The sequence below is a fragment of the Taudactylus pleione genome, unplaced genomic scaffold (assembly GCF_031769625.1).
Source record: "Taudactylus pleione unplaced genomic scaffold, aTauple2 ptg000336l, whole genome shotgun sequence".
Lineage (NCBI taxonomy): Eukaryota > Metazoa > Chordata > Amphibia > Anura > Myobatrachidae > Taudactylus > Taudactylus pleione.
In genome coordinates, this window is record NW_028284737.1 from 5,651,601 (window position 1) to 5,939,958 (window position 288,358).

At 44.8% G+C, this 288,358-nt stretch overlaps 3 protein-coding genes and 1 pseudogene across 3 annotated transcripts; 1 reads left to right on the forward strand and 3 right to left on the reverse strand.

Annotated features, from left to right (window-relative positions):
* The first annotated feature begins 17,199 nt into the window (after positions 1-17,199).
* On the forward strand, positions 17,200-116,937 carry THBS4 (thrombospondin 4). Its single transcript, XM_088443928.1, has 22 exons — positions 17,200-17,462; positions 32,817-33,020; positions 38,560-38,807; positions 41,154-41,256; positions 42,777-42,859; positions 47,370-47,421; positions 57,415-57,605; positions 65,705-65,842; positions 79,325-79,402; positions 81,220-81,372; positions 85,453-85,557; positions 85,821-85,928; positions 90,119-90,278; positions 90,401-90,519; positions 90,693-90,745; positions 96,268-96,461; positions 97,010-97,188; positions 100,581-100,629; positions 102,793-102,989; positions 110,278-110,450; positions 115,983-116,122; positions 116,750-116,937. The coding sequence occupies exons 1-22, from the start codon at positions 17,378-17,380 to the stop codon at positions 116,800-116,802; spliced, it is 2,865 nt and encodes a 954-aa protein (XP_088300054.1). The 5' UTR covers positions 17,200-17,377; the 3' UTR covers positions 116,803-116,937.
* A 14,494-nt stretch (positions 116,938-131,431) lies between these two features.
* Positions 131,432-189,994, reverse strand: SERINC5 (serine incorporator 5). The gene is made up of 12 exons (XM_088443929.1): positions 189,663-189,994; positions 161,997-162,164; positions 155,891-156,069; positions 152,025-152,107; positions 150,504-150,597; positions 149,280-149,491; positions 148,453-148,548; positions 144,952-145,078; positions 140,639-140,705; positions 134,522-134,561; positions 133,187-133,334; positions 131,432-131,765 (listed from the first exon to the last, which is right to left on the reverse strand). The coding sequence occupies exons 1-12, from the start codon at positions 189,687-189,689 to the stop codon at positions 131,618-131,620; spliced, it is 1,389 nt and encodes a 462-aa protein (XP_088300055.1). The 5' UTR covers positions 189,690-189,994; the 3' UTR covers positions 131,432-131,617.
* A 14,497-nt stretch (positions 189,995-204,491) lies between these two features.
* On the reverse strand, positions 204,492-233,470 carry CDK7 (cyclin dependent kinase 7). Its single transcript, XM_088443930.1, has 12 exons — positions 233,269-233,470; positions 230,948-231,007; positions 223,392-223,425; positions 221,312-221,379; positions 217,989-218,057; positions 217,697-217,807; positions 214,097-214,215; positions 211,997-212,096; positions 211,815-211,901; positions 210,194-210,343; positions 208,235-208,382; positions 204,492-206,663 (listed from the first exon to the last, which is right to left on the reverse strand). Exons 1-12 carry the CDS (start codon positions 233,356-233,358, stop codon positions 206,635-206,637), a joined length of 1,065 nt encoding a protein of 354 aa, XP_088300056.1. The 5' UTR covers positions 233,359-233,470; the 3' UTR covers positions 204,492-206,634.
* A 33,620-nt stretch (positions 233,471-267,090) lies between these two features.
* On the reverse strand, positions 267,091-271,216 carry LOC148508890 (cyclin-O protein A-like; annotated as a pseudogene).
* Positions 271,217-288,358: the final 17,142 nt, after the last annotated feature.

Here is a 288,358-nt window from a genome sequence, read left to right on the forward strand (position 1 = left end):
AAATAAGGTATCATCAATATCTTTATAAAATACAGTACAGAAGGAATATAACATAATTACTGGTACAAAACAGAATACAGTACAGGTACCACATGTAACAATTTTATATGCTTAAATATTTTTTTTATTTGTTTTTTTATTTAAGACATTTAGTGTAGAGAAATGCAAAATGCGTCCTATTAAAAGTACGATCTACACCAGCTCATACCTGCTGTTGAATTTAAGTGTTTTTGTGGAGTGGAAATGGCTGTGCATACCTCTTAACTGTCCCGTCAGAGAGGCTGATTCCGCAGCGGACGCAATGGCGATATTTTCTCAGATTGAGCGATTGTTTGCTATTGTGCATGTGGGAACGCCGCACTGCGCACACTCACCGATTGCATCGCGATTACGTTCGGACAGAGGAACCATTTGCAAAGTGAGTGACAGGTAGTCAGAGTTTGGGTTTGGTAATGATGGGGAGGTTAGAAGAACGCAGGCATGTCTGACCGTTTAAACACTGTCTCATGGGTGTGCATAAATTAGCTATTGCGATCTACAGTACTTCGCAGAATAAGACATCTCAGCGTGTCAGGAGAGCTGCAGTGTTTGCGGCTGGTCAGACTTGACTTATATGTTGCGTGACTGCCCGATGGGTGATGATGGTACTGATGTTTACGCTGATGCACGTTGTCAGATGGATATGAGAAGGCAGCAGTGGGCATCCCTATGCTCGGGTAAGCTTTGGGAGCAGTAGCATATTTTGACAGCTGCATTCCGTGCGGAATCGCAGCTGTGATTGCATTAGCTTCTGCTGTTCAATCAGGCCCAGAGTCCCTCAGACATGAGCAGGACTATATTGTGACAATATGGCTTGGCATGTAGTGCTGAAACACTAGGCAAGCCCCAAGGTGTGGCCACACCCCCTAATGAAACGGTCACACCTCCAGTCCACGTCCTGGCCCGCCAAAAGTTCGAAGGTATACTGTGCGCTCTTTTCCTCAAAGGAGGAATACCACTGAAAATACATCTTCATTACCCCTTTAATTGTTTCACTAACCCTTGCACTCAAATTGAAAAATAGTGTTTGGACTGGTCTACAAAACTAGAAGCATTGTTGCACCTATTCAGTAATTGGCAAGAGCAGCCTCACAACACCCAATCCATCCCACAGGCCTGTGCAAACTATTGCTCCTCCCCAAAACCCCAGAAGCTGCCATCTTGCTCCTGGCAATCTAAGTGCACCTGCCAAAATAAAGGCATACAACAACAACAAAACGGACTGCGCACTGCACCTTGGACGTCTGGCATACTGTAATTCACTCCTGTATAATAAGAACTATGGGCCTGATTTTGAGTCCGGATGGCCGTAGCAGCCATATTTAATACCATACCATATATGTGGGTATCCGCACGACTTCAAGAGGAGAGTCACCTTGCCTGGTGTTTTTCCATCTGCAGCTGTCATCATTAGTATCGTTACTTACACCTTTCCCATGCTGGGTGGCGGACAAGGCCAGATTATAAGGGGGGTGGATGAGGTGGTCGTCCAGGGGCCCCCACACATTTTGGGGTCCCCACACTGCTGCACATATTGCCCCAACCTGGCGAGCTCTCAGGGAGCTTGCAGGGGGGACCAATAAACATAGTTCCCGGCTTTTCAAGGTAAGGGGCCTACTAGTAGAGGGGGTGGGCAGGCTGTCAATTTTATTGGTGGGGGCCCAACATCTCAGTTGCCCCGGGGCCCCCACAAGCCTTAATCTGGCCTTGTATGTGTTATTGTATATACAGTATGTGTTAGTGTGTGTATACTGTGTATTTATGTGTTAATGTGTATATATGTGCTAGACTGCTAGTGTGTGTATACTGTGTATGTATATGTGTTAGTGTGTATGTATGTGTTTATGTGTGTGTATATTGTATATGTGTGTTAGTGTGTAGGTTATATATAATATGCTACATATATATTATATATATGTGTGTGCGCGTGTTTAACGTGTGGCGGGGGAGGGGGGGAGGCTCCATGTGTTTGGTGGGGACACCCACAACTTAGTTGCCTCAGGGCCCCCACAAGCCTTAATCCGGCCCTGGCCTACAGCAAGGTGAGTATGTATTGTGCGGTGCCTGCATATAGCAAATAATCGCTAGATACCTCCATTTTTGGTCTGGCATGTGACTCGGAGTCTGGTCCTATCCACATCTTTCAGTTTGAGAGAAAACATAACAGAATCAGTTACGGAAAAGTAAACTTGACTCTAGAAAGTGAATCTTATTTCTATGCTCCCCACATTTTATAGTAGTAAATTAGACATGTTATAATATATATCCATTTGTAAATTATTTTAATTTGCTAAAACAAGCACTAATTACATTTATAAAAGTTGGTACATTTTGCTGTATTGTATAGACTATTACTAAATCAGTCCTTCTGTAGAGTAACACTGCTGCTACTGTATAATTACTTCTACTGTAAGATCCTTCACCTCTATTTAGTGCCTTTGGACTGAATGTTATATTAGGTTAACGTAATGGATGATTGAAAGGCAAAGTCATCTGTTCTACAGAGACTGATAGTTTGGTGTGTAAGTACCATAGGCACGTCTGGAAACGTTTTCAGTACTACCCAGTGCTAAGATCAAAAGGCAATGTGACATCTGCAGAATATCATACAGGTCCCCTGCCATCCTTCACAGGCCGGCATATCATGGGCTCTGTGCTGTGTCCCCCCAGCGTGATACAGAAAGGCTGACCACTATTGTTACATTCTGTACTTGGGCATTTGTGTTTGTTAAATTTAACATTTAATAGTCTGGCTCTTCGGATTCATGCTCTTTGCTATGCATCGTCATACTGGGCAAGACTGTGCATATTAAAATGCTTATGGAACAAAACTCTGGCAGAGATGACAGGCTCACAGAAGCGCAGTATAGTAGAATGGAAATGTAATTTTTACAAGATTTCTGTGGAATTGAAAGCTTGTACTTTATATGCTATGAAACACTGTTTGTCTAAAATATTTTCCTTAGTGATATTGTTAGAATTACAGAGGGATTCATCATGCCACCTTTACTTAATTATCACTTCCGAAAAAGCTGCTTTTTCTGGGGAGACATCTTTCTCAGAAGTGTGAGAGTTTTTCTCCTGCTGCTCTGAGGCTCATCGCAGCCTGTTATCAAGCTGCACATGCGTAGCTTGAAGACAGGTTGCGAGGAGACTCGGAAGACCAGACCAACAGGAGCAGTGGCATATCTATAATCATACTTGCCGACAATTCTTGCGTGGGATCCGGGAGGGGGCTGCCAGGTCCGTCCAGAAGGGAGGGTGGGGGCGTTTCAAGTAGACGGAGCGGGGGCGTGCCGAGGCGATCGCGTCATAGTAGCCCCGCCCCCTACCTTATAATGCCAATATCACCGAATCGCGTCATCGCACCCCCGGACCGCCCACTTTTGCGGCTGGCGCAGGGTTCTGCGAGGTGCCGGCATCCATTCCGGGGGACTTGCCTAGTCTTGCGGGGTGTTGCAAGCGGCACCCGATTTTTGGGAGGCTCCCGACAGTCCCGGGAGAGAAGGCAAGTATGTCTATAATGGGTGCAGGGTGTGCCGTGGACACGGGCCCCTGGGACCAGGGGGACCCACAACGCACACTCTGCACCCAAATATAGTTATACTTACCTCACCGCAGTCTCCAGAGTGCTGCAGTAAAAATCACAAATCATATTTTTTGGAACTTGATCAATGACATAATTCCCACATCCATATACTATAATATGTAGTACGGGGACTGTGGAAATTATTGGGGGAGAATTGTAACCAGGAGATATCAGTGATATCAGTTAATGAATGGCCATGAAACTTAGGTCCTGATTCAGAGGCGCTCGCTAATTGCGAGCGCTCGCTCTGAATCAGGGCAGATTTAAAAAAATAAATAAATAAATCTGCATCCAGGCCGCTCGCATAGCAGTAGTAGGGTCTCGTCCACCGCAAGTCCCAGTGAACTTGCTGCTCTGATAGAGCAGGAAGTTCACTACTGACATCACGCGTGATGTCAGTAGGGCCGCCCACAAACGGCAGGCGCCTCCGTTTGTGCAGCCACCCCCCCAACCCGCCTACAAAACGGGACGAGCTGTCGATCAACATCGACAGCCGCCCCGTCTTGTAGCGAGCCCCGGAGCGAGTGATTTCTCACTTGCTTCGTGGGTCTCACACATGCGCAGTGCCCGACCATAGACCCGCTTGCGAGTGCACAGTCTGAATCAGGCCCTTAATTCCTATAAAAGTAGGTCAAAATTTTAATTTTCACCTTCTTTTGTAATAATTAAGAAATTATGAATATACCCCTAATACACATAACTTAACAAAATTGTGAAATTAAAATTCTTATATTAGACTTTTAGAGGTATATTTACTAAAGTGTGGGCTGGCAACCAATCAGATTTTACTTATCATTTATCTAGCACCTTCTAGAAGATAATAGCTAGAATCTGATTGGTTGCTATGGGTAACATCTCCACTTCAATAAACCTGCACTTAGAATTTATGCCCCTTACTGTTGTGCATGAGTTTATATTAGAGATGAGCGGTTCGGATTCTGTGGAATCCGAACCGCTCCGAACATTGGGGATCCGGGTCCACCCGAACCCTGTTCGGGTGTTCACCGCCTGACTCGGATCCCCGTTCGGGGCCGAACGGCGGCCGCCTGATGTCAGGGCTCCTCGAGTGTAGGGCAGACCGCTGTGATAGCGGTCTGCCCTACACAGACACAAACACACAGCCGCCAGCGTCAGTGTCTGCTACTGGGGGGGTCTGCTACTCGGGGTGCGGGGGGGCCATACTACTTGGGGGGGGCCTGCTACTGGGGGGGCCACACTACTGGGGGGGTCCTGCTACTGGGGGGATCTGCTACTGGGGGGGCATACTACTGAGGGGCCTGTTACTGGGGGGGCCTACTGCTGGGGGGGCCTGCTACTGGGGGGGCCATACTATGGGGGGGCCTACTACTGTGGGGTGCCTGCTACTGGGGGGGCCTGCTACTGGGGGGGCCATACTACTGGGGGGGCCTACTACTGGGGCGGCCTACTACTGGGGGGGCCTGCTACTGGGGCAGCCTACTACTGGGGGGGCCGTACTACTGGGGGAGCCTACTACTGGGGCGGCTGATAATGGGGGGCATACTACTGGGAGGGCATACTACTGGGGGGCCTGCTAATGGGGGGCATACTACTGGGGGGGCCTGCTAATGGGGGGCATACTACTGGGGGGGCATACTACTGGGGGGCATTCTACTGGGGGCACTGCATAGGGAACCCTACTACTAAGGGGACTGCATAGGGGGCACCACTGCTGGGGACATTGTATAAGGGACACCACTTCTGTGGGCATTGTGTAAAAGGGGCACTACTGTGGGCATTGTGTAAAAGGGTCACTACTGTGGGCATTGTGTAAAAGGGGCACTACTGTGTGTCGTAACATAAATAAGAGACACTACTTTATGGTGTAATGTGAATCAGGCCCTATGTGCGGTGTAATGTGAATAAGATTGTGCACTGTGACTCCTTGGGCCGTAGCCCACTATGTAAACAAGTACTGTGACTCTGCTGGCCGTACCCCACTGGGTGGGTGCACTACTTTTCATTTCTGCCACTGCTGTGTGGCAATGTGTCATAGATGTGCTTTATACTGTGGTGTCTGTGTCGTTGTGCCGCTACTTTGTCGCTTAGTAGCCAGTCAGCTCACTGCAACCTTTGGCCAATAATGTTGAAAGCAATATTATAAGCTGTGAGGTGGTCTAAATTGACTGGAAATTAATGTTATTGAGGTTAATAATACTCTAGGAAGAAAAAAAAAAGACCAATTTATGTGATTTTAGCTTTTTTTTGTAAATTTTTGTAAAAAAAATCCAAATCCAAAGCCAGTCACCGCAGTTTGGCAAATCCAAATCCAAAACCGGACGACGAATTAGAACCAAATCCAAATCTGGCAAAAATGGTCCGGCGCACATCCCTAGTTTATATTATGATAACAAAACAAGTTTTGACACTACAGTGATCAATATAATAATTATCTTAATAGTTCAGCGATTGTAGTGATTCCTGGTGTCCTTGCAAGACGCTACACAGGTGTTTTCCTATTACTTCACAACAGTGAGAAAAATCTAATGTAAACAATTTGAAATCCTCATATGTAAACTGTATGATGAGTCCTGAACTTCAGAGGGAGAGACCAAAGGGGAGCACTGAAACTGTATACACAGGGCAGAACTGAATGTGCCCTAGTGACCCTGGGTCATGTGTTTTATCTGTCTCCAGCATTTTCAGGATGAAAGATATGGGAGACGCGTGTAACCGCACTAACAGCTGCCATTGGTGAAACCAATAAATAATAATTCCACACTGGGCAGAAGCTGTAAGTTCTTGCGTTTTTTTCTGAAATCTGGTCCTAAAGTACTGCCAATGGATCATGCTGAGGATTCCCTGTTTACCTCAAGTGGAATAATATCCAGTCATATATATATATATATATATATATATATATATATATATATATTTATTTATTTATTTGTCTATCAATAAAGTGCATATGTCTATTAAGCTGGGTATACACTTGGCGATATATATTGTTAGTTCGGACAATGTACAATAACTCAGTGGTGCTTTGGCAGGTGTTTACACTAGGGTTGTGCAGGCTCGGTTCTACTCGGTTCCGTTCGGTTTTTCTACCGAATCTTATTGGCTATCCAAAACTCGTGACAGCTGAAACCCAATAAGATTCGGGAAAAAAAAACGAACGGAACCGAGTAGAACCGAGCCTGCACATCCCTAGTTTACACCTGATATGTCTGTGAACGATGTCATTCACAGACATATCAGTCGGCCCTGCAGCATGGCCGATGCTGATACATCATCCAGATATTTATTGGTATGTCTGGCTGTGTGCAGAGCCGTAACTAGACATTTTGATGCCCTGTGCCAGAAAGAGCATTGGCACCCCCCCCCCCACAGTGTAAACAGGGACAGTGCGCACCTACAAAAGGGGCGTGGTCACACTCTGGTACCCTCCATTCACATTAAGCTACACAGTAGTGCCCCTTATTCACATTACACTACATAGTGGTGTCATACTTGCCTACCCTCCCGATTTGGTCAGGAACCTCCCAAAAATCGGGTGCCACTCCCGACCTCCCGGGAAGGCAGGCAAGCCTCCTGGCTGCCGCCGACCCTCCTATCCCCCCCGCAATTACATGTAAAACCCCCACAGCAGGGGGAGGCGGTGACGTGATTCCGTCATTTTGGCCCCCGCCCCCTGCTTCACACTGCCTGTAATATCGTCAGTGTATAGCGGGGCGGGAACATAATGACGTTATCGCGTGGCTCCGCTTCCCCGCCCGCAAACACTTGTCGGTTGTCCGCCCCCGCCCCAGTTTGCTGGCCACGCCCCCCCAGTCATGCCGATCTGGCTGCTCCCTCCTGTAAGGGGCAGCCAGATAGTGAGTAAGTATGAGTAGTGTCCCTTATACACTTTAAGTATGAGTAGTGTCCCTTATACACTTTAAGCTAAACAGCAGTAGTGCCCCTTACACATTACTCCACACAATAGTATTGCCCCTTACACATCATGCCATGCAGTAGTTATGCCCCTTACACATCATGCCACACAGTAGTAATGCCCCACATTATGACCACAGTAGTAACATTCCATACACATTATGCCACACAGTAAAATTCCTCTCCTTACACTTTATGCCACAAAGTAGAAATACCATCCCCCTCACCCTCTTCCTCGACAGAACTCTCTCCTATATGTAGTCAGCACTCACCTGGTCAATGATACTCTGACCAGGCACATAGACTGACGACCATGTCTGGAGTGGACTGAGGACGGACAGTGTGACACTGTCTGCCACTGTACTGGACGCTGCCTGTGTGCCCAGATAAACAACTCCTCACTCTTCGTTTTTGCCACTATGTGGAGACTGGACAGGAGAGACGTTATAACGGAGAGGAGACCCCTCCTCTCCGTTATAGACATGGGCAGGCGGACAGAGACTTACATGGGAGCTAGTAGAGACAATCACTAACATGTAGTGGGAAATTAAATTAGAATTGAGCAGTGTGGAAAGGGGAAGTCAAGGCAGGTGAGTGGGCTCACCGCCTGACTTTAAACCAGTTCAGGAAGCCGAGGGGAGTGGACATGAGGGGAAGTAGAGGTGGGGACAGAGGCACAGTACTCTCCAATGGGGCTCCGCGACCGTGAGAGAGGGAGAATACTTGAGAAAAGGACCTCCGAAATCAGAACCCTGTGTTCACCTTAAACTGGATCTGCAAGCACTGATGACTATGGGCTTGATTCAGAGATGTATGCATAGTGAGTGATTGTTTGCCATTGCGCATGCATATAAGCTGCACTGTGCATGCGCAGCGATTGTTTTGCGATCACGTCCTCACAGTGGATCCATTCGCAAAGTGAGTGACAGGTAGTCAGCTTTGGGGGGATGTAACGGGGTGGCTAGGCGGAATCAGTATGAAATACCGATGGACGGGATGCCGGCTGTCAGTACACAGACAGCAGCATCCCGATGGTTCAAATCCCGACAGGGGAATGGTGAGTTCTGTTCCCCTGTCCTATTTACCTCCTAATCCTACTTTCCTGCACCCTTATTCTAACCTTCCCTTCCCCGCACCCTAACCCTCCCAGTAAGTGCCTAAACCTAACCCTTCCCCCTTAGTGCCTAACCCTAACCCTCCCCCCTTAGTGCCTAACCCTAACCTCCCCCTCCGGTGGTGCCTGAACCTAACCCTAATCTCCCTTCTCCAGCAGCCTAAACTTAAGTTCCACTGGAGTGCCTAAACCTAACCAAACCCCCCCCCCTCCCCCCCGGCTGATACTTACCTTTCCCAGGTCTCCTTACAATTGGGATGCTGTCTGCCGAGACTACGGTGTCGGCATCCCAGTCATGTCGGGATTCCGTCCCTGGTGTTCTGTCGGCGATCGGGATTCCAGTGCCGGGGTTCCGGCAGACGGCATCCCGGTTGTCTGGATCTTAACCGCATCCCGGCTAGGCAAACTCGGGCGTGTCTGACGTTTAAATGCCTTTTCATGGGTGTGCATTAATTATCTATTGCGATCTCCTTCCAGCATGAGAACTCTCTGCGTGTGATGAGAGCTGCAGTGTTTGCGGCTGGTCAGTCTTGCTGCATGGCTGCCCGATTTGCATCGATGTTACTGATGTTGTACGTCGTCGGACAGATATGAGAAGGCAGCAGTGGGCGTCCTTATGCTGGACTGTGCTTTGGAAGGCATTAGATATTTTAGCAAATGCAATCCATGAGAGAATGCAGTTACGTTTGCACTAGTGTGCATCTCTGATTCAGGCCCTCTGTTCGTGAACTGTGGGCTTGATTCAGAGATGGACGGAATTGCAAAGCCGCACACAAATGGCTGCGCAATTCCGTCCATCTCAAATGCAAATGCAGCAGGTGGTGTCTGTAGGAAACAGGCACCACCTTGCTGCATCTGCGATCCCAGCACTGTGACCGAGGTCGCAGCCTGGGATCATCATCGCAACCATCATGACCAATGTCAGACCCTGGCCTTGTCTCCTGCCATACCCCCGCTCCGCCCTTCAAAAGTCGCAGCATGTCAACCATGCTGCATCTTGGGGGATCCTGAGAGCGAGATGGCAGGGCCCATTCTGCACATGCACTGAATAGGCCCTGCACGTGCACAGACCCTAAACAATCGGGTTAGCGTACTTCTCTGAATCAGGCCCTGTGTCTGATTCACTACTGCTTGTGAATCACAGGCAGTTCATAGCTAGGACTGTGAGCGCTAGTGGGCCCTTATATCAGATCCAGGCCCCGTAATACAGTACCCCCTGATGGTGGCCCTAAGACGAGGTGCTCAGGAACCATGCACTCTGTGCAGGAGGACTAGAGTTTGGAGTCAGGGAGCACAGCATGTACACAGAAAAAGCAGAGTGGTTATACGGAGAGTGGCAGCATGCGGACAGTCTCACTGCAGAGTGAGACGGCTGAGTGAGAGCGTAGAGAGAATGGCAGAAGATGGGCAGAGAGAGGAGGGAGACAGGCAGAAACTGGGCAGCGAATATAAAGATACAAAAAGAAACATGCAGAAGAGAGAGAGGTAAGAGGGAGAGGGAGAGAGAAAAGTTTAAAAGGGGAGACAGAAGCTGTACTGAGAGGGTAAGACAGACACAAGCTAAAGAGAGCAGATAGAGCAGGGCCGGATTAAGCCTTGGGGGGAGCCCGAGGCACTTAAGACAGGGCGTCCCGCGCCATTAGTCTGGTCCTCCCCCAATTGTCATCTGGCACACCCCCACTTGTCATCCTGCCTGCCCCCACTCGTCATCTGGCCCACCCCATCTCGTTGTACGGCCCACTTATCTAGCCCGTTGAAAACGCACAGGATTGTAGGGATGGGCAGAGCGATTCACTACACTGAGTTGAGCCTCATGGCTCAACTCAGTGAAGTGTCTCGAGTCAGTGTCTCAGAGTGAGTCACTGACAGCTCCGCCCCCCGCAGTGCAGCACTACAGTTCAGGGCTCTCACACTCTCCTCCTGAGTCAGTGCACTCCCCGAGCCCCTGGCTGTAGCTGCACGACTCAGAGTGAGTCACTGACAGCTCCGCCCCTACACTGCTGATCTGACTCTGGGCCTGATTCAGAGCCGCTCGTTCGCTCCGAGCGTTGTTCGCACATCTGCGCATGCGTATGGGTCATAATGCGCATGCGCCAACCAGTCAGTGCGGTCGGAAATCGAGCGCTCGCAAAATAGCGAGTGCCTGCTAATTTGAGTGACATGATGAGGCGTTTGTGGGTGGTAACAGGGGAAGGTGCTTGAAAACGGGGAGTGGAGATCCGAACGCAGGCGTGCCAAACGGTCAAAATGGGCGTTTTAAGGGTGTGCATAATTAACAAAGCAGCGTCATCGACCACGTCACTTGGTTGTTTCTTAGCCTGAACTGTTCGCATGATTGCGGTAGGAAAATCCTACCACAAGCACTGCGAGCAGTTCAGATGCCTTTCGATGTACTCGATTAATCAAATAAATAGCGGAGATGACGTAGGATGCGAGCGGCCAGGGGGCGTCTTTACAAAATAGCGAGCGCATGTTTCGTTCGCTCGCTCAGACATAGAGGCGTCAACAGACCGTAAAGAGCTCAATTTAAATAGCCGGCCCCTTTTTCTGAACGAGCGAGCGCAAATAGCGTCCGACTCTGAATCAGGCCCTGAGTGCAGAAATATAATCAGGTCGGATCAGCAGTGTCGGGGCGGAGCTGCTATTCATTCAGGCTCCCACTGGCAGAGAGGCTAGGGGAGGTGGGTGTCTCGACACACCAAACACTGAGTGACTCGAATCATTCACTCATCTGAATGATTCGAGTCAGTGTGTTGAGACACTCACTCACTAGCCATCTCTACAGGATTGCACAGTGCAGCAGTATGCTCTGTCTTGGGAAGGGGATGATGAGAGAAGGGAACCCCCAGGAGACCATGAGCCCCTGGCCCCCCCTCCTCCCCCCCTTGTTCCAGCTCTGGGAAGGAGACATACGGGAGATGTACTGAGAGGCAGTGAGCGAGAGGAAAGGGCTGGAGCTGTGGAGATAGAGGAAACAGGCAGAACACTCACAAAGAGGGGCGATGCAGGACTCGGAGATCGGCATTATTACAGAGTTCAGAGGAACATGTGCAGAGATCCCCAAATCAGGGGCCTCTCCAATCATTTACCTTATCAATTCACTTGAAACTAGTGTCTCCTCTGCAGTATAAGGTATAATAAACTGCCATGTGCCTTAGGGCTCTATTTACTACAATCCACATATTGAATGCGGATTGTAGTGTGATATTACCGAGTGAATTCGCATTGCGAATTCAGGTAATATCACAGGGATTTACTATAAATCCCTTGCAGGGACAGAGCTTGCGATAAAGCTCTGTCCCTGCGGATCCCATCCGCACTCTAGTCGCGGTATTTTCGGAAAAAATACCGCGACTAAGAGCACGCGCATGCGCCGACCGACCACCGCTACTACCCCCCCACCGACGCTAAGCCCCGCCCCCCGGCACTAAGCCCCACCCCCCGCGATCGCGGACCCCCCCCCCGCGACCCCCCCCTCCCTTCATTACACTTACCTGCATCCTCCTGGCCTCCGGTGGTCTTCTCCGGGCTTCCCGATCAGGTGATCTCCCATACTGCACTGGGGCCCGATCACCTGATGACCGGGCCCCAGTGCACTGTGGGAGACCAGCTGACCGGAGAGGAGCCATCACCGGAGGCCCGATCACCGGTCCCTGGATTCAGGTAAGTGAAAAAAAAAATGTTTAATTTTTTTTTTCTTTTTTTCACAGCAATCAGCTTGCGGTCTCTTTAGACCACATAGCTGATTACTGGTACCGGCTCCCGCCTCTGCTCTCCCCGTTAGAGCAGAGTGGGAGCCCGGTAACCGGGGGAGACCCTGGATAACGCCACCTCCAGGTGGCGTTATTATCACAGGGCTTCCCCCAGTATTTTTTTACAATTTATTTTTAGTAACTTGCACACAGATCACATTTCCCATTACAATTATGGGAAATGCGATCTGCTTTACTAAAAATAAGTGATACTGGGGGTTGGAGTAGAATTTTACTAATTCTACTCCAATTGCCCTGTAATAAATACAGGTGAAACTAAAATAATGTGAAAAGGGTGTGAAAACACCCTTTTTCACTTTATTTTAGTAAAAATAATATTAATAAATCGAGCCCTTAGTGCTTGCAGGCTGTATTAGAATAAATCATACTTGCCAACAAAGAAAGATAGAGGTGAACACTGTGGAGAGTGGGTGGGCAAGTTGCTTAATTTGCCCCCCTCACTCGTGATGCAATGGCATTACACAGAGGGGATGGGGCTATAATAAGGTGATTCACCGAGTATCACGTCATCATGAAGCCTCCAAATCTGCCCTTTTACTGGAAGTGGGCCGGATATGGGAGGGTGCCCTACTCTGGCGGAAGTCAGTGGTTACAGTTTCTGCCTACACTCTGTAAATATGCCCATTTGGAAGTTGTATTGGTTATGACGTAAGTCTATGACAAAAGTGGACACCAATTAGTTTTATTGCCTTCAATGAGGTCTTCATCTTATTGCATTTCCAAATGTAGATGTCTGCTTTATCTTTATGTGATTTATGTATGTTGTTCTTATAGGTTTGGACAACACTTTGCATGGGTGTAACTGCCATAGGTGCAAGGGGTGCAGCTGCTATGGGGCCCAGAGCTGAGAGGGGCCAATCTTCCTTGTCAAAGTTACATGTGTTATATAAATTTTTCACCATTGGGTGGTACATAGGAGCCATTACAAACTTTTGCTATGGAGCCTTCAAATACCTAGTTATGCCCCTGACGCTTTGATTACATATTGGCTCAACATGCGTGTTCTATTGATGAGAATTCAGGGCAGCAGAGGTTGATATGCATTTAGGACTCTGTTTACTACAATCCGCATTTGTAATGCAGATTGTAGTGTGATATTACAGGGATTTACTACAAATCCCTTGCAGGGACAGAGCTTGCGAGAAAGCTCTGTCCCTGCGAATCCCCATGCACTGACCGACCGTCGCTGCTACCCCCCCGGTGCTAAGCCCCGCCCCTGACACTAAGCCCTGCCCCCCTGCGATCACGGACCCCCCCCCCCGCGACCCCCCCTCCCTTAATAGCACTTACCTGCAGTCAACGGTGCTCCGGTGATGTCTTCCATGCCTCTGGTCAGCTGATATCCCATACTGCACTGGAACAAAATCACCTGATGACCGGGCCGCAGTGCAGCATGGGAGACCAGCTGACCAGAGGGGAGTCATCACCGGAGCCCCGACCACTGGTCCCTGGAGTCAGGTAAGTGAATTTTTTTTTTTACTATTTCTTTTATTCTTTTTGCAGTGTATCAGCTTGCGGTCTGTTTAGACCACACAGCTGATCACTGGGATCGGCTCCGGGCTCTGCTCGGCCTTTTAGAGCAGAGTAGGAGCCCGGTTACCGGAGGAGACCCTGGAGGTGGCGTTATTATCACAGGGCTCCCCGGTATTTTTTTACAATTTATTTTTAGTAACTTTGGTTGGATCACATTTCCCATTACAATTATGGGAAATGCAATCTGCTTACTAAAAATAAGTGATACTTAGGGGTTGGAGTAGAATTTTACGAATTCTACTCCAATTGCCCTATAGCAACTGTAGGGGTCCGAGATCGCGGGTGGCTGGGCTTAGCGCTGGGAGCGGGCGGGGCTTAACCCTGGGGGTGGGGGTAACAGCGGCGGCTGTTTGGCGCATGCCCAGGCACTTTGTCACTGTATTTTTTCCGAAAATACCGTGACTAGTGTGCGGATGGGATTCGCAGGGACAGAGCTTTATCGCAAGCTCTGTCCCTGCAGGGGATTTGTAGTAAATCCCTGTGATATTGCCTGAATTCGCAATGCGAATTCATTCGTTAATATCACACTACAATCTGCATTCAATATGCGGATTGTAGTAAATAGAGCCCTTAATGTGAAATCCAGATCAGGTATTGCTCACCACCAGGGGGCCAAGTAACATCACAACTACACGGGCAAATTTAAATGTCCACCCAGGTGTGATGTCGAGTGACCGATTGGTAAGTGTGTATAGCTTGCTAAATCGGTTGCCCAGTCGGCAGGACGGCAGTCAGCCATTGGGTTGCTTAAATAATCATGGCCCAGTTACACTATGCCGAGATTATTGGCATTGTGATGTGATGTAGGGGGTGGAACTATGATGTCGCGATTCAGCGTGTATCACATCATCGACCTCCCTGCTGCAGGGGTGTTTGTGTGGTTGTGGCAGGGGGGGGTATCCTGGGGTAGACAGCCAGCGGGGAGTCTTGCCCACTTTTCAGGGCAACCCCAACCTAATTTCGAGAGCCTCCCAGGCCATTCCGGGAGAGTAGGCAAGTATGTCACATATGTGTGTGTACACCCTATGTGCCATGCACAGAGCACTATGCTGCTGTACTAACTGGTGTGTTCACTAAAGTGGGAACACACTTGGCAATGAATGCGGCCAGCGGTTCAAATCCCGGCAATGGCAGCCCGACAAAGGAGGAAATCCCGATCGTCCTAATGGTAAGTATAAACTAATCTAATTCTACCCCCTAACCCTCCTTTACGGTGCCTAACTCTAACCTCCCCCCCCTGTGCCCAACCCTAACCCCCCCCTCTAAGTGCCTAAACCTAAACCCCCCTTCCCTGCCGCCTAAACCTAAGTTCCCCGGGGGGGTGCCTAACTCTAACCTCCCCTCAGGGGTGCCTAACCCTCCCTCCCCCTAGCCTAACCCTAACCTCCCGGGGAGGGGGGTGCCTAACCATAAGTTCCCCCCGGGAACCCTAAACCTAACCCCCCCCCCCCGTGGCTGTCCGTGCCCGGCACCCAGCATCACTTTGATCTGGATGCCGGACGCCGGTCTCCCGGCGTTGGTAAAATGACAGGTGTCGAAATTTCAACGCCTGTCATTTAACCCTTGCCAGGAAGCCTGCTGACGGCATTGATACGGCCGGCTTCCTGAACGTATACCTTGGCAATATATCACTTGTTATATTGATACTTTGTTGTGTGTACCCAGCATTACTCTGCATCATGGCTCATGTCGCTGGAATTATTATGGGCAGTCCATGAAAATATCTGTGTAAGCAAATGTGGCTGTTCTTATGAGAATCTTGGAACTTGTTGGTTTAATATTAATAAGATATTATTCAAATACAAGTTTAATGGCAATTTTCCTTTTTCCAGTATATTTCCACCATGACACTGATCCCATTTAGAAGTCAAACGTTCATTAAGTGCACCAGCTCTTCTTACCTCTTATATCGCTGATGCTGATCACTAAGTTTTTCATTTATCCAACAGCCTAGTCAGAGCCGTAACTAGACTTTTTGGTGCCCTGTGCCAGAAAGAGCATTGGCGCCCCCCTCATTTTTCAAAGGGGCATAATGCACCCAAAAAAGGGGAATGGACTCATGGGGAAGGGCCAGGGAAGAGATAGGGGAGGCCAGGAGATGCTGGAGATGAAATAAGAGGAAGCTACAAGTGAGAATGATAATAAACAGAAATTTGACAGGCCCAAACAGCGCTCCCTGACCTATTTTGCCCTGTGCGATGGCACCAGCTGCACTACCCTAGCTACAGCCCTGAGCCTAGTGGAGATGCTGGAATATTGTATGCTTTGGTGGTGAGTAATTGAGGTGACGACTAATGGATTTTGCCACACTTGTCCAATCAGGTGCTGCCTTTACACACCTCCCTCCACAGTTTGGATTTGAACGCCTTCAGTGCTAAGAACGAGTGGGACTCATCCTCCACATATACCTTCCATACCTTCTTTCCAAATATACTATCTTTAGCACTGGGGTTCAGGGCTGGGAAAACAACTCACCGCAGGAATTGTGAACGTGTATTGCCTTCCTTCCGGGGCAGGGGGAAGACATAATTATATGGTGCAGAAAGACGTCACAAAACGCGCAAGGCACCAATGCCACCCATCCTGGCACCTATTTTGTTGACATTCATAAGGTCGACACGTCTGTACTGTTGGCATGTTGGCGTTTTTGCCATGTCAGAGTTCTCATGTCAACACAGTGAATGTCGACAAATTATACGGAACCCCTATACATTAAGGGGATCATATTATAGGCATTGCAGCTATACTGACCTCAAGAGCTTATAAGTTTTCAAGAGATATCTGGCTACATACAACCATTCTGTTGCACGGAGACAGCGAACAGCGACTCGAAGGTTAAAAAAAAAAATGAAATGAATTTAAAAGCACAAAGTTTTTTCAGCTGTCCCTGTGATCTAGGACACTCCAATGTCATATCAGCCTGAAGAGAATTTTGGAACCCAAATGTAACTGCAAATTCTGCATGTGCACATGTGTACAGTAGTAATGATATAGACCTAGAAATATTTGTAGTGCAGACATTGTTAACTTTGGCCTAATGGCTGTTCAAATGTTCTTACAATATGAAACTTAACTCCTGGCACAAACTCCCTATGCCAGGCAAGAAGTGTTCTTACACATTCTTTGAAGTAGGTAATAAACACCCTTGGATTTAAAGACCAGCTTGAATGTCCCCCAAGATCCCACCTCTTTTTTTGCCAGGGGGACTGCCAAATAAGCACTGCAAGCAGTAAGGGCAGATCTTCAGTGTCCCTGAGAAGACGTCTGCTGTCCAGCTGTATGCAGAGGTTCTCCCCATGTATATGTATTATTAGAGCAGATCGGGTCATTGCTCTGCTCCAATCCACTCTGCAGACCTGGGGAGCTCCAGGAATCCGCTCTGCTGTAGGGAGAGAAGAAACGTCTATTCCTAGATAATATCACATAGTACATATTAAAATGCCTAAAAGGAAAACCTTGCTGCTCCTGTTACAGGTTCTGCTGGAATTATACTGGGGATGTGAAGCGCAGACAAGTTACCAAGGTAAGCCCTAACCATACTCATATTTAATGTTCATGTTATTTAATGGCTCATAAACTATGTATACAGACTAGCAAATGTTAGGTTTCCACTGTTATTGTAAATAATATATTATAATAGGTTGCATCTAGGGGATGAACATGAAGATCTTATATGATTGAATTCACAAATTATATAAAGTTTCAATGTATTTTATTTTGGCTTTATGCACACATTGAAGGTTAATAAGTTTTCTACCAAAATGCTACTAGATTCTTTTTCTGGAAATAGAGAATTTCACAAAACAACGGAATGCACATAGTATAATAGTGCTTTAGTACATACTGTACAGTAGATACTTTCATCAATAAAGCAAGATCATCCAATTCAAGTTTTAATAACACTCTTCTATGCGTGCCCAGAAAAATGAAAATCAAGGACCACAGCCAAACAGCAGCCTATTCAGCCTTCAAGGGGGAAGAGGGGGGATCAATTGCCCTAAAAAGCCTTCAATAACAATTTAATAGAATAACAAAGGTGCAACAAATCTAAAGAGTATATTTATATATTGTAGAGGATATTTTAAAACATGCAGAAAATAAAAATATTCAATAGATGCAAAATCTCTAGGAAAGCTTTTTCCACATTTCAGGGTCAATAATTTTGATCATTAAATAGGCTGCTCTTTTAGTACCAATTTTAACATTCTTCAACTATTTATACTTTGAATTAAAAAAAATAAGTCCTTAGACACATAGGGAGAGATGTATCAAGCCACGGAGAGAGATAAAGTACCAACCAATCAGCTCCTAACTGTCATGTTACAGGCTGTGTTTGAAAAAGTACAGAAGCTGACTAGTTGACACATTGGGGGGAGATGTACTAAGCCTTGGAGAGTGATAAAGTGGAGAGAGATAAAGTACTAACCAATCAGCTCCTAATAGTCACTTTACAGGCTGTGTTTGAAAAATGACAGTTAGGAGCTGATTGGCTGGTACTTTATCTCTGTCCACTTTATCACTTTCCAAGGCTTGGTACATCTGGCTCTCTCTCTTCACTATAGCTCCCTTCAAGGCTTAGTATATCTCCCCCACATGGCATTAGAGCAAGGTATTTGTTATACTATTAATTTTTTCCTATATTGAGCACTAAACCATCCGCACTGGGGAGTATACTTATAAAGAGTATATAAGTCAAATATCTGGCATATTGACAGAGATTTTCATCCTTTACTGTGATCCCCATTACTGTCTATGACAGGGGTTCTCAACCACGGTCCTCAAGGCACACTAACAGTCCGGGTTTTAAGGATAGCCATAGTTGAGCACAGGTGACTTAATTAGTACCTTAGTTATTTTGATTTAACCATCTATGCTTAAGCCTGGATATCACTAAAACCAGGACTGTTAGTGTGCCTTGAGGACCGAGGTTGGGAATCACTGGTCTATGAGGTCTGCAGCCACAGTCCAATTAATAAGCAAGGAAAAGATTAGCTTTTCACCGCTATCTAACACCATCTGAGGATGGCGTTAGCTATTCCCGGAAATGGAGACCAAACGAAATTGGAGAGGCTTCGCTTGATTCCTACAGGGTTAAACTAGAACTCACATGAATGGCAAGGGCCCATTGTATTGTAACCCTTTCCCAGCAGCGTTACACTGCCAGCAACTAGGAGGAAACCCTGGCAGAGCCCCAGATTAACTGCAAAATCAGTTGCTGCAATGTGTAGCGAAACATAATGCGGCCGCTGAGCCAGGAATAAATAGAACCCTGAGAGAAATAACATGTCAGCCTCAAGTCAGCATCATCTATGGGGTGTAGAACTAATGTATTCCGCATAGAATACCCCCGTATCACATTCACATGTATGAGCTAAAAGTATCTAGTCTGTAATAATACACCTGTTAATAATACCTCTTTTCCACCAAAAACCCAGGTCCGACCTGGGTTTTTGGACATGGTTCCAACCCTGGTCAGACCCATTTACACTGCACCTTTGATCTGGGTTACTCCCAGGTCAGCCCTGTTCACACTGAACTCAGGTCTGCCCTGCTAAACCTGTGAGGTCATAAAAAGTGGGAGGTGAATGCTCCACAACCACCAACAGCTCATTTTATACATGACCCAGGTCAGATAACCCTGGTTGCACCGTTTACACTGCACCATTACCCGGGTCCATCCTGGGTCCAACCCTGGTAGCTACCTGGGTAGGATTGCTGGGTCACTTGACCTGGGTTATTTTTCAGGGACCCTTTTACACTGAGCTGCGACCTGGGTAGACCCAGCAAAAACCCAGGTTTTTGCTCTGGTGTAAAAGGGGTATCAATTGCCCACAGAAAAAGGCATATTAAACAGATATCTGAACAGACTACACATAAATAAACATGTTTATATTTACTGTGTGTTATTTTGTTTACTTTTTGTCATGAAGAGACAATATTCATGAGTATTACTGATTTAAGGGGACAAGTATCAAACCTCCTAAAGTAGATAAGTTGTTCACAGCAACCGATCAGCTTCTGTCATTTATTTAGCACAGTCTATAAAATGATACTTAGAGGCTGATTGGTTGCTATGGGCAACTTCTCCACTTATCTCTCTCGAAGGTTTGATACATCTCCCCCTGGGTGAATATGCTCATTGTGCTCCTGAGAAAGGTCCAGTGATGTCTTCAATCTGCCTATTTTCAGTACATTGACTCTGATTGATCAATAACTGCCAATCATCCAAATTATCAGGACTTTCGTTCCCATTCAGATAAGTTGGGAGATAAAGTGTTGCCCCTTCAATACCGCACGTACAATCTGCAGGTGCCAACAGGCATTGAAGGGATGTTTTTAGGGGATTGTAAGTAGGATGGGGCTGTCTGGATCCTGCACAAGAAGGTTATAACATGCCCCCAAAGTGACGTGTCAGCCCCTCTCTAGACGATCACGCCCCCTCTTTGACGAACTTTAAATCATAAATATTGGGAGGTGCGATGAGCACACGAACTAAATGCCACAGCAACTTCTATCCACACCAACAACTAATTTAATCAATTAGAAAGTGAGTGGGAAAATCAGAAATGTTGGCTGATTTTTCCCATGAAGAGTATATGTGTTGATAAAAGTACATTGGAATTATTCTTTTATTCAGGTTGTATTGTTAGGAATAGGAATATAGTACTGTTAGGAATATATTCATCACGGAACGCAATTGCAACAGCATACGCAGATTGGCAGATGGTGCGTAGCATGCGTATGCACCGCAGTGCGCGTGCACAGGCCAGCATCGCGATCCCATACGCAGATACAAAGCCATCGCAGAGTGAGTGACGGGACGCCAGCCTTCAGGGTGGTGATGGGGGAGTGGTCGGAGAAACGCAGGAGTGTCTGTCTCTTTGAACCCTGTTACATGGGCATGCATAAATTAGCCACTGTGACGGCATTCGCAGCTTGAGTACTCACTGCGTGCAACGAGACTTGCAATTTCTGAGTAAGGTCAGACCTGCTGTAATTCTGCGTGATGGTCCTATGTTACCGATGTATATGCAGGACTGCGAGGTCTTACGGATGTGAGAAAGCGGTAGTGGGCGTCTCTATGCTGGCTGAGCAGAGGCAAACATTAGCATATTTTCGCAGCAGAACTGCGTGTGTAATCGATAGATAGATATTTAAAAAGGCCATGACTGATACAATTCAAAGAGCTTCTTTCCAAATTTAGCTTTAATAGCTAAAGGTGGAGATGTATCAAACCTTCAAGAGTTATATAGGCCAAAGCCTTGGAGAGTGATAAAGTGCCAACCAATCAGCTCCAAACTGTCACTTTACAGGCTGTGTTTGAAAAATGGCAGTTAGGAGCTGATTGGTTGGTACTTTATCATTCTCTACTTTATCAGTCTCCAAGGCTTAGTACATCTCCCCCATATGTAGAAGTTACCCATATCAACCAATCAGCATATGTCATTTTATAGACTGCACTGGATAAATGGTAGCTATAAGAGGATTGGTTGTTATGTGCAACCTCTCTACTTTATCCATCTTAAAGGTTTGATCATCTCCCATTAAGCATGCTCAAAAGCAGCACACCTTCCCAATCAAAACTTTAACATGTCTTACTCTTAATTAAGTTGTGTCATATTTAAATTTACAAATTCCATAAATATGAAGCAATAACAAGTTACAAAAACGATTATTTTCCCTGAAGGTTAGATAACTAATATCAAAACTAGTTCATAACTTTGATCCATTGCAAATGTATTTTATTGTAAAATACCTTACTAATGGCAGGACAGAAAGGAGTTGTCTTCTTTTCGAGGCGCACTAATTCTAAACTAAAACATAACTTTTATTCCTTTGTTGGTAAATTTATTTTACATATGTTTAATAGCAGGCCGCAAAATTTTGCTTGGTACCAACATAAATATCGAAAGGAGTTCCTAGTGGATGTTGGGCCTAATTCAGCAAGGATTGCAACTGCGATTACGCATGCAATCGGCCGATTGTTGTCTTATTCACATGCATCGCAGTGCACGTGTGCGAACCAGCCACTGTGATCGGGCCTGCTATTACAGTGACTATGCAGACCCATCACAGAGTGATTGACAGGAAGTACCGTTTGTGGGAGGTGACAGCGGTGGTGGTCGGTGATACGCAGGCGTGCTACTGCGTTTGAACACTGTTGCAGGGGCGTGCAGAAATTATCTGATGCCATAGACAGCTTGGTCTTTCACTGCGTACGATGAGGTTAGCACTTCCCGAGTAAGGTCTGACCTTGTGCAAGTGTGCGTGATGCACCGATTGTACTTGGTGTTTTGCAGTGTTGCTAAGTATTACGGATGTGTGTGAGGTAAGGTGTGTGTCAGGCTGTGATTGTACTCGATGTTACAGATGGTTTTGCAGTGTTATTAAGCAGGCCCGCTGAGAGCTGCGGCGGGCCCGGGTAATAGGGGGCGTGGCCTAATCGCGGGAGGTGTGGCCATGCCCCCTTCCCGGAAAAAAAAAAATGCAGCGCTGCGCGCTGGGGAGAGGGGGCGCTCTGAGCCCCCTCAGCCCGGCGCAAAGCCAGGGGGGGCGCGATCAGTGTGATCGCTTCCCCCACAGGCTTAGGAGACTGCTGTGGCTGCTGCTCAGCAGCCACGAGCAGTCTCCACTGCAGCTCAGCACACGCTGTGTGCTGGGCTGCTGTGAGGGAGGGGGAGCGGCGCCGGACCCGGGCCCCCACCGGGCCCCTCAGGAAGACCGGGCCCGGGTAATCTGTACCCGCTCCCCCCCCTCTCGGCGCCCCTGTTGTTAAGTATAGCAGATGTGTGTGAGGCAGAGGAGAAGCATGGAACCATGGCGCCCGGAGAAAGTGCATGTCGTAGCCTGCAGGGGAATACTGAAATAGAGAGAAAAACAGCAAACAGTGGCAGCATCACGCTGGGCATTGAAGTCCCATTGGGGGAATAGAATGCTTCGGTGATGCACTGTCTGACATTAATGGGTAGCTCCTTTGGCACTGCTTTATCTATGTATAGCACCTAGGACCAGACTTTTGCTCCTTTTGAATCATTGTTATTAGTCAATAGAGTAGATTGTATTACATATTCTGATCATTTAACTGAAATTGACAGAATACATGTGCTAGAGTGAGATTCCACAGGGTGCGCAGCTATTACTGCAATTACTGCCCCCAGCAGCTGTCACTGGAGTGGGAACACTTTGTGGTTATGCCTAGGAAGTTAGTAGGAACACATCATTACTTTATATAGCAAAGCAGTGACTTTTTTTAAACTCATACCTGCCAATAAGAAAAGGAGAGGGGAGGTGACCGAAGCCAATAAGAAAGGAGAGGACAGGGGCAAAGAGATGATCACAGGGTAGAGGAGAGGGAATAAAAGAGGTGAGAAGTGAATGTAACCAATCTGACAGGAAAGGGGAGGTGACAGAAGATGATCGCAGAGGAGGGAGGGCCGGAGGGGAGGCAATCTGGGCAGCTTGGGGAAGCATGAAATGTAGAAATGGATCTCAGGTCCATAACTTGTTTAGGGTATAGAGCAAACAAACCGAGATAAAACTAACGTGTGGCCGTCATACTGTGCAGCTCCCCATGAATTCCGGAAACCTGAATGGCGCCCTCTGTCCATTTTGGCGCCCGGAGCTCATGCTCCACTGGAACCATCCTCGCTACTCCCCTGGTGTGAGGTAAGGTGGGCGTCCTTATGTTGTGCTGTGACAGCATAGCAATCACAGAGGATTAGCATGATTAGTGGTGAGACTGTGGGCCTGATTCAGAGCCGGACGCTCTTTGAGAGCGCTCGCTCTGAATCAGGTCGTCCCTGTTTTTTTTTTAAAGACGGCCTCCTGGCCGCTTGCTAAGCTGTGGGTGACCACCCACAGCTTTAGCGAGCAGCCAGGTGATGGTCGCGATGGTCACGACCATCGCGACCATCGGGGCTTGCGACGAGACTTTTTTGGTAGGGTCTCATTCCCGCAAGCCCCAGTGAGCTTTCGGCTCTAATAGAGCCTGAAGCTCACCACTGACATCACTCATGATGTCAGTGGGGGCGCCCCCAAACGGCAGGCGTTCCTTAGGGAACGCCTCCGTTTGGCCAGCCACCCCCCTTGCCCGCCTCCAAAATGGGGCAAGCTGTCAATCATAATCGACAGCTGCCCCGCTTTGGTGCGAGACCCGTAGCGACGGAGCACCCGTCCCTGGCCGGGTCTCACGCATGTGCACGGTCTGAATCGGGCCCTGTGTGCGTAATCGCTATTGCAATCGCAGTTGCGATCCCTACTGAATCAGACCCATTATTTTTCAGAGCTGCAGAGTGTGTTTAATAGGTGAATCTCGGTATCTGATGGCCACTTGTAGAGTTCAGTAAAGCCTAGAGAGATGCTATGTTTCCGGTAGGGTGCAAAGTGGAGGCCTGGATGACCGTCCACACTGGAGATAATAGGCGACCCCAGATTACTACTCTCCTGCATTAAATTTGTCTCAATGTGATTTGGAATGAAAAAACTAAAGATAGAACTTTTTTTTCTGGAAATTTATATTCATGTTTTACTTTTAATAAGTGTTTAAATGAAAAACATAAGCACCATACCAACATAAACATCACCAGGTTTATTCCCTGGCTAAAGTGATTTTTATCCCTTTAAACTAAAAATTTAGTTTTGGTTCAGTTACAGTAGGTTTAAAAAAAAATACTTGTATACTATGTTTATTGGCTCTGCCTTCATTCACCACAGTGCTTATAATTATCCCACTCCACTGTGATCTGGGGCCTGATTCAGACCCGGTCGCAAGCGCTGAGCGCTCGCAACCGGGTCGATGGTGGCCCAGAGCGCATGCGCACAATGGAGCCGGCTCCGTTGTGCACATGCGCGTGAACTGGATAGCAATGGGCAATCCGTCGCTCTGGGTCTCGCACCAAAGGGGGCATGCTGTCGATGTTGAGTGTCAGCACGCCCTGTTTGGTAGGCGTGGCTTCACAAACGGAGGCGAACGCCTGCCGTTTGTGGGCGGCCCCACTGACATCACCAGTGATGTCAGTGAGATGGCTTCCGGCTCTATTAGAGCCAGAAGCTCTCTGGGGCTTGCGGCCACGAGACCCTACCACAAGGTCACCCACAGCCCATGATAAAGGCTACCGTCTGGGGCCGGCCCCACTGACATCACAAGTGATGTCAGTGGAGAGATTCCGGCTCTGTCAGAGCCGAAATTGTGGTAGAGCTCTGTCAGACCCTACCACAAGGGCTCGTCGCAAGCCCGATGGTCGCGATGGTCTTGAACATCGCGACCATCATCATGGCCGCTCACTATAGCTGTGGGAGCGCTCGCTCTGAATCAGAGCCGGTCTTTTTTTTTTTTTAGAATGGCCTCCTGGCCACTCGCATAGCTGTGGGTGACCACCCACAGCTATAGAGAGCGGCCATGATGATGGTCGCGATGTTCAAGACCATCGCGACCATCGGGCTTGCGACGAGACCCTTGTAGTAGGGTCTCCTAGCCGCAAGCCCCAGAGAGATTTCGGCTCTAACAGAGCCGGAATCTCTCCACTGACATCACTCGTGATGTCAGTGGGGCCGGCCCCAAACGGTAGGCGTTCTCATGGGAACGCCTCCGTTTGGGCAGCCATCCCCCCGGCCCACCCACCAAAGGGGGCGTGCTGTCACTCAACATCAATAGCACGCTCCCTTTGGTGTGAGACCCGGAGTGACGGATTGCCCGCCGCTATCCGGGTCTCGCGCATGCGCACAACGGAGCCGGCTCAGTCGTGCGAATGCTCTCTGGGCCACCATGGACCAGGTTGCGAGCGCTCAGCGCTTGCGACCGGGTCTGAATCAGGCCCATAGATCATATTCAGAAGATTGATAAATACTATGTACTAACAGAAATATAAATTTTTATGAAATATTTACATCATACCATCCTTCATCACACTGCAGTAAGTTACCATGCTGGGATGGAGGTGCATCTCTATCTAAGTCAACAGTATTTAAGTGACAGACTTGAGGTCTTGCCCTGCAGAAATTTAGTGTGGGAATTAGTTAACATACACAGGGACAGTAATGTCACAGCAGCTTAGTTGATTGAATTATCTGCATTATGACCTGTGTCAATTCCCATCACTGTGTTGAAGATGTGAGATCTGGCTTCGTCTGTCTGTAATGACCGGATGTGAAATTAACAATCTATACAACTTTACATTATAACAGACCTTTAATGAAATGTGTTATGTTTAGCTGGTTATAATACTGGTAACCAACACCATGTTGACCAATAGGAAACTGCAAGCTCTCTGCTTTTGGTTTCCTATTGGTCCACAGTGCTCCAGCATGTTAATACTTTACAATGTCATTTACATTCATACTTCATATCTGACTTTATTTGAAAGTTTGATGATGTTTAAGTAAAAAGTCTTATGTAACATATGATCTCACAAGTGGATAGTAACAGTTCTTGGAATCTCTGTATTAATGCACACATTGTATAGTATATTAAGTCCAATATTTGTGTATGTCCCCTACATCTATACATTGCTTCGTTCCCATACAGAGCAGAGGTGTTGGCTGTTACTATTTCCAGCCAAGAATAGTACATCATCAGCATTGGCTGACTGTTTTATTACTTCCCCAATTATAATATAAGTATAAAAAGTAGGGATGTGCGCCGGACCATTTTTGCCGGATTTGGATTTGGTTCTAATTCGTCGTCCGGCTTTGGATTTGGATTTGGATTTGCCAAACTGCGGTGACTGGCTTTGGATTTGGATTTGGATTTGGATTTGGATTTTTTTACAAAAATTTACAAAAAAAGCTAAAATCACATAAATTGGTCTTTTTTTTCTTCCTAGAGTATTATTAACCTCAATAACATTAATTTCCAGTCAATTTAGACCATATCACAGCTTATAATATTGTTTTCAACATTATTGGCCAAAGGTTGCAGTGAGCTGACTGGTTACTAAGCGACAAAGCAGCGGCACAACGACACAGACAGCACAGTATAAAGCACATCTATGACACATTGCCACACAGCAGTGGCAGAAATGAAAAGTAGTGCACCCACCCAGTGGGGTACGGCCAGCAGAGTCACAGTACTTGTTTACAAAGTGGGCTACGGCCCTAGGAGTCACAGTGCACAATCTTATTAGCATTACACCGCACATAGGGCCTGATTCACATTACACCATAAAGTAGTGTCTCTTATTTATGTTACGACACACAGTAGTGCCCCTTTTACACAATGCCCACAGTAGTGACCCTTTTACACATGCCCACAGTAGCGGTGTCCCTTACACAATGTCCCCCAGCAGTGGTGCCCCCTATGCAGTCCCCTTAGTAGTACGGTCCACTATGCAGTGCCCCCAGTTGACTGCTCCCCAGTAGTATGCCCCCCATTAGCAGGCCCCCCCAGTAGTATGTCCCCCATTAGCAGGCCCCCCCAGTAGTATGCCCCCCATTAGCATGCCACCCAGTAGTATGCCCCCCCAGTAGTATGGCTCCCCCAGTAGTAGGCTGCCCCAGTAGCAGGCCCCCCCAGTAGTAGGCTGCTCCAGTAGTAGCCCCCCCTGTAGTATGGGCCCCCCCCTGTAGTATGGCCCCCCATGTAGTAGGCCCCCCCAGTAGTATGGCCCCCCCAGTAGCAGGCCCCTCAGTAGTATGGCCCCCCCAGTAGCAGACCCCCCCCAGTAGTATAGCCCCCCCCAGTAGCAGGCCCCTCTGTAGTATGGCCCCCCCAGTAGTATAGCCCTGCCCAGTAGCAGACCCCCCCCAGTAGTGCAGACCCCCCCAGTAGTATAGCCCCCCCCCAGTAGCAGGCCCCTCTGTAGTATGGCCCCCCAATAGTGCAGATCCCCCCAGTAGTATGGCCCCCCCAGTAGCAGACACCCCCCCAGTAGTATAGCCCCCCCAGTAGCAGGCCCCTCTGTAGTATGGCCCCCCCAGTAGTATTGCCTCCCCCAGTAGCAGACCCCCCCCAGTAGTGCAGACCCCCCCCAGTAGTATAGCCCCCCAGTAGCAGGCCCCTCTGTAGTATAGCCCCCCCCAGTAGCAGACCCCCCCAGTAGTGCAGACCCCCCCCCAGTAGCGCCCCCGGACCTTTGACAAGTAAAAAAATAAAAAAAATAAAACTTACCTGTATCCCCGCTCCCGCGCCGTCCGCTCTGTCACACGCTGAGGAGGGAGCCGGAAGACGGAGCTCATGTGTGAGCTCCAGCCGGCTCCCTCCGTGCAGCAGCCAATGAGAGTCTGTGTGACTCTCATTGGCTGCTGTAACAAACACACAGCTGCCGCTGGCGGCTGTGTGTCTGTGTCTGTGTAGGGCAGAGCGCTATCACTGCGCTCTGCCCTACACGCGAGGAGACCTGATGTCGGATTGTCTAGTGAGAATCCGACATCAGGCGGCCGCCGTTCGGCCCCGAACGGGGATCCGAGTCAGGCGGTGAACACCCGAACAGGGTTCGGGTGGACTCGGATCCCCAATGTTCGGAGCGGTTCGGATTCCACAGAATCCGAACCGCTCATCTCTAATAAAAAGTAAATCTATTTGAAATATAAAAGAGCTTCCTAGCTTTGCAGGTCCCCTTGGGAGACATTTATTGTCTATCTTATCTCAGTATGAGGGTATTGGCACACAGAAGTGTTATTGGTGGTTCCTGTGCACAGTAGGCTGTTCTGTAAAAGCTCTGATGACAATAGCAGTCTGTCCTGCTTGTGCCAACATCTGGGTTTGTTCTACAAGCTCTACAAATGGAGTCTGTGGATGCCATCAGACATACTTTCCATTGCCCAGTCAGTCTTTTTCATATGCTTCCCTTGTGTAATGCCACGCAAGACCTCTGCTGTATAGCAAGATGTGCAGACATAATCCCACACATGACTGAAGTAGCTGCTACTGATATTAGTCGTCCTTTTTTTAAAATGAGACCTCAAAAACAAATACATTTTTAAACATGCTGGATAATTACACTGGTAAGCAACAATTTTGTCCCAAGGGTTTCGCTGGGTGTTCTGTGTATACTTTCTTATGTTGAATCCAAATAAGAATTCACCTTACGCCATATTTATTTTCCGTAGTGCAATATGTAATTAAAGCTTAATTTCTTGGACTCTCACTTGGATTTTTTTCCGAAAAACTTTGAAAGTTAAATAATGAACTCGTTGAGCATTTTCATCAAGACATTTCTAGACAAGAAAGTAAACTCATTGATCGAGTTTTATCTTAAAAATGAGAAAACATCTGGATGAGATATTAAATCGTGAGAGTTTTTTGAGTCTGACAAACATGCGAGTTTGCTCTGTTGCTTTGTTCAGACTCTATAACATTGGCCGAGTTTAAAAAGTGTGAGAAAACTCACATTTTCGAAACTCTCACCCTATTACATTTGGCCCTGTGTGATAAAAATATCGACTGATGATATATCGGAATATCAATCATGGAGACATAGCGAATTTACATTTTCCCTGGTGCTTCAGAGAGGAGGAGGGGATGGGAGTGCTGAGGGCTGGTTCATTTACTTTTCTCTGCAGACGTCAGCTGAGGGGTAATGCCGGGCTGCCCAATCAGCAGTGATCGGCAGCACGGCAGACATTGGAAACAGATGGGCCAGGAGGTCCCTCTGCCATTGACGGCTGCTGGTAGATTATCTTCCTGTAGCCACGCAGTGGGCGTTTCGGACTGATCACACTGTTTGCGACCATGTCAGGTAATGGATAGTATGGCATTGTCACAAATGATGCAACTCTCAGGGAGGAGCAGAGCATGAGCAGACGGTGACTGTATATAGGTAGGATACAAGCGGTGATAAGTATGGAATTCAGTATATCACAGGCTATCACTGGGCTAAGTGGAAAATGTCTTCATCCCACTGTGACGCTCCTTCTCAGTGACAAGATGGCGCAGCTCATGTGTAGAAGACCATCTTGGTAAAGTTTCTGATGCCTCCCAAAAGAAATCTGCACTTTGGCGCTTTCCAGCATTAAACAAGAAGAAGAGAACAATTAATATATACATTTTTTAATCTGAAGTTTCAATCAATATAATCAATTAATATAAAAGCAGCATTCAACATTTCATTATTGTGAAGGCCCCCACCCGGCTACTTCTTGATGCCACCTGGCTGGAAAAATTTTCTGGGAAGATCAAATGAACAAATATGAAGCTAGTTTCCACAGATGGGACAGAAAAGGTGACATACTGTAGTGCTGAATTGCAGCAGGTTGCTGGCTATAGAAGTCTGGAATCTGGACTAGAACTGAAGCATGGGTAAATGCTATTTCTCTGTGGTCTTCATTGTCAGTAGGTTTATTTGGTTGTGAGTTATATCTCTTCCTTGTTTCTGGGTGCTGAGACCTGTGCTGTCAGTGTGTGTAAATAAGAGCTTAACAGGTCAAGGTTCTGCTCTTCATATTTTCTGGATTTCCCGAAAGCAGGTACAGAGGAAATATTCCCCAGAAAAAAAATGCAGGTTGGCAGGAACTGTAGACTAACTTGGCAGAATTGTCTTTTGTTATTTCTGTGTTTGCTAAAAATATGTCATACGTATGTTTGCCAGTTCATAAAAACTGGTTAAACTTAAAATTTATACAAGATGATTTAGCAGTGAGGTAATGGGCTTAAAAGAGGCCATTTCAATCAAGGGTTTGTGGCAAGGCCACAAAGACTTCCTCCTAATACTTTTTGATTTCTCGTTACCACATTTTTATTACCTAATTATGCATGCTAGCGTTAACACAAATCATAATTAATTGCCGGCAGATTACATTAATGTGGATTATCAGCTATTCTACTTAAATGTTTGATACTCTTATATGTTTACTTTCTATTATAATGTATATTCACAAACCATGTCTTTTCTTTTGTGTTCTATTTCTAATTATTCAAAAACATGATGGGCCAAATGTAATAGGGTGAGAGTTTAGAAAATGGGAGAGTTTTCTCACACTTTTTAAACTCGGCCAATGTAATAGAGTCTGATAACAAAGCAACAGAGCAAACTCGCATGTTTTTCCGACTCAGAAAACTCTCACGATTTAAAATCTCATCCAGATGTTTTCCCATTTTGAAGAAAAAAATCCACCAATGTGACAGGTTACTGCTAAACTCTCTCATTTTCTAAACTCTCACCCTATTACATTTGGCCCGATGTCTTCATCGAATTCTCACAATACAAAATGCTTCTACAACAATACTTAAAAAAAGAAATGGATGTGGAAGGGGTTTGCACTGGAGCACTGTGGGAATTAGGTTTGCGGCAATCAGAATCTCAGTTTTGTGGGGAAAACCCCCCCATAAATCTAAGCCTGTTAGCAACAACATATCCCAGCTTCCACAGTGTATGTTAAGACTATTATTAGATCAATTATTAATGAAGGTTTCTATTATATTGCTAAAATAAGAAAGGTTTCTATTTTACTGCAAGGTTGGCCTGGGCATAGGCAATCTAGGCACAAGTCTAGGGCGACCCAGCTACAGAGTGGGCGACACCTGTCTGGGATAACTCCAGACAGTCTGGAAATCCGCCAGACTGTCTGGAGTCCGGACGGGTGCAGAGATACCCCTCTGTGCCAGCTAAGGTTGACAGAGAGTTGACACCCTTTACTCATTAGCACCCTAGACCACCAGGGTGTCGGGTGTTAAGGCCATGGCACACTGTCAGATAGTAGCCCCGCGGGCATAGCAGAAGGGGTCGACCATAAAATCTTGCCTAGGGCCCCAAATTGGGAAGGGCCAACCCTGTTATACTGTACCAGAGATAGTTTCAAGGCTGATTGTCATATATTGACAATCATAGGGCTTGCCCAGCTGGCCAGTGCAGCTTCTCAGAGAGCTGCAACCTGTGGTATGTTTGGCTGGTTGATAGCGGTAACCAACAGCATCTGTGCCACAGGGCATTGTGACTATGCAGACCAATAGGAAACTGTAAGTTCTGTGCTTTTGGTTTCCTATTGGTCCACAGTGCTCCTGTAATAACGCCATTGACCACCCTGATAAAGATCCCACCGGCTAGGAGAGTTCAGTAGATGTAATTAAAATAATCTGTGTAGCACATGGTTGTTAAATATACTAGAGGGGACCACAAAGCCAAGGTTACCCACTAAAGGATGGTCATAGCTCTTAAATGCCCAGTCCAAGCTGTAATCTGACAAGGTATGCTGTGACTTGTAGGTCCCCAATAGTGAAACAGGTTGATCAGATGTGCTAGATATCATAAATACACAATAAACATCTTAAATGTTAACTTATTTGGTTCATGATTTTGTGATATCAGTACTCCATAAACTAAAATCGGGATGTAGTCATGATCCCAGCTGTCAGGGATGCTGGCGCTCAGATCGACATCAGTCAGATTCCGGGTGGCAGCATTCCAACCGCTGACATCCCAACAGTAAATATTGGGTTAAGGGGAGGGTTAGGGTTTAGGGATAGGCACTTGGGAGAGGGTTGGGGTTAGGCTGCAGGGGGTTGGGTTTAGGCTGCATAGGGGGGTTAGGTTTTGGCTACAGGGGGGAGGGTTAGGTTTAGGCTGCGGGGAGAGAGAGGGCTAGGGGACGAATAGTTTACTTACCTGCTTGTGCCGGGATTGTAACCCAGTCGGGATTCTGAGCATCGGGATCCTGGGCGCCGGCATCCCGTACCCAACCATTAAAATACAAGGTTTCCTTTGTAGCAAACATACTATATTGTCACTCGTAGACTCGGGTCCCACTCGAGTAGGTAATTCTAAAGGCCAATCCTTTAACACCTTGTCCACATTAATCAAGTCTGCTTAAATGTATATTTAAAGTGAGGATTTGTCTTTAGGTGTATATAGCGGAGGAACAAAAATATTAGATGGTAATTCTGATCTGTTATTAGATTACTGGAGAATTTCAACTTGATTTCAGTTTCCTACTGTCTATTTTCCAGCCCTTGATCTTCTCTCACCTCCAGTCCAGAGGCAGATCACAAGCTACCTTCAGCAAGCGCTCACCAATCCCTCCATGAATGAAGTCTATGTACTTTCCACATTTAAACTGCAGCCCAAATCCACAGCCACTCTTTTCGGTCTTTACTCCGCAAAGGACAACATCAGGTATTTTGAATTCACAGTAATGGGCCGTTTAAACAAAGGTAAGTCTGGAGAAGACCCACTCAAATGTATTTTCTAAAATATGTTTCGAAAAAATATTTTGATATATTGGTTTGAAACCTAAACTAAAATAGGGATTCCAACAAAATTAAAGTGTGTTCTGTGTCAGCATTTTAGATCCAATGAGCTGGGCAGCCATGTTGTGAAGGATTCAATTGTAACTGAAGACCACATAACTACTATAGACAATAGCAGCAGGGGCGTATCCAACACACCTCATCCACACTATCCCATACACCGTGTCCTCTCTGTCCAACACACAACATCCACACTATCCCATACACCTTGTCCTCTCTGTCCAACACACGACATCCACACTATCCCATACACCTTGTCCTCTATGTCCAACACACGACATCCACACTATCCCATACACCTTGTCCTCTCTGTCCAACACACGACATCCACACTATCCCATACACTTTGTCCTCACTGTCCCATACACTCTGTCCCCACTATTCCATACACTCTGGGCCTGATTCAGAGATGGATGCTCTGAACGAGCGCTCGCTCTGAATCAGGGCGTTTTTTTTTTGGCCGCTCGCATAGCTGTGGGTGACCTTGTGGTAGGGTCTCGTGGCCGCAAGCCCCAGAGAGCTTCTGGCTCTAATAGAGCCGGAAGCCATCTCACTGACATCACTGGTGATGTCAGTGGGGCCGCCCACAAACGGCAGGCGTTCGCCTCCGTTTGTGAAGCCACGCCTACCAAACAGGGCGAGCTGTCAATCACCATCAACAGCTCGCCCCCTTTGGTGCGAGACCCGGAGCGACGGAGCACCCGTCGCTAGCCGTCGTACGCATGCCCAGTGGGCAAACATCGACCCGGTTGCGAGTGCTCAGCTCACCCTCCCTTTAACCCCCAATGAGCAGTGATCATAAATACACGCTATAACGCATATTTTACCCTAAATTGAGTACTGGGGACTCACTTTTACAAAGTGTGTACGTCCCCGGGGACGCGCTCTTTTGCAGCCAATCCTGTGGCTTCTGTCTCACTGCCAGGTCCCACGGCGCCTCTGATGTCTCCTGGGTTCTGTTAAGAGAACTATAATATTTTGTGGAGGGGCCAGCCTCCCGTTGGTGCCTTCACTTCTGGAATGAGGCTGCGGTTCCCAGTGGAGTAAAGAAGGCGGCTCCATCGGCAAGGAGAGAGCGGCGTATACAGCTACGAGGAGCCATGCCCGGTGACGGGGTACAAAGGATACCTCCGTCCCGGGCCCCGAGGTTCAAGGGCGCCCTTGTCACCTTGTGATCTCCTCTCCGTGATCTCAGACTGGGAAATAGGGCAGCCCAATGCGGCACACCTTCACCCTCCGACATCACACAGTTACAAGCAGCGTGTGCTCTGTCCATTGAGCTGCTGCACAGCAAAGAGCAGCTGGGGACCAAGGCTGTCTAACCGCTATCACTGCTGACTGGGGCACCGGGAAACATCCTAACAAGAGACAGGTAACATACTGTACGTGATGAGCAGCACCCTCAACACCCAACAAGTGCAGTTTATTCAACTACTGCCATTTAGTGCTGCTACAAGGTTTGCCTGTGGAACTGCATCACTAACTGCTTGGTTCCCCACCTGACCACCACACCCCAGTATTTGTATACTAGCTATCTTCCATCACTTACTATTAACCCGGCTGGTATCTTGTTGCTTGAAGTAATTGGTGTGTTTATTCCTTGACAGACTTGCCCCAATATTGGTTTATACCTGTAACACTGCTGTCTGAGTCACTTTCTAGACCTTTTATCAGGATGTTTATATGCAGCATACCTCACTATTTTCTTTTAAATACTTGCAGAATTGTTCTTGATGGATATATCATTTTATAAAAAAAAAGTTATATTGTGATTTGTATATTTTATGGCTGCTTATTAAATAACTTTGTCCAGTGCTCTCTCCCATTTCTACCTTTGTTCCACTGTGTTGTGTGGGGTACCTGCTGACAATGATTATGCAAATGGGGGACACTGTTCAAATGAGAAAATGGTGTGTGTTGTGGGCTGGCAGTGCTGCAAAACAGGCCAACGCAGGTGGAGGGAGCTGCTAAATAAGAAATCTGCTAATCTCCCTTACCCCTCCTTATCTCCAGTACTGCCTGCCCCCTAAACCCCTCTTTCCCCCAGTACTGTCCCAAATGCTATCTACCCCCTCCCTCTCCCAACTGCTGCCTGCCCTTATCCCTTCCCTAAACCTAGTACTACCCCACAGTAAAACCTGCCCTTACCCCCTCCACCCCAACTGCTCCCTGGCTCAACCCCTAGCTCTACCCCAACTGCTGCCTGCCCCAAGCATTGCCCAAACTGCTGAAAAGTCAAATTCACATGGAGAAGTCCACATTGTATTTATCTGCAGTGACCACACCAGTGTTCTCTTTTATTTCCATCTATAATCCAACAAATGAATCTCCGCAAGATTTTTACCCAAAAGAGAAGAATATATATATATATATATATATATATATATATATATATATATATATATATATATATATATATACAGTGCAGAACGTTCGAAATATGCAAAAGGTATTTCTTCATAAAAAATCTCATATGTAAAAATGATGACATAAAAAGAAATAACGCAGTAACACTTGTAGCATTTAGTGTACAGATAACTGTACGGAACCGTACCGTGATAGCTTCTGTAAAAGGAGCTAAGAAGTGCACTAAGATATGGTAGGGAGGGAGATTTTAGTACTCCCACATTTGAGCGCACGTCTTCACTCCTTATACAGAAGCTATCACGGTACGGTTCCACACTATTATCTGTACTCTGGATGCTACAAGTGTCACTGCATTATTTGTTTTATGTATGTCATTGTTTTTACATACAGTATTTGGGATTTTTTATGAATAAATACCTTTACATGTTTGGAACGCTCTGCAGCATATATATTTTTCTTTTCTTTTGGGTAAAAATCTTGCAGCGATTCATTTGTTGGATTATAGCCAAAAAAAAGAGCACACTGGTGTGGGTACTGCAGATAAATACATCAAACTAAGAAAGAAAAAGTGGACTTATCCATGTGAATGAGACCTTTTGAATGATACGATGCCTAAGGGAAGTATTCTTTTAATAAATATTTTTTATATTCTGGGTGGGACTACCAGAAGCACCAAAGAACGTTTTCTCCCTTTTATTATTATCATTGTGTATTTCTGGTGGCAGGGAACCAACGTGAGAATGGATAGGTCACATATCTGGGGGCGCCAGCACAAATTGCACTCCATTTTACTACTGTATATATGTATTCCAAACTGCTAGCTGCCTTTACCTACCACCTCCCTACCGCCAGCACAGTAATACCTACCCTTACCCCCTCTCAAGAATTGCCTGCACCCTCCTTTACCCCAACTGATCCCTGTCTCAACCACCAGCACTACTACAGAACTGTTTTTATAAGCAGTGTATGTGCAAGCAATGTGGAGTGGTCTGATGTGATGTAGGGAGGCATATGGGCAGTGGCGTAACTAGGTTAAATTTGAAAAGGGAGCCCCCCCCAAAATCCCGAAATATGCGCAAGCCGATGGCGCGCGCCGAAAAAAAATGGGCATGGTCACTTAAAAATGGGGCGTGTCAACATGACACCCCTTTATTTTCACGCTGAACATTCCTATCCATATGCACCTTAACCCCAGTAGTACCCCTTATACAGTGCCCCCAGTATGCAGTTGTGGTCCCTCTTATGCAGGCCCATAGTAGTGCCCCTTATACAGTATCCCCAGAAGTGGTCCCCCTTATACAGCCCCCAATTAGTTCCCCTTACTCAGTACCCCCAGTAGTGGCCCCCCCAAATGCAGTGCCCCACGTAGTGTTCCCCCTTATGCAGTGCCCCCAGTAGCAGTCCCCACAATGCAGTGCACCCAGTAGCGGTATCCCCTTATGCAGTGCCCTTTATATGGTGCCCCCAGTAGTAGTCCCCCCCCTATGCAGTGCCCTTTAGATAGTGCCCCCAGCAGTAGTCCCCCCCCATGCAGTTTTCCCAGTAGTGGTCCCCTTATGCAGGCACCCTGTAGTGATCCCCCCTATCCAGTGCCCCCTGTAGTGGCCCTTCCTATTATTGCCCCCAGTAGTGGTCCCCCGAGTGCAGTGCCTCTAGTAGTAGGCCCCTTTTATAATGCCCCCAGTGGTAGTTCCCCCCCAAGTAGTAGTCCCCAGTAGAGTAGCCCCCCCAGTAGAGGTCCTCCCAATGGCGCCCCCAGTAGTAGCCACCCCTCCCCCAGTAGAGGTCCCCCCAGTAGTAGCCACCCCCCTTCCCCGTTGTGCAGATAGGTTAAAAAAAAAAAAAAAAAATATATATATATATATATATATATATATACATACACATAAAAATATACTTACCTGAATCTCTGCTCCTGGTCCTGGTCCTGCTCGCGACGCCGCTCCCGCCCGGGCTGGCGCGCTCAGCATTATGGGACAGACGTCATGACGTCAGTCCCATTACCCACTGCAGGAGCCGGATGGAAGTCCGGCTCTTGCAGTGGGTGCTGCAGCAGTCAATGAGAGTCTATCTGACTCTCATTGGCTGCTGTTTAACACACGCATCGCCGCCAGCGATACGTGTGTTATGCACAGCCTGAGCCCGCCTCCTAGCGCTATTGGGCAAGCGCTCAGGGGGAGGGAACGGGCTCAGGTGTGAAGCACAGGACCGGCGCCGGTCCTGTGTAAATGTGTAGCGCTGACCGCACTCATTGCGGTCGGCGCTACACTGACTAACTAGGGCAGGCGGGCTGGTACCGTGGCTATCCAACGGCGCCCAGGGCACGCACCCCGCTCGCCCTGCCCTAGTTACGCCACTGCATATGGGTGCTCAAATTGTAATGGGACCCAGAAACGATGAAGTAGGAACCCATTTTTACCTAGTGAGGGGTCCCTGGGACCCACATTTTTTTTTGCTCAGCGCGATCACTGAATCAGTGTCCCTTCCCTCACCCACCCTGTAACCCCAAATCAGTATCCTAGCCCTCACCCCCTGTAACCCTCCATCAGTGTCACAGCCCCCACCCTCCCTGTATCTCCTAGTCAGTATCCCAGCCCTCACCCTCCCTGTAACTCCCTTCAGTGTCCCCATCCTCATCCCCCCTATAACTTCCAATCAGGGCACCACTGTCGGTTGTAATGAGACAAAAGGGAACTACTGTGTGGCATAATTTGGATTGGGGGTACTATTGTGTGGTCATGCCCCTTCCCAGTGAGCCAGCACCTGTTGTTTTTTTTCAGTGCTCGCCTTTAGTGCGCACCCTCAGCGCTTCTATTATGGGGAGCGGCACCAATGCTCTTTTTTGCGATGACAGCTTTTCGGGAAATAGATACTTTTCCCTGCCTACACTACCTTATCGCATCTGGAAACAGTGCTGCGCATGCGCTGTTACATCTGTAAAACCAGCGCATGCGCAGCACTGCCTACAGATGCTTTGAGTTTCGTACCCCCCCGATTTCTATGGAGATAATAGATCATGTGCTTCCCTGTTGTACTGTTGCTATAACATTTTCTCGCCTTCCTTTCCCTGTCTCAGCCTCTCTTCGATACCTCAAGAATGATGGCAAAATGAACTCTGTCATCTTTAACAACATTGAGCTAGCTGATGGGAAGCAGCACTCACTTCTACTGCACCTGAGTGGTCTGCACCGGGGGTCCAGCACTGCTGAGCTGTACCTGGACTGTATCCAAGTGGATGATATCAAAGATCTGCCCCGGCCATTGTCAGGAATAAATCTAAACACTGGACCTGTGCAGCTGAGGACTCTGCAGAAGAAAGCACAGGCATGTACACACATTTTATATTATACACGTGTTATCCTTCTTACTAACACCTAGCGGCATAGGTAAGGGAGAGCAAACATGGAAAAATAGGCTCCCCATGCCCAGGTGTTTCTCATGTGTTCCTTATATGGCCCATCAGAACCCCCCTCCCCAAATTGTATGTCCTGTTCTATACCCTCCCTCATCTGTATATACAATTTTGTGCCCCCACAGTATGTACTATTCTGTGCTGCTCCTCCTGTTCTGTCCACGCCCCTCATCCTCTGTAAGTACTGTTCTGTGGTGCTCACCCCACCCTGTGTATGCCCTGTTATCTGCTACCCCCACATCATCTGTATGTCCTGCTCTGTGCTACTCCCCCTTTGTGCTACACCCCACCTGTATGTCCAGTTCTGTGCTACCCACCCCATAATTTGTAAGTCCTGTTTTGTTCTGCCCCCTCCCCTCTTCTAGGGGTCCATTTACTAACCCTTAGATGGAGATAGAGTGAAATGAGATAAAGTACCAGCTAATCAGCTCCTAACTGCCATGTCACAGGCTATGTTTGAAAAATGACAGTTAGGAGCTGGTTGGTTGTCATTTTATCTCCATCCAAGGTTTAGTAAATAGACCCCCTATTCTCTAGTCGGCAGCGGCACACCGTCAGTACCTCTGGTCCACGAAGCTATCGGGAGCTCTGGATCTTGGTGCAGCGCAGGTATTGCATTGACAGTCGGTGCAGTAACTTGCAGTAATAAAAAAGTGCAGTGCACTTCTGACTGGCATAGGCGCTGAGTAGGCGCTGATTTTCAGCTGGGGGAATGGTCATTCCTCCTGCATCCTCCTTGCTACGTCACTGATAGTCACTGTAGAATTCTTCCTCTTGCGAGTGTTGTGTACTGACCAGTAGCTGTAGTCTTCTACCATCTACTCCCTCATAGCTCCTCATTCACAGTGTTCTTTTACTTACAGTACTATGATTACAAATTGCACATCATCAGCTTTCTAACCCCTCAGAGACATTAAGATCACATCTGCTTTTCAAATAGTCCTTGACAAAAATACTGATATATTTTGCAGAGGAACTCCAATTACATATATCTATATCAGTGAGCACCACACATTGCAAAACGATGTGTTCTGTATTATTATTATAGGACTTATTAATTGTAAAATAACACATGTATTGCCTGGCTTACTACTGACTGCATTGAATGTTAACTAGTACATTATTTTTCTTCTGCACAATATATAGTGTTGCCTATGGGCCTGATTCAGATATGTACGCTAATGCTATCCCTCCTGCGTTCCTGTACGCAACTGCTGTGCGAATATATGCCAGTGTTGCAGGGTTGTATTGAGACGCCCACCTGCAGCTTTGCAAATCCAAGCAAGAAAGACGCAGCATCGGTCACAGATCATTCGATTACCGCACTAGCCCTATTGCTAGTCAGAATGGCCGCGGGAACTGTGACGCCAGAGGCATTCTCACTGCCATCGGAATTGTAGATGCCGGCTGTGACCTGTGTTTTATGCCCCGCTCCCTGTTACATCCCACAAATGCTCCCTGATTGTCACACGCGAAGTAAAAAGTTGCAAGTGACTATGTTAATGTACCTTGATCCGTGCACAGTCCGATATAGACACATACGCAGTTTACCGATAATTGCTCCACTGCGTAAATATTGGCATTGCGTGCAAACCCCCCCCCCCCCCCCCACAGCCACCTACAGTACTTACCAAGTGAAAGTGGTGGTCCGGAGAATAGAAGCATCTCTTTACCGTGAGGGGAGAGCTTAGGGGAAGCCCAAGTGGCATATGCGCTGGAGGTGTGTCACAAGGATTGGACAAATTGGAGGTGTCACCCCCTTCCCGACCGACAATGCCCCATTTTTTTGGGAGCGCACACCCCTTCGGCGCGCACAGAGGCTCCCTGCCAGAATCCTTACAGCCCTGCCCTGCCCGAAGTCTATCGGGAACACGAGATACAGAAATACCTACAATCCTTGCAAATAATTATAAATGTTGAAATGCAAAAAAATTAAAAAAGAATAAAAAAATAAAAATATCAGTGTTAACATTTCGTAAGTGCTAACATTATTTCATAAAGAAATCCATTCATGCCTATAAGTATAGGACTGACGATTGCGCACATAAATCTAGATGATGAACAGTGTTTAATTTGTAAATAAAAGTTGAATAAAAAAACACATGACTTATTGGGGAGGTTATTAAAAAATCAAAACATTAAAAGCTGCAAGGCCAAAATAAGTGGGGAAACTCCATTCCTATGTGATCCAGCACAAATAAAGCCCTGGGTATAATAATGTGATGCTGAACTGTGACCAAGCTTCTTTGTCATTGCAGGATTCTATGGAGGAACTGAAGCTGGTGTTGGGAGGTTCTCTGACACAAGTAGCGTCAATACAAGACTGCTTCATGCAGCAGAGCGAACCTGGACAATATGCAGGTGGATTTCACTATATCTGATTGAAGTGGTAAAGCTGTTATCCTGTACTATCTTATAAAGATGACTAGGCACCCATTATAATGAAATACAACTGGTCAGTTGCTCTAAATGCAGAAATAAGAGTATCTGTTGCTTTAACACAGCTCCAAGAAGCTCCGTAACAATATGGTGCAGACTTATAGAATGCTTTCGTTCATACTAGGGATGGCCATTGGTTTTATCTGCTGACTCTGCTGCTCTACAGATGAGAAGCAGCGCAGATCGCCCCTCATCCAACAGTTGCCGCCAGTTCTACTTTATTAACCTGTAACTTCCTTGTGGCTCCTCCCAGATACATGCATATGTGCTCTCCCTAGATGGGCGAGGAAAGCTAAGTACACACCAAACAGATATATCTGCAGATGACAGTTGTTCATACAACAACCATCATCTGTCTTCTGGCCGCTGGCCCCGCAGGCCGAAGACGTGTCGCTCCCCTCTCCCCGCAGCTTCCGCTGCAAGTGAACGGCTGGTCGGGTTAGGCTGCGGGAAAGATGGGTTAGGGGTTAGGGTTAGCATACTTACCTAATCCTGTTGGGATTCTGGGCCTGATTCATAGCGCTCGCGAGCGGGTCGATGGTGGCCCAGTGCGCATGCGCACGACCGCATGCGCGAGACCCAGATAGCGACGGGCACTCCTTTGCTCCGGGTCTCGTACCAAAGGGAGCGTGCTGTTGATGTTGAGTGACAGCACACCCCCTTTGGTGGGCGGGCCGGGGGCATGGCTGCCCAGACGGAGGCGTTCCCATGTGAACGCCTACCGTCTGGGGCCGGCCCCACTGACATCACAAGTGATGTCAGTGGGAGAGCTTTCGGCTCTGTTAGAGCCGAAAGCTCTCTGGGGCTTGCAGCAACAAGACCCTACCACAAGGGTCTCGTCGCAAGCCAGATGGTCGCGATGGTCTTGACCATCGCGAACATCTTCCTGGCCGCTCGCTGTAGCTGTGGGTGGTCACCCACAGCTATGCGAGCGGCCAGGAGGCCGCTCTAAAAAACAAGAAGGCCGGCCCTGATTCAGAGCGAGTGCTCTGTCAGAGCGTCCGGCTCTGAATCAGGCCCTCTGACAGCTGGTATGCTGACTGCCGGGATCCTGTACCCAACCCTTTCAATTTGTACCCTCAGGGCTCAGGGGAAGCTTTGTATCTCCTAAGGCTACAGAAACATGGCACCTTTGGTGCCGCCCTGAATCTCATACCTCCCTATTAACCTCTTCATTCAATGAACATCAGGATTTTAATAACATAATTGGGCCAATCCCTGCATGAAGGAGTGTTTGACGAGTGCATTAAAACTTCAAGTTGGTCTCCCAAAATATTTAGGCATTCACTGAAAAAATAATGTCTAATGGTAAATACCATTTTACAGGTCAAACTAAGGAAAACACTATTCATTTAAATGTTTTAGGTGCAGGTATTGTTGATAAAATGAGCAACTGTTTCATTACCATTAACTCATATAGTTAATAAATGCTTTATATGCAGGTGATGTCAGCAGACAGCTCTTAGGTCAAATCTCACAGCTGAACCAATTGCTTGGAGAAGTCAGAGATGTTATGCGACAACAGGTAACTTGAATATATGACACCGATCTTATTTACCCAATTACTGTACCAGAATCTGTGGAGAATATGTTTGTTTCACCATAGTATCTGCTAATTTCTCCTCTCATGCACTGAAGAAAGTATAGCATATCATTTGGCCAGTGTACTTGAGATTTTGCCTAACTAAGAAATGACTAGTACTATATGATATTTCCCAGTGTTATTATAATTTGTTATATAATGTAAATTCCAGAAACGGTGTTGGTTTGGCCTAATAACGGTAGCCTTTTCTTCCTGAACTAGTTCTGAAAGCTGGATAGGTATCATTGAAGTAGAGGTTGGTTGGTGGAAGAGTCTGGTAGGTTCTCTAATTTGTTTAGGACAGAAATGGATTTGTGATAGACGGGTCAGGCAACAGCCTGCATCTGGGTAACCCTAATGTAACCTCCAGACAGTTGTCCCTCCACAGGCAGGATTAGTAACCATGAACGAGGTGCAACAGACATAGCAGCGTACAGTTACCAGTGATGAAATTATTGGGAGCCAGGGGTTCTAATGTGTATGAATTAAATTAGCTAGGTTCATTTTAGTCACGTATTTACATCTAACAACAGGTGGCTGTATAATTGATATATATTATCTCTTGACATGAGAGCTGAGATATTGTATTGTTGAAGCCATGGTCTCACGAGTGTACTCCCATCCCCACAAGTACTGATTTCACCTCACTTCATTATTGGCTACATATGGAGTACTAGGCAGTACTAGGAGTACTTCTCAGAGCATATTCCCACACTCACATTACACGAATCACATGCAGCATCCTATCCTGACTACACTTCAGACTCTCCACAGCTTCTCTCTCTGTGTTCTGGAGCTTCAACACCGGGGACATGCAGCAGGGTACTTCCTGTCAGACTGCAGAGTTTTGACTATAAAAATGATTAGAATAATACAAGTATCAACAGCATTAACAGCAATCACCCACCATACATCGGGCTTGGAGCCATTCAACAGATGGTTTCACTCTGCATCACCAAAACAATCGATAGTTGAAGGAATAGCACGCTTATACCTAAGCAGAAAAATTGGTAACCATCAAACCATTTAACTAGTCTGTCCTCCTTGCAACACACTCTTTAACACTCGGATTAGGTGAATGCTCCTATGGTGGCACAGTCTTCACCATACCCTAAGGGCATGACTTTCCCTCATGCCTCAAGTGAAGTTACACTAATGAACAATAGACTTCTGCCTGGCATATAAGTCCATGCTTGTCTGTGTGATAGCACTTTGGGGCTTATTAATATCCAGTGATAAGATAGAAAATCACCTATTTTATTTTGACTCTACCCAGAGTTGTAAAGACCATTTTCAAATAATAAAGCATATTTTTCATTAATTTTCTTCTGAATCCATGTTGAGGTCACAAAGCTAAATAGTCTTCCCCATGCTTTGCGAGACCTATTGAATCTTTCTGCTAGAGTAACTATTGGCAGTGACCAGGGGTGCCGAGGGGAAGGGGGGAGTGGACACTGATTACCAGGGTCCAGGCTTGCAGGAGGGGCCTGGCGGGGGCCCGGGTCTGCCGCCCTTCCCCCTCTTAGCCCTGTCAGTGTCAGCGGCACCCACCACTATTGCTGGGCTGCAGTGAGTACAGGGAGGCTGCTGCAGCCACTGAGCACAGCAGCAGTCTCCTCTGCCTGCACCTGATAGGAGGGGAGAGCAATCACACTGATAGGTGCCCCCCATCCCCACTGATCAGGTTCTTCCCTTCCTCACTGGGTCTGCCCCTGGTTGAGAGGCACAATGGCACATATATTGTTATTGGTTTTTTTTTAAAGGAGGCGTGGCAACACCTCCTTACATTAGGCCATGCCATCTTGCAAGTATCCGGGCCCAAATCAGGCTACCTACAGCCCTGGCTGTGACCCCTTTTTGTATAGGGGTTTTCACTCTTTTATAAGTGTAACTTCTGTGTGCACAGGAGAGTGCTAAGCAAACATTACTGAACACAAAGGTTGCAGGGGAAACAGTCGGGAAGCCGGCGGACGCAATGCCGACCACCAGCTTCTCGACTGCTAAATCCCGGCAAGGGTTAAATGAAAGGCGTCGAAATCTACCTACACCGGGAGACCGGCGCGGACAGCCACGGGGGGAAAGGGTTACGTTTAGGGCTCCCAGGGGGGGCACAGGGTTAGGCACCCCCCCGGGAGGTTAGGGTCAGGCTAGGGGAAGGGGGGGTTAGGGTTAGGCACCACCGGGGGGAGATTAGGGTTAGGCACCTCCCTGGGGGATTTAGGTTTAGGCGGCGACGAAGAGGGGATTAGGTTTAGGCACTTAGAGGGGGGATTAGGGTTAGGCACTTGGGGGGGGGAAGTTAGGGTTAGGCACCCCTAGGGGAGGATTAGGGTTAGGGGGTAGAATAGGTTAGTTTATACTTACCTTCCGACGTTCTGGATTCCCACCTGTGTCGGGCTGCCAATGCCGGGATTTGAACCTCCGGCCATGCAGCCGGTGGTAAATCATACCGAATCCGGTTGCAGTACAGCTGTTGTGTTATGGTGGGTACACACCTGAAAGATATATCTACAGATCGAGTGATCTGCAGATATATCTTTAGATGATGGTCGTTCATACACACTAAAGGCCATCATGTATCCGGCAGCCACGGGTCCCGCTGACAGGAATGCGGGTTGGGGGCGGGGCCGACCCCTTCCCCACGTCTGCTGCTGTGTGTGTACACACACTTTCCGATGGACAGATATGTCTGCAGACATATCTGTCCATTGGCTGTGCAGCACAGCCAATGCGATATGTCTGTGAACGACGCGGTTCACAGACACATCGTCTGTACACACTGGCCGACGGCCAACAGATATATTGGCTGATCAATTGATCAGCCAATATATCGGCCAGTGTGTACCCAGCATTATCCTATGTCTATAGAACAGGGCTGGGCCATAAGCAGCCCTCCAGCTGCCAAATAGCAAAACTGTGGCAGTGTATGCTAGGATCTTGGGGGATGCCCACTGCTGCTATAGAATGTCAGTATGTGCTGAGAAGCCATATGATCATGATGCTTTAGCTTGTATAAACATGCAATGAATAAAACAGTCTGCGACCACTTATCCCATCTGCTGACGTGATGCTGATTTGCTGAGACCGTACACCGCAAATTGCAGCTACGTTGTCTTTCATAAACTATGACCTATACTTTCATTTAGTTCTGGATAAATGTAAGATAGAAAAAAGATATTCAGCTGCATGGTCACTTTCCCAATTACATCATGCTAAATATCTGTGATTTTTTTTTGATGACTATGAAATGAAATGTATACATTACATACCTTATCAAAGCCATTTGCATATATTATATACTGTGATATAGTCGGGTAGGGGGTCCCTCTCCTGGGGTAGATGGACACCTCCTTACACACAGTAGCCAGGAAACAGCACACCAGTCCAGGGTTTTCATGCAAGCTGGTCGGAACCAGTTTTATTGTGCAATATAAACAACAAAATAAACAAAACATAAAAATAAATCCTAGCCCGTCTGGGCACTAACTAGACAGGTTATTCCCGCTCTACAAGTGGCAGGGCCTACTGCCTTACCACAAGCACAAACACAGCACTTTCAAATATCACAGTGTCTCTGAACAAACCTCAGTGTCTGTTCTCCCCAGGGTATGTGAAACACTGAACCAAAACCTTAAAACAGCTATATGAATCACTTGTAGGTGCAAATACTAATCAGCCTGCTATCAGACTGAAAGGCCCAACACCTGAAATGGCCTGTGGATGGAGCCCTCCCTTCTCTTCACACATCCACACCCCTAGGACCCATTATCCGGCTTTTACCAAAAGCCGACACTTCTGGTCTTGTTTGGCATAACAGACTTTTCCTGGGGTTTTTAAAACACATATGATAGGAATCTGGTACATACATATAAGCCATCCCAGACTTCTCCAGTGCTTCTATCACAATACATATAGGTTTTCTTGGGTCTTTAGCTCCAGCATGACTAAATAATATTGTATGTCATTGTATCCAGTACTCATTGGTGCTGATTCAGAGGTGCACGCAGGTTCGTTATGCAGATGGATCTTGTAATGTTTAGCACTGCACATGCTCAGTAGCCGAGCATATGCCACTACGAGTCGTATCCAACTCAGTTGGGTAACTGGGTGGTAATGGGGTGTTTGCAGTGGGCTAAGCTGAGCGAGGGTCTGTCATGGGCGTGCAGATGAAATTATGGTTTGTGTTTTGGACGGATCTCTTGCACCAGGTATAGGACCGTTGCGAGTGTGCGCTAATGATAATGACGCCTATGCCAACAAGCGGATGAATAGAGGCTGTACAACTGTGTGCATATGGAGGAATATATGCACTCGGTCCATGCTCGCAGTGCTAGTACTATTGCGGCCAACTTATGTGCAGCTCTGAATCAGGCGTATTTATGTTCTTTTTTTATTTTTTGTGCATAACATGGGAAAAGATGAACCATTTACAATTTTTCTTTCTGTTTGGTAGGTGAAGGAAACCATGTTTTTGAGGAACACTGTTTCAGAATGCCAGGCCTGTGGTTAGTACATTGTAACGCCTCATACCCCTCAGTTAGTGATCATAACCTCAATAAAGTCTACTTAACGTTTATTAATCTTACATTTCATCTTGTATGCTACTTACAGCCATCGCCTGGTATGCTACAGTAATTATTCCCTGTGCCTCATGTAGTAATAATAACTCACATCTCTAGTAATAGTTACACCCTTCATATTATTCATATTCCTCCTTATGTACTAGTCATATCCCTCTTCTCGTACAAAAGTCATACACGCATTTATCATCCTGTATAGCGATTATAATTATAACCCATCTTTATTACGGTGCATGCTAATCATTCTATACTAACTACTACCAGAGCAATTCAGTATTGGTACCGTGCAGTCCAGGCCGATCCAGCCAACCGCGCATGTGTGACCTGAATTCATGCATGCACAAAGCCGCAGGGCATGCAGTTTGGATCCCTGTCCGCAACCATGGATCTCCTTCCCATAGGAAGGAGCGGGGTCCTGGGAGCCAATACCATCTGAAGACAGCATTAGTTCACTCAGGCAAAACTACTAGGAGACCCCTTCAGGCCCCAAATAATGTATGGGCCCGCTACTAAAACCATACAGAAACTAGCATTTTCACATACGTAATAGGCTCATCATAACGGCCCCATATTCTGTACCAATACATCATGGTATTACTCATGCCTTTACTTTTATTTATGTTATTCAGTTTGGACAAACTAGTAAAATATCCAGTGAGAAAAATAGTTTATATATCATTTTCTAATTTAATATAATTTACCATATAATAAACATATGTATTTGATTTTTCTGTCCGCAAGTTTCCTCTAGGGAAGCATCTTAATTTCTCTTCTATTCCCATCTTTTAGATTGGTTTATGGCACCGATTCTCAAACTTAGTCCTCAGGACCCCAAACAGTGCATGTTTTCCAGTTCTCCTCACAGAATCACAAGTGAAATAATGATCTCAACCTGTGGATCTTTTAAAATGTGTCAGTGTGTAATGAATATACCTGTGCACCTGCTGGGTGACCTGAGAACCGAGTTTGGGGACCACTGGTTTATGGTGATTATCTACTGGGGCACAGTGTTTCTTTTCTGGTTATATAATACATGTGATGCCATATTAAGGGGGTGGGCTGCCAACACCAAGAAGAATAGGACGCTTTAAGCATAGTTACAGCTCTACTGGCTGCAGAGTGCCGTTCCAGGCACCCGAGCCAAGAGCAGGTGCTGTGGGGCAGAGATGGTGCTCTCCCCATAGCATACTTCCCAACATTTGTTAGGAGTCGGGACCTGCGCGCACCGAAGTCGCGCGTCCAAAAAGGGGCGTGGCCTAATCGTAAAGGGGGCATGGCCTGATGACACGCCCCTGTTTACATCACTAATGGGGCGTGCCCAGCATCTCCGAGATGCTGGGCAGCCCCCGGGCTTCCCCCCCGTACTCTGAATAGATGCTGTGCGCATGCGTCTATTCTAGCTCTGCATACACGCTGCTCTGCATAGCAGAGCAGCATGTATGCTTCCCCCAACTTCCCCCCACCGCGGGACACTGCTGCCCACGGGCAGTACAGCGGAACAGTCCCAGAAATACGGGACTGTCCCGCTAAATGCGGGACAGTTGGGAGGTATGCCATAGTCCTGAGCCCTTGGTGGTGGCACCGCTCTCATTCCCCTAGTAGCAGCCTTGTCCCTGAGGAATAGAGAAACAGTGCTATAAATAATGCCCCAGGGTTTACCAGCTGGAACTTTACAAATTGCTGGTTATACTAAAAGCCCACATACACGGTGCGATATAGCAGCCGATCCGACAGATTGGTACGATATCGCTGCTATATCGTACCGTGTGTGGGCATGATATCGATCAGTGCTCCCGTGGGGTCTTACATCGCAGCTCCAGATCTTACTGCATGTTCACTTGATCTGGGGATGGGATGTACGATCCCATGCATCGCTATGCGGGTGGCGGAGGGGCGGTTATGCAGGCATATCTGGTCGGTCGGGTAGCAGATTGCTCCGTGTGTGGGGAACGTCCCATATGTCGGCCGCCGGATCGGCCGCGTTGCAAGGTGCATATCGCTCCATGTATGGGGGCCTTAAGATCCTGTAATAAAGTATGGTGTGTGTATAGTGCAATTCCACCTACATCTATGAGGCCCCGTTGGACATGCTACAAATCTACAGTATGTGAGTCAGACACAGGGAGGTATATTTACTAAAGTGCGAGTTCATAGAAGTGGAGATGTTGCCCATAGCAAGTTAGCAACCAATCAGATTCTAGCTATTATCTTCTAGAAGGTGCTAGATAAGTGTTAAGTAGAATCTGATTAGTTGCTATACCCCAGGATATATAGAAGGGGGGTTGCCAAATATATGATTTAAAAAAAAAAAAAAAAAAGATAGAAAAGGACTTGCCACAATAATAATAGAATTAGAAAAGTACACTATGGGCCTGATTCAGACCCACTCGCGAGCGGCTGTCCGCTCGCAAGTGGGTCGATGTTATGGACTGAGCATGCGCACGACGGAGGGAGCTCCGTCGTGCGCATGCGCCAGACGCGACGAGCGAAGGAAAGTCCTTCGCTCGTTGTGTCCGATCAAAGGGGGCGTGCTGTCAATGTTGATTGACAGCACGCCCCCTTTGGTGGGCGTGCCGGGGGCGTGCCTCCCTGACGGGGGCGTTCCCACGGGAACGCCTCCCGTCAGAAGCCGGCCCACTGACATCACTAGTGATGTCAGTGGGAGTGATTTTGGCTCTGATAGAGCCAAAATCACTCCGGAGCTTGCGGTTGAAAACCTCAACCGCAGGCTCCGGCTCGCAAATTCGATGGTCGCGATGGTCTCGACCATCGCGACCATCACAATGCACGCTCGTATAGCCTGTGGGTGGTGACCCACAGCTATACGAGCGTCCGGGAGGACGCTCCATGAAAATGGAGCCCGGCCCTCATTCAGAGCGTGCGCTCTGCTCAGAGCGTACGGCTCTGAATGAGGGCCTATATTTGCATGTAATAATTGTTAAATAAAAAGTAAAAGAGTGAGGCATAACGTAAATAATAATCTCCCTCACATTATCCAATTAATATATTGAAATAATACAATTGTGTTATATAGTTACTCATGCACTGTCTCACATCACTCTCACATAATGAAACCACTGTGGAATAGAAGTTAAACAATTGCACAGATCACTATGGCAATCACTATGATCTGTGTCGGCTTCATAAACCTTCTATCGGATGAGGTGTTGTCATGTGTGCAAACCACTTATCATACTAACATAAAATAAAGACACTGAGACGTGGATTTGGCAGATAACTTGATGGCGATTTATTGGAGCAATAATAATTATTATTTATTTAAGGATGTATGGTGGCAAAGAAAGGACGGCCAGAAATCAGCCAGATCTGCTATGCCCACACACAAACAACAAAAGGCATAGCAGGCGTAGATCGCCCAGAGTGCATACACATAACCATGTAACTCATATCATCAACAAAAGGTAACGCTCACCCCCATCTTGACTTCCCACCCGTTTAGGTGGTGATACTGCCCCCCGTTAGGTTGGTACAGCCAACTACCAGTCAACGAAGGGAGCGCCCTTAAATCATAATTGCACCCGGACTGGCGACCTGCCGTTCTTTCCCGCCACCCAAAACCAAACCCACAACATACCAAAATTTATAGGGGAGGGAGGGTGGGGAATCTGGAACAAAGAGGCTTTGGCCCACACTTTTATCCCACTATATAATGTTCCTGTTACAAACCCGCCCCTGCTTGCCATAGGCTAACTCCCACAAGTAATTTGCATACATGCCTGCCCCCATCCTAGAGGTTTAAAACACCTCTTTTCTTATGCAATCTTTCGGTTTCTCTAAACCTTCTATTGGATGAGGTGTTGTCATGTGTGCAAACCACTTATCATACTAACATAAAATAAAGACACTGAGACGTGGATTTGGCAGATAACTTGATGGCGATTTATTGGAGCAATAATAATTATTATTTATTTAAGGATGTATGGTGGCAAAGAAAGGACGGCCAGAAATCAGCCAGATCTGCTATGCCCACACACAAACAACAAAAGGCATAGCAGGCGTAGATCGCCCAGAGTGCATACACATAACCATGTAACTCATATCATCAACAAAAGGTAACGCTCACCCCCATCTTGACTTCCCACCCGTTTAGGTGGTGATACTGCCCCCCGTTAGGTTGGTACAGCCAACTACCAGTCAACGAAGGGAGCGCCCTTAAATCATAATTGCACCCGGACTGGCGACCTGCCGTTCTTTCCCGCCACAGCAAGGTTCAGCTTATAGAACCGCCGCACCGCCACCATACCAAGTACTACCCCAATAACGCCAACTCCTCAAAAAGATCCCCAATAAACAATGACACACCCTCCTCTGTTAAATGAACTCCATCAGGTCTATACATATAACTAAATCGAAATTGAATGTTATTATGGTAAATGAAACGGCCATAATGGCCATCACAAATTTGGCAACTGCGAAATTAAGTTTCTTCCTAGCTTCGTCATTAGCAGGAAAACTCCTAACCCCACGCCAGACCTGTCGAGGTACAATGCAAGACCAAATTAATTTACACAAGGGCCAGGCCGATAGCACCCTCGCCAAATCGTTGACAATATCAACTCGTAATTCTACAGTGGACCTCTGCCCTAAGTCGTTGCCTCCTAAATAAGCCACCAAAATACGTGGCCTACCAAAAAGCCTTGCATACTCTAACAGTTTAGGACAAAAGGAATGCCATCTCATACCTCTGGAACCTATCCAACGGACCCTAGCTGAATATTCAAAAATTGGAGCTTGATCTGAACTCAAACCTAGCAGCCCAGAAAATATATGAGTGGCCTATAACCCAAATGTCCTGCGTGTCAAAGAGCAATCCTAAAGGTGGAGGAAAGCAGTAAATAAAAAATTAGTAATTGTCATAAAACAATAAAATTTTATGGTGTATTAGTGGGATCTGATAGAACATAAGTGAGTATCTGCCAAAAAGAAAAATTTTCTATTGGTCGCCGACTTTACTATTTGAAGTGGCTGAGACAAACAGAAGACACAAAGGGGAAGAATGGGTGGGGGGGAATTGGGAAAAAACAGGTGAACTCGGCAAGAGGTAAAATAAAAACCTGCTGAGGGATGGACTATGGCCTAATTAAATGATTGAGAATAGCCGAATTGAATCCGTCAGTTCAGGTAAAAATTGTAAAATCCCTCAAGACTCCCATTGCCAGCAATGGCGAGTAGCTAATCCCGAGTAGGACGGACAGGGGTAACAGACAAGGCAGGACAGTACATGAGACAAGACAAAAACCAGGCAAGCATAAAATATAAACGTAACCGGAACAGACTGTGAAATGACTTTAAACAAAGGGCCTTCATGCCTAGGTCGAATGTAACCTTTATAACTATCCGATTTCCAATGTCCTAGGGCCTTAATTTCTGATGCCGAGAAACCCGCAGCTGCCGCCGAAGTTGCGGCTCCGATCAGAAACGAGTGTGTACCAAAATCTTGAGGCGGGAGGCCTAAAACTGATACACACCTCTTCAAAAACCAACCAAACTGGTATTTGGTAAGCGGAGTCCTGTCCATATGCATGAGTCATGAACCAGGAACATCCGGCCGCAATAACTCATACCGCATAGCTAGTGCCACGGGGCAGATCTGTTCGTCCCTAGATGGACCCAACGAGATCCACCTACCCCCACCAGTCTGGTCGGTCTTCGACTGCCGAATCCTACAGAGAACAGACCTCTCACTGACCAGGATATCCGAGAGGAGCATGGCGGCATCAACCCATTTGGATGATGCCACCAGCTCCGATACCCTCAAGGTGCCGTGAAAAGCCTCCGAAAACACCACTTGAATCAGGACCGCCTCATACGCAGTAAGAGCCACTCCGAGAACCGCCCCTAATACTGCCGGAAGCAGATGAGCGTCCACAGGTCTCCTACGGTCAGCTACTGGCCGGGAGACCCGTGCCAAACCCTTTAAAGCCTTCACTATCAGAAAACTTTTAGTAAAGTCAGGTTGGCCCTTCAATTTACAATAAAATGCAATGCCCCCCAAAGAGCGCGCAACAGAAGCCCTGGATCTGCCAGCCAAACGGAGACTCCAAATAAAAGAAAGCATCGAACGATGCTGACTCTTACCTGCCTGTTTGCTGCTACGGGAATAATCTTCCCATTCATTCCATGCCTGCCGATATGCTCGCAACGTGGAGGGGGCTAAAGACTGTTCTGCTTAGCCCTCCATGCCGGCTCGATCACCTGCCAAACATAAGAGGGGCAAAGCACAACGTCAGCACCAGGGGCCACAGATCGGGACCTAGCCCACTGGAAACGTGATAACGCATCGTCTATCTCATTCTCCACCCCAGGAATGTGTCTTGCCTTAAACATGATGTTACAGCGCAAACATGTGAGCACAGCTGCGCTAGCAAGCGCAAAACCAGCAGGGAAGCCGCATGTTGCTGATTGTATCGCATGGACCATGCCCAGGTTGTCACACCTGATAATGATGCTGCGATTGCGTAACCATTCCCCCCAGATTTCCAAGGAAACCATTATGGGAAAGAGTTTGAGAAGGAGTAAGTCCTTAGTCAAACCCTTTCCCACCCATTCTTCCAGCCAACGGCCAACGCACCAGGAGCCATCAAGGTAACATCCGAACCCCGTGGTGCCTGCTGCGTCGGTGAACAGCTGCAGCTGCAAATTGTCAGCGGCTGGAGACATCCACAACCGAACGCCATTAAAATCCCGAAGAAACGAGACCCAGACAGAGAGGTCCTGCTTAATCTCTGAGGATAAACGTAGCAAATGTCTCGGTTAGTGACACCAGCCGTGGCCCTTTCCAATTTACGTGAAAAAGCTCTGCCCATTGGAATTACTTTACAGGCCCAGGAGGGATTGCGCCTGCCGCAGGGTAATTCTACTGGAAGCCGTGCATTCCGCTATGGCATTACTTGACAGGCTTATCGAGAGGAATGCGACAAGAACCCACCGAGGTACAGATCTCGATACCCAGGAATGACAAGGGGAAGGGCCCTCCGTTTTGTCCACAGCAACGGGAACTCCAAATGAAAAAACAGCGCTCGTAAAGAAAACAAAAGATAACTGCATCTGCCTGAACCGGAAGGGCCGACACACAGAAAGTCATCGAGATAGTGGGCTATTCCATGACTACCGCAAAAATTAAATAAATAAATTCCGCGCACCAGTGTAGGAAGGTGCTAAAATGCTCGAAAAACGCACAGGACACAGAACACCCCATAGGCAAGCATTTGTCTATGCAATATCCGTTGTCCAAGCTAAAAACCCATAAACTGGAATGACTCTGGGTGCAAAGGAAGTAGACGAAAAGCTGACTCAACATCTATCTTAGCCATCAGTGCGCCCGGACCATAACACCTAATGACGTCCAAAGCATCGTCAAAAGACTGGTACACCACCGAGGAAACCTCAACTGGTATGGCATAATTTACTGACGAGCCTGGCGGATAAGACAGATGTTGCATGAGCCCTTATTTTCCTGGAATTTTCTTGGGAACCACTCCCACCGGGGAATTCACAAGATCCCTAATGGGGGTTCTGCAAAAGGCCCAGCAATGCGCCTGCGCTAACCTCGCCAGCCACTTTTTCCCTAAGAATGTGAGGCAATTCAAAGGCAGACTTCAAATTTCTAGGCGGATATGTGTCGACATCCCTGCAAATAGGTAAACGAAAACCAAAACTGAAGCCTTTTAACGAAAATTCTGCGTCCTGCAGAACCGGGTACCAACTCAACCATTTTGCTATCGCTGTGACACGGACAGGGGATGGAACTTTACTTAGCACTTGTGCCTTTTGCTGGCTGTGCAGGCTGCTGCTGGGCACCCCCCTTGAAACACTTGGCAACTGGGTGATTGCCACCACATCGCAAGCAGAGGTGACGAAAACGACATTTTAATGTGGAATTATTAAAGGCGAAGCATTTTCCCCAGACGCCTGCTGTTAGCCCTGACGAACTGAACTAGCTGCTTTGCACGCGTTGTACCCCTCATAGGCAGGACGCGAAGGCTGCGTGACCTCCAGCAATGTATATTTGTCGAAGTAGGAGCATAGCTGAGAATGGAGCTTCCCGGTGATAGCTGCTTGGGGCAGTGATTGCAATAATAAGCTGTGCACCCTGTAGAAATTCACTGTAGCACATGTATTCTGTCTATTTTGTAAGTTAAATGCTCAGAATACAGTATATAATACAATCTCCTCTATTGGCTGATAATAATGATTCAAAGGAGATAAAAGCTAGATCTTAGGTGCTATAGATAAATAAAGCAGAGTCAAAGCCATTACCCCTTACTGTCATATAACGCATCACTAAAGCATTCTATTCCCCCAATGATACCTCAATGCCCAGCATAATACTGACACTGTTTGCTGCAACTGTTTTCTACCATTAAGAGGGCATAATCAGCACTTAGACCATCTATAAAATACATCATACGAATGTACTGAATGATATAATTCTGGCATATACAGGACCAGCAAACACAGTAAGCAATTATATGTAGAAGTAGGGCCATCCTGTCTGAGCTGAATCTTTTTATTTCATGTGCCGGCTCCTTTACAGATCATATGAGCAAGTTGGGGAATCTGGGAGAGGGCAGAAAAAGAAACCATGCACTGTCCTGGACACAGATGCACAGATTGGTCCCCCTATGTACTGGATGGTGTATTATCCAGTATTAATAATTGATCCAATAGGTGATCCATATCAGTGCACCCCGTACAGTGCATGTTTTCCAGATCTAGTTGGTGCACAACAATATTCATTACTGGCTTTTTAACTTTTTCTACTGGCTGACACATTTAAAAGATCAACAGGGACTGTAGTGCTAGTTATTTCATTTGTGACACTGAGGGGATCCTAAAAAACATGCAACTTTAGTATTATATGCTATTTCTATTGTAGTCATCATGGTGTGGGCTGAGGGGGGGTTCAGGTAAGGCACTCATAAACCCCTCCTGCATTTGCCTATGGTGCTGGCCATTGCAGCCACAAAGATAATATTGACCAGGGGCATTAAGGACTAAAGGGAAGCACCCCTCCCCCGCACTGGCACACCTTCCACAAAGCTGCTGCAGCCTGAGGGGGGATAGAACTATCAATAGGGGAACCACACCTGCAGCTCCTAATAACATGGGGACACTGTGGAGCCAGGGACCAGGGTCTGGGGAGGCTCATTACTAGGCAGGACATAGCTACACCCACCCCCAGCAGAACAAGAAATCAGAAAAGACACTGATTGAGGACAGAAAGGAAAAGTAAAAGCAATGATATGAAGTAAATGAAAAGAGACTAAATACAATAAGGAAAAGGAGGAGAGAAGAAGAGAAGAAGGAGAAGCACTAAGAGAGTTTTATTAAGGAAAATGACAACTGACAAAATGCACTTCCCTGTCCTGGAGGAATCTGGAACAAAGAGGCTTTGGCCCACACTTTTATCCCACTATATAATGTTCCTGTTACAAACCCGCCCCTGCTTGCCATAGGCTAACTCCCACAAGTAATTTGCATACATGCCTGCCCCCATCCTAGAGGTTTAAAACACCTCTTTTCTTATGCAATCTTTCGGTTTCTCTTCTGTTTGAAAAGATAGAAATAGTTAAAAACTATAAATAGAAAAATTGCACCCCCCCCCCCCCCCCAAATTCATAACCACATAAAAGGCCCTGGACCTCTGGGACTGGTCTGGTATTGGAAAATAGGGGGCGAGGGGGGGGGGGGATTCCCCCTATTTTCCAATAACCAGCAACAAGCTGAACCAGCCGGGGGGTTATGCTATAGCAGGAGAGTGGGCCCCCTGCCATAACGTTAACCAGTCCCCGAAATATGAATCAAACAGATAACAACTGTGCATATTAAACATTACTAAAGATGTAAATATTACAATGTCTCATTTCCTAACAAATCTATTTTGTCCAATAAAAGGTTTAATTCCAGACTATCCAAATCCAACACCGGCTCCAAAACCAGAAACTACTACAACTCCAAAGCCTCGATGTGACGCAACTTCATGCTTTCGAGGAGTGAAATGCACAGAGTCCAGGAATGGGGTTCAGTGCGGGCCCTGTCCTGAGGGTTACACCGGCAATGGCATCATTTGTACTGATATAGATGAGGTATCTCACCAGTTATGTTGTGATTCAGATACTTGTTTGTATTGGAAGATCCAATAGGCATTGATATAGGTGCCAGTGGTGTGTGATGGAGGTCAGTCTACACGATAGATAACTTAACCAGGTCTTCGGTTTATTAATCAGGCAGAACAGGTTTGCAGGATGACACTGGGTTAAGCAGCAGGTATGTACACAGGGCCGGTTCTAGACATTGTGGAGCTCAGAGCGAAAGTTCCAAGTTGCGCCCCCCCAAAATAACATTATGCCACACGCAGTAATGCCCTTTATAACACACTATGCCACACGCAGTAATGCCCTTTATAACACATTTTACCACACGCAGTAATGCCCTTTATAACACATTATGCGACACACAGTAATGCCCTGTATAACACATTATGCCACATGCAGTAATGCCCTGTATAATACATTGTGCCACACACAGTAATTACCTTTATAATACATTATCCCCAATTCAAATTACACCACACAGTAGTCCCTTATGTTATGACACACAGTGGTGCCCCTTTTACATAATGCCAAAATTAGTGCCCCTTATACACAAGGCCCACAGTAGTAGTGCCCCTAATACAATGCCCACAGTAGTAGTGCCCCTTATACAATGCCCACAGCAGTGGTGCCCCTTACACAATGGCCCCAGTAGTGGTGCCCCCCATGCAGTGCCCTCATTAGTAGTACCCCCAGTGGTAATGCCCCCAGTAGTAATGCCCCCTATAGTAGTTCCCCCAGTAGTAAAGCTCCACAGTAGTAATCCCCCAATTAGTAAGGCCCCCTATAGTAATGCTCCCCAGTAGTAATGCCCCCATTAGTAGTTCCCAGCAGTAGTACTGCCCACAGTAGTAATGTCCCTTATAGTAGTTCCACCAGTAGTAATGCCCCCCATTAGTAATGCTCCCCAGTAGTAATCCCCCCATTAGTAATGCCCCTGATAGTAGTGCCCCCATTAGTAGAGCACCCATTAGTAATGCTCCCCAGTAGTAATCCCCCCTATTGTAGTGCCCCCATTAGTAATGCTCCCCAGTAGTACTGCCCCCTATAGTAGTGCCCCCTATAGTAATGCTCCCCAGTAGTAATCCCCCCTATTGTAGTGCCCCATTAGTAATGCTCCCCAGTAGTACTGCCCCCATTAGGTAATGCCCCCTATAGTAGAGCCCCCATTAGTAATCCCCCTATTATAGTGCCCCCATTAGTAATGCTCCCCAGTAGTACTGCCCCCATTAGTAATGCCCCCTATAGTAGTGCCCACTGTAGTAATGTCCCCAGAAATAATGCCCCCTGTAGTTGTGCCCACCTGTAGTTGTGCCCACTAGTAGGAATGCCCCCTATAGTCGTCCCCCATTAGTAATGCTCCCCAGTAGTAATCCCCCATTAGTAGTGCCCCCTATAGTAGAGCCCCCATTAGTAGAGCCCCCATTAGTAATGCTCCCCAGTAGTAATCCCCCCTATTGTAGTGCCCCCATTAGTAATGCTCCCCAGTAGTACTGCCCCCATTAGTAATGCCCCCTATAGTAGTGCCCCCTATAGTAATGCTCCCCAGTAGTAATCCCCCCTATTGTAGTGCCCCATTAGTAATGCTCCCCAGTAGTACTGCCCCCATTTGTAATGCTTCCTATAGTAGTGCCCCCATTAGTAATCCCCCCTATTGTAGTGCCCCCATTAGTAATGCTCCCCAGTAGTACTGCCCCCATTAGTGATGCCCCCTATAGTAGTGCCCACTGTAGTAATGTCCCCAGTAGTAGTACCCCCATAAATAATGCCCCCTGTAGTTGTGCCCACTAGTAGTAATGCCCCCTATAGTCATCCCCCAGTAGTAATGTCCCCCAGTAGTAATACCCCTATAAGCGTGCCCCCAGTGCTGGTGCTTCCGACTGAAAAAAAACCCACAATACTTACCTTTAGCCCCGTTCCTGCTTCCGCTGCCGTCCGATCCGACCGCGGCTCCTCGGATCTATGGGAGAGACGTCATGACATCATGACGTCCCTCCCATAGTACTCTCTCTGCCGGAAGCCGGAGCTCAAGAGTGAGCTCCGGCTTTCGGCTGCCGCTGCAGGGAGGGAACCGGGTGCCCGCTGATAAAGATCAGCGGGCGCCCGGCAAATGCAGCCTCCCTGCGGCGGGGAGGGGAGGGGGGACCGGCGTATTTTTATTTTATTTTGTTTCTTCCTTCTAGGTTTTTTTTTCAGGAGGGGGGGACTCAGTGTCGCCCTCTAGGTGTCGGCGCTCCGGGCGACGGCTCTGTTAGCCTGCACCTAGAACCGTCACTGTATGTACAACAGGTACACAATGCACAAATCAGTGGCGTAACTAGGGTATTTGGAGCCCAGGGCAAATGTAAAAATAGTAGTAGTAGTAGCCCCTCCCTGTAAGTGTCCCCAGTAGTAGCAGCCCCCCCCAGTAATAGTGTCCCCAGTAGTAGCAGCCCCCCCAAGTGATAGTGTCCCCAGTGATAGTAGCCCCCCCAAGTGATAGTGTCCCCAGTAGTAGTAGACCCCCAGTAATGGTGTCCCCAGTAGTAGCAGCCGCCCCAAGTGATAGTGTCCCCAGAAGTAGTAGCCCCCCCAAGTGATAGTGTCCCAAGTAGTAGCAGCCCCCCCAAGTGATAGTGTCCCCAGTAGTAGTAGCCCCCCCCAAGTGATAGTGTCCCCAGTAGTAGCAGTCCCCCCAAGTGATAGTGTCCCCAGTAGTAGCAGCCCCCCCAAGTGATAGTGTCCCCAGTAGTAGTAGCTCCCCCCCGTAGTGCAGACATACAAGCACGTACCCCGCTCGCCCTGCCCTAGTAACGCCACTTGCACAAATACAATGTACGTACCAGATCCAGCCAGGACTGTATGGGGTAGCACAGGTAGTGTGTGGACAAACAGAAGCACACGCCTGTGTGTATACATACATACAGTGGTGGTAGTGGACAATATATACACTGGCATATATATGTTGTGGTGATATAATGGAACACACAGTGTCACTGGCCATTATGGAGACTTTCCGGGGCACATCTTACCTCTTTGGATGAGGGAGCTGAAGAGGCACAGTATGGTGCACATGCTGCGCAGTAGCACACAAGGATCGGAGGTCGCGCCTCCAGTAGTCCAGGGTCCGGGTAAGGAGACCACTAGTACATAAAAAATATCTAGGAAAATTGCTTCCCCAGAAATGTAGATTGAGTGTTCATGAGGTATGCATCTCGTATGAAGATCATGGGGGAGATGTATCAAGCCTCTGAGAGAGATAAAGTGCCAACCAGTCAGCTGCTAACTGTCACTTTATAGGCTGTGTTTGAAAAGTGACAGTTAGGGGCTGATTGGTTGATACTTTAGGGTCTATTCACTAAAGCTGGGTACACATTACATGATGTGTGTACCCAACCGACCCACGATGCGACGGACGACATATTGTGCAGTTGTTTCACACAGCACGATCTGGTGAACGACTGCACGATATATCGTTCACTAGCCACATCCACAAGCATGTTCATCAAATTGACAAATTGAGCAGCATGCAGGCTCGATCTGTCGATGTGATGAACGACCCCGCGGGAGCGCACTTGATCGCTCATAGTGGGTACACACCTAGTCGTCTAGTGTGTACCCACCTTAAGCCTTGTAGAGATATAAAGTGGACGGAGATAAAGTACCAACCAATCAGCTACTAACTGTTACTTTACTGGCTGTGTTTTAAAAATAACAGTTAGAAGCTGATTGGTTGGTAGTTTATCTCTCTCCAGGGTATGCAGTCGGGAAGCCGGTGGACCTAATCCCAACAGCCGGCTTCCCGACTGTCATATCCCGGCAAGGGTCTAAAGACAGGCGTCGATATGCTGACTCCTGTCATTAGACATACGCCGGGAGCCCGACGCCCGGCAGCCCGATTGAAGGGACGCCGGGCGCCGAGCGCGGATAGCCGCGGGGGGAGGGGTTTAGGGTAGGGTTAGGTTTAGGGTTCCCGGGGGGGACTTAGGGTTAGGCACCCCCCGGGAGGTTAGGTTTAGGCTAGGGGAAGGGGGGTTTAGGTTTAGGCACTTAGAGGGGGGGTTAGGGTTACGCAGTGGGGGGAAGATCAGGGTTAGGCACCCCTAAGGGAGGGTTAGGGGGTAGAAATAGGTTAGTATATACTTACCTTTGACGATCGGGATTTCCTCCTCTGCCGGGATGCCGCTGTCGGGATTCCAACCGCCGGGCATTGGTCCGGCGGTAAATCATACGGATTCCGTTGGTAGTTTATCTCTCCAGTGTATCTGTCTCCAAGGCTTAGTGAATAGACCCCTTTATCTCCATCCATTTTATCTCTCTCCAAGGATTAGTACATAGAGCATAAATTACCAACCACTCAGCTCCTGTCACTTTACATGCTGTTTTGAAAAATGTCAGTTAGGAGCTGACTGGTTAGTACTTTATCTCCGTTCACTTTATCTCTCTACAAGGCTTAGGACATAGACCCTCGTGTTTGAAAAATGTCAGTTAGTTGGTACTTTATCTCTCTCCAGGGCTTAGTACAGTGTTTGCTAACCTTGACACTCCAGCTGTTGTGGAACTATATATCCCAGCATGCCCTAATAGCAAAACTGTAGCAGTGCATGCTGGGTTATGTAGTTTCATAACAGCTGGAGTGTCAAGGTTAGCCAATACTGGCTTAGTACATCTACCCCTATGTCAGCACTCAGCTGATTGAAACATTTGCAGTGCAAGCACCATGGCCGGATTAATGGGGGGGGGGGGGGGAGCAGGGGTGGTCGTGTGGGGGCCCCCATACCCACTAGGGGTTAAAGTGGGCTGGAACGGGAGATGGAACCGGCCCACCTAACCCCAGCGCCGCAGGGAGGCTCCATTTGCTGGGCCCCCGCTGAGATTTTGTTACCCACGGGTGCCCAGCTCCCTCCCCGCAGCGCCAGCTGTAGGCTGGAGCTCACACCTGGGCTCAGGCTGCTGCCTCCCGAAGTGTGCAGTGCATAGTTCTGAGGAGTGGCCAGCCGAACGGACGCGGGAGCGGGGCTTAAGGTAAGTATTGTGTTTTTTTTTTATTTATTACTATTGGGGGCATTACAACAGGGGGCATTACAACAGGTGGCATTACTACTGGGGCATTACTATTAGGGCACTACCACAGGGGGCATTACTACTGGGGTTACTACTACTGGGGGCATAACTACTGGGGACACTACTAATGGGGGCATTATATAGGGGGCATTGCATAAGGGGCACCACTCTTGGGGCATTGCATAAGGGGCACTACTGCTGGTGCATTGTATAAGAGGCACTACTACTGTGGGCATTATGTGTATTAGGGGCACTACTACTGTGGCCATTGTATATAAGGGGCATTACTGTGGGCATTGTGTATAAGGGGCATTGCTGTGTGTCATAGCATGAATAAGGGACACTACTATGTGGTGTAATGTGAATCAGGGGCACTATGGACCTCATTCAGAGTCCGTCGAAGCGGCCGCACGGTCGTACGGGAAATGGGGCCGGATATGCAAATGATTCCCTCGCAAGTTGCGTCCCTAAGTTCGGATCGGTAGCTGGCTGACCAAGGGGAGGAAGCGGCCGGAATTAAAAAAATACGCCCCCTTCTCGTACGCATTGCACGTCATCTCCGGGCATATAAGGATTCATCGAGACCATCGGGAACCATCGGAACTGGTCATAGAGCTTAAGGTTGACCATACCCTCTCTTAAGCTCTACGATCATGTCAGTGTAAAAACCTCCCATGTCACATGTGCCATGACGCTACTTTGTTAATTATGCACTCCCATAAACCGTATGCACTCCCATAAAACGCCGTTCGCATAATTAGGCACGCCTGCGTTCGGATCTCCACTCCCCCATTTTCAAGCACCTTCCCCTGTTACCACCCACAAACGCCTCAATCGGTCACTCAAACTACCGACCTGGCTGTGTTCAAGGAGAGAAAAATTTGTGATCGTAGCGGCTAGTTTGCGCACGCGCATTGCGAACTTTACGCATGCGCAGTATAGCGAACATCGGTGGCGTACGACCGTGCGGCCGCTTCGACCGACTCTGAATGAGGTCCTATGTGCAGTGTTATGTGGATAAGATTGCACAACTGGTGAGTAATATTTCATGTGGGTGCCTATATGTGTTTTTTTTCTCTGGGTGTATATTGTGTGTTTTTCTCGTGTGTGTCTGTTTTTTTTTTCATGTGGAGCCCATGGGCCCCATTTCACAATGAGACATAACCCCATTAGCACTCACTAAAGGGGTTATGTCCTCCTTTCAGTATTTAACAAAAAGCGCTAAGCTTAGCTAATTGCGGTTTGTCAATGTACCGCTTACGAGCGATATGGTCCCCATTGTGCATACCCCCATTTTGTCCATATTTTATAGGGGCCCCCACATGTTTGTTGCCCAGGGGCCCACACAGACCTTAATCTGGCCCTGACAAATACACTAGTACTACCACTTTGACTGGCTGCGTAACATCGAGCAGGGAGAGAGCAGAGACTGCTGCTGCACAGAAGCAGTATCCTCCCTCCCCAGCCCAGCATATCTGATGTGTGCAGGGCTGGGGAGTTTCTGGGGAGGCTGATGTCACAGAGCAGCAGAAGACTGATTCAGAGATGGACAGTATTGCACAGCCGCAAGGAAGCGGCTGCAAATGCAAATGCAGCAGGAGATGTCTGAGGAGGAGGAGTCTGACACCTCTTTGCTGCATATGAGATCCGAGTGCAGCGTCCGCAGATGCTGCCTCATATTATCATCTGCATACTCTCCAACATTTCTCAGGTAAAACCCGGTACAGGGCATGACCATAAAAGGGGGCGTGGTCATAGATAAAAGGGGCGTGTCCATGGGTACAGTTTGGTACACTGCCTTGCCCTTTTGTGCACTGGCGCTGGCGTCATTATGTCAGCATCAGTGCAGACTGCAGAGAACCACAGAAGACGGAGCCACCTGTCACTTAGCAGCGCTGAGGGAGTCCTGTGCCCCAGCAGCGCTGCTAAAGAAATCGGTAGATTGTACCCACCCAGTACAAAACGGTACAGCCCCTGTTTGCCGGTACAGACCATTAAAAAACGGTACTGTACCGGCTAAAATTGTATAGTTGAAGGGTATGCATCTGTTGCGATGGTTGCTCCTTTGGCCAAGCTGCGTAAACTGACACTTAAGCCGGGTTCACACCATCCATATCGGCCAGTGTGTACTGGCTATGTTGCTCACTCCCGTGCGTCAGCGGCATCGCCTGTCGGGCCTGCATGCATGCGATAACGCTCTGTCGTTCCCGGCAGCGGCAAGTGTGTATGCACGATATAGTGCTGGGTACACATCAGCTAATGTGTATCCAGCATTACTCAGCCTGGCCAGTTCCTGACAGACAGTGAGGCCATGAAATCTGCATCAACCAACGCAGACCCTGGCCTCGTCTCCCCGGAAAACAGGGGTGACACTCCCCCAATTCCTGGAACGCTGGCCGCGTCCCTGCTCCACCTCCCAAATTCCGCAGTATGTGAATCATGCCATGGCTTGGGGTATCTGTGAGCAAAAGCCCAAAACTTTGAAGATGTACGCAGACCATCGGGTTTGCGTACATCTCTGAATCAGGCCCTCTGCCCTCTCCTTGTCTGATGTGCTGCTGTTCTGATATATAGCGGTCAGTGGTAGTCGGCAAACGAGAAATGTTATGGGATCTACACAGGGGCTTTTCAAGAGAGGAGGGGGCCCGTGTGCAGCCTCTGTCCTGTCCGGGGCCCCCCCTCTCTCTCTCTGGCAGCGCACTGAGTGCCGCACCGGTAGACTCTGGGCACTAGAGTGTACCCAGAGTCTACAGCGCATGCGCAAAATGCTGGTAAAATGGCCACAGCTGCCATTTTCCAGGCGATTTTGACAGCGCTGATACCAGTGGCGGAGTGGTAAATACTGAAAATATGGGTGCAGGGTGTGCGGTGTGGGCCCCCCTTTATAGAAATGCCCCTGGATCTATCACTGCTTCTGCCCCATTAAAATCTGAAACTGTCTTATTACTTTCCTATTAGCCTCTCACCAGCTCTCCCTATGACAGCTCCCGCACAATAAACACCTCTTATATCCTTCTTTTCCTAAAAATGTCAGTGCTTTTTTTTTTCAGTGTCGACTGACCCCTTGTTTCCCTGGCGTTCGATGCGTAAACATCAATCCAGGTTTCAGATGTGAGTCCTGTCCCCCTGGGTACACAGGACCTATTGTACAAGGAGTTGGCACTACCTACGCCAAGCTAAATAAACAGGTGACACATTGTTCAATTCACTAAGATAAATTTATTGTATTAAAATTGATTACAGAAAAAATTGGATAATTATGTATGTTTTTCTTAATTACTGTAGGTGTGATTATGTAAAATTATAGTTTTATAGCCTTTCTCCAGAGCACGCAAGTAAAATCGAGTGCAATTTTTTTTTCATGTGCTACAAATTTTTAACAGAAATGTTCTGAACATTTTACCTATATTCATATTTCCTAATAAATGTGGTGCATACCAGTGTATTCCAATGTACATATACATTAGTTAAAATGTTGACCACACACACACTACGTTAAATTAAACTACAAAGTGGTGATTATAAGAGGGTCTGGTAATGCTGGGTGAGTAGCAATTGTACACAAATGCCCCTTTATATCTTTACACAGGCATCACAACAGTAAAATTTGCCAAAACAACATTCAGTTCAATTTGCATTATACAATTGTGCCACAAGTTTTATAAACCTCTATCGTCAGATGATAGATGTGACCCATAAACTTAAACTAAACTTAACTAAAATAAACACAGGAGACCAAGTTATGCCGTTTAAATTAATTGGTCAGCTTTATTTGGTTACAAAGGTAGACATGGTGGCAGGAGAAAGAACGGCAACTAACCCGCGTCCACTTGTCTTAGGCCGGAAGTAAATCACAACTTGTGAGGGCCAACTATCCCAGACAAGGGTAGGGTGATCTTAAAAACTTGCAAAGGGCCAACTATCCCTTTCAGAGCAAGTGATGCGGCCCCAACACCCATGCCAATGCACCATTCATCCTGCTCGGTCGAGAGGTGCCGCTGACCCCAATAGGGTGAAATCAGCCTATCAGTGCATTGAAGGGGTGCGCACCGCTATTACTGCTGCAAGATGGACACTTCAATATTGCCGGTCTTTCCCGCCACAGCGGCTCTCAGGAGAGAAGCAGCCCGCCACCATGCTAACCAACCAAGCCCTTAAAAACTGTAAAAATATCTTCTAGAAACAAAAAATTTCCCTCCTCAGTAAGATGAACTCCATCCCTGCAGAAAAGGTGGGCATCCTGAATCCGAATTAAAGGATGGTGCACCACCAACCCTCCCAATTCCAGCACGTGCCTAGCCACCCATTTGTTAACCTTCCTCCTGGACCTGTCCAAAGCCACACTATTATAGCAATATCGCCATGAAAGCCTGGCGATGATAGGGGACCAAACCAAAAGGCAGTTAGGCAATAACCGAACCACCTCTCTCAAGTCACGAACAATCGCATGGCGCAACTCTAAGGAAGTTTGCTGGCCCAAATCATTGCCCCCGAGATGTATAATTAACACTAAAGGGGAACCAAATTCAGCTACTGACCTGTGCAAGTTGCGCAACAAAGCTTCCCAAAGCATGTCCCTCTGCCCCAACCACCTAACACTCTCCCAACGTGGGAACACGGAGGCATCTACAGCAAAGCGCGACTGCTCAGCCCAAAAAATAAAAGAGTGACCAATGAACCAAATGGGCACTCAAGTCCAAACGAATAAAGTATAACAATTTATGATTCCAGACGAACATACCTTCTGTAGGCATTGGACTTCCATCTTCCGAGAGCCTGGATCTCCTGTGAAGAAAGACCCGAGGAGGCCGCAAAAGTGGCGGCACCTATTCTAAAAGAATGGGTGCCGTAATCCGAAGGAGAAAGCCCGAGGTGCCGTATGCAGCGATGGAAGACCGATCTAAATTGGAATTTAGTCAAAGGACTTCCGTCCTCGTGCATAAGCCAAGCCCCCGGCCGCATTGGCCTGCAAAGAGTATATTGGGAGGCCAAGTGAACCGGACAAATCCCGTCATCAGGACAGGACTCCAGGGACACCCAGCGACCTCTACCCATCTGATCGGTCTTGGAACGCCGAATACGGCACAACAGCGCATCACGCAGCAAAATGTGACAACGAAGCAGGGGGGGCTGAGCGCGGCGCGAAGACGCTACCAGCTCGCTGATGCGAAAAGCCCCATGAAAGGCCATCGCAAAAGCGAGGCGGAATAACAGAACCTCGAATTTCGAAGAACAAATGCCCGTCAAACTTTCACCTAGACGCGCTAACAAATCAGGACCAATAGGACGACGCTGGTCATCCGTGACAGGCCTGACGCGAGACCAACCCCTAAGGGCCCTTTGTATTAAAAAACCCTTAGTTATGTCCCTCCGCCCCGCTAGGTGCAAAAAGAACGAAATCCCAGCAAGCCTCTGGGCAACATAAGCCCGCGACCTGCCGGAATCGAACAAGAAATAAACAAAAGCAACCATATTAGTATCACGAGAGTTACCTGACGAACTCCGTCCTTGCAAAAACTTCTCCCACTGTTGCCAAGATGTCTGGTAGGCCGTCAACGTCCGTGGGGCCACGGACCGACGTGCGAGATCTTCCATTCTGGTTTGATGATCTGCCAACAACGAAATGGACAAAGCTCACCTTTTAATGTTGCGCACGGGGCCAATTCGCGGAACCTTCGCCAATCCTGTCTGGAGAGCGCATCAGCAATGGAATTATCAGTACCTGGCACATGACGAGCTGTGAACAATATGTTAAACTGCAAAGCGCGCAGAACCAGCCAAGCAAGAAGCCGCAACACTGGTAGCGACGACGATCTTTGGTTATTGATCGCATGTACTACCCCCAGGTTATCGCACCAAAAAACTATGGAACGGTCGCGCAACCGCTGACACCATAGCTCTAATGCCACCACTATGGGAAACAGCTCCAGTAGGAGCAAGTTCTTGGTCAATCCTGCCTGTACCCATTCCGTAGGCCAAACTGAAAAACACCAATCTCCTCCCAAAAAAGAAAGATCCGAAACCTGATGATCCAGCAGCATCCGTGAAGAGCTGCAGGCAAGCATTAGGCTGAGGATCCGCAGGCCAGACGTGCACTCCATTAAAATCGACCAAAAATGCGTCCCAAACCGCCAGGTCCAGCTTTAGTTCAGACGACAGTCGCAGAAAATGGTGCGGGTGACGCAGCCCTACCAAAGCCCTCTGTAGCTTCCGACAGAAAATCTTCCCCATCGGGATAACTCGACACGCGAAGTTAAACAGCCCGAGCAGGGATTGACCTTGACGAAGAGTTACCTTTCCTCCTGCCAACGCTAGGAGGATAGCATCCTGCAAACGACGAATCTTGTCCGGCGGCAGCCGGCAAAGACCCTCCAAGGTATCAATTTCAATACCCAAGAAAACCAGCTTAGTGGCTGGGCCCTCAGTTTTTATAGGTACTCCAAATTCCGAGAAGAGTGCTTGCAATGAAAAAAGGAGACGATTGCAGCGACGCGAACCAGCTGGACCTACGCACAAGAAGTCGTCCAAGTAATGGGCTATGCTCGTCTCCCCAGACCCCACCGCGACACACCAATGGAGAAAGGAACTGAAACGCTCGAAGAACGCGCAGGAAATAGAACAACCCATCGGAAGACATTTGTCCAGGTAATAGCCATCCGTCAACCGAAACCCCATGAAGCGAAATGATTCAGGATGCAGGGGCAACAATCTGAAGGCGGACTCAATGTCCACTTTCGCCATGAAAGAACCCGGACCCGCTGCGCGAACCAATGCTAACGCAGATTCGAATGACTGGTACTGTACGCAGCAGACCTCAACATCTATGGCGTCGTTAACCGATGTGCCTGACGGATGTGACAGGTGCTGAATTAAACGGTAACTCCCGGGGGCCTTCTTGGGGACAACACCCACAGGGGAAAGGACCAGATCGGGTATCGGAGGCTGCGGGAAAGGTCCAATCATGCGACCCAGCCCGACCTCCTTCATAACCTTATCCTTTAGCACGTGAGGTAAATCGCAGGCCGAGCGTAAATTCCTAGGGGACCCGGAACTGACAGGCCGTATTATTGGAAGCGAAAATCCCTCTGCAAAACCCTTACGCAAAAAGGTGGCGTCGTCCCGCACAGGATACCAGTCTAACCATTTTGCCATGGCATCCAGACGAATGGGAGTTGACGCTTTACTTCGAAGTCCCGGCCCCTGACCGTTTGGCAGAGGGTGCTGCAGCGGAGGCCTGAGCTCCTCCTGGACCGCGGGAGCAGTCCTTACTGGGGTGTGCCGCGCCGCAGCAGAGGCACTGGTGTCGAAAGCGACACCTGTTACCAAGGGTACAATTCCCATTGTTGTATGCGTAACACTTCCGCTTGTTTTGCCCTCCATTGGCTGTCCTTGGTGCCGAGGGGGACGAGGGTTGAACTGGCCGCCCAGGGAACTGATCAGCAAGGACGCGTGTAGGCTGTGTCACCTCCATCCACACTTCAACATCTTTACAACCCAATTCCATGACCTTAACCCGATCTTGCTTTCGACGAAACTCTTCGTCGTATTGGCGCCACGCCGTACTGCGTGAGGCCTTGAATAGGCCATGTATCAGGTGTAAATATCTTATCACATTAAGGTACTCGGAAGGCCTGGTTTTGAGATAGCAAGTTGAGAACACGCAGAACCCAGATATCCAATTCGTGTAAGACTTAAAGGCCTCCAGACCAATACCCCCTTTTGCCTTTGCGGTCGCAGCAGCTTTCTTCGCCGTAGCTGTAAGGGTAAACATATCTACGTAGCGCCCTTTTTTGATCCGCTGCTTAACCCTGGTACGCATACCTCGAGTGACAGCTGTATTAGCGCAGTGTACAACATCCTCCGGACCCGCTCCGCGATCTACACTGGTACTACTGCCAGAGGACCATTCGCTAGAATGCCTGTGACGACGTGAGCGACGTCTGCGAGACCTCCTTGCCCTTTTACGCCTAGCCTTCCACGAACTATCGCTTGAAGAGGAGGAGGAAATGGAAGTAGACCCGCAGTCAGATGTACTGTCACACTCACCAGAAGCACTGGCAAGGGCATTGGTAATTCCAGCGCCTGCGTTAGCTCCGACTTCCGCCGTCGCACTTCTGGTCGGGGCTGCGACCACTGGTAACTCCTCCAGACTGTCGTCTGTAAAAGAAGAGACTGAGGCGGCATCGTGCGCATTGTCTGTGTCCGTAGCCTGATTGGGCTGAGGAAGGGAGATGGCAGAGGGAGAGAAAGAAACGGAAGGAGCTGCGGGCATGGGAGCGAGGGAAAGACCGCAAATCCTGCCTAATTGCTGCACCAGAGGGCCAAGCTGCGTCTGCACGGCGGACGCCGCCGACGCAGAAGGGCCTCCACTGTCAGCGTTTCCAGGCTGCTGGGTCAAAAGCGGTGTCAGTGCACCCACCAAAGACACCAGCAGTCCGGCTATGGCACCAGCATCCAGCAACGGAGCACTCCCTCGTGCCGCAGGCCCTGCAGGCATAGCAGACGCCGGAGCAGCTGCCACCCCCGCAGGCCTGGAGGAGCTGGCTACTGCAGACATGGGGGACCCCATGTCTGCATCATTATAAACAGAGGGCAGCAGAAGAGGGGGCGGATTAACCTGCCTGTCACTATGCAGGCGTTGGCTCCGCCCCCTTCGTCTCCGCCCCCCGCCTGTAGCAATATTGGCCTGCGTGCAAGCCGGCGCCATGACAGGCATCCGGCCTGCACGCTTATGTGGCCGCTTCCGCCGCCCTTCCCCCTGGACTTCAGCCGGCTCACTCTGAGCGGCCATTGGGGGAGAAGGGACGGGCGGTGTAACTGCCCGCTGCTGGCCGCGTGAACGGCCGGAGCGCGCACCCGCTACTCGCGCGGGCGCTGTATTATGCCCGGCCACCCCCGATCCCCGTCTGCCCTGGTCCCCAGTCGCACTAGTACTGGCGACCAGCGGGGAACCAGGGGCAGGCGGAGGCAGCAACTGTGGCGTTTTGCGGGACCGCCGCGTGCACGGGACCGCAGCGTTGTTTGATAAGGGGGCCGCTGTACCTGACCCTCCCGAACGCCGGGAGGGCAGGACCTGAGGGGAATAAAGCGCGCCGGGCCCGACACCGTCTGACAGACGGGCGGGTCACGAGCGCGCGCGCTGGGGGCGGCTCATAGTGCTAATGCAAGGTTAAGCAAGGAGGCAAAGAAAGAGAAAGAAAAGTTAGATAAGAAAAAAGAGTGTAGATATAGGGAAAGTATGTAGAAGAGAGTAGGGAAAGATATAAAGTAGGGAAAGAGAAAGTAGGGATGAATAAAAACGATTATCCCAACAGACAGATCTGCTAAGAAGGAACTGTACTTTCCTGGTCGCAGATCAATTCAAAAGAGGCAGATTTTACCACAGTAGATTCTCTACCCCTCTCCCCAACTCCGCCCCTAACCCAACGTCCTATCGCATCTGCCTATAACTGTAAACAAACATTTTTAACTTTATTAACCCCTCTATCCCTGACTAGAAGTTTATGTGCCGTCGGCTCTATTCCTAACCTCCGTTATATTTGTATTCAGTCCAAGAAAACGCAGCCTACACTGTAGGTATTGGTGGTGGGTACACTAAAACAGGTTATTACAGAAAGCAATGTAATGGGTTGTTATAGCCACGTTCTCCTACTTTCTCCTACTTTATTATAATTATAGCAGTACTGATTTATTTTTTTAAAAACTCTTTTTATTGAGCAAATCACATTAAGATAGTACAGTCAAACATTCAAAAATAGATTGCAGCACATAATATGCTTTTAAAATAAGAACTGTAACATTTCAGAACAATAATATAGTAATACATTTTCTTGGTATAAGAAAATAAAAAGTATAGAAGCAAGAAAAATAACTTGCAGCAACGGTTTGGCAAACCGTCTAAGAGTAAAAAAGAGATAAAAAGAGGAAGAGAAAAACCATAAGAAGAACAAGGAAAATAAGAGGAGAGAAGGGTGGGTGAACTCTATGTAGGAAAACTCTCTTTCAATCTAAGGACCTCATTCAGAGCCACTTGCAAAATGCGAGCGCTCGCTCTGAATGAGGGCGGCCGCATCTAAAAATTGATCCAGCCTCCTGGCCGCTCGCTAGGCTGTGGGTTACCACCCACAGCCTTAACGAGCGACCAGGTTGATGGTCGTGATGGTCTAGACCATCGCGACCATCGGGGCTTGCGACGAGACCCTTGTGGTAGGGTCTCGTCTGCCGCAAGCCCCAGAGAGCTTTCGGCTCTAATAGAGCCGGAAGCTCTCCCACTGACATCACTGGTGATGTCAGTGGGGCCGCACACAAACGGCAGGCGTTCGCCTCCATTTGTGAAGCCACTCCCCCGCCACGCCTACAAAACGGGGTGAGCTGTCGATCAACATCGACAGCCGCCCCTTTTGTAGTGAGCCACGGAGTGAGAGAATTTTTCTCTCGCTGCGGGGCTTGCACGTGCGCACAGTCAAACAACGACCTGCTTGCGAGCGCTCAGGCGCTTGCGAGCGGGTCTGAATGAGACCCTAAGTGTGGTAGAGAAAATAAAAAATTAAATGTTGAATGGAGAGGAAATATTTTGGTATGTCAGCCAAGGGGATCATATTTTATCAAAAGATTTCGATGTATTGCGTAATAAAGCGGTCATGTGTTCCACCCTGTATACATATCAGATACGTGATAATATTGCCTGCATAGGAGAAGGATCAGGGTTTTCCCAATCCGCTGCAATTTGGCAGGTCATAGCAGATACTGTGTGTTGGAATAACTTATTCTGATATCGGGATAGGGAGGGCAGATATAAGGGAAGTAGAAAATGTTGAGGATCAGAGGGAATCAAAGAGGCGCAAGAGGAGATCGACAACCTCCTGCCATATACTGGCAGGAGTCCACCAGATATGCAAAAAATTGCCCTTGCCACTACAACCCCTCCAGCATCTATCCGAAGCATCGGGAAACATTACTTGTAGCCGCGATGGCACATAATACCATCGATATAGCAATTTACAAGTATTTTCCTTCATTTTGACACAAATAGAACTGGCGGCGGCGTTGTAGCAGTACTGATTTATTTTCCCAAAGCCATATGGTAAAATCTACTGCCTGACCACTGATATTAGTCAATGGACAAATTTACTAAGCATCAGGTTCTAAATCTCAGCGGTTTGGTGGTGGTTATGCTATGCACTGATTTAGGCCAAAATTGCATCCAAACCGCAGAGAAACAGACTTTAGAATAGAATTGAATATCAAAGCACCATCAATGTTTTAAACCACAGAAAGAATAGATTAGAATGGAAAATACTCATTTATCAAGCAGGGGTTTTGAAAACCGTTATAAAACCGATGGCAAATCCACCCAATCAATAGTCCTGCCTTTGGTAGGAGAGTTTGGATGAAGTACTGCAAAGATCATTAGGACCTCTGCAGACTTTGTTCTGTTTAAAAGGATAGAAATAATAATAAAAAAATTTTAAATGATTTAAATACGAGTGGTCCCCTTCCAAATCCATAACTAACCCTGGACCTCTGAGCCTAGGCAGGTATTGGAAAATAGTGGGAAAAAGGGCATGGGCTTCTCCCTATTTTCCACTAACCAGCACCATACTGAACCACCTGGGGGGGTAATGCCATAGCTGGGCACACACAGCATGATGTCCCCCTGCCAAAACATTAACCAGCCCCAAACTGGTCAGCCCAAAGCTAGATTCCCTTGGAAAGTGGGGGCCCCAAATAAATGGGGTCACCACTTCCGAATGACAACCCAGCCAAGGTCTCTAGCCCCTCCCCCCTGGTGGCGGTGGGTGCGGGGTAATGGTGATTAAATAGTTAATAATATTGTTCTTTACAGGCAGACTACAAGTCCCAGAAAGCTTGCCCCAGCGTGATGGCACCCATTTTTTTCCAACACCAGACCGGGCTTATAGCCGGTTAGGCAGTGATCTGTACAGTCCTTGTCTGTTGTTTAGCTTCTATTCCACAGTGGTTTCAATAGAAACCGCTGTGGAATAGTGCACGCCATGGCAGGTTGCCATTTAGAAACCATCGGGGATCAATGGTGGTTTCAGTTTAGGCATCAAAACCGACCTTTAGTAAATGCTAACAATTTTACATTAACACCAAACCAATCACTTAATATATTTAGCTCATTGAGATCAAATGAAAATATGTACGATTATATAGGTTATATGCACTGTTATTGTGCACTGATAAATGCACTCATTTGAGGGAAACTTGTGTAATCGTAATTTAAAAAAAAAAATCACAATTATATTATTAAAATGACAAAAAAAAGTATCTAAAAAATAAATAAAATATCAATGACTTCAACTAGTACCAGCGACAAATAGATGCTTTCCAATGGATGCTGGGGTACAGGGCAAATGGCCACTATCCAAAAACCTCCCTGTCTACAAAGAATATAAACCAATACTGTAATCTGTCTATGTAACCTTCTAATAGACCTACTGGGGGACATTTGTGAAAACTGCTCCACAGTGAACTGTAACAGAAAATATGTTCTTACTCATAGCAATTAATCAGATTGTACAAAATGACAGTAAAAGTCAGATTGGTGGCTATGGCTAACAGCATGTGTCTTCCCCATTACCAGTATACAGCTTTCATAAATGTTCCCTTATTGTGAGTGTGACCAAACATGGGGTTTCCAGCAGTGGCGTAACTATAAATTTTGCTCCCCCATGCCAAAAATGTTTCAGGCGCCCCCCCCCACCAAAGACTACGTTTAAGGTGTGTGGTTACATGATACAGCAACATGCCTTACACATTATGACACACTAAGTAATGCCACTTATAACACAGTGTGCCACACCGGAATGCCCCTTACAACACATTATGCCACACCGGAGTGCCCCTTACAACACATTATGCCACACAGCAATGCCCCTTGCACATCCCACACAATAATGCCACATATAACACATAATGACATACAGTAAAGCGCTTGTAACAAATTTATGTCATGCTGTAATGCCCCTATTTCACATTATGCCACTCTGTAATGCCACATACAACAGATTATGCCACATACACCACATTATGCCACACAGTAATGCCCCTTACACATTATGCCACACAGTAATGCCCCTAATAGCACATTGTGCACACAGTAATGCCAAATACACATTATTTCAAACAGTAATGCCCATTACATCCCACCCTGACAGATCTACTTCACCAACCCTCCTTTCTGCTCCTGCCAGTCTGTCACCTCAGCTCAAGACAGGTTGCACAGTTTTTTGTCCGTGTAGAACCAGATTATTGGGAACAGTTTATAACCTGTAAACTGTGTATCAATTAGTGCCCCTTATACAGTGCCCCCTGTAGTTGTGCCCCAAAATGCAATGCCCCCTATACTAGTGCCCCTTATGCAATGCCTCCTGTAGTAGTGCCCCTTATGCAATGCCCCCTGTAGTAGTGCCCCTTTTGCAATGTCCCCTGTAGTAGTGCCCCTTATGCAATATCCCCTGTAGTAGTGCCCCTTATGCAATGCCCCCTGTAGTAGTGCCCCTTATGCAATGCCTCCTGTAGTAGTGCCCCTTATGCAATGCCCCCTGTAGTAGTGCCCATTATGCAGGGCCCAGTGGCGGGCTGGGTGCCATGTGCGTCATGCGGGCCGCGGGCCGGTGCAGTCTGTGCCACTGTGACACAGACTGCACCGCGTGTGTAGCGCTGACCGGACTCCGTCCGGTCAGCGCTACACAGCACAAACACACAGCCGCCGGAGCCGGCAGCTGTGTGTTTGCTGTAATCAGCGGCCGCTGAGAGTCTGTCAGACTCTCATCGGCTGCTGCTGCTCCCACTGCGGGAGCCATCTTCCGTCTCCCGCAGTGGGTAATGGGAGAGACGTCGTCATGACGCAAAGCGGCCAGGTCAGAAGAGCCGGTGGAAGCGTCGGGACCAGGAGCGGGAGTTTCAGGTAAGTGGGGTTTTTTTTGTTTTTTTTTATAAAGTCTCTCTCTACTGGGGGGGGGGGGAGATTAATATGGGGGCACTACCAGGGGGGGGATTTCTATGGTGGCACTACCAGGGGGGGATTACTACTGGGGGCACTACCAGGGGGGTGGATTACTACTGGGGGCACTACAAGGGGGGGGACTACTACTACTGGGGGCACTACAAGGGGGGGACTACTACTACTGGGGGAACTACAAAGGTGGACTACTACTACTGGGGGCACTACCAGGGGGGGGGATTACTATGGGTGCACTACCAGGGGGGGGATTTCTATGGTGGCACTACCAGGGGGGGATTACTACTGGGGACACTACCAGGGAGGTGGATTACTACTGGGGGCACTACAAGGGGGGGACTACTACTAGGGGCACTGCATAGGGGGGAGGGACTACTACTAGGGGCACTACATAGGGGGAGGGGACTACCACTGGGGGCACTGCGAGGGACCACTGCTGGTGGCTCTATATAAAGGGCAATACTGGGGGTACTGCATAGGGGGGAGACTACAACTGGGGCCACTATTTAAGGGACATTGCATAAGGGTTACCACTATTGGGGGCACTGCATGGGGAGGTGGACTGCTACTGGGGGGCACTGCATAGGGGGTACCACTATTGGGGGCACTATATAAGGGGCTTACTACTGGGGGCACAAGAGGCACTGAACAGGGGGGACCACTACTGGGGGCACAAGGGGCACTGCATAGGGGGGGGATCACTACTGGGGGCACTACTGGAGGCCTGCATAAGGGTGTTCTCTGCTGTGGCACACGGGGGCACTGCATATGGGCACTACGACAGGGGGCTGCCCCATATCTTTATTTTTACCTTACATTAATCCCATATGGACCCGCCTCCTCCCTGAAACACTTGAGGGGGGGCGGCGCCGTAGAACGCACGTTCTTCGGGCACCCTGGCTACACGCTACTCCTCTGCCAGGGCCGCCTGCATGCATTTGCCCCCCAGGCTAAAAGTTGCCAGCCAGCCCCTGGCAGGGCCCCCTGTAGTAGTGCCCATTAAAGTAATGCCCCCTGTAGTAGTGCCCATTATGCAGGGCCCCCTGTAGTGCCCCTTCTAGTAGTTAGCCCCCTGTAGTGCCCCTTCTAGTAGTTAGCCACCTGTAGTAAGCACCCTGTAGTTAGCCCCCTGTAGTTAGCCGCCTGTAGTTAGCCGCCTGTAGTTAGCCCCCTGTAGTTGCTCCCCCACCCTGCGTGCACACAAACAAACACACACACACACAAAAGAAAAAAACACAAACACACCTTTATCCCCGCTCCAGTGCTGCTGCCGTCCATACCCCAGCGTCCGCTCCTCGGCACTATGGGAGTGACGTCATTACGTCACTCCCATAGTGCTCTGCGGGACCCGGAAGATGGAGCTCACTCCTGAGCTCCGTCCCCGGCGTCCGCTCCTCGGGACTATGGGAGTGACCTCATTACGTCACTCCCATAGTGCCCTGCGGGACCCGGAAGACGGAGGGAGCTCCGTCCTCCGGCTGCCGCCGGGGGTTTGAATAGGGGCCGGGCGCCCGCTGGTAACACACTCAGCGGGTGCCCGGCAGATGGAGGGCACTCCGTAGTTACTACTACTGCCCCCGTCGCCCCCAAGCTACCCAGCGCCTCCAAGCCACCGCGGGGGCTGCGGGGGCAGTAGTTACGCCACTGGTTTCCAGACTGAGTTTACCATATAAATCATATACAGAGCTCTGGGTCCTGATCAGTCATTCTGTATGAGTGGTTCCATTATAGAATATTACAGACATATAGATTTACTGCAAATGTGTAGCCCACTACAGGAAACACACACAGCATTGCATGGTCACTTCATTGCTGGGGAAACTGAAGCATACTATAATATTTGTATGGGAAGTTATTCAATGAATGATGTTTGCAGTTGTAGCTGATCGCAATTAGAACTTTGCAGCAGACATAAAGTTCTCACGGTCACATTATTGTGCTTGTAGCTGATTTCCTGAGTATACTGTTACATAAAAGTGTCTGAATTCTTTTATTGTTGTATTACAGCTGAAAAAGAAGCCAGTTTCTGTTACTAGTGATAGATCAGACTTGATTAACATCCCAATTGCACAATAACCTATAAATAACGAGGCAGTACGTATTCTGTATAAAAGTAGAATGTATTACGTATATTTGCTTTCATACCATCGCTTTGGAAGCTGGTCCCTTGTAAGTTACATATGATCTCATATCCAATTATACAATCTCATTATGCAGTCAAATGTATTTTTTTTTTTTAAATCAGGTATATATTTTTTTTTTTATTTCCCTATAGATTGTAATCTTGCGAGCAGGGCCCTCTTACCACAGTGTGTCTGTTATTACCCATCTTGTTTTATTGCTGTTTGTTCCCAAATGTAAAGCTCAACAGAATATGCTGGCACTATGTAAGTAACTGCTAATACAAATTGTTAATAATAAAATAAGACAAAACAAGGACAGAAAAAGCAGTCAGTAGCAAATTTAGTAACGTGTTGTAATAACAAAAGCAAGAACCAAAAGCGGCTTTTAATAGAATATCTCACCCTGGAAAGATGTGAGAATAATTTATCATTGAGAACTTCATGCTTTATCCCATCGCTGTAACTACTGTAGTTACAATATAATGTGCATATCTGACAATCGATATATCCCAGGTACTTTAGAGGATGTAAACAAGACATGTTGTGTTATTTTAATTTAGACTTGTCTTGATATCAATGAATGTGAAAACGGAAGAAATGGTGGCTGTGCGGCTAACTCCGTTTGCACCAATACTATGGTAAGTACTCCCAGCACTGTGAATGTTGCATGTGAGATATTGTTGTCATATAATACAGTATCCAGTTATGTTTTCAGATGATCCTGAGTTGGATTCAGGCACGGTTGCATCCTTTGCCCCAGTCGCGTCTGCATGTCATACTAATGCCGCGGTCGATTTTCCACTGAGATGCCCACTTGCAGTGTCTTGAGATGGTACAATCCGTCTCAGAACATCTTTGGAAGCCCCATCGGTCACACCATTGGTCGCACCATCGGTCACACCATTAGTCGCACCATCGGTCACACCATTGGTCGCACCATTGAAACTTGCACAAACTCTATGGCAGGTGCAGTTTCTTCGTTTGAGTATGGCCTCCTGTTCGAGCGGTTGTGCATCTTCAACACGCCAGCGTCGGCTTAGCCACCCCGTTTTACCTCCCAGGTATGCCAACTAAAATCCATATACCTTGCGTCCGATTCTGTATTGCGTCTCTGAGCTGTAACCATCGGTAAACATGCGCAGTGTGACTCAGACACATACCGCAGACTTACAGCATCAGCCAACTGCGTGCAGCATCGACAGTGCGTCAGTCTCTGAATCAGGCCCTTTGTTTCTTCCCATGCCGGGATGCAGTTAAAATGCAGACAGCAGGGATCCCATACCCATCCCCCCGTGCCAGCAGCCTTTTTCTCTGTGCATTTTTATATTGTTGCAAGATTTAAATACAATTTCTAGGGATGTTCATGTTCTACTGTTAGGACATGTGTCTGTAAAACATCATGACATCTCCACTGGACCGGTTTATATTTTAGTTCAATTTAATTTTGATTACTTTTTCTTATAATTAATAAAAAACGATATTAAAAGACAGTATTTACATGTTAACTTTTTCTGTTTGCAGTAATTAAATATACAATCTATAGATGCACATGGAGCACTATTATCAACTCCAAAACTTGCACCCGGTTTATGTAGGTGATAAATGTATGTCTCACTGCATTATAGATAACACATTCACAGATCCATGTAACAGAAAATAAGACAAGTCTGCCTGCCCTTACTTACTGCATGCAAATACAGGCACATCTAGGTACAGATGCAAGTGACAGTATGTGCGGTTTTGCACTAAGACACATCTTTGTTTCACTATAGCACTTAGGGCCCTATTTATCAATCATTTGAAAGAGCGCAGAGGTAATGAGTTTAATTCCAGGCCAAGGCATTATCTGTGTGGAGTTTATATGTTTACTCCCTCAAAACGTAGTGGTAGGTTAATAGTTAATAGGCTTCTGGTAAAAAGTGTGTGTGTGTGTCCATCTGAGATAGAGAATATATGCTGCAACCTGCACTGGGGCAGGAACTGATGTGAATGACTGAAATATTAAATATTAGTAAAGCGCTGTAGAATATGTGTATGCTAAAAAAGAAATAACAATTGTTGCTTTCTCTAAAATGTTGGACTGTATCAGTAACAAAATACATGTATCTTAAAGACTCATAGGGCTTTTCCTTTTTTGTGTGTGTATACAGTATATACTGTGTATATATATATATTAGGGATGTGCAGGCTCGGATAGGTTCGAGTTTGCACGTGGAGTTGTCCAGGAATGATGATGTTCGTCCATGCAAGATGACGTTTTGCCTCTTTCTGAGTTCCGTTTTTTTGGAGGGAAAAATCCGAACTCCACGTGCAAACTCGAACCTATCCGAGCCTGCACATCCCTAATATATATATATATATATATATATATATATATATATATATATATATATATATGTGCATATATATATGTCACATTTTTGACATCAGAACAATAACCTTGTGTTGGTGACAGGGGTCTTTCCGCTGTGGACCTTGCAATCCTGGGTATGTTGGTGACCAAACCAAAGGCTGCACACTACAGAGAAGCTGCCGGAACCGAGGCCAGAACCCCTGTCATATCAATGCAGAATGTATAGAGGAGAAGGATGGAGGCATAACCTGTATTGTGAGTATTATTCCTGGAAAATTCAGCACAGAATCATAGAAGAGAAGTTGCTGGATGATGCTCTAGCGCTCCGAGACTTAGGTGCCTATTCATGATGTTAATTATCGGGGCCCCTTAGACTACAGAGCAGGAAATGCGCTGCAGGCGTTACACTAGTTTCTGCCACAGTGGGTTATTATTTGGCTGTAGATGAGCATGGATTCAGTGTTACTAATAACTGGGAACAAAACATTATTACATTTGGAATATTCTGCATTCCAGACACTTTCTGGGTGATGGTATCTAGTTGTTCCTTGTCATTCTGCTCTTTCCAGCATAAAGGTTCAGACTTCACAGTGCTTGGTAAATGCTGATGCTTTATAATTACTGTGTAATACCAGTATACTAATAATTTCACAAGATATTTATTTGGCTTGGATACCAGCTTGACAAATGCTGGCATATACTTACCGGATACCAAATTGACAAATATTATTATATAAATTAGAGATGTGCAGGTTTGGTTTTACTCTATTCTTTTTGCCAAAATTATCGCACGCTCGGATTAGTTCGGATTTCTCTTATTGGCTATCCAAAACATATGACAGTTGGATAGCCAATATGATGCCGTTTTTGAGATCTGAACATATCTGAGTAAAGCCGAGTAAAACCGAACCGCACATCTCTAATATAAATAAAATTAAAATTATTAAAGACAAAACTTCCATAAAACACAAATTTCTATCACATTTTCTACTTTTCTTTTTTACAAGGTCATGAAAATAGAGTGCACTTACTTCTTTTATGCTCTCTACTGCCATCTCGGGGCAAAACTCAGTAATACCCCTTTCACCTCACAAACCTGGATCTGACCCAGGTTTTTGAACACTGGTTCAATCCCTTTCACACTATACCTTCGACCAGGGCTATTCCCAAGTTGGCCCAGTTCACACTGAACTCGGGTCAGCCTTGTAAAACCCTATGGATGTCATGAAAAATTTACTTTTTCAGGCTCACAAAGATAAGATCACAAAAGGGAACACAAGGGAGGGGTGGGGACAGCTCACAGCATTGCAGGAATCATGGCTGGTGGATTACTACTGTGTAGCCCTGAGTTCATGAGTGTTTGTGCTTTACTGCTATTTGATTCAGCCAGTGAGAGCATGATGTAGCTTCTGACAACATAGTGTACAGTTCACTTCTACATCACTCCAATGAGCCATCACTGTAATGACAGTAGTGATATTAACCCCTTTTAGACTGCTGGAATGCTGACTCTGCTGTTGTCTGCAGTGTGCTGCCTCTGTGTCTGGCTGCTGTCATCATCAACTGAGACCCAGGAACATCCAATCAGTGGTCAGTGGTGTTTGCTGAGTCCCGGGTTGGATAACCCAGGTAGGGCCTGTTCACACTGCACTTCAAACCGGCTTGTTCCCGTGTTCAACATGCCAGGTTGCTCGACCCGGGAATTTGTTTGGTGGAGCATCACACTGCACCTCGACCCGGGTCAACCCGGCAATATCTTGTGAAAGGGGGTATAACTGGCAACAGCCCAGCTTACTAAGAAGATCTCAAAATAATGAAACAAAATATTTGGCTATGCTGGCAAGCATACATAATGGCAAAGTGATAAGATGAGAGGATATAAGGCAGTTTGCCATCCCTGCATTTCTAGGCCAGGGCATTTGTGGCCTTTCCACAAGTCTGATCATAATATTTTTAACTCTGCTTAAATTAGTAAAATGATTGCATATTATGGCAACTTAAGAATAAACATATGGTAGTTGTGATATAAATAATTGGCTGTCAATATTTAGAATCACCTTCCATTCACTTCAGCCGTGTGTGTCAAGAAGTTGGAGCACATTGGGGTAATACAAGTGGGTATTTGGACAAGGTCCAGTGTGTGCCAGGAATTAGGAGCGGAATTGGTATGAAATACCGTCGGCCGCATGGCCGGCGGTTCGATTCCCGTCAGCAGCAGCCCGACAGAAGCAGAGTGCGACGCAGCGGAAGCCCAACAGCGCTGGAAATCCCGATCGTGGATAGGTAAGTATCCACTAACCTAACCTAACCCCCTAACCCTAACCCTCCTTAGGGGTGCCTAACCCTAACTTCCCCCCCAAGTGCCTAACCCTAATCCCCCCTCTAAGTGCCTAACCATAACCACCCCCTTCCCCGCTGCCTAAACCTAAGTCCCCCGGGGGGGTGCCTAACCCTAAGAGTGCCCCGGGGGTGCCTAACCCTAACCCTCCCTCCCCCTAGCCTAACCCTAACCCTCCCGGGGGGGGTGCCTAACCCTAAGTCCCCCCCGGGAGACCTAAACCTAACCCTACCCCCACGCGGTTGTCCGCTCGCGGCGCCCGGCATCACTACAATCGTGATGCCGGGCGCCGGTCTCCCAGCGTCGGGGAAATGCAGGCGTCTACATCTAGACGCCCAGCATTTCACCCTTGCCGGGATAAGACAGTCGGGAAGCCGGCTGCCAGTATTTAGGCAGACGGCTTCCCGATTGCCTTCCATTAGGAGCACATTGGGGTAATAAGGGTGAATACTTGGACAATAACCAGTGTGTATCAGAAAGTAGGAGCACATTGGGGTAATAAAGGTGAATACTTGGACAATAACCAGTGTGTATCAGAAAGTAGGAGCACATTGGGGTAGTAAAGGTGAGTACTTGGACAAGGTCCAGTGTGTGTTCAGGAAGTTGGAGCACATTGGGGTAATAAAGTTGAGCACTTGGATAGGAACCAGTGTGCGTCAGGAAGTTGGAGCACATTGGGGTAATAAAGGTGAATACTTGGACAATAACCAGTATGTATCAGAAAGTAGGAGCACATTGGGGTAGCAAAGGTGAATACTTGGACAATAACCAGTGTGTATCAGAAAGTAGGAGCACATTGGGGTAGTAAAGGTGAATACTTGGACAATAACCAGTGTGTATCAGAAAGTAGGAGCACATTGGGGTAGTAAAGTTGAGCACTTGGATAGGAACCAGTGTGCGTCAGGAAGTTGGAGCACATTGGGGTAATAAAGGTGAATACTTGGACAATAACCAGTGTGTATCAGAAAGTAGGAGCACATTGGGGTAGTAAAGGTGAATACTTGGACAATAACCAGTGTGTATCAGAAAGTAGGAGCACATTGGGGTAGTAAAGGTGAATACTTGGACAATAACCAGTGTGTATCAGAAAGTAGGAGCACATTGGGGTAGTAAAGGTGAATACTTGGACAATAACCAGTGTGTATCAGAAAGTAGGAGCACATTGGGGTAGTAAAGTTGAGCACTTGGATAGGAACCAGTGTGCGTCAGGAAGTTGGAGCACATTGGGGTAATAAAGGTGAATACTTGGACAATAACCAGTGTGTATCAGAAAGTAGGAGCACATTGGTGTAGTAAAGGTGAGTACTTGGACAAGGTCCAGTGTGTGTTTAGGAAGTTGGAGCACATTGGGGTAATAAAGTTGAGCACTTGGATAGGAACCAGTGTGCGCCAGGAAGTTGGAGAACATTGGGGTAATAAAGGTGAATACTTGGACAATAACAAGTGTGTATCAGAAAGTAGGAGCACATTGGGGTAGTAAAGGTGAATACTTGGACAATAACCAGTGTGTATCAGAAAGTAGGAGCACATTGGGGTAGTAAAGGTGAGTATTTGGACAAGAATCAGTGTCTGTCAGGAAGTAGGAGCACATTGGGGTAATAAAGGTACTTAGACAAAAATGGAGAATCAAGTCAAAGGCCATCAACACATTTCCTAGGTACCCTTAATTAACTCCGACAGCTATACCTCAATTGTATGGATATCTCATTGGAGAAATAGCTAGGTATTAAGAGTACTTAGTTGTAGGTACAATATATGACAGATATATGATGATTTTAGTATTTCTGTATTTCATAGCATGACAGATATAAAATACATGTATGGCATACAGCCAAAGATGAAGATTGCATTTTTTTTAAAGAAGTTAAGAAGTTTTTTTGTTTTTTTTGTAAACTTGGCCTGTTACAGTGCTGAGAATTGTTACTATATCATTATTGCTGCTCTGCTTGTGACTTATTGCACTGATCGGTCATCTCTCCTCTATGCTGTTTTTGCAGTGTACGGTTGGATGGGCTGGTAATGGCTATATCTGTGCCAAAGACACCGATATCGATGGATACCCAGATGAAATGCTGCGGTGCAGTGATGAAAACTGCAAAAAGGTTGATATGTTCTAATAATGTTTGTATGCAGATGAGATTTAAGGAACTTTGCACTGAGAAATGCCCCTATCACTTACTTTTATAGTGGTCCTTTCATATATTGATGTTTGGTTAAGGCCATCTGAGTAAGGGAGGAAGCTGGGTTTCCCAGAGAAAAGCTGTAACACAGAGTAGACAATTTCCGTCATTTTTGTTTCTTTTATTGCCCTTTTTTTGTTTCCTGTTGATCTAGAATAATCCCTTAATGTACTTTTCCAATGCAGGACAATTGCATGTATGTTCCAAACTCTGGGCAGGAAGACTCTGACAAAGATGGCATTGGGAACGCCTGTGATGACGACGCGGATGGAGATGGCATTCTGAATGAGCAGGTAATGAGCATCAGTATAGGTAGAGCCAGTCAGTATAGTTAGTGCCAATGGCTGTAGCTACCTTTGCAGCTAGATCCCCTTCAGCTAAAGGACCCTGACATCATCTACTATTCACGTGGACATCTATTGGGAATAGTAAACTGTGGTGAGTGAACCACCATGCCCGAAACGTGGCGACCGAAGCGAAGATACAATTTTCTACTGTTGGTGGCCAAATACTACATTTGAAACAACATAACACAGCTTTCAGGGCATGGAACCGCACTGTCGTCATCACTCGACATCACGTCGGGGTCCTTTAACTGAAAGGGAACTAGGCTCAACCCTGTAACTACCCACTAGTCCCACTAGCCATGTGCCTAGGGAAGAGAAGCAAGAGAAATGCTCACACTGCAATACTGTATATCCAACGATCCACATAATTCTATATTGTGGGGGGAAAAGCCAGTGTGGATAACTGAACTCGAATGTGCTGCTTTGAGTAACGAGACACAGCGTAAACTTTGGACCTATGATTTCTGTGATTACCAGCAAACTATTACTATAAAAGAAATATTGAATGGTAACATGACACACAAGGTCCCCTATTTTAAGTTTGAAACACTTTTGACTAAATATACTGTGGGACACTTTACAAACACAAATGGTTTTGTTTTGAATACAATCGTCTCTTTAAACCCAGTGACCGGAACTGCTAAAGACTCGATGGCTTTTATTTATTTCTTCTCACCTTTGGTGGACACTTCTATATTTTACATTTATTTTGAATATTTTGCATCTACATAAAGGTATATATATATATAATATATATATATATATATATATATATACTGTATATAAAATACTGTATATATGGTATCATGTCACCTCCTATCCTGGAGATTCACGGCTACCGGAGTACCCACAGAGAGAGAGAGAGAACGAACACACAACAACAGCTTGGCATCCTTCCTCAATCATATGTATAATTTCGGTGCCCTCCGTAAAACAATAGCACAAGCAGTGGCGGCAATCGTCAATAATTATGTTTAAAAAAAACAGGTCAGAGACCAACAGAAGTGGAACATTGAACCGTTTTTTTTTTACATAATTATTGACGAGTGCCGCTGCAGCTAGTGCTTTATATATATATTCAAAAATATATTAAAAAAAGAGAGCACTCACCAATCTCCATAAAGTAGGCAGGCAACTTTAATAACTCATGTCATCAGGATAACAATTAAAAAAAGTCGACGTTTCGGGCTCCACAGTGCCCTTTGTCAAGACCAGAATACCACAGCCCAAAATGTCCAGGTAGCAAAAGATATATATATATATATATATATATATATAATAGAGGTTTTTAATCTCTTTTTGTATTAATAAAAATATTTTTTAGATACTACACTATGGTATCTCGTGGTGTTGTTGGTGCTGGCATTTATTTGCAGATCTGCGGGTATCCACTGGTCACTGTATGGTACAAAAGGTGTGACATTCCCATTTTGCCAAGTGGAGTGACATCAGATTGTCTTAACCTTTTCTAAGTATGCTCAACATATGAAATAATACAATATTTGAAATAATACAATACCAAATTGACTGACTGAATCTACTACACTATGGGGGGAATTAATTTAACCTCAGGGTTTACCCCGCAGATAACTGAACTCACTGCAATAACCAATGATAATCACCAATAGTTCTAAAAAGTACATGAAGTGAGCCCATACCAAAAATATATAAATTAGGGCTTATCCTGATATCATGAATGATTCCACAAGTGTTCCCAGCGACAGGAATATTTGCTTTTTATTTATAGCTCTTAGATTTCAAACAGAGATATAAAATAAAAGGGCACATAGTGTAATCCTGTTTAAATATTAGTAAACCAATAAAATCATACAATAATGCACATACAGTTGATAAAAAAAAAAAAATTGCACTTATCTGAAATGAGACAACCAACATATAACACCCAAAGTGTTTTGTCATGACAGAGCTGTGTCTTGTCACTCCGACTTCCTCAGAGATATACGAGGGTGGTTCAATAAGTAAGGTAACAAGACCTCTCACGTGTAATGTTCTCTATTTCATTATAACTTCCAGCCAGGCCAGAGCAGGTAGACCACTGCTTCCCCTCATGGCCATTAGACTGCGCCTCATATCAGTCATACTGCTCCAGCATCAGTTGTAACATAGTGGGGCTGGCGGAAACATGGTCAAACATTGAGGTGCGTAATGTGATCTGATTTCTGCATCTAAATGGCGCATAAGCAGCTGAAATTCATCGTAAACTTGTCAAGGTGTACGGTGATACCATCATGTCATGGAAACAGGTGTGGTGCACAGCCTTAAAATGCAGCAGGACAGATGTTCAACATGAGCAGCAATTTGGCCAGCGTTACAGCGTTACCATTGGACCATACTCCCTACAGCCCTGAGCGATTTTCATCTGCTTGGAAGAGTACACTCTGGGGTTCAACACTTATTAGCTACTTTTACACACCTGATACTTTATAACACCTCACTGCCACTCTTTTTTATTGTGATACCCTGGGGAGGTCTTTGGCTGGGCTGTCTTTTTGGGGTGCCCTGCGCACCAGATGTGAACCCCAGAGTGTTAGGGACTTGCTCAATGAGGTGACCTTGACGATGGTGGGCAGGCCCGTATCATTGGCCACTGATATGCTAACTACCTCTGAAATTATATTTAATTACACAATACATTTAAATGTGAATAGTAATGATCGTGTAGTGCATCTGCAACTCCTTTTTCTGTGTACAAACTCAGCATAAGCCACTGTGGGCCTGATTCAGACCCGGTCGCAAGCGTTGAGCGCTCGCAACTGGGTGGATGGTGGCCCAGAGCGCATGCACGAGACCCGGATTGCGACGGGCACTCCGTCGCTCCGGGTCTCGCACCAAAGGGGGCTTGCTGTCGATGTTGAGTGACAGCTCACCCCCTTTGGTGGGCGGGACGGCGGAGTGGCTGCCCAAACGGAGGCGTTCCCATGAGAACGCCTACAGTTTGGTGGCGGCCCCACTGACATCACAAGTGATGTCAGTGGAGAGATTCTGGCTCTGTTAGAGCCGAAATCTCTCTGGGGCTTGTGGCCACGAGACCCTACCACAAGGGTCTCGTCGCAAGCCCGATGGTCGCGATGGTCTTGACCATCGCGACCATCATCATGGCCGCTCGCTGTAGCTGTGGGTGGTCACCCACAGCTATGCGAGCAGCCAGGAGGCCGTTCTAAAAGAAAAAAAACACAGGGACAGAGCGAGCACTCTGTCAGAGCGACCGGGTCTGAATCAGGCCATGTGTGTCCAGCAGCTTATGTGTATCAAACCTTCTAAATAGGACAAGTAGAGAAATTGCCAATAGCAACCAATCAACGTCTACCTTTCATTTATCTAGTACCTTCTATAAATTGTCAGTTAGAAGCTGATTGGCTGCTATGGGCAACTTCTCCACTTTTTCTATTTAGAAGGTCTGATACATCTCCCCCCTATATGTAATATGCTGTATGTAATGAAGGCCGGAGTAATGCTCCCTGTTGCCCTGTGCTTCCCCCACCCCCAGCCCATGATGTCACACGAGGGGACAGGACTGGCAGCAGAAATAGGGTGTATAGCCCGGATATGCTCAGCACACTGCAGGGAGCACTACTGGCAGCAAAATGCTGCTCTGGTCACCCTGCAAGCCAGATGCAGGGGCCGTGTGGCAGCGACAATGCTGCCCCCAAGGCCCTGCGTCCATGGCAACTGCACCGCTCTCACACCCCTCCCTAAGGCCCTAGTGATGCTTCTGTGCCCCGATGCAGGCTTTCAGCTGATGTTCCCTCCTAACATGTTCTCACCTTTAAAACACCTACATCATTAACACCACAGACATGGCACCTACCTCTTTCTGGGAGATAAAACGTGTCCCTTGTCATCTGACAGCCAACAGCCTCTTGTTACCTCCCCTCATACTTGTTTTCTCCTGTTTGCATCCCTTCTCTCATGTGTGTCTCTCTTGTCATTAGTCCTCCTTATCTTCCATGAGTGTCTTCCGGTACTAAGCCTTAGGAAACTACAGGGGTCACTGCTGGGCCCTCAGGAAGCCCTGGGTCGAGTTGTGGTTGCTACCATCACCACTGCTACTATTGTTACACTACTAGATGTGTATTTTATATTATTGTATAACAGTTGAAAACCCTTTCTTATAGGATAACTGTGTGCTGGTTGCCAACGTCAATCAGAAAAACAGCGATCAGGATATATTTGGGGACGCCTGTGATAACTGCCGATTCAAACTGAACAATGACCAAAGGGACACTGACAACGATGGGCAAGGGGATGCATGCGATGACGATATGGATGGAGATGGTAAATAAATCAATACAGATAGATACTCACATATTTCAGACAAGTAAATATTTTTCTAAGAATTTGGGTCCGGGCCAGAAGCAGCCTCTTTACATTCTTGACCAGACAAATATGTCTTGAAGGAATCAAGAACATCTTGGACAACTGTCAACGAGTCCCTAATGTGGACCAGAAGGATAAGGATGGAGACGGCGTAGGTGATGCCTGTGACAGCTGCCCTGACATTATCAACCCAAACCAGGTTAGTGGTGACTGATCGGGGCACAGAAAGTAGGGACGCTTCTAGCGGGCACATAGTTTTTGATTTAGATACTGTTTACCAATATTAATGGCTTGACAGCATTTATTGTCCAAGATAGATTATTATCAGCATACTCGTACAGTGGTTTTACATGACGCCTCTTGTCTCCATAGTCAGACATCGATAATGACCTGGTGGGAGATTCCTGTGACACTAACCAAGACAGGTGCAGTATAAATTACCGGTGTGATGATTTAAAGTGACACTCTGCATAATAAGCCTCATTTATAGTTACCAGATTTGCACCTAGAATATAAAAATTATAGACATAAAAAAAGCATGTTTATGCACATATGTTCAGTTGGATGTATCTCAATATGCATCCAGCTCAAAGCCAGTAGCATTTGCAGCAGGTGTATATATTGCCCTAGAAAAGCGTAGAGAGATAACATAGAGATGCTCTGTGCCTAGTAACAAATGCTAAAGTTGCATTAACCTATTTATATTTATACACAAGAGTCATATATACAATAGAGAATAATAATATTTCAGCAATTACTAATAAAAGTTGCATTTCCGTATCTATTATATAGTTGCCAAGAGCGTGTGTCTTGCTGCAGCGAGGCTCCACCCTCTCCCTTACAGCTCTCACTGGCTGGCAGACTCCAAGATACAGTCTCACTTCTGTCATCTCCCCCCAGCTCTGTTAGGACAGCACTGTTTTCCCCTGTTAGCACCAGCAGTCAACATTTGCCACAGAGGGGGAATTGGGTACAGAGATGAGAGAGTCTGACATGGGGAATGGGGACAGAGATGAGAGAGTCTGACATGGGAAATGGGGACAGAGATGAGAGAGACTGACATGGGAAACAAGTTCCAGCATTCCTTACCAACTGGAGAACAAATAATTTCCCTCTTCTCCTGTATGCCATTCTCTAACAATATGAAAACAAGCCCCAAACACTCAGGGTCCAGAGATAATAATTTGTACTCCAATAAGATTCATTATTAATCCTGAAAGTTTCATGAAATTTGAAAACTAAAATCGAGAGAATCGATAAAAGCAAAAAACTACAGATAAATTACGATTTAAAAGTGACACTTCATAGAGATCGCCACTAGAGGGCATTAGATCACAATATTACGTAGATCACAAGTAGTGTAGATAGATCAAGGGTTGGGTGTATTGAGGGTGTTTCTTTTAAAGGGGGAGATGTATCAAACCTTCTAAAGAGTGGACAAATGGAGAAATATATATCAACCAGTTAGCTTCTAGCTGGCATTTATCAATTACATTCTAGAAAATGATAGAGAGAAGCTGACCAAAAGCTATGGGCAGGAACGCTGCGAGGGGTGGGAGCAAGTACTAATTACCCGGACTTCTTGGAGGGGCCTGGTCAGCTGGTGAGGGGGATAATTGTCCCCCTTTGCAGCGCTTAGTATGGTCAGCTCTCTGCATTGCCCCTCTTTTCAGCACAGCAGTTTCCCCCAATTGGCTGCCAGCATCTGACCCTGATTGCCCCTCTCTGTGGCCAGGTGACTCCTGATTATGTAAGCAAAACATATGGTAGTTGCTCAATCAGCTTAATGATATACTACAGGTGCTTGTAAAGGGCGGGGTTTACACTGAACACAGAAAAAAGGAATTTGCCCCCCAGCACACTGCAGCTAAATCAAAAATACTTGAATCCTACATGATAATAGAAATTCAGAGGTATTACTACTACTGGGGGCACAGCATGGGGGGGCACTACTTTAATGGGCACCTATACAGGGGGCACTGCATATGGGCACCACAACAGGGGGCATTGCATATGGGTACCAATACAGGGGGCATTGCATATGGGCACAACTACAGGGGGCACTGCATATGGGCACTACTACAGGGGGCTGCCCCTATTCTTTATTTTTGTTTCTCTTTAATCCCATATGGACCCGTCTCCTACTCGGAACTCTTGAGACGGGGGGTGCACCATAGCACGCACGTGCTCCGGACGCCCTGGTTACATGCAACTCCCCTGCTCTCTCATCTCATGGATATTCTGCTGGGACAGGTCTTTTGCTACCAAGAGTAATCCATATCTGCTATATGGCATTTTTCCGGGTGGAGGGAGCGTGGTCACTCCCCCTGGAATTGGCCACGTTCCATTTTACCCAGGATTATCTCATCTCTCGATGCCACTGGCTATGGGAACTTCACCACTTGTCCACTTTTTCCCCTTCTGAAAGCTTGATACATCTCCTCCTAAGGGCCGTATTCAATTAGGCGCAAAAAGTGCCAATTTGGACTTTTCGCCTGTTTTCAACTTTTCTCCGTATTCAGGGGGTCATTCAGACCCGCTCGCGAGCGCAGGATGGTCGCAAGCGGGTCGATGTTGCCCCACTGCGAATGTGCACGACGGAGGGAGCTCCGTCGTGCGCATGCGCGAGACCCGGATAGCGGAGGGCTGCCGGAGGCGTGGCTGCCAGACGGAGGCGTTCCCATGGGAACGCCTACCACCTGAAGCCGGCCCCACTGACATCACTAGTGATGTCAGTGGGAGTGATTTTGGCTCTGATAGAGCCAAAATCACTCCAGGGCTTGCGGCAGCGAGACCCTACTGCAGGGTCTCCATCGCAAGCCCGATGGTCGCGATGGTCTTGACCATCGCGACCATCATCATGGACGCTCGCATAAGCTGTGGGTGGTAACCCCTATGTGGTAACCCCTATGCGAGCGTCCATAAGGCCGCTCCATTTTCATGTAGGAGGGCCCTGATTCAGAGCAAGCGCTCTGGTCAGAGCGTCCGGCTCTGAATCAGGCCCTCAATTCCAGGAGTTTTCACCTAAGCGGAAAAAAACAGGAGAAAAGTTTTCTCTATGTATAGGCAGGCGAATTGGAAGTGCAAAATCTATATTTTGGGGTGCAAATGTGGGGATTTGGTCCAGAACCCTTTGGACACCCCCCCAATGACTAATCAGTCCAAAAAATTTAAGCGGAAATGAAAAAAGTGTTGGAAAATGGGTAAAAAGTGGGGGACCTGGTACTTTGGGGGTGATATGGATGGGACAGGTGTTTTTGGGGTTTGCACGAGGCTGCAACAGATGTATTTTTTCGATTTTTTTAAATCTTCACTTTAGAGACTTCAAACTATGCAAGTACCTATTTTCTTGTACCTCAAATTTGACCTTGGTACTTATTTTCCCTAAAAGAAAATAGCTTTCTTTCATTTTTCAGCACTTATGCATATAAGCATATAACAACCAATTCTGACACTTTAAGAACACAAAACTATTTTATTAGGGCTTTTAGGACACTTCTATATTGATTTCTAATGTTAGTGCAGCTTTTCTGGGGTACAGACTGATTTCCCAAAAACCTTAGGGACTTTTCGCCTGTTTCGCTTTCCACGTCTTTTGGAATTGAATACAGAGATAAGCGGGAGCGCACAGGGAAAATGTATCGCCTAAAAACAGGCGAAAGACGGCGAAAACATTGCGGCTATGCTTTTCACGGCTAATTGAATTTGGCCCTAAGTGTGAATTAGGAGCACAATATGACACCTTTGCTCTGTCTATTATTACCCTGTTTTGTTCTATAAATGTTTCCAATTGTAAAGCGCAACGGAATATGCTGCACTATATAAGCAACTGTTAATAAATAAAAATAAATAAATAGTTTTTTGGAACATAATTATTTAAATTAGATAAAGGAGAGGGGAGGGTTCATTGGATCTCATGCCCATAGTTATAACGGGACACATTTTCCAATACTACCTCTGTGGGAAAGAGGCGAGCATTCCTTGCAGCACTTCCAGTGTAACAAAAGCATTGAAAACACATGTAAGGAAATCATGATGTCCCCTCAAAATATAAATGAGTCTCTAAACTGATTAAAGGCAACAATTGTCTCAGCTTTCTGAGTTCAGTATTGTTATTAGACCCAAACCAGCAAGAACTGTTGTCAATCCATATCTCTAATACACTAATGGAAAAATACACCTTACAATAAACAAAACATTTACATGCTAAAGGGTCCATACTAATTCCTAAATGGATCTCAGTGACTTTGGGCTCTATTTATTAACATTATTTTTACTAAAATAAAGTGAAAAAGGGTGTTTTCACACCTTTTTCACATTATTTTAGTATCACCTATAGTAATTACAGGGCAATTGGAGTAGAATTCATAAAATTCTACTCCAATCCCTAAGTATTACTTATTTTAATTTTTTAGTAATCAGATCGCATTTCCCATAATTGTAATGGGAAATGTGATCTGACCAAAGTTACTAAAATAAATTGTAAAAAAATACCGGGGAAAGCCCTGTGGTAATAAAGCCACCTGGAGGTGGCGTTATCCAGGTCTCCCCTGGTTACCGGACTCCTACTCTGCTCTAAAAGGCAGAGTAGAGCCCGGAGCCGTTCCCAGTGATCAGCTGTGCGGTCTAAACAGACCGCAAGCTGATACACTGCAAAAAAAAAATTGTAAAAAAAAAATTCACTTACCTGACTCCAGTGACCGGTGGTAGGGACTGACTCCCCTTTGGTCAGCTGGTCTCCCATGCTGCACTGCAGCCCGGTCATCAGGTGATCGGGTCCCAGTGCAGTATGGGATATCAGCTGACCGGAGGCATGGAAGACATCACCGGAGCACTGATGACTGCAGGTATGTGCTATTAAGGGAGGGGGGGTCGTGGGGGATCCACGATTGTGGGGGGCGGGGCTTAGCGCCCGGGGGGGTAGCAGCAGTGGCCAGTCGGCGCATGCGCGGGGTACTAGTCACGGTGTTTGAGAAAATATCGTGACTAGAGTGCGGAGGGGATTCGCAGGGACAGAGCTTTCTCTCAAGCTCCGTCCCTGCTAAAGATTTGTAGTAAATCCCTGTGATATTGCCTGAATTCGCAATGCGAATTCAATCGATAATATCACACTACAATCTGCACAAATGCGGATTGTAGTAAATAGAGCCCATAATGATGATGTCGGAAAGGATAAAGAGGTGTAGAATTTGGATGAGATAGATATTTGAAGGCAATCAAAAAAGAGATGCTTAGAAATGGGCAGTGATGTAGATTTGTTTTGATTAGTTGCTATGGGCAACTTCTCCACTTGTTCAATCTTTAAAAGGCTTGACACTGTACATCTCCCCCAATGTCTCCAATGTATAAATCAATAATCACTTATGGAGACACAAACGTTTTTGTACGCCGACCCCGATTATCTATATAATAAGCGAGAAAGTAAGTAAGTGTGTGTGTGTCTGCCTGTTTGTCCTTTATGCATGACCAGAGTTTTGTACCTAGCTCCACCAAATTCGTCAAGTAGGCCGTAGAATCTCTAATTTGAAATTTTGGTTTAAGCAAGTTCACTCGGGATATCCTGCGGTGCCTAAACCGGCACAGGCTGATATGTACCAGTGGGGGGCAGGCAGAGCTACAGTGGAAAAGCAGTGAGTCAGAGGATCAACTGTCACACTGCACCTGCACTGACAGTTACTAATTTCCTCCAAGAACATATGAATGGATAGCTAGGTCCTTTTAAGGGACAAAACCAGGTTAGCAAACAGTGAGATCCTTTTCAGGATGGGGTTAAAGGTGTATAAGACAATGTAAGAAATTAAGGCTACAGATGTACTTCAAGGTCCTTTCATTAACCCGGGCAATACCGCGTATCCCAGATAGTATGTAATACATGCTGCAGCCCCTGCAATATCATACCCTTAATGCTGTAATTGCCTGTGCACTGAACGCCTTTCTCTTCACACAGTGATGGAGATGGCCACCAGGACAGCACAGACAATTGCCCCACAGTCATTAACAGCTCCCAGCTGGACACAGACAGAGACGGACAGGGAGATGAGTGTGACGACGATGATGATAATGATGGAATTCCCGACCTTATTCCTCCCGGACCGGACAACTGCAGACTAGTACCCAACCCAGATCAGGAGGATGACAATGGTACGAGAGCATTGTAATTTCATCTAATTGTAACTGCTGCGGAGGACACAACATTTGTGGCAAACTATTATTGTATCATCAATGAGGGATCCATTACAGCTTGAATGTTTTGTCCTTTGTGAATTATTAAGTAGACCATGTAAAAAACTGTTGATGTTTGATTTTCATTTCATTCTAGTGACACACGGGTGGCCTGTAGCCTGTACTATGCTCTTCTTCATGTATGCATCTACATGCCTGAATGTAGTTGTTGTAACACTGTTGATGAGAAGCTCTTCCATTGGGGCAGGCAATGTTAATAGTTCATGGATGATATTTATTGAATGTCTATTTGGATTTGTGATGTATTTATAGAATAGATGTGTGCTCTAGATCAGGTCGCTACACATCAGTACTTGGGCTGCACTGCTGGGGGCTGGCTAGTACAAGCTCAGTGTTTTTAGGTTTAACAGGTTCAGTTATTATTACTGCGAGATTACAAGAAAGAAGTCTTAGTGCTGGGTCCATGTCTCCGTCTCTGATGCAGTCTTCTGGTTTTCTGTGCCCAGATGATGGTGTTGGAGACATATGTGAATCTGACTTTGACCAGGACAAGGTCATTGACCGCATTGATGTCTGCCCAGAAAATGCTGAGATCACCCTGACTGACTTTAGAGCCTATCAGACTGTTGTTCTGGACCCTGAGGGTGATGCCCAAATAGATCCCAACTGGATTGTATTGAACCAGGTGAGATATTACATTTTTCAGTATTCATTTGGGGGAAACATAGATGTTTTGGATACCCAGCGAGCTTCTTGTGGGATGTTAGCTCTAGCCCAAGGTGCCCATGTGGGAATGTACTATTGACATAAAGGACCTGGTGCCGGTGTTCACGGAGTTCAGCAATTTTGTTGTGTGAAAATCCCTAATAACTCCCACAGCGCATGAGTTACACAGTGTATACGCAGAAAGGCGCAGTTGTGACTGAGACGCACGTTATCAGAAATGTCTTGGAAAAGTGCTGGGTGTTCCTGGGTGCTGACTGCGAGGTGGCAACTCAGAGGCACGGGTATGGTCCATCTTATGTGCGTATTATGGGAATTTGGCAGGTGTGTCGCTATAGTGTTTCCATACACATCGTTCACTCTGGAGGCCATACTGAGATGGGGAATCTGCACCTGCTATAGGACTGGTTTTGATGGTGCAACAAATGGCGTCTAAATATGCACCAGGTGTTATTACAACGTCTTCCTGGCGCTAATAGCAGGCATCTCAGTTCTTACGGATGTACTCCAGGGAAGAACTTTGTAGTGGCATTTGCATAAACCAATCGATGGGCAAACGCCAAAATAAGCAGCCGGGTCTGCATCCACCTCTGAGTCTCAATGAATACCATGGTTTTCAATATTAAAAACTGATAACAACTTATCCACACATAGTGGTGGCAGTTTCAGGTAACTATCAACAGCGTCAATCTATGCTGTGTGTCATGTGACTCTGCACTCGTCTGTGCTGTGTGTCATGTGACTCTGCACTCGTCTGTGCTGTGTGTCATGTGACTCTGCACTCGTCTGTGCTGTGTGTCATGTGACTGCATCCATCTGTGCTGTGAGTCATGTGACTCTGTACTCGTCTGTGCTGTGTGTAATGTGACTCTGCATCCGTCTGTGCTGTGTGTCATGTGACTCTGCATCCGTCTGTGCTGTGTGTCATGTGACTCTGTACTCGTCTGTGCTGTGTGTCATGTGACTCTGTACTCGTCTGTGCTGTGTGTCATGTGACTCTGCATCCGTCTGTGCTGTGTGTCATGTGACTCTGTACTCGTCTGTGCTGTGTGTCATGTGACTCTGTACTCGTCTGTGCTGTGTGTCATGTGACTCTGCATCCGTCTGTGCTATGTGTCATGTGACTCTGTACTCGTCTGTGCTGTGTGTCATGTGACTCTGTACTCGTCTGTGCTGTGTGTCATGTGACTCTGTACTCGTCTGTGCTGTGTGTCATGTGACTCTGCATCCGTCTGTGCTGTGTGTCATGTGACTCTGCACCCATCGCGTGTGGAACACTGTTGTTGCCACAAGATACTTCACCATGACCTATCCAACTTGGCAAGACCACTCACATCTGATCTTGTATCAAACTATTAGGGGTCTATGTACTAAGCAGTGTTAGGAGAAGTGAAAAGTGATAAGGTGCCAGCCAATCAGCTCCCAACTGTCCTTTCACAGGCTGTGTTTGAAAAATTACAGTTGGGAGCTGATTGGCTGGTACCTTATCACTTTTCACTTCTCCTAACACTGCTTAGCAAATATACCCCATAGTGAGATGTGCATATATTTTAGAAGTCTGGCGGTGTATGTTGACAAATAACTTGGTATTATACCTAACCCGCTTGTTATACATCACATATATTACCGGGCTGTGCCCCCATCACCACAGAATGTCGGATGGTGTCCCCCATCACCACACATTGGCAGCCAGTGTCACCACACATTGCTAGCATCTGCCCCTATTACATTACCTGCCAGTTACCTCTTATACCCCTTTCAGACATACAGCAAAAACCTGGGTTTTTGGTCGTGAATGTGAATCAAAACGGGTTTTTGCTATGTGTGAACAGAAACGACACGGATCGAAGTCCCGGGTCCATGACCCTGCTTTATACCAGGGTTTTTCCCGGGTGCAACCCAGGTAGCCTCTAGGGTGATGCATCCAACCCAGGTTTTTAGACCTGGGTTTTTAGAAAACCTTCTCATTGGCTGTTCCATGCACCTGCTGATGACATCAACTGCAGTCACCCAGACCACATGACTGGGGAGTAAACAAATTTAAGTGTGTATTATTTTTTGCTTAACTTTTTTATGTGAAAATTTTGTCTTTGTATAGACCACAACTTTCTAGAGGCTATATTCATCATTTTCTTATATTGTAATGTAAACATTTATTGGTTTTCAATAAGAAAAAAACATTATGAATAAACAAACTTTGTGGTATTTACTCCATAAAATGAAAATTTTTATATTATATCATTACTGTGAACAAAAAAAAAGGTATCCCCTTTAAATCTACACCAAATTCCAGGGCAGACCCAGGTTTAGTGTGAACGTATCCGACCCTGGTATTTCCCGGGTCTCAAGTGTAGTGTGAAAGGGGGTCTCAAGCAAAAAAAAACTGTGTCTGAGCAGGGAAATTCTTGGGTGGTATGTCTGAAAGTGGTATTAATGACTCCTCACCTTCTTTGAAGAAGAGCAATTACTGGTATAAAGGCCCAGTGTCAGAGCCACACTACAGTGTTGCCATGTCATGTCATCATGGTCTCTAAGTACAGGAGCAGGGCTCTGGCTGCAGTGATTGCACATTGTAAGGCCAATGTATGAAGCAGTGATATAACCCCTTTTTCTTCTCTGTTTTAAATGAAAATAATGGATTATTATTGCTCTCCGAAATGTATGAAGAGGCTGACTGTGGAGAAATCGGCTTCTGTTAATAACGCAGCCACTATAGCCAGCAATGGTGGCAAAGTGTGATCAGCACTTACTGAGTGTCAAAAAACAAAGCTCTGCGTCTCGTCACTTGTCACCTATCACAGAGCACCACATAAGGATAGCTGTACGTGTTACTTATCAGACTGTCAGACACTACATAAACAAACAGATCATGACCACTGGGCATTATAGTGACACAACACTATTACACTATGGGGCATGTTCATCAATATGCCCCTAAAGTGCCCCGATAGTTTGGTATCCAACTCGTTGCGAGTTGCAGTGTCGGATACCATGAATTGCTCCAATGCGGGCACAGCGGTGTCAAAAAGCATCTGTCCCCGCGGTCCCTAACACAGCAACTTCCGCTGACAATTACTCGTGGTGGAACATTACACAGCAGTCTTAGTTAGTTCATATGTGTGAACTGAGTTCACACATACACACTGCCGTAGGGTACGGGGGGGATCCAAGCGATTGCTCTTTGCAGACCGGCGCACTGCGAACCATCGCTATCTGGAAATGATTAGGGGCCTCTAAAAATGAATGCGCCCATTTCTAAAAACGTACAGAAACTGGTGTTTTCGCAGGTGGAACAGAAAGGGCCCGTTAGTGTTGATGAATTGGCCCTGCTAAATTTTCCTTGGTTATTTTCAGGGCATGGAGATTGTACAGACAATGAATAGCGACCCAGGACTTGCAGTTGGTATGTTATCTTTATTCTCTTGTTTTCAATCCTTAAACTACCGGTAGGTATACTTATGCAGTGCTAAAATTGGTCTAGAGAAGTTGGGGAATTCCCCCTCCCCTAGCGAGCGGGTCTGAATCAGGTCCATAGTGCAGTGTAATGTGTATCACACAGGCTTCTCCTTGGAACTATGGGAGAGACGTCATGACGTCTCTCCCAGAGTGCACATTGCACATACTTGCCTACTTTGGAAGAAGCATTTTAGGGAGATTGTGAAAGCAGCACCTATAACTGCAGCGGTAAAGTGGGCGTGTACTGCTACATCTGAGAGGCGTGTCATAAAACTGACTTGCATCCAAATCATACTTACCTACTTTGCTGGGCAGCTTTCCGGGAGCAGCAGGAGGGGACCTGCTGCTCTCCTCTTCGGGGGGCGGGGCCAGACGATAGACGGCATTAGGCCCCACCCCCTTTACAGAAAACCCCTGTGATTCGCGGGTCCGTGGGGAGGGGGCGGGGCCAAATGTCGCAATTTGCCTAATTTAGCCCCGCCCCTTCCCGACGGACCCGATCATTTCAGGTAAAATCTCCCCATCCTGCCCACTTCACTAGGAAGTGGGCGGGATGCGGGAGATATGCCTACTCTTCCGGGATCGCGGGGGGTTACCCGAAAAATCGGGAGCCTCCCGCGATTCCCGGGAGAGTAGGCATGTATGATCCAAATATAAACGAGACCCAGTGCAGTTAGTAAGATCTATTTGTTGATGAAAATACACTGATACTTTTCAGAAAATGCCTGTAGCCATAGGGATCACCAATGCAGGGAAATTATGTATATTTCTCTATTTTTATTATATAACAGCTGCATAATGGGGGTAAGGTGCAACCAGGGAGAGTGCTAGACTTTGAGGGAGTCAGGGAGATTGCTATTATTTAAGGGAATCTCCCTGACAATCAGGGAGAGTTGACAAGTATGAAACTGTGGGAGCCAGAAGCCGAAGCTCAGGAGTGAACTCCAGCCTCCGGCTGCTACTGGCACTGTGGGGAAGGAGCAGGGCACCTGCAGTTAACAAAACCTCAGCTGGCATCTGTTAAATGGTGTCTCCCTGCGGCGACGGGCTGTGGTGGGCCGGAGGAGGTGGAACTGGTTCCATCTCCAACTAGAAGTGACGGAATGCAGTTCCGCCCCGTTCCAGCCCACTTTAACCCCTGCACTTATCGGGCCGATCACCCAATATTGGCTGATCGGCCCAATAATTGTATAGGTGTTTATGCAGGAGCGTTAGCTGATAAATGGCTTAAAATGCGCCTGCAAACGATTGGATCAGGAGGTCACACCTTACGAGCAGTTTAATGCGGACCATACATCTAGCAGGCCAGTGCCTGATTCCCCGGTGTTGAACCGATCCGCTGATCAGCGGACTTCAATGATCACCGTTTTCCAGGGGGATTGGCAGAATACATACAGCATGTTAAAAATCCAGACTCTCTAATTTTTGGGTCAGAATCTGTGAATCGAGATTGTCCAACATATTGGATTTTGCCGATCACCTGACGTCGGCAGAGCTGGTTATCGCCCCAATAGATGATGTGTGGCCATCTTATCATTTAAGGTGCCGTCCCCCTAATCCATTGAAATAAGTGCATACTGAGCTAGAAATAGCTCAGTGTGTACGGGGTACGCTGATCGGATAATCGCTCATTTATCTGATCTCCTGAGCGATCAACATAGTGTGTTTCAGGCTTTACTGTACAGCCAGAGTAGAAAATGATAGAATGCTAATGCATTCCAACCTAATGTAGAATAGGAGTCCACTAGGTGGCGCTGTGGCCATATAATTAGTAGACTGTGACCTGTTATAACAGAAACCTAGAATGACCTTAAATATTCTTATTTTTATAAATATACAGGATATTATTTATTTATTATATAAGTTTATGTAATATAGCATGCTCCTGACAATCCATAGCTGATACAGTGATAGAAAGAACAATAATAATTAGAAAAAAATAAGTAAAATAGCAGCTTTCATAACATTTCTGTATTATCTTTTTTGTTGTTGACTTTTTTAATTTAATGTACAGAGTATAAGGAGCACAATTATCTCTATTATACTTCTAGCAACACATGCTGTAGTGGGAGTCCATTAGTTACTTATAGCTTCGGTTTGTTTTCCCCAGGCTATACGGCTTTTAATGGCGTTGATTTTGAAGGCACATTCCACGTGAACACGGTCACGGATGATGATTACGCTGGTTTTATTTTTGGCTATCAGGACAGCTCAAGTTTCTACGTGGTTATGTGGAAGCAGACAGAGCAGACCTACTGGCAGGCTACCCCATTCAGAGCGGTTGCGGAGCCCGGCATTCAGCTCAAGGTACTATTACAACTATATAAACAGTAAGGGTTTTTTATTAACCTGGAAAACTGAGGTCAAATGCCATTTTGTGATAGCTATATGTGCACAATTGTCTGTTTGTGTGGGTCACAGTTCATAGATGCCGGCATTGCCCAAAATGGCTCCATGCATGGCCTTTATAATCCTCATAGTGATCAATGGTCCCTGTCTGAGTTGTATTCTATTACTTTTAACAGTAGTTCTACAGAGTACAGCTCAGCCAGAGCAGCGTCATCACCCATGTATCCTCAACACCTCCACGGGATCGCTGGATAACTAACAAGCTTCTTTAATTAAGCTCCGTGGCTCCCACTAACATGAAATGAATCAGGCCATCAATGTATTTCCAGCCTGCCAATTGTGTGGTGCCCCTCCGAATCCTGTTGACCATCAGCTTAAAGCTGGCCATACACGGCGCGATATTCAACGTGCGACTTGACTGGGGATCCGACATCCGACATATCGGGTGGTCCACACACACGGTGCGATCAGGTGGCCGACCGCCCGATATGCCGGCTTCCCCCTCCCCCACCAGCATAGCGCTGCATGGGATCGCACATCGCATCCCCAGATCGACTGAACCTGCAGTAAGATCTGGGGGTGCGATGTACGACCTCACAGGTGCGAGCACTATCCGATATCGGGCCCATACACGGTACGATATAGCAGCCAAATCGAACCAATCTGTCGGATCGGCTGCTTTATCGCACCGTGTATGGGCACCTTAACAGTTTATCAGGGACTGATCACACTCAGGGCCTGATTCAGACCCGCTCACAAGCGGGTCGATGGTGGCCCAGTGCGCACGCGCGAGCCCCGGAGCGAGCGCAAAAAGCACTCGCTCCAGCGTTCGCATCCAAAAGGGGCAGCTGTCGATGTTGATTGACAGCTGCCCCGTTTGGAAGGCAGGGAAGGGGGGTGGCTGAGCAAACGGGCGTTCCTGCAGGAACACCGTTTGCGGGCGGCCCTACTGACATCACTAGTGATGTCAGTAGGTGGACTTCCTGCTCTAATAGTGCAGGAAGTCCACTGGGGCTTGCGGCAACGAGACCCTACCGCAAGGGTCTCGTCGCAAGCCCGATGGTCGCGATGGTCTTGACCATTGCGACCATCATCATGGCCGCTCGCATAAGCTGTGGGTGGTAACCCACAGCTATGCGAGCGGCCAAGAGGTCGCAACCAAAAAAAAAAACCAACACACGCCCTGATTCAGAGCGAGCGGCTCTGAATCAGGCCCTCAGTTCACACAGCACAATGAATTATGTGTATGGAAGTGATTTATACAAGATAAGAAAGAAGAAAATTTTCATCCACAGCATTAAAAATTCTACTTTACAATCCAATAGATTTGTTTTCTGTCTTTCTAATTCATTGAAACACAAATGTATATTATCCAGGGTGTCAGACCTGTGATACAGCTATGATAGTTGCTGTCCTGTTTTATTTGTTTTTTCTTTCTTCCTATTTTTATGTAATTCCTCTCGGTATATAACACTTTTACTAATTGTTCATTCTGCCCACTGTAACCTATGTAGTGCACCCAAGATGGCTGCCTCGCCTGGTACTTTCATGGGCAGGATGAACAACACTTGGAGTTTTGTATTCATTGGGCATCTTGTTAGTCACTTTTAATTTTTACCCTAAAGGTGCATACACACTAGACGATATGCTCCCTGAGCGATATCGTCTAGTGTGTCCCCGGCAGGCTGTGCTCAATGTCGTTCATGACATTGAGCACAGCCGCTGAACGATATCATTAGCGATATCGTTCAGCGCCGGGCTCTCTCACCCATTCCCTGACATGCAGCAACCTGACGAGGTCGTCAGGTTGGCCTGCATGTCAGCCCGATGAACGAGGATGACGAACGACCCGCGGGAACGCGCGTCGTCGTCATCGTTCATCTTTTTTGTGTTAAACATGGACGATAAAGTGGACGACTGAACGATAACGATATCGTTATCGTTCAGTCGTCCACTTTAATCGCCCAGTGTGTACGCACCTTTATATGTCTTATTTCTATGTATTGCTTATGTTGCACAATGTAACCTGTGTAGTGCACCCAAGATGGCTGCCTCATCAGGTACCTTTGTGAGCACAGTGAATAACCTCTGGAACTGGTGACCCAAACTGGCTGCCTCTCCTCTGTATTATGTTCATGGTTCCTGAATTTTCTGCAAATCTAAACCTCTGTATTATGTGCATGGTTTCTGTAAAGCGCATTGAGTACTGAAGAAAATCACTATATAAATAAAATTATTATTATTATTTGTAAAAGTTCCACTTATTGTGCTGAGTTGAATCAGCCCCATAGTATGTATTGCATGACAGTTTTAGAAAGTAACCCCAAAGAATGTGAAGATAACATGCCTTTGTCCTATCCCACATGGCATTGTGTTCACATTTGCAATGCATATGGATTTACTCATTAAAATATTAGTGCAGCTGTACTGGTAAATGCAAAACCCTGTACTTTTATTGCTAACCCAAGCAATTTTCCAGAGCAGGTGCAACCAGAGGCGTAGCTATCGTGGCTGCAGGGGAATGTGCGGCTGCTATGGGGCCCAGCCGGTCCTCCCAGGGCCTACCTCCCCCCCTACACATAATCACGCTGCACCATGCCTGGCCTTTTGGGAGTGAGTAACAACCATGGGCTGTGAGGCTCTGTATAATGGGGGCTGGGGGGCCCTGCCTATTTGGAATCGCTGACATTCCATCCCCTACACTGCTGATCCAACCTGATCATACTGTACTTCTGCACTGACTCACTGCAGAAGTATAATCAGGTCGGATCAGCAATGTAGGGGGTGGAGCTGCCACTGACTAGAGAGGTGGGTGTCTCGACACACCAATCATTGAGTGACTCGAATCATTTGAACATCTGAATGATTCGAGTCATCGTGTTGAGACACTCACTCACTAGCCATCTCTAACTCCGGGGGAACGCTGTGGAGAGAGGTGACTTTCTAGCAGCTGGATGAGGAGGGTTTAAATTTACGCTATGGGACCCACACAGATCTAATTACACCCCTGTGCGCAACCTTACTTGGTGCATGTGCAGTAATAGAGCCAGATGGGGCTGCTTGTCTGGTGAGATCCCTTTTCACTCTCTGACAGTTTTTTCCACTGGACAGTACATGCTAATACTGATGGAGTTTTATGGAGATTGATAAATAGCACAGACAATGGCAGTTTGCTACAATGCTGCCATTATGCGATATCCCCTGAGTGAGACATAGGTACTATATAGGCAGTATACATATACAGAAACTGTTACTTCCACATGATTTTGGTGGCAGAAATACTAAATAAATAGGCCCCACAGTCAGGCTCTCTGCATTCCTCCAATACACTTACTGACAGGACGTCTGCTGTCTATAGAAGCAAAACCTTATCTTATAATATCTCCAATTCTAGTAAGCTACAGACGCTTATCTATTTTATTAGCAGCCTTTCTATGTTGTGCACATTTTATTTTAGGCTTAATAGAGAACATAACAGACAACATAACTCAGCTATTTGTGGTTTAGGTTTTGTTTTGAGCCCTTTAGGAGAAAAGCGCTATATAAATAAAATTCTTATTATTATTATTAACCCCCTGACTGCCCCCCCTCCCTCTACCCCTACCCCCTGCAGGGTTAAACAGACAGCTTTATATGATATGACTGCTTGGATATTTCTTGGCTCCATCTGTATATTTACACTGGGGAATAGGTGAGGTCAGTTATTGGACAGCTTCCATATCATTTGCTCAGCGGATAGAACATTTGTACAGGGAGACCATCATTCCAGATGCATGACTATCACATTTGGAAAATCTCCCTTTGTTATAGGAAGATTGAAGTCAGATTCTATCTAGAAGCTCAGTGTAACAGGGTGATCTCCCATAGCACTGTGTATAAGTTTCCTGGCTGTATATGTAGGTGGATAGGTCCGACTTGCATAATACCATTATCTGTATATTTTGTGTAATTTCATATTTGTTTAAAAGATAAGAAAATACGTTCTATATGTAAAATGGTCAATTTTGTCAAAGTGTATTTCAATTGCAATAGAAAAAGAGCTTTTTCCTACTTTTGTACTTTTAGAGGGGAATTCAATATGAAACGTAAACTTCGCTGTCGAAGTTTACGTTTCATATCGGAGATTTTACCTGCGTTAAAGTATCGGGCGCGCGCCTGCTTATCCCCGTATTCAATATGAAATTAACGAAAACGGGAGCCTGCGAATTTGGATTTGCGTAAAGTGAAGAATTTTTCCTTAAAAAAATTGTAGGACCCCCCTAAAGTTGTAAAAACATGGGGGATCACTATGGGTACCCCCGTTTTAGCCTTTAAATGAAAGTCGGGGATTTAAATAGCCGCAGCAGGTGTTTTTTCCCGACATTGAAGAAGTGATGCAGAAGAGCACGTAGGTAATTTTTTTCGTTTTTTTAAGTGGTCCCATCAAATTTGGGGTACATGAAAATGGGTACTAGCATATTTTTAAGTCCCTAAAGTAATTTTTTAAAACTTCTGCAATTGTGCACCTGCCGCTATAAATCTATTCTAGAAAACACCTGCCGCATACTTGCAGAATAGCCCTGAACCTATTTCCCTATTGTTAAACAATTTTTTCCCATTTTTTTTGTTCACCCCAATTTTTTAATTCATTTTTTGGGGTGTCCCTATTTTTTTAAAAAACTTTTTTTGACACACTTCTTTTTTAAATGTCATTCCCAGGGGTGCAGGCTATTTTTTTTAAGCCTGCACCCCTAAACCCCAATTCTGCACTTTTTTTCGACACCTATTCAATGGTGAAAAGTTATCACCGTTTTTTATCAAAGACTTTTCGAACCTGCGAAAAGTCTTTGAAATTGAATATGGTGTAAAACTAAAACCTGCGATAATGACGTCATAAGTGCGATATTAACGCAAAAACTGTGTTTTCGCTCCCATATTGAATACCCCTGATAGTGTTGCAAAACATTAACATTTACATAAAAGTGACATCTATTCAAAGCTGAGAACAAGATCAAGGCATATCGAAAGCCAAAAATTAGTTGAAACTTGCTTTTTTAAAAACTATAGTCTATTAATAAAGAAAATTAAAACTGAATTGTAATGCTGGCCATACACGGGACAATTGATCACACGATTTGGGCAGTTTCTACAGGTGGGACAGACCAATCATTTAAAAATAGTTGCATTTTGAGTCTTCTGCGACCCTGATGCACGTCCCCGCCGTCGTCTAGTTGGAACGCAGATCAGATGGTTTTGCAGAGAGATCTCAACTGATCGTGTAGGAAGTGACACACATTATGTGATTGATCAAATCGTATGGTCTTATGTGAAATAGTTGCATTTTAAATACAAATCGTCCTGTATCTGAAGGGAAGAAATTTCAAGGGAAATCGTACAACTGATCTGATCAACCTTTGAATCTCACCGTGTATGGCCACCTTTGCTTTTCACTATATATTTAATTGGTTCAACGCTATATATAGCTTTGTTAAGCAGCAATTCATGTATACTTACCTTTCCGGCGATGCGATCCGGTATCCAGGGCTGCGGTGGTCCTGTCTTCGGCTGCTCCTGGGTGAGTAGCCGGGAGGCAAAGGCAGGTCCTTCCTGTGCATGTGCCAATGGCTGAGCTCAGGGAAGGCTGCAGTGGCTGCTGGGACATTAAGGGGACGGAACCAGCACTGGATGCCAGGCAGAAGACAGGGAGGTAAGAAACTTCCCTGCCCGTTTCGCACTGCAGTTCAGATTACACTATCCTGAGATGGTGAATCTGAGCACACAGGAGAAGAGGAAAGCAGAGCTTTTCGTCCTTTAATAAATCACACTCACCATACTAAAGTATGGTGATGCCATTCAGCCACGGAGCAGGCGTGCTGCTGGAGATGTAATGAAATTCTCCACGGTAACCCGCTCCATGGCATGTAGTAGCCTCTGACACCTGTGTTAGGCGGTTTTTCCAAGTATGCACCACAGTGGCGCACGCAGGGGGGTGTTACTGAGCACCTTCAAATCCCTCCCGATGGATCAATTTTTTTCTGAGATGGAGACAGCTTTGTCTCTGTCTCACTCTTGCTGTGGGCTGAGATCAGGGAGCTCTGGTTTGTTTTCAGATATATCAAATTCATACAAGGTCCATTTATCATCTGGTTCATCTTCTGAGTGACAGTGAAGGAGAACATTTACAGTGTCAAAGACAACAGATAAGCTTTATTTATTAATTTCAAGGTACACACGTTACTTTCTTTTGCACAAGCTTTGAATGGTTCAAAGTACCACACTATGGGCCTGATTCAGAGATGGACGCTAATGCTACCGCAACTGCGATCCCGTTCACAGCCGCTGTGTGAAAATATGCAAATGCCGCAGATGCCTGGATTTGTATTGAAATGCCCACCGGCAGCATCGGAAATGCAAGTAACTGCGTACAAAGATGCAGCATTAGTGGAAGATCCTTCAATGATCGACATTCTGAGTAACCCTATGGTCGGGCAGAATGGACGCGGGAACTGAGATGTCGGAGCCATGTTTTATGTGTATGGGATCGCAGTCACAGTCTGTGACATACCCCAAAAACAGTTTCAACATGCCTGCGCTTATGCTGCTACTCCCCATTACCTCCCCCAAATGTTCCCTGACTGTAATTCACCCTGCGGGGAAATTGTCTCTGCAAGCGGCTATGGTAATATACCTTCACATGTGCGCTGATTACAGATAATCACTCAGCTGCAAAATATCAGCACTGCATACTGTACATCTCTGACTCAGGTCCTGCCAGCGCCTTCCTGCTTTAGGGGTCTATTTACTAAGCAGTGTTAGGAGACAGAGTGAAAAGTGATAAGAAAGTGATAAGGTGCCAGCCAATCAGCTCCCAACTGTCATCTCACAGGCTGTGTTTGCAAAATGACAGTTGGGAGCTGATTGGCTGGCACCTTATCACTTTCTTATCACTTTTCACTCTGTCTCCTAACACTGCTTAGTAAATAGACCCCACTGTCTTTTAATTTCCCCTAAACTAAGATACTCACCAGTTTGGTGTATGGCCCATATTAGTTCTTCTAGGCGATCAGTGCTCTATCAATGTGATCATAGACTTATCTCCTTGTGAATTAGACCGTATGCTACAGATACACTAATTTAGGTGCTTGGTGCAGTGAACAGTGAATTACTTACTGTATGATATGATAATCTGTGTGACTGCTGGGGAGATGTGAAAAGAGAAGCCCTGCTGGCTATAATGTAATTACTTCTACTATTTCTGCCTATCTAGGCCGTCAAGTCAAAGACAGGACCTGGAGAACATCTTAGAAACTCACTCTGGCACACTGGGGACACCAACGACCAAGTGCGGCTGCTGTGGAAGGATCCCAGAAACGTTGGCTGGAAAGACAAGGTGTCCTACCGCTGGTTCCTGCAGCACAGACCTCAGGTTGGATATATTAGGTAAGCTATATTTACAAGAATATATGATTTTGCCTATAAGGTTATTTTGTGTACAGGTATTCCTGGAGCTCATGGTCACCCAGGGAGATTTATTAAAGCTTAGAGAGTGATACAATGGAGAAGTTGCTCAGGCCACCTGTTTAGTAACTAATGGCCTAATTCAGCAGTGCACGCAAGTGCACTGCTGAACGCAGATTCCCGATGATCGAGAATCTGCGCAGGCGCATGACCTGTTCTGCGCATGTGCAGAACGGGTCTGCAAACCCACACGCAGACTGCCAGGGATTGACAGTCTGCTGGCATTTGTGGGCGGGGAGGGGGCGGCGATAGCCTCCGTTTCCCGAAACGGAGGCACGTTGCAGCCGTTGGGGGGGGAGGGAAGAGGCCAGGATCTCAGTCGGCCGATGGTCCGCAGAGTATCCGATGCTGCGTTGGACAACGCAGCTCGGATCCGTAATGCAGCAGGTTAAGGTCTGGAGCAAAGCTACCTGTGTGCATACATCATATATCTATAGCCTGCGTGCATACATCATATATCTATAGCCTGCGTGCATACATCATATATCTATAGTCTGTGTGCAGCTTTGCAATTGGGGTCCTTGCTGAATCAGGCCCTAAGACCTTTGTTGTCAATGTTGTTGCCTTAGCGCTAACAGATATGGCTGATTGATTTGCTGTCTATATGCCTCTTACTGCTTTCCTTTAAAAGAAAGCTTCCTTGCTCACTAGAGCTGCATCTGTTATAATGCTCATATATAAGGAGGGGGATCTAGAGAGAGATGTGTAGTAGACCAAGAAGTCTGCACTATTGGCAGTTTCCATCTTACCTGTGGTACCAGTGAAATGCTGTCTCGTCAGACACAAATCAAGCACCCTATGAGATTGGATAGTAGTGGCACAGGCCGTAAACCTTGCAATAATTTTGTCTATGGTTCTTGCCAGACACTTAAGGAACATCCTGTCCTTTTGGAGGGTCTGCTGTACAAAGTACTGCACCTTTGTCCATTTTTATGAAGGCACAACTAGAGAAAATGAATTAGAATATAAAGCAAACCCCAGAAATGTAGGAAAATGTGACGGGTAAATCTGACCTTGGCCCATTAACATTGAAATCCAGACTTGTGAGATGGGAGAGATTTTTTTTTATCCCTGGTCTGGACCCTGTTCTCAGGAGACATTATGCATTATAAGAACTTAAGAACATTAAGTGGGCAGTAATCAGGTGAGACACCATCACAGCCCACTGAAAAAGATGAATATAGGTGAATGGGTATAAAACGGAAATCTACCTCCATGCAATAACACCTTATGTGGACTAAGTAAGGGATATCTGGCAAACTTTCCATTTTACACCGTTTAGCTTTAAATAGTGATTTGAGGACTGGTCTAAAAGTGACTGGTTCAGCCCTAGGAGTGCAGATCTAAGGTTAGGACCCCATCCAGCTGGGACTGCAATTCCTTAAATCTGTTGATGAAACCATTTCAGTGTGACGTTTAACCCTGCTTAAATGATACTTGTCGTTGTCTGGGATAATCTGCTTCCACGGAGGTAGAGTACTCGTGAATGAAGGGAGGAAAGTAATACACTTGGTGTTTTTGGTAATATCACATGAGGTCCCCTACTTTGGGAATCTAAACCACATGTTGAAAGGGCCTGACTGGATATTGACACTTCTTGAGGTCAAAAATAACTAGTGGATTTTATTAGGCCTGAACAAATCCTAATTTACCAATTCGAAAAGTACAGAGATTTACAGTGGCCACACACAGTGCAATTACTGGCTGATCTGGCCAATAATTGCACAGTGTATGGCGGTGACCCAGCACCAATTATTGGTCTGTTAGGCATGCACAATCTTCCTGCATGCCCATCAAATCCCATAATATGTGATTGGATATACTATCCACCAGACATACAGACCAGTTATTAGACCATGTATTGCAATGTCAGATAATTGGTCTGTCTGTGGTGACTTTTATCTCACAGTATATTGCCACCCTTAGGGGCCAGTTCTGCATTGCTGCACTGCAAAGCTGCTGAGACAGAAGTGTTAGGGATATATAGTAAGGTTTGGCCTACAATGAGCGTAGCTCTCCTGATACTTATAAGGTGGGTAAATTTAGAGATTGCAGAATTGCCACAATCGATTGAAAATGGGAAAGATTTTTATACACAATCGATTGAAAATTGCACGATTGCTGCAATCAATTGCTGATGTATGGGGCCTTTAGTCTTGTCCAGCACAAACAATAATGTCCCAGTTGCATCTACAATATTTTCTTGAACTTTTCTCAGTGACCGATCAGCAGGATCATTATGTATCTGACCACTGACAATGGCAGCTAGAGCCAGGTTAAGGTCTGGAGCAAAGTTTTCCTAGACATCTGGTAACCCTATGTGACTACACAGCACCAACTCATCCTCTCTAATGAGATAGCTCAGGAGGCCAGCTGTGCGGTCTCCTCACCTCATAGCTGTGGTTGAGAATCTGGTGTGTACCATACTGTTTGGCAGGGGTTCCCAACCATGGTCCTCAAGGCACACTAACAGTCCATGTTTTAAGGATAGCCTACTTGAGCACAGGTGACTTAATTAGTACCTCAGTTATTTTGATTAAACCACCTGTGCTGAAGCCTGGATATCAATAAAACCAGGACTGTTAGTGTGCCTTGAGGACCGAGGTTGGGAATCACTGTTGTATGGTCTAACGGGTGGTGTCTTACCCTCCAAGTCCAGCCAAGCCATTTGAATCTCACAAAGTGTGCCCTGCTTGGATGAGGCAGAGGTTCTTCTCACCTGCTCACAGTCCAATTCTATAGTATTATAGGAACCTGACAGGTGTTTCTTCTCAGATGGGATTATACTGGGGCTCATTGTGCACTGACCCCTTATCTATTTGATAATAATGTGTAATGGGCCTGATTCGGTTGCGTATGCAATAGCGATTACAGACGCAGTCGAGCAATAGTTTGCTATCGCACATGTGTACAAGCTGCACTGCGCGTGCGCAGCGATCGTATTGCGATTACGGACACACACAGGAATCCATCGCAAAGTGAGTGACAGACTGTCACTGGTGATGGGGGAGTGGTCAGAAAAACACAGGCGTACATGTCCGTTTCATGGGCGTGCATAAATTATCCACTGCGATTGCTTACGCAGATTGAGTACTCACTGCGTGCGACGACTGTTGCGCACACTACTGAATCAGGCCCAGTGTTTGTTCTTCATTATCATTTAGGGTAGTGCTATTTTTTTTTTTTTAAATGGTAATGGTTAGAGATGAGCGGTTCGGATTCTGTGGAATCCGAACCGCTCCGAACATTGGGGATCCGAGTCCACCCGAACCCTGTTCGGGTGTTCACCGCCTGACTCGGATCCCCGTTCGGGGCCGAACGGCGGCCGCCTGATGTCGGATTCTCACTAGAGAATCCGACATCAGGTCTCCTCGCGTGTAGGGCAGAGCGCAGTGATAGCGCTCTGCCCTACACAGACACAGACACACAGCCGCCAGCGGCAGCTGTGTGTTTGTTACAGCAGCCAATGAGAGTCACACAGACTCTCATTGGCTGCTGCACGGAGGGAGCCGGCTGGAGCTCACACATGAGCTCCGTCTTCCGGCTCCCTCCTCAGCGTGTGACAGAGCAGACGGCGCGGGAGCGGGGATACAGGTACGTTTTTATTTTTTTATTTGTGCAAGGGCCAGGGGCGCTACTGGGGGGGGGTCTGCTACTGGGGGTGCGGGGGGGCCATACTACTGGGGGGGTCTGCACTACTGGGGGGGTCTGCTACTGGGGGGGGGGCTATACTACTGGGGGGGCCATACTACAGAGGGACCTGCTACTGGGGGGGTCTGCTACTGGGGGGGCCATACTACTGAGGGGCCTGCTACTGGGGGGGGCCATACTACTGGGGGGGCTTACTACTACTGGGGGGGGCTGCTACTGGGGCAGCCTACTACAGGGGGGGCCATACTACAGGGGGGGCTACTACTGGGGGGGCCTGCTACTGGGGCAGCCTACTACTGGGGGGGCCATACTACTGGGGGGGCATACTACTGGGTGGCATGCTAATGGGGGGCATACTACTGGGGGGGCCTGCTAATGGGGGGCATACTACTGGGTGGCCTGCTAATGGGGGGCATACTACTGGGGGGGCCTGCTAATGGGGGGCATACTACTGGGGGGCATTCTACTGGGGGCACTGCATAGTGGACCCTACTACTAAGGGGACTGCATAGGGGGCACCACTGCTGGGGGACATTGTGTAAGGGACACCGCTACTGTGGGCATTGTGTAAAAGGGTCACTACTGTGGGCATTGTGTAAAAGGGGCACTACTGTGTGTCGTAACATAAATAAGAGACACTACTTTATGGTGCAATGTGAATCAGGCCCTATGTGCGGTGTAATGCGAATAAGATTGTGCACTGTGGCTCCTAGGGCCGTAGCCCACTTTGTAAACAAGTACTGTGACTCTGCTGGCCGTACCCCACTGGGTGGGTGCACTACTTTTCATTTCTACCACTGCTGTGTGGCAATGTGTCATAGATGTGCTTTATACTGTGGTGTCTGTGTCGTTGTGCCGCTGCTTTGTCGCTTAGTAACCAGTCAGCTCACTGCAACCTTTGGCCAATAATGTTGAAAACAATATTATAAGCTGTGATATGGTCTAAATTGACTGGAAATGAATGTTATTGAGGTTAATAATACTCTAGGAAGAAAAAAAAGACCAATTTATGTGATTAGTTTTTTTTGTAAATTTTTGTAAAAAAATCCAAATCCAAATCCAAAGCCAGTCACCGCAGTTTGGCAAATCCAAATCCAAAGCCGGATGACGAATTAGAACCAAATCCAAATCCGGCAAAAATGGTCCGGCGCACATCCCTAGTAATGGTCTGTGGGCCTAATTCACTACTGATCGCAATTGCGAATGCAATAGCGATTACGCACGCAATTCAACTGTAATAGTATGCTAATCTATTGTGGTCGCTATGCCGCCGCAGCATAACATAAGGACGACCACTTTACCTTACACACATCCGTAATGTTTAGCAAGACTGCGAAACCATCGGTACAATCGAGTACCATCGCAGCCTCATGCACACTTGCAAAAGCTCTGATCTTACTCAGAAATTGCTAACTTCATCACACGATATCAGGCCTCAGGCTGCGTAAGGCATTGCAGTGGATAATTTATGCACGCCCCTGCAACAGCATTCTAACGCACTGGCACGCCTGCATTTCCCGACCACCCCCATCACCACCCCCAAACGGTACTTCCAGGCACAATCACTCTGCGATGGGTCTTCTTAGTCACTGCGATCACAGTGGCCGGTTCACGCACCGTGATGTATAGGCATGTGCAGTACGCAACAATCGGTCGATTACGTGTGTAATCGCAGTTGCGATCAGTAGTGAATCAGGCCCTCTGTCACAAACATGTTCCTGTTGGTGATTAGTTCTACACGTTTGCCCGCTTCTGTTACATTTGCCATACACAATGATAACTACGTGTCTGACATCATTCTAGGGCAAGGTTCTATGAAGGTAGCGAGCTGGTTGCGGATTCAGGCGTCACTGTGGACACCACCATGCGTGGAGGAAGACTTGGAGTATTCTGCTTCTCACAGGAAAATATCATCTGGTCCAACCTGAAGTATCGCTGTAATGGTAATTTTTCCACATTTTTTGGCAAACTATAAAACAGTGCTCAAAGCCAACATACAAGTTGATCCAAGGTGAAATAGTTTCTCAAAACATTCATAAATATGTATGTACATATTTATATATGTATAAGGTCTCATGCCATAGCATTCGTTTATGCTGGACCATCATCTCCAGCCCAATAAATAATATAGCTCCCATCTTATTATATGGCATTGTTCCGCCACCTTTGGATGTCCTCAATTATAATTTACAAGGGTTTAGGTGCAATTCTAGCTGCAAGTAGTAGCACAACAACATAATTTGTTACCCAAGGCGAAGTTGACAAAATGTACAAACCCTCCGCACCCCTTACGATATAAACCAGTAACGGTCATACATTGTACCAGCCATGTGGGTCCACATATTACACCGGCCCTCTTGCTGTCCCCCATTAATTCTAGCAGCCCCATAACCCAACCAAGAAGGAGCTAGCATACTAAAACAAAACCCCTTTACCAAAATGAATATTATGCTATAGCTAGAACTATTTATTAATCCTTTCACCTTATGAACAAATTGCCGTCATTACCCGTTGCGCTCGTCAGCTGATGATCATAATTCAGGTAATGTGTGTTCTTTCTTCATTCCCAGATACAATCCCAGAGGACTTTCAAGCTTTTCAAGCTCAGCAGTTTGCATCTTAAAGTAACAAAGAACCAAAGAAGTTTATTTTTTTGTTTTGCTGTAATCACATTTTTATTTGTTGATAAGAAAGAAAATCTGATGTAACAAAGTTTTTTTTTTACACCTACTGTACATGAATGTATGTGAAATAAACAGGTACAATAAAGAAAAGTTTTAAATGACTTTGCAATGTTTGTTCCTAATGGTGTTGTCCCAGAGGTGAGGGGATGGTGAATATCATACGGCAATATTTCCAAAACATGGTCCTCAAGGCACCATAACAGTCCAGGTGTTATAATTATATCCATGTTTGTGCACAGACTGGTACTAATTAAGTCACTTGTGCTTGAGAATGGATATCCCTAAAACCTTGGCTGTTAAGGTGCCTTCAGGTGCGAGTTTGGGAACCAATGTCATATGGCCTTAGACCTTAGTAAAGATGCCTGGGATAAAATATCTTTTATGTCACTCCCCAGATTTCCTAAAAAAGACAAAAAAGTATAATCTCAAATCTAGTGGACAGAGGACCTCATTCAGAGCAGCTTGCAAAATTCGAGCGCTCGCTCTGAATGAGGGCGGCTGCTTCTCTATAATGAGCCGCCCTCCTGGCCACCATCAACCTGGTCGCTCGCTTTAGCGAGCGACCAGGTTGATGGTCGCGATGGTCAAGACCATCGCGGCTTGCGACGAGACCCTTGTGGTAGGGTCTCGTCTGTCGCAAGCCCCAGAGAGCTTTCGGCTCTAATAGAGCCGGAAGCTCACCACTGACATCACGAGTGATGTCAGTGGGGCCGCCCCCAAACGACAGGCGTTCCCCGCCTACAAACCGGTGCGAGCGGTCGATCACCATGGACAGCTGCCCCTTTTGTAGTGAGCCCCGGAGCGAGAGAATTTCTCTCTCGCTCCAGGGCTTGCGCACACGCAGTGCGGCCGCTGCGCGTGCGCAGGGCCTTAACATCGACCCGCTTGCGAGCGGGTCTGAATGAGACCCAGCGCCTTTAATCTTTATAGCCTAAAATCCTAATTCTTAACCCACAACAGAATTCAACCCCTAGGGGTAAATTTACTAAAGTGAGAGTTTTTAGACATGGAGATATTGCTCATAGCAACCAATCAGAATCTACTTATCATTTAACTAGCAACTTATAGAGAATAGATTCTGATTGGTTGCTATGGGCAACATCTCCACTTGTAAAAACTCTCACTTTAGTAAATGTACCCCCTAGACTTTAGGTTATGCTTTAATCCAAGCCTGTGTCATGGTCTAATACTATCCATTATACATGTCAAATCTGATCTTGCGTTGTGATCTTTCTCACTAATGTCTTTAGGTGGCTGATAGCCTTTCCTGTGTAAAAATGCTAATGATACTGTACTAGTGTACTTTAGGATAGAAAATATGTTTTAAATAGACATGGTTCAGCACAAATCAATGTATAATATTAATTTTGTTCTCAGCAGATGCCAAAGTCTTCTTACCAACGTTCTGATAATGTAATCAAAGGTTCTATCACTACATTATTTTGTTTGAAGTGTCTTTAAAAAAAAACTAATAAAAAAAAACAAAACACATTTCTTCTTCAGGGTCTATAGGGCTCCGCAGGGTAGACAATGGGGTGTAGGTGGGACCTGGTGGACCGGACACCAACAGCAAAGCTTTTCAATCGGAGGATGCTCCGGTCCTTCCCCCTATACCCCGCCCACAGTCTGAGGGCAACTCAGTTTCGTTGGTGTTCGGCAGGAGCTGGATCAACATTTTTAACAGTGGGGCTGCTTCAAGCAGCCCAAGCTTATTTTTATGATTTATTTTTATTTTGAGTGTTTTTACAACTGAGCAGCAGCACGAGACTGTCCCTTGGACATTTGCACTGCTGCTCAATCACCACCGTGACACCAGCTGGTGGGGCTCTGAGGGGGAATAGCTAGCAGGCTCCCTGGACCCCAGACTGAGGCCCAGAATCCAGGGGGCCCCAGACTGGAGGCTCTGATGTGTACACTGGTTCGCCCACGACTCCACTAGACCACCGGGGCATATTATTCTGGCGCAGGAGCATAATTGACAGGCCAGGGGACCCGGTGGTTAACGTCAGCAAGATGACAAGGAGCTCTCCCTGCAGCCCTCCCCCCAGCCTGACAACCGGCTTCCCGATCGATGGTAAGTCGAGCGTGGGGGTGGGCGGGTTAGGGTTCCTGGGGGGGACTTAGGCTTATGCACCCCCCCTGGGAGGTTAGGTTTAGGCTAGGGGAAGGGGGGTTAGGGTTAAGCACCCCCGGGGGAGGTTAGGGTTAGGCTCCTCCCCCGGGGGACTTAGGTTTAGGTGGCGGGGAAGGGGGGGGTTAGGTTTAGGCACTTGGGGGGGAGGTTAGGGTTAGGCACCCCTAAGGGAGGGTTAGGGTATAGAATTAGGTTAGTAAATACTTACTTTTGATGATCGTTATTTCCTCCTCTGGCGGGATGCCGCTATCGGGATTAGAACCGCCGGCCGCATATGTATTCCACAAGGTATAGGGGGTTCATTGTACCCCACATCTCCCATATATTTGGGAGGATTATCACATACTATTTAGCGCGGTTGCACACTACACTGTGCCATATTACATATTTCTGGGTTGCACTGTACTGTGTCAGATTGTGTATTTTATTATTCCTGTGGCTATGGCTGGCACAGGAAAGAATAACAAGCAGGCTGATGCTGCTGCTCCTACTCTGGTGTCTTGTAAGTCCTGCTCAGCAGGCAGCCGCAGAAGACCTAATTCTGGAAGGTCTTTGTACAAAATGTTATACTGCCCCGGGCCCATCAGCCCTGCTGTCCCCTCCTCAGGACCCACCTTGGGCTACCTTTTTCACAGATCCTGGCAAGAATTGCGGAGCACCTAGTGGTCACTGTGGTAGCTCCACCTATGTGATGGCCTCAACAGGTGCTCCCTGCAAATCCTTTGCCGCCCAATGGGGTTGTACGTTCTACCGCAGTAGAGAGATTGGCGAATACCTTTACAGTTTTTCAGCTAATGCCTTAACCTAGTAAACCCACTAAGTGTGCTGTGTTATCTTTCCAGTCTACCCAGTTATCTGATTCTGATGTATCCTCTGGGGAGGCAGAAGACACAGACCTCTCTGACTCCTTATCGGGAGACGAGGAGCCAACCTCTAAATTAAATATACCTGCACTGGTAAGAGCTGTAAAGTCTATTCTACAATAGAAGAGACGGAATCCGCTCCTAAGATGAAACAGCCACTGTTTAAATGATAAAAGGTAGTTTTACCAGTTTCCTCACTCTGACCAGCTATCTGATCACATGAGCGAGGCATGGAATATGAACAATAAGAGGTTTCAGTTACCTAGTCGTTTGTTCCTTTTACCCTTTTCCAGCAACTGATTGCACTAAATGGGAAGTTCCCCTAGCAGTGGATTCTCATGTAACTCGTCTTGGTCAAGAATGCTACCTTACTCATACATACTGCAACCTCTTTGAAAGAAACTGCGAATAGAAGTATAGATGTCTGTCAAAAATCTATATACTCTCTTACAGGAGCTATTTTTCATACTGCTAGCGCTATGGCCTGGATGGCAAAAGCCATTGAGAGTTGGGCAGAGGCCCTAGAAGAGACATTTCCTCCAGATGCTTCGAGGGAAGAGCTGTCCTACATATCTCACATTAGAGATGCAGCCTTTTACTTAGGTGAAGCAGCTATGAATACGGCTCTCCTGGCCTCCAGGGTATCCCAAACTTTGGTAGTGGCCTGCCGTATTGTCTGGTTCCGTTCCTGGAAAGCATATTCTGAATCTAACAGGGCTTTGGAATTTCTGCCTTATTCTGGAAACATCCTGTTTGGCCCGGAACTGGATAAAATTGTAACTACCTTGGCTGCTTCCAAGATGGCGTTCTTGCCCTCTGCATATCATGCAAAGCCTCGGACATCATCCTTTCGCCCTCAAGGAAAAGCTAAAGGTAAGTCCTTTCCAAGGCATCAACTAAGGCCTCCAAGCTTAGGAGTAAACAGACCTGGGCTACTAGACGTCCACCTACCAAAGCTGAGGACAAGCCTGCAGCCTGACGGGGCGGACCTCTCCCTGGGTGGGAGGCCGACTTCTTCAATTCACCCAGTTTTGGCGTCAGACACCAAGGTAAGACAATTTATCGTTATCCCATGTAGAATTAATGTATATGCTTGTTAGGAGCCCCATGATTAAACAAATTGGAGTCAAGAAGCAGCAGATACTGATGCAGTAATTAAGCCATTAAAATTATTGTATAATGTGGAGTCTTTGAACACCAACCAAGGGAGCCAAATGGCAGTAAAGTCGGTAGGTCTACCTTTAGAGAAAGATACAATGTCTTCCATATCCATATAATAATCTATCCTCTTAAACCAGTCTTCATTGGAGGGAGGAGAGGTAGATTTCCACAAAACAGGAATGACAGCTTTAGCCTCATTATTTAGATGCCTTAGTAGAGAATTCTTATAGGAGGCCGTAGAAGACTAGTTTATATTCAAATGCCAGAATCCAGGGTCTCTGGGAACCTCCCCTCCAAGAATTGATTTAGAACATTCAAACACATTAAACCAAAATGGGACTAGGGAAGGACAATCCCACCATATATGTAGTAGGCTCCATAGACATTCCTCTTCAACTTACTCTATGAGTAGACCTGTTGTCTCAGGATCCATGTCTACAACTGGACCTAGCCTGTGTGTCTTTAACGGCTTGGCTCTACAGACATCCTCCTTATGGCTAAAGGATTTTCCAGCTCTGTAGTTTACATGCTCTGAGCATGATCTGGACCAGTCTCAGCCACAATTTACCACAGAATATGGCATACTATTTCCAATGGTGTGCTCCAAGACACTATGATCCTCAAGTTTTTAAAGTTTGTAGAATTCTTGCCTTTCTTCAAGCTGAATTGGATCAAGGCCCCCGCCTAGCATCTCGTCTCGGATTTGTCAATCTGGTTCCAGCGCAGAATTGCTCCTATACCGGATGTTCACACCTTCTTGCATGGTGTTCTACGAATACAACCTCCCTTTGTCCCCCCTGTCGTTCCAAGCACTTCAGGAACCTCCATTCAAACCCCTGGAATCAGTGGATATCAAATGGCTCACTGCGAAGAATGTTTCTTCTGGCTATAGCATCTGCCCATAGGATATTGGATTTAGGGGCGCTTTCATGTCGCTCCCCTTTTTTAATCTTTCATCAAGACAGGGCTGTTCTTAGAACGCTCCCAAGCTTCCTTCCCAAGGTGGTTTATCGTTTCCACCTAAATGAGGAAATTTTGGTTCTGGATTTTAAATTGCCAGACCCCTCAGCACGTGAGGCCTCTTTTGGAAGTGGTCCGTGCTCTAATGTGGACCGTACTACTCCCATCAGGAAATCGGACTCCCTCTTTTGCCCTATATGGATTCCACAAGAAGGAATGGCCAGCTAACAGACTCTGGCCAGATGGATTTGCATGACTATCTCAGTTTTACACGCAGACTGGCCTTCCTGTGCAGATTACAGTATATGCTCATTCTATTCGCTCTGTGGGTCCCTCGTGGGCAGTCCAGTGTGGCACCTTTGCTGAACTGCTATGCGAGGCAGCCATGTGGTCTTCTGTCCACGCCTTATGCCATTGATACGTTTGCCTCTCAGAATGTTTCCTTCGGGCATAGGGTTCTCCTCTCAGCTCAGGAGCATCCCCGCTCTTGAACAATTGCTTTGGGACATCCCCATTGTCTCCCCTGTGGAGCCCTATGGACCCTGAAGAAGAAAAGGAGAGTTATGGTAAAACTTACCCTTGTTAACTCTCTTTCTTCGAAGTACATAAGGTCCACAGGGCACCTGCCCTGACGCACCTGGCTTCTATGGGTATGGGTATCTTCTCTTGGTCACTTGTTTCCTTCTCTATGCGAGAGTGTGATTCCTCAGTTTACCAGTCTTACTTCTCTCCTATCCTGCTCCTGCCTTGTTAACAAAACAGAGTTGCCTTCAGTATGTGAGCAGGGTATAGGGGATGTCCGGTCCTCCAGGTTCCAACTATACCCCATTGTCTCTGCTGTGAACTTCGAAGAAACAGAGTTAAGAAAGGAAGTTTTACCATAACTCTCCATAACTTAACCACACAGGAATCCAAATCAAGGTTTACTTTTTTTTCTTGCTTAGCCTTTATGGCTTCCTTCTGTGGCTTACAGCAATATTACACAGAAAACAAAACATAATGTTCCAGTTTAGATACAGCGATAATCAATGCAAATCAGATCTGATAAAAAGCAGAAAAGGTTAAAGTAATTAATTTATTTAAAAAAAAAAATTATAGGATGGCATGTGCAAACCAATACATTGATATCATCTGAAGGAAGAAAAATATAAATCAAGGTATTAGCATTTACAGCAGGTTGGGAAAATGATGGTATGGACTGAGACTTGCTACTCTTCTTCACAGAAGGCAACATATACAAGAGAAAAACATTTTTTTTTTTAAATTGAGTAAATATTTAAGTCTGCTGCATACAGTATATCTGTGTTCTTTATCAAGGTCTCCTGACCTAATAATATTGTCGAAACACTTATTTTTACAATGATAATGTGAAAATAGTGTCAATATTGATGAAGGGGCTAACGCAGGATATACGAATAGCAGATATCATCTGCGTTAAATAAGCAACTGTAGAAGAAAAAAAAATATTTGCCCCCAAAAAGTATGGAGGTTGTTTATCCTCATAATTTATCAACCTCAGAAATATGAGCAATTTCAGAGCTTGCATGCGTTAGCTAATGGCATCTTTGGTGTTAGTGGCATGTGTTTTACTGCCTGTACCAGACACTTACGGGCCTATTCATTATTACATAATCATCACTAGTGAAAATTATGTTTTAAACTCACTGCGAGTTTAAAAAATCTTTTGGAGGAATGCCTCACTAACAAAAGTACCACATCCGAAAAGCTGTTTTTGTTTTTTTTTGGAAAAGTGATAAATTCCCCATGTAGCTGAGGTATCCATAAGAATTTCCTCACACTGCGCTGCCCCCCCCTCTCTAATCCATTCTCTTTCACCCCAGACACCACACCCCCTCCTCCCCATGGCCACCGGTGTCCGTCCAACCACCCCTCCCCCCCCCGTCTCCCGGGACTGGGAGCAGAGACTGTGGTTGAGCACGCTCCTACAGACACTGCTGTGTAAATGCCAGCTTGTGCATGGTATCGGATGCTGTATGCCATCTCAGAGTGGTGTACAGTATCACTCAGACGTTCTGAAAAAAATGCTGTTTGGGAACTTGAAGATTTACATAATTTCTATGTCCCCATACTAAAGTATGGGGACTGTGGAAATTATCGGGGCAGAATTGTAACCAGGAGATCTGTGATATCTCCTGCATTACATGCTTAAAGAATATCCATGACCCTTCATTTTTACAAAAAGGAAAATGTTGATTTTCACCAATTTTTGTAGAAATTAAGGGATGAATAGACCCCTTAATGAGGGGAAGAGGGATCTTTTGAGATCCCTCCCCGTTGTGGCGGTTGCTCCTGCTTGTATAAATAAGCAAAAACAGGTGCAAATAAAAAGCACGCGGCAACCCTTAATACACAATAACGCGTTTCTCCACTTATCTGACAGAGGTCAATAAACAATGAGGTTATATCCTACTAGTGGTTTACACTGTACCTTTACTTGCATCTTCATTTTGCTGGTTGCACATGTAAGTCATTTACACTTACTTTATGTCCCACTCTTTGGGAAAGAGTCCTTTAGAAGCCTGTGGCTATTTGGAAATGGGCTACCATAGATTATATTACTAATCTGGAGATCTGTCATACCGAAATTATATATGCAACTCAATACTGGACAAACTGATTAGCTAGAGACACCGATTGGTAGAGAGCAGTGGTGGAAAGCATATACATATTTGTCTACAACTAAAGTACGGTCTTTCTTGCTGCGTTCAGATGATTGTAGGTGGATCAATTATTTATGCACATGTAACAAATGGAGCACACACAAAATCCAGATGGTATTTTTCTAAATTCTCATAACAAATATTTTTAGTTTTAATCAGTCATTGATCCAGACATGTGGACAAGCCATACGTAGAGAAGATATAGGTTAATGTTTTATTATATCTATATAATTCACAAGCCACATGTTTGCATAGCTCAAACAGTCTGGATTTATTTAATACAGCCCTATACGATGATCTGAAATCTCTGTGGACTACTGTACGTGTGGGTTGCTCCTGGTGACATAAAATTAGAGGGCTGATGTGTAGCACATGCTCTTTTAGCCAGGCAGACAGGCTCAAACCACAGACTGATTAGAGGTTTCCATTCACGTCACAAGAAAGGTCATATTATATTCAGACCATTTCTTTTCATCCACCGCGTATCGGACAGACCACTAAACACTACTTACCCTAAAATACAAGTGTAATCTATAGGAAAATGCCCAACCAAATATAGATGTAAATGTTTTCAGACCATAAAAACAAATATTCATTAAAATATATTTTAAGATGAAGGAACCCAGAATATGTCTTCTGTACTTGTAACTGGCGACATTTACCAGCCCTCAACATAAGTCTGTTATTAGATGTTATGTGAACTCAGCCCATAAGTTTTTTTTTCCCATTTGTATACGTCTATGAAAGGATTTAAAAACAGATGATCAAAACGGTTACAACATAAAAATGGCTACTTTATAAATGTGCACATTCTTTACTAAATTTGACTCTTGACTAATTTGAGATCCATTCTTTTTTTGTTTGTAATAAATACACAATTTATGCAAATTAATAATTTTAATGTCCCCTCTTTAAAACATCAAAACTGATAAACTGCTGAAGCATTTACATATTGCTGTAAATATAATACCCTGATGAAAGAATATTAAGTTCTAAAACGTTGGAAACGACTTGTTTGATTTATTTATGCAAAGCTACTGGTCGGCAGTAACCATGCCTTTACTTGGAGTGCCATGGACTATTTATAGCTGTAAATATAAATATATAAAACATTTGTATAAGATACCAGGTATTTAGAGTTTATTTGCAGAAGGAGAATTTTTATTTCAAATGTTTTCATTTTTGTTAGGGTGTAAAGAATTATTAGACCACCTATGTGTTTTGCAATGGTTAATTAAAACATGTTTTTAAAGCTACATAAACCACCAATTGCACAACATTTAACTTTTTCACAAAATAATCTGTATAGTTAGTGTGTCCACACATGAATTACAGGAATTAGCTAAATTAATTGATCTGCAGACAATCTGAGTACATACATACCGGTCCAAACTGCTTACATGTGGTCATTCACTACTTCCAAAGTGGCAGATAATGTCCAACATGCCCTGATGAGGGTATTTGGAAGACCCAATTGAAAATTTGTCCAGAAAGGGTTTGTTCTATAAATCCAGAACTGTATGGCAATAAACTGGTATAAAGCTACCAAACTGGCCAAAAAGATCTGTCAGAGGTCAGATTAACTTGACAACATAGAAACAAAACACAAAATACTAAACACTCAAAGCAAATACTACTTTCAAAACACAACTTTATTAATTATACAATGTTTACAAAGGCTATAAAAAGACTTTTATAAAGAAAAACATTGTCTTTTACAGGTTTCACAGAAATGATAACCATTTTATAGTTGATACTTTACTGTCCAACATCACTTATTATCTTTTCTTAAGAACAAGGATCATCTTTAGGTTAAGCACAAAAATGTGTGTTTCCCTTTTATATATCATATTTACTTTTTTTTTTTACTCTTTCCTTCAGAGATTTATAGTTTCCTGAGATGTATTTCTGGAAAGGAGCCTAACGGGGGGGGTTTATCTGCGATGTGTCTTTGAAACGACTATGTTTCTTTGTTTATTATTTACCACAATAAGCAGTAATGTGCGCAGCCGGACATCACAGCGGAACATTGCAGAGCAGCTCTCCCTATGGTGCCTATGTATAAAGTTGTATGATACATAAAATTATGCAGAGACTGCAGTTTCTACATAATTTTATGTATTGCTGCTATGTACTAATGGCACAATGCAGGAGGTTTCACAGAAATCTCAGGCAAAGTGCTATTTAGCGCTGCAGATCGCAGTCCCCATTATTATCAATGGAGACTAGTACATAGGGGTCAGATTGTAAACTCCAAAAATCAAAGCTTTTCGGAGTTTAGCCCCAGTCGTTTCAGATGATGTAAACTGCTTTGAGCCTATGGGGGCTCCAGGGGCAGGAGAGAGCTCTTTTGAACTCTCCCCAGCAGCCCCTGGCCGGCTCCGGAAGCTGACACTGTTCACATGCGCAGCGTCAGCTTCCCCCGGGGAAGTTACCCATTTTTTGGCATATGTTTCTATTTGTTGGCATATCACAGAATTTATAGTACCAAAATGGCGGTCAATGCCAATCAAATCTGACAACAAGTCATCTAACCACATTTTTTGTATCTAATAGGATCAAGCCATTCAGTGCATACTTATGGCCATGTTGGCTCAAGATAAATGTCCAGATCTTTCCATGTACGGGCACAATTAGTGTTTTGTTTAATAGTGGGCCAGAAGTTATGGAACCAAACGATTCTCATTAAATGGCGCAATAAAACCCTTTGTTTTCTCTAACAATCACAAAAGGCTCCAAATGGTTCACATCATCTAAATCAATGGTTTCTCAAAACATGACTGATGTAGTACAAGCAGTGAAGAAAAGGACCACAAGCAGTGAGGAAGGGCACTGGGAGGAAGGACTCCGCAAGCAGTGAGGAAGGGGACCGCAAGCAAGGAGGAAGGGGACCGCAAGCAAGGAGGAAGGGGACCGCAAGCAAGGAGGAAGGGGACCGCAAGCAAGGAGGAAGGGGTCCGCAAGCAAGGAGGAAGGGGACCGCAAGCAAGGAGGAAGGGGACCGCAAGCGAGGAGGAAGGGGACAGCAAGCAAGGAGGAAGGGGACCGCAAGCAAGGAGGAAGGGGACCGCAAGCAAGGAGGAAGGGGACCGCAAGCAAGGAGGAAGGGGACCGCAAGCGAGGAGGAAGGGGACAGCAAGCGAGGAGGAGGGGGACCGCAAGCGAGGAGGAGGGGGACCGCAAGCGAGGAGGAGAGGGACCGCAAGCGAGGAGGAGGGGGACCGCAAGCGAGGAGGAGGGGGACCGGAAGCAGATGAGAAAGGGTAAATTTCAGTTGCCTGGAGCATAGCAATTCAGATTCTATTGATTATATAGAACTAAAAAGTAAATGGAACAGATAAAATGTTGTGTGCTTAAATGTTCAACCTTTTAGATGCTCTAAGCATTGCAACTTCTCAGAAAGAAGGTTTATTACATCTTCCAGGGAAGTTTTTGCTAAATAGTAACAATTACAGAATATATATACAGTAGTGTATGTATTATATATTATATATACACACGCGCATACTTATACATACATAGGAAACTGTATATGAAGCACCACTTGGTGAGACTCTATTGAGCAATTTATTCTGATCCACAAAGAATGATCAGCCCTTTCTAAAAGAAACAGTGAATAAAGTGCAAATCCTAGGATATAGCCAATCCAATTTATTTTTTAGATGTTTTTTTAGCTGAATAATCAATAATCATCCTGATTAGATTATGGATTTGCTAGTTCAGTAAGCAAAAATGATAGGCAAGTTCTCTGTGCTCCTCCAGCATCATTTTAACATGTAAATTAGGGTTTGGATTCAGTATGGCACTCAAAAGAATCGGTCTGAAAATAATGAGGTATTTTAAAATAAGAGTTTGGTGCATCCTTTGTAAACAGGACAAGATGTTTAGGAATATATTTAGCTTTCCATTGTATGATCACATGTTTGTAATTAATGCCAGAAGTTTATATGGATAAAAGAAAACCTTTGATTAGTTTGTGTAACAGAAAACAGATGACATAAAGCCCCTAAACATAATAGCGCATAAACACTGAAAAATTTAAATTGTATACATGGAGCCAAGTCTACACAAAGGATTTACAGACGTTCTTGCTTTTCGATTCCATTGCATGCCTAGAGTATTCCATTTATTTCTGTAGACTGCGGATCCTAATGATTATTACACAAGAAAACATTCTATAAAGTGCTAGAAAAATGGTGGTCTTAAAGGGAAGGAAAACTTCTTATATATTGTAGTACTGTAGGTCTTTTTATAGTACTTTTCTATAGAAGTTTCTTTTGCAGAGAGATCCTTTCTGTAGGTGTGTCAATGGGTTGATAATTGGTGAAATTAAATTTCAGGTATAGATTTTCTTCTCCTTGTGGAGAAATTATGGAAAGGGCTTTAGAACATGTGTTTTAAAAATTAACTTTGGACCGGACGAACAAGAGTTTTGTCAGGTTTGTGGTTTTATTTTATGCTTATACGATTTTCCCCGTCAAATTCAAATTAGATAAACTCCTCTGTATATCCACATATTTATGACTTTCTTATAGGACCTTAGTGACAACTAAACTGTCAAATCCACAGAATAGTTATCCATCTGCGTAATTGGTTAAAACATTTAAAGGGTTTGGGTACACGATCCCGGGACGGATAATGCTGGTGGTCCGTAATGCAGACTGTGAAAATCCCAACGCATGCAGGTAAGTATTCTAACCCTTCCCATAACCCTAACCTCTAACCCACCTTTTCTGCAGCCCAACAACACCAATCGCAGCCTGACCCTAACCTTTCCCTTCCTTAGCCGAAACTTATCCCTCCCCCTAACCCTCACCGTCTAGGTCACAGCCGCCTGGAGCCGTGATTCTGTCCGCTGGCATGGTCTGCGCCGGGTGGTGACATCCTCAATTTAAGAATGCGGGATCAAAGCTATAGCGCTGTTCAAATTACTTTTAAAATTCACAGTTTTAACACAACATTTATGTATAGTTTTTGGTGCTATATATGTGCATAGGCCTAGCCTTTATATAGTTTATATTACTTTATAATATACTATATAATAAGATTTTTCATAAAGTTGTTTTCCTCTGAATAAACTATTTGTATTATAGAAATACAGCAAATAAAATTACGTACAATAAAAAATACTTTATACAGAAAATAGTTGTTACCAAAGTTTGCAAAAAAAATACACAGTGACTTACGCCCTCCGTTGTTTAGTTCAGAGTTTGGTTTCTAAATAAGCTACAAGTTTTCCAAGAGAGTGGCCCTGTAATACAGTCTGGGGCCCTAGTGCCTCTGTAACATATGTAATGAGTTATCGAACTTTCATTAAAATGAAAATATGCTCTAGATAGATCCACAGCAAACAGATCTTTGCACGATTTGGTGCTATATTGCATTTCTATGCGGTTAGTAAATGCTGCCAATGAGCTTTGTAGCAAAGAAATGTTTACTGTGGATGTTTACACAGCTGTTGTTGTCCCTGCTGCAGTTTTCCTCCCAGGCTCAGAAATTCCTCATAATTCGGGATATTTCCAGACTAATGAATCTGCCATTATTATTCCATTTGTATAATCATATTTATACCGTTTCTTAAAGAATCATTACAACTATATGACCATAATACAGACAAATTGTAAGCAGTCACATTTCTAGAGAGAGATATATATTCCTATTTGTTGCTCGATTAGTGACTTGGTAGGGCTTGAACTGAAAGCAAATTGGTATCAAATTTACCACTGATATGATCAGAAAAAATATCTGACTTAGTTGGTGAATCAGTTAAACTTTCACCAAATCAACAACTGCGTGTCTGCAATATTAGGGAAATGCCATTGCCCGGCTTTGTTCTTGGAGAGATACCGCGAGCATGCGCAGAATGTTTCTAACTGTAAGCACATTAGCAGGAATGAAGAACAGGGAGGGAATATGTACAAGCCTGCGAGATGTAGGCACCAGCACGATTCTGGCCAGTCTGCCCAATCTTTTAAAGCGCCAATAATTTAAAAGTCAAAACCAGGTTGGTTCTGCCTTTTAAATGATTGCCACTTTAAAACATCAGGCTGACTCGTCGGAATCTTGCCATCTCTCAGGCTATTACACATGTCCATCTAGGTTTATAATTTACCTTAACGTTCTGTAATGAGTTAGAAGTATAAAAATACAAAATCTAGCTGAAGCTGTATAGGTTATAAGTAAAGAAAATAAAAAACCTCCAGCTTTCTTTGCTCTGTATGTTTGGGAAGAGCTCCCAAGATGCTCACAATGTTTGGGAAGACCTTTGTAAAAATCTACCCCAATAATTTAGTTTGAACAAATAGAACAAATTCTAGTGGAACAAAACCACAGTTTAGTACAGATCACTTCAAAGAATAACTTAGCAACTCATTTCCTCAAATCCACCGGTTCTAAGCCTAATAATGTTCCACCCAGAGCATTAATGTAAAATTATATTATATACACAGTACTAAATTACAAGGTAGCAAAGCAGCATCATCTATACTAACCCCATCTGGCTATTTCATTGCAACTCCTCCTATAGCGACCATCTCCCCACCCACACAGCTAACATATGCCTTTTTGGATAGAGGTGCATTGTCTAGCTATATACCCAAACAAGTTTTTACTTGGTGATTAAAAATAAAACAAAAAAACAAACAAAAAAACAACATCAAATGTAAGACACGCTGGAATATTGTTTTGTAAAAATAAAATAAAAAGCAGAGTGTTTCTGATGGCAAGTAATATGGCTTGACACTTTCTTCTACGAGCTAACAGAACACGGTTCCAAGATAACAATTTATTGCCAACTTGACAATTTTGTGTCCTGCACAATATGGCTTAACATAGAATAAAAAAAAAAATATATAAAAATTAAAACAAAATAACAATAAAAAAATCCGGTTAAGAACATGTAAGAAATGATGTAACAGAAAAAGAGACTCATTATTACACATAATGAAATTTATATCTATACTACATATCCCCCGCTGGAACAGCATAAGGGGGCCAGTAACGTCCAGAGGTAGAGAGCGACGCAGGTCCAACAGGTGCCCATCTTAATCCAGAACGGAGACCAGCTGCCAGTAAATAACTTCTCTATATCAGCATGGTTGTAACTGTTGAAACAGAAGAGAATTAATCTTTGTTACATGAAATCCATTTAGGGAAGCCAATTCCACCCCTTTTTTGTAAACCCGGGATTCAGGAATGAAAAAAAATCTCAGTTTCTGGATTCCCGGGATTGATTTGCACAGGGCTATCCTCCCTGCTCCCCCCCCCCCTGCTTTTCTTCTGCCTTGTCCACCTCCTGGCATCCCTCTCTTTCTTCTCCCACCCTAGTCACACAGCATTGGTCAGAGGGGGTTTCTCTTATTGGTGGGCACGTTGTCTGGTCCTCTCCCAGGCTTAGCAGTAGAAGAGCTGAAGTCCTGTGATGTGGCTGCTCTCAGTCACTGATTGGCTGGGAGAGTGCCGCACAGTGATGATGTCGCCACGCAGTGCGTTCCCAGCCTATCAGTGACAGAGAACAACTGTATCGTGGGACTCCATCTATTCTACAGGCAGCTGGGAGAGCCTGAGAAGACTGGATAATGCGACTGGAATTGAGAAGGTAATTATATCACTGTCCCCGGCCCAATACACAGTGTGTTTTGAATTCTGTAATAACTGGGATTTCGTGATTAGTATACCAGATATTTTTGGGACTCAAAAACGTCCCAAAAATATCTGGTATAGTATTGAAAAATATTAGGAAATTAATTATTACAGTAGTAAAACATGCAGTTGCCTAGATTAAAACGATACAAAACAAAATACTCAGAGATGCAATTACTGTATGTTTTGTATTCCAACCTTCCATGGCACTGCAATGATGGACTATATAACCTTTTTCATTACGATAGACAATGTAAAAGGATGGGGACAATGCAGAGGCAAGTGTCTCGGAGGTGTGATGTGACTGCTAGCTGCCACCAACTTCCTCTAAAAGTCAGGACCTTCTGTTTTTCACAGAGAGAAAAAAAGTGAACAAGTCTTGTTATGGCCATTTAATATTTGTGCCGATAGTAAATTTCAAGGTGACACCCACCGAGAAGTGGACACTTGAAAAAGATGCTGCTTAGTAAATCTAACACAAAGTATTATATTAGGAATCTGTAGGGGCAGAACAGGGCATCCCCAGGCCACCTGCGCTGCTCTCAAAAGAGCAAAGCGAAGGGACCCTTACTGAGCATGCACAGTCCAGCGCTTGCACTGGTCAGAAGAGGTCCTACGCCGTGGTCTTACAGGAGAGGAGTCAAGCATGGTGCCGAGGCCTTGGACTGGGAAAGTAACTCATTGGTAGGGCCCACTGGGCTCTGGAATCAGTAGTGAGTGTATACTCACTGTATACTCAATAGTTCTGTCACTGGTTAGCTGCAACAGGGATAAATCAGGAAAGGAGTGAGGAAAAACGGGATTGTGTGAACACAGTAGACTACCTGAAATATAACATTATAAAAACAACTGAGATCAGGAAAACAGATCTGCAGCTACTCACTGGAACCAGTTGGTAATCGTCATCATCAGGTACAACGTTCCAAGGAAAAAGATGAAATGGAAACCGGCGTAAGAGTACACGGTCTTCGTCTCCTCATCGTAGGCCACTCTTTGCCCTCCCCGTGCTTCTACACGTTCTGCTTGGTCAACTATGCACAAATGGAAATGCACATTTACACTCATTATGTTCACATTCAACAAAAATCTACTGACAAAAGAATAAAGCCAACATTACAAACATAATATATAATGAAAGTATCACAGGAAAAAAAATATACAAATATATCTGGACATAACCTCACATATGATATATATACACTATACAAACAAAAAGAACCAAAAAGCCACCACCAAAAATAAACAAACCACAAATTACATGCAATAGGTTCTATAAAGTATAGGACACAGGGTACAAATGTGTAAAACACACACAGAAAAGTAAGGGAGATCTTGAAACTTATTAGAAATGTTGAAGTCAGGTAAGAAAGACAAGAAAGTCAGTCAGGGATCTACATTTGTGCCAACAATTGTTCTTTATCCAACAGGCTGCTAAACACCTTTTATTTAATCAATATCCAAGACAAGTATCAAGTGTGACAGGACAAATGTAAACAATGGCGCATTGCTGAGATCAGGCAATTACTGATTTTGTAGTTAGGAACATCCTTTAATAACACAAATACAAAATCAACTGCTCAATAGAATAGAAGTTGCAGCTCTTTGGATGTAGAATTCTGCAGAGCATTGCTTACACTTAATAGTGCACTCAGAAATCCTTTTACTTACACATTAGCCACTATACAGCTTTTATTGTCACAATGCTGAAAATATAGATACAGTACAGGTTGAGTCTCCCATATCCAAAATGCTTGGGACCAGGGGTATTTTGGATAACGGAATATTCCATATTTTGGAATAATTGCATACCATAATGACATATCTAGGGAATGGGACCCAAACATACACACAGAATGCAGTTATGTGTTATATACACCTTATACACACAGCCTGCAGGTCATTTTATACAATATTTTCAATAATTTTGTGGCTCAAGCAAAGTTTGTGTACAGAAATGAAATTCATTTATTTTTCATATACACCTTATGCACACAGCCTGAATGTAATATTATACAATATTTTTAATAATTTGTGCCTGAGACAAAGTTTGTATACATTGAACCATCAAAAATCAAAGGTTTCGTTATCTCAGTCATCCCAAAATAATTCCGTATTTCGGAATATTCCGTATTTCAGAATATTTGGATATGGGAGACTCAACCTGTACTGTAGTAACTAACGCATCTGTATTAAGCAACCATAAAAAAAAAATTCTTACCAACTCCTCTTCCACCCCAGCAAAAGCAACAGCGCGCCACCTGAAAAGACACAGACACAGAACATAAAGCTGCCTGCAGGACACAATGGCTTATCATTACGTCCTCTTGCTGCAGTATATTTACTCAGAATTTACAGCAAGGTGTAATTAGTGAATTAAAAAGCAATTTGCTTATTGAGAGTAGTAGGATTATAATCAACATGGAGGTTCCAGCTTCCCCCAATTATGAAACATAAAACAAAGAGAAAAATCAATGAAGAAATTGGAAGTAACGGACTCTGTTTAGTGATTTTGATATTTTGGCTATTAGCGCTAAGACCAACATACAATATATGCCCAAAAAGTTTTCTTCCCCAGCACCAGAGCAGAATTCTATGCCTGATCTCCAGTTACATCCAACACCCTAGTCATTTTTCTCCTTGCCCTGAACCTTCCTCTCATTCTAGACTTCATCATCCTTCATGACACAATTCTTTCCTGGTTCACTTCAGCTCTCTCCGAAATGCTTCTTGCCTGTCCCTACCTCTGGCACATCCTCCCCTCCACTCCATCATGCAAAACTCAGTTACGGCCCCTCTGCTTCTCTCACAGTACACATCTTCTCATGGTGCAATAATTTGCTCATTTGGCCTCCAGTATTACCACTACACTGATGATACCCAAACATACCTCCCCACCCCTTCTCCATTATTCAGTGTGACCAACTGACATGGATATCCCAAGCTGAACATGTCCAAAAAAGTGCTCATCTTCCCCCTCCCAGAGTCACCAGCTCCCCTAAAATGTTCCTCACTCTCAACACTGCAATTTCCAGTCTACCAACTCAACAGCCTTGTATTCACCCCTCTGCTTTTCACCTATGCAATATTATTAGAATGCACCATTTTCATACCCAATATGCTGCCCAAACTCTTACCCATTCGTCATCAATTCCAGTCTAAAGACTGCAATCTCCTCATAACTGGCATTCCCCTCCCATCTGTCTCTGTTCATCCTAAATGCAGTGGCAACATGGACCTTTCCCTTGTTCCTCCACACCTAGAGCACCACTCTGCAAACTACTGGCTCCCTAGGTCATCCATAAAACAATCAAAATTACTTTCCTTCATCTACAAAGCTTCACCTCGGATAATCCCCTCTCATTCCCACCTACAAGACTTCTCCCATGCCTTTACCAACCTATGAAATTAACTCCAACAAATGATCAGACTCTCCCACAGGCCACAGCATACAAACACTTAAATGTTCTATGAAAGCCACTCTCTTTACAAGAGCCAACCATTCTCTCTCACCTATAGTACCCTCCCGATTCTTCCTAACACCAGTCCCAATCTCCACTCTGAGTAACACGCTCTTGACTCAGCACTGCACATTATCCACTAGATCTCCCATGAGGAGGGCCCTCCTTCCCCGGTGTTCACATAAACATACTGTTATGCATATTTATTTCATACAGACTCAACATTACTGGGGTGCAGTACAGTTTTCCTAACGCATACTATTTACTCTGAGGCAGTACAGGCAAATTCACCAGCACATGATCATAGCTTCCACATCAATGTTATGGTCTGTCTACAGCTGCTCTGGTAGCGTATAAGCTGCATTAAAATGGTGAAGTAGTGGATATAGAGTGTACATTGCTTTACGTCACAGTTTGATCATACCAGTGTGCTCACCCAATCTGAGCAGCATTCTATTTCATTCACACTCCACAAATCACAAGTGGCATCCAAATCCTCTATAACACAGGTTCTCAAACTGGGTTCTCAGGACCCCAAACGGAGCATGTTTTCCAGGTCTCCACACAGAATCACAAGTGAAATCATTAGCTCCAGCTGTAGAGTGTTCAAAATGTGTTAGTGAGTAATGACTACACCTGTGCTCCTGCTGGTTGACCTGCAAAAAGTGAACTGTGTGGCGTCCTGAGGACCACTGCTCTATAATGTAAGTAATGAATACGCACAACCCATTGTCACTGACCAACAATGCACTGCGCCACGGGCCAAATGAAGGCATTATTTCAGATTATACTACTCTCTAGAACTGACTATAATAACAAAATAAAACCAACAACCTTGTAGGAGGTACAATGTCTAGTACAGGGGTTTTAAACATGCAGCCCTCCAGCTGCTGTGGAACTACACATTCCAGCTTGCCCTGCCACAGTTTTGCTATTCGGGTATGCTAAAACTGTGGCAGGGCATGCTGGGATGTGTAGTTCCACAGCAGCTGGAGAGTCGCATGTTGAATACCCCTGGTCCAGTGTTTTACAATAGTGACTGGATGCTGGTGAGTATATATACCCTTAAGGCCCCCATACACGGTGCGATATGCACCTTGCGATGCGACTTGCGATCTGATGGCTGACATATCAGGTGGTCCCCACACACGGTGCGTTTGGGTGGCCGACTGCCTCTTCCCCCACCCGCATAGAGCTGCAGTGGATCGTAAATTGCATCCCCAGATCAAATGAACATGCAGTAAGATCTGGAGGTGCGATGTACGATCCCATGGGAGCGCACACTGGCTGATATAGCAGCTATATCGCACAGTGTATGGGCGCCTTTACAACCAAACAGAGCTTCATATACTATCCAACATTGTCAGAAGTCTCTGCTGTAAGTATAAATAGAAAGTCGGGCCAGGAAATCATGAGTCTGCACATCTGGCAGGGCACAGGCGCACGGTGATGAAATGTATGCTAGCCTCAAGATTCAGCTAAATCCAATGCATACGGCTCAGCTTATAACAAAGAAACAGGCTACCAATGGAAAAAAAAGTGCCATCATTTAATCTTCTTCATTTTGTGGTACATAAACAAAGAATATCCATTCATGTAAGGTAACTTCACTATGCCATCAATTTCAGAATTGGCACGTCCTGGACACAGCATACACAGCTTTTAGAATGGGTGGGAGATCTAAAAATGTGTACTGTGGGTAGTGGCTAGTTACCATAGTGTCTATAATAGATGTGAATGGCCCTTGGTAATAAGGCAATTACTACGCCAGTATCCTAGAGAAGCCACTGTGTAGACAAACACATAGCTGAGTAGATTTAAAGTTTCGGTTGTCAGGGCGGTTATAGGCAGCAGTCAGGCTTCAATTGCAGCATTCTGGGTAGAGGTGACCAGCTATCCTGCCGATGTTGGTTCACTAGAGCATGTATAAAGCTTAGCATCATCGTTCAGGCAATGACAGTTTAATGCCATTACAGATGGCATAGGCTGAAGGGATGGACAGTTACATAAACAGGAGATAAAAACAAAATAGCGCATCTTCTGTTGGTCTCTGCAGACTTTCTTTTGTAGTGCAAGCTTGCAGGATTCTGTAGAAGTAGAGAAAAGCTATCGGCCAATCAGTAATGTATCTGAAAGCTTCTACAAAGCTAGTCCTTATCCAGCAGCTGCAGACTGAAGCTATCGGTGTATAATAATCAGGGAGGTGACATTCTCAGTAGTGCTGGAATTTTCAGCTCATTAAGCTTCTAGAAAATAACAGGACATTAACAATAGATTTGCTTTTTAATAAAACACATCTGTGACAAATTTAAAATACAGATGGCTGGGGGTTTCCTAGTAGTTCGGTTGCTGCCGGTTAGTCAGGGTTTGTAAAGGTTTTCCGTTGATTAATTGCGATTAATCTGTTTAACAAGAAGCTTCTGGCGTCTGACATTACAGCTCTGCCAGCTGCAAACAGCAGCTTCTTGTTAAGGGATTAGACTGCTATATAATGCGAGGGCGCAGGAAAGAAGTGTACTGCTGATAACAGAATCATATACAGCATAGCCACGCACGCCCACACTAGCTGGCAACGCTTCAAAGAGCCAGAGGAGGAAATGTATATTTAACCTAAACATCTGTGGTCATATATTTTTATGTTATTTCTAATTCTAAATACAAGTCAGATATATACAGACAATGCCGCTGGGCACAAAGGCATCCCCAGGGACCCTTGCCTGTCACACAGGACACATCAGCTCTGATGGGCAGACAGAATTCCTGGCGCAGCACTACCAGAACTTGCAAAAAAAAAAAAAAAAATGGTAGTTGCTCAGATCAGCTTAATTGCATAACACATGTGCTTGTAAAGGGCGGGGGTTACACCGAACACAGAAAAAAGGTAGGTTAGTTCTCAGCTTATATATGTACTGTTATCATGCAGTACATCAATTGTAATTATATGACCCAGAGTGGGTGCTACCATTATGTAGCAATAATTATTTTGGGGTGAGCGTTTGGGAGTGGGGCCCCCGGGGGGGTTCTGACTGGGCCTTTCTCATGGCATCACCACTTAATTCACATAGAATACCTTTATCACTTCTCTATTTGTTTGTATATTATTTGTGTCATTTTAATTCTTTCTCATTTCATGAACACTTATTGATTTATACTTGCACATCTTTACTTTATACTTCACTATCACCTTTTTCCCTTTTTCGTGTGATGCCCTGGGGATGGCCCTTGGTTGGAATTTTTTTGGGGTGCCTTGCTTCTCGGACGTGAACCCCTTAATGCTAGGGACGCCAGTATAGAGGAGCCTTGACGATTGGCCTGGCGCTTATTCATATATTTGCAAATGTATGTAACTAATACCTCTGAATCGCTATCATCATGTAGGATTTAAGTATTGTTTTTGCTGCAGTGTGTTGGGGGGCAAATCTCTTTTTTTCTGTGTGCAGCACTACCAGAAGTCATACTGGGCATAAAGAGACGCACTTTTGCAGCCCCACAAGACGCTCTCAGCTGACAGCCGCTACAGGTAACCATACACATGTGCCAGGACAATGGCCGTGGGATCAGTATGCCTACTGTGTGACTGATAGTAGTCTCTCCTTCTGGTCACTCACACTGGCCAACATGTACATCGCGATTGTGAGTGAGTGGAATGCGGCACCTGCATTGTGTAAGGATTAACAGCCTCTCTCTCATCTCACAGAGAAGACACCACTGGTCTCTTACTCAACATCCCAGCACGGACGGTGTGAAAAGAGATGAGGAGGACTCAATCTGCTCGCTTACACCGCAGGCACCACTGACCGCTGGCTATCCCGGCTGGCATAAGCAGGTCATGACTCATTGGCATCTGCTATGTGAGGGAGTACAGTTAGCGCAATAAGCCTACCTTCACTCAGTGAGCATATTCTGTCGGGTGCTCACTCACAAGCATGCCCTGCCACAGTTCTGCTATTAGGGCATGCAAAACCGGTGGCATGGCATGCTGGAATAAGGAGTTCCACAGCAGCTAAAGGGTCACATACAGAATAGCCCTGGTGTAGAAGATATTGGATAAAGGGTCATGTTATCAGCGAGGTCTGTCACCAGGACAATATCCTCTCCCCTGGAATTGAAGCTAATCTCAGCAGTAGTACGATACGGATCAGACTTCTCCACGTTTCCTAAAAGCGCTGTCCCCTCCATTCCCCTTATTGGACCTATCGCTAATGGGGGAGTGTTCTGCAGATAGATAGTCATCAATTCTCATTGTCATTGAGGACTTTAGTCTCATTTTGTAACCAAGTCTTAGATACCGTAGCTGCATTATAGAATGACATTATGCTAACACCTACAATAAAATAAAGTGGCTATAAGAGATTTTCCCTCATTGCACTGCTAAAAGCCACCGCACATGACAAAATATAAGGGGAGACAGGGCAATTTACATGAGATGACCTGGATCCCACAATAAGCAATACGGACACTAGATAAAGAGTTGTTCAGGGAACCATAGATTACACCCAAGTATTTAGTACTGGGAGAATTTCACAAATTTATGCGAAGTCAGTATAGGACATAGGCAGTATAGGACATAGGCAGTATAGGACATAGGCAGTATAGGACATAGGCAGTATAGGACATAGGCAGGAGACTAGGGCCGGACAGCTGAGCACTTCAAAACTCCACATAGGTCAGATACACGCGGTATTTTACTTAGTGACATCCAACCAATACTATTGTAAGCGGTTATGGGAATTACTTTTTTTTGCCAAAGATGTGATCATCATAGCGGGACATTAATACAATTTAAATATAATTAAAAGTAAACGGACAGGATTTTTTGTATTCACAAATTAAAGTATTTATGTTATTAAACATCCTTTAAGCATTCAAGAACTTACTTCATCTTCAGATGGGGCATATCTACCCCTTAGGGCATCCCAACTTGAGCGTGTGGTAGAGGTGAGACTGCAAAACAATATGATGTCAACAAGATTAAAAATGATAACTAAAGATGCACACTTACTTCCTAACCTTTTGTTCCAATAAGGGAAACAATTTTTTTTAACTCTTTGGAACTACTGAGAAGGTGGTTCAACACTTACTTTTTGGTGTTTGTTTCTAGAGCTATAGAAAATGCATGTTTACATTTTGGTGTTTGTTTCTAATGAAATACAGAATGCACGCTTACAGTATACTCTGGTGTTTGGTCCTAACGATATAGAGAATGCAACACTTACATTCTGGTGTTTGGTCCTAACAATATAGAGAATGCACATATACTAAAGTGCGGGTTTGTAGAATTGGAGGTATTGCCCATAGCAACCAGATTCTAGCTTTTATCTTCTAGTAGGTGCTAGATAAATAACTAGAATCTTATTGGTTGCCATGGGCAACACCTCCACTTCCCCTAACATTCTGGTGTTTGCAGTCCAGGTTTTAGGGATAGCCATACTTGAGCACAAGTGACTTATTTAGTACCTCAGTTATTTTGATTTAACCATCTGTGCACAATCATGGATATCACTAAAACCAGGACAGTTAGTGTGCCTTGAGGACCGAGGTTGGGAATCACTGTAATAGGGAAGAACCCTTACATTTGGGTGTTTGTTTCTAACTCTACAGGGGATGAGCGCTAATAATCTGGTGTTGTTCTAACGATACAGAGGATGCATGCTTATATTCTGGTGTTTGGTTCTAACAATATACAAGATGCACACTTATATTCTGGTGTTTGGTTCTAATGAAATACAGGATGCACACTTATATTCTGGTGTTGGTGCTAACAATATACAAGATGCACGCTTATATTCTGGTGTTTGGTTCTAACAATATACAAGATGCACGCTTATATTCTGGTGTTTGGTTCTAACAATATACAGGATGCACGCTTATATTCTGGTGTTTGGTTCTAACAATATACAGGATGCACGCTTATATTCTGGTGTTTGGTTCTAACAATATACAGGATGCACGCTTATATTCTGGTGTTTGGTTCTAATGAAATACAGGATGCACACTTATATTCTGGTGTTGGTTCTAACAATATACAGGATGCACGCTTATATTCTGGTGTTTGGTTCTAACAATATACAGGATGCACGCTTATATTCTGGTGTTTGGTTCTAACAATATACAGGATGCACGCTTATATTCTGGTGTTTGGTTCTAATGAAATACAGGATGCACACTTATATTCTGGTGTTGGTTCTAACAATATACAGGATGCACGCTTATATTCTGGTGTTTGGTTCTAACAATATACAGGATGCACGCTTATATTCTGGTGTTTGGTTCAATTGAAATACAGGATGCACACTTATATTCTGGTGTTTGGTTCTAACAATATACAGGATGCACGCTTATATTCTGGTGTTTGGTTCTAACAATATACAGGATGCACGCTTATATTCTGGTGTTTGGTTCTAACAATATACAGGATGCACACTTATATTCTGGTGTTTGGTTCTAATGAAATACAGGATGCACACTTATATTCTGGTGTTTGGTTCTAATGAAATACAGGATGCACACTTATATTCTGGTGTTTGGTTCTAACAATATACAGGATGCACGCTTATATTCTGGTGTTTGGTTCTAACAATATACAGGATGCACACTTATATTCTGGTGTTTGGTTCTAATGAAATACAGGATGCACACTTATATTCTGGTGTTTGGTTCTAACGAAATACAGGATGCACACTTATATTCTGGTGTTGGTTCTAACAGTATACAGGATGCACACTTATATTCTGGTGTTTGGTTCTAATGAAATACAGGATGCACACTTATATTCTGGTGTTGGTTCTAACAGTATACAGGATGCACACTTATATTCTGGTGTTTGGTTCTAATGAAATACAGGATGCACACTTATATTCTGGTGTTTGGTTCTAATGAAATACAGGATGCACACTTATATTCTGGTGTTGGTTCTAACAGTATACAGGATGCACACTTATATTCTGGTGTTTGGTTCTAATGAAATACAGGATGCACACTTATATTCTGGTGTTGGTTCTAACAGTATACAGGATGCACACTTATATTCTGGTGTTTGGTTCTAACAATATACAAGATGCACACTTGTATTCTGGTGTTTGGTTCTAACAATATACAGGATGCACGCTTATATTCTGGTGTTTGGTTCTAACAATATACAAGATGCACACTTATATTCTGGTGTTTGGTTCTAATGAAATACAGGATGCACACTTATATTCTGGTGTTGGTTCTAACAATATACAAGATGCACACTTATATTCTGGTGTTGGTTCTAACAATATACAAGATGCACACTTATATTCTGGTGTTTGGTTCTAACAATATACAGGATGCACGCTTATATTCTGGTGTTTGGTTCTAACAATATACAGGATGCACACTTATATTCTGGTGTTTGGTTCTAATGAAATACAAGATGCACACTTATATTCTGGTGTTGGTTCTAACAATATACAGGATGCACACTTATATTCTGGTGTTTGGTTCTAACAATATACAAGATGCACACTTATATTCTGGTGTTTGGTTCTAATGAAATACAAGATGCACACTTATATTCTGGTGTTGGTTCTAACAATATACAGGATGCACACTTATATTCTGGTGTTTGGTTCTAACAATATACAGGATGCACACTTATATTCTGGTGTTTGGTTCTAACAATATACAAGATGCACACTTATATTCTGGTGTTGGTTCTAACAATATACAGGATGCACACTTATATTCTGGTGTTTGGTTCTAACAATATACAGGATGCACACTTATATTCTGGTGTTTGGTTCTAATGAAATACAGGATGCACGCTTATATTCTGGTGTTTGGTTCTAATGAAATACAGGATGCACGCTTATATTCTGGAAGTGCACTTGGTATGCAAAAAGATTGAAACATCTCAAAAAGTACAGCGTGGTAAAGTGTAAATGTCCTATGAAAGTTAAACCATCCCCTAACTTAAATTTAACTTCTCTTCAAAAAGAGACTGCACTGTTTAGCCTCATGTTGGCATTGAGAGGACATCAGAACATTCTTAATAACATAAAACTCTGTTTGAAGTTTCTTTTTTTCTTTTTTTATATGAGGCAAAATGCTCAGAAATCAGGCAAAGGTGCAAAATATATAGGATGAAACCTGAAGTGTGCCATCTTAAAGCTGGTGTAAAATTCAAGCTTGTTTGCAGAGTGAAACTGGCTGTGCCCAGGCAATGTCCCCAAAAAGCACCACCTATGCCCGATTTCTAGGAAGCATCAGCCTCTACCACTGTACTTCTTACATCAGGCAATCTGCGCCTCACTTGTGAATGAGTTCATAGTAAGATCCTATTCTGAACTCCATGATGCCATTATTGGCACAAGATTTATACAACCCCAATTACATTTTTGGGGAAATAATGCTATAATACTGTTCCCATAGACCAAAAACTTAGAACAATCCAGTTTTAAATTGCAGATTAAGGGTATTATGGCCCAGAGTTGAAAATTAAAGAGGGACATATGATGGTATCCTCCGTATTGCTTATAATCAGACAATAACTAACACAATATATATAAATTATTAATGTGACATTACTATTTTACACAGCTTTATCAGAAAAACAATAACAACATTTATAAAAATAGTATCAGATTTATTACAGCAACATACACCCTCCCACTCTCCCTAAAAGGGAGATGTATCCAACCTTCGTGAAAGATAAAGCGGAGAAGTTGCCCATAGCAACCAGCTTAATATCTATCATTTATCTAGGCCAGTCTATGAAATAGGCAACTTTTCCACTTTATCTCTTTCGAAGATTTGATACATCACCCCCTATGTCACTTACATTCCTGCATCATTCTCTACTCGTCACAGAGACCCACTAAATTCATTAAATGACTACCTTTTTTTTTCTTTAATTAAATGTGTACTTCATGTAGGAGGGGCAGGGGCGGACTGGGGCTGCTGATCAGCCTTGGCAATCCCCCTGCACTCGCGCGTCCGGAGGCGGAGCTGCTCGGCCAGGGTTTAACACCGGACTGGCCCATCTGGCATTTGCCAGAAGTGCTAGATGGGCAGTCTGACCCTGAGGAGGGGCACAGAAAATATGTGGCCTGAAGAAATGCCAGTCTCAGTAGTAGCAAGTATTGCTGGACTCTAACACAGCTGGATTGGCATATTGCAGGCACTGAACGGCATGGGTCTGCACACTGCTAAAGGAAACACTCACCAAGAATACAATATACAGCCAAGCATAATGGCAGCGCCCAGCCATGACACCAGCCGTTCATCCTGGTTCATACCATTCCCGATATTGGGTACACAGATTGTGATGTTCTTTCCATTTTCATCCAGAACTGAAAAGTAAGACAATAAACAGATATTCTATAATTATGTACAGGTCAATGGAACAATAAAAACACTGGCAGCTCATATTGTGGAAAGGAAATCACCAGTGAAAAGAAAACATCTGCACTTTACCTATTTGCTATCAGCTTGGTATATATACGAGTACATAGGCATCCAATGCAATCTCCCAGCTATTACTTCATTTGCAGTGGTCAATAGGATTTCAACCCCCTGCAAATTCACAATGTGAATTGGCTTGGAGCGGATAGGGGAACTGGTAATCACATTATACCAGTATGGAGTGGTTTGGAATCTCAAACAAATGTAATAACAACGTGATGAAAAAGTTACTAAGAATTTTTCCTGAACTCCTTTTCCACCATTCTTATACCGTATATTAAAGAAAATACAACATAGAACATACGTATTTACATGTATTTATTGGGATACAGTCAGTATACCGGCGGCAGAGATGCCGTCACTCATTACCGGCGCTGGAATCCCGATGCATATCACAATCCCGGCGCCGATATCCCGATCGCCAGGATAGCGAATGTAAGTAATGGGGTGGGGGGGGAGAGTTAGGGTGCAGGGTTAGGATTAGGCACTAGGGGGAGGGTTAGGCTAGGCACTAAGGGGGAGGGCTAGGTTTAGGGTGCGGGGAGGGGAAGGTCAGGTTCAGGCACTAGGGGGGGGAGGTTAGGGTTAGGCACTAAGGGGGAGGGATAGGTTTAGGGTGCGGGGAGGGGGAGGTCAGGTTCAGGCACTAGGGGGGGAGGTTAGGGCTAGGCACTAAGGGGGAGGGCTAGGTTTAGGGTGCGGGGAGGGGGAGGTCAGGTTCAGGCACTAGGGGGGGAGGTTAGGGCTAGGCACTAAGGGGGAGGGCTAGGTTTAGGGTGCGGGGAGGGGGAGGTCAGGTTCAGGCACTAGGGGGGGGGAGGTTAGGGTTAGGCACTAAGGGGGAGGGCTAGGTTTAGGGTGCGGGGAGGGGGAGGTCAGGTTCAGGCACTAGGAGGGGGAGGTTAGGGTTAGGCACCAAAAAGAGAAGGTTAGGGTAAAGAGAGGGGGGAGGGTTAGCATACCAAAAAACAAGTGTCGGTATGATAGCCCTGTCGGCATGCCGGTGTCGGTATTCTGACAGCCGGGTTCCCGACTGCCGGCATCCCATACCGATTCCGTATTTATTAAAGGGTTACATAGCCTTTTAAATTGGCTGGACCTCAAGTTTCAGAAGGGGTTTCACACATGGTAGGACCCATTTAACTCATAGGAGAACTCACACCAGGTTAGATCAGCTGGTGAAATAGTTCTGCGCTTTCTGCAGTTTTAATACATAGTTAAACCTCAAGATAAAGTGAACATCAGCTGTTCCTCATTATGTTACAAAGCAGGAATGCCCGAGTAAAAGCTTCCCTTATGTAGTTAAAAAAAAAAAAAAAGCTCTAAAAACTAATTATGAATAGACATCAGGACAGGACTGCATTGTGATTAATATAATCAGTCACTGACCTTTGCATTAGGATTCCACAAGTGCCAAGTACTCAAATAGGCATCTAAACTTGGTCGCACACATGATGATGCTGTCAGCCAAGCCGGCCATTTTCTGGCACGGGCAATAATGATACCCAATCAAAATCAAGGTTTGAAATGCTTAATTGGGGAATATAGTTGGCCAATGCTCACACGTATAAGAGGACAGCAATTCTTCTCAGTACTGGGCACTCTAAAAACTTTCTTGTGATGATTATTGAATGACCACATTTGTACAATTTCACCATATCTTTATGGCTTCCTCACACAAACTCCCCAGAAATACTTGTAGGTTAATGGTCTTCTGAGAGAAATGGGCCCCAATGTGTATGCATGTTAGTGAGTTTAGACAGAAAGCTACAATGGGGCATAGACTGATGTAAATGAGTACATTGAATAGCATCTGAGGGCCTGATTCAGAGATGGACACAATGGCAATTATGCACGCAGATCGAGCGATTGTTTGCCATGGCGCATGCGTAAAAGCCGCACTGCACATGCGCAGTGATCGCACTGAGAGTACGGACACAGACAGGATTCCATCGCAAAGTGAGTGACAGGTTGTCAGCGTGTGGGGGTGGCAACGGGGACTTGGTCAGAAAAATGCAGGCGTGCTGGTTCGTTTAAACACTGTTACATGGGCGTGCATAAATTAGCCACTGCGAGTGCATACGCAGCTCTGCGTGTCAGAAGAGCTCCCAAGGCTGCAGCAGGTCAGACCTGCCTCAAGGGCAAGATGGCCGCCGATATGCATCGATGTTACCAATATTTACGCAGGTATGCGTTGTCGTACGCAGGTAAGAAGTCAGCAGTTGGCGTCTTTGTGCTAGGGTGATCTTTGCTAACATTGACATATTTTTGCAGCTTCGTTGCAAACAAAATCGCAACTGCGATCGCATTAGCGTCCATCTCTAAATCAGGCCATGAACGCACCCCCAAGAGGTCTGTCTCTTCCTCTGCAAAATAGATGAAAGTCCTATTAGGAGAAAGGCAGTATATAAAATGGGTACTTGTGTACTTTCCGGACTCATTGCAGAGAGAACCCAATGAATGTTTTACATGGTACTTGTGTATTTTACGTACACAAGTACCGAAAGTTGTCCCAACCTAAAGAAGAAAGTTGTCCCCTCGCAGGCTCGCTATGCTTCAGGCTCGGTGGCTCGCTACAAAGTTATATTCCCCCTCTATGCCCACTTGGATGGTAGGGAATGACGCTCTACACTGGCTGATGACGTCAGGGTCCTCTCCGTGAAGGGGATTTAGACATTACCATGATTGATGATATTATTATTATTATTATTATTGAGTGTTGGACACTTGCAATGAGTCCGTAAAGTACACAAGTACCATAAAATGTACTGTTATTAAATATGTGCACGCATAGAACCGAATTACTGTGGTCAGCATAAAATCACATAAGGCATTATGGTACATATAACATACAATAAAATCAGAGCTCCCTGTCATTCAATAAAAGGCAGTATGTCTTGTTTGTATTCTCCTATATTTATTTCATATTTAATGTAATCAATGCAGGTATAAGATGTGCACATAACCTTGTGTCCGTTTAACACAATACAGCATGTTCCTATCACAGTAATGCAGAGTGGCGGCTGTCTCATACTACAAACCAGTATGAAGATGGGTTTCATACTGCATACTGGTACCTGAAGATCGTCATCACCTCCAACTAATGGCTATTCACTTAGATAATTACATTTTATTGACTGCCACAATGAAAGTAAAGTGAGACTGTAGTATGATGGTTATAAAGGCAGAGGGAAGACCAGATTTTATCAGTTATGACTACACTCAAAAATCATATTTAGACAACAACGATGGTAAAACCTACTGAACTCCGGGGGCTTGTTGGACAAGGAAGAGAAAGTCAGGTACATCACATAGCAGCAGATGACGCCAGACTGCAGCAATCCAGTCTGCGTGTTGCCTTAAAGAGAGCAAAAAACATACCTAAATATAACTATTATTTACCACACTACTCTCACTATATCTACTGTAGCATTCAAACCTGTTGACATAGGTATGATGACCATGACCATCCCCCAAACAGAGAAGGTTCTTCATTTTTATCATATCGGGGTATTTGTTAGGTACACTTACCTAAAGAGTGTATCTAAGCAACAGGCTAAACTAAATCAGAAGTTCTGTTGACAAAGTAGATCATTTGGAATATTCCATTTGAATATAAAAGAACTATAGGTCTACAAAACTACCATATTCCTTTAAGAAGTTATACTGTCAAGGTTGGTATTCTAATTAAGCACACTGAGATTTACGAGCTAAAGACATACTAAAGTACATTATTCAATATCGTCCTAAATACATAAATTATAATATTGAATGACCCAACCGTTATTAAACACTTACTTATTTAATTGACCCCCCCCCCCCCCCTTCCTTCTATCCTTACTTTCCTCCTCATCTGTCCTTCCTCCCATCTTCCCCATAAACACAAAGAAAATTCCGGATTACGGACTTGTCCCGACTGCTCTACATTATTTTGGCACACATTGATTCTCTTTACAATCTTCTCGTTATGCTCTTTCTGTACACATATCTATATGCTTGGCTGTGTAAGAATGTTTAACCTTGGAAATAAATAAGTTTAAAAAATAAATAATTATATGAAAATAAATATAAAACAAATAAGCCACTTACTTTTTAGTACAGACAGCAACATGGACAGCAGGGTTAGAAGGAGGCAGAGGCCGCCATTGACTCCTAGTAAGATTTTGTTGAGTGTACAGTGCTCGGGGTGTGTGTACAGCCAAAATAGTAGTATAAGGGCCCCTACAGCGATCGTGTACAGCATTAGGTAGACCAGTGCCAAAGCTCCGTACCAGAGTTTATTACGTTCTTTTCCGGCATTCCTGATAAAGAAAAAGACTGAATGGATGACTAAAGGGACATTACACTGGGAGAAATTATGTATCTTGATATCACTACATTGGTTGACAATTTCAAATCAAGGGCGGGATGTAATAGGGTTCAAGTTTTTTGGCAAGTTCAAACTTGCACCTCTTCGCACATTTGGAAGGTGCGAGTTTGTCCCGCGACTTGCACAATGTAATAGGGGGAGAGTTTTAGTGTAACAGCTTGACTCGCATGCGAGTTCAACTGACGACAAACTTGCACCTTGTATTGCGAGTTTCATTACAAGGTGCAAGTTATATACAGAAGCCTTCACAGATCAGTGGGATCCGTGGTTGCTTTGGTGTTTAAAAAATAAAATAAAATAGTAAGATGTCAAAATTAAAAACAAAACAAAAAATTTACCTGGGGTTCCCCCCTAAAAGCTGGTCTTTTCTGAATTAGTCCTGGTTGTGAAAATGCAGGGGAAAAAAAAAAAAGTAGGGTGCCCCTGTATTTTCAACAGCCAGCACCGGGTTCAGTGAGCCAGTCCTGGTTGTGGAAATACAGGGGACAAAATGAGTAAGGTTCCCCTGTAGTTTTCAAAACCAGCACCAGACTCTTTCTAGCAGGGATGTAATGCCACAGCCGGGGAACCCTTTCACAGAGTCCCCCGACCAAAGCAGTCACACCTGACCGCTAGTCAGCCCAGGCCGGGGATCTCTGGGAGGGTGGAGACTTCCCCCAATAAGGAGGTTCGCCCTCTCCAGAGCACCCCAGGCCTATGCTGATAGCCCGGCGCTATCCTCGACACCCCTGGGCGGTGGGTGCCAGGTTGACTGTGTAAAAAATATAATCAATAATATTGTCTTTTACGATATAACTAGAAGACCCCAGCAAGCCTCCCCCGCATGCTGGTACTTGGCAAACCGCAAGTACCAGCATGTGGGGCATTTAGAGTCCGCTAATAGTATAGTAAAAAATAATTTTTGCTAAATATAATAGAAAGCCATCTTTATAATAGACACCTACCAATTGGTATTCCACTTGTGAGCAAATTCCACCAACAGCATGAGCTGGAGCAGAAGGAAGAAGAAGCCGAAGAAGGCGCCAATATAGCGCCACACTGCAAAACAGAAAACACAACTCGTCTTCATGTGGCACTGTCAGAGCGTATTGCGCAGTAATTGCCATAGACATGTAAACCAAGGATTTCATTTACTGCACCAGCCATATATGATGGGTTGTACTCGGCACATTCTCTGCAAGTGCCCCTATTTCCTCCATGCGTATGGCAGGCACTCAGGTGCGTTTGCAGAGAAGCTTTGCACAAGTCGCTAGATTGAAGCTACCACAGCATTTAGTTTAATAAAAATCTATTCCTAAAACATGGTTTGTAGGAGAATCATTTATTTCTTAATGAAGATATGAGAACATTATGTCACATTTGAACATTTTAAAGTTTTAGTTGAATTGTGAACACAGAAATGTAGTTTACCGTATTAAAAGGTGCCAAGGGACACAGAATCCGCCCAGACTAATGCAATATTCAGCAACCAATCATCCGCTCATAGGAAATGTGACAATGAGGTCATTTTGTGCAAGCACGTGTGACACTAAGGAATGTTTCTCCGCACATTGCTGATCATATGAAAATCATGTAATGGAAATCAGAATCCTGTTCCTGCATTTAGTCACATGATCAGACGTATTGCTGTAGATGACCACAACCAGCCACATGCCCGGTCAGCTAGGTGTAGAAATGTGCAAAACCGTTATATAGGGAAATGAGTGGTAATGCGCCAATGTTTCTGCATACCTGCTTTAGCACATAAACAGCCTTATTTGCTTCTGCAAACGGCATAAGGATCCCTGCATTAGAAATGGTGACATAATAGGTTATAACTTCAAGCTGCTCATTCATGTGGCACTTAAATAACCTTTCAGTAGCAATAAGTAAAAATAGCACAATATAAGAATCTATCCGCTACGGTCGGGATACTTATGACTTTGTGCAAACAGAATACAGTCAGTAAGTTATCTGCTCAGCAGGAAACATCTGCTGATAACGTCAATGCAATGGTTTTCTTACTAAATTTTAACCCCTTCCACCACACCTGTGATATTCTGAGGGGCGAAGCGTACAAATGATGACAGTGTAGATGCCGGTGGCTACTACAAGGGTTGGTTTAGTTTCTCTGTACATTTTTACCACACAGTACTGGTGCTCTGAATGGCATCCGGACCATGGGTGCTATCTGTGTGGAGTTTATAGGTTTCCACCCACTTTCCATGGCTTTCCTCTGGGTGCTCTGTCCCCGTGCCCCCATAGCCCAAGGACATACTGGTAGCCAATGGTGGCTAGATTGGCCCAGATGTTTGTGTACCTGTGGTAGAGGGGAATTGCACTGCAAGCTTCTCTAAAGCAGGAAACAATGTGCTTAGGTAAATTTGATTGTACAGCGCTGCTGAACATGTTGGTGCTATATAAATAAAACAGTCATTTCATAACCCAAAGAATGAGGTGAAAAAAAAACAAACAAGTAGAGTTACCAAGGAGGAAAGTGTCTTGGTCAGGAATGAAGAATGCCCCCGAACACATCGCTATGAGGATCACAAACTTGACAAACCAAAAACTGCAAAAACAAACACATGAGATTGTTACCTCATCTAGTACGTCCTGTAGGTAAATTCATCGTAAATACAGTATTAAAACAAGTTTTGTTTAATCCATTCAAATTGAATGGAGTAGTAACAGGACCTGGGATAGATGTATGGGAAAAAAGATTTGAAGGAAAAAAAAAAAAAAAAAGGTTTTTTTTCATGCCTTGCAGAGTGTCATGTATAAGGATGGCCAGGCCCAAATGCAGGCTCACTTAAAAGCTGCAAAATTGGAGCCCTTTAGGGGGAAAATAACATGGAGTGTATAGTTTTGTTCTCATAATCAATGGTTATTATGGATGGGACTGGAGTGTTTGCACCTTCTGATGGCGGGTGCAGGGCACAGTGCAGCGTTCCTGAATAAATGCCATCTCTCTGCCCCCACATGTAATAATAGGCTTTAGTATTGCAGGATAAAATATCTAAAAGTGGTGGAGAGTGAGAACTGAAGGAGCATTGGCAGGCTAGAGCCATTTTAGCCCACAAACAGGACTTTCCTGAGGTGGTGGAGACCAAGGGCCTGATTCAGTAAGGATCGCTATTGCGTATGCAGCTGCGAATTCCCACGGAAATCAGCTGCGAATGTATGCGAATGCCTGCCATAGCTCATCCGGCATAGAGACGCCCACTGCGGCTTTCTCACATCCGTACTACCTCGCACTCCGGCGCATACATCAGTAACATCAACGCACATCGGCCTGTCACGCAACATTTATACCAGGTCTTACCAGCCGCAGAAACTGCAAGTCTCGTCGCACGCAGCGAGTGCTCACGCTGTGTATGCAATCGCAGTGGCTAAATTTATGCAGGAAACTGCATTCAAACAGAATAAACGTGTGCGGTTTTAAAACCACTCACCCGTCATCACCCCCAAACGCTCACAGCCTGTCACTCACTCTGCAATGGGTGCCTCAGTACGTCCGCAATTGCAGTGCGATCGCAGTGCACACGCAGTGCGGTGCATACACAGTGGCTAACAATCGCTCGATCTGCGTATGTAATTGCAATAGCGATCCTTACTGAATCAGGCTCTGGGAGTCGTCCTAGACTCTCAGTGGGATGCCTTTGGCCCTCCATGTGGACTTTAGGGGAAGTACAGGAACACGGATGCGCTCAGCTTTGTAGGAGATGGTATGTGTATGTGCTACAAACATGAGGCTTAGCCTTTCATCACCGAGGAGCGTTGCATGGAATAACAGGTCATGGATGTGGATGTCCACATGCAGTAGGTCACTAAAGATAGGAGTCTTGTTTTCCCCACATACAACTTTTAATTCCTACTTATAATTGTTTTAGAATTTCTATAAAATTTCTTTATATTCCAAATTTCTGATTTTATTGGTATGAAATGTTATTTTCCCAATAACTATACTATTAACAGTATTGGCTTCTGACTAATAAATACCCCACACTTCTCTTTACGGTATGCTGTCACTATGTCGGCATTGAGCATGTCAACATTGACAGTAGAGGGATAAAACTGATGATGTCAGCATGGCTAAAATGGTTGCATCATTAATGTCGACACTTAAAAAATGTCAACATTGACAGAATATCAACATCGAAAAATGTCGACATTATCATAATGTCAACATTTCCAAGAGACTGAGGGATAGGGACAGGATGAGAATAAAACCAGTATGTCGACATTCTATCAATGTCAACGTAATATTCATGTCGACATGGTCAATGTCGACATTACGACTAAGTTGACATTCTCGTGTTGAAATTGTGGCTGTCGTACACCTCTTGAGCTCTCCTTTTCCCCAACCACTCCATTTTCATCCATAGGGGCAAATGCATTTAGAAGGCAACAAAGTCTGTTTCTCTGGAACCTTTTGGCCACCAACACTGCAGATTTTTCTATGAATAACTTTCCTAGGGGTAGATGTATCAAGCCTTGGAGAGAGATAAAGTAGAGAAGTTGCACATATCAACCAATCAGCTGCTAAATGTCATTTTATAGACTGGGCTAGATGGATGAACGTCAGAAGCCGATTGGTTGCTATGTGCAACATATCCACTTGATCTCTCTTTACGGTTTGATACATCTCCCCCTAGGACAGGTCACACAAAACTCTCAAATGCTCATCCATTTCACCCTGCCTCCATTTCTCTTCCTCTGTGCAAACCCTTTTAATATTTCTATTTATAATATATAATACACAGGGGGAGATGTATCAAAGCTTGGAGACAGAAAGTGGAGAGAAATAAAGTACCAACCAATCAGCTCCTGTCAGTTTTCAAACACAGCCTGTAACATGACAGTTAGGAGATGATTGGGTTATACTTTATCTCTCACCACTTTATCTCTCTCCAAGGTTTGATATATCTACTCCACAATTCTTTTTTTGCAAAGATTATTATTACGTATTTATCATGCCGTGTAGCATCCCCCCCTTCATCACCAACCACCCCACTGACCCCTGGTTCCTGTGCCCCCTGTCCCAACACCAGACAGCCATATCAGGAGACAATTTTACTCTCCATGACGCTCCACAGTGAGGAAAATCTAAGTAGCATTTTTAATACACACAAAATCCAATGTAATAGAAACATTAAAAGGGACACATATGCCACATGAACTACTGTATAAAAACAACAAATATGACATGACATAAAGACAGTCACAAGGTCCCATTGCTCTACTGCAAAGATGACAAGATACCTTCTACTAGATTGGATAATAACCTTAGGATCAGTGGCCCTTTAAAATGTAAGTATCACACTATAAGACCAATTGATATTTATATCACAGCGCAGCTATACTGTGGTATACAATTATACTACATCGAAGAGCGCTGAGTTGTTTAATATAAAGATCCAGGACACCCTTGGAAAAAAAATGTAACACACAGCAAATTTATGACATGTACATTATTTGGATGCACCAGGAACTTGAACTATGGGAAAATAAGCCATGTGAGTTATAGGGTTCAGGTAACAATGTATTTCTTTTTAAGGAGGACTAAACTAGGTTATGGGGACATGTGTGAGCCCATAGACAGGTCATTAGGCGTTCTACTTAGGATGCGTTCTATATACCGTCTGTGGGGATTCCGGCGCTCAGAATGTCGGTATCCTAACACTTGTCAGAATCCCAGCGCCGGCATCCTGAACGCCAGAATCCCGAAGATAAGTAGCGGGGTTGGGGGGAGGGTTAGCGCTAGGGGCATACTTGCCTACATCCTGGCTGCTTCCAGGAGGAAGCAGCCAGGTCGGTGTAGCAGGGGGCGGGGCCTGTATAGAGGGGCGTGGCCGGGTACTTTACAAGTATTTAGGGGTGGGACTGGGGGGCGGAGCCACACAATAGCGTCATTTAGGCTCCGCCCCCCACAACAAAATGCCGATATTTCCGGCATTGCTATGCGGGGGGTGGGGTTATGATGACGCGATTCAGCGCGAATCGCGTCATCAGCCCCTCCGCAGCGGGGGTTTAGCATTACATTGCGGGGGGGACTGGCCTGCCTACTTTTCCGGGGAGCCGGGAGCGGCACCCGAATTTCGGGAGGCTCCCGGCCAAATCGGGAGAGTAGGCATGTATGGCTAGGGGTTAGGCACTAAGGGGTGAGGATTAGGGTAGGGAAAAGTTAGGTTTAGGCACTGGGGGGGGGGGGGGGTTGGGTTAGGGAGAGGGGGAGGATAGAATACTAGCCGACAATTGTCTGTACTCTGACCCTGTCGGGATGTTGGCGTCGAGATTCTGACTGCTGTGATCCAGAGCATCCGCATCCTGTTACCAACCCACTTCTGCTTACCCATTGTGGAGTTTGGCCCGACAACTTTTGCTACTTCTGATGTTTATGGTTATGATGAAGAGTAGGAAGAAGAAGCAAGCCATCCCAAAGCAGACTCTGTACACAGCCGAGTACCCAACCAGCCTCTCGCAGTTCTCTCCCGCCTGCAGGTGCTGGCAGATGTCTTCATAAAAAGGAATCTGCCACATTGGACACAGAAAACATCCGTCACTGACCCAGTGTAAACAGACGATTTACCAACATTTCATGTTACCACGGATATAGGTTTAATTGTTTCAATTATTAAGTAATGTAGATCATATTATTAATCCTACAACAACGCTTTTGCCTGAATTCCCCCCAGTAAACGTTAGTGCATTTTTATGTTCTCCCCATGTTTGCGTAGGTTTACATCCACTTTCTAAAGAAAACAAAACATAATTTTGTAGGGAAAATAGCTTGTAAGCTCCAATCAGGGGCATATCTATAACGGGTGCAGGAACATGGGCCCAGGGGGGCCCCACACCGCACACCCTGCACCCATAGAATTATTTACCTCTCCCGGGCGGGGGTCCGGCGCTGTAAAAACGACTGGAAAATGGCCGCAGTGGTCATTTTCCCGGTGACCAGCGCATCCTCTATAGACTCTGGGAGCACTCTAGTGCCCAGAGTCTATAACTCCGGCGCTGACCGCGCACAGCTCAGTGCGCTGACGGACGCCGGACAGAGAGGAGGGGGCCCGTGTCGGAGACTGCACATGGGCCCCCTCCTCTCAAGAAACGCCCCTGGCTCCACTACAAGCAAGGACTGCTGTAAGTGACTATTCTCTGTAACGTGCTGCGTGACATCTCTAGGGGTGGGCAATAAGCGACCCACCCGGCTGTTGTAAAACTACACATCCCAGCATGCCCTGGCTCTAATATGCGTCTGTTTACCTCATCCCCAACACAAATGCACAGATTCTGAAAAACTCTGTATGCATTAAAATTATTCTAAAGATGATTTGAACTCGTATCAGTTCCACACGATTCTGTACCTAGATGTAAAAGCAGTTTCATGTAACAGCCTTTGGGTTTATCTGAGGATAATGAACTACTATTCCCTTCCAGACCACTTCTGCACACTGCATCATTTTCCATCTGGCGTTGTCAGAGGAGCGGCTGAAACAAGTATGCAGGTTATTACTGTAGTGTAAGGCACTGGACAGAGAAAGACAGGCAGCTCTAAGTTAGGAGAGACACACAAAATAAGGAGAAAGAAAGATAAAAAATGGAGCTCTCTTTTTTATACTATGGTAAATATGAACAACAGTTACTTTTTGGGAAATAATTAAAATACAGATAAAATAGATATTATCTGTACTAGTCCATGGTGAAGATATAAAATGGGTACTTTCTACCGAGAATAGAATTCTTTGTTAATTGCTTAAAAGAAGTGTACATTAGAAGAGACAAAAAAAAATAAAATAAAAGTTGAACACAGAAATGAGTGAATGAGATATCAAGAAAAATGTGTTTTAAAATTCTAGCTGCATACCAAACCATGAAAGTAAGGTAAAGTGGTCTGAAGACACTGCTATCAGTAAATGTCATTACCAGAGCCAATGTACACCGATCAGCCATAACATTAAAACAACAGGTGAAGTAAATAACAGTGATATCTCGTTACAATGGCACTTGTCAAGGAGCTGGATATATTAGGCAGCAAGTGAACACTCAATTCTTGAGGATGTTGTGTTCGAAGCAGTAAGGATCTGAACTACTTTGACAGGGGCCAAACTGAGATGGCTAGACACCTGGGTCGGAGCATCTCCAAAACGGCAGGTCTTGTGGCTTGTTCCCGGTATGCAGGGGTTAGTAGCCCATGTTGACCCCTGCTGTCCTTAGCCGAATTGGCACATGCGCACCATAGAGCAATGGAAGAAGATAGCCTGGTCTGATGAATCACGTTTTATTCTACATCATGGGATGGCCGGCAGAAGGCACCAGGATGAACTATGGGAAGAAGACAAGCAGGCGGAGGCAGTGTGATGGTGTGAAAAGTGTTCTGCTGGGTAACCTTGGGTCCTGGCATTCATGTGGATGTTACTTTGACTTGTACCACCTACCTAAACATTGTTGCAGACCAAGTACAACCCATTCATGGCAACAGTATTCCACCAAAAGAGTGGCCTCTTTCTGCAGGATAATGCGCCTACCACACTGTAAAAGTTGTTCAGGAATAGTGTGAGGAACATGACAAAAAGAGTTAAAAGTTGTTGACTTGCCCCACCTCACAACTTACAGGACATAGAAAAGGAGAGGTGTTACTGTAACTTAGCTCTCTGGCCTGAGTCGTATTAGTCTAGTGCAGTGGTCTTCCAACCTGCAGATCGCGAGCTACTGGTAGCTCGTGGTCTTAATTTTGGTAGCTCACCTAGCTGCAGTACTGCAGAGTCAACTAGGAGGAAGTGACCTCTGATGTGTGCTCCCCCGTGGCATTGACGCCATGGGTGGAGCCAAGGGGGAAGCAGGTCAGATGATTGCCACAGCCTCTAAAGCAATCACCTGATGTGCCTCTCCATGGTTCCATCCACGGTGTCTACGCTACAGCGGAGCGAGTGACTCCCACCCAGCCTTGCCGAAAAAAAAAAAAATCACACAGTAGCCCTGCCTATATCTTTTGCTCCTCTACTAGAGGTACCTCCTTTGAGCCAGTAATTAACAGTGAAATGTGCCTGTGCTTAAACTTTATTTACAAACTACAACAATATCACTGTAATAATTAAATGCATTTTTATTTTCTAAGAACTTTTTTTTTTTCCATTTTCATTATTACCTTCAATTGTTCGGTTATTAGCCAGATTTTTTATTCTACAATTTTAGTAGCTCTTCAGGTTTAATTTTTCTAAAGTAGCTCACACCTCAATTAACGTTGGTGACCACTGGTCTAGTGCAATATGGAATAACCTCCATGCGGTCATGATGAGCATTCACAAGATCATCTGGTGAGCAACCATAGTGCCATCCTCAGACGGTGCTATGTGTTAGTGGGCTAGCAATACACCCAGCCAATGGGCAAAATATGCTGGCAGTATTTCAGGTTCAGATCGTGTGGCAAAGAGCATCAGCCATGCCCAGTGTTCTAAAGTAACATGAAAATTGGCTATACACACACCTGGCTGTCATTTATTTATGGGTTTCCAACCACCAAGTCAAGTGTTTTGCAACTGCAAAATACATTCTGCAAACAGGTGAGCGTTCAACTCAACAATAGGCCCAATAAGTCCATTAGACAAGAAAAAAAACATTGAAGTATTTCAGTGTGATAAGACTAAATACGATTAAAAAAAAAAAGAGGATTCAGGAATATGGCTACACTGTAACAGCCCTTCAGTGTTTAAATTACTATCTTCCCTGATAGGAAAGAAAACAGCAGTCAGTTACCAATTATCTCATGTTCCAGTAACGAGGGCAGCGTTGTTCTCTCAGAGTGCTACATTCTACATTCTTGTTCAAGGTTTCTCCAGTAAAATAAATAACATAGTTAAAATGATATCTTATGGTTCCCACATTCCCATACGTTGTTCTCCAATAAATTGACTTTATTTCTAGTGCTCCACCCATACAACAATCAGAGCAAATTAAGGCCCAAATGTAATAGACTCCGAATTGCTGGTCCCGATGCGATTCCAATTATTTAACCTCAAGATTTAAAGCAGCACTTAGGCTTAAGGCAAAACCAGGTTGCCTATGCCTTAAAACTAATTGCCGCTTTAAATATAGAGACTATGGCCCGTATTCAATTAGGGAGCGAAAAGTCCGTGCTGGACTTTTTGCTTCACATCGGAGCTTTTCTGGGGATAAAGTATCCGGCGCGTGCCCGCTTTATCCCCGTATTCAATTTAAAATGAGCAAAAACGGGACCTGGAGAATTTGGATCTACAAAAATAAATAAAATGGGAACTTTCGGGAAAAGTGCCTGGGACCCCCCTAAAGATGTCCAGACATGGGGGATCACTATGGGTACCCCGGTTTTATCTGCAGAAGTCGGGTTTTTAAATAGCTGTGGCAGGTGGTTTTTTCCCGACATTGAAGAAGTGATGCAGAAGAGCACTTAGGTTTTTTTTTTTTTTTAAGTGGTCCCAGTCAAATTTGGGGTACATGAAAATGGGTACTAGCATACCCATATTTTTTTTAAGTGGTCCTGTCAAATTTGGGGTACATGAAAATGGGTACTAGCATTCCCATATTTTTTTAAGTGGTCCCGTCAAATTTGGGGTACATGAAAATGGGTACTAGCATACCCATATTTTTTTTTAAGTGGTCCTGTCAAATTTGGGGTACATGAAAATGGGTACTGGCATATTTTTAAGTCCCTAAAGTCCGAATTTAAAAATTCTGCAAAAATGCATCTGCCGCTAATAGCCTATTCTAGAAAACACCTACCGCAAACTTACAGAATACCCCTGAACCTATTTCCCTATTTTTAAACACTGGGCCTGATTCAGAGCCGGACGCTCTGAATCAGGGCGTTTTTTTTTTGGAGCGGCCTCCTGGCCGCTCGCATAGCTGTGAGTGACCACCCACAGCTATAGCGAGCGGCCAGGTTGATGGTCGCGATGGTCAAGACCATCGCGACCATCGGGCTTGCAACAAGACCCTTGTGGTAGGGTCTCGTGGCCGCAAGCCAGAGAGCTTTCGGCTCTAACACTGACATCACTGGAGATGTCAGTGGGGCCGCCCCCAAACGGCAAGCGTTCCATTGGGAACGCCTCAGTTTGGCCGGCCACCCCCCTGGCCCATCCACCAAATGGGGCGAGCTGTCACTCACCATCGACAGCTCGCCCCCTTTGGTGCGAGACCCGGAGCGACGGAGCACCCATCTCTAGCCTGTTCTCGCGCATGCACACGACGGTGCCGGCTCAGTTCTGCGCATGCACAGTGGGCAAACATCAACCCGGTTGCGAGCGCTCAGCGCTTGTGACCTGGTCTGAATCAGGCCCACTGTTTCCCACTTTTTTTTTTAACCCCAAATTTTTTATTACATTTTTTGGGGTGTCCCTATTTTTTAAAAAAAACTATTTTTGACATTTTATGTTTAAGGGCCATTCCCAGGGGTGCAGGCTATTTTTTTTTTTTTTTTAGCCTGCACCCCTAAACCCCAATTCTGCACTTTTTTCATCATGTAAAACATGGTGAAAAGTTATCCCCATCTTTTTTCAAAGACTTTTTGAACCTGCGAAAAGTCTTTGAAATTGAATACGGGGATAATTGAAATAGGCGAAAATGACGTCATCGGTGATAAATTATTGCTGATTCCGACTTTTCGCAGCCTAAATTGAATACCCCCTAGATTGTTGCAATTGTGCCAGATCCAGTACTCAGAGCCTATTACATTTGGGCCAGAGCATTTTACACTTTCCAGTCATGACGGGGACAATTGCATTAGGAGTCTTTACATACAAACTGGGGATAAGATAGATCGGTTTCTACTTTCTAGTAAGCTATCTTCTTTCCTACCTGCAAGTTTATGGTGAGACTCGCCCTCTAATCACTGAACCTAGCTGCACACAGTGGGCAGTAGCAGTATACCACAATTACACAACAGGTACCTCTATTGCTTCTAGCTATACAAATGCAACATATTACTGCTCATTTAGTTTTTTGTAACACCCGGTGTGCAAAGAAATTTTGTGCCACAACTTTTGACAACAATTGGATTATTCCATTGATTATATATATCTGGACCATGGTGGTGTTTATATAATAGTGGTCGATCTACTATACTCACCCTGTTCTCCACCCCACTCATCTTGATATCGTCTCCCGTATTGTCTATTTTATTATTTGTTTTCATTGGTCAACAGACCTTTCTATCTAAACCACAGGGCCCCGTCCTTAGGCTTTTTAAATTAGATTGTTTTTTGTGTGGCCTGTGTACATATTTGTTTTTGACATTTTTAATGTACATTAAAAGGTTTAGTACAAAGTTTGCAAGACTGTCAGTCACTCTGTGTCTGTTCCTTAAAGTTAAGAGTTCTAATTCAATGATCTGATAAAGTGAGAAGTAAAATTACAATGTGTACCATACTCATTTCACATGACACCAAGAAAATTGAAATACAATGACACATTTTGCAACTCACATGTTCCTTCATTAATATAGCCACTGTAGGTGACATCATTACGGCACAGACAACGGTGACCAGAAAGAAGAATACGGCATACATTATGCGGGTGCTTGTAGACTGCTTGATTTTAGGGCAGCACGTACAGCACAATGCACAGGGTGCAACCCCACAACAGCAGGCAACCTGTAAGAAAACAGAATTATATTAGTATGAGCAGAAAAGAACAAGCTAGGTATAGAAGAGAACTTGGATACTGTGGTATTTATGCTACTTTAATAATGAAAACTTCCCAATGAGAGGTTTGTTAAGGGCGTTTTCCTTAGCAATGGGTGAGCAGCACAGTAATCCAATGTAATCAGTGCGCACTACAACAGTGAGCTTCTCAGACACACTCCTACTCATAGCAACTTCATATGGCATCATGGCAGCCAATAGAACAAATAGGAAGTTCTACTGTGTCATTTTCAACTAACTTACAAAAGACATAAGAATGTGACAAGACAAGTTAAATCGTATTATATATATTTGATCCAACTCTTTAAGTTAATGACTTGTTTAACTTTTACAGAACTTTTTTTAATGCATTGTTTGTCTCAAGATCTTTTGAGCAGTGTTTAGCATTTATTTCACTGTAATATTTAACCTCACCTAGGTAATAAAAAAAATCTTTATTTCACTTTGCACAGGGGTTGGGTCACAACGACACACTGATTCCCAAGCCCCAACCTTTAGAGATGTTCTTGTACAACAGTCTGGTCATATATCATTCATTCCAGAGAGTACAGGAAAAGTACCCGGCTGGGAAAACAACGCAGCGAGGGAAGTCTAAGGGGATGTCTTTATTGCATCTTCAAAAAGAATCAGACAATTCCAGTAACAGGATATCTGCGCACAGATCACTCTAGCCTTATTTGGAACAAGCCTGTACTTAGACTATTTACAGCTTGCAGATTTTGGCACACATGCATTAAGGTGCATTTATGGGGAGGGTTTTGCTAAATGCTACTGGCAGTCTGGAACGTTCTTTTAGGATCTATGAAATAATATTTTAGTTACAATATCAGATTTCGGAATGTCACGTCTAGCCTAGCATTGCTACACGGTTGTGAATTAGTGCAGGAAATGTACCATCTGGTGTGACATCTGTATAGATTTTACCATTGCTCATTATCGATTTAACAGTAATTTTCAGAATTCTAATTCTTTACATACAACGTTCTTTTATTTGATGTGGTACACTCTGTTTCCTGGGCTTTCATGTATGATTGCTATGAGCATTACTTCCTCATAATAAAGAACACAACAGAGAGCAACTGGATATGTGGCGAGCTTGATCTCACAAGAAGTCAGGTAGTAGGGACCTGGTTGTTTTGCAATAGGCCCAATAATCATAAAGCATTGGGGCCTATGCACATTGTGGCTGGCTGCAATCCGTATAACAAACCAGTGAGATCACCGCCTGAGCAGATTATCCCGTGTGTAGGTAACCTGACTTTCATTGAGCATACTCAGAGAGGGAGATGTACTAAGCCTGGGAGAGAGATAAAGTACCAACCAATCAGCTCCTGTCACTATACAGGCTGTGTTTTAAAAATAACAGGAGCTGATTGGTTGGTACTTATTCTCCGTCCACTATATCTCTCTCCACAGCTAAGAACATTTACCCCTAATTGTTTTGGGTCAAACCATGTTGGGATAGTTGATCAAACGCAGCCAAACTTGCTGATAGGATCTGTATGTTGCCGTAGCTGTCCAATCAGTGCTCTCAACACAAGGTGAACATATTTAAATGGAAGGGAGATTTTGCCCATAGCAACCAATCAGATTCTAGCTATTATCTTCTAGAAGGTGCTAGTTAAATGTTAAGTAGAATCTGATTGGTTGCTGTGGGCAACATCTCCACTTCTAAATGCTCTCACTTTAGTAAATTTACCCCTAAACACCCACCAATCTGCTAGTTAGGGGGATGGCGGTTTAATGCTAGAATTTCATTTAATCTGAGCAAAACCAAGCTGGTGTTTTATCCCTTGTGAAGAACGTGTTGCCTGTTGTCGCCTGTGAAGACAATGAAAGCTCATATTTAGGCACAGGCCTATTCCAAATATAAACAGAAAACTAGTAATAAGCTAAACGTGCAGACAGGATCACAGAACCTGTGTTTAGCTGCTGAGAACATTGTATGTTTCGGTTACATGATCTCAAGAATGACTTTACATATGGCCGTATGGAAGCGGTCTGACGAACTGAGAGGGCAAACAAACATCTGTGAAATCAAAATTAAAGATTTCTAGAAGACAACAGGAATATTTGCATGCAAAAAATAAAATGTGCAAAGCCACAATTTCCTTTGTGATTATAACATCCCATATACCACAAGAATACTCTTCCTTTGCTGGTATAGCCCACGGCTGTTCCTCCAGCAGATGTTTCTGGTGTTATATATAATGACTTAGATCAGCAGTGTGTGACTATTAGACATAAACAAGTATCCAATATGACCCGCTTAGGCGACAGTGGCAAGTAGGGAGTTTGACCGAGGCGGTACACCTGTCAAACCGTAACGCAGGTGTCCTTAGGCGAGCTCAGGGAGGACAGAAACCTCCTGTGGAGCAGAAGGGCATCAGTACAGTCCCACGTTTTGCCAGTCTCATTTTCCCCAATACATACTTTTAATTAATCTAAAATCAGTAGTGACCACAGTCCTGAACAATGTTTTCCTATTTGGAAAGGTATTAATGCCGCCCATGGAAAATATATTGCCCACAACTTATCCAAATCAAGATTAGCACAGACAGACACAGAGTTATGCGTCTGTCTGTGCTCGGAACCAAAAATAAAGCAAGCAAGACTATTTGTAGACAGATATATTCATGTCTTTTGAACACCAAAAAAATAACCTAGCTATAAAAAGGCACCCTTGACAAAACAATAAAAAAATTAAAAATAAAAGGGAGACAGCTACACTGATAGGCATGTGTTTAAAAGATCACTTAAGACAAATAGAAATACACTGAAAAGGCTCAATGTATAAATTAGGACAGTTCGCACAGAAAACAAATGTTGACAGGATGTTGAAACATTAAAAATTTGGGGTCAATCCTATTAGCCGCTATGAGCTTGCCGGTATGAGTCATCGCAGCAGTGGCCGCACTTTAAGGAAGCCCGGATTCGCCAAATTTTGCTCGCAGCCCCATAGGGCAGCGTGCAAAGTTTAGCGAATTCAGGGTCGAGTCGGGCTGCAAAGGGCGCGATGTGCCGGTTCACTGCCGGCGTTGTAACACCATTGCAACGGCACATCGCTCCCTTTGCGCGGGATAGGACTGACCCCAATCTGTTTATGTGGAAATGGTTTAGATACCAAGGGACAAATGTAATAGGGTGAGAGTTTAGAAAATGTGAGAGTTTATCAGTAAAACTCTCACACTAATACATAGATCGAGTTGTATTTTCAATACAGGAAACACCTGGATGAGAGTTTAAATCTTGAGAGTTTCCGGAGTCTGAAAAACATGGAAGTTTGTGTGTTCTGTGACTTTATTACATTGACTGAGTTTAAAAATGTGACGGTTTTCTCTCACATTTTCTAAACTCTCACCCTATTACATTTGGCCCCAAAGAATGATAAAACTTGTGCGTATGATAATGGTGCTCCAGCCAATCAGCTCCTAGCTGACATCTGTTTGAACTGTTAAAACTCGTTGATGAATAAGGGCCCAAATGTTCATGGAAGGCAAATTATAGTAGTTTGGATTGTTAGTTATCATGCCCTGCTCTAATGTTTCTTTTCCCTGTTTCTCATCTTCCTCCAACAGTCTCCCATCTTTAATTTCTGTCCCTCTTACCCTCCCCCCCTCCGTGTCCATATATTTATCAATGAGTTTTTGCGTATGATAAATGGTGCTCCAGTCAATCAGCTTCCAACTGTCATTTTTCAAATAGATGACAGTTGGGAGCTGATTGGCTGGAGCACCAATATCATACGCAACAAGTTTTATCACTTGATAAAACTCGTTGTAAATAAGGCCCCATGTCTCTCACCTCAGCCCACTTTTCCTCCACCCGTCTCCCATCCCTATAACCTACCTCCCCTTGTTTAATCTCTGTTCCCCTCACCCCCCATCTCGCTGTATCTCGGGTCCACTTCATCCCCACCCGTCTCATCTCTATGCCCCTACTTCTTCTTTCATCTCTGTTCTCGACCTTCACCAGGCTCTCATTTCTGTCCCCCTCACTCCCCCTATCCACCCCTCTCTCATCTCTGTTCCCCTCACATACATGATACACCCCTCATGGGTTGTTGTTGATTGCGAACGCGCACCCACAGCATCACAGTTGCAAAGAACACCGCCCACCTGCTGTGACGGCGACTGTTGTCTGCCAGACAGTTGTGGCGGGCTTGAGAGTTATTATTTTTTATGCCAACTGGGGTGTTCTTGGACGAGCGCCTCCAGTAGGCATAATTGCGGACCCATTTGGTGTTTTCTCCCTGCAGTGTTTCCACTTTCAAATTATCAGATTTTCTGGTATCTACCTATTTTTTTCCTGGTCAAATTCTCTGTCAAATTTTATACTTAAAATGATGTGGTAATTATATAACAGGAGAGCTAACAAAACTAACTGCAGGCAGGGAAAGTTTAAAACTGAAAAGGAAATTCGATCCAACCTGGAAAAAAAAAACAACCAAAAGTGGAAACACTATACCTGAACACTGCAGAGTTCCCTGCAAACAGGCTGCTGCCAACCAAGAAACCAGGGCAACAAAAACAAAAGTGGAAACTCTGCTGCAAACCAGGAAAAGAACAAAATTGGAAACACTGGCTCCCTGTGTCGAAGTGTCTTCACTAGCTGTGTCTGCCAATCAGAGGGCAGGATTTCTCTGAAAGGCGCCTTCCTTCCCCTACCCATTGGCTGTGTTGCTGTGAGGGAAGGGAGGGTCGGGGCTCTAGACACACACACGGCAGCATTATTATATAGATTTGCCAACAGATCATGAGTACTTCTGATTAAAAAAAAAAACTTTTAACATATCAGCTATATATCTAGGGGACAAAGGGTTAACATTTCGCAGTGCCCAGCCATAGTACTGCACCAGTGTGAATCATAACTAGCTGAGGCAGCCTGCCAAAGTTAATTGTAGTGAGTAGGGATGCGAGGGTGTGAGGGCTTGCTTGATGGGTTACAGCTTATTGTAGAAGGCAGCATAAAAGTTAACAATACTCAGCAAATCATCTCACTATCAGTTAGTGGAGGGGATATAAATTAAAAAAGCTAAGCAATTCTCTTAGATATACGCCAAAAATTCACTTTAAGAACTCTGATTTAGTTGAGGGGCAGCAATCTAGTTCCATCAAGCAGCTCTCGCTCACTAATACCTTCTTTGTGCTTTTTGCGCATGAATAAATGCATGAAAACCACGACCGCATCGCATGCATACCGGCGTTTATTAGTGCCGTATGCATGAATATTTAAGTAAAGGGCAGCTCTCCCGATAAGAGCTGTCCTTTACAGTGTGGGGATTTCCGGGTTGGCCAGCGAATGCGTGATCCGCGGGGGTCCCTGGGAAGGACTCTATAGGATCCCTCTTGGGAAAGTATCCAGAAAAGAAGCCCATAGGCTTCTATTAGACAACACCATCTATCGGGTCCAAGCTCTAGAAAATCAGGTCAAACCCCAAAAATTGCATTTTCGGGGGGTTTCACTGCATTTTTAGCGTTGATGCATCCCACCCATAGTGACTGGTGCCATAGTTCTATGAGGTGAAACCAGCATCATGAAACACGCATACATCACAGCAATGCGCGCACCCAATAAATGCGAGAATCACTTAGAAACTGCTATTTGGGGCGAGGTAGTGCAACTTTTCTACAGTAAGTCACCTGGATGAAGTGCATGAAAAAGGGGGAGAAACATCTTGGACTTTAAAGTAGTGACTGAGATAGCAGGACCATATAGAAAGCGGTTAGTAGCCACAGGGAACATACTGGAGGTTCTTAACCACTTAACTTGATTTTTTTCCCCACAAAACAGCTCAGAATTTTACAGTTTTTTTAAATTATTTAATAAAGTTTAAAAAGTATTTTTCATAATATATTAAAATATTTTATTTAAAAATATATATCCAGGGAGTGTTTTGCACACCCTTGTCCTCCTCGTGTCCATAGGCCCCCATTATAAAATAAACTTCCCACCCCTCCCATTGGTAATAGACCCAGCAGTGGTCATAAATCCTAAATTACCATACACTCCCACACCCCCTTAGTATAAAAATCTGTTTTATAAACCAACCCAGCTCCTTCTAGCCTGTGACAAGTGTAATTTAAAAAAATATATATTTTACCCCCCATCCAGCATCATATTGATTTATATTATGCCTACCACTACCCCTCCCCCATATGCAGAGCACAGCGGAGCGTGTGTCAGGGAATGTCTGAGTGGGATCGCATACCCGTTCTGTTCATGCGCAGAACGGGTCACTAGCATACACTGCTGAATCAGGCCCTGTGTCCCGACATTTTTACCTTAAAATAAAGATTTCCCTCCCTTTCACTTTCTTAGGGGGTGCGCATAACATAAAATAAAAAAAACATAAAACAAATGTTTGCGGTGAAAATGCAATTCCAGTATGGAACTGAATTGCGAATTAGCCGAGAAAAATGCTCGCAGGTCCAAAGTTGCTCTCAATTGAATTGACCCCTAGATGTTAACTGCTGAAAAATGTTAGGAGTCATCACAACCTGTACAATAGATGATACTAGCAGGTCATCCGGGATATGCAAAACAATAATGGAATCTGTATTATGGTGCATACACATGCTCAGATCAGACAACGATAAAGATATTGTTGTCTGATAGCCCTGCATGTGCTGGATGATCGTTATCGAACATCCAGCACAGCACCAACCCCCAAACGTCTAAACGATCCGCAATCAACGATCGCGGGTCCCTATAGTAGCCTGGTCGATATCGACCAGGTTTGACTGCATTCACAGGCGATGGTCGTTATAGTTATCGACCATCCGTGCCCGCACATTGTCCGTCATTTGGGGGTTGGAAGGGGCTACAAAATGGACGGTAGAAATTATATCATTATCGTTTATATCGACCAGCTAAATTTGACCGTGTGTATGCATCATTAGTCCCTAAGACAAAGGTTATAGAGTACAGTAGATTTATGAAAATGGCCATTATGACAATAATATTTAAAGAAAAACAGACTTCCAGTAAATGATAGAAATGCATTGTTCCTGCTCATCCCATTAGAAGCTTATGATGGTAAATTATTATTTTTCCATGTGCCATTAGCAGAGATGTCTCACTGTCTCTGGTATCATATAAAACCACAGAAAGAGCTAAAGGTCGGTGTTATACTGTATTACCTGCTCTTTATTTTAATTACACAGGCGCAGCTTTTCTCAATGCACGTCTTTTGCACTTAAGGCTCCCTGTGCCAAGCAGACCTGGACGAGGGTCAGAGTGGCACGACCAAAGTTAACTAAGACCATACTGCGTTCAAAGATGGCGTCCTAACAGCTTTTAGGGGGGATGACTAGTGGGTACTCAAACCTTGGTGCGAGTAGAGAGCAAATGACGGCTGTACCTAGTTCTCCAACGGGATGGGTATGGAATGCCGGCGCTCAGGATTGACCGGTCAGAATACCGATGCCGGCATCCCGACCAGGTTACAATGCCGACCCCTCTAGATAAGTAACCCTAACCTAACCCTACCCTAACCCTTCCTCCTCAGTGACTAACCATAACTTCCCCCCCTAGTGCCTAACCCCTGGTCTGGATGCCAGCGCCGGTATTCTGATCATATCCCCTCCTAACGGGTCTAAGACACATCCCATTATGCACATATAGTATAACCGCAGTAACTGCAATCTAATAGCAGGATTACTGTGTACTCAACTCTTATTTTATATTAAAAAAAATGAAGACTGCCAACAGGTTTATGCAAGTGGACTAAAATTTTATATTTGCCTCCTGCCCGATTTGCTTTTAACACGCTCAATACAACTTCTCATCCAAACTTTCCGGCCACTTACTGAAATCTTTATGAATTGAATACGGTGTATTTTGTACTCACAATGGGCAGAAATCAATTCAATGTGAAGATGAATAGCCGCGGGAGGGAGCTCTGTGTGCCTGGTCGGGAATTGGTTGTCAGAGAATGCCAGTTCTCGCGACTTAACCTGGGTGTTTAGGAGCGAGAACCGGCATTGTCCGATTAAAGTGTCGGCCGCGCGACTGATAGCACCGCGCTAGGCCAGCAAACATCTGCGCGCTCTGCACTATTGCCAGATTTCTCTTCGCATCCCCAGGGAGGTGCGAGAAGAAATCCTTTAGCCCACCCAAACAGCACGGTGTATTGAATAGCTGCGGGAACTCCTTCCCGGGGCTATTCATCTTCGCATTGAATTGAATTCGGCCCACTGAAGCCTCACCTCCTGTCCTATTCCTGCTGCATCTGCTCCTGTTACCTGCAGGCAGAGGGAGGCGTATTTGCTACCAAAGTGTGTCGCATCTCATGTTTGCATAGGAAGTAAAGTTTATGGTGCACTCTACGTTTGCAAATTGGGTCCAACTCTGAATAAGGTCCTTAGTGTAAGTGATCTAGTTTTCTTCTATACAGGGAACTGCACACCATAACTCTCTGTATTTGTGGATTTAACATTAAAAGAACATTTTTGTAGTGATGTCAGATTTATCTGAATTTAAGATCTCTGCAACTGGAAACAAAAATAATCTAAGTTTATGTACATACAAGTATCTGGGCTCTGCTCCATGCATCCAGCTGTGAACAGAACAAAAATGAATGTGAAATAGGGACCGCTGATCTCTATGCTGAAGGCACAATCTATCGGTATATCCATGGCCTGCTCCGAAAGTGCTCAAAGGATCAATTATTAACTTTTTAAACGGTTTGACATGTTTAGGGAGAAGTGAATGGGGCTCAGACTCTGGTGCCACACTCGTTACACAGAATCTCTCCTTAGCTCTATACACTCATACTGTTGTTATTCTTCCATCTGCCCATACATAAGACTGATCACCTTGGGGCACACGCTTCTATGACTATACCCACTCAGCTTGCTTTGACCATGTTTAGCTTCCAGTAACTTGATCCAATTTTTTTTTTCCTTAGAGCTCCCAGGGTGTTATCCAATGCATCTACTTGGGGGTAAATGTATGCAAAACGTGGAAAACCAAGGGGGTATTTAAATAGTTTTTTTGCGCATACAAAAATAATGGGTGCCCGACTGAGCTATTCAAGTGCTGTTCAGACAGGCGTCCATTACTTATCGCACTTGTCATAAAGCGGCTAAACCAGTCTTAACTATTGGGCGTCCTGCTGAAATGGCAGTTTGGGCGCCCAAACGGCCAACTTTTCGTACATTTCTGCTCGCTACCTCAGGAGAGTGCCAGCAGAAATAATGCACACCCGCCTGATTGGAGCAACAGTTAAATAGCTCTGTTAGGCTCCCAAAAAAAAACCAATTGACTATCGCCTCAAGCTTTCCAAAAAGGCAATCACAAAAAATAAAACACGCCAATGGGCCCAGCAATACTAGAAACAATAGCCATTAATGTCAGACTTGTTTCCATGCATTATATAGGCATTAAAAAAATTAGTGGACGAGAATGAAAAGATTTAGAATATACAGATATTTAGTTAAAAATGCCTACACAATCTGGTTTTCTTACAATTCTAGTTTTCTTTTAGAGGACAATATTTCCATTATATTAGTAGGTGATGGGAGACTATGCTCTATGACAAAAACGTTACCCATTGTGGAGTACACACACTTGACTTGTACTTGATGCAAATTTCTCTCAGGCAACACAGAGAAAATAGACAGAAAAAGCATTGTTCTGAGAAGTAATAAATGACGCTATGTTGCAAACATGCATAATATATACAGTCACACACTTATCTTCCTGATAGCATGTACAGATTGTTTAACATCTACTAAATTTATCATATTGAATATTCAGCATTTACAGTAATTTGATAATAATCTGTGTACTTGTACTAAGGCAAAAATAACAACCGCCCCCCCGCCACATACATACATACATATATTTATTATTATATATACATGCACACACACGCATATGTATTCATACATAGGGTCCTCGTGTTTCCTCCAACAAAAAAAATTAACCCTAGTGTGTATGTAGCAGTCTAACAGGGCTTTATGCCGCCCTGTGCCAGCCCCACTCCCTAAACATGTAACATCATGATGTTGCGCATAGGGGGCAGGACTGTCAGCTTCATCGCTGGCTCTGGTTAGTAGAGCATTGCCTGCAGCTTCATAGGGCAGCTCTGCAGTAGCCCTAGTGGCTACAGGGTTCCAGGCACCCTCCAAGATAAATGCAAGTGCCGTGGCAGCAACACCATTCACACACCCCTAGTTATGGCCCTGTGTATGTGTGTGTGTCCTTGTGGTAGGGAACATAAAGTGTAAGCTCCACTGGGGAAGGAACTGATGTGAATGGCTAAATATTCCAGTAAACCAAAGTGGATTAGCAGCCTTGGTTGCCAGACCTGTGAGAGGCTGATAAAGGCTTTGCCAGTCTCTCACTGTCTGGACAACATGTCAATAGTCTGTTGAGAGACACTGTGATTACTGAATGTAAATTCTGTGCTAAAGACTTCTATTTTGTAAGAGGGACATTAGGTCCCTCAACTCAGAGAAGGAATCATTTTGTTTATTTAGAGCCAGACAGGCCAGGATTTACTTTTATGTTTTGCCTATTTTTGTGCTGCTATTAAAACTAGCTGCGGTAGCTCTGGACTGGTGTACTACCATTAATACTTTCTATATATTTATTAAGACTAACTTGATGGAATCTCAGAAAGGTAAAAAAGAAAACAGATTTCAGACATCTAAGTTACTGTGACATTAGTGTTTCTGGTCTAGTATAGGAACCCATATAATACATTGCTGAGAAGCAAATCTATTAAGGCGCACATCCACATGCCGATATTACTGAGCGATTGCACGATTACGACATAATCGTGCAATCGCTCAGTAATCGTGCACAAAATGACCAGCGATGCGCGCTCCTGCTGGTCGTTTCCAACATCAATCATCAGGTGAACATGCCGATCACTCTATCGATCACGTCAGATTGGGCATGTTCACAGATGATGGAGGGTGCCTACACTGAACGATCAATCGTTCAGTGTAGGCACAGCACAGACTGCCGGTATCTGCTAGTGGATATTTAATTTAATGTTGAATGCAACCTGTGCTCTCCCTCCCCCCCCTGTTGTTGATTGCAGCCTCTGCCTCTCTCCCCCCCTATTGTTGAATAGTCTGTGCCTCTCCAGCCCGAACCCCCACCCACCCCCCCACCACGGTGTTGATTGCTGCCATTTCCCACTTACCTTTTTACAATAAGAAGAATCGGGAGGCGGCTTCTTCATCCACAATCCGCGGCTCCTCCGTAGTCCACCTTCAGAGGCGCGCCGTGACGTCACGTGCGCTGACTCCAGCAGTCTGACTACAGTACCCATAAGCTGGTGGAGGAGCGGCCCGAGCGGGCCGGGTAGCCTCCTCCAGCTCTTTCATTTACCGTAGTACCATATGGTACTACATGCGGGGGGCGGAGCTGGCTAGTGTAGTGCAGGGACCCGTAAAAATTTGATTTTAATAGGTCTTACTTTCGGGGTAGGGCTTATTTTGGGCCATCCATCAAAACTAAGGATAGGTCTTATTTTCGTTGTAGGTCTAATTATCGGGGAAACACGGTAGATGCTGACTGGTAAGGCAACCTTGACTGCTTATTGTTACGATTGTATCTATTAAGCAGCACACTACACTTAAGCCACGTATCCACCTGCCAATTAAACAGAGCGATTGAACGATTATGACCTCATAATCGTTCAATCGCTCATTAATCGTGCATGAAAATGTCGAAAACAACTAGCGATGCGTGCTCCTGTGGTCATTTCTGTCATCAATCATCGCCCGAACATGCCGGTCAATCTGCCGATAACGACAGACTGGGCATGTTCGGGGATGAGGGAGGGTGCCTGCACTGAACAACATCATTCAGTGTGGGCACCTACAGGATGAGGAACGACATCGTAATCATTCCTCAGTTGGCAAGTGGATACGCACCTTTACATTGTATTATACTTCAAAATGTAGTTTGCCAAAAATGGACCCCTTAAGAGGTTAACAATTTGAAACAGTCTGTAGAATAGTGATTCAGTAACAACTGGACAGTGTCCTATCTGTGTTTCAGGGTTGAATACAAAACATAACCAGGGCTAAGTGTCATTTAGATGCTGCTTGTATCTTCTGGGTCTAATCTTAAAACAAAATCAATGAGAATTAGTAAATAATTGTGTAACTGGCTGTAGCTGCACAGGAAAAACTATAAAAGTACAGTGGAAGTTACTGTCCATGCCTATGTAATAGCCTCTGCTAGACCTATATAAAACGGTGTGCTTGTCTAAGGACATATTTCTCTCATGTGAACAGTGTCCATAAATAAAAGGTTTTGTACTTTACTAGACTTTTGGAAATGTGTGCCTTATCATTGCCATGAATGAGTTCAAAGAAATTCCCATGTCGACTTTGGCACTCAAAGGGTGCATATTAGATTGGTATAAGAGCGTATAGGAAAGATTGCTGGACTGCACACCCTGAATATATATAATGGGAGGTGCTACCTGTTGAGACTTATTGCAGGCACAGAAACAAACAAATCACAGGTGCACAACTCAAAATTACTGATTATAAATACATTATGCAATAAAATTTAGCAATCAGTAGAGGTTTTTAGCATAACCATGGCCAAGGTTATGGGCCTACCCACCATATCCAGGTAACCTCTGTAGGGTAAGTCCCCAACATACTAGGGTTCAAATCCAGAGCGCAGAACACCCCTAAAACGGCGCAGCCGAGCCACCCTAGGGCATCGCTATAATGAGAAAAGTGAAATGTCAAGTAAGAAAGATAAGAGCAGCTATGGGTGCATAGAAAAAAGTGAAAATACAAATATAATAAAAACAAACAGTAACGTGTTAAAATTTTGCAGAAAAGAAAGAATGTGCTATAATGCGATGCCATGAGGCAGACCAACCTAAGCAATCCAGGGGACCCACGCCCCAAAAATCAACGTAAAGTTGCACTACAGTATATAACTTGTAGGACTTACATAAAATTGTGCCTATTACTAGTGTGCATATACATTACCAGACTCCATGCTTTTAAACCAATAAGGGAGGGTTGCTAGTCCAGACTGAAGGAGTCTCCTTTCCTTCAGGTGTGCAATAATGCACATTAAATGGAGTATATAGGAAAGATTCCTGGACTGCACACCCTGAATATATATTAGTTTAAAAGCATGGATGCTAAAAACCTATATTGATTGCAAAATGTTATTGCATAATGTATTTATATATAATCAGTAATTTGGAGTTGTGCACCTGTGATCTGTCTGTTTCTGTGCCATTGGTATAAGAATGTCAGACGGCCACACCCTACTGCAATTGATTACCCTAAAACAAGGCACTCTGCTCTGTTTTATGTAATCACTGTACCTGCACAGCCCAACCACTGACTAACCCAAGTCTGTGCCGGCCCATGGTCTATTTTACCAACGTGCAAAAAATCTATTATTGGATATTGTTAATAAATCAGTGTAGGGAGAAGGTGAAAGCAACACAAACGAAGAGTGCCTGCATCAACCAAGGGGTGTATCTAGTGCCACCCAGGTACATGTCCAGCCCCAGCAGATGGAACCTATAGTACTGTGCACAGAGTGAAGCCAGGGGCAGTTTCCATATAGGTGGGATCACGCCAGATACTGTATATTGTAGCAGGGCTAAAGCACAAGTCAGCAGTACAGGAGCTACAGTCGTGATCTGCAGGGGCAAACACAGGATATAGGTGGGTTTCTATACACTGCCACCAGAATGAGCAGGACCATCATGCAAGGAGCTATCAATTTAACCAATAAGATGCTTCTCTCCAAAACTTTCCCATCTACTTTAAAAACATGGGCAATAATGTGTATAAACAGAGCAATGTGAAGACATACCTCTCAAATCTTCTTACAGTGGGAACAAAGGGCCCGATTCAGCTTGGATCACAGTTGCTAACTTGTGTGCAATTCTGTAGGCAGATCTTAGGCAAATATATGTAAATGCTGCATTCTCAATGCCGCCACACGGCTAACATACACACGCGCTCTGCCTATGCTCACATTCATAACACCACCCAAATCAGGCCAAACATCGGACACCGAACCCACACCCAGCATTGCGGCAGGTCAGGTCTTACTCACAAATTGCTTACTTTCCAGGTCACGTGGAAAGCTCAGGCTAATTTATGCACGCTCATGCATACGCATGCGCAGTACGCAACAATCGACCAATTGTGTACACATTAGCAACTGTGATCCAAGCTGAATCAGGCCCAAAGCTGCCACTGCCACATTCAAAATTAGGATGCCCCACCAGAATCAGGACAGACTGTACCACTCTCTGCTACCTGTCCTTACAGATTTAACTAGCTACTACCAGTATCATCTTAAGTGCAGTAGCTGCTAATCTGGATAACTGGCCAGTGGGATAACAGTGACATTCAGCTTTAGATCTATACTGTATCTCCTTCACATTTAGCATACAGCACAATCTTACTGGCCATTTATCCTGAAGAAACACATGGCAGGAGGACCAAGTAATTACTACATGTGTGTGCTGGAGAGGGCAGACATTTTCTTGTAGCACACTTCAACTTGGTAAATAAGTTGACAAGTATGAAAGAAACGCTGTACAGTTAGATCCAGAAAAAGTAAATAGACTATATCAATTGTACATCTTTAAAAATAATGGCTGTGTTTAGAAATGTTTTAAAACCATTTTTATTATAGACCATCTATATCCAAATGTGAGCCAAACCGCAAATCAAAGTGCTAACAGAAAAGTATTTGTTCATTTTAAAAACTGCATCTGATCTAATTAACCAGCATAAGATGCTGCTGCTCACGTGCCCTTCGTTTGCAATGTTAAAATAAAATCTGCAAATGGTCTTGACCCAATTAACTGCTAATGACGTTACATTGCTTTAGACAGCAGCAGTTTAACCTAAGAAATCAAGATTCCACATTTATATTACTTCACAACAGGACATTTTAAATGGAAGTTTATTAATAATTATTATAGGAAATTGCAAATAATTTGTTCATGCTATTTGATTACAGTATGCATTAGGACATGATCGATGTTCCTGCAGGAATGAGATGGAAATGCCGGTGGCTATTTAGCCGCCAGTTCAAATCCCGACGAGATCAAGATCCCGACAGGGGCAGGTAAGTACCCTAACCTCCCCCGTCCCCATTCTAGCCCTAACCCTCCTTCAGTGGTGCCTAACCCTAACCTCCCCCCTTAATGCCTAACCCTCTCTTACAGCTCCCTAAACCCAACCCTCCCACACCCCCCCCACCAAACCTAACCTCGCTAGACTCCCTAATCCTAGCCCCCCATGGCTAACGCTAAGGGCGCCCCAGACTTACCTTTGTTCGGGATGGTGTCCCGGCATCCGGATTATGATAGGCGTCGGTATTACATAGCGTTCCCGCTAGGCTGTTTTAGCGGGGCGCAGCGCCCCCTGCCCGCCTTCTGGAGGGCAAAAAGCGCCCTGCCCCCCTCACAGCCTGCGGGTGCCATCTTCACCCGCGGGACGTAGTGTCCCGCGGGTGGAGAAATGTGCGGTGACCCGGTCACCGCCAGAGAATAGACGTCAGCCGCATGCGCCCGGCATCTATTCTCAATGTCTGCAGTGCTTGGGGGCCGCCCGGCGGGTCCGTAAGTGCCGGGCACGCCCCCAAGTATGACGAAAAGGGGACGTGTCCCACGCCCCTTTTCCGGACGCGCGCGCGCACAAAGTTGCCCTCTCTAGCTCCGGTGCCCTGCCTGCCGCCGGAGCTAGAGTGAACACTAATTACATAAATCCCTAGCTGGCATTCCGCTGTCGGGATTGTGACCGGATCCTTGCAACCGCTGGTCACATTAGCTGTAAAACCTGAACTGTTGGGGAGCCTTGAGGACCGCGTTTGGGAACCTCTGCTGTAAATCATGTGCTTTAATACAATAAGTACTATGGCTAGCTATAATATATATTCCTATTTATTCTCTCTCATATATATATATATATATATATATATTGACCCTTGATTGAGACGGATCAATCGTAATCAGTTTACATTTGTTTTTTTTCCCCCTGGAGTCTAGATTATTGACTAACAAAGAAAAACTCCTACAAAACACACAATGGATATATTTACAAAAGCCATCAAGTTATACCTCAAAATACACCACCAATATTAAGTACAAAACATGCCAGGCTTTGCACATAATATTAGTGCGGTTTTCATTTTTGGGGACAAACCAGCTGAGAAACTTTGGCTTTCAACATCCACTACTTCATAAATATACCCCTATGTCCAACCCAATTTTTTTTTCCCCATGTCTGCATTGAAGTAGGAAAGGGGATACAAAAATATGCAGAAATGATTTTCACATTCCTCCAGTGTTTGCTGGTGCACACAGTCCACACATTTAAAACAAATGGCTGACATGTTTCTGAGGACAGATAAACAGGCTAGTGAAAAGTCGCTACAAGAACAGGTGCTAAGCACTAGTCAGCTGTTCTGTGGGAGAGGGAAGAATTGTAAAGATTAAAATATAGGTTTTTCATTGGTAATGCTCTTTATATTTACATTTTTTAAATGAGAACAGATCAAAATAGTATTTACAAGGTTTTGTAGGTGGTTTCACAGACGGAAGGACCACTGCCGACTAAGAATATTAGGGATAGAAGGTAAGGGAGGACACATACAAGTGAATGCGGGTTCAGGAACAGCTATATCCATTTAAGTTTCAAATTTATTTTGAAGAACAGGACAACCAAGGAAGCTTGTAAATTTGATTTTTTTTTTTCCCTTTAGTCATTAGATTTCTGATGTCAGTTTCCTGTGATGATCATTCAGAAAGGGTCACCAATGGCTGTATGGGTCCACGGGAAAACAAAAGGCCCCATCTAGAAAAAAACGGTCTCTATATAACAAGAGTAAACCACAGGAGAAATGGGAAAGGCTAAAGATCTATTTATCTCCATCACATGGCTCCTGTAAGGTCCATGCAGATAGCAGTAACATATGCATAAAAAAATACATTTAATTTTATAGAATAGCCTGTCCTGTTTTACCATATGCTTTTTTTTCTCTTATTGCCTACTGTTTGGAAAATGTCTGGACAAGTTTAAAGTTCACCATTCTACCCCAGGCTTCTCAATTAATGGATGAATACTAGCCTACACCATTATCCCCAGTTCCCTTTGGAATACAATTAGAGAAAGCATTTATCTAGGTGAGCCCCTTTTGTATTTGTACAAAGTGTGTACAGTCTTTCAGAAGAACCAGTTCTACACAATCTTCAAAACAATCTATAGAAGTAACAGGAAGTTTTGCCAAAATAACTAGGTAACAGGGGAGAGACAGATGAGGCACAGGAGAGGAGTCACACACAGTAAAGATGTGATTAGATCACTTAGCACTCTGAATAGACAGTGTAAATACATACAGTTATTATCATGTAGTGTAGTTAAAGGCTCCTGTACCCCAGTGAAATGTATATGCCAGGACCCCTCTCTCACTGCATATGCCAGGACCACTCTCTCCCACTGCTATGAACACAGGCAAGGCAAGTATGACAAACACTTCATCCAGAGATGTTGAATATAATTACCTTCCTAACAAATCACCCTGCTTCTTTCCTCATGTCTTCATGGAGCGATAGAGGGGTGAGAGTGGAGGGACTTTTCATGGTGTTGCTGATATTTTAAATACTAAATCCACTCACATTTTATTTGTTTTATTTTCTTTAGTAGATAAATGTTTAAAAAGGAACTAAGTGGCTATTTCATAAATATAATACCTATTCTTATCTATAAATATTGCTGTATACACTCTTGTGCCTCTTCCACTAGCCTTTGGTAGGGAGGCCTCAGTAAGCCCTCATACGCCAGCCTTTGGTAGGGAGGCCTCAGTAAGCCCTCATACGCCAGCCTTTGGTAGGGAGGCCTCAGTACGCCCTCCTACCGCCAGCCTTTGGTAGGGAGGCCTCAGTATGCCCTCCTACCGCCAGCCTTTGGTAGGGAGGCCTCAGTATGCCCTCCTACCGCCAGCCATTGGTAGGGAGGCCTCAGTAAGCCCTCTGTCTATAACTGGTCCCATCCACCATGGCATCTTTCCGACATAAGCGGCCTGGGACAGAGTGATCTGCACTACACAGAACCAATGACATCGGCTTTGTGACACAATGGGGGTCGGTTGCAAAAACAAGAGACACATGGCTCCAAGGTTTACCTAAAATGCTGAGTGATAAGTCATTAATTTAGTGTTTTCATTTTCCCTGCGACATGCCCACTCAGAACACCAGTGGATGACATGGAAGATCAGCAACTGCCAGCAGTTTCTTACCTGTGAAATGGTGGGATGCCAACTGCTCCATGTCAGCGATCCGCTGGGAGTGTGGCGCTAGACTTTGACATCACAGCCCAGTCACAGAGCAGCTGGCAGCTCACCCTTTGTGTCACTGGCTGACGCACAGTGTGGGGGTGCCACTGGGAAAATAACATTAGTAATAGGAGCAAAAGAGGTTTCCCCATTTCCAGAGTCATAACTAGACTTTTTGGTGCCCTGTGACCAGGGCCGTAGAGAGCCCGGCCGGTCCCAGGTAAAGGAGGGGGTGTGGCCTAATCAAGGAAGGCGTGGCCATGCCCCCTTGACAAAAAAAAGAAGAAAAGAAATCACTTTTGCAGTGTGGCGGGGGGGGGGGGGGGGTGTGTGTCGCTGTAAGCCCCCCAGCCCGGCGCGAAGCAGGGGGGGGGGGGACGCGATCAGTGTGATCACTCGCCCCACAGCCATAGGAGACTGCTCCGGCTGCTGCGAGCAGTCTCGCACTGCAGCCCAGCACGTACTATTTCGCATGCAGATGCACCCGCAGACACACACAGAACATATGCATGCTGCATATCATTTTAATCAGCAGAAGCCAATTGTGCTAAATATTCGCATCACTACGCGAATAAGAAGCATTTGAAAGTAAGAAGACGCACTAAAAGTCGCTTGGTGCACACCGAGTCACATGGAGCTCCTGCATTATGTGTGGCACGACTTGTATGTGGACACATCTGTATGTCACAATGCAGGCTACGCTTTTCTTTTAGAAGTCATTATTCTGCGAAAGACGACTAAACAGAGGCTGGCAATGTGATTACTGACAGGAAGTCTGCTTTGTGCATTTATTATTATTATCATCATTTATTTATATGGCGCCACAAGTGTTCCGCAGCGCCTTACATAGTACATGAACAAATAAGTAACCAGTGACTTACAATACAAAGCAGGACATGGACATGTATAATAAACATTGCTATATTAGCGACCTTTACGTCCACATAAGCAGCCAAGTGTTAGCTGTCCTAGTGGGGAGTAAGAGATAAATTAAATTACAGTAGGGAGAAGCACAAGAGGGTAGAGTGCCCTGCTCGAAAGAGCTTACATTCTTTAAGGGAGGGGCAGACGAACAGGAGTGACACAGATGGGGTAGGACAAGATCACACTTATCTATATATTTGTAATCTTTGCTAGAATTTAAATATATATACACACACACACACACACACACACACACACACAATGTGAAGCTGCACACATTGCAGGTACAGTAATTACAGAAGGAAACCTCACATATACAGTATTTGTTGCACCTCTATGGTCTGAGAAAGGTTTTTCAGACAATAACTCATGTAGAGTTAGCGTCCAAGGCTTTGGTGGAAACCTGCAACTAACTGAATCCCCCCCATAGACTTGTATTTTATGTTTCATTGTCCTTTAGGGCCTGCCACTTTCTGGGAGTAAATATTCTTTTCTCATGTTTCATCCTCCCATCTGTAAATGGCCTCTTTGTTTCAGCCAATTCAAAGTCGCACCCAAGCTCGAATTCAAGATCTCACCCCACAAAGGAGATAAAAGGCTGTTTGCAGCTGTGGGTTATCAGCATAATGGCTCCTTCATGATTGGAGACGTGATTCACAACACTGACTGTATTCCTAGAGCTGAAATCTTGGCTCCTGTACATACTAGAGGACTGAGCCGTTAGTATTACTAAGAACGCAGATATTTCCAAAACCCAAACAATAAAAGTAGGGGGGTGGGGAATGTACAGATTACCCAGGCCTGTCTAAGGGGCCCGGTGGGGGCCCAGGTCAGCTTGAAACATGGAGCAACAGCCCCCATTCTGTGTTTCACAGGGAATTGTGGGGGTGTAACTAGGCCCTATTCTGTATACATCTGACCACGCCCTCTATCTAGTGCCTATCTGCGGCCCTGGGTGGGGTACTGTCTGTACATCTGCATATGTCATGCCCAGAATACCCGACGGGTAAAGACTAAACTTGTCAGTTACACCTATCCGTTGTTAATTTGCTTTATAGCCACTAATGCCTGAAAACTGTTTAAAAACAAATAGCATGAATGGTTTCTTATGGGCTCATTCCCACCACTGTTTTCTAACATTTTAATGCAGAGTTTAAAATTACAAACGGGCACTGCCCATATCATGCATTACAGCTTGCTACCTCCACAATGGACTATCGGTAATAGAGCATGAAATGTGCATAGAAAACGCATTAAAGGGGCATGGATAAAAGAGTACGTTAGTTTTCATGCATCTTACTCTTATCTGACTTATCCGAATTTGTGAACATGTCCTCAGTGAGCCACTTTCTTTATTCAATATTCATTTAATAATGTCGCCATTAAGTGGCATCGCTCCAATGAGATCGTCTACTTGTAAGGTGTCACAATACTCTGCCAGACAGTGCGTTTAGGAAATATGTAAAAACAAATGTGTAACAGTATATATAAGGTAGATTAAGCAGAAGCGGGCGTTAGAGGGTAGCGTTAGGTGACTGTATACAAAAGTCTGTGATCTTTTTATACACATTGCTTTCTTCCACATATAGGCACACTGGACGAAGCCAGGATATGTATTTCACAATTTAACATAATAATAATAATAATAAATTAATAAAAAACGTAACAAACATACACACAGAGACTAAAAACCGAAGGTAAATGTAAATAAAAAGAAGAAAACATGGAGCATGTTCTTGTTATGTTATTATTATAATAATATTAATAAATGTAACAAAACATACACACTAAAACGTATTAATGTATTGCCAGAGGACTGGAAATGAATGTCTGACAGTGAAATAAACGCCTGAAGCTCGGGGAATCTGCATTTCTGTTGTTATAACTTCAATTATTTGCACTCATTTATATAACTGCATAATAATCCTCAGGATTAGCTCATGCCAGGTACACAAATAAAGGAAGTAGCGGTTTTATTTTTGACAACCTGCCAAGGTGCAGATTTCAAATTAAAACCCTTTCCCAACTCCCAGTGTCTGATTTACAGTTAGACGTAAGTGTGTTTGTGCTAACTTCTCTTGCTCCACGTATGTGCAGAATCTGGAACCTATTTAAAACCTTATCCTTAGGCATGGGGTGGCGGGTCAGGACTGTATATGTGTTTGACCACACACATATCCAGATGTGAGCTGTGCTGGTGCATGGGCCCGGTGGGGGGCTGCAACTTAGCCTCTTATGACGCAGTAAGGGGCAGTTGCCGGCGGTGGAAGGGAATCTCAATACCCCATAAGTGGTAAAGTAAGCCATCCTATCGGAAAGTACATACGACTTGATTCAGAGTTGTAGGTAAAGCCGATGTTTAATGAGCGTCGCATGAGCAGGATCTGTAGTACTCATGTGCCGATCAATCACCCTCCCCCCATCTTAAGCCACAGCATGCTGCGGGCACTTGGGAATGGGATGGCGCTGCTTGCGTTTCCAGAAACAGGGGCGTGTTGCATCCCATTCACTTGGAGTGAAGAGGCCAGTGTGTCTTCCGAGGCAGATTTACTGGTCTCCTAAGCAGGCAGGAGGTGGCCATTCTAAGTAAGCTTGGGTATACTGGTCGCAATGTTCATCCAATCCTTCATCTTCAGACGCGGGCATCAGTTCTGTGATGATAGCAGAAGGCGTTAAGACGTCCCGTGCAGGCATTCGCATATTTTTGCACAGCAACTGCTTCCAAAGAAGCAGCTGGAATGCAAAAATCTCTCAATCAGGCCCTTAGACCCAGGTGGCAGAGTAAGCCAGTCCAGTCGCAGACGCCTATATCCATGTGCGCAAAAGTTGCACTTTGGTATAACTTGAACTGTCACTTTTATCTAACTAAAAACTGGGACAACCATCTGAAAAGTTTGCATAATTCATTAAAAAAACATCCAATAACTATATAGTGTGCCCAATGCAATAGAATGTAAATAGTAAGTTAAAAGCATTTAGGGGGAATTCAATTTAGAGTGATGTGATGTCCGGCTGTGCACATTACCATTTATTATGGTGCACAATCTTCCCTATATTTAATAAGTTGATGGTTGCGATGTGCGTTCCCCGATTGTACTGGAAGCACTTCTCAGCCACTGTGTTGAACTGAATTCCTCTAGAAATGTAGAGGACCTAGATGAATGGGATTCCTGTGTAATACTGTATGTGATCCAGTGTAAACTTGTTGCTAGAATGGTCTTAAAAAATACTGATACAAAACGCTGCATTGTGGTTCTAATGTCACTGATCTTATTCCTGCTAACGAGTACAGCTGCTGGCTACATCTCAGTCTTTGTAGAAGCAAATTAACAGTTCATTAATTATTAGATAAAATAAAAAAGCTGAAATAATGCAGAAGCCAACATCTCCATGTGCATTGTCTATGGGTCTGCTCTATGTTCAGATAGATTTTCAAGAAAGTTGGCAGTATTACAATTAAGGTCAAAGGTCAAACGGACACTTCAAGGACCACATATGTAGCCCTCTAACCTTCAGAAGGGTCACACATTACCCTTACTCTCTGGTACCTTCATACAGATTGCAGTGGTCACCGCTGGTGACTGATCAGTACATTTCCACATCAGCCTACCAAGGGGGACACCTTGCAAATCTCAATGTAAACAACACAAACATATTTCATGAAACTCCTGTATAGGTTATATTCATCCCTCTGTCCCATTATAAGAGATTATCTGCCTTCACTACACTTAGTTCAACCCGTTCTAGAATAATTTGAATAGAAATTCCCATACTTGTCTACACTTGGGACCTTATCTCCGGGAGATCATGGAGGGGAGGTCCAAGTGGCAAGTGCAGGGGGTGTGGTGAGGCTATTTGTGCAATCGTGGTGCCACCCCCCAATGCATGATGCCACATAAATAGGTAAGTGGATGGGATCTGGGAAGGTGCGCTGCTCATCTGGGCAAAGTCCCCATAATTTGGGAGTCTCTCAGATATTCCGGGAGCGTAGGCAGGTGTGATTTACCGTACACCAATAACTGCTGCAGACTGTAACATGCTGTATTTAGATGCTGGTAAAGTTCCACTTACAGCAGATTGTAATGTGCTCTATAATGATATTATGGGCTACATGCAGCAGATAAATGGGGCTAAACAGAGATGGATGTCCATACCCTCTGGAGTCCCCCACACTACTTCTTTGAAGATATGTGTGGTGGGGAGGAAGGGGTATGAGGGGTACATGACATAGGTAGTGGATCCAAGTTTAGGTTTTCTGTTTCTCTGTGATAATTATTAAGAATTAGACATATTAACAAAATGGAAACCAAATTCCCAGATGCCTTCCCCTGCACACAGGGTTGCATAAAATTGGATTAAAAAAATAAAAATAAAAAAACAATTTGATTTAAAATAGGGTTTTTATTACAATTTTTTTTTAAATAAACGTTTAAACATTTAAAACGTTTACTTAAAAAAAATTTTTTTAATAAAAAAAAAAAATCTGATTTAAATCAAATAAATCAGTTTTTTATTTTTTTATTTTTTTTTAAATCCAATATTATGCAACCCTGCCTGCACATACTCAGAATATCACAGGGGAACCTCAAGAACAGGTGTCAGCAAATAGTTGATTGATATGGGTCCTAGAGATTATCAATTATGCCCCTGGCTACATATGCCATCATAGTATTATTTGGTTATGAGACCTAATCTTATTGATAATATAAAAAAGCATAACATAATGTTGGATTTTGTGCAACTATGATTGTTGAAGTGGATGCAGCACCAATAAGTCCCGCAGTTGGTAGGGGTCACATCACTTGTCTATGTCCTTTGTGTATAAAATACAGGGTAGCATTATACTAAAAACAACTCACAATAACAAAATAAAATACATTTATATAACACACTGCATTTAACTTCCAAATGACACATGGTGCAGTTAGTCAGCTCCTTTAGATGCAGAAAGTGAAGATGCCAGCCATCCCCTACAGCGAAGCCACCAGTGCTACACAGAGGTGAAAGGAAACTATTCAAGTCAATCTTTTCTCACAAACTGCAAAATCAAAGGCTGCCAATGTTCTGCTGGCCGGGATCACAGAGGAGAAGCCTCATGTTATTCTAGCAATGGATGGATGAGAAAAAAGGAATCGGCTTACTGGTTACTTAATGCATCATTTCATGTAAAGCTTCATGGGATACTAGTGAACTTTTTAAGAATACATAGGAAATTTTACTTATTTGTACATTCTGCTAATAAGTTAATAACGAACAATGGGCACATGGAAATTAATGCATAGTAACGCATTAGCAATTAGCTTTCATTGATTTAGCACAATAGAGGTATATTTTAGAATGATTGTTATGGGATAGTCCACAATATTTGTAAATAGCTTCCCTTTATCTCTTTCAACCAGATATGCAAATATACAGCAGTGGTAGGATCTTTGTAGCAGCCTAATCAAACTCTGATCAGATATTGACTGGGAAGAACTAGAAGTGGTTAGTGGTCGGTCAAGGGGGAGAAAAAGCAATAATGGTGAGCCAAGTGGCATAAAACGACCTAATTATCTAATATCATTAGTAAACAAATGCACAATATGCTTAACCTCGGTGGTCCTGTAACGCTGAACATCCACTCCATGGAACTTTCTGATTTACAGCACTATCCAGGGTTGTGTTCACTATGTGACATTCCCTTACATCAAACAAGGCTTCCCCAGCCTCCAAGAGCTCTCTGGAAACTCCCATCTTTAGGCAGCTTATCATAATCTCAACCTCCCTAGTTTATGCCACCTAATACCCATTTTACACCAAAAACCCACCAAACTGTATTTTCGGACATGGGAGCTCATTCAGACCTACTCGCTAGATGCTTATGCTTGCACCCAGCGTATGCAAATCTTGCACAGACCCAGCAAGGCAGGCAATTGCACAGCAAGGCATAAGCACGCCCACTATGTCTTGGTGTGCGATCGCTTTGTGTATGCAGACGCTCACCAGCCTGTCTTAAGGCGCTCACTTGCGCACATCATTACCAGGAACTGTATTTAACCATCGGATGCGATCGCAAGCGCTTGAGGCAGACCATACCCTACCGCAAGCACTGCGATCACTTCAGTGTGAAATTCAACCAGGTGACGTGTACTATGATGCTGCATGCTAGTTATGCACGGCTCTGAAACGGCATTAAGACACTCAGGCATGTCTGCGTTCGCACCTCCACTCCCCCGTTTATCATGTCCAGCCCCTGTCACCATCCACAAACAGCTTCTCCTGTCACTCACTCTGCTGGGCTGTCTATGCGCAGCGAGCGAACGCTTCCAGATCTCTCGCACTGGTTCGCGCACGCACATTGCGATTCCAACACATGCACAGAATGCGAAAAACGGCCAGCCACGAGCTAAAGCATCCTAGCGAGTGGGTCTGAATCAGCTCCATGGTTCCAACTCAGGTCAAACCGTGTTTACACTACACCTTCGATCTCGGTTATTCCAAGGTCAGCCCCGGTAAACTTGTGAGGTCATAAAAAGTGGGAGGTGAATGCTCCACAACCACCAATCAGCTAATTTTAGGCATGACCCAGGCCGGATAAACCGGGTCACGCCATATACACTGCACCATTTCCCGGGTCCATCCTGGATACGACCCTGGTAGCTACCTAGGTTGAATTCCTGAGTCACTTGATCCGGGTTACTTTTCAGGGACCCTTTTCCACTGAGCAGCGACCCGGGTAGACCCGGCCATAACCTGTGTTATTGCAGCAGTGGAAAAGGGACAATATTACCCTTCTATTGAGTACACTGAAAACTTTTTATTAGTTTTCTATATTGAAGCAAAACACTTTACTGTGTGGCTGGATCACAATGCCCCAGAATGTTTTCCCATTACAACATGCAACTGAAACCAATGTAACAAGCTCCTATTATCCTATAGATAGCAAGCCTGTGAGCACAACCCACTTAGTGTCTATACTAGAGGTTTGTTCCCAATTGTAAAGTGCGATGGAGCTTGCTGGAGCTATACAAATACATTTTAATAATTTAAGTAATAAAGTATCCCATTATGATATTACCAAGCCCTTTTTATTCTACAAATTGCATTTAGTATGTGAACATATCAAAAGTGCCATTAGGTACAATTTATTATTGGAGGCAGCTATAATTCAGTATATTTTTTTTTTATTAGAATATTTTGATGCCCTTATCATTTGTTGTACATCACAAGCAATCATTTGCTTCCCTAGTATTATTAGTCATGACTTCAGGCACATGAGTTAGCCTGACAGTGCTTTATATTGGAGGACAAGGCACTGCTAAATATAAGGATTACATCATTCAAACACCTTGTGTGAAAATATAGGCTAAATGAAAGTAATGGAATGAATGTCAGTAGCACTCATTCATATGTGACCTATTTTCTGACCTGGTTTTAGTATGCTCAGCAATGCAATTAGCACAACTCTTATAAATGCATAAATTCCCACAGATTGTGCCTCACATCATGAGAAAGAAACATAGTACTTACAATATGAATATACATTTTCCCTTGCAAGCAGGTGCCCACCTACCTCTTTGTCTATTATAATGTCTTGTTTTATTACTGTTTTGTTGCAAACTGTCAAGTGCAATGGAATATTCTGGTGTTATAAGTAAATATTAATAAATAATAATTTCATACTATTAGGGATCAATCCAATTGGGTGCGAGGAATGCAATGTGACGTTGCAATGACATTTAAACGCTGCCAACGGCACCGCATCTTGCACCCTTCGCTACCCGACCCGACCCTAGATTTGCATACATTTGCTCGGAACCCTATGCGAGCAATATTAGGCGAACAATATTAGGCGAATCCGGGCTGCCGTAAAGTGCGGACACTGCGGCGATGACTCGCACACGCGAGGTCATCGCACCTAATAGGATGACCCCTTAGAATGCAAAAAGCTCACAAGAAAAAAAAAAATCCCAACCTTTCTACCTGAAGAATTGGGCTCTCTAAATTTCCAAAACTAGAAAAGTTCCAAGAAAAAGGGTGCAAGTCTTAGTACTGGGAATACATGGCAGAAAACAATCTGCGTAACCCACAATGCAATATACACAGCAGTGAGGTCTTCAGCAGATCACAGCAGGTTAAAGCAATTTAAATAGATATACTATAGTAGTCTATACAGATGGACATATTACAGATTCTGAGTCCTGGAGTATAACAAATGATCCGTGTACTAGGTCTTACCTGCCGGGCACAGCAGCGGGCAGACATGGTCCCGGCAGCCGGTAACACTTATTATTGCTGCACTACAACTGGAGTCGCTGAGTCTCAGCTCTTGGGGCTTCTTTGTGTCTGGCCAGACAAGCCCAGCATAGGAATGCCCCCTGCGGCGACTTAGCTGATGTCCCCCTGGGTGTTCCCGCACTGCTCCCCTCTCCCCGCCGGCAGTGGCGTCCTGCGGTGACCCGCGGCGGCAGCTGTGTGGCCGGTGTGTGCGATGCCGAGACCAGGGAACCCCAGTGCCAGGTTCCTGAGATGCATCAACTCTCGGACCAAGACAACAGCTGCAATTTCCGCTGTCGTCAGCAAAGCAGGAGGATCCCAGTGTAGACAGCAGTCTTGTTGTTTCTAGATGCCACTGTATTTCCCTGTGTACTGTGTAGGTTTCTCTGGCAAAGTGTCCAGTGATGGAGTGAGAAATATATATGTGTGTGTGATTATATATATAATAATCAAAGAAAAGAAGCAGACACATAAATGGGACTTGATGAGAACTGTTCTTACTGTAAGTAAAGTGGGGCAATATATATTTATATATACCTGGCAGAGCTGCGGTGAGAGGGCTATTCTTTATGTCCTCAAACTGCAAGTACTACTACCTATGTAGCTTTACATGTTACCAGTTTAGGAATGGCAAAGTAGGGGGCATACTAGATGGATCATTATGTTATTTTCTATCAAGTAGTAATTGTTTTTAATAATAAAACCAGGGCCGGCTCGAGGCATGTTCGACCACTGCCCCGCTGTTCCACCCGCGGACCGAAGTGTCCAGCAGGCATTCGGGAGGTTGGGCAGATGTGCGGCAGTTTCAGACCCCAGAGAAGAGAATGGCGAGCGGCATCCATTCAGTGCAGGAATAGGGCTGGGGGCAGCCCAGCTACTGACTGAGTGCTGGCCTCACCCCCAGCCTGACGTTAACGGGAGGCGTGCCATACGGGCACACTCCCAAATTATGTCATTTAGGGGGGTGTACTATAGTAATTAGGCCACACCCATTTTCCACCGCACGCAGGTAACGGGCGCCTCAGTCCCGTTCTGCACAGGGCACTGCTCCTCCTGGAGCCGGCCCTGATTAAACCAGCAATAATTGTTTAGTGCAGTGGTTCTCAAACTCGGTCCTCAGGACCCCACACAGGTCACGTTTTCCAGGCCTCCTAGCAGTATTCATTACTCACTGACACATTTGAAAAGATTCACAGGTGGAACTAATTATTTCACTTGTTATTCTGTGAGTAGAACTAGAAAACATGCACTGTTTGGGGTCCTGAGGACCGAGTTTGAGAACCTGTGGTTTAGTGTCATTCATGTCAAGCTTACATACTGCCAAACCCGAGAGGGCTATTCTGCTACCCAGATGACCCATTCTAAACCTTTATTATTATTCATTACTCTGAGCTTCATTTGCTCTGTTAAGTGGTGTCTGGATTCTTGACAATCAGAAGGAGAACACGGAGCATCTCGTGGGCGATTCAAATGTTTTTTAGGTCGTGATAATTAATGAGCGTCCAGTTTGCTATTTAATTGTTCTGGGCGCTCATGAATTATCGCCCTCTTCGCCGCCTATGAGACGAGGTTTAGCCGTGTAAAACGGCTAAACCCGTCTAAAATTCTGGTTAGGGCGCGCTAACTGCGGTTAGCTCGCCCTTACCAGGGGGTTTCTCACACATTTCTGCTCTCACCCTCCTGAGTGCGTGCAGAAATGCCGGCGCCGGCGGCTATCGCGCCCTGACAGCAACAATTGAATTGCTCTGTCGGGCGTCTAAAAAAAAAAAAGTCCACGGCAAAACATTTGAATCGCCCCCTTAACGTCTAGTGCCAGGCTGCAACCTCTGTATTTTATACCCATTTCAGATCGAAATGTTGGGTCGCCCTCGGGATTTTGAACATGGGTCCAATCTGGATGTGAGCCGGCTCAGACCCCTTTCAGACAGGCGGCTTATTCCCGGGTCTGCCATGTCACTGCACACACGCGCAGTGCCGGCATTTGGAGATTAGGTCATCGCCAAGCACCGACTCTTCCTCTGCTGTAAATGGGTCCCGGGTCAGGTTACCCGGGTAGATCCTGGGTTCAACCCAGGGTTTTTTTTAAGGACCTTTTCAGACTAGGCAAAATCCCAGATTGCTGTACGTTCACGTGCAATAACCCGTGATTTTGCTACTAGTTTGAAAACGAGATATGGTAAGAACTTACCTTTGTTATCTCTGTTTCTACGAAGTCCATAGGGTCCACAGGGTGACCTTGGGGTATAGCTGGATCCTGGATCCTCGGGCACCACAGAGTTAAAGCTTTTAGCTGCTCCCAGGATGCACTTGGGTCCAACCTCCCCTATACCCCACCCCCGAGCCACAGGCACCTCAGTTGGTAAGCAGCCCAGGCCGGAGGAGGAGACGAAACAGAGAGAAGGAAGACTGGAACACACAAGAACCATACTCACAGAAATGGGAGACGGAAAACCGGTGACCAGTCACAGAGCCCATATGAAGCCAGGTGCGTCAGGGCGGGTGCCCTGTGGACCCTATGGACTTCGTAGAAACAGAGATAACAAAGGTAAGTTCTTACCATATCTCTTGTTTTCTACTTCAGGGTCCATAGGGGTCCACAGGGTGACCTTGGGGATGTCCCAAAGCAGTCCAACTAAGGGCGGGGACGCTCCTGTGCTGATAGGAGAACCCGGCGCCCAAAGGATGCATCCTGAGAGGCAAAGGTGTCAAACGCATAGAACCTCAAAAAGGTCTGAATGGAAGACCAGGTGGCCGCCTTACAGAGCTGAACAGCAGAGGCGCCACGGCTAGCAGCCCAAGAAGGGCCCACGGACCGAGTGGAATGAGCCTTAACAGAGGCTGGAACAGGTAAACCCTCCTGCATATAAACCTCAATAATAACAGAACGAAGCCAACGGGCTAGAGTCTGTTTGTTGGCAGGCCAACCCCTCTTGTGAAAACCAAAGAGGATAAACAAAGAATCCGACTTCCTCACAGAACTAGTCCGGTCCACATAAACCTGGAGTGCCCGGACAACGTCTAAGGAAGTCTCCCCAGCCGAAAGATCAGGTGACTGAAAGGCTGGTACAACAATTTCCTGATTAATGTGGAACCTGGAAACCACCTTAGGCAGGAATCAGGACGAGTGCGAAGCACCGCTTTGTCCTGATGAAAAATCAGAAAAGGGGGACGACAAGAAAGCGCCCCCAAATCTGAAACCCTCCTGGCAGAAGCAATTGCCAAGAGGAAAACAGTTTTAAAAGTTAGCCACTTGAGCTCCACTGACTCCAAGGGCTCAAAAGGAGGACCCTGTAAGGCCCGAAGAACCACCGCCAAATCCCACGGGGCCACAGGTGGCACAAAGGGAGGCTGGATTCTCAAAACACCCTGGAAAAAGGTGTGTACGTCCGGCATAGCAGCGATCCTGCGCTGGAACCACACCGACAGACCAGACACGTGTACCTTCAGTGAAGAAAGACGTAATCCTAAGTCCAAACCCGACTGAAGGAAAGCCAGAATACGCGAAACCCGGAACACCTGGGGATCATAGTTTCTGGCCTCGCACCACTGAAAGTAAGTGTGCCACACTCTGTGATAGATCCTCGCGGAAGCAGGCTTGCGCGCCCTCAGCATGGTGGTAATAACGGAGCTAGAAAAGCCCCGAGACCTCAGGACGGCTGTCTCAAGAGCCACGCCGTCAAAGATAGTCGACCCAGATCCGGGTGAAGACAGGGCCCCTGAGACAACAGGTCCCGCCGTTGAGGTAGGAGGTACGGAGCGTCGATGGACAGGCTCCGCAGATCGGAGTACCACGGCCTTCTGGGCCACGCTGGGGCCACCAGGATCAGTGTGCCTCCGTCCTGTTTGAACTTGCGCAGGACCCGAGGCAGCAGAGATATCAGAGGGAACAAGTAAGCCAGTTGAAACAGCCATTTCACCGACAGCGCGTCTATCAGACTTGCGCCTGCGTCCCTTGACCCGTACACAGGCAGCTTGTGATTGTGACGGGACGCCATCAGGTCCAGCTCTGGCAGCCCCCACTTGTCCACGAGTAGTTGGAATACCTCTGGATGAAGCGACCATTCCCCGGGATGCACATCGTAACGGCTGAGGAAGTCTGCCTCCCAATTGAGGACTCCTGGGATGAAAACTGCCGAGAGAGCTGGAAGATAGCGCTCCGCCCAAGCCAGGACGCGGGACACCTCCGACATCGCAGATCGACTGCGAGTCCCTCCCTGGTGATTGATGTACGCCACCGTGGTGGCGTTGTCTGACTGCACCTGAACGGCCCTTCCGTGAAGAGCGGTGCCGGACGACTGCAGGGCTCTGTATACTGCCCGCAGTTCCAGGATGTTGATGGGAAGAATCGCTTCCTCCGCCGACCAACGACTCTGAAGTGACAAGGAGCCTGTCACCGCCCCCCAACCCCGGAGACTGGCATCTGTCGTGAGCAGAACCCATTCCGGGATCCAAAAGGGGCGCCCCTCCAGGAGATGAGCTGTCTGCAGCCACCAGGCTAGGGACAGACGCACCTCCGAGGACAACACCAGCATCTGAGAGCGGATCCTGTGTGGCAATCCGTTCCATTCCGAAAGAATCAGCCCCTGCAGGGGCCTGGAATGGAACTGGGCAAACTCCACCATGTCGAATGCCGACACCATGGACCCCAAAACTCTCATCGCTGAGTGCACCGACACTCTGCCACTGCTCAGACAACTGTGAATCCGCAGCTGTAAGGAGGAGACCTTCTCTGGAGTCAGAAAAATCCGTTGCTGACGAGAGTCCAGCAGGGCCCCCAAATGAACCATCCGTTGTGATGGGATGAGGGAGGATTTCTTCCAGGTGATCAACCAGCCGTGCGCCTGTAGACAAGCGACCGTCAGGTGGAGATGCTGGATCAGTACCTCCGGGGAGCTTGCCAGCAACAGGAGGTCGTCTAGATACGGTAGCAACCGTATCCCCTGGCTCCGAAGGTGAGCCGCCATGACCGCCATCACCTTGGTAAATACCCTTGGTGCCGTGGAGAGACCAAAGGGTAGAGCCCTGAATTGGTAGTGGTTGTGGAGAATAGCAAACTGCAGAAACCGTTGGTGCGATGTTGCTATAGGCACATGGAGGTAGGCGTCCTGGATATCCAGGGAGACCATATAATCCCCCGGTTCCATCGCCAGTATGATGGAATGCAAAGTTTCCATCCTGAATTTGGGAACCCTGAGAAACCTGTTCAGGGACTTCAAATTGAGGATGGGGCGATGAGAGCCATTGGGTTTCTGCACCAGAAACAGCGTAGAGTAATACCCCATCCCACATTGAGACTGTGGTACGGGTATAATGACCCCCGCCGTCAGCAAGGCCTCTATGGCTTCCTGAACCTGCAAGGCCTTGGTTTTGTCCTGAGAAGGACTTGTGCAAAAAAACTAGCAAGGCGGCCTGTGCCGAAAAGACAGGGCGTACCCCTGGGAGACCACTTCTCGCACCCAGGCATCCGTGGTGGTATTGTGCCAGCACTGGGCGAATTGAAGAAGTCGGCCTCCCACTCTGGGGTCCCCCAGAGGGAGGCCCGTCCCATCACGCAGAAGGCTTATCTTCTGGCTTGGAAGAAGGGCGCCTAGCACTCCAGGCTTGCTTCTTTGGCTTTGAGGCGGTCTTGGGTGCGGACTGCCTCGGGAAGGACTGACCCTTTGCCTTGCCCTGACCCCGAAAGGAACGAAACACCGAGCTCCGGACCTTAGCAGGTGTAGTAGCTGAAGGGAGGAAGGCTGACTTGGATTTTGCCAGGGTATCTACTATTTTGTCCAGGTCCGGACCAAATAGTAATTCCCCATTAAAAGGTAAGGCCTCCAAGCCTTTCTTTGAATCCGCGTCTGCTCTCCCAGACCGCAACCACAAGGATCTACGAGCAGACACTGCTGCCGCCGAAACCCTAGAGGTCAACAGGCTAGCATCCAAAGATGCTTCTCCAATGTAGGAGGCGGCATCTCTCATCTCTCCTAACAACGCCCTCTGGACGTCCGGAGATTCATCCGTAAACGTGTCCTCCAAGGCGTTGGCCCACCCCTCAATGGCCTTGGCCACCCAGGAGATGGCCATGGACGGCCGGGCTACAGCCCCTGAGAGAGAATAAATAGACTTTAGACAAGTCTCCACCTTCCTGTCCGTAGGATCCTTCAGCGAGGATATAGACGGCAATGGCAAAGTAGCACTCCTGATGAGGCGTGTTACATGGGAATCGACTGCAGGCGGAGTTTCCCATTTCTTACAATGCGCTTCCGGGAATGGATAATTGGACGCCAAGCGTTTCTGTGGCAGGAAACGCTTACTGGGCGTCTGCCAGGCCACCGCCATGTGATCAGTCAACTGATCAGACAAGGGGAACGCTGTAGAAGTAACCTTTTTAAAACTAGGATACCTTGACTTGGGAGCGAGTGCCTCATCCTCAAACAGAAGGATGGCCCGCACCGCCTTAACCAGAGCCCGCACATTGATGGAAGACTTAGTGTCTACCTCCTGGACTGAGGCATCTGAGGCTGAGTCATCCTGCACCTCACCATCATCCGAGGACCCCTCAGAATCCGAAAGATGCGCAGCCTGTGCCATGACTGAGCGTTTAGACGCCCTGGAGGGCACGTCACTACGCAACATCGACTGAAAAGCCGAAGATGCTGCCGCCAAATCTTGGACAGTGTGGGAAAGCGCATCCACCCAGGGTGGAGGGGCTGTCACAGGAGCCTGAAACGGCACCACAGCCGGCTGTGCCACAGGGGTGGACTGAATATACATTGGCAACCCCGCATAGGGACCAACAGGCTGAGACCCCGGGGGAGTCTGCAATAATTGTGGGACATCCGGGGAATGGGGGATGGCAGGCTGGGGCAACGCCCTAGTAGGGGCGGCAGTCGGGACCGACAGACGGTCCGCGATGGACACCAGCACCTGGGAAAACATCGCCCATGGTGGCTCCTGCGACATGGGAGGTTTAGACGTACCAGGGACCGCCTGGCACCGTCCGCACAGGCCGTCCTGTGACAAATCCTCCCTATCCACTCCTGCAGAACAGCGCCTGCAGGAGAACAATGCCGGAGCCCCGGAGTGCTCAATCTCCTCCTCAGACATGACTTAGGAAGAAAACGTGCGCACTCACCAGTGTGCTGAACAACAGCCCACAATATGGCACCTTGTAGCACACAACTGTATGTGACGGACCTCACAAATACGTGATCTATATAGGTGAGGTCAGTAGAAACACCCTTCCCCCGCACACCTGTAGGGCTTGTAGGAGAAGGAAAGGGATAGGTACAGGCTGACAGTAAGTAGAAAAAAGATACAGACAGGCAGCACTAGCAAAAGTCACATACCATGCAGGAAGATATACTCACTGCACCTTTCCACTACAATCAACCTCCCAGATTCAGTGTCTGGGAGGGCTATAGTGCTGTGTACACTGACCTTGATCGGGGGAGAGGTACACAGGGGGACCGGTCCGCGTGCTCCCTGAGAGTATCCACGCTGCCAGTAAGAAAATGGCCGCTGGAGACCTCAGAGGAGGAGTGGCCCGAGTAGCTGCAGCTCAGCGACGCCAGACTCCGAGCTGAAAGGCGCGCTGAGCTGAGGGGAGGAGCCGCTAGACAGGGAAGGCTTTTTCCCCTGGCTAGCATATTTAACCCCCAAGGTTGCGGCATCCCGCTTGCCGCTTAATTTACCCTGGTGGTCTAGTGGTCTGACGGGGTATGTCTCCGATAGAGGGGGGGCCCGCCGCCACCGCTAGCGCCCCCGGTCTGTCCCCTAGACCGGGGGCATGGGACTGCATATAAAAGGCATTACCCGCGCACCGCCGCTAATCAGCGGTGCGCGGCTTACCTTAAGCTCCCCGGCGTCTTCCGGCAGCAGTCCCGGGGGAAGCCAGAGTCCGGCTAGTACAGACTCTGGCTTCCCCCGCCGCGATCCCCAGTTCAGTGCTGGCGTCGCGGCGCCAGCAGGGAGAAGGAGCGGCAGCGTGGGCGTCTGTACAGACAGCCCAGCGCTGCCGCTCTGGAGAAAAAAACTATAGTAAAAATAAATTTAACCTAGTTAAATAAAAAGCTTTAGGGGGCTGCTCCTGCAGCCCCCCCCCGCAGGGTGACCCGACTCCGGCCGGGCACCATCTTAAACTGAGGTGCCTGTGGCTCGGGGGCGGGGTATAGGGGAGGTTGGACCCAAGTGCATCCTGGGAGCAGCTAAAAGCTTTAACTCCGTGGTGCCCGAGGATCCAGCTATACCCCAAGGTCACCCTGTGGACCCCTATGGACCCTGAAGTAGAAAGGGGTATCAGTGGGTAGGTCAGGGGGCTGTATTCAGATGGCACTTTGCAGGGAGGTCAGGCTCTGTCAATTTCAATGGAAGTGACATTGGTATTGAAGTAAGGAGCCGCCACCTTGCTGTCTGGTACCTTGTTACTGCTAGAACTGGAAAGTGGACACCAGGAGCTGCTTCCTGTTACCATAATGAGGGTGAACTTCCTTACTGAACTGAAGACTGTACCCTGCAGAACATCGTTCAGGGAGAGTAGAAAATTACATAATATCATCTGTTTTCCTATGAGGAGGGGGCATGACCAGGTCATAAAGGGATGTGATTACAAGGTCTACATAGGCGGTAATGGGGCATTCTCACGAAGGCAAAATCCATCCATGTTAGCAGAACTGAGGGCCTTGCAGAGTTGGATGTAAGCAATCATATGCCCATTTCAGGCATATCATTTGCACCAAGTATCGTCTGTTGTAAATCCGCCTATGATGTTGACTAAAACCAAATAATACAGATAGGGGGCAGTCACACGGCAAGATTCGTACCACTGTACTAGCTCTCCTTCAATTGTAAGTTTCTGTTTATTATTTAAACGGTTAGTGAAAGCCCTTTAAGTTACCTAGAAGCATAATGGGTTAGACCTGAGTATAATGATGTATTAATAGGGCTGGAAATACAAGCTATGGATATTTCAAGTCATTATTTAACTTTTTATTTCTTGTTTCTAGCAGAGTCAAATTAATCTTCTCAATGCGACAGCAAGTGTGGCCATGATGGTTGCTGGCACCTTTTTATTTGCCATTCCATAAATATACTTTATCCTGGTGTGGATGTGCGCTCAATACTGTAAGTTATATACTGTGTTTCACTACAAAAGGTGGAGCCGCTGAAGTCTGTGATAGAAATGTTACATTGTAATCTAGATGGAGAATGTACTCTATAGGCACCCATACACGGTGCAATTCAAAGTTGGTAAGATGTGTTGTACGATTGCCCTTGAAATTCTTCATACGATGTGGTGAAATGATGTACGATTGATCGTTCCGATCATAGGATAAGATGCATAGAAGTGTATCACATTGTACTCAAAAGATCGTAGATCGCTCTGCAAAACCATCTGATCTGCGATCCAACTAGAGGACGGCGGGGACGCGCATCGGGGGTCGCAGAACACACAAAAAACACCAATTTTCATACGATTGGTCTGTACAACCCGTCGAAACTGTCCATATTTGGTAAAAAAAAAAAAATCAACGCGTATAGGCACCATATGTCTGTATATTCTTATACTCAACTTGGAATAGAAAATAACACATTGAGGCTTTCAGCTCCCTATTTTTTTGAATTACTAGCCCACTGTTCTTTTCAAGGTCACCCAGCAGGTGCACAGGTGTAATCCTTATGAAGCGTAGACACAGTCAGCTTTTTCTTCAGATCTGAACGATAACGATTTTAAAAGTCGTTCATATATGAAAGAAAAATCTGACGTGGGCAACAATGAACGATGCACGTTCCCATTTGTCAGATAATGATTTCTGACATCTGATGTGTTTGCAGTCAGTTTTGGTCGATTTCATTCATTTTAATACAGCCTGAAATCGTTCAATCGTTTGCAAATCATTCATCTGACCCTGTGTATGCACCATTACTCACTAAAGGCCATTTTTGATCGATCAGACTGACCAATCGTGTAGAAAGTGCAGTGTGTGGGAATGATTACAATGCCGATGCGCGTCCCCGGCGTCATGTATCGTCATCGTAGATCAAGTGAACAGTAAGATTTCGAGCTATCGTACAGGATTGTGTGCATGATGTATGATGCGATGTACTATTTGTTGACAAATTCCCTGGCAACTCCCCTCCTCCATTATGTGACAGACGACGTGGAGGACGGAGAGAGCAGCAGCAGCGTGATCGTCTGGTGGAGATTTGGCTCTTCTTTCTAGTGAGTATATACATTGCATGTATTCCACTGTAACACTGCAGCACCATGTTAGCGGCAGCTGACTGTGACTGCGTGTAGAAACATAAATAAGCGTTACCTCGTCTTGCCGTCAGAAAGTGAAAATTACCTGGTAAGTCGGAAGCCCGCCGCGCGCACAGCGGGGACCACAAGTAAGAAGCGCCAGTCCGATGATATCGTTTCGTCTGTCCAGCCACGATCAAGCCGATATATTACATACATGTTTTGTGATTTTTTTTTTATCTTTATGTGATTTATGTCTAAGTGCATTATAAATAATTTAATATAACATTAAAATACTGTTTTTAACAGATGAAAAGTTTGCGACCCCAGAAAAAAAAAAATGTTTCTTTCCTTCTTTGTACAATATTGTAATCAAACACTAGGGGAGCACCGCCAACTTTATTTGTTGATGGCATTTAACCATTTCAATGTTGATGTTGATCATACGAAGTCTGAAGCCATACAACCTTAGATTGTGATTATAATTATATCAGCTTGCTTGTGTGGAGACACTCTCCCTATATCGACTACTGCAAACTAGAATAAACAAAAAAATATATATAAAAACATATTTACGCTATTTTTTTTCTCTATCTACTCCAACAGTCTGTACCTGACCTCGACCTGAGCTATAGCCCCCAAATTGCTGCAAGAAATAAAAGCAAGGCCGAATGCAGTCAACCTCCTCCCAAACGCAGACGTTATTGATGCAAGACACAGTCACAGCCATCAGGACTATTGCAGCAAGTCGACCAGGCCAGGCCCTCCAAAAGCCCCCGGACATGTATGATAATCTGGGAACACATATTGCCACTTTTTACGGGTTATGGATCCAGACCAACAGATCCAAGTTGAGAGAATAATTTATGACACACTAATACGTGTTAAATTAAAACAACTGGGCAGCACAACAAGGCTGACCGACGTGGCTCTGCCCCAGCCAACTGTGCAGCCAGATCAGAGAATTGTGCCCTCCAAATCTTATTCCAACCCGCCACCTGGCTACCAGCCCACAACACTGATGAGTCCAACCCCATCCCACCATACACCCTATCCCAATTACCCTACTCCCCAAACCACTTACCCCTCCACATCCTCCGAGGTTCTATACAGAGCTATGCTTGGGGAGGAGGAGGAAGAGCCACATCAATTTTATAATTTGAGTAATTTTAAAATTAAAATATTTTATTTTAAAAATATCAACAAGTTTTCTCTTTCCCATTAGCTGCTCTATGGTATACGGTGTTGATGACGCAGATTGGACACGGTCACTAAACACATGGCATAAGGACAGATTGTTGAATGCCGGGGCCTCAATCTGGACTTGCCCCATGTGTTAATCTGCCGTCTGACACACCGGATATCATAGAGCTGCATAGCTATTGGGACAGATAAAATTTTATAATGCACTTTTTATCCATTTTAAACCATGTTGGTTATTAACACATTAAAATGCAGCCATGTGGGTAGCATTTCAGTTCAAATATACAGCTATAAAGATTGCAAAGTTTTTACATATATACAGCCATGTTGGCTGCTTTTTTACGACTTTTTGGTAGTGTTTTTACTCATCTTAAAGTAGTGATAATTCAGGACATTCACAATGACTTTGGAGGTGTCTGGGATGATGTGCCCCAAAGACTGGAGGGAAATGAGGGTCCCAAACTTAATGTCTTCAAAGGACCTTCCTGTAACCTCAGGGTAGCAATGAGCCTCTCCTCAGCCGGGATGGTCCTCCTCATATTGGTGTCCTGCCTCCGGATATAGGGGGTCACCAGACGCAGCAACTCCTGGAAGGTGGCATCATCCATACGCAGGTAGTTGTGGTAATCGTCCGGGTTGTTCATCCCTAATCTCCATCAGCAGCGACATGTGGGAGCGAGTCTTCCTCCTCATCAGCCACTCCTTTGTCCAGCAGGACCTCATCCTCCTCCTTTCCTCAGCTCCATCACCTTTCAGCTTCAGAAAGGTATAAGCTAGCAGAAGCTTATAGCGATAGAAATCCATCACCAAAGAATAGAATGTAGTATAGAACACACTTTTTTAAAGGCAAGCCAAAAACAAAGCAGAGCACAATAGCAATGTACAGCATGCAGCAGGTATAAACCAAGCCTCACTAGTCACAGAGCAAAATGTGCGCAGAACTAAAATGGCACCTGCCTTTTATACCCCCTAGTTAAGCCATCCCATTATTAAAATTCCAGGCGATGAATCGTGAGGTTGTCTGCTGCAAATGATATATTGTTTACGATCTGCAGTCGTTTACGACCCATCTATATCGTATGGTCGTTTGTACAATCATTCCGTGTGTGGGGACAATATTGTATGACCGGGAGACTTCAGGAATTCAAGGGAAATCGCTAACGAGATTGGATCGTAAGCAAATTGCACAGTGTATGGGGGACACATTTTAAAAGATCCACAGGTGGAGCTAATTATCTCAATTGTGATTCTGTGAGGAGAGCTGGAAAACATGCACTGTTTGGGGTCCTCAGGACTGAGTTTGAGAACCTGTGGTCTAGAGGCCAAACAGTGGATCGACATTCGAGAGAGTTTCCAACCTTTTCCTACTGCAGTCACCCGATGGGTCTCATTCCTCCCGACTACAACCTACCCACACTGACGTGCTTGAAGAGACATGGAAAACCCTCTCTTCCCTGACATGTTTTTGCAACAGTCCCCATTCGTTCACACAGCGGTGCTCCATGGGCTTGCTCTACCTCGGTCAGTTTGCCAATGGTGCAGTGTGCTCCTTCCCTACAGCAAATTGGGCTAACTGGCTGGGGAGCTTTGGCATTAACAGGTGAAACGTTTTATGGAAAAGGTGGTCCACGAGAACTCTGTCTTGGACCCTTACCCCTTTTGAATTACTATGTATTGTTCCTGGTGAATATGTAGTTGGCATAGGGGCCCAAGTGTTCTTGGTAGAATGTCGCCATGCCTACCTAACCCTTGCCGGCGTTGCGGTGGATCATCAGGTTGCCATGGCCAACTATGGTGTCCTAAGTTTGGTGACTTTTGGGATACGGCGATCCATGTCACTACAGCAGTGGTTGGAGATGAGATGCCAGCTGACTCCTGGTTTTGGTTGCTTAATCTTATAGACTGGCCTAGCTCTAAGAATTAATCTAAGAGTTGATCCTTGTCTACTGGAGGGCTCCACATTCACCTTCTGATCTTGGTGTGCTTTAACAGAATAGACATATACATGGCAATGGAGAATTTGCACCTTTCCAGCCATGATAAGTACAGTACTAGGATTTTATTACGTTTGCTTGGTTAGAGAATAAAGAGCTCACCTTTGAATTTGGGAGAATATGCTTTGGATTCACGTTTATTTTTTTGCATCCGACAAAGATTTGTAAATTAATATTTCTGCCCTCCCCTTTCTTGCCGATACCCTTTGCCCCTCCCTTTCCCATTTTTTTTAATTTGAAATTGAGCACTTACAATCCGGTTGTATTTACTGCTGTTTCACTTTGCGATTGCCAATAAACATGGAGGACAAAAAAATACACACAACACATTGTATGTAGCTAATGACTGGCCTTCTCTAAAAGAATAGGCCACATATTTTACTTCTGCACTGTTTTCTAAATTGCAAAAAGTGTCATATGAGGTCTCCCACTCCAGAGTCATTACCCCCCCCTTCCAAAAAAAAAAAAAAAAAAACTAACTGAAAAACAGGTATACTCACAGCCCTTCGACTCATCACACCTGTTGTTTCTATTACCTTGATGTACGCTTGGGCTGTGTACTAAGCCATCTCTAAACTGTATCTATGGATCTTTATTATAACAATTTTTTTTATGTATTTTATAATGTGCACATTTGTTGAAATACTCCCATGATATGTATATTATGTCCTTTAACTAAAGTATGTGGTCACGCTTGAGGAGGTCATTGAAGTATACAGTATGTGCAACATTAAAGTAATTTTGCTTGTATTATCTTTGAGTTCTCACACCTTCCTCCCCATCAGTTTACCATAACCAGAGTGGTGTGGGGTTTCTTCTATCCTTTATTCTGTAGAGAAAGCAGTAGATGTTCAGTCACTAGGATTAAATCTCACAAGATGAATTGCTTAGGAAAACACAGTGCAACATTGCAAAATTTAAAAGGAAAAAAAATAAGTAAAAAGTCTTCTATAAATGCACATTTGCTGACCAGAATCGCTTAACACACCTCTAAAATGAGTGAATAACTGCCCATTACGTTAAACACAATGGAGGTAATAGCTTCACATGAAATTTAGGTTAAATAGTGTCATTGTGCATAGACTTACTGCAAAATAAAAAAATGGGGAGTGGAGTAGGGGAAAAGACAAAAGAAAGAATTGCATGTGCAAGGAAAAAATGAGCTACAAAACAAGTGGTCTATGTTATGTTATGTTTCGTTAATAATTACCCCTGTATCCAAAGCCCTAACAAGTGTTTTAAGTTTATATCATGAAGTAGCAGAAAATTAATTTAATTTTTGCAAACATTATCATTAACAGTGACTACACACCAAAAAAAAAAAATAGGAAAAAAACCCAACATAGATACAAATGTTAGAGGATACTGGCTTGAACAATCATTTTTAATTACAAAAAAAAAAAAAATTGTTTATAGCTACTGAAATGTACAGAATTCACAAAATCTTCACAGACACATATAATAAGCATGTTATACAGATAATCAGGAATGGTTATACTATATGTAAACAAGACATTAAGAAAGCATACTGGTCAAGTGGTATTTAGCATATACAAAATGCATTGGAAATAACATACATTTATATATGAAAAGAAGCCATGTATCTAACAATAGCCAATAAAACAAACATCCCGTTTGCAACAGAAGCTGCATTACACGGCTTATTGTGGTTTGGAAAGACCTTGTCCCTGTAGCTGGTCCATGCTGTCTGGCTCTAGTCAATGTGACTAATTATCACTACAATTGAAGCTATTTCAGTTCAGTCAGAAAGGAGGAGGGGGAAGAATTAGGGAACCATCTGGGCTGCACTAGGATAAGTGGCCATTCACAGGAATAAGGGAACCATCTGGGCATCACTAGGATAAGTGACCATTCACAGAAAAACATTCAACGTGTAATAACAATCCCAGTTACACTATGGCAACATTCAGTTAGGCTTGGTCTGCCACTTAGCATCTCCACAATACTTGTCTGTGCATAGATCAGCCAGTTACGCTAGCCACTACATCGCCAATTATCCACCACACCTCTATGGGCGTGATGCACAAATCAGCAAAGTATCCGAGACGTACGGCATATAGCGTCTCATTGAATTGCCCGTATATGTAAATATTGTTCCTAGAACACCAGAGAAAGTATTGGTTGGATCCTAATCTAATGGCTATAATGCAACTTTGTGACAACCATAAATCTGCAAACAATGTAACAATAGTGTGAGAATAGCCTTATTATAAGAAGCACTGCAGCTACCAGTCCCTCTAGAGTCATCTGTTATAGCCAATCCAAATAGTGGTGTTAATGGACAATGTAGACTGAAAAGTAGGATAGATCTAGCCCTGCAACCTATTCCTCATCTACCTTTTAGATAGGAGATATGGCACTGCACAATGTAATTACACACCAGTGTCAGGTTTTGTAGAAGTCTTCCAGAGGAATAGAAACAAACAAATGATTATAATACTCCCCCATGTCTGATACTTGGGTTCACTGCTTGGCAAATTCACGCAATCATTCCAACAGGCTATTTTTCCCACTAAGGCGCTGCTGCAGCACTAAGAGATAATATGACCAAGCTAAGCGAGGTTGATTTGATGCATGTAAATGTATATAAAAGGCAACACATACTGTATACATACAGAGATACATTGCACACCGAAATCTTTTATCACCATATTGTACTACAGAGGAATCTCCCTCCAGTCCCCTCCTCACGTTATACCATGTACAGTGCCGTACTCATTAACACTCCCACAAGAAGATGCCAACTCTCATTGAAATACTCTACAGCTCTGAGCAATTATATGCCCGATTCCTAATAAGAAGGGAAATGTAAGACAGGCCATACACTTTATGTAATCTCTCCAGTTTACAACCAGACCAATTGTAGTGGTAGTATGAGGTGAGGAAGATGAACGTGGCAATTCTCTTTGTTGCTTTACAATAATAATAATAAAACTAAAAGATCTACCCAACGATTTGCAACTGTGAATTTTTACTTTTTTTTTTTTTTAAACGTGTAGAATGCCTAACATTTCTGTGTACTAATCATCATTGCATTTCTCTAGGATGCTGCAACAAATGCTGAAGAATTGCTATAGGCAGCAATTCTCTGGCAGAGCATATTTATTACTTGTATAAATATACTCCTTTTACCTATCAGAGGTTTATTTGCATTTCTACACCACACGTTTGGATGCATATCAGGGTGATGTCATGTGACTGCTGGATACATGTGTTAGCAGGCCGGCAAGAATGGGATTAATCTTCCTTTCCTTATTTTTTTCCTCCTTACAACACATTAGCACCTATTAAAAGCACTAAAAGACATGGTAAAGAAGGTGCTTCGATTTTAAAACATAATTTATTCACAAAAAATACTGTTACTATCAATAGTAATAAGTGAATATAGTATACAATATATTACAGTTCCTTGTGTTCAAATGTTCAAGTAGTCCATAATAGCAGCAAGTGGCACTTCAGGTTCGAGATACTGCAGCCTTGTCTGAGGTCAGAAATTCAGCTTTTTCACAATGTCTTCTGTAAAGCAAAAATAAGACAATTAGTTGCGCATTTAAACCAATAATACATATTGTAGGATGAACCAATACCAAAAAGGTCCTGTAACAGTAATGGAAACAGAAGTCAACATATAATGAAACAATGTAATGTGGCACCCTGTCATTATAAGCTATTCTCAGGCTTTTGTGGCCACAAACCAGTCCCTGCAATGCAATTCAATTACAAGGCCGGTGATAAATTGAATGGTCCTTGATGAGGGGCTGGGGCTAAGCCCTTTATTTCAATTCATCACAGACACCTAGGGGGAGATGTACTAAGCCTCTGTGATAGAAAAAAAAGTTGAGAGATAAAGTACGGTTGGTACTTTAATTGTAAAGTAACAGTTAGGAGCTGATTGGTTGGTACTTTATCTCTCTTCAAGACTTAGTACATGTAATCCCCAGTTAGGCTATAGAATCGATTACAGTGCTGACATCACCCCCTCTATAACAATCATTTTATTATTTTGGCGAAACAAATGTAGCTTGACCATCAAAAATGACCATATCCAACAAATATTAACTTACAACCTATAGTGAGAATTTTCTACATATACTTTGCAGTTGCCATAAAATACAGATCTCTGAAAGTCCCAAGCAGGAGACGAAACGCATCAGCTGAATGAACTATATGTCCAGACCTAATAGCTTGAACTGCTGGCACCTATAATTACTACTTTTGCCTCTGCTATTCACGCTTATCTGTGTGAAGTGCTCACTGATACTATCGTTTTCCATACCACATACAGATCACAGACTGAATGATTGTAGCTCCCAATAGGTGGGAGAGTTCAGTAGTTCCGGATTTATTGAGAGATGAGTAGATTGAGAATAGCATTGTATAAGCTTATCAGTTAAAGCAGTCCTTTATCTCTTATGCTCTGGATATCATTTTAATTTGACTGGGGGAGGGTGTGCGGATGTTGTATCTCAAAGAGCCACAGGGTGCTGTGGGGTCACTTGTACCCCTTTAACCATGTATGCACTCCTGCAATACGCAGGTACGGCTCTCATAATGAAGACCCCCAAGTTTTCAGGGAGAATATCCCCATACGGTAACATAGAATTTGACGGCAGATAAGAAGCATTTGGCCCATCTAGTCTGCATGTTCGGATGGTGTGTGGGTCAGTGGACATAGCGGCCTCTGTTGTGGTTTCATAGAGCTGTGGGCTGTTGACGGGGCGCATGAGTCTGGCATTGGTGTGCATGCAATAGATGGATACCATACACAATTCTATATATATATATAATTTTTTTTTTTAAATAAAAGTATGGCAGTAGAAAATTTCTATGCAAAGTACTGCATAATATGGTAGCACAATAGAAATGAAAAATAAATGTAGAGTGATTAATGAAACAGTTTGGCTTATAGGTGGCAATAGTGCATTGTGCCACGGACTGCAGAGTGAAGACTGGCAGGGCGGCTATTTGAGGTCAGCTGTACTGGTTTGCTTATTGTAAAAGCCACCAGTTTACTAATAGGACCAGCTCCCATAACACCTCCCCAGATTCAGAGGACAGACAGATATCAATTGTTCCCAATTACTTACTTTGTTCTGGACCATCCACTCGCTTCCTTTTGATGCCCAGAGAAAGATTTTGCTGCTCTTTCAATGCTTCTACAGAACAATTGGGTCTTGGCAATAAATGCCCAGGAGTTGGTGCTGGTCTATTACTAAAATACTTTTTCTTTAGTGCCTAAAGGGAAATAAGAAGCACTAATGAACTCTGTAGTATGTAAGTAGAAAGAACTCAATGTTCCACATAAGAGCAAAGTTTCCTACACAATTAATGTCATTATATGAATTTATTTTAGAACAAGTAAGGCAACTTATGGCTCTCTGGCCCCGATTCAGACCCACTCGCGAGCGGCTGTCCGCTCGCAAGTGGGTCGATGTTCTGCACTGAGCATGCGCACGACGGAGGGAGCTCCGTCGTGCGCATGCGCCAGACGCGACGAGCGAAGGACTTTCCTTCGCCCGTTGTGTCTGATCAAAGGGGGCGTGCTGTCGATGTTGATTGACAGCACGCCCCCTTTGGTGGGCGTGCCTCCCTGACGGGGGCGTTCCTAAGGGAACGCCTCCCGTCAGAAGCCGGCCCACTGACATCACTAGTGATGTCAGTGGGAGTGATTTAATCACTCCGGGCCTTGCGGTTGAAAACCTCAACCGCAGGCTCCGGCTCGCAGTTTCGATGGTCGCGATGGTCAAGACCATCGCGGCCATCAAACTGTACGCTCGTATAGGCTGTGGGTGGTGACCCACAGCTATACGAGCGTCCAGGAGGACGCTCCATAGTTATGGAGGCCGGCCCTCATTCAGAGCGTGCGCTCTGCTCAGAGCGTACGGCTCTGAATGAGGGCCTTTGTCTGTAACTACATCCCAGCTGGCTAGGCTAGCAGGACATGCTGGTTATTCTATAACCACAGGTCCCCTACATTAAGGCTACAGATATACATAACAGCTTCATGCAAACAAATAGAAAAAAATAAAAGACAAAGCCAAAACAAATACAATTTCCCTTTCCATTTCTCTGGCCTAGAGAAGGACTAACATGCTAATCGTGCCAACCTGTACGCCAATGGCTCTGTAGGGGGCTGAAGTGAAGGGAACATTTAAACTTCTATAGACATTAGGGAATCGGTATGTAATACCGACAGACGGGATCCAGGCGCTCAGAATCCCGACGCCTGGATCCCGCAGGGTGAACATACCAACACTTGGTGGCCGGTATGCTAACCCACTCCCTACCCTAACCCTCCCTACCGCCTAAACCTAACCTCCCTGCACCCTAACCTAACCCTCCCCCCTTAGTGCCTAACCCTAAAGCTCCATACACACGGAGCGACTTAACGATCACACAACGATCAAACGATCGTTGTCTGATCGTCCTGCATGTGCTGGATCGAACATCCAGCAAACCCCCAACTACTATAACGACCCGCGATCTCTATAGTAAACAGGCTAATATGGTCAATATCGACCATGTTGGCCTGCATGCATGGGCGATGGTCGATATCTATATCGACCATTCGTGCCCATGCAAAGACCATCGTTCGGTCGTTTGAGGGGGCCAGAAACAGAACGATATGAACGATAATGTTAATATCGTCCTGTTTAATCGTACAGTGTGTACGCAGCATAACCCTCCCCCCCACCCCACTACTTACCTTCGGCATCCCGGCGCTGGGATTCTGACCAGCATCTGTATTCTGGCGCCGGTAAGGTAAGAGTCGGCATCCAGACCGCCAGGTTGCCGAACGCATACCAACATAGTGAATACAGCACCCAACTGGTCAGTCATGTGCACTCTTTGCTATACATCATTCACATTCTTAGTTCCTACAGTTATATCTGGCTGAATAAACACCAAGGAAAAATGTTATGAAGGCGCTATCTGAAATTGGTACTTCTATAATTCCATGACAATTATTCTATATGTTACAGACAACAATACAGAGATCATAAAGGCACTGTACAGGGTGGGGTAAGCTAAAAATGTGAACGTACCTGGGATGTCGTGCATCGTACGCATGGGTTAAAGGTGAATAAACCTTGTAGCAGTTCAAGAAGGTCATCTCCTGCAGCACTGAATATAAGATGGAGGGGGGTCCCTGGGAAGCTCTTGAAAGTGACGTAATCTGGTAAACTGGACATACCCTGCATACAAATCACTGGCATCAGACATCAGTATACCATAAAACATATACTCAGAAGAAAACACAAACCTCAAACGCTACCTCAAGTCATGCTGCAGAGCGAAACCATTGCCCTATAAATGTACACTTCTAGCACCCACTGTAACCATCCTCCACAGCAGTAAACACAAATGTACTATCCTTATGCAGTAGCACCACCCAGTGACAATATAATACAAAACAAATGCAAATGCTGCTTTAGTGTATGATTATTTTCATATTGAATACGTGAGCCTGTTTCAAGTCACTGCTTTGTAGATCTTGATTTGTTAAAGAGATTTTTCAGTTTTATTTCTGCATTTAATGTGCCCCATGTTAGGCACAATGACAGCTATTTTGTAGGCTGAACCAATATACATGAGAACAGGTCACTAGAAAACAACTTTATCAGACACATTCTACAGAATTTCAGATCACATTGCCGACTCCAGCATGTGCCTCACAACTTGCCTTAGCATGGTCACTGGCTCCTAGTGCAGAGGGTTCCCAAACACGGTCCTCAAGGCTCCCCAACAGTTCAGGTTTTAGAGATATCCATGGTTGAGCACAGGTAGTTATATCAAATTGACTTGAGGTACAAATGAAGTCACCTATGGTCAACATGGATATCCTTAAAACCTGGACTGTTAGGGTTTTAGGGAACCTCTGTCCTAGTATATAGAAGGACTAAGGACATCATTCAGAGTCGGTCGTTGCGGCCGCACGGTCGTACGCCACCGTTGTTCGCTATACTGCGCATGCGTAAAGTTCGCAATGCGCGTGCGCAAACTAGCCGCTACGATCAGAAATTTCTCTCTCCTTGAACACAGCCAGGTCGGTAGTTTGAGTGACAGATTGAGGTGTTTGTGGGTGGTAACAGGGGAAGGTGCTTGAAAACGGGGAGTGGAGATCCGAACGCAGGCGTGCCTAATTATGCGAACGGCATTTTATGGGAGTGCATACGGTTTATGGGAGTGCATAATTAACAAAGTAGCGTCGTGGCACATGTGACATGTGAGGTTTTTACACTGACATGATCGTAGAGCTTAAGAGAGGGTATGGTCAACCTTAAGCTCTACGACCAGTTCCGATGGTTCCCGATGGTCTCGATTAATCCTTATATGCCCGGAGATGACGTGCAATGCGTACGAGAAGGGGGCGTATTTTTTTGAATTCCGACAGCTTCCTCCCCTTGGTCGGCCAGTTACCGATCCGAACTTAGGGACGCAACTTGCGAGGGAATCATTTGAATATCCGGCCCCTTTTCCCGTACGACCGTGCGGCCGCTTTGACCGACTCTGAATGAGGTCCTAACTTCTTATGAATACTCAATTTGTGTGTACAACTTAGATAATAATTATAAAATATTATAAGTATAATAAAAGTATATAATTATTACATTACAAGTGATTATAATCACTGGACATTATATTGGCGAGATGCTTGATACTCACAGGCCACTGCTCTTCTTTAGGAGTACCCAGTGTCTCAAATATTCTTGTGAGCTGATCCAGGTCAGAATCCCCAGGCAGAAAAGGGACCTAATATAAAGGAATGACATGTATTACTCAGTGTGAACACATACAGCATCTGTTTCTTCTATGAAGCTCTGAATCAGATTGAAGAGGTCACTTACTCTTAGGAGGAGCTCGGCCAGAATACACCCAACTGCCCACATGTCCACACCGACACCGTACATCCTGGAACCAAACAGTAACTCTGGGGATCGATACCACCTGTTCAGCATTTTAAAGATTACGTTCAAGCCAAATAAAATCAGTAGAATATTGACATGCACGTTTTCTTGTTTCTAAAACACGAACTGATCTGGCTCCTCTTATATGCAGTAATTGTCCCTTGTATGTAAATATCAGGGGGTTCCTGTATAGAGAAGTACCACATTCTGTATAAGCTGCACAGCCTTTTATTGTAAACGAACCAGATTATCTCCTTGTCACAAGAAGACTCCAGGGTGTGGGGCAGCCATTACTATGCAAGTAATGAGTTCCTGCCCAATACAATAGCTTGTGCTATTTACTTTTAATTACAGTGGCTGCTTCCCACAGAGGCAGAACTAAAAAGTGCAAAGTCCATCCCATCAGAAGGATGAGGCCTGATCTGCTGGACATCAGTGGATGCACAGAATTCCTATTAAGGTGCTAAAAAAAAAAAAAAAGTTTGTGCCATTCCTATAAAGTAGGAAATGGCCTTTTAAGTATTCCCTCTCTGCTAATTGACCTCATTTAAATAATAAAGTCTATATTGTGCACTTCAGCGCATATCAATGTAAAGTTTTGCACCCCTGCAGACATGCAATCTTACACCATCAATTCCAGGGAATTTCCTGTAAAACAGAGGCAGCTATGCAATAGGGATGTAGTCTGGAAGCCGACCGGTCTAAATGCCGACCACCAGCTTCCAGACTTTCGAATCCTCCCGGCGTGGTACTAATGACAGGCATCGAAAACTCAACGCCTGTCATTAACCATACTCCAGAAGACCGAAGCCCCGCATACCGAACGAAGGATGATAAGCCGGGAGCGAACAGCCGCAAGGGGGGGGGTTAAGCACCCCCCCGGGGGACTTAGAATTAGGCTGCAGGGAAGGGGGGGGGGGGGGGGGGGGGAGGTTAGGTTTAGGCACTTGGGGGAGGGGCGGATTAGGTTAGCAATACTTACCTTAGGGACGATCAGTAGGTAGGTAATACCTACTACACCCATGCAATAGTAGCATCACAAGAGTACCTTAGCGCTGCACATTTGCACTCTTCTTGGTTGTTGCTGGAAAACGTGTCCCATGCTAAGTAACAGACAGACAGACACATATGCCTCTTTTTGGAGGCGGATCACTTGCAGGTAACTGACCTCTGGTGCAAACTGCAAACTCATGGTGACGACAACAGCTTGACACATCTGATTGGCTGACTGTGCCTACCATCACTCCCACTTGCTAATATTTTTATAACAACAGTGAAATGAGTGATTGGTTTGCTATACTAAAACATGTTTCCAAGTTGGCATGTGAAAAAGGAAAGATGCAGAGGATAGGTTTTTTATTTTCTATTTAAAATAATTTTTCATGGTCCGTGTGAATTTATTCAATATGAATTACACTGTCCAGCCATGTACCATAATGCGTATGCACTGTACTGATTATTAAGGTTGTATTTTACCATCACTGTATGTCACACAGCCAGGTCATATTCTTGGCACACCTGCCCCTGTTACCCACTGAAGTAAAGTGGAGCATATGCCAGGCATTGCAAACTAGACGCATTTTGCATTTATGGGCAACTCTGTATGAGCAGCAAACTGGAGTGTTTTGAGAGTGCATTTTAAGTTTACGATTAGACTCAACTTGCGTTCAACTCGGCAGCGGCCCCTCTGCGGACAATTATAAATATTTGCCAACCACCACTGTGAGCTTGTCCACTGCTTGGGAGGTATTAAAGTGGTTAAAAAAATTGGCAAACGAAAATCTGGTGTGTGTCAGGTTTAATTAAATACTGTATCTAATGTAAAGAACGGCAGGAAAAATATACTACAAAAAGAATAAAAACAAAATTAAAATTAGTGTTCGTCAGCCATTACTAGGAACCATAGACACTAGTGGAGTTAACATTTCTATAGTCATGCATTGATGTACAATTATTATCTCAGTATTTTGTCATGTTACAGAACATACAATGTTTTTCAATGTACATGGATTACCATTTCAATTATTCAGGCCAGATTACCTTGTTACCACTTGATGAGTATAAACTCTGTTCGGACTCCCAAATGATTTAGCCAAACCAAAATCAGCCAGTTTAAGGACCCCATTCTCATCTAGCAGCAAATTGTTTGGCTTCAAATCCTATAAGATAAAAGTTGGATTCATGAATCCTACAGAGGAAAGTTTAACACCATAATCTTCCTCAAACAAATTTATAGGGACCAAATATCGACTAACTGTAGCACAGCGTTGGATAAGGTCACGTTGTCTTAGAAATTCAACAAACCCATCTCCTGAAACCTTCTGTGCTGCAGTGAACATTCAGATGATCTCATTGGCTAACAAATTGAGGATATCCCAGATGAGCAAGAGATAAAGATTTAATATGGCAACAGCAATACTGAGCCAAGTCATAAATAAAAAGTATATACATAAAGTATTGTTCATGTTTTTTTCCCTGTCTATAAATTTTTTTTTTTTATTAAACTATGGACCCGATTCAGCCCCGCTCGCTAGCAAGCGGCCGCTCGTTGCAGACTATGTTCGCTAATGTGCGCATGCGTGTAGTTCGCAGTGCGCAAACTAGTACGAGCGATCGTAATGTGCTCGCTCGCCCTGCAAAGACAGCCCAATGGAATGAGTGACAGGCGAGGCTTGTGGGAGATAACGGGGCAGGCCAGTAGTACCGGGGGAGTGGAGTTGCGGACACAGGCGTGTCAGTGTTTTCACGCCGTTTCTGGGGCGTGCATAATTGACAGGCAGCGTCAAAGTACACGTCACCTGGTTGAATATTACACTGAAGTGCTCGCAGTGCTTGCGGTAGGGTACAGTCAAACGCAAGCGCTGCGCACAGATGCGATGAAACCCGATGTACCGATGGTTGTATATACATCCTGGAGATGACGTACGCTAGTGGGCGGCTAAAGACAGGCTGCTGGGCGTCTATAAACACAAAGAGCCATATTCAATCAGAGGCAAAGTTTTCGCCTGTCCGACTGTTCGCTTCATTCGCCTGTTTCAGAGGAAAATTTATTCCGTGCTCGTCACCGCTTTTCGCCTAATTCAATTGCAAAACAGGCGAACACGGAAATAGGCAAATGCGGAACAGGTGAAAAGTACTGAAAGAATTGGGGAAATCAGTCTGTACCCCAGAAAAAGATGCTCTAACATAGGGAATCAATATAGATGTGTACTAATAGCCCTAATAAAACTATTTTGCGTACTTAAGTTGTGTAAATTGCTTGCTATTAGCGTTTTTGTAAAAGTGGTGAAGAAAAGCATAAAGCAGTATTTTTTGGTGAAAATAAGTAGTCCTGTCAAATTTGGGGTGCTTGAAAATGGGTGCAAGCATGTTTTTATGTCTCTAAAGTGAACTTTTAAAAAATTTGAAAAATCCACCTGCAATCCAAAAAACACCTTACCCATACTTGTGGACCCCCAAGAAGTCTTTTTCGCTACTTTTAATGTTTATCCCCCCACTTTTTAAATTTACACCCAAAAAATTACATGTCTTTTTTGGGGTGTTCTTAGGTTTTAGTTTCTGGTTTTTTTACGTATTTGTCCTTTGGGGGGCTGTCCCAAGGGGTCTGAGTTGTTTCCCCACGTTTGCACCCCAAAATAAAGATTTTGCATTTCTTTTCACCAGCTATTGATTGGAGAATCATTTTTGGAGAATTGTTTCCACTTAGGCGAAATTGTCCTGGAATTGAATTTGGCAAATTTATTTTTAGGCAAATTTTTCACAAAAAAACAGGCGAATATGGCTTTTCGCCTCTAATTGAATTCCCCTCAAAGTGATCGCTCGCCAAGACATAGTGGGCGTGCTTATGCCTTGCCGCGCGAGCGGATGCCTTGATGTCACTTAGCTGAATTTCCATACACTGGGAGCAAGCGGCCACATCTTGCGAGCGGGTCTGAGTCAGGTTCTATTTTCTAACAGTCTTAATTATAAAAATGAAGATAATGGGGTGAACAGCGCTCATCCAAAATTTGGTAATGGATGGGGGTGGGGGGCGAGAGAGAGAGTAGTGTGTGTTGTGTGTGAGAGTGGGAGGTTTGAAAAGAGGAGTGCTGCACCGCCTACAGGACTACCTGGTCCCGTTTGTAATTAGATTTGATTAAGGGAGTCAGGTGTGCTCTTCCAGTGGGTGCATGGCAAGGTGTTGTGGTTCGTGTAATGAGCTGTGCTATGTTGAATAAAAGACAGACAACAAAATGGGTGAGTAGAGACAGTGCTGCTCCAGAATGGTCCAGGGGGTGTGGGGGTCGATGATAAGTGGAAGAAGAGGTGTATAGGGGGGAGGGTACGATACTAGCTCAGGTTGGGAAGGTGGGTAGACCCCTTCAGGAGGCTCCTTAACATGCGGTTCTTGACCAGCACGTCTTCCCTGCTGGACCTTTGGTAAAGTCGGTAATAAGTTCTAATGTTTGGCGGCGTCCCGCATGGTGGTGCAGCAAAGTTCTTACCTACCGGTAGGTACTTGTAAGGTGAACTGATGCGGCCGCAGTGTCTCTTAATGAGGTAGAACTTCCTTCCTCCTGGCGTGGACTGATGGCTCTGTCGCAGGGACTCTGGTGGTGCAGTACACGTCTTGGTGGGGGGGTGGGCCTCCCTGGTGCGTTGGTGATTCCCAGGAGCTCAAAGGGCTCTGTGAGCAGCCGTCTGGTGCTGTTTTGACGGAGTGGTGTGGTATGGTGGAAGCGCCCACTGGCCTAGGCCTGGATGCGGGTGCCGTAAGCCGATGGTGCCGTCGGCTGGCCTGAGGCAGTGGGTGCCCTCCCTCTCTCCGTCTGTGCTGAGCACGGTGGTGCTGGTGGCTGGATGCGGTGAACAGGGGTGTGCTCGATCCGTTCCAGGACAGGCTGTCGATCTCTAAGGGTGCTCATTACTGCCTGGACCGGTGAGTGCCATGTGTCGCAGTGGGTGCCCGTGATGCAGATGGGGCAAGCGGTGCGTTGGCGAAGGGGTCACGGCGCCGGTTCCGGATACCGTTGCAGTTGTGCCCAGGGTTGTAGGAGGGGATGGGGTCTCAGTAGTGCACGAACGAATCGAGCATACCCCTGTTCACCTCATCCAGCCACCAGCACCACCGCGCCCAGCACAGATGGAGAGCACAGTAACGCACAGACAGGAAGGGCAACCACATGGGAAGGAGCCCCTGAAAGGGTCTATCCACCTTCCCACCCTGAGCTAGTCACGTACCCCCCCCCCCAGCTATACACACCTTCCTCCACTTTTCATCGACGGAAACATCCCCCACTCCCTCTCCCCTGGACGACTCAGGAGCAGCACTGTCTACTCAAACGCTTTGGCCACCCATTTTTGTTGTCTATTACTCAACATAGCACGGCTCATTACACGAACCACAACACCTTGCCATACACCCACAGGAAGAGCACACCCGACTCCATTTACCAAATGTATTTATTAAAATGTATTTATTATCCAATAGCGAGTAGTTTGGGATATTGTCATATGTCACCGAGAAAAATGCAGCATTTTCATAACTGGCTGAAAACATCTAGAAAATATAAAATATGTCAGTAACATCTGTATTACTAGCAAAGGAAAATAGATTTATCACTACAAATCTAGCTGTGTTTTATACATATGGAAACATACCCTATGCAGGATCCAGAGATGATGCAAATATTCCAAGCCCTGCAAGGTCATCAGCATGTAAGACTTTATGTGCGCTGGAGTTAAGACTAAGCTGGTATCTCTTATTATAGCCTGCAATGAAAATTACACACAACATCCAGATTTACACAATATACAGCCTGTGTATAGAAAATAGTCTTAGAGGCAGCAACAAATCTGAATGACCTAAACAAGCAGGGTGACAAGTATTTGCATGTGCAATTGTTTAATCTTTATATGTAGCTTTATCTGCCATTTCTGAGGGTAAACTTACCTCTAAATCAGTTTCCATGAAATCAAATACAAGACTTATGTTTGATCTGTGGCCAAATGCATCCAGAAGCTGCAATGACACCAAAAATATTAGTTGCTTCAATTTCCTAAATAATTACAGCCTTTATCATTACAAGTAAATGCATGTTGAGATTGTTTAAATGGAGATTACCAAAACTGTTGCAACAGTCTGGGACTCAATATATATATTTTTTTTAAGGGTCTCTAACAGTATGACTTTCTAGAACTGTATCCAGTGAAGTGGGTGATCTATATTAAACATTATTATATACCCAGCAGCCACTCTATTGGGAACACCATTCTAGTACTTAGTACAGCTGATGGGTCCCCCTCTGTGCTGCATGTCATACGCTCCACTGCGCTCTGCATATATGGGAGAGGATATGGGGGATCTATGGTAACTGGTGTGATGTGGGGAGGGATAATGCTAGAGGGGAGGATGAAATGCTTCAAGAGTAGTTGGGCAGCACAGACGGTGTAATGGTTAGCATTACTGCCTAAAAGCACTGAGGTCGTGGGTTCGATTCCTACTATGGCCCTAACTGTATGGAGTATGTATATTCTCCCTGTGCTCCGGTTTCCTCCCACACTCCATGAATATACTGGTAGGTTAATTGGCTCCCAACAAAAATTAACCCTAGTGTGTATACATGTGATAGGGAATATAGAGGGACTGATGTGAATGGCCAAATATTCTCTGTAAAGCGCTGCGGAATATATGTGCGTTATATAAATAACTGGTAATAAATAAAGAGCGATTTGAATATGCTACAGGGGGTATCAACTCTACAAAAGGGGTGGGGAATGCTACAGGGGAATCTAAAAGTGTGATTAGAAAATGCTACAGGGTTGAGGGATAATAGTATAGAGGCCTGCTAGGCATGACCACAGGGTGGTGCTAGACAACCCCTAGGCCAGAGGTTCCCAATCACGGTCGTCAAGGCTCCCCAACAGTTCAGGTTTTAGAGATATCCATGGTTGAGCATAGGTGATTAATTAGTGCCAAAGTCAATTTGATATAACCACCTGTGCTTCACCAGGGATATCTCTAAAACCTGAACTGTTGGGGAGCCTTGACGACCGTGATTGGGAACCTCTGCCCTAGGCAGATTGTTTGCAAAACATTAAATACCCTTTAAAATAGATATTTACCTAATTCATTAACATTTTTAAAAGAGAGTAACTTTTTTTTCTTTAAATAACCATTTATTTGGTTAAAGCCAAATGAAAGGTGGGCCAGAATGAAAAAAATGTACCCAGGTTGAGAAGATCCTGCCATATTGAAAGGAACGATGTTGAAGGTCTGAATACCAAGACCTGCATGGCCAGTTTGGACAAACAAGAATGACAAACCCCTTCCAGTTATAGCACTCTCAGTAGCAATGCTTTCCATGGGTAAAGACAGACTAAAGGAAAGTCCCATGGTACTACCAAAGTATCAGTTAAACAAAACTTTCTGATCCTTAGTCCTGGCCCCAAAACATGGCATGATACTCCCCAAAAAGACTGACATCTGTGGTAAGCAGAGTCCAATCCCAAATGGTGGAAGGACTGGTCTTGTTGTTCACATCCAGCCACCAAAGAAGAAAGGGACACACCCTCATTAACCGTGTGATATTTTACCAATAGTATTTGTTCCATTTTGACAGAAGCTCTAATTGTAACATCCAGGAATGGAATTGAGTAAACTAGACCTCGGAGGTCAACACCATCTTGCCCATGTTTGCTTCAGCAGAGACCTCACTAGCGACCATAGTAAATGAATCTTGTCCGAAGGCAGAAATACTCAGTGTTGTGCTGAACGAAAAACAACACCTAGAAAAATCAGCCTCTGTGATTGGATGAAGTTGAACTTTGCACCGTCCACAATTCATAAATGAGAACCTACCTTTAGCACAGGGTTATCTAGATGAGTAATAATCTTTACCCCGTTGTTTCTGAGGAAGGCAGCCACCACAATTTTTGTACACACATGGCGTTGCTGAAAGGCCAATAGGAAGGGCCTGAAACTGAAAAGTTTGTCATTCAATAGCAAATCTGGAGGAGGCTCAAGTGACAATCCCAGGGAACATGGAGGCAAGCACATCTAAGGACACCATGAATTCTCCTTCTTCCATGCTTTGCACGACCGATTTAAGCGACTCCATCTTGAAACGCACCAAGTGGACATGGGCATTGAGAGACTTCATTTTCAGGATTGGACAATCGGACCCAGCCGGTTTCTTTACCAGGAAAAGTAAAATCTCAATCCTCTCTGCTCCTGAGTCACAGGTACAATGACCCCAAAAACCAACAGAGCATGAATGACCTTTCGTAAAGTAACACGATTTACCCTGTCTGAGGATAGACCAGTTGTCTATCAGTGAGGGAGAAACTTTGTCTTAGCATGCTTATTTTGTGAGGCTTCACGCAAGCTATACAGGTTTACTGCAAGCTGCCCGGACTTGTGCTCAAGTACAGAGTTTATGCCAGATGGTTTGAAGTAGAATTTAGAGGGTCCAAGCACCTGTCTGCAATGGCAGTAGTTGGGACCTCACTGGAGTGGCTCACATGATGGGAATGGACTGTCTGCTCAAGAGCGCCTTGATAGCGTCTCAGCTCTCCAGATAACCCCTGCAGCCGCAGAGTCAAGTCCAATAAGAAATTATAAAAGAAAATAAAAGATAAAGCTGCCTCAGCAGAAGAATAAGCGAACTTCTCCTTGGGCAGTGAAAAAACATGAAGTCCCTGGGGATAGAGGGAGAGGATACTAGGTGAAGAAATTTGTTGCAAGTGCCCAGGCTTCTTGTTCACCTACTATACAGTATTTCAAGGGTTCAGGTTTCAGTATTTACAATGAAAACAAATAATTAGACATGACAATCAGTTGAGCAGAATGACCAATCAAAAGCTATGATTTTATAACTGCAGCTGCCCATTGGTCCTTCTTTGAGCTTGTCACTTCCAACCACCTGTCAGTCTGCAGCCACGGTTTTTGTCCACAACTATCAGATGAACCAAGGAGCTCAGGAAAAAAAAACGAAAGCATGAAGCAGCCCCCAGGGCGGGAAGGAGACAGGAAAGTGAAAGGGAATTAGGTAAAAGGTGGCAATACAGCTGCAAAACGATGTTAATTTTAATAGTGCACAGGCCCCAGCTTGTAGTGTTTAAATGTACTGGTCTTTTGGCCAGTTACTGATAGCTCAAATATTAAAGCATTTACTACTTGGAACTTATGCTGTAATAGCACCATATATCAAAATTATTACATGCATTGTGCAAACTACTTTGTGTACTGGCAGAGATAGAATGCATCATACTTACACCTATAATATTTGGATGACTTAACTCTTGCAGAAGCTTGATTTCTCTTAATGCTGTTCTGTTTATGCCTGTGAATCAAACAATATAAAAGGAATTAAATTACTGAGTATTGAGCACACACAGGATACAGAAAATTAAAAAGATTATACTTTATTTGTAACAAAGGCTTAGATGACAAAAAAAACAAACTACAAAAAACCCCAAAAACATTATGGACGATCGCATTACATCACAAAATACAACATGGCACTTTTAGAAAGCAAGATTTGGGTCATGGATGGTAGCAATTTCATTCAATATTACCTGTGAGCAACAGTAAAACATTCTGACACAGCTGTTGCCATAATTTATTTTGCAACTGTACATCAGGCTACATGGCAGTTCCTATTAACATGGGAGTTGTAGAGGTCGAGTTATTGTGTAAAAAAGTATTCAAGACATTTAAAATGAGTAGTTCACTAAAGCAGGCTCAGGCTACATAAACAAGGTCTGAACAAGGTCAGATTGCCCCTCCCTCCCTTGACAAGCCATACCACAACTGTGTTAAGGTGTATACACACTGGGCGATAAAGTGGACGACTGAACGATATCGATATCGTTATCGTTCAGTCGTCCACTTTATCATCCATTTTTAACCCCAAAAAGATGAACGATAATGACGACGCGCGTTCCCGCGGGTCGTTCGTCATTATCGTTCATCGGGCTGACATGCAGGCCAACCTGACGATCTTGTCAGGTTGCTGCATGTCAGGGAATGGGGGAGAGAACCCGGCGCTGAACGATATCGTTAATGATATCGTTCAGCAGCTGTACTCAATGTCATGAACGACATTGAGCACAGCCTGCCGGGGACAACACTACACAATATCGCTCAGGGAGCATATCGTGTAGTGTGTACCCACCATTAGTAGCCACTGACAAGCTCTTGAGTAATGCAGGGAAAAGTGTAGAATATGGATGCATGGGGGGTGAGTAGAGCTGGGATACAGGACAGGGGATATAGTATACAGGTACCTGCTGGAGGACAAGCACAAATGCAGCAGTCACTGGTAGAGAATGGGGAGAGTGACCGTTGGTGTTCACTATACTGTAATTTCAGACCAGGTTCTCTACCAAACGCAAAATCTCACAGCACAGGAGGGATTAGCCCACATGAAATGTCTGCGAGATGACGCCAGCCATGCACCACTTTCTGCACTGTTTGCTGGTTCAGGCCACAATATGGGTTCTCTGTATGGAATAACTATTATGTTTTACTGAACAATTACCAAGAAAAAGTAAATATGGATTTCTGCAGGTTCCAACTAAACTCTCCAAAAAAAAACTTCCAGCAAATCATTCTAAACTTTCTAACTAGCGATACAAACATCTTCTGTAACCAGCACAAGGGAAGGAAGTAAACAGTATGTGGCGTTGTCAGTACAGAGATAAAATGTAGCTGTGTTTGTCTGATGGTCACACTGAGATTGAGGTCAGTGACCAGAACATTCCCAGACTTCTCCTAAGCAGCCACATTAACTCCTCAGCAGGAGCTGGAAGAGAGGGGACCAGATCATCTATGTGTAAATATAATACATCAAAAATGTCTTCTCATTGGAGACAGGAAAAAACAAAAAAGCCGGGGGAGGGAACATTTTGCTTTGCATAGTAGTGACCACAGCTACAGCCAAGTAGATTTCTGCCCTATATCATCTTTGGACCTGCTCTCATGCTGAGCTCTACAACATTGCCAGGGATTAGACCTCCAAAGGAAGCACAAGTCTGTGTCAGACCGAATACCTACAGTGCCGCCCCCAGCAGCCACTATGGCGATAGTTACATAACGGACAATGTAACTGATTGACAGGTAGTGTATACTGAATTCCTGTTATCCATTCTTATTCATTAAAAAATCAGGGTTTTAGTACATAACCCCAAGTAATAGTCAACACATTTACATTGCGGGCACATAATCCCAGAGTCAGTTATTGCAATACCAACATACTGGACTTTACTTAAGTGTTGTAAAATTAGTGCTTATTATTGGACAGAAAAAACAAATCCTGTTTACAAAAACAATAACGGTTAGACGAGGACTTACCATCCTTGGCTTCTGCACGGTGACCCAATTTAATCTACAGAAAATGAAAAAAAAAATAAAATAAAAAAAATCACATACATTATACAATGGTTTCACTAATAACACTCCTGCATGTAAAAAATATATAGCTAATTAAAAGATTATCAAGATACTGATAAATTATAGAATACAAAAACAATATACAACAGTATACAAATTATATGTAATGTGCTACTAAGGACTATATTTACAAAAAAAAAATATGATCGTTAGTGTACGGTACGGTACGGTCAAACTATTCCTGTAGTATCACAAAGCTATTGTTGGCTGTTCCCTACTTCTAGTCCTGATTGGGGCTATGACTGAGCTCAGCAACACAAGCATCCTGTCATATTTCCTTGTTTAATAAAAGCATCTGGACCATTGCCTGTAAAGCTGGCCACACACTAGACCAATTTACAGCCAACTTGTTGATTGGTTGGAATGAAAATCTGTTAACGTATAGGAGTAAATGATGATCAGCAATTTGCTCCTATATGCCAGAAAACAGATGAAAATGGTCATTCAGACAAGTTTGTTAAATGTTTGATCTAAACAATTTGTTCAAACAACAGTTTTTGTCCATTTTCCGACATTTGGGAGCAAATTGCTGATTGTCATTTGCTTTCATCCCTTACCAGATGCGGCCGACAGTTTACCGGTAAATATCTCATCGGACGGGCATGCTGGAAAATCCTCCCCCCCACACGCTACAATTATCGGGGCGATCCGCCGATATCAGGCGGATCACCCCGATAATTGTAGCGTGTATGGCCAGCTTAAAACATGAACTGTTGTGGAGCATTGAGGACCACGTTTGGGAACCTCTGGCATATTCAAAAACGAGCTCCTACTTTCTACTGCCCATTTCATTCCCCGACTGAATTGTCTACTAAGGAACAAACTGGTGTTCCTATGGAATAAAAATATGAGATATGGTAAGAACTTACCCTTGTTATCTCTATTTCTACGAAGTCCATAGGGTTCCACAGGATACCTTGGGGTATAGGTGTGACGTCAGTCGCAGGGCACCAAAGAGTTAAGCTTTCAGCCTCCCAGGATGCACTGGGTCCCCCTCCTATACCCCGCCCCCGAGCCAAGGCACCTCAGTTAGTTACCAAGCCATAGGCCGGAGGAGGAGAAGGAAGAGAGAGAACAAAGATCTGGACACATACAAGAATCACATTCTCACCAGAGGGAGACGGAAAACCGGTGACCAGAGCAAAGCCCATCTGCAGCACAGATGCGACAGGGCGGGAGTCCTGTGGAGCCCTATGGACTTCGTAGAAATAGAGATAACAAGGGTAAGTTCTTACCATATCTCATATTTTCTACTTCAGGGTCCATAGGGTATCCACAGGATACCTTGGGGATGTCCCAAAGCAGTATCCTTTAAGGGTGGGGACGCTCCTGTGCTGAAAGGAGAATCCGCCGCCCGAAGGAAGCATCCTGAGAGGCGAAAGGTGTCAAACCTGTAATACCTCACGAAGGTATGGACAGAGGACCACGTAGCAGCCTTGCAGATCTGGACTGCAGAGGCACCACGTCGAGCTGCCCACGAAGGACCCACAGACCTAGTGGAATGAGCCTTCAGAGAAGGAGGGACCGGTAGGCCTTCATGAAGATAAGCTTCAGAAATAGCCATACGGATCCAGGCTGCCAAAGTTTGCTTTGAAGCAGGCCAACCCTTTTTACGGAAGCCATAGAGGACAAACAAAGCGTCCGACTTCCTAAACGAAGAAGTGCGGTCAACATAAGTCCTTAAGGCCCGCACAACATCCAAAGAGGCCTCACCCACGGAAAGACCCGGTGAGTTAAAGGCCGGAACAACGATTTCCTCGTTAACATGAAACTGGGAAACAACTTTGGGAAGAAACTCGGGCCGAGTGTGGAGCACCGCCCTGTTCCCATGAAAAACCAAGAAAGGGGGTTTACAAGAAAGAGCCCCTAACTCAGAAACAAAGCAATAGCCAGAAGGAGAACAGTCTAAGCTGTTAGCCATTTAAGATCCACTGAGCCCAGTGGTTCAAACGGCGGTCCTTGGAGAGCCCTCAGGACCACAGCCAAATCCCAAGGTGCCACAGGTGGAACAAAGGGCGGCTGAATGCGGACAACACCTTGCATAAAGGTGCACACATCCGGGATTGTAGCAATCCTACGGTGAAACCAGACAGACAGGGCCGAAACCTGTACCTTCAAAGAAGCAAAGCGAAGCCCATGATCTAGTCCCGCTTGCAGGAAGGCGAGAATCCGAGACAGACGAAACTCCCGCGGTGCATAACCTCTCGGTCGACACCACTGGAAGAACGTATGCCACACGCGATGGTATATCCTCGCAGAAGACGGTTTCCGAGCTCGCAACATGGTACGCACCACAGAGCTGGAAAACCCCCGGGACCTCAGCATGGCCGTCTCAACAGCCACGCCGTCAAAGACAGCCGAGTCAGGTCCGGGTGACGACAAGGACCCTGAGACAAGAGGTCCGATCGTAGCGGCAACCGCAGAGGACTGTCCACGGACAGACCCTGAAGGTCTGAGAACCAGTGCCGTCTGAGGCACGCGGGAGCTATCAACAGGAGCGTCCCTCCTTCCTGTTTGAATTTCCGGATTACCCGTGGAAGAAGGGAGACCGGAGGGAACAGATATGCGAACCGGAATGTCCACCGGACGGACAGAGCATCCACCAGAGACGCCCCTTCGTCTCTTGTGCGAGACCCGTACACCGGCAACTTGTTGTTGTGCCGGGACGCCATGAGGTCGATCTCTGGAAGACCCCATCTGTCCACCAGCAGTTGAAAAACGTCCGGGTGCAGGGACCATTCCCCCGGATGAACGTCCTGGCGACTTAGAAAGTCCGCCTCCCAATTGAGCACTCCCGGGATGAAGACCGCTGATAAGGCCGGAAGATTGCGCTCCGCCCAAACCAGGATCCAAGACACCTCTACGAGAGCCGCCCGGCTTCGGGTTCCTCCTTGCCTGTTTATGTAGGCCACGGTGGTAGCGTTGTCCAACTGGACCTTTACCGGGTGACCCTGGAGAAACAGATGTGCCTGCTGGAGAGCATTGAAGACCGCACGGAGTTCCAAGATATTGATTGGAAGCTCCGCTTCTGTCGGAGTCCACCTGCCCTGGAACAGATGTGGACCCGAAACTGCTCCCCAGCCCCGAAGACTGGCGTCCGTAGTCAACAGGACCCAATTTGGAATCCAGAACAGACGTCCCTCGCTGAGGTGGGTCGTCTGTAACCACCAAGCAAGGGACAGGCGAACCTCCGGGGTGAACACAATCGTCTGGGACTTCAGAGACTGAGGCAGCCCGTTCCACTTTGACAGGATCAGGTGCTGCAGAGGTCTGGAGTGAAACTGGGCATATTCCACCATGTCGAACACCGACACCATGGAGCCCAGTAACCTCATCGCCGAGTGTAGAGACACCTGGCGGCTGTGCAGACAACTGCGCACCCTTGACTGCAAAGCAGAGATCTTTTCCTCCGTCACGAAGATCTTTTGCTGTCCCGAGTCCAATAAGGCTCCAAGATGCAGAATCCTCCGAGACGGGATTAGAGTGGACTTCTGCCAGTTGATTAGCCAGCCGTGCCGTTGCAGCAGGGCAATGGTCAGGTCTAAGTGGCGTAACAGGAGCTCTGGAGATCCCGCCACCAATAACAGGTCGTCCAAGTACGGCAACATGCGGACTCCCTGCAGCCGCAGAGAAGCCGCCATCACCTTGGTGAAGACACGTGGTGCTGTCGCCAGGCCAAAAGGTAACGCCCGAAACTGGAAGTGGTCGCTGCGGATTGCAAACCTGAGGAACTGTTGATGGCGCAAAAGAATAGGGACATGCAGGTAAGCGTCCTGTATGTCCAATGACACCATGTAGTCCCCCGGTTCCAGCGCCAGAATGATGGACCGTAGGGTCTCCATCCGAAACTTCGGTACCCGCAAAGACTTGTTGAGTGCTTTGAGGTTGAGAATCGGACGATACGACCCATTGGGTTTCTGTACCAAAAAAAGATTTGAATAGAAACCCTGGCCCCTCTGGGAGAATGGAACAGGCTCTATAACTCCAGCCTGGAGCATAGTGTGCAATACCTTCCGCAGCTCCGTAGCCTTGTTCCGGTCTGATGGTAGACCCGTGGTGAAGAATCGAGCCGGGGTTCTGTGCCGGAAGGAGAGGGCGTATCCGTGGGAAACCACCTCCAGAACCCAAGTGTCTGTCGTAGTGACCGACCAACACTGGGCGAACTGCAGCAGGCGGCCTCCCACCCTGGGATCCCCCAAAGGGAGGCCCGGACCGTCAGGCCGCAGGCTTGTCATCTGGCTTGGGGGCCGGACGTCTGGTACTCCATGCTTGCTTCCGGGGCTTGACCGATTTCTTAGGGCCAGCCTGACGAGGAAACGACTGTGGTTTGGGCCTGCCCTGGGCCCTAGATGACCGAAAGGATGATGGTCCAGAACCAGAAGGAGCAGCGGCCGACGGGAGACGAGCCGATTTGGCTGCCGCCAGCGTGGCCACAATCTTATCCAGATCCGGACCGAAGAGAACTTCTCCGGTAAACGGCAAGGCTTCCAGACCCTTCTTGGAATCTGCGTCCGCCTTCCAGGATCGCAGTCACAAGGTGCGACGAGCAGCTACCGTTGCTGAAGAAATTCTAGACACCAGAGTACTAATGTCTAGAGCCGCCTCGTTGATGTAAGTGGCCGAATCACGGAGATTGCCAATCAACTCCGCCTGCTCGGCCGGACAGTCGGAATCAAAAGAAGCCTCTAATGAATCCGCCCAGCGCTCCATCGCTCTGGCAACCCAGCAAATGGCCATAGCCGGCCGTGCTGCCCCCCCCCGCAAGGGAATAAGCGGACTTCAGGCAGATTTCCACCTTGCGGTCCGTAGCATCCTTAAGGGAGGACATGGATGGCATCGGCAATGTGGCACTACGGACAAGACGGGTCACGTGAGAATCCACCTGTGGAGGGGATTCCCACTTAGCAAAATAATTATCCGCGAACGGATAAGCCACCGCCAGGCGTCTCTGCGGCTGGTATCTTTTGCCAGGCTGTTGCCACGACTCCTCTAAATGGTCCACCAACTGACCCGAAAGAGGAAAGACTTAGCCGCTGGGGGAACTTCGTCCTCAATCACCAAGGCTGTGCGGACCGCCCGAATAAGTCCAGGAATATATACTTTGGACTTAGCATCAGCGTCCTTAGTATGGAGAGGTTCCTGATCGTAAGGATCCAGAATCTCCCCATCATCAGACGTCCCTTCGTCATCCTAATAAGGAGCGGACAGAGACGCCACCGGCCGTTTATGAGGCCGCATCACAGACTCCCCTTGCAATACATCCGACAAGTGCTGTACAGAACTCGTCAGGGAGTTAACCCACGCTGGCTCCTGAGAAACCGGGAGCGGGGAAATAGGGAGACTGTGGGGTACCACCAATTGTCGTGGGAAACCCTGCATGGGTGACGACACCACAGACTGCTGGGACAAACCCATCGGAGTAAACGCGGGCTGCGGAGCTAACTGGCCCACTAAAGCTGTTAGCGCCTGAGCGAAACAAGCCCAGGGCGGCTCCTGTACCGGTGCTGTAACCGTAAGAGGCCGCGCCACGGACAAACACTGCTGGCAAAGGCCCTCCGCGCTACCCTCCCCCTCCGCTAACGGTACTTTACACGTGGTACACTGTAGCCGGAGGGGAAAATCACTTTCAGACATGATGGCACCACGTATGTGACCCCTCTCACCAATTATATATTAAATAGGCGAGAGACCACCCTGCAGCACCGCACCGTAAGGGCTTAGCAGAAAGAACAGGGACAGTAATAAAGCTGACAGTTTAGAGAAGAAAAGTTACAGGCAGCACTAGCACAGTCACATACAATGCAAAGAAAATCAATTCCTGCACTAACAGCGCTGATCACTCAACTACACAGGCACAGGGCCTGGTAGGACACAGCGCTGCATACACAGACCTGACCACAGCGGAGGAGAGGTATGCGAGGGGACCCAGACCACAATGCTTCCGTCCAGTGCTTCCAGCAGCGTTCACCATGCGTTGGAGAAGATGGCCGCCGAGGAGCAGAGAGGAGGCTGGCCTGGGGGAGGAGCGCTGACACAGGGCCAGTCAGCACAGTGCAGAGAGGGCTGTGTGCAGCGTGGGAGGCGCCGGCTGTGAGACAGGGAAGGCGCGCTCCCCTGGCATGCATTTAACCCCTGGGACGCCGCAGCGCTACCGCTCTGCTGCGGTCCGCTGTCCCAGGGGGTAGTGGAAGCGCAGGTTGGTCGCCTGGCTCCACGCTGCAGCCAGTCCCCAGGGAGCCCCCTGCCTGGGGACTTAGGACCATGTGATCAGCGGGGACCCACCGCGGGACCCCGCTGCTTACCTCTGTCCCCCTTGAATCCGGCCATGGTCCGGAACATCTGGGGTCACCGCTAGCTGTGACCCCAGATGCCCACCAGCATCCCCGGATCAGTACCGGCGTTCTGGTACCGGCGGGGTGTAGGGAAGACAGCATGGACGTCAGGACTGACTGTCCATGCTGTTCATCCAGATGTGCAGCCACAGCTGCATGAAGAAAAAGCTTCAGGGGCTCTTCTAGCCACCACTCCAACAGGTGCACCCGACTCCGGCCGGGCACCAAACTAAACTGAGGTGCCTTGGCTCGTGGGCGGGGTATAGGAGGGGGACCCAGTGCATCCTGGGAGGCTGAAAGCTTAACTCTTTGGTGCCCTGCGACTGACGTCACACCTATACCCCAAGGTATCCTGTGGATACCCTATGGACCCTGAAGTAGAAAATATATATTTATACACACACATTTAATTATATATTTGCTTTATTCTACAAATTCTTCAGCATGACAGAGCGTTCATCTTAAGGTGTATTTAATATAATAAGGCTTAGCTGTGTCCAGATGTTTGCTGCATACATCTACTGATGAGTAACGGTGTGCTTAATCCCTGTATGGCACTTTGGACACCTTGTGGTGCCCTACAAAAGACTCAACAAGAACAACAACACAGTTATGAAAGACTGCTAATCATCCACCAGGAGAAAGTGTACATGGAGCTTATCCAAAGCAAGGACATTAGGTCCTATTTCACTCCATGGCTGAGCCGTGGTCTTGCGATAAGGGATAAGATTATCTGAGCAGCTCCCAAACATCATGACAAGGGTGTTGCATTGTAATGTCCAATAACTGTAATTGACTCTTACATATGGGTGGGGTTGGTAATATTTTTGCTTTAAACTAGTAAGACCTGTTGCTTTTGTGTTCTAAAAACAAAAACATCATCTAGGATAAAAACAATTCTAGTGTAAAGACAATTGCACTTCAGTTACTATGGCACCTGTACAACAGGACCATACAAATTCCTAGCGATCACTGGTTTGTAGAGGCGGTAAAGAGTGAGAGGATTCAGTCACCATCTCTGCACATGTAGGACAATGCTTCAGCAAAGCAATCAAACATCCATTAATGTTACTTTATATTGTTGGAAGAAAAAAAATTCTGTACGTGCAATGTGGTCATACAAACCTTTTTAATTGCCACAATTCTATCAGTGTTCTTATCCCTTGCTTTGTAGACTGTAGCAAACTAGAAAAAAAAAACAGAATACCAGGGTGTAACCTTAGACACAACTCACATGCTAGTGGAAGGACACAGCACACATACACAACAGGAAAAAGCTTCAATTCACATAGCTGTTAAGATGGTGGCATTAAAGCAGATTTATATCCAACTCTCATCCTAATAAGGCACAACTCTGTGCTCCTCGCTCAATGTCTCTCCCCACATTAGCTGTCTCTTTACTCCCCCATCGGTACCCCCGCACACGCGTGGTAGCCATTGCCAGGGAGAGTTACTCCGGAACCCTCTCCCGATCATTTTTGCAAAGTTTAGCCCATAGGCTACAGCAGCACAACGCCATCGCGTTCTGGGGCGGAAATATCGAATATCTGCTGCAATCCCTCCATGATACATCTGGGGGATACTTAATATATTTATCATTAAATATTTGTAGCATATCCCCCGAAAACACCCGTTTTCAGGGGATACCTGCAAATAAAGTATCCCTGCACTTAGTATGGAGGAATTGCAGCAGATTTCCAACAGCAGCCGCAACCCCCATAGGTTTCTATAAGGGATGAGATGCTGTCAGATTTACCATGAGTTTGGTCGCATTGCGTATGCGATTATTGATAAATGACCTTCTAGTCCCTTTCTCTGGTAAAAAACAGGACACCTAATTGCATGCACGGTAGCCATTAGTATTCCAGAGCTTGGTAAATCCGACAGCATCGCATTCTCCATAAAAACCTATGTGGGTTGCGGCAGCTGTTGGAAATGGAGTGACTGCGATATCTGCTGTGATCCCTCCATAAAACATCTGGGGGACACTTAAATATTTGCGAGTATCCCCCGAAAACCACTTTCACTGGCATTTTTTTTATTTACCAGAGAAAGGGACTATAAGGCCCATTTCTCAATAATCGTACACTCAATGCGATATTAGCACCCATGAAAACATTGCAGTATGCTTATAGCGCCAGGATGTATTGAATAGCACCCGCAGGAACAGAGGTCCCGCTAGGCATCAGCAGTCTCTTCACTCCCCTCTCGGGAATCCTGTGCATGCAGGGTAGCCATTGCTAGGAAGCCGGAACCCTCTCCCAGTAGTTTTTTTGGCGGTCGGGATGCCGGCGCTCAGAATCCCGGCACCAGTTAGAACCTGCATTCCGTACCCAAACTGACTACGGCAACACAACTCCATCACATACCGGAGTTTGGTAAATCCAACAGCATTGCATCCTCTATATAAATCTATGGGGGTTATGGCTGCTGTCAGAAATGGAAGCAACAGCAGCAGATATCGATATCTGCTGCAACCCCTCCATAATAGATATGGTGGATACCTAATGTTTACAGCATATTCCTTAAAAACACCCATTTTTGGGGAATATGCTACAAATATTTAGGGGCCGATTTATTAATGATCGCATTTTGCAATGCGATCAGGGCATGCAGTACCACCAATGATCGCATTGCAAAATGCGATCACAGCGGCTGGATGTACGGCACATCCAGGGTGACGGGCTCCGAAAGGAGTTCGTTCCTGCGATGTGGCCGGATTGCATTGGGGGCTGCAGCGCCTGCGCAGTCTCGCGGACAGCAAGAGCGGCGCCCATTGCCGGCGGAGGGATCTGGGAGATATGCGGTAATTTCCTATAGACTACAGCGGCTAATGCTATCTTCAGATGGCGTTAGCTGCTGGGGCCAATATCGGGAATGCTTTGCATTCCGGATATTGGTACATTTGGCAGCATCGCATCCCCCATAGAAACCTATGGGGGAGGCAACTGCCAGCGGCAAAGGAGGGATCGCAGCAGGTACCTGCTGCGGTCCCTCCATACATCCAGGGGATACTTAGTATTTGAGGTAAACCCCCGAAAACGTGTGTTTTCGGGTATTTTACCTCAAATATTGAATTATAAATGGGCTCCTTAATGACTAATAAGCCCCTCTTGCCGCTTACTCCTGTTTAAAACTGGGGATACTATAGAGAAATCACTAATTTAAGTGCAGCCCCTCTATTTTTGCCATTTACCCGCAGACTGCTATGGTACTACGGTGTCTGCTTAATTTGACAAGCATTGAAAAGCTAATGCCATATTGGGGAAATGGACGAGCTGCAAAACCACTGAGACTTCAATGGATCCCCCCTGGGTCAAATGCCTATGCTTGGCACCCCAACAATACACAGACACCTGAAATGTACTCGATCCCTGCTGTAGAACTACAAATCCCAGCACACTCTTCCAGCCTGTCAGCGTAACAGACCCGGGAATGGCACTCACCTGACCCTCCCCTAAGAACTCTAGTTTCTCGTACTGCTTGGAGCGAGACCGCACTTCTATGCCGCCTCCGCCACCTGTCGCCTCCATCATGCCAGAGCTGCCGCCGCCGCCACCACCAGCCTGACAGCTGCACCGGCATTTACCACAGGCCACGCCCCCACCTGTACATCCGGGCGTCGCTGTGACGAAACCACTTACCCACACACAGCTAACCCTAGAGTTCCGGGCAGCAACGACATCTTTGCTGTGATGTTTACGAGTAAATTGTTAGTGTCCACGGTAAAATGGCGGCGGACTCTGGCTCTCCGCAGATCACAACGGGCACTAAATAGCGTCATCGTAGATCGCACTGTATCCTCTAGTATCCAAAGCTTCATGTCCTTGTCCTCATCATCATCAGCTGCGCTCCCTGATTTCCGTCTCAGCGTGCACGTGCTGCCATGTGCTGCTGCTGTTGTTGCTATGGTTACAAACAGTCTCTAGAGAAGCTGCTACACTGGGAATCTGTGAAACAGTTCAAAGCAGTGTGTTGTGTTCTGTGATCACATTATGGAGCTTCTCAGCAGCAGTAAACATATACCTATTACAGAATGAAGCTGCACTGTAATCAGGATTCATAGGGGTTAGAGAACAAGAACTGCAGTATGTACAGCATTCCCTGGGGTGCATTGTGGAGGGATCTCTTGGGTTGCCCATCAACTGCCCTGCAGTGGTTTCAAACTGTTATAGACAGATGTTATAAACGTCAGTCTAACTTTGCGCATGTGCACACTGTCCAGCATTAGCCGCCATCATTCCACATTTTTCCTACTTTTGAAAAAGCATTTCAGGGAGATTGTGACAGCACCACTTATGAGCGCGGCTGTAAAGTTTGCGTGTACTGCTACATCTGAGAGGTGTGACATAAAACTGACTTACATCCAAATGAAAACGAGCCCCAAAGCAGTTAGTAAGAGCTACTTGTTGAAGAAAATACACTAATACTTTGCAGAAAACGCATGTAACCATAGGGATTATTGTGCCGGGATGTAGTCAGATTACCCATGGCCGGAAAGTTGGCCATCGGAATGCTGACAGTGGAAGCCCGACCGGGACTAAATATAGGCGTCAAAATCCCGGGGTTAGGCACCAGGAGGGTCTGTTACGATGAAGATTAAGGCTAAAAAATAAATCATATGTCAACCATTTTTGTGTAGACAATATTCATGCCGACCTTTTGACTGTCAACCATTTGTACCTGTCGACCTTCTCACATGTCGACTTTTTGTCCCAGTCGACCTATTAACTGTCTAACATCTGGTGTCTATCTAGACACTGTCTACCTTTTTACTGTCTATCTATAGTCCTACACCCGACGGGGGTGGTCAGCAAAATGCAGGCGTGCCAGAGCGTTTGAACGCTGTTGCAGGGGCGTGCATAAATTATCCACTGCGATGCCTTACGCAGCCATAGCGTGCAATGAAGTTAGCAATTTCGGAGTAAGGTCTGACCTTGTGCAAGTGTGCGTGAGGCTCTGATTGTACTCGATGTTACCGATGGTTTCACAGTCTTGCTAAACATTACGGATGTGTGTAAGGTAAAGTGGGCGTCCTTATGTTGTGCTGAGATGGCATAGCTTGCGTAATCACTATTACAATCGCATAGTGAATCAGGCCCTCAGAATACAACCAATTAAGAACGGTTTCCCTTTTTAGTGCTGGCTATGCATAGTCACCTAAAGAGTGCTGTCCTTCCAGCACAGCTTAGATTCTGGCCATTACACCGGAGAGAGAGAGAGCGTAGACAGGGAGGCGGGAGGTAGGGGGAAATGAAAATGGAACACAAAGCTTTTTGTTTCAATACATGAACTCTTCATTCTTGATGTAAAGGCCTGGAGTGTTGCCTTTGTTTTGTAGTATGGGCAATTTTAGTAAGTAGTTGGGGTAGGCATGATACTATTAGTGTGAGTGCCAGGAATTAAGAAATATATAAGTATTTATATTGAGAGTATGAATACCTAATGATCTATATACCTGAATGTAGCTATTTAGCGTTATAAGTCACACAAGAAATAATTGCTTTCCAGACTTTGATTGTGGTTCCAAAGCACAAAAAGATGTTATTCACATAAAAGCATTTACTTGCACGCCTTGATCTGTAATACAATTAGCGCAAAGAGATTATACAATCACAAGGTACAGTCGATACATTAGCAGGCGCTCTGGATCCAGATTTCCCGGCATCAAAGGTGAAGCCTCTGTCAAAAGAAAGAATATGATGACTAACTATCGGAAATAGAGCGCCTGAATATATGCCCTTACATAGGGTAGGCAATACAATAGAAAGGGATGGCATAATCCCATTGGTTCTTCCTCTTGGTTCTTCTGTTATGATGTAGTTCATAGGTCAGTTTGTACAGTGGTAGTTCAGCCCTCCAACAGTTCTTTGTGTATCTTTTCCTGCCGAAGAACAAGTCTAAACTGGCTAATAAACATTACATTACAGAGTACATTTCAATACCTAACTCTCTATGATTCATAACTTGCAGACGCATGTTGCGATCTCCTTGCCGATGGAACCAGAGATCTGCAAATAAACAGTGGTTTAGAATAGCACCAAACACGGTCTGCTTATCATGTACTAAACCCTAGATATCAAATACCTGTATTTCACAACATAATTGATGAATAAAACCTCTAATATTATCCTTAATGCTAGGGAACCTTTCTATGTAAGTATGCAGTGTGTCAGTGTGGGGATATTAAGAAAAGACGCTAGTATGTGTTGTGCGTCTACGTGTTTGTGAAGTGCACCATGGTACGTGCTTTGAGGGGTTGTTCATATTACGTGTATTAATAAATGTACGTATTTGTATAATGAGGACTTTTAACCTGGGGCAGTGGAAGATGCACAATGCTAATAATCATAACATAGCGCTGTACACGGATACTATGTGGGATTTGCAAAATGGCGTTGTGCTACCATTCGCAAAATGGCGTCGTTCCGATATTAATTTTACGAGTTAGGTCTCAGCCAATCAGGAGCTGGAGGATGATTGTGCATGTACAAGAGCTGTAATCTGGGGTAGATTACAGTAGTGTTTGATGCCACACAGACACTGGATTACTGCCTACATAATTATTTCACCCAAGCCTGAGCCTGCTGTCATTAAACAGATGGTAGGTCGCATAGTAAAATAATGTTGCTATGGTGTAAGGATGGATTGGAAGGGGGTCCGGAAAAGTTCTTCGCCTAGGGCCCCATGAGATCTTAATCCGACTCTGGTTTATCCAACCCACAAAAATTACCTGGTGCATACCCTCCAACATTTCAAATATAGAATCCGGTACAGGGGGCGTGGCCATAAATAAAGGGGGTCGTGGTAAATGATTAAGGGGGCGGGTATGTGATCATGCAGAAGCCCTAGCTCAACCTCACTGCTCTCTGTCCTTGTCTCGCGGGATGATGACGTCATCATCTCGCGGGACTTTGACTGGAGAAGCTCCCAAAAAACAGCTGAGACTGAGGGCTGACTCGGCATACAGACGACGGAGCCGCCTGTTACTCAGCAGAGCTGCGGGAGTCTATGTTCCCGCAGCGCTGGTATAGAATTCAGGAGATTGTACTACTCATCCGGTACAATCGGTACAGACCCTGTTTGCCGGTACAGACCATAAAAAAATGGTACTGTACCGGCCAAATCGGTATAGTTGGAGGGTCTGCTGGTGAGGCAGCCATCCACAGAATTGGTGTACTTCATATGTGTCCCTTATTAAAGGGATGAGGTGGCAACCCTATACATAGGTTCCAATGGGTAGGATAGTCAATACCTGGAGATGTGATACACATTGGGGAACTGCGGAGTACAGAAAGCTAGATGCTAAGTAACCAATACTCACAGATTCATCAGATCCACAAATTGTTTATCTCGCTCATACTAGGCGAGGCAGCCATCTTGGGCACACTACATCGGCTATAAAAGTGGGACAAGCAGTACATGGAGAAGTGATTCAGAATTTGGAAAAAGAGCAAATCAGAAGCAATTAGTGGAAATGTGATCTACAGTGGGGGAAATACAACACATAACAGATCCAATCGGGGAGGAAGGTATTGGGAGGGAAGGCTGGGCAGTCCAGGTGCACATTTACTAGACATGTCAAACTGGACACATCTTGCATTTGCTGCCCACAAAATCGTATCATACTTGCCAACTCTCCCTGAATGTCATGGAGACTCCCTGAAATAGGAGCCATCTGCCTGACTCCCTGAAGAGGCTAGCAATCTCCCTGATTGCACCTTACCCCCATTATGTAACTGTTAGGTACTTGGTAAAAAGCAAATCAGAGATATATTCATTCAAATCGAATTATCAGTGCCATTTCCCTTCATCTACTATATGAAAATGACAATTTGTCCCTCTGTCATTCTGTCTTTCTATACAAATCCACAGTTTACAAGCCAAGATCGTGAAATTTTACATACGAGTGTATTAAAACACGGCGAAGGCAACTAAAAAAATTTGAAATCAAAATTATTAACTGTTAATTTTTAATGAATTAAAAAACACAATTTTTGCATAGCATTCGCCCTCTACAGGTCAGGTCCGGAATTACAAAAGGATTTAGGGCCTGATTCAGACCAGGACGCTATTTGCGTCCGCTCACTGGCTAAAAGGGGCCAGCTATTTAAATCATGCTCTCGCACTGCGTCGCGTAAAGCTGCCCACTAAGTAATAGCGAGCAGCCGCACTATGCGCTCGCACCTGTATAAAGACGCCCCTTTACCACTCGCAACACACGTCATCTCCGGCAGTTGTAGGATTATTCGGGAACATCAAGAGCCATTTCCCACCACGACTTTGCGAGCAGTTCTGGCTAAAATACAACCCAGTCACGTGTGTAATGACGCTACTTTGCTAATTTTGCACACTCATTAAACGCCGTTCTGACGGTCGGTCACACCTGCGTTCGCACATCCACACCCCCGTTTTCAAGCACCTACCCCTGTTACCACCCACAAACGGCCCTATCTGCCACTCAAAATAGCGAGCCGACTGCGGGCTACGAGTGAGCACTTTCCCATCGCAATGTCTGGTTCGCGCACGTGCATTGCGACTCATACGCATGCGCAGATTGCGAAAAATTGCTCAATGCGAGTGAGTGCAGCATAGCGTCCTGGTCTGAATCAGGCCCTTAGCCCACAGTTTACAAGCCAAGATCTCTCATGGTTCTACACCTAAAACACCAAAGAAGAATAAAAGCATTGTCCTGTTTGGTTTATTGTTAGTTGCAGATTTGGACACCATTCTTCTTGGGCCATCTGCAAGGTCAATAATAAAAATATAAAAATTTTATTTTTGTTTCATTTCATAATTTGATGTTATAACAAGCATTTTGCTACATACTACGGAATTATGGAATTTTATTCTGTAGCATATAATTTAAGTTTACAGTACCTTTTAAATGCTGTATAAATTTATTAGGGATGAGCGGGTTCGGTTCTCAGAGAACCGAACCCACCCGAATTTCGGGGATCCGGGGCGATCTGAGCCTGCCCCGGATCCCTCACCCGAGGCAAAATTTTGCGATGGCGCTGTCGGGTCGCGAGGTTTTGTATTGAGCGGGCTTAACGCTGATTGGCTGAGAGAGCCGTCTGTCACGGCTCTCAGCCAATCAGCGTTAAGCTAATTTAATATGCACACAGGAAGTAAAAGAAGATGGCGCCCGCCATCCCTCGCTGCCTGACACCGCCGTCACCCCCCGCTGCCAACACCGCCGGCACCTCCACTGGCAGCATCCCCTGCTGCCGACACCACCACTGCCGACACTGCCGGCACCCCTGCAATGCTGCCCCACATACTCAGGACACTCTTAGCGACCCCCACACTGCCGGCACTCCCACACTGGGGACACCACCAGCACCCCTGTATTGAGAACACCCTTGCACTGCCGACACAGTCAGCAAACCTGCACTGAGCACACCGCTGGCACCCCCGCACTGCCGACATCGCCGGCACCCTGCATTGAGAACACCCCTGCACTGCCGACACAGTCAGCAAACCTGCACTGAGGAACCACTATTGATATTAAGCCAGGCTTATTATGGTCAAAATTTATATCTGCATCCATGAGGAGAGATCCATCTGATTTACAGTCAGGCCCATAAAGATGGCAACTATACTGGGATGCAAAAACGCAGCTCTGCAGCACACATTTTTATTTATACTTTCTCATGCATCAGCTTACACAACTAGATGGTGTCAACAGTGGCAACCAAACTTTTTTGTCTACCTCCTTGGTTGCTGGACCGCACTATGGAACGCACAGCGGCTACTTCCAGTTCATTCTTTTGTCAGCCCCTGAAGGGTAAAACCGATTGGATGAATCTCATACACCGTGGAGACCCTGAGTGCCGGAAACAGCTGCACAAGGAACTGGAAGTAGTTGCTGTGCATTTCAGCATTTCATAGTGCGATCCAGCAATCAGGAAGTACACAGTCATCCTGGTATCAGAGCAACAGAAGCTCTTGGCCGTGTTTACACTGTACATCCGACAAATTTTGAATGCTTCTATCTCCGAAGTTTGCTTTACACCGTTACAGGTCCTACTTCCTTCAAAGACCTTAGGACTGTGGATGGGGAAGTTTGTCACACTTTTCGCGAGGCCTGCCTAAGGAGAGGATGATGTGTAAACAAACATTCTTAAAATCCCGGGCAATGCCGGGTAGTCCAGCTAGTTGGTTATAGGGCACAATGGGGTAGGTTTATTATAGCCGCACGCATTATGCCGCTATAATTTTTCCTACTTCGCCATGGTACAGAGGTGAAGCAGGAAGCACTAACGATGAGATGTATGAACATCTCATCTGCTGGAGAGGGGGAGTGTTTGCATGGCTGCTGCCCCCCAAGCATACTTGCCTACACTCCCGGAAGTCGCGGGAGGCTCCCAATTTTTCGGGTAGCCCCCCGCACCCCAGGAAGTGTAGGCAGATCTCCCGCATTCCGCCCACTTCCTAGTGAAGCAGGCATGATAGGGAGATTTAATGAGAAATTTGCGGGTCCGCGAGGAGGGGACGGGGCTAAACATAATTTGCGACATATAGCCTCGTCCCCTCCCCATGGACCCGCAAATTTCAGACTTTTACGGGAAAAGAGCAGGGCCTAATTACATCAACAGTCCGACTCCACACCCCGAACCGGATTGCAGCAGCAGCTCTCCGGAAAGGATTTATACAAAGTTCCCCAGGGCAGAGCCGGCCCTAGCCAATTTGGTGCCCTAGGCAAAATTTTAACTGGTGCCCCCTAGCATATAATCCCACCACCAAACATATTATTTATACGTGGACGCCAAAAATAACATATTGGTTATGAGTGACCGTCATATATATATAGCTGACAGCTGTGCTTCATATTATTTGTCCCACCCTGAGTCAGTCTTCTTACCTACGCAGCGGGCGTTATTTTACAGTGGCTGTGGCTGGGCCAAGATGGAGGCGGAGGCGGAGCCGTGAGTTGTTGCTCACGGCTCTGCTCTGCAAAGGCCCATGGGAGGTGTGGCAGCGGCTGGGCATGTGCAGCATGCCCTCCCGCGGCCATCTTAGCTCCTCCGACTTGTACTGTCAGAATGAGCTTCTATGCAGAAGCTCATTCTGACTAAGGGGCCTGGGCGGATGCGGATGACGGTCACATGACCTGGCCGCCGCCTGGCCATCCGCTGCGCTGCCCGATCGGAGAGCTCCGAGCGCGGCAGTGCGCTGGGGGGTTTGCTGTGCCGGCGGGGCGGGCTCTCACGGCTCTAGGTAGGTGCCGGTGGGACTGGGAGGGAGCAGCGGCTAGCGGCAGTTGCCGGCGGCGGGGGGGCAGAGCTCAGCCGGCCCTCAGCCCTGCTTGATGGAAAATGCCCTTAGCAAATCATTAAAGTGACCATTTTACTAGTGAAATACTAGTAACGGTCTGCAAATCGGCTGATAGCTACCATACAATAGCAAGCTTCAGCACCAATTGGTCTGTGAAATCCAGCATGGATTTGGACAACCTGATTCACTGAATCCAATCACTCTTAGGTCAGAATCGGCAAACGGTGAACTTCATACATTGCCAATATTTTTACACAATCTGCAAAACGCAGAATTGCCCCAATTGATTGCTGAAGTATGGGCTCCATAAGTTAATATTGTCAGCTAGTAGAAGTAAGAATAGTTTCAAAGCCATTTTAGTCTTTTCCTAGTTAATAGTACCATCTAGTGGCTGTAAGGCAAACTGCACAGTTCTCTGCAGAAGGATATCAATGCTTGAGCAAAGGTGACTTAATTAGTACCTCAGTCAATTTGATTTAACCATCTGGACTCAAGCATGGTTATCCTTAAAACCTGGACTGTAATGGCGGACTTTGGGAACCTCTGACCTAGAGATGAGTGGTTCGTTTTTTCCCCCAAAAAATGTAAATAGTGTGTTATTCTTCCAGTGTAAGCGATTGCGTGTGTGGTGGCGTCCCAAAACAATTCTCACAGAGACCTGTTCCTCAAACTGCATGCAAACAGTTGCCAGTATTGTCTGTATCTAAAAAGCAAAGAAATTATTTTAAAAATGTAAATACTGTGTTATCCTTCCAAGGGGGGAATTCAATTCAATTCAGTGCGCTGTGTGGTCGAAGAATGCCGGTTATCGCAACTTAACAAGGGTGTTAAGGTGCGGTAACTGTCATTCTCTGACCAAAGTGCCGGGCGCACGGCTGTTAGTGTTGCTCTATGCAGAAAAACAGCTGCGCACCCAGCACTTTGGTCAGATTTCTCCTCGCATCCCCAGGGGGTGCAAGAAGAAATCATTAGCTCGCCCAAACAGTGTAGTGTATTCAATAGCTTCGGGAGCTCCCTCCCATCGCTATTCAACATTGCATTGAATTGAATTCCCATGTGACAGTGTGTGCGGTGGTGCCGCATCCCTAATCTGCACTCCAAAACAATTCTCACGGAGACCTGTTCCTTCAAGTGTGTGCAAACAATTGGCAGTGTTGCCTGTATCTAAAAAACAAATAAATTATTTTAAAAAATTAAATACTGTGTTGTTGTTCCAAGGGGGGAACGCAAACTGAATAGTGCCGGGAGCGAGCTCGTGGAGCTATTCAATTCAGTGACCTGTGTGGTCAGAGAATGCCGGTAATTGAGCCTTAACAAAGGTGTTAAGGCGCTTTAACCGGCATTCTTTGACCAAAGTGCCTGGCACGTGGCTGTTAGCGCCGTGCTATGCAGAAAAACAGCTGCGCACCTGGCACTTTGATCGGATTTCTCCTCGCATCTCCAGGGGGGTGTGAGAAGAAATCATTAGCCCGCCCAAACAGCGCAGTGTATTGAATAGCTTCGGGAGCTCCCTCCCGTCGCTATTCAACATCGCGTTGAATTGAATTCCCCCCATGTGACAGTGTGTGCGGTGGTGTTGCATCCCTAATCTGCACTCCAAAACAATTCTCACAGAGACCTGTTCCTTCAAGTGTGTGCAAACAATTAGCAGTGTTGTCTTTGTCTGAAAAACAGAGCCGTTAGTGCAAAAAAAATGTGCATAGTGTGTTTATCCTTCCAGTGTAACAGATGGTGTGTGAGGAGGAGGAATCAGCAAAGTGCACAAGAGTAAAACAACATATTGACATCTGGTCAGTCTTAAAAGAATTGCTCCAAATTATTGACACCTCTACCAAGAATCAATCTGATACAGAAAGCATCAATAAAATGGTGGAGGATTATTTTATATACAATGTGCAAATTAGCATGTCGCACAGTCCCTTTGAATACTGGGAGACAGGGCCGGATTATAGGCAGGGCGGACGGGGCCCCCACACATTGGGAGCCCCCACACTCAGCAAACATTGTCCTGGACCGGGCTACTGTGGACCCTCCCTGTTCTGGCTCCTGGCAGCATCATAGTCTGTCACTTTTCAGATGAGACTGCAATGTAAAAAGAGCAGCTGCAACTCACGGTAGCTGCGGCTTCTCTCCCAATTAGTCCTGATCACTGTGGCCAAACTGTGATCAGGCTGCCTGTCTGCCCCCACTGCGCATACCCGGCGGCTGCATAAGGGACCAGCCACCGGGGAAATCCAGCACTGCCTGTCTGCCCCCACTGTGCATACCCGGCGGCTGCACAGAGGAGCAGCCATAGTGGAAATGCAGCGCTGTCCCCGCTGTGTATAACCAGTAGCTGCAGAGGAGCTGCCGCCAGGGAAATATAAGCTCAGTAGTGCCTCTTTCCCCCTTTAGGACGGTATTCAATTAGTTTCGCACCCGCGTTGTAGTTTCGCATTCCAGACTTTTCGCCTACATCGTGTCTTTTGGCCGCGGGCACTTATTGTGCGCGTCCCCGCTAGTTGCCATATTCAATTCAAAATACGCGAAAACGGTGACACGCAAAGTCAGAACAGGCGGTAAGTGGTGTCAGAATCAGGGAAATCAGCCTGAACCCCCCCAAAAAGATGCAGAAACATTGGGGATCAATGTAATAGTGCCCGATTAGTCCTAATATAACTGTTTGGGGCACTTAAGTTGGTACAATAGCCTCTAATAGCGTCTTTGCACAAGTGGTGAAGAATGGCATAGAGCAGTGTTTTTTGGAGAAAATAAGTAGTCCTGCCAAATTTGGGGTACGTGAAAATGGGTGCAAGCATCTTTTAATGTCTCTAAAGTGAAGTTTTAAAAAAAGTTAAATTACTCCATCATAAAAACACCTGCAATCCCAAAACACTGGTCCCCTTCTTAGAGCACCCCCAGAACCTTATTTAGCTAGTTTTTGAATTTGTCCCCCCACTTTATATTTTTTTTGCCCCCAAATTGAAAGTATTTTTTTAGGGTGTTCTCAACTTTTTTTTTTTTCTGGAATTTTTTGATGCAGTTGACCTTTGGGGGGCTGTCCCGATGGTTCTGAGTGGTTTCCCCAAAATAAAAATGTTACAATTCTCCTGCTATCCAAAGGCGAATCTTTTTTGCGTATTACATTGCATTGACTTTCCACGTACACGAAAAGCAGGTGGAATTGAATACGGAGATAAGTTTCCGACAGGCGAAATGACGCAATTGGCGATACTTTTTCGTGGATCTCGGCTTTTCGCGTCTAATTCAATACAGGCCTTAGTGTCTGTTATTGATAATTTACTTATTTTTCCAATGTATTTTTTGTTTAGAAGAAACAATTTAAAATTTTCATTATGACAATCCTCTATTAATCAGGGATGCACAATATACTAGAGATGGCCATCAACCATTGCCGGTTTGTAACCATCGTTGGTCTATGGCTGATACCCTCTTGTGCTTCTCCTCACTTTATTTTCATCTACTTCTTACTCACCGCTAGGACACCTAACACTTGGTGCCTATGCTTTGTTGCTTAATTGGGTGTTATGGCCACTAATGTATCAATGTATATTATCCATGTCCTTGTCCTTCATTGTCTTGTATTTTACTGTAAGTCACTTTTTTGGGTATATACCTTGTAAGGCGCTGCGGAACACTTGTGGCGCCATATAAATAAACGATAATAATAATAATAATAATGGCAAGTGTTTTTTTTTTTGCATCAATGACAGTCCCGATGTCAAGGGAACATCGGTCATCTACAGTATGGTCAGCCATTGATTACCATCACTACAGTATACCATAAAAACTGCTATTTTTATGGTATACTGTGTTAAACAAAATTATTTCATTTTAGATGTTCTTAACCTAATTCAATCATAATAAAATGAAAATTTGAGAAAGTTTTTTGGAAAAAATATTAGTCAGTTAAATGGTTAGAGCTAGGAGATGGGGGTGGATTTACTAAAGCTTACAGACAAGTAGAGGTGTAGTCCATAGCCACCAATCAGATTGTATCTCATTTTCCAAAATGCAATAGAAAAATTATAGCTACAATCTGATTGGTTACTCTGGGGTACACCTCCACTTATCTGAATTAGTTGCTTTAGTAAATCTGGTGTCTGGAGTAGGTATAAATAAAGCTTACACATCCCCGTCCCTATTATTTGGGGGTGGAGCGGGGAGGGGTGCAGGAGATACCTGTGTGGAGTGCTGGCCGGCTCCCTCAGAGACAGGAGCCAAGTGCTCAATGCTACAGTGCAGCACCCGGCTCCTGTCAGTGAGGGGGAGTCTGCACCTTGGTGTCACCCCCCTTGTTACACTCCTGCTCAGGACCAAGGAAGACACAAATGCAACTTTTAAATGACTGTACTTGTTTATTTTCTTTTTATATTTGTGTGCATCATTTAATCTTCTTTATATCGCATCATATATTTGTATGTCTGTTATTTCGCTAAAACATTATCCCATGATACAGCACTGACTTAGATGTCATATAGGGGTCTATTCACCATTACTTAAAAATATATGGAGATAATTAGGTTTAGAACTTGCATGGAGTTCTACCTAATTACCGTAGGAATTCATCATTCCTCCTCTCCATAACTATCTATTCCGAAAGCTGTCATCTTTGCAATTACAGTTTTCTGGAAATAGACAGTTATCTCTACCTGCTCTAACTTAACCCTGCTGTTATGCATGCTGCACATTCACCGCTTCCATTCACAGAAGTGGCAATTGCGCCACATGCATTACAGCAGCGGTAAGGTTAAATAATATTTGAATAATTTTTTTTAATAAGTTATCCCCACTGCTGCTTGCTGCTGCAGCATGAAGCGTCTCCCCTCTGTCAGCTCCCCAGTGGCTGGGACAGACTGCAGAAGGGGGAGGGAGGAGGGGGGAGCAGAGCCGTAACTAGAGACTTTTTGGTGCCCTGTGCCAGAAAGAGCATTGGTGCCCCCCTCATTTTTCAAAGGGACATAATGCACCCAAAAATGGGCCATGGCCTCATGGAGAAGGGCCAGGGAAGAGATAGGAGAGGCCAGGAGATGCTGGGGATGAAATAAGAGGATGCTACAAGCAAGAATGGTAATAAACAGAAATTTGACAAGCCCAAACAGCGCCCCCTGAACTGAGGTGCCCTGTGCCATGGCACCGGCCGCACTACCCTAGCTACGGCCCTGGGGAGTAGTCATGCTGCGATCCCACTGCTTCACAAGCTGCCATGTAAATAGCAGCTTGTGAAGCCTTACGGGGGCTGTACGCTATCTGAGGATGGTGTACAGCAGTGTTGGCTAACCTTGACACTCCAGCTGTTATGGAACTACATAACCCAGCATGCACTGCTACAGTTTTGCTATTAGGGCATGCTAAAACTGTGGCAGGGCATGCTGGGATATATAGTTCCACAACAGCTGGAGTGTCAAGGTTAGCCAACACTGCTGTACAGTAACACCAACAAATTACAAAAATACATCATTTTCAGAATTTGATGAATAGTATAATTTCTACATCCCCATATGGGGAGGGTGGAAATTAACGCAGCAGAACTGTAACCAGGAGATATCATTAATAAATGGCTCCCTTACTTAAAAGTAGGGAACGGTATAAAAAAAACCTTACTTAAGGTATAATTAATAGGCCCCATATATTCTAAATGCAAACTATTAAAAGTTAAGTTTTAAGTATTAATAACAATTAGTTCCATATGAATGTATCCTGACACAATTGACTTTCTTTCCTCTCTAATGTAGGAATAGCCCTAGGGGAGTTGAGGGGTTGGTTTTGGAATTCAATAGAGTTGCTAAAAGAAATATAAGGTTTTATTCATAACTGCTCACCGATGATGTAAGGTGGTGCTTGTGTACCTACGTGGGATACCTACATAAAGGTCCATGTGACCATATTCATCTAGGATTAAAGCAGTGACATGCGGTAAGGTCAATTGGTGGGGAGGCACACATGGAGATTGGTCTGACATTAGGGGCGGGATGTAATAGAATTCGAGTTTTTAGATTTTTTCGAGTTTCCCGGAAAACGCGCACATTTTGTAATCTCGACCAATGTAATAGCGTGCTCGATCCTGCAGACTCGCATTTTTCCAAATACACATTTTTCAAACTCGCATCCAGATGTTTCCCCAGGTTGCACATACAACTCGTGAAATTTAATAAGGTTCGAGTTCGAAACTCGCATATAAAACATGACCATATTCTTGCCAAAAAATAGACCAAAGTGACAATGGAGAGTTGTATGTTAAAAATTAAAATCTTTTTTTCAAAAAGGTTACAAAGGAATCTTTCAATCCATAAACATATATAAATATGCATATAAGTGTAAAGTAACCTTTTTAAGGATGTAAATACTCATAATTCTTAATTCTTTTAAAAGTGTCTAAATCAAACCCATATTCGATTAGGAGCCAAAATTCGGGACTTTTTTCAACCCCTATTGTGTGCTGAAAAATTATCCCCGTTTTTTGGCATAGACTTTTCGCCCGGCAAAAAGTCTTGGGGATAAGTTTTCACCCCAGCGAAAAGTCTTGGGGATAAGTTTTCACCCCGGCGAAAAGTCTTGGGGATAAGTTTTCGCCCCGGCGAAAAGTCTTGGGGATAAGTTTTCTCCCAGGCGAAAAGTCACAATCCGTGTTCCTACTTTTTGCGGCTAATTAAATACAAACATCTGTTACATTTAAATATAGTTCAAAATAAACGAAACAATCTAAGTTTAGTTTATAAAGAAAGACAGAAACAAATTTAATTCAACTTACTTTACTAAACTAGTAAGGTATCAGGAAAAAAAAACAAAATTATAAAAAGAACCAAAATTACTGTGAGGCAGATGAGCCTCTACCCCTCCCTGATCCCTTAGTTGCACCCCTCATTTTTCATGTATATGATTGCCCATGAGCGTTCTCATGTATTGTGGCTCATTCTATTCAGTTGTTAAGACGGTCTTTCATCAAGTACATATCATAACACACTTAATACATAGATTCTGCAGTATTATTAACATTAGGTCAGATCACACATGCCGCTGCCAACGCAGCGTTTCGCTAACCAGCTTTATCAAGGCAAGCCGAATCACACGTCGGGGCATCCTTATGTACCCGGACGTACTATCCCGCACCAATCATGAGTCGTCCCAAAATAGACTGTCCAATCGCAGTCAGCCCTGTTCCGGCCAGCTCCGCCCATCTCTCGATGATTGACTGCCGGGAACTCCCAGGGAGAACATTGACGTCAAGTCCAGTCATCCATTAGTTAGGATGAAATAGACTCAACCAAAGGATCACTGATCCGCATCTCCGATTAGCACCATAACAAGACATAGAGACAGGCAAATAATCCCCATGTCCTTTGTTTCAAATACGCAGATCATGGGAACCTAGTTGACCCATATGAATGGTTAATTGTTAAACTTGAAATATGATTAAATATCCAACCATTCAGATCACGTTACCTCCCCATAGTAATATCTATAGGGAGTTATACAGACCAACTTAATGGATGCCTCATTGAATTGATCATCTCAATCTTTCATATACCAATCCCTCTAGTGTTCTATCCAAAATAGATGACACTATTAAACATATATAGATTGACAATCATATAAATATATATACTTATACATTCTTATAATTCCTATTTAATTCATATCCAAATAATCATAGTGTGTCAAAATTGAAGTGCTGAATTATAAAATTAAAGTGTATATATGAAATTCATATATGTACAAATATTATTGAAAAAAAGAAAATTATGAAGTGATAAGATAAGTGCAAAAGAACATTAGTGGACCAAAAAACAGTGAACAATAATATAAAAGAGGCCATAGGGGTCTCATATAAATAATATATATGAACATATATATATATATATATATATATATATATATATATATTAATCATATATATAAATAAATAAAATTATTGTAAAGATACCAAAAGTGAAAAGGTGATCAAAAATAATGTAAGAGAGGCCATAGGGGTCTCATGCAAATAGTGAGTATAAACAAAAAAATTAAATAATAAAAATATTAATATATATGTAAATATTAATGTATATATAAATATCGTACAATAGAATATGATTATATCAAACATAAAAGTGATATAAAAGATACATGTAGAATAAAATATATACATAATTCAAATCAAAAAATGTTCATCCATTATAGAGATGGAATTGTAGAAAAAGAGTATATAATGATATCTAAATGTCTTCAGGAAACTCGGTTCCCTTATTACAGTCCAATTCTATATATTACTCATGTAAATTATAAGCCCATCACTAAGGGTCTTCATATTCATATTGAAAACTTTTAATCAAAAAAGAAGGATTAATAAAAGGAGATCATCCTTATCTACCATGGAATGGAAAAGAAATTCGATATTAATATCCGTACTGCACAATATGTAATGATATCTAAAGATACTTAGGAAACTTGGTTCCCTTATTATAGTTCAATTCTATATGTTACTCATATAAATTATAAGTCCATTGCCAAGGATCTTCATGCTTGTATTCAAAAATAACTTATTAATCAGAAAGACTAATAAAAGAAGATCATCCTTATCTACCATAGAATGGAAAAGAAACAGAAAAGAGAGGCAGATAACTTCATAGCTATTTATGTAAGTATGTTGAACCTATGATCTTATCTCAGAAAAGCAGTGTAACTATTCTCTTCATTTAACCCTTTTGGTGTTAGGGTATCCATAAGGAAAATAAGTCTAGTCTCCTGCTTCAGAAGTTCACAATCCATGTCACCACCCCTGATGTCAGTTTTAATCTTCCTCATTCCATAAGCTCTTAAACCTACAGACTTTCCTTCATGATATTTAAAAAAATGCTTTGCTACTGATGTCAACGGTTTAAAAAGCGACTGATCACGTTTGGCGTTTCTTATATCTCCCAGATGTTCTAAAATTCTTTTTTTGAAAGGTCTGATCGTTTTGCCAATGTATTCCTTATCACAGGGACACCTCAGATTATAGATTACAGCCGTGGTATTGCAATCAATATAATTGCGAATCTGCCAGGTCTTGTTAAATTTATCTTTGTAAGTTTCAGTCGTAATCATTGTCCAACATGCCTTGCAAGTTCCACATTTCCTGGATCCCTTCCTAGAGTACAATGGCTTTCTAGGTTCCTCAAAATGGCTCCGGACTAGGATATCCTTCAAGTTCTTAGACCGTCTCCAACTTATATTGATCTTATCTCCAACAAATTCTGTAAGGTCTCGATCTGTTTTCAACACATTCATATGTCTCTGAAGGATCTCTTGTATCTGTCTCCATTCATGACAGAAGGTCCCTATAAACCTCACACATTCTGGTTCTTCCTTTCTTGTCTTAGGTGTTAATAGTTTATCTCTTGTATACTTGACAGTCTCCTCACGGGCTCTCTTTATCATTCTGTTACTATAACCACGAGATTTTAATCTTCCACTCAGTTGATCTGATTTTTTCCGAAATGTATGATCTTCTGAGCAATTTCGCTTCATATGTAAGAATTCGCCCTTAGGTAATCCTTTCAAAACCGGAGGAAAATGAGAGCTCTTGCTATGCAAAAGACTGTTAGTCGAAGTCTTCTTACGATACAAATCCGTTGATATGTGTCCATCCCTTTCAATGGTGAGGGAGATGTCCAAAAAATTGATACTCTCTTTACTTGCTTCATGTGTTAATTTTAAGTTAAGTTTGTTGGTATTCAGCTTCATTAGGAATTCCTCAAAGTATTTCACCTCTCCTTCCCAAATTATCAGAAGATCGTCAATATATCTTGAGCTGGCCGGAACAGGGCTGACTGCGATTGGACAGTCTAATTTGGGACGACTCATGATTGGTGCGGGATAGTATGTCCGGGTACATAAGGATGCACCGACGTGTGATTCGGCTTGCCTTGATAAAGCTGGTTAGCGAAACGCTGCGTTGGCAGCGGCATGTGTAATCCGACCTAATGTTAATAATACTGCAGAATCTATGAATTAAGTGTGTTATGATATGTACTTGATGAAAGACCATCTTAGCAACTGAATAGAATGAGCCACAATACATGAGAACGCTCATGGGCAATCATATACATGAAAAATGAGGGACGCTGATAGTGTTATACTGTATCTGCATACTTCCCAGAAGCATTCGCTGTAAAAGGAGAGATCTCCGTTCTGGACATTTTTGAGACCAATAGCAAGCCTACTGAAGGGTGATTCCATCCAGATAGTGTGATCAATAAACAATCTTTGTGCACATAATATTCTGGTGGATACTGTCCAACTAGCAATTAGGAATTCCATACACCTTGATTTTAATGGTGTATGAGTATAACTACTCCTAGATGTTAATTTCAATTCAAATTGTGAAGAACAGAATTGTATGAATACAGAGGTGCATATTACTGTGTTGATGTACAAACGAACCACGCTATTTGATGAATGGACATAAGCCCATGTAGGAATTCCCCATAGGAGTGATTGTATAATATGATAATATCTTGTAATGTGGTAACACACAATGAGCCACGCTATTTGGTGGACTGACAATTAACTAGAGAGCTTATATTTATGTGGATACATGATTATATGATATGCTAATATCCCTCAGAAACAATTTCCAACACACTTGATCAATAGTTAATTGAATTTTGAAAACATTTGATACTGAATGGATTATGTGTGACTTATGTGTGTTATTCTCACGAATTGAATTAAAGTATATGGTCTTATTGAAGTAATCAGACACACAGTCACAAACATCTATAATTAATCTTTATTTCAACGTAGTATGTCGGGACACACATGTCGCGTATTATATTTTAATCACATTTTTCTTTCTTTATTACACCTTATAATTTTTTAACTATTTTCGCTGTTCCTCATTTTCAATAGGATATTAACCTGTGACATTAATAAAAGTTACGTTTTAACAATAGTGCACCACATATGACATTTCTTGTCTATCTTTCTCTTTCTGTGTATTTGATATTGGTGTCAGTGGTAGCACCCCTCATTTTAAGAATTGTTTGATTGCTTATATATGTACAATATGAGGGTTCCATTTATTCTACTCCATTAATGATTCTTGTGCGACTGTAGAATTCTTGTAGTAGATGCTGATGGCACTTCCCTAAGGGCCCTTTGTGCCACCAGTTCCCTTTGTATTGCCACAAAGGCCTGTGTTTGCTCCCATATGGCAGCATTTTGGTTCTTGGCGGCCTGTGTTAGCTCCACCAGATGCCTACTGAAGTCACTAGCCATACGGGTGCAGGTCCCCCGGGCTACTGCGGAGGTCCTATTTAGATTCCTGAGCTGGTGTGTGATGCTGTCCATTTGAATTTTTTGCATCTCCATGTACTGCATCTGGTGTTGACGGAAGGTGTGCAGGGACTGAGCCAGCTCATCTGCACTGGGGGTGGCTGTGCTACTTGCTGTGTTGGTGGCTGTTGGTGCTGTGCAGGTGGATTTTGACTTGTTGTCTCCACAGGACTAAGAGGAATTGATACCTCAGCCTCCTCCTCAGACCTGTAGGCCACCAAGCCAAAATGACTTCCTGGGACCCTAGCCGCTGGTGGTGTGGTCCGCGGTGGAGGCACAGAAACTCCTGATGGTCCTGAAAAATGTAAATAAAATTTAGTAGAACTAAAATGTTTAAAAGTGTGTTTTATATATATATATATATATATATATATATACACAGACACTATATATATATATATATATATATATATATATACACACTATGTATAGCTATGTAATATATATAGCTAAATATATAGTCAGGTGCATAAATATTGGGACATTGATAGAATTTTCATATTTTGGCCTCTATTCACCACCACAATGGCTTTGAAATTAAACAAACAAGATGTGCTTTAACTGCAGACTTTCTGATTTAATTTGACGGTAATTACATCCAAATCAGGTGAACGGTGTAGAACGGTTTCTATATGTGCCTCCCACTTTTTAAGGGGCCAAAAGTAATGGGACTATCAACTCAAAAGCTATTTCATGGACAGGTGTGAGCTATTCCCTCGTTATTTCATTATCAATTAAGCAGGTAAAAGGAGTGGAGTTGATTCTAGGTGTGACATTTGCATTTGGAATCAGTTGCTGTCGACTCTCAATATGAGATCCAAAGAGCTGTCACTATCAGTGAAGCAAGCCATCATTAGGCTGAAAAATCAAAACAAACCCATCAGAGAGATAGCAAAAACATTAGGTGTGGCCAAATCAACTGTTTGGAACATTCTTAAAAAGAAAGAATGCACCGGAGAGCTCAGCAACACCAAAAGACCCGGAAGACCACACAAAACAACTGTGGTGGATGACAGAAGAATTATTTCCCTGGTGAAGAAAAACCCCTTCATAACAGTTGGCCAAATCAAGAACACTCTCCAGGAGGTAGGTGTATATGTGTCAAAGTTAACAATCAAGAGAAGACTTCACAAGAGTGAATATAGAGGGTTCACCACAAGATGTAAACCATTGGTGAGCCACAAAAACAGGAAGACCAGATTAAAGTTTGCCAAACAACATCTAAAAAAGCCATTACAGTGCAGGTCCCCTGGGCTACTGCGGAGGTCCTATTTAGCTTCCCGAGCTGGTGTGTGATGCTGTCCATTTGAATTTTTTGCATCTCCATGTACTGTATCTGGTGTTGACGGAAGGTGTGCAGGGACTGAGCCAGCTCATCTGCACTGGGGGTGGCTGTGCTACTTGCTGTGTTGGTGGCTGTTGGTGCTGTGCAGGTGGATTTTGACTTGTTGTCTCCACAGGACTAAGAGGAATTGATACCTCAGCCTCCTCCTCAGACCTGTAGGCCACCAAGCCAAAATGACTTCCTGGGACCCTAGCCGCTGGTGGTGTGGTCCGCGGTGGAGGCACAGAAACTCCTGATGGTCCTGAAAAATGTAAATAAAATTTAGTAGAACTAAAATGTTTAAAAGTGTGTTTTATATATATATATATATATATATATATATACACAGACACTATATATATATATATATATATATATATACACACTATGTATAGCTATGTAATATATATAGCTAAATATATAGTCAGGTGCATAAATATTGGGACATTGATAGAATTTTCATATTTTGGCCTCTATTCACCACCACAATGGCTTTGAAATTAAACAAACAAGATGTGCTTTAACTGCAGACTTTCTGATTTAATTTGACGGTAATTACATCCAAATCAGGTGAACGGTGTAGAACGGTTTCTGTATGTGCCTCCCACTTTTTAAGGGGCCAAAAGTAATGGGACTATCAACTCAAAAGCTATTTCATGGACAGGTGTGAGCTATTCCCTCATTATTTCATTATCAATTAAGCAGGTAAAAGGAGTGGAGTTGATTCTAGGTGTGACATTTGCATTTGGAATCAGTTGCTGTCGACTCTCAATATGAGATCCAAAGAGCTGTCACTATCAGTGAAGCAAGCCATCATTAGGCTGAAAAATCAAAACAAACCCATCAGAGAGATAGCAAAAACATTAGGTGTGGCCAAATCAACTGTTTGGAACATTCTTAAAAAGAAAGAATGCACCGGAGAGCTCAGCAACACCAAAAGACCCGGAAGACCACACAAAACAACTGTGGTGGATGACAGAAGAATTATTTCCCTGGTGAAGAACAACCCCTTCATAACAGTTGGCCAAATCAAGAACACTCTCCAGGAGGTAGGTGTATATGTGTCAAAGTTAACAATCAAGAGAAGACTTCACAAGAGTGAATATAGAGGGTTCACCACAAGATGTAAACCATTGGTGAGCCACAAAAACAGGAAGACCAGATTAAAGTTTGCCAAACAACATCTAAAAAAGCCATTACAGTGCAGGTCCCCTGGGCTACTGCGGAGGTCCTATTTAGCTTCCCGAGCTGGTGTGTGATGCTGTCCATTTGAATTTTTTGCATCTCCATGTACTGTATCTGGTGTTGACGGAAGGTGTGCAGGGACTGAGCCAGCTCATCTGCACTGGGGGTGGCTGTGCTACTTGCTGTGTTGGTGGCTGTTGGTGCTGTGCAGGTGGATTTTGACTTGTTGTCTCCACAGGACTAAGAGGAATTGATACCTCAGCCTCCTCCTCAGACCTGTAGGCCACCAAGCCAAAATGACTTCCTGGGACCCTAGCCGCTGGTGGTGTGGTCCGCGGTGGAGGCACAGAAACTCCTGATGGTCCTGAAAAATGTAAATAAAATTTAGTAGAACTAAAATGTTTAAAAGTGTGTTTTATATATATATATATATATATATATATATATACACAGACACTATATATATATATATATATATATATACACTATGTATAGCTATGTAATATATATAGCTAAATATATAGTCAGGTGCATAAATATTGGGACATTGATAGAATTTTCATATTTTGGCCTCTATTCACCACCACAATGGCTTTGAAATTAAGCAAACAAGATGTGCTTTAACTGCAGACTTTCTGATTTAATTTGACGGTAATTACATCCAAATCAGGTGAATGGTGTAGAACGGTTTCTATATGTGCCTCCCACTTTTTAAGGGGCCAAAAGTAATGGGACTATCAACTCAAAAGTTATTTCATGGACAGGTGTGAGCTATTCCCTCGTTATTTCATTATCAATTAAGCAGGTAAAAGGAGTGGAGTTGATTCTAGGTGTGACATTTGCATTTGGAATCAGTTGCTGTCGACTCTCAATATGAGATCCAAAGAGCTGTCACTATCAGTGAAGCAAGCCATCATTAGGCTGAAAAATCAAAACAAACCCATCAGAGAGATAGCAAAAACATTAGGTGTGGCCAAATCAACTGTTTGGAACATTCTTAAAAAGAAAGAATGCACCGGAGAGCTCAGCAACACCAAAAGACCCGGAAGACCACACAAAACAACTGTGGTGGATGACAGAAGAATTATTTCCCTGGTGAAGAAAAACCCCTTCATAACAGTTGGCCAAATCAAGAACACTCTCCAGGAGGTAGGTGTATATGTGTCAAAGTTAACAATCAAGAGAAGACTTCACAAGAGTGAATATAGAGGGTTCACCACAAGATGTAAACCATTGGTGAGCCACAAAAACAGGAAGACCAGATTAAAGTTTGCCAAACAACATCTAAAAAAGCCATTACAGTTCTGGAACAGATGGGACAAAGATCAACTTGTACCAGAGTGATGGGAAGAGAAGAGTATGGAGAAGGAAAGGAACTGCTCATGATCCAAAACATACCACCTCATCAGTGAAGCATGGTGGTGGTAGTGTCATGACGTGGGCATGTATGGCTGCCAATGGAACTGGTTCCCTTGTATTTATTGATGATGTGACTGCTGACAAAAGCAGCAGAATGAATTCTGTAGTGTTTCGGGCAATATTATATGCTCATATTCAATCAAATGCTTCAGAATTCATTGGGCGGCTCTTCACAGTACAGATGGACAATGACCCGAAGCATACTGCAAAAGCAACCAAAGAGTTTTTTAAGGCTAAAAAGTGGAATGTTATGCAATGGCCAAGTCAATCCCCTGACCTGGATCCGATTGAGCATGCATTTCACTTGATGAAGACAAAACTGAAGGAAAAATGCCCCAAGAACAAGCAGGAACTGAAGACATTTGCAGTAGAGGCCTGGCAGAGCATCACCAGGGATGAAACCCAGCGTCTGGTGATGTCTATGCGTTCCAGACTTCAGGCTGTAATTGCCTGCAAAGGATTTGCAACAAAGTATTAAAAAGTGAAAGTTAGATTTAGGATTGTTTAGTTTGTCCCATTACTTTTGGCCCCTTAAAAAGTGGGAGGCACATATAGAAACCGTTGTAATTCCTACACCGTTCACCTGATTTGGATGTAATTACCCTCAAATGAAATCTGAAAGTCTGCAGTTAAAGCACATCTTGTTTGTTTCATTTCAAAGCCATAGTGATGGTGAATAGAGGCCAAATTATGAAAATTCTGTCAATGTCCCAATATGTGTATATATATATATATATATTTTAAATATACTGTGTGTTTATATATACATCCATATATACATATGTACAGTATATGTAGCTTGTATATATATATATATATATATATATATATATATATACTGTGGGTGTGTATGTATGTGTATAAATATATATATATCCATCCATCCATTTGGGGTTTGGACTATATATATATATATATATATATATATATATATAGAGCAGTTTCATAGGGGCCCCCACAAGCTTGTTGCCCAGGGGCTCCCAAAGACCTTAATCCGGCCCTGGGTATGCCGCATATTATTGGAATCAGCAGAAGCTGCTTGTGTATTCTTTTTCCATTGATGTGCAAATAAAACACATTGTTACAATTAAAATGTCTATAATATAAAAAAAAACATAAAAATTATAAGGCCTGTTTAACATGCAAGGAGGCTATGTTTGTGTACACATCTCTATCATTACCTTTTAATTAATACTTTAAAATAAATAATATGTGTAGAACATAATTTCAACATTTCTATTGTTGTAGACTTTAATGTCACAATGCTAAGTTTAATTAAGCAATGTGACAATTTTTATAAATTCAAAACTAAAAAAAAAAAAACTGTGTAAATGGGTTTTTCAAACGTTGGCTTAACTCACCAGCCTGCTCCATTGACCTTTCCATGCGAGGTCTTTTAGAAGTTCTTGACCTCCTTGGTGCAGCAGCTGTATTTTAATAAAATATAAAAAAAATTAGATTAGACAAAAACAAATCAATTTGAAACATTGGCCCGTGTTGAATTGGAAAGGACGCAAAAAGGGCACCCGCCAAAACTGAAACAGGCGAAAAATCCTGTCAGATTGGTGTAAAACAGCCTGACACCCCCCCAAAAGATGCACTGACATGGGGGATCAATCTACCAGAAAATTGATAATTTAATATTAATAGTTAATGGTTGAAATTATAAATTAAATTGAAAGATAGTCAATTAATACATAATATAAATGGCTCCTGGGAGTACATATAATAGATACAATTAAAATTTGAACAATGAAACATTAAGACATTAAACATTAAGACAAATCAAAAAGAAAAACAAATTGATCTTCCACAGTTGTGATAATAGCACTGTTTGGGTATTGGTTATAGTGATGTGGGAGAGCTCAAAATATACAAAGTAGCAAATGACTAGTTGTCAGTCCAGAAACGTGTCTAAAAAGCCAGCCTTTTCCTAATGTTCCATAAGCGCTGGTCACATTGGAAAACCACAATAAATGCACAAATTGGTGTCTTCAAGTAAGTCTCTGGACTCTTGATACTAAAAAACAATTGCTGAGATGGTATACTCACAAATGGGTATTGCAATTAATCGGCGTCCCAATAGAATGCTGTCCTATAAACCGGATAAATATTTGTAAATCCACAGCGGGCTGAAGCTGCTCCATTGGCTCACGCTGCCGATGCAACACACCAGGATAGTGGAGGGCAGAAAGAGCAGGTGTGTAACTTTCCAATAGTTGTCTGTAAGGACGGGCAGCAATAATGCCAACGGCAGATGGAAACTTCAGCAGTGATCACACTGCGGGGGGGAGTCTCATCGATCACACAACAGCTGATGGACTGGGACAACGTGGAGTGATCTGGCTGTTAGGCGGCAGCAAATAACAGTTCAAACCAACCTGGACAGGACCTCCAGGAAGGCAATAAATTCACACTGGTGATCCCAAGTGGGACTTCAATCCAGAAAGCAATAGGGGAACACTAGCACTGTGCAGCAGGAACCAGCACCTGTAGCTTCAACGTGTTTCTCTGTATGCACCTGCTTTGTATGAAAGCCATGTCATACGGAGAGGGGGCAGCTAGATCGGCCAAATGGGGGGCATGGCGATTACATTTGCTATTCACCAATGGTGTTGTGGCATAGATGTGATTTTAAAAAGGATTCATATTAGTTGGTTCAGAGCATCTGTAGCCTTCAGGGAGGTAGCTGTAGCGACCGGGGTACCTACTACAGGGGAGGCGTGGGCACTACTTCTGCCTGGGCCCTAGATCTTTTGGAGGGGGCTTCTGGCAGCGGCCACTTAGTACCCCTTTTGCAGTGCTTCTTACATTGATTTTTTTTTATGAAGGGGGTGTGGCAACCGTGTCTAGGATTTTGGGCACCCCCATTCCCTCCAGTTCACTGGCTCCTTGGCATGCCTGCCCTGCGTTTGATGGACCACCCCCCCTGTCTCCACCCACAAATGGCACTTCCTGTAAATCAACATCAAAGGTCTCTGTGGGCTCCCTGCTTACTTTGAGAGAGCCCTTACCGTACTCAGCAACCTGTTCGTGCATGCAAAATGCAATGCATATGCATGCGCCGATCACAAACATCGGTTCGCACTGTGCATTCTTGCACTTGCGTTGCTTGCTGAATCAGGCCCTTAATCCCAAAAACAACATTTCCTCTGCATTTCAGCCACAAAAGGATCAGCTGACATCAGGTTAGTGATTCTTTTGTTAACACAGGTGAGAGTGTTGACGAGGACAAGGCTGGAGATCATTCTGTCATGCTGATTGAGTTAGAATAACAGACTGGAAGCTTTAAAAGGAGGGTGGAGCTTGAAATCATTGTTGTTCCTCTGTTAACCATGGTTACCTGCAAGGAAACACATGCAGTCATCATTGCTTTGCATAAAAAGGGCTTCATGGGCAAGGATATTGCTGCTAGTAAGATTGCACCAAAATTAACCATTTATCGGATCATGAAGAACTTTAAAGAGAGAGGTTCAATGGTTGTGAAGAAGTTTTCAGGGTGCACAAGAACGTCCAGCAAGTGCCAGGACCGTCTCCTAAAGTTGATTCAGCTGCGGGATCGGGGCACCACCAGTGCAGAGTTTGCTCAGGAATGGCAGCAGTCAGGTGTGAGTGCATCTTCACGTTCAGTGAGGCAAAGACTTTTGAAGGATGGCCTGGTGTCAAGAAGGGCAGCAAAAAAGCCACTTCTCTGCAGGAAGAACATCAGGGACAGATTGATATTCTGCAAAAGGTACAGGGATTGGACTGTTGAGGACTGCAGTAAAGTTATTTTCTCTTATGAATCCTCTTTCAGATTGTTTGGGGTATCTGGAAAAACACTTGTCCGGAGAAGGAAAGGTGAGCGCTACCATCAGTCCTGTGTCATGCCAACAGTAAAGCATTCTGAGACCATTCTTGTGTGGAGTTGCTTCTCGGCCAAGGGAGTGGGCTCACACAATTATACCTAAGAAAACAGCCATGAATAAAGAATGGTACCAAAACGTCCCCCAAGAGCAACTTCTCCCAACCATCCAAGAACAGCTTGGTGATGAACAATGCCTTTTCCAGCATGATGGAGCACCTTGCCATAAGGCAAAAGCGATAACTGAGTGGCTTGGGGAACAAAACATCTAAATTTTGGGTCCATGGCCATGAAACTCCCCAGACCTTAATCCCATTGAGAACTTGTGGTCGATCCCCAAGAGGCGGGTGGACAAACAAAAACCCACAAATACTGACAAACTCCAAGCATTGATTAGGAAAGAATGTGCAGCCATCAGTCAGTATGTGGCCCAGATGTTGATTGACAGCCTGCCAGGGCGAATTGCAGAGGTGTTGAAAAAGACGGGTCAACACTGCAAATAGTGACTCTTTGCATGAACTTAATGTAATTGTCAATAAAAGCCTTTGACATATATGAAATGCTTGTAATTTTACTTCAGTATATCATAATAACATCTGACAAAAATGTCTAAAAACACTGAAGCAGCAAACTTTGTGAAAACCAATACTTGTGTCATTCTCAAAACTTTTAACCATGGTTGTATACTAGATCAATAGTTCCCAAACTGTCTTGAATCGCAGTGCCCTAGAGTACCAGCATTTTTTTCATGGCAGCCCTAGGCCAAAAGTTTCTTATTGATAAACTCAGCAAAAATAATTAAACTAAGTAAATTGTTCTTACCTGTTATCCTTAGGTACAGTTATGTAGTGGTGGACAGGGTCGTGTATGTAAGCAGGATCACAGTCTGTTAAAGACAGGGTTCCCATGGAGCTGAGTAGTACATGCATGTTTTAGTACGAAAGATGTACAAGATCATAATATTATATAACTGGAATGTATGTGTAACCAGAAATATAGTCCCATCAATTTAGCATAAATATAAAAATATATGTTATACTGGAGGTGCTCCCTGAAATCGAATATCTAGTACTCAAAACCAATCATCAGCAAGAGATTCCTTTGTGGAGCAACACTTTTATTCATCCAATTTAAATGCCATAATACCACTAATAAGGAAGGCATTCACAAATTCCTATAATTTGGTGTCATCTCTTTAAGCAATTGGTGTCTGCCGTTTATGGGTTATTACCCGGCCACTGAGTACATGACATTTACTGTTTATATTAATATTACCTGCTTAAAATCTTAAGGGATATCAGGACATTTCCATATGTGACTGAATCAGAGTATATCCTTTTGATTTTGAATTTACCCCACGGCTGACTCAAAATATTGTTTTTTCAGACCTGTGATGGGGGATATACTCATGCCGATATCTAGTGGATTGCGACATTGTATTTAGATTCTTTTCAGTATTCATACTACCATAAGTGGGTCGTTATATTGTAATTTTTTTGCAACCTCTTGTATCTATCACATTTTTGCTGAAAGGACTGTGAGGGGTGAACTTCTGAGATGCGGATTACTTACATAATTAATCCAGCAATATTTGTTTAATAACCTACTACATAATAGAGTATATTTGAAGTGCAATTTATGTATATTAACCCAATGAATTTTTCTTTGATGTGTAGGGAATTATGTAGATACAATGCTAACTAAACAACAGTCCTATTTTTGAGCATATAATTTTTACAGCATTAGATGACCGCGATTGATTAATTATTTTATATGCCAAACCTGCTAAACATACTCAGTAGGAGATGTATTGAATCAATTAAGCATAGTCACCACACAATTCTTATTCATATTTATTTATATTACGTGATATGTTTCAATCTATGTTACATGTTTCTAATATGATTATCTAAGGGGGCCCTGTCAGTACTTTTTATATCAGAGCTTATGTTTCCCCAACTCTTTTAGGAAAAATAATAAAAGTTATATTGTAATATTAACTAATTATCCACTTACGGTATGTACACATAAAAGATTGCCCCACAAAGGAATCTCTTGCTGATAATTGGCGGACCCAATTTTTGTTAATTTTAAGTACTAGTACACGCATGTGTAGTACTGTGGTGCTCAAACACAGTAACAAGGTTGTGACGCACAGACTAATCTATGGTGGCCATCTTGGTTAGATACAAATGCTTCAGGTGTGAAGCAACATGGAGGAAGCACAGTAGCGCACTTCATATATCAACACCCACCCTCGCTGCAAGTTCTTTTCATTTTACAAAAACATATATATGGCTTCCTCGCAGCAACCTGAAAAAATAAGAAGGGTTAGAACAAGCAATAACACATCATCATTTTATTTCAAGTATATTCTAGTCCACACATCTTTACAAAATAGACCAACAATTGTGACATACCGTAACACCCTTTGGGGCCTATTCATCATCACTTAATTTCTACAAAAGCAGGTGAAAATAAACAATTTTACCTGCAATTGTAGAAATTAAGTTATCGGGCCATTCATCAAGATGGTAAATCAGGAGATGTCACAGATATCTCCTACGTACCTTCCTTTTACAGAATGGCCGCTGTCCCCATACACTAGTATCACAGATATCTCCTGCTTACCTTCTGTTTGCGGAATGGCCCGCTGTCACCATACACTAGTATGGGGACAAAATTCATCAAGCTCTGAAAATATAATATTTTCAGAGCTTGACTGCGGGAGCATCCGCCATCTTCAGAAAGGAGCAGTGAAACACTTCGGGGAGACAGCTGATTTTCTGATCAGCTGTGGCTGCGCCGGAGCAATGATAAATTGAGCCGGCGCTTGTGGTGAGATGGAATGTTAATTATCGGGGTCCCCAATAATTAACATAATGAATAGGCCCCTTCAGGAGCAAATCAGCTGGATTCTACTCACTTGCAATATGGGTCCTGATTCAGAGTTGTACGCCATTCTGCCGGTGCAATACAGTGGCTCCCTGCCAGACTGACCCCAAATTGTTTCCTGCATTTCTGCTGCAGTGATCAGCAGGGGCCCTGTACATACCTGCACCCTGCTGATCACTACAGCAGCAACACAGGCAGCTGTAACACTCTGTGGCCCCCTAGAAGCTCAGGGCCCATTACAGTTGTGCCTCTAGGCCCCCATGTCACGGGGCCTGAATGAAACATAGACAGAGCACAAGTAACAATTAGCATCACAATTCTCAGTACACAATACAGCTGTGAAGGTGAAGGCTGTCATAGAAGTGCTAGAGAAGAGGGCTGTGAGAACAGGAAAGAGAAGAACCCTGCTCCTAGGAGCTTACAATCTAACAGCCTTCTATATGGTTCTGCTAATGAAATTATCAATTTTGGGGGGTCCACAATGGTTTCCACACTTTTTCATGCACTTCTCTGACATCGCATTTGGCAGTCAATTCGCAAACCCGTGAATGGGCATTTTTAATTGGATTTGAGAATTATCGCGTGCGCACATTTGTACAAAGTCTGTGAATTTCATGAAACAAACTCGCACCTAATTGGATTCACCCCCAAAGTATCTTTAAAGTGTAGCACTGACTTGGCTGATTCTGTTAGTGCCATATATTCCTCCTCAGTGGCAGATAGGCCTACAGTTGGTTGTTTCCTACTTGATTAGCTTATTGGATACACAATGATAATGAGGAGTTTCTCTTCTATGTATTTGTAGAGACATTGATCAGTATTTGAATGCACAAAGTCCATGTCTTGTAGTACAGCATCTAGTTTGATGTACCAACCATGACCACTTTTTCTTTAAGACTTCTCCCTCTTGGAACATGTTTATGCAGTAATAATCTGGAGGTTCCATGTATATTTCTTCTGTTAGATCTCTATTCAAAGTCTAATTGGCATAGCAGCATATTATACAAGGCAGATATAACAATCACCAACCGTAGTGTGCTGTATCTTGGTACTGGAGAGTGAGTTTCACTGTAGTCAATGATTTCTGAATATAGCCTTTTGCAAGATGAGTCTTGCAATGGGCAATAGTCCTATCTGCTTTCATCTTTCAGCAGAAAACCCACTTACTTTCTGTCTTTCAGAGCAACTGTGGGAGCATTATTCTTCAGATACATCATTGTAGACAATGCTTCTACCCCAAAACATTTGTTCAGACCTGAATCCTTCACCATAGATCATGCTTTCTCCATTTTAGTATGATTTGCACACTCTCACCACTCTACTCCGGTATGTATGCAAATGTCTGTTGATGTTCAATGCCATTCTTCTCTAGGAAGGCTTCAACATCTTTGCTTAGTTCATTTCCTCCATTGCCAAACTACAAAAACTTTAGTTTGTGACCAGTTTGAGTTTGTAATGATCTCTTGTAGTCATTATTTTTTCACTCTGGTGAAGTCATCAATGAATGTTATGAGGTATCTGTTTCCACTTACCGACTTTGCTTCCATTGGACCACACACATCTAGATGCACCAATTTCAGGGGTGCTTAATTTCTTGTCACTGATTTTGGGAGTGGGCAATGTCCTTGCTTGCCTATTATACAGCTTTCACAGATTGGTCTGTCATTGTCAGTCATGGACTTTAAATCCTTTCTGCTCCAGGATACCTTATGGCTATGAGGTTTGTCCCCATGTCTGGTATAGTACATATAGCACATCTTGTATTTCTGTGGCTTTGGTGACATTTCCTATTCTTAGATAGGCTGTGACTGTTCCAACTTTTGTATCTCCTATTTCTCTGACTGTGGAAGCATCACACATGTTCAATATTGTGAACAGTGGCAAATTTTGCCTAGAGGCTGCAGGGTTGCAGCCCCCCCAGTAAATCCACCATCTCAGTGTAGTCAGTGCAGTCTGTGATTGCACTGGATACACTGTGACTGGCAGTGGCTTCCTATTGGAAGCGCTACCTGCCAGTCACATATACAACAGGCAGTCTCAGGGAGAGGTGTCTCTTCCCCCTGGGACTGCCAGTCCAGGTTGCGATTAACAGAGAGCAGCTTCCAAGAGTAAGCCGCTACTCTGCCTTTCTGCCAGCCCTAACCAGCTCCTAGGGGCTGCAAATGATGCAGTCCTTTTGAAGCAGGTGACATGTGCAGCTCCCTGCCAATAGTGCGTATGCGCTGGTCCCGGTGCCTTACAGATTGATTGCGCAGGAGGCAGGACCCGGCCAGGAGGAATGGGTGAGTGACTGCACTGGCTCGCTTTCAGCTGCAGCAGCCCCCCTCATCTAAGAGGGTAAGAGCCGCTGCTGATTGCGAACCACTCCTAATTTTAACTGAAATGTCTATTAGCACCTGAGTCAATATACCAGCAATTTTTCTGCAGCTGTCTATGACACTTAAGGCTGACTCATTCTTGCTGCTCAGCATTCACAGAGAGGGAGAGAGGGGTGCCAGTGCTCTCTCTAACCAAGGTTCTATAATATCTAGTTACAAATCTGAGTAGCACAAGGCTGTAGGTCCAGTGCTTTTATGCAGGTCATTGAAAGAAATCTATGCGAACATTTTTTGGAATATATTATGGTACCGTGTTTCCCCAATAATAAGACACTGTCTTATTTTTTTTTTTGGTCAAAAAAACTCCATAGGGCTTATTTTTGGGGTAGGGCTTATTTTAATTAACTTTGACAGCAATTTCAATAAACAGGGGGTCAAAACAGACAGGATAATAAATAAAATGATGACCGTTATGCTCCTCCAGTCCTTCTTTATCCCCATCATGCCCTCAGTCCTGCTTTTATCCCCATCATGCCCTCAGTCCTGCTTTACAATTCATTAATTACCTTTATTTTTTTTCCTCTTTTTCTCTACTCTCCTCCGCGGCGCTGCTGTAAATGACGCTGCCACGCACACCAGCAGCCGCGCGCTCACTGTGAGAGAGTGAGATGCTGCAGTTGTGATTGGTAGCCTGTCAGGGTTCAGTCTAGGATCGGCCTCTCTCACCTCCTTGCCAGCTTCCCCTGACTTCCTTGCGGTCAGACATCTGGTGCAGTGATGGATGTGGGGCTGAGTATTCTGCCTTAGGTGCTTTTTGCGAGCTTCCATGGTTGGCTGTGTGTGCTAGGGATTGGAGTTCCCATCATGGGCGCGACCATGACAGTTCCTCTCATGTGACAGTACTCCTAACCTATGGTAGCATGATTTCAGTCAGCTGATGCTGTGCTCCAGTATAAATCCGCCTCCAGAACTCCAGGAAGTTGCTGTTCAACTTCTTCTCTGTTCCAGTGATACCAGCGTTGCTCTGTGCTAATCTTTCAGAGAGTTACTTCAGCCTGTTCACAGTTCTCCAGTTTCCAGTATTAGCTTCAATACTTAAAATGATCACAGCTCTCCTAGTTAGCATCTAATATTACCCGTACACAAGTGACACTAATTATGGCCACCTCACAGCACCTGAAATCGCAAGATCCATTTAAAAAAAAAAAATCCAAGTTCTGAATTGCGAGTCAGGGCTATGTTCTACTCGGAACCCCAAAATTATTCCAAACTGGGACTTGATTCAACTTGGAACTCATAAGTTCGGGTATGTTGTGTTTGGATTCATATTTACTTAATTGTCATGGGCTACCCGGCCCCCAATAATTATCATAATGAATAAACCCTTTAGACTTGGAATATTTATTATGTAAGTCATGTGGCACAAGAAACATCACCAAGCACCACATATATAGATGGATTATAAAGGTATTTATTCAAATGATTTAAATAAATTGTAATATATACACTGTGTAAATGGTAGTTGTTATTCTTTTCTACCAAAGTGAACAGATGATTGCAAACAGTGTGCTTATTGTCAGGTTGTGGTCAGGTTGTGTTCCCGAACTGGAATCGGGGACAAGGGAGTGAACCACTATGCGCTGGAAACTAGATGACCTGATGTATTTCCTTTGCATGTAATTGGAGAAGAATAGGCTGACATGTATCAATACAAGAGGAGGCTAAGCAAGACGTAGACAAGTTTAGAAGGATCTGCGTCGAGTCTCTGGAGACAAATTGGTGGACTAGAGTCTAGGTTTCTCCTCAGAGGGTAGTTAGAGTCCTGAGCAGTCTGAGGAGTGACTGTTTCCAGGCTAGTACTGGAGAGGCAGGGTTCTGGGCTGGTACCGGAGAGGCTGGATTCCGGACTGGTACCGGAAAGGTAGGATTCCGGGCTGGAACCGGAGAGACTGGATTCCGTGCTGGTACCGGAGAGACTGGATTCCGGGCTTGTACCGGAGAGACTGGATTCCAGGCTGGTACTGGAGAGACTGGATTCCAGACTGGTACCGGGGAGACTGGATTCCGGGATGGTACCGGAGAGACTGGCTTCCGGGCTTGTTCCGGAGAAGTTGAATTCTGGGTTGGTACCAGATTGACTAGTCAGGGTTCTGTTAATTGTAACAGGCACGGGAGTCTCAGTGTGGGAGCACTTAGGAGCACAGAGACAGAACTCACTGAGAACACTGTGAAAAAAGTTGCACTGACAACCAGGAAATTCTTTTATAGCCGAGATTTGCTGCTGATTGGTTGCCAGCGGGGAAGAATCAGGATTAACTTCTCATTGGTAGTTCCTGCATCAGGTGACCATGCCGAAGATGGCTGCACCCACACAGACTGACAGGTGGGAGGACCTCCACGTGGGATGCCAGCATCAGTGGGAAGCAGGAGCCGGAATGTCAGTGGAAGAACTGCAGTGGCTGTTGATGGACCGGATGAAGGAGCGCTCACAGCGGCCACTGAGAGCAGATTCCTATGGACCCCTGATGATTCTGGGGTCTCTAATGGGAGCCATGACACTATTATAGCAAGTCATATGATGTTTTTCACTGCCCAAGATCTAATCCTCAGGGCGCAGGCAGCACAGGAATTCTTTGTTTCTCACAATGCATGCTTCTATCTTATCCATACACTCGAGCAGTTCACTTTCCTTGTATTCTCGAGGGTGCACACTGAAAGTATGGTCTCGGCACATCGCTCTGCCTGCTAGGGTCATGCAGCAAGCTGCCAATAATGATGGTGAGTAGGTGGTAAATAGGTAATCAGGCAGAGTCAGAACTGCAATATCTCTGGCTAGAGCAATGGCTTTGTCAGTCTGCGATAGCTTCCCATCAATTACACAGAGATGGAAGTAGTGTTGCAGGAACTCAGCTATTGTGGGAACTTCCAGGTGGAATTGGAGTTCTGTCAGTATAGTGCGCTCAAGCTGGAGTAACTGGACCCGGCTGAAGGTGTTAAAACACAAATCCAGCAGCTGTTTAACAGTTGGATGTCGTCGTGTCTCTACCTGAAAGGGATCCATAAATTAGTAACTTGTCCAAGGAATGGGTTGCAAGTTCTGGTAGAATGTAGTCTGCATACATAAATAGCAAACAGTGATGTTCTGATCTATCATTTTATATATATAAATATACATATATATATATATATATATATATATATAGGTTTGGCCAAAAGCTTGTGCAATTTAATATCCATATTAATCGCAACACATTTCTCTATATATCAGAGTAAGAACTATAAGCCTGATTCAGATAGGTTAGTAAACCCCGATGGTTTGCATACATATCTGATGTTTGTGGGTCTGTGGATGACCCATGCTGCACATGTGCAGAATGAGTCCTGTGTGTTAGCGCACAGTGCCCCCAAGCCGTAGCATGATTGATATGCTGCGACCATTTGAGGGCAGGGAGGGGGCACCAGTTCTGCATTCCTGGAAACAGCAACGTGTTGCCCCCATTTCCTGGGAGTGCCTAGGCCAGAGTCTGCAGGTTTCCTGGCCTCGCAGACGCCGACCAATGGCAGCAATGTTGACATCTATATCAAACATCTATTTGTTGACAAATGCAGAATCTACGGATGCTTCTCAAGATCACAGATGCACGCAGGAGGCGTTTATTTCCTACAGAGATCTCCTGCTGCATTTGCGTATTAGTTGGACGGTATTGCACAGTTGCTTCCTAGCAGCTGTCCAATACCGCCCACATCTGAATCAAGCCCTTTATCCCCAGGAGGTACATACCACTTTGCATGCAATGAAGAGGGATGCGACACCCACCAACTGGAATATTCCAGCGGGCACCTGGACAGCTGTTAGGAATCTATCAATGATGTTGACCGTTAGACACAAGGACTCCAATTCCAGGTGAAAGTGCTTGTGAACGCCAAATAGCCAGAGGATAAGTTTTCCTCGACACTATGGTCTGAGCTGCAAGAAAAACACCATTCACAATTCAGAATTAAGTGAAGAACAAAACATTAAATATTTAACTTTAGATAAATAATCCTGGGTTTTCTGAAATAGGACTAATAAAATTAACATATCCTATGTATGTGATTTTCCATTAGATTTAATACACTTAATGTAAATTGCCTAAATATATAGGAATAACTTCAAGGCCTATCTGCTTACAGCCTTACACCCCTGACACAAGTTGGAATTAATGGGTGTAAATGGGGTAGAAGAGAAATGTGACTTTAAAAAATTAGCATAAAGCAAAAAACATGTAACCTCTGCATAAACCAAATACACCATTACCACTGCAGTAATGGTCATGGTCTGTCCTATGCTAGAAGTCTCTCATACATTGTCATGTTTACATTTCTGAGCAATTTCTAGCGTAGGACAGACCATATGGGGAAGACATAGATGTGAGTTGGTCAACTTGACATATATTGCAGTATGTGGAACTGACATGTTCATCATTGAGCACAGTTTGGAGTGTTAATGGTGTATTTTGTGAGTGCAGTTTCCATAGTTTTTCATTTATAATGCTCCTCACTTATGGACATGGTGAGTGCAGTGGATTAATGTATTTGTTTTTGTGTGTGTACACGAACCGCCGAGCGACAATGGAGAAAATAATACTCCAATGCAGATTTCCTACATTTCAAATGTATGCTCTCAACCTACAGTGCTGCCGTCTTCTTCTGTAAACAGTCGTATTTCAACAACCTTATCTCCTCCCAGTCCTCCAACCCCCGTCATCTCTTTGCCACTTTCAACTCCCCCTTGACCCTATACCCTGCTGCCTCCTCCACTACCTCTCTTCTATTGCCTGTTCCCAACTTGCCCATCCCTTCAATCTCTCCGTCTCATCAGGCACCATCCCCTATGCATTCAAGCATGCCCTTGTCTCCCCATTCTTAAAAAAAAAAAATAGATCCAGACACTCTCTCCAACTACCACCCCATCTCTCTCCTCCCATTTGCCACCAAAACTCCTTGAACGTATTATCTTCAACCGCTTTACTGCCTTTCTCTCCTCTCTCTCCCTGCCTGACCCATTTCAGTCTGGCTTTTGTCCACTCTCCTGACCTGCCCTTATGAAAGTCAGCAATAACCTCCTTGCTACCAAATCAAAGGGCCAGTACTCTTTGCTAATTCTCCTCGATCTCTCTGCTCTTTTTAACAATGCTGACCACAGTCTCCTCCTGCCAATCCTTCACTCCCTCGGTCTGCGTGATACTGCCCTCTCCTGGCTGTCTTCCTATGTCTCTCACTGTTCTTACTCTGTCTCCTCTCATGACTCCACTTCCAGTAATGGTAGGTGTACCCCAAGGTTCTGTACTTGGACCTCTACTTTTCTCCCTCTATACATCCACTTTAGGTGAGCTGTTTTCTATGGACTATGTATATATTCCTGCTATGTACCCTAATCAAGATATGTTGGTGCTACAGAAATAAGTTGTACTATTAATAATATACAATATACATACCTCTGGCTGGTTTTCCATGCAGTTTGGCGTCAAGTACTTTATCTCTAGCTTCTTCTTGAAATCGTAGCATTCATCTCCATACTCCTTAAAATTCTGCAAGGACATGCTACGTGATGAGTTTAGGAATGGGTCGTTGTTAAGGAGCACAGGCATTCTTGTCTGAAAAACAGGCCTGGAGGTCTCAAACTGATAATGGACCCATGGATTCAATATCAGGTCTCCAGGTATGAGGTACCTGGGCTTCTTCACTTTGCTGCTTGAAGCAGCACTAGTGCATATACAGGAATTTCCTGCATCCTTTGGTGACGCTTCTTGCCTCTTTCTCTTATTAAAACTCTTCTGCTGATTAGACATAACCGCAGAGGGGTAGATGGAGCTGCTGCACCTATAACCAGCAGCTATCATCTGGGCTGAAAATGGAATGTTCACATTCTACATGCAGCTGTGCTCGCTGCCGATTGGCTGATCAGGAAACTCTGGATTGTGACCTCACAATGAGAACTTAAGTTACGATGGGCTTGTAAATAATGGCACCATCCATAGGTGGGTAAAGCTGTGTAGACCTCTTGGTGGAGTTGGCTGGTTCAGCTCTGAAGGGGGGCATCCAATTAGCTGTGGGGTTTATCCCAGGCATAAATCTTCCATTTATGAGGAATCAGTGGGTTAGCACATGCTAACCCCTGGTTTACAGGGCTGGCAAAATGCTATTACATTGAATAGCATTTCCCAGAGTGGCATGGGTAATTAGCTGTGGGGTAACCACCAAGACTAATTGAATTTTCCCTAACCTTTCTAAAGCTACTGTATGTGGTGAAACACACTCCTGTAACATTAACACATTTATTGAAGAGTATCTAATGAACAGAAATTATTTAAACATGATAATTGGATGTTTTGTTTGCATCAGTGTGATTCAGTGACATAACCATACCTACAGGCATCTGATAGGACAGATAAATATTTTAAAATACTAGAGAAAAATAGAAAAAAACATTTACATATCACTCTAGTTTGCATGAGTGAAGTAGCATAATGTTTTTTTAATCATAAGTGTTTGTGTTATATGACTTTTTTACTATATTATTGGCCGAACAGTCAATTGTTAGGGAGGGATCGGTATGAAATACTGGCGACTGTTTAGCTGCTGGTTCAAATCCCGACAGAAGAAGCCTGACAGGAGGAGATCCCACCACCGGCTGGAAAGTTCCCTAACCCTCCCCTTTCCCCCCCTAACCCTAACTCTCCCTTAGGGGTGCCTAACCCTAAAACTCCTGCTGTGGTGCCTAACCCTAAGTCCCCCCTGGGGGGGCATAAATCTAACCCCCCTTTCCCAAACCCTAAACCTAACTCTCCCAGGGGGGTGTCTAACCCTAACCTACCCCCGGGAGTCTAACCGTAACTTCCCCTCCCAAAACCTAACCCTAACCCTGCTACACTCCCTAAACCTAATACGCGCGCCTAACGCTAAGGACGCCCTGGACTTACCTCGTTCGGGCTGTTGTCCTTCGACGTTCCGGCATGGGGATTAAGAGATGTTGGTATTTCGATGCCTATCTTAAATCCCCCATCGGGCTTCTCCTGTCGGGATATATGCTGGCGGAATTTAGTCTGCCGGTCTATAAACTGCATCCCGTTAGGGACATTAATAAAAAAAACAGCAGAAATAAAGAGGGTTGTTTTTTTATTAGCAGGACATGGCAATCACTGTGCTTATTCTATATATAGAGGCTTCATAAAAATACATGCAAGCCTATAAGTAGCCATAGCAGCCAATGCAAATGCTATGGGCCTGGTGAAATGGTGGCCCCAGGAAAAAATGCCTTAAAATACAAATATAATGTGCCTGAATAAGGCATACTCCACTCCACAGCCCCATCATTTACCATGGTAATTACATCTTTTGGCTGGCTTCCGGGCTTAGCACAGCTCGAACTTTCACTGGAGTCTAAAGGCTAAATCAGATATATAATATACATCATACAAAGGTATGTAATAATTCTGACATATACAGGGCCAGCAAACACAGAGGGACTGATTCAGAGCTGGACGCTCTGACAAGAGCGCTCGCTCTGAATCAGGGCTGTCCCAGCTAAATTTGGAGCAGCCTCCTGGCCGCTCGCAAAGCTGTGGTTGACCACCCACAGCTGATGCGAGCGGCCAAAAAGATGGTCACGATGGTCAAGACCATCGCGACCATCGAGCTTGTGACGAGACCCTTGTGGTAGGGTCTCGTCTGCCGCAAGCCCGGAGTGCTTTTAGCTCTATCAGAGCCAAAAGCACTCCCACTGACATCACTAGTGATGTCAGTGGGGCCGGCCCCAGATGGTGGGCGTTCCCATGGGAATTCCTCCGTCTGGGCAGCCACGCCCCCGGCACGCCCACCAAAGGGGGCGTGCTGTCACTCACCATCGACAGCACGCCCCCTTTGGTGCGAGACCCCGAGCGACGGCTTCCCCGTCACTCGCCGGGTCTCGCGCATGCGCACGACGGAGCAGCCTCCGTTGTGCGCATGCGCACTTGGGCACCATCGACCCGCTTGCGAGCATACAGCGCTCGCGAGCGGGTCTGAATGAGACCCAGTATCCCATTATATGCGGAAGTAGGGCCATTCTATCTGAGTTGAATTTTTTTAATTCAGATGTGGGCTCCATTCCAGATGAGTTGAGCAAGTTTGGGAATCTGTGTTGTATTGGGGGGGGGGTAGGTCACTCGAAAGAGAACCTTGCACTGCCCTGGACATATACAGCATGTACAGATTGGACTCCTTATGTATTGGATAGTGTAGTATTATATAGTATTAATAATTGACCCTGTAGATGGTATATTTCAGTGCAGCCCTGAGTGCATGTTTACCTGATCTCCTAGTTGGTGTACAAGTATAATAATTTCCGGCTGACACATTTTGAAAGATCAACAGGAGGTGCTAATTATTTAATTTGTGACACTGAGGATATTTTAAAAACATGCAACTTTAGTATTTTATGCTATTTCTATTGTGGTCATCATAGGGAGGGGGGTTTCCAGGCAACCGGAAACCCCCTCTGCGTTTGCCTATGTCACAGGCTACTACATTTGGGCTATTGAAGGGATAAATGCTGTTATAAGCATCTGAATACTTGAATAACTCTGAGGATAGACCCCCTCCATGCGGTCCTCCCCTCTTTCTCTCAGCCAGCACGGCCAGTATCAGAGGCATTGGGAACATTGTGGTGGGCGGCCAGTTCCGCCCTCAGGGCTGTTGTGCTCTGTGCGGCACCCTGACTGTATATGTTTGGTAATGGTGGGTCTGATTCTGCAGTGGACGCAATGCCGATGTTTCCGCAATTTATGTGACTTTTTGTCATCGCGCATGCGTACAAGCCACAGCACATCCGCAGTGATTGCAATATGGTCATGAACGCAGAGTGGAATACATTGCAAAGTGAGTGACAGGTTGTCAGCTTTTGGACCTGGTAACGGGGGGGGGGGATGCAGGCGTGTTTGTCCGTGTGAACGCCGTTACATGGGTGTGTATGAATTATCCATTGCAATTGCATTCGCAGCACGAGAGCTCTCTGCATGTCAGGAGAGCCGCTGTATTTAAGACAGGTCAGACCTGCCACAAGGGCTGCATGGCTGGCCGATGTAATTTGATGGTACCGATGTTTATGCAGGAGTGCAATTTTGGACTGATATGAGAAGGCAGCAGTGGGCATCTTTATGCCGGTTTGCAGACTGCAGTTGCGATCAGAGGGGCTCCAGAGGTGGGGCTGCAGTGCTGTCCAAAATTCAAATAGGGGAGACCATAGATGCCGATATTCTGGCTGCCCCTTCTGGGAGGGGGCAGCCAGATCGGCCAAATGGGGGCGTGGCGATTACAATTGTTACACACCAGTGGTGTTGTGGCATAGATGTGATTTTAAAAAGGATTCACTGGATTGTCTTGTGTGATAAGTATTGGGTTAATTAGTGGCGCAGGTAAAACAGAAGTCTTATCCGTGATTATAGTGTAGCAGTAAGGGGCACCTACAGTGGAGGTGGGCACTATTTGCCTGGGCCCAGGTCTTTTGGCGGAGCTTGGCAGCGGCCTTGTACCCCATTGCAGTGCTTTACAGTGTTTTTTTTTCATGAAGGGGGTGTGGTAACGTCTCTGGGATTTTGGGCACCCCCATTCCCTCCAGTTCACTGGCTCCTTGGACATCTCAACAGCCCTAGTAGCGGTACCAACACCAGGTCAGCTAGTCACACTGAGATGAAGTCTTTACTTACTCAGTATCCAATGCAGTTTGTCTGAAAAATGTACACTTCTTAAAGAGATGACCATGATCTATCATTTCAGGGCATACTGATCCCATAAATAGGTACAGATTTCTACCTATTAGAACTTCCATTTTTATACAGACCATGGTTACCCTTATTTTAATCTGTGTGATTATCTTTTTTTACTTTTGATGTTGGGATTATTATTCTGATTCTCCAAACCCCTTTTACATCCAACCACCATTTTACTGTTTCAGATTTCCCCTGTCACTTATACGGAGAACCACCAATTGGGTAAAGATTAACCACATTTTGTTGATATGTACAGCCATGGCCAAAAGTTTTGATAATTACACAAGTATTGGTTTTCACAAAGTCTGCTGCTTCAGTTTTTATGATGGCAATTTGCATATACCCCAGATTGTCACGAAGAGTGATCAGATGAATTGCAATTAATTGCAAAGTCCCTCTTTGCCATGACAATGAACTTTGGGCCTGATTCAACAAGGAACGCACGCTAGCAGACGCACGCACCCAGCCGCTGCAAGAATATGCTAATCAGTGCATATGCACGGAGACTGCAGCACAAGAAGCAGGCACCCAGCAAAACATAAAGCTGCCCACCTATGCCGTGATTGACAGCGTATACTTCGGGAACATCGAGTGCCATCGAAGCTGCATGTAAGCTAAGGGTAGACCTGAAAGATTCCTGCACGCAGAGAGGCACCCGGCTGCTGAGATTAATTTATGCACACCCTGTAATGGCGCACGAACGCACAGGCACGGCTACCCTGCGTTTGGCCGACCACCCCCGTCACCACCCACAAATGGCACTTCCTGTCAATCAACATCAAAGGTCTCTGCGGGCTCCCTGCTTACTCTGAGAGAGCCCTTACCGTACTCAGCAACCTGTTCGTGCACGCGCAATGCAATACATATGCATGCGCCGATCGCAAACATTGGTTCGCACTGTGCATTCTCGCACTTGCGTTGCTTGCTGAATTAGGCCCCTAATCCCAAAAACATTTCCTCTGCATTTCAGCCCTGCCACAAAAGGATCAGCTGACATCAGGTCAGTGATTCTTTTGTTAACACAGGTGAGAATGTTGACGAGGACAAGGCTGGAGATCACTCTGTCATGCTGATTGAGTTAGAATAACAGACTGGAAGCTTTAAAAGGAGGGTGGAGCTTGAAATCATTGTTGTTCCTCTGTTAACCATGGTTACCTGCAAGAAAACACATGCAGTCATCATTGCTTTGCATAAAAAGGGCTTCATGGGCAAGGATATTGCTGCTAGTAAGATTGCACCAAAATCAACCATTGATCGGATCATCAAGAACTTCAAGGAGAGAGGTTCAATGGTTGTGAAGAAGTTTTCAGGGTGCACAAGAACGTCCCGCAAGCGCCAGGACCGTCTCCTAAAGTTGATTCAGCTGCGGGCTCGGGGCACCACCAGTGATGAGCTTGCTCAGGAATGGCAGCAGGCAGGTGTGAGTGCATCTTCACGCACAGTGAGGCGAAGACTTTTGGAGGATGGCCTGGTGTCAAGAAGGGCAGCAAAAAAGCCACTTCTCTCCAGGAAAAACTGCAGTAAAGCATCCTGAGAACATTCTTGTGTGGAGTTGCTTCTCATCCAAGGGAGTGGGCTCACTCACAATTTTACCTAAGAACACAGCCATGAATAAAGAATGGTACCAAAACATCCGCCAAGAGCAACTTCTCCCAACCATCCAAGAATAGCTTGGTGATGAACAATGCCTTTTCCAGCATGATGGAGCACCTTGCCATAAGGCAAAAGTGATAACTAAGTAGCTTGGGGAACAAAACATCTAAATTTTGGGTCCATGGCCATGAAACTCCCCAGACCGTAATCCCATTGAGAATTTGTGGTCAATCACCAAGAGGCGGGTGGACAAACAAAAACCCACAAATACTGACAAACACCAAGCATTAATTAGGCAGGAATGGACGGCCATCAGTCAGTATGTGGCCCAGAAGTTGATTGACAGCATGCCAGGGCGAATTGCAGAGGTCTTGAAAAAGTAGGGTCAACATTGCAAATATTGACTCTAGGCATAAACTTAATGTAATTGTCAATAAAAACCTTTGACACTTATGAAATGCTTGTAATTTTACTTCAGTATACCATAGTAACATCTGATTAAAAGGTCTAAAAACACTGAAGCAGCAAACTTTGTGAGAACCAATACTTGTGTCATTCTCAAAACTTTTGGCCATGGCTGTATACTAGATCAATAGTTCCCAAACTGTATTGAATCACGGTGCCCTAGAGTACCAGCATTTTTTTCATGGCAGCCCTAGGCCAAAAGTTTCTTATTGATAAACTCAGCAAAAATAATGAAATTAAGTAAATTGTTCTTACCTGTTATCCTTAGGTACAGTTATGTAGTGGTGGACAGGGTTGTGTATGTAAACAGGATCACAGTCAGGTAAATACAGGGTCCCCATGGAGCTGAGTAGTACATGCATGTTTTAGTATGAAAGATGTACAGGATCATAATATTATATAACTGGAATGTATGTGTAACCAGAAATATAGTCCCATCAATTTAGCATAAATTTCTTAGAAAATATATGTTATACTGGAGGTGCTCCCTGAAATCGAATATCTAGTACTCAAAACCAATCATCACAAGAGATTCCTTTGTGGAGCAACACTTTTATTCATCCAATTTAAATGCCATAATACCACTAATAAGGAAGGCATTCACAAATTCCTATAATTTGGTGTCATCTCTTTAAGCAATTGGTGTCTGCCGTTTCTGGGTTATTACCCAGCCACTGAGTACATGACATTTACTGTTTATATTAATATTACAGGTTGAGTCTCCGATATCCAAAATGCTTGGCACCTGGAGTAGTTTGGATAATGGAATATTCCGTATTTTGGAATAATTGCATACCATAATGAAATATCTTGGGAATAGGACTCAAATATACACACAGAATGCATTTATGTGTTATTGTCGAAGCCGGATGATTGGCTGAGAACAAATCTTATAAATTAATATCTGGCGACGCCATTTTGTGTCGCCTCTAACGACGCCATTTTGCGTCAACAGTACGATACATTGTGTACGATGCTATATTTCATTATTAGCATTGTGCGTCTGTTTTGCTACCGCATAATGTTGAAGTCCAATCAAAATCTATACGCACATTAGATAATACCTATAAAACTTACAAGGCGCACAACGCATAGTTGCGCTGTTCATCAAAGCAGATAAGCACAAAACACATAGACGCACAACGCATACTAGTGAATTTACACAATATTCTCACACTCACACATGCAATCACTTATACAAAGGTTCCCAAGCATTAAGGTTAATATTAGAGGTTTTATTAGCAAATACTTATGTTGTGAAATGTAATGTATATGATATTTAAGGTACATAAGCTAGCAGACATGTCATGTTTGGTACCATTCTAAATCACTGTTTATTTGCAGATCTCCGGTTCTATCGGCAAGGAGATCGAATCATGCGTCTGCAAGTTATGAATTATAGGAAATTAGTGGTTAGACTGTACATCTGTATGTAGTGTCTTTTGATTAGTTTAAACCAGTTCTTCGGCGGGAAAACCACACAAAGCAACGTCTGAGGAACTGGGACATACCCCCAGTGATGCTGTATGAACTGTCCTATGACCTGCATCGTACCAGAATGTCCAGGAGCAAGACCCAATAGAGATCTGTCAACTAGTTCCTTTGTTCTGTAAGGTACATAACCTGAGTACTGATTATAGTATACAGCCATTCTTCTTGGATGATCACAGGCTTCTGGATAGACGACTGTATACTGAGACCAGTGCGCACGCATATGTATTGGCTTTGTACCTTTCTATTTACTTGCTTTTTGCACTAATTGTCTAGATCACAGCGCATTATACTTTTCATTAAATAATATGACTTTTTGTGCTTTTGAACCACAATTGCATTGGAAAGCAATTATTTCTTATATGACTTGTAGCGCTAAACAGCGACATTTGGGTATAGAGTTTTAAGGGTATCAATAGTTGGGGGCTCGTAGTTTTGGAGGTCACATTACCAAGATTTGCACGATAACGAATTTCTCAACAAAGGGTGGAATAAGGCGCCATATGCAGGAAAGAACGCACTGTGTTCAAAACCTGTACCATCTAGTGTTGTGAAACTGATATCCGTTATTGTGTGATTTCAAGAAGTGCTGACTAGGACCGGGGGTGGGAGAGAAAAGTTCATTTCTTTCATTGTCTGTCTTGGCGCTAGAGCGCGAGTCGCACAATAGCGTATACGTGTTTCCTGTATTGCTGCCACGTGTTCAAACAATCGTTCTGATAGTATTGTTGTATTGATAGCATGATTACATTGTTTAAAACCTCTGAATCATACTGCCATACTAGCGAAAAGTCTATTTTTCTGCGCAGAAAACTAAAGGTGTATGAAAGCAAATGTGTGATTGTAACGTGAAAGAGGCTACTACTGTGTGTGGGGCCTATGCTAGGTACCGTGTATCGGTCCTAAAGACTCGGTAGGTGTTTGACAAGGCAGAAAGCAGGTGTATACACATAGCAGGTGTATTGCAGCGAGGACAGGGATTTTGTACCTCCAAGAAAACAAGGGGTTTTCGAAATTGGGCTCCCAATAGTAATCGCAGAGCCCATTGACTAAACCGCACGGTTCTGTAGACCGTGATTGTGACTTGGGTTGTAGTGGAGGAAATCACTGGAAAGGGTAAGTGTTAGTGGAACACTTAAATTCTAACAGGGGAGAGTAGTCAAAAAGGGTAAGCTACCAGACAAGGGCTGAAAGGTGTCCGGAAAGACAGTATAATCGTATAAGACGTTATTCTGTTCCTCATTGTGCACGCTGTCCATAACGGTTAGCGGGCCGGTTGTGCACAACAGGATAGGAGTGCGTGAATGTAGCTCCATTGGAATCATTCACCGGTCCACATTCACTAGTGATGAGCTGCCTAGCGTTTTCCCAGATGGGTGCTAAGCAGACACTGGGAATGGTAGACGATGCGCTGCTTATGGAAGGGCCGACAGGTTCGGCAAGGCATATAATGTATACAAAGTATGGTGCGTATGCAACTGCGTACTGTGATGTATGGGTTAAGATGACCAAAAGATTTTTGAAACCTATTCCTAAAATTGGATAAAAATGGTTCCAAGCGCTCTTCCCTAGGTACAGTCTAATACTCTTTCCTTCTTTATCTTTAAAGATGTATTTAGAAAATCATTGTCATATAGTCACTTTTCTGTAGTTTCAAAGCGTTCCTTATTCCAATACGCTCTGTGTTTAAAAGGCTCCAGTATCCAGAGTGATCTTGGAAAGGTATTGCTTAATAGAGGAAGCATTAAGACCCCTATATTCTTGGAAATTGTGCCTTTCAAAAAAGGTTATTTATGGTACGGGACCACTTTGATTGTGTTTTAATGATTGTATTTTACAAATAAATGTTATGGTTTTACACTATATACATTTTCCCCTGTTTTCTTACATGAACATCACATGAGTGAGAGCATCATTACAAAGGGGTTAAAAGTGTGAACCTACAATCCTTATCAACAGTGTGACCAGGTTACAGAAGAGTCTACATACAGAGTGTATTGGAATAAGGAACGCTTTGAAACTATAGAAAAGTGACTATATGACTATGATTTTCTAAATACATCTTTAAAGATAAAGAAGGAAAGAGTATTAGACTGTACCTAGGGAAGAGCGCTTGGAACCATTTTTATACTGTTTCTACAGACTTTGTGATTGGTGGATATCACACGTGTTACTTGCTGCCTTCTTGTAATGTGAATCGCGAATAGACTATTTATTTTTATATTTATAACTTCCTTTCACCGTCCTAAAATTGGCAGTTTTGATGTGGAGGTGTTGATTAATGTTAGAGATAGCATCTATGTGGTGAAATCTCTTAAGAAACGAGTAAAGTATGATGATTGTTTAAAATTATGGCAGCATGAGGAGGGGAACACATGGTTGAGTGGCGTGGTCGCAAAGCTAAGTAGCGTCGTGAGCACTACACAAAAGAGTGTGCACGCGACGCAAAACAGCGGTGCACACGCACCACAAGGGAGCGTTAGGTGCGCGCCGCCAAATAGCATGCACGCACTGCAAGGTAGCAGTGCCAAAGGTATAGGTATTAGCGCATGCCCACCTCCACCGCCCTATGCGGCTGAAGGTGATGGTACAGCTGATACTAAAAATTATAAAAATGTAACAAGTAACTTGTACCCTATCCTGAGTAATCATAAGGAAAATGTTTGTGTAGATGATGAACCTGTTAAAATGTCAGCCATTGAATATGCAGTAAATCTGTTAGACACAGCACTGAAACCAGAAAGGGAAGTGAGCCAACCAGCTGTATCAGCAGAAGGGATCCCATCAGTTATACCAACAGTAGAAATTGATTAAGGTAATACAGTGCATTGTAGTAACAGATTGAACCCCCAGTACTAAGGTAAAAGTTCCCGTAAGTAACCCTAAAAACAACAAAGTGGTAGGTGTTCATCCTGTCCGGACAATAACAGTTCCCAATGGGAATCCGGACGGAAATGGTGTAGTACCCACAAGGGATGTAGCAATGCATTGTCCATGGACAAGAGCAGAATTACATTCAATAATTACAGAATTTCCTGACCCTAGAAAAGAATTAGCTAAGTGCAAAAAAATTGTAAAAGATTTAGGTAATGCTTATGAGCCAACCAACAAAGATTGGCGAGTGGTATTACGGGCATGTCTTCCATCCAATACTGATGTGAAAAAGTTTATCACGGATTGTGTATTGGATGGAGATTGTCCCTTAACTGATGAGAACAACCAAGCTAACATTACATGCATAGTCACCCAATTGGCTGTATATTTTCCAGTGGTAGTGAACTGGAGTAAAATTTTCACCATCAGGCAAAAAGATAGTGAGTCTGCAGCAGATTATTTCACCCGAGCACTACTGACAATCACCCAATATACAGGTATAGAAAATATAAAAGACAACACACACCACAGGGATTTAGCTGTCACGGTACTAATGGATGATCTTAAAGACACTCTAAAGACCAGGGTTCAAACCTCTCAGCCTAACTGGAGAAGAATTACTGTAGATGCTCTCAGAGAGTCAGCTACAGAACATGATAAAAACATCCTCAGGAAGAGAGAAACACAGAGTGAGAAGCTAATGGCTATTAGCATTCAAGCTTTAGAAGGAATGTAGCCACAGCCACAAACACATATCAACATACCCAGCCACAAACCTAATACCACACACAACCACAAACTCTCCACGCACAACAACCTACACAGCGACAACTTTCCAACAGAAGGTGTTCATGGGCAAGGATATTGCTTCTAGTAAGATTGCACCAAAATCAACCATTGATCGGATCATCAAGAACTTCAAGGAGAGAGGTTCAATGGTTGTGAAGAAGTTTTCAGGGTGCACAAGAACGTCCCGCAAGCGCCAGGACCGTCTCCTAAAGTTGATTCAGCTGCGGGCTCGGGGCACCACCAGTGATGAGCTTGCTCAGGAATGGCAGCAGGCAGGTGTGAGTGCATCTTCACGCACAGTGAGGCGAAGACTTTTGGAGGATGGCCTGGTGTCAAGAAGGGCAGCAAAAAAGCCACTTCTCTCCAGGAAAAACTGCAGTAAAGCATCCTGAGACCATTCTTGGGTGGAGTTGCTTCTCATCCAAGGGAGTGGGCTCACTCACAATTTTACCTAAGAACACAGCCATGAATAAAGAATGGTACCAAAACATCCGCCAAGAGCAACTTCTCCCAACCATCCAAGAATAGCTTGGTGATGAACAATGCCTTTTCCAGCATGATGGAGCACCTTGCCATAAGGCAAAAGTGATAACTAAGTAGCTTGGGGAACAAAACATCTAAATTTTGGGTCCATGGCCATGAAACTCCCCAGACCGTAATCCCATTGAGAATTTGTGGTCAATCACCAAGAGGCGGGTGGACAAACAAAAACCCACAAATACTGACAAACACCAAGTATTAATTAGGCAGGAATGGACGGCCATCAGTCAGTATGTGGCCCAGAAGTTGATTGACAGCATGCCAGGGCGAATTGCAGAGGTCTTGAAAAAGTAGGGTCAACATTGCAAATATTGACTCTAGGCATAAACTTAATGTAATTGTCAATAAAAACCTTTGACACTTATGAAATGCTTGTAATTTTACTTCAGTATACCATAGTAACATCTGATAAAAAGGTCTAAAAACACTGAAGCAGCAAACTTTGTGAGAACCAATATTGTGTCATTCTCAAAACTTTTGGCCATGGCTGTATACTAGATCAATAGTTCCCAAACTGTATTGAATCACGGTGCCCTAGAGTACCAGCATTTTTTTCATGGCAGCCCTAGGCCAAAAGTTTCTTATTGATAAACTCAACAAAAATAATGAAATTAAGTAAATTGTTCTTACCTGTTATCCTTAGGTACAGTTATGTAGTGGTGGACAGGGTTGTGTATGTAAACAGGATCACAGTCAGGTAAATAAAGGGTCCCCATGGAGCTGAGTAGTACATGCATGTTTTAGTATGAAAGATGTACAGGATCATAATATTATATAACTGGAATGTATGTGTAACCAGAAATATAGTCCCATCAATTTAGCATAAATTTCTTAGAAAATATATGTTATACTGGAGGTGCTCCCTGAAATCGAATATCTAGTACTCAAAACCAATCATCAGCAAGAGATTCCTTTGTGGAGCAACACTTTTATTCATCCAATTTAAATGCCATAATACCACTAATATGGAAGGCATTCACAAATTCCTATAATTTGGTGTCATCTCTTTAAGCAATTGGTGTCTGCCGTTTCTGGGTTATTACCCGGCCACTGAGTACATGACATTTACTGTTTATATTAATATTACAGGTTGAGTCTCCGATATCCAAAATGCTTGGCACCTGGAGTAGTTTGGATAATGGAATATTCCGTATTTTGGAATAATTGCATACCATATTGAAATATCTTGGGAATAGGACTCAAATATACACACAGAATGCATTTATGTGTTATTGTTGAAGCCGGATGATTGGCTGAGAACAAATCTTATAAATTAATATCTGGCGACGCCATTTTGTGTCGCCTCTAACGACGCCATTTTGCGTCAACAGTACGATACATTGTGTACGATGCTATATTTCATTATTAGCATTGTGCGTCTGTTTTGCTACCGCATAATGTTGAAGTCCAATCAAAATCTATACGCACATTAGATAATACCTATAAAACTTACAAGGCGCACAACGCATAGTTGCGCTGTTCATCAAAGCAGATAAGCACAAAACACATAGACGCACAACGCATACTAGTGAATTTACACAATATTCTCACACTCACACATGCAATCACTTATAAAAAGGTTCCCAAGCATTAAGGTTAATATTAGAGGTTTTATTAGCAAATACTTATGTTGTGAAATATAATGCATATGATATTTAAGGTACATAAGCTAGCAGACATGTCATGTTTGGTACCATTCTAAATCACTGTTTATTTGCAGATCTCCGGTTCTATCGGCAAGGAGATCGAATCATGCGTCTGCAAGTTATGAATTATAGGAAATTAGTGGTTAGACTGTACATCTGTATGTAGTGTCTTTTGATTAGTTTAAACCAGTTCTTCGGCGGGAAAACCACACAAAGCAACGTCTGAGGAACTGGGACATACCCCCAGTGATGCTGTATGAACTGTCCTATGACCTGCATCGTACCAGAATGTCCAGGAGCAAGACCCAATAGAGATCTGTCAACTAGTTCCTTTGTTCTGTAAGGTATATAACCTGAGTACTGATTATAGTATACAGCCATTCTTCTTGGATGATCACAGGCTTCTGGATAGACGACTGTATACTGAGACCAGTGCGCACGCATATGTATTGGCTTTGTACCTTTCTATTTACTTGCTTTTTGCGCTAATTGTCTAGATCACAGCGCATTATACTTTTCATTAAATAATATGACTTTTTGTGCTTTTGAACCACAATTGGATTGGAAAGCAATTATTTCTTATATGACTTGTAGCGCTAAACAGCGACATTTGGGTATAGAGTTTTAAGGGTATCAATAGTTGGGGGCTCGTAGTTTTGGAGGTCACATTACCAAGATTTGCACGATAACGAATTTCTCAACAAAGGGTGGAATAAGGCGCCATATGCAGGAAAGAACGCACTGTGTTCAAAACCTGTACCATCTAGTGTTGTGAAACTGATATCCGTTATTGTGTGATTTCAAGAAGTGCTGACTAGGACCGGGGGTGGGAGAGAAAAGTTCATTTCTTTCATTGTCTGTCTTGGCGCTAGAGCGCGAGTCGCACAATAGCGTATACGTGTTTCCTGTATTGCTGCCACGTGTTCAAACAATCGTTCTGATAGTATTGTTGTATTGATAGCATGATTACATTGTTTAAAACCTCTGAATCATACTGCCATACTAGCGAAAAGTCTATTTTTCTGCGCAGAAAACTAAAGGTGTATGAAAGCAAATGTGTGATTGTAACATGAGAGGCTACTACTGTGTGTGGGGCCTATGCTAGGTACCGTGTATCGGTCCTAAAGACTCGGTAGGTGTTTGACAAGGCAGAAAGCAGGTGTATACACATAGCAGGTGTATTGCAGCGAGGACAGGGATTTTGTACCTCCAAGAAAACAAGGGGTTTTCGAAATTGGGCTCCCAATAGTAATCGCAGAGCCCATTGACTAAACCGCACGGTTCTGTAGACCGTGATTGTGACTTGGGTTGTAGTGGAGGAAATCACTGGAAAGGGTAAGTGTTAGTGGAACACTTAAATTCTAACAGGGGAGAGTAGTCAAAAAGGGTAAGCTACCAGACAAGGGCTGAAAGGTGTCCGGAAAGACAGTATAATCGTATAAGACGTTATTCTGTTCCTCATTGTGCACGCTGTCCATAACGGTTAGCGGGCCGGTTGTGCACAACAGGATAGGAGTGCGTGAATGTAGCTCCATTGGAATCATTCACCGGTCCACATTCACTAGTGATGAGCTACCTATCGTTTTCCCAGATGGGTGCTAAGCAGACACTGGGAATGGTAGACGATGCGCTGCTTATGGAAGGGCCGACAGGTTCGGCAAGGCATATAATGTATACAAAGTATGGTGCGTATGCAACTGCGTACTGTGATGTATGGGTTAAGATGACCAAAAGATTTTTGAAACCTATTCCTAAAATTGGATAAAAATGGTTCCAAGTGCTCTTCCCTAGGTACAGTCTAATACTCTTTCCTTCTTTATCTTTAAAGATGTATTTAGAAAATCATTGTCATATAGTCACTTTTCTGTAGTTTCAAAGCGTTCCTTATTCCAATACGCTCTGTGTTTAAAAGGCTCCAGTATCCAGAGTGATCTTGGAAAGGTATTGCTTAATAGAGGAAGCATTAAGACCCCTATATTCTTGGAAATTGTGCCTTTCAAAAAAGGTTATTTATGGTACGGGACCACTTTGATTGTGTTTTAATGATTGTATTTTACAAATAAATGTTATGGTTTTACACTATATACATTTTCCCCTGTTTTCTTACATGAACATCACATGAGTGAGAGCATCATTACAAAGGGGTTAAAAGTGTGAACCTACAATCCTTATCAACAGTGTGACCAGGTTACAGAAGAGTCTACATACAGAGTGTATTGGAATAAGGAACGCTTTGAAACTATAGAAAAGTGACTATATGACTATGATTTTCTAAATACATCTTTAAAGATAAAGAAGGAAAGAGTATTAGACTGTACCTAGGGAAGAGCGCTTGGAACCATTTTTATACTGTTTCTACAGACTTTGTGATTGGTGGATATCACACGTGTTACTTGCTGCCTTCTTGTAATGTGAATCGCGAATAGACTATTTATTTTTATATTTATAACTTCCTTTCACCGTCCTAAAATTGGCAGTTTTGATGTGGAGGTGTTGATTAATGTTAGAGATAGCATCTATGTGGTGAAATCTCTTAAGAAACGAGTAAAGTATGATGATTGTTTAAAATTATGGCAGCATGAGGAGGGGAACACATGGTTGAGTGGCGTGGTCGCAAAGCTAAGTAGCGTCGTGAGCACTACACAAAAGAGTGTGCACGCGACGCAAAACAGCGTTGCACACGCACCACAAGGGAGCGTTAGGTGCGCGCCGCCAAATAGCATGCACGCACTGCAAGGTAGCAGTGCCAAAGGTATAGGTATTAGCGCATGCCCACCTCCACCGCCCTATGCGGCTGAAGGTGATGGTACAGCTGATACTAAAAATTATAAAAATGTAACAAGTAACTTGTACCCTATCCTGAGTAATCATAAGGAAAATGTTTGTGTAGATGATGAACCTGTTAAAATGTCAGCCATTGAATATGCAGTAAATCTGTTAGACACAGCACTGAAACCAGAAAGGGAAGTGAGCCAACCAGCTGTATCAGCAGAAGGGATCCCATCAGTTATACCAACAGTAGAAATTGATTAAGGTAATACAGTGCATTGTAGTAACAGATTGAACCCCCAGTACTAAGGTAAAAGTTCCCGTAAGTAACCCTAAAAACAACAAAGTGGTAGGTGTTCATCCTGTCCGGACAATAACAGTTCCCAATGGGAATCTGGACGGAAATGGTGTAGTACCCACAAGGGATGTAGCAATGCATTGTCCATGGACAAGAGCAGAATTACATTCAATAATTACAGAATTTCCTGACCCTAGAAAAGAATTAGCTAAGTGCAAAAAAATTGTAAAAGATTTAGGTAATGCTTATGAGCCAACCAACAAAGATTGGCGAGTGGTATTACGGGCATGTCTTCCATCCAATACTGATGTGAAAAAGTTTATCACGGATTGTGTATTGGATGGAGATTGTCCCTTAACTGATGAGAACAACCAAGCTAACATTACATGCATAGTCACCCAATTGGCTGTATATTTTCCAGTGGTAGTGAACTGGAGTAAAATTTTCACCATCAGCAAAAAGATAGTGAGTCTGCAGCAGATTATTTCACCCGAGCACTACTGACAATCACCCAATATACAGGTATAGAAAATATAAAAGACAACACACACCACAGGGATTTAGCTGTCACGGTACTAATGGATGATCTTAAAGACACTCTAAAGACCAGGGTTCAAACCTCTCAGCCTAACTGGAGAAGAATTACTGTAGATGCTCTCAGAGAGTCAGCTACAGAACATGATAAAAACATCCTCAGGAAGAGAGAAACACAGAGTGAGA

Bases quoted from the DNA above. Each gene is read 5' to 3' on its own strand.
- SERINC5 (XM_088443929.1), bottom strand. From the start codon at position 189,689: ATGTCTGCCCGCTGCTGTGCCCGGCAG. The intron at 150,598-152,024 runs GTAACTCTACTT...TCTGTTTTGCAG, and splicing joins CCAAGACACTTTCCTCCTTG to TGTGGCGCTATATTGGCGCC. The intron at 140,706-144,951 runs GTGAGTGTTTCC...ATTGTTTTGCAG, and splicing joins GGCTGTATATTGTATTCTTG to TCTCACCTCTACCACACGCT.
- CDK7 (XM_088443930.1), bottom strand. From the start codon at position 233,358: ATGATGGAGGCGACAGGTGGCGGAGGCGGCATAGAAGTGCGGTCTCGC. The intron at 218,058-221,311 runs GTAAGTATGATG...GTGTCATTGCAG, and splicing joins GTCATCCAAATATTATAGGT to CTTCTGGATGCATTTGGCCA. The intron at 211,902-211,996 runs GTAAGTGACCTC...CCTTTATATTAG, and splicing joins TGGCCGAGCTCCTCCTAAGA to GTCCCTTTTCTGCCTGGGGA.
- THBS4 (XM_088443928.1), top strand. From the start codon at position 17,378: ATGCCTAAAAGGAAAACCTTGCTGCTCCTGTTACAGGTTCTGCTGGAA. The intron at 81,373-85,452 runs GTGAGTATTATT...CTGTTTTTGCAG, and splicing joins ATGGAGGCATAACCTGTATT to TGTACGGTTGGATGGGCTGG. The intron at 90,520-90,692 runs GTTAGTGGTGAC...TTGTCTCCATAG, and splicing joins ACATTATCAACCCAAACCAG to TCAGACATCGATAATGACCT.